The following is a 283,942-nucleotide window of genomic DNA, read 5'->3' as shown; positions in this document are numbered from 1 at the left end:
CCTCTGTCCTTAGACCCTCCTTCTGTCCTTAGACCCTCCCTCTGTCCTTAGACCCTCCCTCTGACCTTAGACCCTCCCTCTGTCCTTAGACCTTCCTTCTGTCCTTAGACCCTCCTTCTGTCCTTAGCCCCTCCTTCTGTCCTCAGACCCTCCTTCTGTCCTCAGACCCTCCCTCTGTCCTTAGACCTTCCCTCTGTCCTTAGCTCCTCCTTCTGTCCTTAGCTCCTCCTTCTGTCCTTAGACCTTCCTTCTGTCCTTAGCTCCTCCTTCTGTCCTTAAACCCTCCTTCTGTCCTTAGACCCTCCTTCTGTCCTTAGCCCCTCCTTCTGTCCTCAGACCCTCCTTCTGTCCTTAGCCCCTCCTTCTGTCCTTAGACCCTCCTTCTGTCCTTAGACCCTCCCTCTGTCCTTAGACCCTCCCTCTGTCCTTAGACCCTCCCTCTGTCCTTAGACCCTCCTTCTGTCCTTAGACCCTCCCTCTGTCCTCAGACCCTCCTTCTGTCCTCAGACCCTCCTTCTGTCCTTAGCCCCTCCTTCTGTCCTCAGACCCTCCTTCTGTCCTTAGCCCCTCCTTCTGTCCTTAGACCCTCCTTCTTTCCTCAGACCCTCCTTTTGTCCTTAGACCCTCCTTCTGTCCTTAGACCCTCCCTCTGTCCTTAGACCCTCCCTCTGTCCTTAGACCCTCCTTCTGTCCTTAGACTCTCCCTCTGTCCTTAGACCCTCCTTCTGTCCTTAGACCCTCCTTCTGTCCTCAGACCCTCCTTCTGTCCTCAGACCCTCCTTCTGTCCTCAGCCCCTCCTTCTGTCCTCAGCCCCTCCTTCTGTCCTTAGACCCTCCCTCTGTCCTTAGACCCTCCTTCTGTCCTTAGCCCCTCCTTCTTTCCTCAGACCCTCCTTCTGTCCTTAGCCCCTCCTTCTGTCCTCAGACCCTCCTTCTGTCCTTAGACCCTCCCTCTGACCTTAGACCCTCCTTCTGTTCTTAGCCCCTCCTTCTTTCCTCAGACCCTCCTTCTGTCCTTAGACCCTCCTTCTGTCCTTAGACCCTCCTTCTTTCCTCAGACCCTCCTTTTGTCCTTAGACCCTCCTTCTGTCCTTAGTCCCTCCCTCTGTCCTTAGTCCCTACTTTTGTCCTTAGTCCCTCCTTCTGTCCTTAGACCCTCCTTCTGTCCTTAGACCCTCCTTCTGTCCTTAGACCCTCCTTCTGTCCTTAGCCCCTCCTTCTGTCCTTAGACCCTCCTTCTTTCCTCAGACCCTCCTTCTGTCCTCAGACCCTCCTTCTGTCCTTAGCTCCTCCTTCTGTCCTCAGACCCTCCTTCTGTCCTCAGACCCTCCCTCTGTCCTTAGACCTTCCTTCTGTCCTTAGACCCTCCTTCTGTCCTCAGACCCTCCCTCTGTCCTTAGACCCTCCCTCTGTCCTTAGCCCCTCCTTCTGTCCTTAGACCCTCCTTCTGTCCTTAGCCCCTCCTTCTGTCCTTAGACCCTCCTTCTTTCCTCAGACCCTCCTTCTGTCCTCAGACCCTCCTTCTGTCCTTAGCTCCTCCTTCTGTCCTCAGACCCTCCTTCTGTCCTCAGACCCTCCCTCTGTCCTTAGACCCTCCCTCTGTCCCTAGACCCTCCTTCTGTCCTTAGACCCTCCTTCTGTCCTTAGACCCTCCCTCTGTCCTTAGACCCTCCCTCTGACCTTAGACCCTCCCTCTGTCCTTAGACCTTCCTTCTGTCCTTAGACCCTCCTTCTGTCCTTAGCCCCTCCATCTGTCCTCAGACCCTCCTTCTGTCCTCAGACCCTCCCTCTGTCCTTAGCTCCTCCTTCTGTCCTTAGACCTTCCTTCTGTCCTTAGACCCTCCTTCTGTCCTTAGCCCCTCCTTCTGTCCTCAGACCCTCCTTCTGTCCTTAGCCCCTCCTTCTGTCCTTAGACCCTCCTTCTGTCCTTAGACCCTCCCTCTGTCCTTAGACCCTCCCTCTGTCCTTAGACCCTCCCTCTGTCCTTAGACCCTCCTTCTGTCCTTAGACCCTCCCTCTGTCCTCAGACCCTCCTTCTGTCCTCAGACCCTCCTTCTGTCCTTAGCCCCTCCTTCTGTCCTCAGACCCTCCTTCTGTCCTTAGCCCCTCCTTCTGTCCTTAGACCCTCCTTCTTTCCTCAGACCCTCCTTTTGTCCTTAGACCCTCCTTCTGTCCTTAGACCCTCCCTCTGTCCTTAGACCCTCCTTCTGTCCTTAGACCCTCCTTCTGTCCTTAGTCCTTACTTCTGTCCTTAGACCCTCCTTCTGTCCTTAGACCCTCCCTCTGTCCTTAGACCCTCCCTCTGTCCTTAGACCCTCCTTCTGTCCTTAGACCCTCCCTCTGTCCTTAGACCTTCCTTCTGTCCTTAGACCCTCCTTCTGTCCTTAGACCCTCCCTCTGTCCTTAGACCCTCCCTCTGTCCTTAGACCCTCCTTCTGTCCTTAGACCCTCCCTCTGTCCTTAGACCCTCCCTCTGTCCTTAGCCCCTCCTTCTGTCCTTAGACCCTCCTTCTGTCCTTATCCCCTCCTTCTGTCCTTAGACCCTCCTTCTGTCCTTAGACCCTCCTTCTGTCCTTAGCCCCTCCTTCTGTCCTTAGACCCTCCTTCTTTCCTCAGACCCTCCTTCTGTCCTCAGACCCTCCTTCTGTCCTTAGCTCCTCCTTCTGTCCTCAGACCCTCCTTCTGTCCTCAGACCCTCCCTCTGTCCTTAGACCCTCCTTCTGTCCTTAGCCCCTCCTTCTTTCCTCACACCCTCCTTCTGTCCTTAGACCCTCCTTTCCTTCCTTAGAGCCTCCTTTTGTCCTTAGACCCTCCCTCTGTCCTTAGACCCTCCCTCTGTCCTTAGACCTTCCTTCTGTCCTTAGACCCTCCTTCTGTTCTTAGCCCCTCCTTCTGTCCTCAGACCCTCCCTCTGTCCTTAGACCCTCCCTCTGTCCTTAGACCCTCCTTCTGTCCTCAGACCCTCCCTCTGTCCTTAGACCCTCCCTCTGTCCTTAGACCCTCCCTCTGTCCTTAGACCCTCCCTCTGTCCTCAGACCCTCCCTCTGTCCTTAGACCCTCCTTCTGTCCTTAGACCCTCCCTCTGTCCTCAGACCCTCCCTCTGTCCTTAGACCCTCCTTCTGTCCTTAGACCCTCCCTCTGTCCTTAGACCCTCCTTCTGTCCTTAGACCCTCCCTCTGTCCTCAGACCCTCCCTCTGTCCTTAGACCCTCCTTCTGTCCTTAGACCCTCCCTCTGTCCCTAGACCCTCCTTCTGTCCTTAGACCCTCCCTCTGTCCTTAGACCCTCCTTCTGTCCTTAGACCCTCCCTCTGACCTTAGACCCTCCCTCTGTCCTTAGACCTTCCTTCTGTCCTTAGACCCTCCTTCTGTCCTTAGCCCCTCCTTCTGTCCTCAGACCCTCCTTCTGTCCTCAGACCCTCCCTCTGTCCTTAGACCTTCCCTCTGTCCTTAGCTCCTCCTTCTGTCCTTAGCTCCTCCTTCTGTCCTTAGACCTTCCTTCTGTCCTTAGCTCCTCCTTCTGTCCTTAAACTCTCCTTCTGTCCTTAGACCCTCCTTCTGTCCTTAGCCCCTCCTTCTGTCCTCAGACCCTCCTTCTGTCCTTAGCCCCTCCTTCTGTCCTTAGACCCTCCTTCTGTCCTTAGACCCTCCCTCTGTCCTTAGACCCTCCCTCTGTCCTTAGACCCTCCCTCTGTCCTTAGACCCTCCTTCTGTCCTTAGACCCTCCCTCTGTCCTTAGACCCTCCTTCTGTCCTTAGACCCTCCTTCTGTCCTCAGACCCTCTTTCTGTCCTCAGCCCCTCCTTCTGTCCTCAGACCCTCCTTCTGTCCTTAGACCCTCCTTCTGTCCTCAGCCCCTCCTTCTGTCCTCAGACCCTCCTTCTGTCCTCAGACCCTCCTTCTGTCCTTAGACCCTCCTTCTGTCCTCAGACCCTCCTTCTGTCCTTAGACCCTCCTTCTGTCCTCAGACCCTCCTTCTGTCCTTAGACCCTCCTTCTGTCCTAGACCCTCCCTCTGTCCTTAGACCCTCCCTCTGTCCTTAGACCCTCCCTCTGTCCTCAGACCCTCCCTCTGTCCTTAGACCCTCCCTCTGTCCTTAGACCCTCCCTCTGTCCTTAGACCCTCCTTCTGTCCTTAGACCCTCCTTCTGTCCTCAGACCCTCCTTCTGTCCTCAGACCCTCCCTCTGTCCTTAGACCCTCCCTCTGTCCTTAGACCTTCCTTCTTTCCTCTGACCCTCCTTCTGTCCTTAGACCCTCCTTCTGTCCTCAGACCCTCCTTCTGTCCTCAGACCCTCCCTCTGTCCTTAGACCCTCCCTCTGTCCTTAGACCCTCCTTTTGTCCTTAGACCTTCCTTCTGTCCTTAGACCCTCCTTCTGCAGGAAAAACTACAAAACCTCTAAAAAAGTATAAACCTGGAGGAGAACCAGTTCTTCAGGAGGAGAACCTGTTCTTCAGGAGGAGAACCGGTTCTTCAGGACGAGAACCAGTTCTTCAGGAGGAAAACCGGCTCTTCAGGAGGAGAACCGGTTCTTCAGGAGGAGAACCTGTTCTTCAAGAGGAGAACCAGTTATTCAGGAGGAGAACCAGTTCTTCAGGAGGAGAACCTGATCTTCAGGAAGAGAACCAGTTCTTCAGGAGGAGAACCTGTTCTTCAGGAGGAGAACCGGTTCTTCCGGAGGAGAACCGGTTCTTCAGGAGGAGAACCGGTTCTTCAGGAGGAGAACCGGTTCTTCCGGAGGAGAACCGGTTCTTCGGGAGGAGAACCTGTTCTTCGGGAGGAGAACCTGTTCTTCGGGATGAGAACCTGTTCTTCGGGAGGAGAACCTGTTCTTCGGGAGGAGAACCGGTTCTTCAGGAGGAGAACCTGTTCTTCAGGAGGAGAATCTGTTCTTCAGGAGGAGAACCTGATCTTCGGGAGGAGAACCTGTTCTTCAGGAGGAGAACCTGTTCTTCGGGAGGAGAACCTGATCTTCGGGAGGAGAACCGGTTCTTCGGGAGGAGAACCGGTTCTTCGGGAGGAGAACCGGTTCTTCGGGAGGAGAACCTGTTCTTCAGGAGGAGAATCTGTTCTTCAGGAGGAGAACCTGATCTTCGGGAGGAGAACCTGTTCTTCAGGAGGAGAACCTGTTCTTCGGGAGGAGAACCTGATCTTCGGGAGGAGAACCGGTTCTTCGGGAGGAGAACCGGTTCTTCGGGAGGAGAACCGGTTCTTCGGGAGGAGAACCGGTTCTTCCGGAGGAGAACCGGTTCGAGGCAGATGAGGAACCGTTCATCTGGAGTAGATGTTTCTCCAGGATCATCTGGATCCACATCATGGATGTGTCTGTTTCACTCCCGACAGGAAGTGAGAGAAGAAGAAGAAAAGACAATGAACAAACACAAGTGAAATTAAATATGAAATATAGTTTGATAGAAGAAGTGTTTATCAGAGGACAGTCATACTTCCCCCAGAGTTGCTGCTAGGGCAGCGGAGCTGAAACTGAAGCTTTATATTTCTGTTCCTAACTGGCCTGAACATAAGTCATTCAAAGAGGAACGTTTTAAGTCTGGACATAAATAAAGAGACTGTGTCGCCTCTTTAACATGGACACAGCTCTACCTCCTGCTGTGCTTTTAGAGACTCTTGGGACCAGAAGGCTCTACCTCCTACTGTGCTTTTAGAGACTCTGGGACCACCAGAAGGCTCTACCTCCTACTGTGCTTTTAGAGACTCTGGGACCACCAGAAGGCTCTACCTCCTACTGTGCTTTTAGAGACTCTTGGCACCACCAGAAGGCTCTACCTCCTACTGTGCTTTTAGAGACTCTTGGACCACCAGAAGGCTCGACCTCATACTGTGCTTTTAGAGACTCTTGGGACCACGAGAAGGCTCTTCGTCCTACTGTGCTTTTAGAGACTCTTGGGACCACCAGAAGGCTCTACCTCCTACTGTGCTTTTAGAGATTCTTGGACCACAAGAAGGCTCTACGTCATACTGTGCTTTTAGAGACTTTTGGGACCACCAGAAGGCTCTACCTCTTACTGTGCTTTTAGAGACTCTTGGCACCACCAGAAGGCTCTACCTCCTACTCTGCTTTTAGAGACTCTTGGGACCACCAGAAGGCTCTACCTCCTACTGTGCTTTTAGAGACTCTTGGCACCACCAGAAGACTCTACCTCCTACTGTGCTTTTAGAGACTCTTGGGACCAGAAGGCTCTACCTCCTACTGTGCTTTTAGAGACTCTGGCACCACCAGAAGGCTCTACCTCACTACTTTGCTTTTAGAGACTCTTGGCACCACCAGAAGGCTCTACCTCCTACTCTGCTTTTAGAGACTCTTGGGACCACCAGAAGGCTCTACCTCCTACAGTGCTTTTAGAGACTTTTGGCACCACCAGAAGGCTCTACCTCCTACTGTGCTTTTAGAGACTCTTGGCACCACCAGAAGACTCTACCTCCTACTGTGCTTTTAGAGACTCTTGGGACCAGAAGGCTCTACCTCCTACTGTGCTTTTAGAGACTCTGGGACCACCAGAAGGCTCTACCTCCTACTGTGCTTTTAGAGACTCTTGGCACCACCAGAAGGCTCTACCTCCTACTGTGCTTTTAGAGACTCTTGGACCACCAGAAGGCTCGACCTCATACTGTGCTTTTAGAGACTCTTGGGACCACGAGAAGGCTCTTCGTCCTACTGTGCTTTTAGAGACTCTTGGGACCACCAGAAGGCTCTACCTCCTACTGTGCTTTTAGAGATTCTTGGACCACAAGAAGGCTCTACGTCCTACTGTGCTTTTAGAGACTTTTGGGACCACCAGAAGGCTCTACCTCTTACTGTGCTTTTAGAGACTCTTGGCACCACCAGAAGGCTCTACCTCCTACTCTGCTTTTAGAGACTCTTGGGACCACCAGAAGGCTCTACCTCCTACAGTGCTTTTAGAGACTTTTGGCACCACCAGAAGGCTCTACCTCCTACTGTGCTTTTAGAGACTCTTGGCACCACCAGAAGACTCTACCTCCTACTGTGCTTTTAGAGACTCTTGGCACCACCAGAAGGCTCTACCTCCTACTGTGCTTTTAGAGACTCTGGGACCACCAGAAGGCTCTACCTCCTACTGTGCTTTTAGAGACTCTTGGCACCACCAGAAGGCTCTACCTCCTACTGTGCTTTTAGAGACTCTTGGACCACCAGAAGGCTCGACCGCATACTGTGCTTTTAGAGACTCTTGGGACCACGAGAAGGCTCTTCGTCCTACTGTGCTTTTAGAGACTCTTGGGACCACCAGAAGGCTCTACCTCCTACTGTGCTTTTAGAGATTCTTGGACCACAAGAAGGCTCTACGTCCTACTGTGCTTTTAGAGACTTTTGGGACCACCAGAAGGCTCTACCTCTTACTGTGCTTTTAGAGACTCTTGGCACCACCAGAAGGCTCTACCTCCTACTCTGCTTTTAGAGACTCTTGGGACCACCAGAAGGCTCTACCTCCTACTGTGCTTTTAGAGACTCTTGGCACCACCAGAAGGCTCTACCTCCTACTGTGCTTTTAGAGACTCTTGGCACCACCAGAAGGCTCTACCTCCTACTGTGCTTTTAGAGACTCTTGGCACCACCAGAAGGCTCTACCTCACTACTTTGCTTTTAGAGACTCTTGGCACCACCAGAAGACTCTACCTCCTACTGTGCTTTTAGAGACTCTTGGGACCAGAAGGCTCTACCTCCTACTGTGCTTTTAGAGACTCTTGGACCACCAGAAGGCTCTACCTCCTACTGTGCTTTTAGAGATTCTTGGACCACATGAAGGCTCTACGTCCTACTGTGCTTTTAGAGACTTTTGGGACCACCAGAAGGCTCTACCTCCTACTGTGCTTTTAGAGACTCTTGGGACCACCAGAAGGCTCTACCTCCTTCTGTGCTTTTAGAGACTCTTGGCACCACCAGAAGGCTCTACCTCACTACTTTGCTTTTAGAGACTCTTGGCACCACCAGAAGACTCTACCTCCTACTGTGCTTTTAGAGACTCTTGGGACCAGAAGGCTCTACCTCCTACTGTGCTTTTAGAGACTCTGGGACCACCAGAAGGCTCTACCTCCTACTGTGCTTTTAGAGACTCTTGGCACCACCAGAAGGCTCTACCTCCTACTGTGCTTTTAGAGACTCTTGGACCACCAGAAGGCTCGACCGCATACTGTGCTTTTAGAGACTCTTGGGACCACGAGAAGGCTCTTCGTCCTACTGTGCTTTTAGAGACTCTTGGGACCACCAGAAGGCTCTACCTCCTACTGTGCTTTTAGAGATTCTTGGACCACAAGAAGGCTCTACGTCCTACTGTGCTTTTAGAGACTTTTGGGACCACCAGAAGGCTCTACCTCTTACTGTGCTTTTAGAGACTCTTGGCACCACCAGAAGGCTCTACCTCCTACTCTGCTTTTAGAGACTCTTGGGACCACCAGAAGGCTCTACCTCCTACTGTGCTTTTAGAGACTCTTGGCACCACCAGAAGGCTCTACCTCCTACTGTGCTTTTAGAGACTCTTGGCACCACCAGAAGGCTCTACCTCACTACTTTGCTTTTAGAGACTCTTGGCACCACCAGAAGACTCTACCTCCTACTGTGCTTTTAGAGACTCTTGGGACCAGAAGGCTCTACCTCCTACTGTGCTTTTAGAGACTCTTGGACCACATGAAGGCTCTACGTCCTACTGTGCTTTTAGAGACTTTTGGGACCACCAGAAGGCTCTACCTCCTACTGTGCTTTTAGAGACTCTTGGGACCACCAGAAGGCTCTACCTCCTTCTGTGCTTTTAGAGACTCTTGGCACCACCAGAAGGCTCTACCTCACTACTTTGCTTTTAGAGACTCTTGGCACCACCAGAAGACTCTACCTCCTACTGTGCTTTTAGAGACTCTTGGGACCAGAAGTCTCTACCTCCTACTGTGCTTTTAGAGACTCTTGGGACCAGAAGGCTCTACCTCCTACTGTGCTTTTAGAGATTCTTGGACCACCAGAAGGCTCTACCTCCTACTGTGCTTTTAGAGACTCTTGGCACCACCAGAAGGCTCTACCTCCTACTGTGCTTTTAGAGACTCTTGGGACCACCAGAAGGCTCTACCTCCTACTGTGCTTTTAGAGACTCTTGGGACCACCAGAAGGCTCTACCTCCTACAGTACTTTTAGAGACTCTTGGCACCACCAGAAGGCCAGCATTTTGAGAGTGAAGAGCTCTGATTGGATGAGATGGTTCTATAGCATCTTTGAGGTGGGAGGGGCCATGTCATTTATGGCTTTGTAAATCAGGAGGAGGAGTTTAAATGTGATTCTAAACAGGACAGGAGCCAGTGAAGAGACTCCAGCACCGGTGTAATGTGCTCTCTTCTGTTAGTTCCTGTTTGTAATCTTGCTGCTGCATTTTGAACCAGTTAAAGCTTTTTATGGAGCTTTTAGGACCTGCTGTGAGCAGGAGTTACAGGAGAATCTAGTCGTTACAAATGCAGGAGACGTTTCAGCTTCACTTTTAGGCCGGATTCTTCTGATTTTGGCTCTTGTTGCGCGAATGGAAATAGTCTGTTTTACAAGCTTGATTTATATGAGCTTTAAATGAGAGCTCCTGGTCAAATAAGACTCCAAGGTTTCTTACAGTAGAACTGGAGGCTTCAGTGAGACTATCTGCTCAGATAGAGCACAATGACCTCCAGCACAATGACCTCCAGCACAATGACCTCCAGCACAATGACCTCCAGCACAATGACCTCCAGCACAATGACCTCCTGCACAATGACCTCCTGCACAATGACCTCCTGCACAATGACCTCCTGCACAATGACCTCCAGTACAATGACCTCCAGCACAATGACCTCCAGCACAATGACCTCCTGCACAATGACCTCCTGCCTAATGACCTCCTGCACAATGACCTCCAGCACAATGACCTCCAGCACAATGACCTCCAGCACAATGACCTCCTGCACAATGACCTCCAGCACAATGACCTCCTGCACAATGACCTCCTGCACAATGACCTCCAGCACAATGACCTCCTGCACAATGACCTCCTGCACAATGACCTCCTGCACAATGACCTCCAGCACAATGACCTCCTGCACAATGACCTCCTGCACAATGACCTCCTGCACAATGACCTCCAGCACAATGACCTCCTGCACAATGACCTCCTGCACAATGACCTCCTGCACAATGACCTCCAGCACAATGACCTCCAGCACAATGACCTCCTGCACAATGACCTCCAGCACAATGACCTCCAGCACAAGCAGACTGGTTTACATGAACAAACTGGTACATTTCAGATCAAATGACTGGAAAAGGTCACAGAAGTGATTGTCCTGTAGGGGGCTGTTTAACTACAACTTTTTCAAGCATTTTAGAGACAAAAGGAAGATTACAAATAGGTCAGGAGTTTAACAATAGGACAGGCTTTTTCTAAAGAGGTTTAATGAATGTTTGAAGGATGTGGAACATAAGCACTTTCTACTGAAGTATTGTGTCCTGTGTCCTGTGTCCTGTGTCCTGTGTCCTGTGTCCTGTGTCCTGTGTCCTGCGTCCTTGTCCTGTGTCCTGCGTCCTGGTCCTGTGTCCTGCGTCCTGGTCCTGTGTCCTGCGTCCTTGTCCTGTGTCCTGCGTCCTGGTCCTGTGTCCTGCGTCCTTTGTCCTGTGTCCTGTGTCCTGTGTCCTGCGTCCTTTGTCCTGTGTCCTGTGTCCTGTGTCCTGTGTCCTGTGACCTGTGACCTGTGTCCTGTGTCCTGTGTCCTGTGTCCTGTGACCTGTGACCTGTGTCCTGTGTCCTGTGTCCTGTGTCCTGTGACCTGCGTCCTTTGTCCTGTGTCCTGTGTCCTGTGACCTGTGACCTGTGTCCTGGTCCTGTGTCCTGTGTCCTGTGTCCTGCGTCCTGGTCCTGTGACCTGTGACCTGTGACCTGTGTCCTGATCCTGATCCCGTGTCCCGTGTCCCGCGTCCCGTGACCCGTGTCCTGGTCCTGTGACCTGTGACCTGTGACCTGTGACCTGTGACCTGTGTCCTGATCCTGTGTCCTGTGTCCTGTGTCCTGTGTCCTGTGTCCTGTGTCCTGCGTCCTTGTCCTGTGTCCTGCGTCCTGGTCCTGTGTCCTGTGACCTGTGACCTGCGTCCTTTGTCCTGTGTCCTGTGTCCTGGTCCTGTGTCCTGTGACCTGTGACCTGCGTCCTTTGTCCTGTGTCCTGTGTCCTGTGTCCTGTGACCTGCGTCCTTTGTCCTGTGTCCTGTGTCCTGTGACCTGTGACCTGTGTCCTGTGTCCTGATCCTGATCCTGTGTCCCGCGTCCCGCGACCCATGACCCGTGACCCGTGACCCGTGTCCTGGTCCTGTGTCCTGTGTCCTGTGTCCTGCGTCCTGGTCCTGTGACCTGTGACCTGTGACCTGTGACCTGTGTCCTGTGTCCTGTGTCCTGTGACCTGTGACCTGTGTCCTGATGCTGATCCTGTGTCCTGTGACCTGTGACCTGTGACCTGTGTCCTGTGTCCTGTGACCTGTGACCTGTGACCTGTGTCCTGTGTCCTGTGTCCTGTGACCTGTGACCTGTGTCCTGATGCTGATCCTGTGTCCCGTGTCCCGCGTCCCGCGACCCGCGACCCGTGACCCGTGACCTGTGTCCTGATCCTGATCCTGTGTCCCGTGTTCCGCGTCCCGTGACCCGTGTCCTGGTCCTGTGACCCGTGACCCGTGACCCGTGTCCTGGTCCTGTGACCTGTGACCTGTGTCCTGGTCCTGTGACCTGTGACCTGTGTCCTGATCCTGATCCTGTGTCCTGCGTCCTGGTCCTGTGTCCTGTGTCCTGCGTCCTGGTCCTGTGTCCTGTGACCTGTGACCTGTGTCCTGATCCTGTGTCCTGCGTCCTGTGACCTGTGACCTGTGACCTGTGACCTGTGACCTGTGTCCTGATCCTGATCCTGTGTCCTGCGTCCTGTGACCTGTGACCTGTGACCTGTGACCTGATCCTGATCCTGTGTCCTGCGTCCTGGTCCTGTGTCTTGTGACCTGTGACCTGTGTCCTGATCCTGATCCTGTGTCCTGTGTCCCGTGTCCTGCGTCCTGTGTCCTAGTCTTGTGTCCTGACGGCGCTGTCCCTTGTCCCTCCTGCAGGTGGCGATAGACTTCACGGCGTCTAATGGAGACCCTGGGAACAGCTGCTCTCTTCATTATATTCACCCGTTTCAGCCAAACCAGTATCTGAAGGCTCTGGAGGCCGTGGGACAAATCTGCCAGGACTACGACAGGTACTGGACCGGGAACAGGTCCGGGACCGGCATCAGGATCAGGACCGGGACCAGGACCAAGATCAGGACTGGGACCAGGACCAGGACCAGGACCTTTATCCTTTAGTAGATTCAATTGGACTTAAATTGCTTTGATGCCCTTTTTGGTTTCATATTGGTTGTTTTATGTTTGTGAATTTGGTTGATTGACAAAGGAAATAAACCTTTTCTGATTCTGACATTTGAAATATATACTTTAATAATCAAATATATAGAGTTTATTCATGGTCATGTGACCCTGACTCTGCACAGAGGGGTCGGACAGGGCTCTGCTTGGTCCCTTCTGTTGTTCGCTTTGTACTTGGAACAATCGGAACATAGAACCTCCTGCTGCAGATGAAGTATGTTGTTTCTGTCGATGGGACGGAACATAGAACGTCCTGCTGCAGATGAAGTGTGTTGTTTCTGTCGATGGGACGGAACATAGAACCTCCTGCTGCAGATGAAGTGTGTTGTTTCTGTCGATGGGACGGAACATAGAACCTCCTGCTGCAGATGAAGTATGTTGTTTCAGTCGATGGGACGGAACATAGAACGTCCTGCTGCAGATGAAGTGTGTTGTTTCTGTCGATGGGACGGAACATAGAACCTCCTGCTGCAGATGAAGTATGTTGTTTCAGTCGATGGGACGGAACATAGAACGTCCTGCTGCAGATGAAGTATGTTGTTTCAGTCGATGGGACGGAACATAGAACGTCCTGCTGCAGATGAAGTGTGTTGTTTCAGTCGATGGGACGGAACATAGAACGTCCTGCTGCAGATGAAGTATGTTGTTTCAGTCGATGGGACGGAACATAGAACGTCCTGCTGCAGATGAAGTGTGTTGTTTCAGTCGATGGGACGGAACATAGAACGTCCTGCTGCAGATGAAGTGTGTTGTTTCAGTCGATGGGACGGAACATAGAACCTCCTGCTGCAGATGAAGTGTGTTGTTTCAGTCGATGGGACGGAACATAGAACGTCCTGCTGCAGATGAAGTATGTTGTTTCAGTCGATGGGACGGAACATAGAACGTCCTGCTGCAGATGAAGTATGTTGTTTCAGTCGATGGGACGGAACATAGAACGTCCTGCTGCAGATGAAGTGTGTTGTTTCAGTCGATGGGACGGAACATAGAACCTCCTGCTGCAGATGAAGTGTGTTGTTTCAGTCGATGGGACGGAACATAGAACCTCCTGCTGCAGATGAAGTATGTTGTTTCTGTCGATGGGACGGAACATAGAACGTCCTGCTGCAGATGAAGTGTGTTGTTTCAGTCGATGGGACGGAACATAGAACCTCCTGCTGCAGATGAAGTATGTTGTTTCAGTCGATGGGACGGAACATAGAACGTCCTGCTGCAGATGAAGTATGTTGTTTCAGTCGATGGGACGGAACATAGAACGTCCTGCTGCAGATGAAGTGTGTTGTTTCAGTCGATGGGACGGAACATAGAACCTCCTGCTGCAGATGAAGTATGTTGTTTCTGTCGATGGGACGGAACATAGAACGTCCTGCTGCAGATGAAGTGTGTTGTTTCAGTCGATGGGACGGAACATAGAACCTCCTGCTGCAGATGAAGTATGTTGTTTCAGTCGATGGGACGGAACATAGAACGTCCTGCTGCAGATGAAGTATGTTGTTTCAGTCGATGGGACGGAACATAGAACGTCCTGCTGCAGATGAAGTGTGTTGTTTCAGTCGATGGGACGGAACATAGAACGTCCTGCTGCAGATGAAGTGTGTTGTTTCAGTCGATGGGACGGAACATAGAACGTCCTGCTGCAGATGAAGTGTGTTGTTTCAGTCGATGGGACGGAACATAGAACCTCCTGCTGCAGATGAAGTGTGTTGTTTCAGTCGATGGGACGGAACATAGAACGTCCTGCTGCAGATGAAGTATGTTGTTTCAGTCGATGGGACGGAACATAGAACGTCCTGCTGCAGATGAAGTGTGTTGTTTCAGTCGATGGGACGGAACATAGAACGTCCTGCTGCAGATGAAGTGTGTTGTTTCAGTCGATGGGACGGAACATAGAACCTCCTGCTGCAGATGAAGTGTGTTGTTTCAGTCGATGGGACGGAACATAGAACCTCCTGCTGCAGATGAAGTATGTTGTTTCTGTCGATGGGACGGAACATAGAACGTCCTGCTGCAGATGAAGTGTGTTGTTTCAGTCGATGGGACGGAACATAGAACCTCCTGCTGCAGATGAAGTATGTTGTTTCAGTCGATGGGACGGAACATAGAACGTCCTGCTGCAGATGAAGTATGTTGTTTCAGTCGATGGGACGGAACATAGAACCTCCTGCTGCAGATGAAGTATGTTGTTTCAGTCGATGGGACGGAACATAGAACCTCCTGCTGCAGATGAAGTGTGTTGTTTCAGTCGATGGGACGGAACATAGAACCTCCTGCTGTCTCTCTGGCGCCCCCTCTGTCCTTTAGAAAGACCTGTCCGGGCGTGGTCCTCCTTAAAGAACAGTTTTAGAAAAAAAAAGACAGTCAGTTTAAGTCATCGCATTCAAAATGTCTCTGTTTTGTCTTCTCAGTGACAAGATGTTCCCGGCATTTGGATTCGGAGCCAAGATTCCTCCAAACTATAAGGTAATGACCAGAGACAGAGACAGAGACAGAGACAGAGACAGAGACAGAGACGGAGCCAGGACCAGAGCCAGGACCAGAGACAGGACCAGAGACAGGAGCAGAGACAGGAGCAGAGACAGAGATGGAGACAGAGACAGAGACAGAGACGGAGCCAGGACCAGAGCCAGGACCAGAGACAGGAGCAGAGACAGAGATGGAGACAGGAGACAGGTGACAGGTGACAGGAGCAGAGACAGAGACAGAGACAGAGACAGGACCAGAGACAGAGACGGAGACAGGAGACAGGAGACAGGTGACAGGAGCAGAGAGAGAGACAGAGACAGAGACAGGACCAGAGACAGAGACGGAGACAGGAGCCAGGACCAGAGCCAGGACCAGAGACAGGAGCAGAGACAGAGATGGAGACAGGAGACAGGTGACAGGTGACAGGAGCAGAGACAGAGACAGAGACAGGACCAGAGACAGGAGCAGAGACAGAGATGGAGACAGGAGACAGGTGACAGGTGACAGGAGCAGAGACAGAGACAGAGACAGAGACAGGACCAGAGACAGAGACGGAGACAGGAGCAGAGACAGAGATGGAGACGGAGACAGGGACAGGAGCAGAGAGAGAGACATAGACAAAGACAGAGACAGAGACGGAGACAGGAGCAGAGAGAGAGACATAGACAAAGACAGAGACAGAGACGGAGACAGGAGCAGAGAGAGAGACATAGACAAAGACAGAGACAGAGACGGAGACAGGAGCAGAGACAGAGGCAGGAGCAGAGACAGAGACAGAGGCAGAGACGGGACTTGTCTTATGGTCTGTTTCTGTGTTTTCAGGTTTCTCACGATTTTCCGCTGAACTTTAACGAGGAGTATCCTGAGTGTGCTGGTGAGTGAGTGTGTACTTTTACTTTCTCATCCTGTACTTTTACTTTCTCATCCTGTACTTTTACCTTCTCATCCTGTACTTTTACTTTCTCATCCTGTACTTTTACCTTCTCATCTGTACTTTTACCTTCTCATCCTGTACTTTTACTTTCTCATCCTGTACTTTTACCTTCTCATCCTGTACTTTTACCTTCTCATCCTGTACTTTTACCTTCTCATCCTGTACTTTTACTTTCTCATCCTGTACTTTTACTTTCTCATCCTGTACTTTTACCTTCTCATCCTGTACTTTTACTTTCTCATCCTGTACTTTTACTTTCTCATCCTGTACTTTTACCTTCTCATCCTGTACTTTTACTTTCTCATCCTGTACTTTTACCTTCTCATCCTGTACTTTTACCTTCTCACCCTGTACTTTTACTTTCTCATCCTGTACTTTTACTTTCTCATCCTGTACTTTTACCTTCTCATCCTGTACTTTTACTTTCTCATCCTGTACTTTTACTTTCTCATCCTGTACTTTTACCTTCTCATCCTGTACTTTTACTTTCTCATCCTGTACTTTTACCTTCTCATCCTGTACTTTTACTTTCTCATCCTGTACTTTTACCTTCTCATCCTGTACTTTTACTTTCTCATCCTGTACTTTTACCTTCTCACCCTGTACTTTTACTTTCTCATCCTGTACTTTTACCTTCTCATCCTGTACTTTTACCTTCTCATCCTGTACTTTTACCTTCTCACCCTGTACTTTTACCTTCTCATCCTGTACTTTTACCTTCTCATCCTGTACTTTTACCTTCTCATCCTGTACTTTTACCTTCTCACCCTGTACTTTTACCTTCTCATCCTGTACTTTTACCTTCTCATCCTGTACTTTTACCTTCTCATCCTGTACTTTTACCTTCTCATCCTGTACTTTTACTTTCTCATCCTATACTTTTACTTTCTCATCCTATACTTTTACTTTCTCATCCTGTACTTTTACCTTCTCATCCTGTACTTTTACTTTCTCATCCTGTACTTATACTTTCTCATCATGTACTTTTACCTTCTCACCCTGTACTTTTACCTTCTCATCCTGTACTTTTACTTTCTCATCCTATACTTTTACTTTCTCATCCTGTACTTTTTTCTGTACTTTTACCTTCTCATCCTGTACTTTTACTTTCTCATCCTGTACTTTTTTCTGTACTTTTACTTTCTCATCCTGTACTTTTACCTTCTCATCCTGTACTTTTACCTTCTCATCCTGTACTTTTACTTTCTCATCCTGTACTTTTACCTTCTCATCCTGTACTTTTACCTTCTCATCCTGTACTTTTACCTTCTCATCCTGTACTTTTACTTTCTCATCCTGTACTTTTACCTTCTCATCCTGTACTTTTACCTTCTCATCCTGTACTTTTACTTTCTCATCCTGTACTTTTACCTTCTCATCCTGTACTTTTACCTTCTCATCCTGTACTTTTTTCTGTACTTTTACCTTCTCATCCTGTACTTTTACTTTCTCATCCTGTACTTTTACCTTCTCATCCTGTACTTTTACCTTCTCATCCTGTACTTTTACCTTCTCACCCTGTACTTTTACTTTCTCATCCTGTACTTTTACCTTCTCACCCTGTACTTTTACTTTCTCATCCTGTACTTTTACCTTCTCATCCTGTACTTTTACCTTCTCACCCTGTACTTTTACTTTCTCATCCTATACTTTTACTTTCTCATCCTGTACTTTTACCTTCTCATCCTGTACTTTTACTTTCTCATCCTATACTTTTACTTTCTCATCCTGTACTTTTACCTTCTCATCCTGTACTTTTACTTTCTCATCCTGTACTTATACTTTCTCATCATGTACTTTTACCTTCTCACCCTGTACTTTTACCTTCTCATCCTGTACTTTTACTTTCTCATCCTATACTTTTACTTTCTCATCCTGTACTTTTTTCTGTACTTTTACCTTCTCATCCTGTACTTTTACTTTCTCACCCTGTACTTTTACCTTCTCATCCTGTACTTTTACTTTCTCATCCTATACTTTTACCTTCTCATCCTGTACTTTTACTTTCTCATCCTATACTTTTACTTTCTCATCCTGTACTTTTTTCTGTACTTTTACCTTCTCATCCTGTACTTTTACTTTCTCATCCTGTACTTTTACCTTCTCATCCTGTACTTTTACTTTCTCATCCTGTACTTTTACCTTCTCATCCTGTACTTTTACCTTCTCATCCTGTACTTTTACTTTCTCATCCTGTACTTTTACCTTCTCATCCTGTACTTTTATCTTCTCATCTGTACTTTTACCTTCTCATCCTGTACTTTTACTTTCTCATCCTGTACTTTTACTTTCTCATCCTGTACTTTTACCTTCTCATCCTGTACTTTTACTTTCTCATCCTGTACTTTTACCTTCTCATCCTGTACTTTTACTTTCTCATCCTGTACTTTTACCTTCTCATCTGTACTTTTACCTTCTCATCCTGTACTTTTACTTTCTCATCCTGTACTTTTACCTTCTCATCCTGTACTTTTACCTTCTCATCCTGTACTTTTACCTTCTCATCTGTACTTTTACCTTCTCATCCTGTACTTTTACTTTCTCATCCTGTACTTTTACCTTCTCATCCTGTACTTTTACCTTCTCATCCTGTACTTTTACCTTCTCATCCTGTACTTTTACTTTCTCATCCTGTACTTTTACTTTCTCATCCTGTACTTTTACCTTCTCATCCTGTACTTTTACTTTCTCATCCTGTACTTTTACTTTCTCATCCTGTACTTTTACCTTCTCATCCTGTACTTTTACTTTCTCATCCTGTACTTTTACCTTCTCATCCTGTACTTTTACCTTCTCACCCTGTACTTTTACTTTCTCATCCTGTACTTTTACTTTCTCATCCTGTACTTTTACCTTCTCATCCTGTACTTTTACTTTCTCATCCTGTACTTTTACTTTCTCATCCTGTACTTTTACCTTCTCATCCTGTACTTTTACTTTCTCATCCTGTACTTTTACCTTCTCATCCTGTACTTTTACTTTCTCATCCTGTACTTTTACCTTCTCATCCTGTACTTTTACTTTCTCATCCTGTACTTTTACCTTCTCACCCTGTACTTTTACTTTCTCATCCTGTACTTTTACCTTCTCATCCTGTACTTTTACCTTCTCATCCTGTACTTTTACCTTCTCACCCTGTACTTTTACCTTCTCATCCTGTACTTTTACCTTCTCATCCTGTACTTTTACCTTCTCACCCTGTACTTTTACCTTCTCATCCTGTACTTTTACCTTCTCATCCTGTACTTTTACCTTCTCATCCTGTACTTTTACCTTCTCACCCTGTACTTTTACTTTCTCATCCTGTACTTATACTTTCTCATCATGTACTTTTACCTTCTCACCCTGTACTTTTACCTTCTCATCCTGTACTTTTACTTTCTCATCCTATACTTTTACTTTCTCATCCTGTACTTTTTTCTGTACTTTTACCTTCTCATCCTGTACTTTTACTTTCTCATCCTGTACTTTTTTCTGTACTTTTACTTTCTCATCCTGTACTTTTACCTTCTCATCCTGTACTTTTACCTTCTCATCCTGTACTTTTACTTTCTCATCCTGTACTTTTACCTTCTCATCCTGTACTTTTACCTTCTCATCCTGTACTTTTACCTTCTCATCCTGTACTTTTACTTTCTCATCCTGTACTTTTACCTTCTCATCCTGTACTTTTACCTTCTCATCCTGTACTTTTACTTTCTCATCCTGTACTTTTACCTTCTCATCCTGTACTTTTACCTTCTCATCCTGTACTTTTACTTTCTCATCCTGTACTTTTTTCTGTACTTTTACCTTCTCATCCTGTACTTTTACTTTCTCATCCTGTACTTTTACCTTCTCATCCTGTACTTTTACCTTCTCACCCTGTACTTTTACTTTCTCATCCTGTACTTTTACCTTCTCACCCTGTACTTTTACTTTCTCATCCTGTACTTTTACCTTCTCATCCTGTACTTTTACCTTCTCACCCTGTACTTTTACTTTCTCATCCTATACTTTTACTTTCTCATCCTGTACTTTTACCTTCTCATCCTGTACTTTTACTTTCTCATCCTATACTTTTACTTTCTCATCCTGTACTTTTACCTTCTCATCCTGTACTTTTACTTTCTCATCCTGTACTTATACTTTCTCATCATGTACTTTTACCTTCTCACCCTGTACTTTTACCTTCTCATCCTGTACTTTTACTTTCTCATCCTATACTTTTACTTTCTCATCCTGTACTTTTTTCTGTACTTTTACCTTCTCATCCTGTACTTTTACTTTCTCACCCTGTACTTTTACCTTCTCATCCTGTACTTTTACTTTCTCATCCTATACTTTTACCTTCTCATCCTGTACTTTTACTTTCTCATCCTATACTTTTACTTTCTCATCCTGTACTTTTTTTGTACTTTTACCTTCTCATCCTGTACTTTTACTTTCTCATCCTGTACTTTTACCTTCTCATCCTGTACTTTTACTTTCTCATCCTGTACTTTTACCTTCTCATCCTGTACTTTTACCTTCTCATCCTGTACTTTTACTTTCTCATCCTGTACTTTTACCTTCTCATCCTGTACTTTTATCTTCTCATCTGTACTTTTACCTTCTCATCCTGTACTTTTACTTTCTCATCCTGTACTTTTACTTTCTCATCCTGTACTTTTACCTTCTCATCCTGTACTTTTACTTTCTCATCCTGTACTTTTACCTTCTCATCCTGTACTTTTACTTTCTCATCCTGTACTTTTACCTTCTCATCTGTACTTTTACCTTCTCATCCTGTACTTTTACTTTCTCATCCTGTACTTTTACCTTCTCATCCTGTACTTTTACCTTCTCATCCTGTACTTTTACCTTCTCATCCTGTACTTTTACTTTCTCATCCTGTACTTTTACTTTCTCATCCTCTACTTTTACTTTCTCATCCTGTACTTTTACCTTCTCATCCTGTACTTTTACTTTTTCATCCTGTACTTTTACCTTCTCATCCTGTACTTTTACCTTCTCACCCTGTACTTTTACTTTCTCATCCTGTACTTTTACTTTCTCATCCTGTACTTTTACCTTCTCATCCTGTACTTTTACTTTCTCATCCTGTACTTTTACTTTCTCATCCTGTACTTTTACTTTCTCATCCTGTACTTTTACCTTCTCATCCTGTACTTTTACTTTCTCATCCTGTACTTTTACCTTCTCATCCTGTACTTTTACTTTCTCATCCTGTACTTTTACCTTCTCATCCTGTACTTTTACCTTCTCATCCTGTACTTTTACTTTCTCATCCTGTACTTTTTTCTGTACTTTTACCTTCTCATCCTGTACTTTTACTTTCTCATCCTGTACTTTTACCTTCTCACCCTGTACTTTTACTTTCTCATCCTGTACTTTTACCTTCTCATCCTGTACTTTTACCTTCTCATCCTGTACTTTTACCTTCTCACCCTGTACTTTTACCTTCTCATCCTGTACTTTTACCTTCTCATCCTGTACTTTTACCTTCTCATCCTGTACTTTTACCTTCTCACCCTGTACTTTTACCTTCTCATCCTGTACTTTTACCTTCTCATCCTGTACTTTTACCTTCTCATCCTGTACTTTTACCTTCTCATCCTGTACTTTTACCTTCTCATCCTGTACTTTTACTTTCTCATCCCATACTTTTACTTTCTCATCCTATACTTTTACTTTCTCATCCTGTACTTTTACCTTCTCATCCTGTACTTTTACTTTCTCATCCTGTACTTATACTTTCTCATCATGTACTTTTACCTTCTCACCCTGTACTTTTACCTTCTCATCCTGTACTTTTACTTTCTCATCCTATACTTTTACTTTCTCATCCTGTACTTTTTTCTGTACTTTTACCTTCTCATCCTGTACTTTTACTTTCTCATCCTGTACTTTTTTCTGTACTTTTACTTTCTCATCCTGTACTTTTACCTTCTCATCCTGTACTTTTACCTTCTCATCCTGTACTTTTACTTTCTCATCCTGTACTTTTACCTTCTCATCCTGTACTTTTACCTTCTCATCCTGTACTTTTACCTTCTCATCCTGTACTTTTACTTTCTCATCCTGTACTTTTACCTTCTCATCCTGTACTTTTACCTTCTCATCCTGTACTTTTACCTTCTCATCCTGTACTTTTACCTTCTCATCCTGTACTTTTACTTTCTCATCCTGTACTTTTTTCTGTACTTTTACCTTCTCATCCTGTACTTTTACTTTCTCATCCTGTACTTTTACCTTCTCATCCTGTACTTTTACCTTCTCACCCTGTACTTTTACTTTCTCATCCTGTACTTTTACCTTCTCACCCTGTACTTTTACTTTCTCATCCTGTACTTTTACCTTCTCATCCTGTACTTTTACCTTCTCATCCTGTACTTTTACTTTCTCATCCTATACTTTTACTTTCTCATCCTGTACTTTTACCTTCTCATCCTGTACTTTTACTTTCTCATCCTGTACTTATACTTTCTCATCATGTACTTTTACCTTCTCACCCTGTACTTTTACCTTCTCATCCTGTACTTTTACTTTCTCATCCTATACTTTTACTTTCTCATCCTGTACTTTTTTCTGTACTTTTACCTTCTCATCCTGTACTTTTACTTTCTCACCCTGTACTTTTACCTTCTCATCCTGTACTTTTACTTTCTCATCCTGTACTTTTACCTTCTCATCCTGTACTTTTACTTTCTCATCCTGTACTTTTACCTTCTCATCCTGTACTTTTACCTTCTCATCCTGTACTTTTACTTTCTCATCCTGTACTTTTACCTTCTCATCCTGTACTTTTATCTTCTCATCTGTACTTTTACCTTCTCATCCTGTACTTTTACTTTCTCATCCTGTACTTTTACTTTCTCATCCTGTACTTTTACCTTCTCATCCTGTACTTTTACTTTCTCATCCTGTACTTTTACCTTCTCATCCTGTACTTTTATCTTCTCATCCTGTACTTTTACCTTCTCATCCTGTACTTTTACCTTCTCATCCTGTACTTTTACCTTCTCATCCTGTACTTTTACTTTCTCATCCTGTACTTTTACCTTCTCATCCTGTACTTTTACCTTCTCATCCTGTACTTTTACTTTCTCATCCTGTACTTTTACCTTCTCATCCTGTACTTTTACCTTCTCATCCTGTACTTTTACTTTCTCATCCTGTACTTTTACCTTCTCATCCTGTACTTTTACCTTCTCATCCTGTACTTTTACCTTCTCATCCTGTACTTTTACTTTCTCATCCTGTACTTTTACCTTCTCATCCTGTACTTTTACCTTCTCATCCTGTACTTTTACTTTCTCATCCTGTACTTTTACCTTCTCATCCTGTACTTTTACCTTCTCATCCTGTACTTTTACTTTCTCATCCTGTACTTTTTTCTGTACTTTTACCTTCTCATCCTGTACTTTTACTTTCTCATCCTGTACTTTTACTTTCTCATCCTGTACTTTTACCTTCTCATCCTGTACTTTTACTTTCTCATCCTGTACTTTTACTTTCTCATCCTGTACTTTTACCTTCTCATCCTGTACTTTTACTTTCTCATCCTGTACTTTTACCTTCTCATCCTGTACTTTTACCTTCTCACCCTGTACTTTTACTTTCTCATCCTGTACTTTTACCTTCTCATCCTGTACTTTTACTTTCTCATCCTGTACTTTTACTTTCTCATCCTGTACTTTTACCTTCTCATCCTGTACTTTTACTTTCTCATCCTGTACTTTTACCTTCTCATCCTGTACTTTTACTTTCTCATCCTGTACTTTTACCTTCTCATCCTGTACTTTTACCTTCTCATCCTGTACTTTTACCTTCTCATCCTGTACTTTTACTTTCTCATCCTGTACTTTTTTCTGTACTTTTACCTTCTCATCCTGTACTTTTACTTTCTCATCCTGTACTTTTACCTTCTCACCCTGTACTTTTACTTTCTCATCCTGTACTTTTACCTTCTCATCCTGTACTTTTACCTTCTCATCCTGTACTTTTACCTTCTCACCCTGTACTTTTACCTTCTCATCCTGTACTTTTACCTTCTCATCCTGTACTTTTACCTTCTCATCCTGTACTTTTACCTTCTCACCCTGTACTTTTACCTTCTCATCCTGTACTTTTACCTTCTCATCCTGTACTTTTACCTTCTCATCCTGTACTTTTACCTTCTCATCCTGTACTTTTACCTTCTCATCCTGTACTTTTACTTTCTCATCCTATACTTTTACTTTCTCATCCTGTACTTTTACCTTCTCATCCTGTACTTTTACTTTCTCATCCTGTACTTATACTTTCTCATCATGTACTTTTACCTTCTCACCCTGTACTTTTACCTTCTCATCCTGTACTTTTACTTTCTCATCCTATACTTTTACTTTCTCATCCTGTACTTTTTTCTGTACTTTTACCTTCTCATCCTGTACTTTTACTTTCTCATCCTGTACTTTTTTCTGTACTTTTACTTTCTCATCCTGTACTTTTACCTTCTCATCCTGTACTTTTACCTTCTCATCCTGTACTTTTACTTTCTCATCCTGTACTTTTACCTTCTCATCCTGTACTTTTACCTTCTCATCCTGTACTTTTACCTTCTCATCCTGTACTTTTACTTTCTCATCCTGTACTTTTACCTTCTCATCCTGTACTTTTACCTTCTCATCCTGTACTTTTACCTTCTCATCCTGTACTTTTACCTTCTCATCCTGTACTTTTACTTTCTCATCCTGTACTTTTTTCTGTACTTTTACCTTCTCATCCTGTACTTTTACTTTCTCATCCTGTACTTTTACCTTCTCATCCTGTACTTTTACCTTCTCACCCTGTACTTTTACTTTCTCATCCTGTACTTTTACCTTCTCACCCTGTACTTTTACTTTCTCATCCTGTACTTTTACCTTCTCATCCTGTACTTTTACCTTCTCACCCTGTACTTTTACTTTCTCATCCTATACTTTTACTTTCTCATCCTGTACTTTTACCTTCTCATCCTGTACTTTTACTTTCTCATCCTATACTTTTACTTTCTCATCCTGTACTTTTACCTTCTCATCCTGTACTTTTACTTTCTCATCCTGTACTTATACTTTCTCATCATGTACTTTTACCTTCTCACCCTGTACTTTTACCTTCTCACCCTGTACTTTTACCTTCTCATCCTGTACTTTTACTTTCTCATCCTGTACTTTTTTCTGTACTTTTACCTTCTCATCCTGTACTTTTACTTTCTCACCCTGTACTTTTACCTTCTCATCCTGTACTTTTACTTTCTCATCCTATACTTTTACCTTCTCATCCTGTACTTTTACTTTCTCATCCTATACTTTTACTTTCTCATCCTGTACTTTTTTCTGTACTTTTACCTTCTCATCCTGTACTTTTACTTTCTCATCCTGTACTTTTACCTTCTCATCCTGTACTTTTACTTTCTCATCCTGTACTTTTACCTTCTCATCCTGTACTTTTACCTTCTCATCCTGTACTTTTACTTTCTCATCCTGTACTTTTACCTTCTCATCCTGTACTTTTATCTTCTCATCTGTACTTTTACCTTCTCATCCTGTACTTTTACTTTCTCATCCTGTACTTTTACTTTCTCATCCTGTACTTTTACCTTCTCATCCTGTACTTTTACTTTCTCATCCTGTACTTTTACCTTCTCATCCTGTACTTTTATCTTCTCATCCTGTACTTTTACCTTCTCATCCTGTACTTTTACCTTCTCATCCTGTACTTTTACCTTCTCATCCTGTACTTTTACTTTCTCATCCTGTACTTTTACCTTCTCATCCTGTACTTTTACCTTCTCATCCTGTACTTTTACCTTCTCATCCTGTACTTTTACCTTCTCATCCTGTACTTTTACTTTCTCATCCTGTACTTTTACTTTCTCATCCTGTACTTTTACCTTCTCATCCTGTACTTTTACCTTCTCATCCTGTACTTTTACCTTCTCATCCTGTACTTTTACTTTCTCATCCTGTACTTTTACCTTCTCATCCTGTACTTTTACCTTCTCATCCTGTACTTTTACTTTCTCATCCTGTACTTTTACCTTCTCATCCTGTACTTTTACCTTCTCATCCTGTACTTTTACTTTCTCATCCTGTACTTTTTTCTGTACTTTTACCTTCTCATCCTGTACTTTTACTTTCTCATCCTGTACTTTTACCTTCTCATCCTGTACTTTTACCTTCTCACCCTGTACTTTTACTTTCTCATCCTGTACTTTTACCTTCTCACCCTGTACTTTTACTTTCTCATCCTGTACTTTTATCTTCTCATCCTGTACTTTTACCTTCTCACCCTGTACTTTTACCTTCTCATCCTGTACTTTTACCTTCTCATCCTGTACTTTTACCTTCTCATCCTGTACTTTTACCTTCTCACCCTGTACTTTTACCTTCTCATCCTGTACCTTTACCTTCTCATCCTGTACTTTTACCTTCTCATCCTGTACTTTTACCTTCTCATCCTGTACTTTTACCTTCTCATCCTGTACTTTTACCTTCTCATCCTGTACTTTTACCTTCTCATCCTGTACTTTTACCTTCTCATCCTGTACTTTTACTTTCTCATCCTATACTTTTACTTTCTCATCCTATACTTTTACTTTCTCATCCTGTACTTTTACCTTCTCATCCTGTACTTTTACTTTCTCATCCTGTACTTATACTTTCTCATCATGTACTTTTACCTTCTCATCCTGTACTTTTACTTTCTCATCCTATACTTTTACTTTCTCATCCTGTACTTTTACCTTCTCATCCTGTACTTTTATCTTCTCATCCTGTACTTTTACCTTCTCATCCTGTACTTTTATCTTCTCATCCTGTACTTTTACCTTCTCATCCTGTACTTTTACCTTCTCATCCTGTACTTTTACTTTCTCATCCTGTACTTTTACCTTCTCATCCTGTACTTTTACCTTCTCATCCTGTACTTTTACTTTCTCATCCTGTACTTTTACCTTCTCATCCTGTACTTTTACCTTCTCATCCTGTACTTTTACCTTCTCATCCTGTACTTTTACTTTCTCATCCTGTACTTTTACCTTCTCATCCTGTACTTTTACCTTCTCATCCTGTACTTTTACTTTCTCATCCTGTACTTTTACCTTCTCATCCTGTACTTTTACCTTCTCATCCTGTACTTTTACTTTCTCATCCTGTACTTTTTTCTGTACTTTTACCTTCTCATCCTGTACTTTTACTTTCTCATCCTGTACTTTTACCTTCTCATCCTGTACTTTTACCTTCTCACCCTGTACTTTTACTTTCTCATCCTGTACTTTTACCTTCTCACCCTGTACTTTTACTTTCTCATCCTGTACTTTTATCTTCTCATCCTGTACTTTTACCTTCTCACCCTGTACTTTTACCTTCTCATCCTGTACTTTTACCTTCTCATCCTGTACTTTTACCTTCTCATCCTGTACTTTTACCTTCTCACCCTGTACTTTTACCTTCTCATCCTGTACCTTTACCTTCTCATCCTGTACTTTTACCTTCTCATCCTGTACTTTTACCTTCTCATCCTGTACTTTTACCTTCTCATCCTGTACTTTTACCTTCTCATCCTGTACTTTTACCTTCTCATCCTGTACTTTTACCTTCTCATCCTGTACTTTTACTTTCTCATCCTGTACTTTTTTCTGTACTTTTACCTTCTCATCCTGTACTTTTACTTTCTCATCCTGTACTTTTACTTTCTCATCCTGTACTTTTACCTTCTCATCCTGTACTTTTACTTTCTCATCCTGTACTTTTACTTTCTCATCCTGTACTTTTACCTTCTCATCCTGTACTTTTACTTTCTCATCCTGTACTTTTACCTTCTCATCCTGTACTTTTACCTTCTCACCCTGTACTTTTACTTTCTCATCCTGTACTTTTACCTTCTCATCCTGTACTTTTACTTTCTCATCCTGTACTTTTACTTTCTCATCCTGTACTTTTACCTTCTCATCCTGTACTTTTACTTTCTCATCCTGTACTTTTACCTTCTCATCCTGTACTTTTACTTTCTCATCCTGTACTTTTACCTTCTCATCCTGTACTTTTACCTTCTCATCCTGTACTTTTACCTTCTCATCCTGTACTTTTACTTTCTCATCCTGTACTTTTTTCTGTACTTTTACCTTCTCATCCTGTACTTTTACTTTCTCATCCTGTACTTTTACCTTCTCACCCTGTACTTTTACTTTCTCATCCTGTACTTTTACCTTCTCATCCTGTACTTTTACCTTCTCATCCTGTACTTTTACCTTCTCACCCTGTACTTTTACCTTCTCATCCTGTACTTTTACCTTCTCATCCTGTACTTTTACCTTCTCATCCTGTACTTTTACCTTCTCACCCTGTACTTTTACCTTCTCATCCTGTACTTTTACCTTCTCATCCTGTACTTTTACCTTCTCATCCTGTACTTTTACCTTCTCATCCTGTACTTTTACCTTCTCATCCTGTACTTTTACTTTCTCATCCTATACTTTTACTTTCTCATCCTGTACTTTTACCTTCTCATCCTGTACTTTTACTTTCTCATCCTGTACTTATACTTTCTCATCATGTACTTTTACCTTCTCACCCTGTACTTTTACCTTCTCATCCTGTACTTTTACTTTCTCATCCTATACTTTTACTTTCTCATCCTGTACTTTTTTCTGTACTTTTACCTTCTCATCCTGTACTTTTACTTTCTCATCCTGTACTTTTTTCTGTACTTTTACTTTCTCATCCTGTACTTTTACCTTCTCATCCTGTACTTTTACCTTCTCATCCTGTACTTTTACTTTCTCATCCTGTACTTTTACCTTCTCATCCTGTACTTTTACCTTCTCATCCTGTACTTTTACCTTCTCATCCTGTACTTTTACTTTCTCATCCTGTACTTTTACCTTCTCATCCTGTACTTTTACCTTCTCATCCTGTACTTTTACCTTCTCATCCTGTACTTTTACCTTCTCATCCTGTACTTTTACTTTCTCATCCTGTACTTTTTTCTGTACTTTTACCTTCTCATCCTGTACTTTTACTTTCTCATCCTGTACTTTTACCTTCTCATCCTGTACTTTTACCTTCTCACCCTGTACTTTTACTTTCTCATCCTGTACTTTTACCTTCTCACCCTGTACTTTTACTTTCTCATCCTGTACTTTTACCTTCTCATCCTGTACTTTTACCTTCTCACCCTGTACTTTTACTTTCTCATCCTATACTTTTACTTTCTCATCCTGTACTTTTACCTTCTCATCCTGTACTTTTACTTTCTCATCCTATACTTTTACTTTCTCATCCTGTACTTTTACCTTCTCATCCTGTACTTTTACTTTCTCATCCTGTACTTATACTTTCTCATCATGTACTTTTACCTTCTCACCCTGTACTTTTACCTTCTCACCCTGTACTTTTACCTTCTCATCCTGTACTTTTACTTTCTCATCCTGTACTTTTTTCTGTACTTTTACCTTCTCATCCTGTACTTTTACTTTCTCACCCTGTACTTTTACCTTCTCATCCTGTACTTTTACTTTCTCATCCTATACTTTTACCTTCTCATCCTGTACTTTTACTTTCTCATCCTATACTTTTACTTTCTCATCCTGTACTTTTTTCTGTACTTTTACCTTCTCATCCTGTACTTTTACTTTCTCATCCTGTACTTTTACCTTCTCATCCTGTACTTTTACTTTCTCATCCTGTACTTTTACCTTCTCATCCTGTACTTTTACCTTCTCATCCTGTACTTTTACTTTCTCATCCTGTACTTTTACCTTCTCATCCTGTACTTTTATCTTCTCATCTGTACTTTTACCTTCTCATCCTGTACTTTTACTTCTCATCCTGTACTTTTACTTTCTCATCCTGTACTTTTACCTTCTCATCCTGTACTTTTACTTTCTCATCCTGTACTTTTACCTTCTCATCCTGTACTTTTACTTCTCATCCTGTACTTTTACCTTCTCATCCTGTACTTTTACCTTCTCATCCTGTACTTTTACCTTCTCATCCTGTACTTTTACTTTCTCATCCTGTACTTTTACCTTCTCATCCTGTACTTTTACTTCTCATCCTGTACTTTTACTTCTCATCCTGTACTTTTACCTTCTCATCCTGTACTTTACTTTCTCATCCTGTACTTTTACTTTCTCATCCTGTACTTTTACCTTCTCATCCTGTACTTTTACCTTCTCATCCTGTACTTTTACCTTCTCATCCTGTACTTTTACTTTCTCATCCTGTACTTTTACCTTCTCATCCTGTACTTTTACCTTCTCATCCTGTACTTTTACTTTCTCATCCTGTACTTTTACCTTCTCATCCTGTACTTTTACCTTCTCATCCTGTACTTTTACTTTCTCATCCTGTACTTTTCTGTACTTTTACTTCTCATCCTGTACTTTTACTTCTCATCCTGTACTTTTACCTTCTCATCCTGTACTTTTACCTTCTCACCCTGTACTTTTACTTTCTCATCCTGTACTTTTACCTTCTCACCCTGTACTTTTACTTTCTCATCCTGTACTTTTATCTTCTCATCCTGTACTTTTACCTTCTCACCTGTACTTTTACCTTCTCATCCTGTACTTTTACCTTCTCATCCTGTACTTTTACCTTCTCATCCTGTACTTTTACCTTCTCACCCTGTACTTTTACCTTCTCATCCTGTACCTTTACCTTCTCATCCTGTACTTTTACCTTCTCATCCTGTACTTTTACCTTCTCATCCTGTACTTTTACCTTCTCATCCTGTACTTTTACCTTCTCATCTGTACTTTTACCTTCTCATCCTGTATTTTTACCTTCTCATCCTGTACTTTTACTTTCTCATCCTATACTTTACTTCTCATCCTATACTTTTACTTCTCATCCTGTACTTTTACCTTCTCATCCTGTACTTTTACTTTCTCATCCTGTACTTATACTTTCTCATCATGTACTTTTACCTTCTCATCCTGTACTTTTACTTTCTCATCCTATACTTTTACTTTCTCATCCTGTACTTTTACCTTCTCATCCTGTACTTTTATCTTCTCATCCTGTACTTTTACCTTCTCATCCTGTACTTTTATCTTCTCATCCTGTACTTTTACCTTCTCATCCTGTACTTTTACCTTCTCATCCTGTACTTTTACTTTCTCATCCTGTACTTTTACCTTCTCATCCTGTACTTTTACCTTCTCATCCTGTACTTTTACTTTCTCATCCTGTACTTTTACCTTCTCATCCTGTACTTTTACCTTCTCATCCTGTACTTTTACCTTCTCATCCTGTACTTTTTCTTTCTCATCCTGTACTTTACCTTCTCATCCTGTACTTTTACCTTCTCATCCTGTACTTTTACTTTCTCATCCTGTACTTTTACCTTCTCATCCTGTACTTTTACCTTCTCATCCTGTACTTTTACTTTCTCATCCTGTACTTTTTTCTGTACTTTTACCTTCTCATCCTGTACTTTTACTTTCTCATCCTGTACTTTTACTTCTCATCCTGTACTTTTACCTTCTCACCCTGTACTTTTACTTTCTCATCCTGTACTTTTACCTTCTCACCCTGTACTTTTACTTTCTCATCCTGTACTTTTATCTTCTCATCCTGTACTTTTACCTTCTCACCCTGTACTTTTACCTTCTCATCCTGTACTTTTACCTTCTCATCCTGTACTTTTACCTTCTCATCCTGTACTTTTACCTTCTCACCCTGTACTTTTACCTTCTCATCCTGTACCTTTACCTTCTCATCCTGTACTTTTACCTTCTCATCCTGTACTTTTACCTTCTCATCTGTACTTTTACCTTCTCATCCTGTACTTTTACCTTCTCATCCTGTACTTTTACTTTCTCATCCTATACTTTTACTTTCTCATCCTATACTTTTACTTTCTCATCCTGTACTTTTACCTTCTCATCCTGTACTTTTACTTTCTCATCCTGTACTTATACTTTCTCATCATGTACTTTTACCTTCTCATCCTGTACTTTTACTTTCTCATCCTATACTTTTACTTTCTCATCCTGTACTTTTACCTTCTCATCGTACTTTATCTTCTATCCTGTACTTTACCTTCTCATCCTGTACTTTTATCTTCTCATCCTGTACTTTTACCTTCTCATCCTGTACTTTTACCTTCTCATCCTGTACTTTTACTTCTCATCCTGTACTTTTACCTTCACCTTCTCATCCTGTACTTTTACTTTCTCATCCTGTACTTTTACCTTCTCATCCTGTACTTTTACTTTCTCATCCTGTACTTTTACCTTCTCATCCTGTACTTTTACCTTCTCATCCGGTACTTTTACTTTCTCATCCTGTACTTTTTTCTGTACTTTTACCTTCTCATCCTGTACTTTTACTTTCTCATCCTGTACTTTTTACCTTCTCATCCTGTACTTTTACCTTCTCACCCTGTACTTTTACTTTCTCATCTGTACATTACCTTCTCATCCTGTACTTTTACCTTCTCACCCTGTTACTTTTACTTCTCATCCTGTACTTTACCTTCTCATCTGTCTTTACCTTCTCATCCTGTACTTTTACCTTCTCACCCTGTACTTTTACCTTTCTCATCTGTACTTTTACCTTCTCATCCTGTACTTTTACCTTCTCATCCTGTACTTTTACCTCGTCTCTAATCCTGTACTTTTACCTCTCATCCTGTACTTTTACCTTCTCATCCTGTACTTTTACCTTCTCATCCTGTACTTTTACTTTCTCATCCTATACTTTTACTTTCTCATCCTATACTTTTACTTTCTCATCCTGTACTTTTACCTTCTCATCCTGTACTTTTACCTTCTCATCCTGTACTTTTACCTTCTCACCCTGTACTTTTACTTTCTCATCCTGTACTTATACTTTCTCATCATGTACTTTTACCTTCTCACCCTGTACTTTTACCTTCTCATCCTGTACTTTTACTTTCTCATCCTATACTTTTACTTTCTCATCCTGTACTTTTTTCTGTACTTTTACCTTCTCATCCTGTACTTTTACTTTCTCATCCTGTACTTTTTTCTGTACTTTTACTTTCTCATCCTGTACTTTTACCTTCTCATCCTGTACTTTTACCTTCTCATCCTGTACTTTTACTTTCTCATCCTGTACTTTTACCTTCTCATCCTGTACTTTTACCTTCTCATCCTGTACTTTTACCTTCTCATCCTGTACTTTTACTTTCTCATCCTGTACTTTTACCTTCTCATCCTGTACTTTTACCTTCTCATCCTGTACTTTTACTTTCTCATCCTGTACTTTTACCTTCTCATCCTGTACTTTTACCTTCTCATCCTGTACTTTTACTTTCTCATCCTGTACTTTTTTCTGTACTTTTACCTTCTCATCCTGTACTTTTACTTTCTCATCCTGTACTTTTACCTTCTCATCCTGTACTTTTACCTTCTCACCCTGTACTTTTACTTTCTCATCCTGTACTTTTACCTTCTCACCCTGTACTTTTACTTTCTCATCCTGTACTTTTACCTTCTCATCCTGTACTTTTACCTTCTCACCCTGTACTTTTACTTTCTCATCCTATACTTTTACTTTCTCATCCTGTACTTTTACCTTCTCATCCTGTACTTTTACTTTCTCATCCTATACTTTTACTTTCTCATCCTGTACTTTTACCTTCTCATCCTGTACTTTTACTTTCTCATCCTGTACTTATACTTTCTCATCATGTACTTTTACCTTCTCACCCTGTACTTTTACCTTCTCATCCTGTACTTTTACTTTCTCATCCTATACTTTTACTTTCTCATCCTGTACTTTTTTCTGTACTTTTACCTTCTCATCCTGTACTTTTACTTTCTCACCCTGTACTTTTACCTTCTCATCCTGTACTTTTACTTTCTCATCCTATACTTTTACCTTCTCATCCTGTACTTTTACTTTCTCATCCTATACTTTTACTTTCTCATCCTGTACTTTTTTTGTACTTTTACCTTCTCATCCTGTACTTTTACTTTCTCATCCTGTACTTTTACCTTCTCATCCTGTACTTTTACTTTCTCATCCTGTACTTTTACCTTCTCATCCTGTACTTTTACCTTCTCATCCTGTACTTTTACTTTCTCATCCTGTACTTTTACCTTCTCATCCTGTACTTTTATCTTCTCATCTGTACTTTTACCTTCTCATCCTGTACTTTTACTTTCTCATCCTGTACTTTTACTTTCTCATCCTGTACTTTTACCTTCTCATCCTGTACTTTTACTTTCTCATCCTGTACTTTTACCTTCTCATCCTGTACTTTTACTTTCTCATCCTGTACTTTTACCTTCTCATCTGTACTTTTACCTTCTCATCCTGTACTTTTACTTTCTCATCCTGTACTTTTACCTTCTCATCCTGTACTTTTACCTTCTCATCCTGTACTTTTACCTTCTCATCCTGTACTTTTACTTTCTCATCCTGTACTTTTACTTTCTCATCCTGTACTTTTACCTTCTCATCCTGTACTTTTACTTTCTCATCCTCTACTTTTACTTTCTCATCCTGTACTTTTACCTTCTCATCCTGTACTTTTACTTTTTCATCCTGTACTTTTACCTTCTCATCCTGTACTTTTACCTTCTCACCCTGTACTTTTACTTTCTCATCCTGTACTTTTACTTTCTCATCCTGTACTTTTACCTTCTCATCCTGTACTTTTACTTTCTCATCCTGTACTTTTACTTTCTCATCCTGTACTTTTACCTTCTCATCCTGTACTTTTACTTTCTCATCCTGTACTTTTACCTTCTCATCCTGTACTTTTACTTTCTCATCCTGTACTTTTACCTTCTCATCCTGTACTTTTACCTTCTCATCCTGTACTTTTACTTTCTCATCCTGTACTTTTTTCTGTACTTTTACCTTCTCATCCTGTACTTTTACTTTCTCATCCTGTACTTTTACCTTCTCACCCTGTACTTTTACTTTCTCATCCTGTACTTTTACCTTCTCATCCTGTACTTTTACCTTCTCATCCTGTACTTTTACCTTCTCACCCTGTACTTTTACCTTCTCATCCTGTACTTTTACCTTCTCATCCTGTACTTTTACCTTCTCATCCTGTACTTTTACCTTCTCACCCTGTACTTTTACCTTCTCATCCTGTACTTTTACCTTCTCATCCTGTACTTTTACCTTCTCATCCTGTACTTTTACCTTCTCATCCTGTACTTTTACCTTCTCATCCTGTACTTTTACTTTCTCATCCTATACTTTTACTTTCTCATCCTATACTTTTACTTTCTCATCCTGTACTTTTACCTTCTCATCCTGTACTTTTACTTTCTCATCCTGTACTTATACTTTCTCATCATGTACTTTTACCTTCTCACCCTGTACTTTTACCTTCTCATCCTGTACTTTTACTTTCTCATCCTATACTTTTACTTTCTCATCCTGTACTTTTTTCTGTACTTTTACCTTCTCATCCTGTACTTTTACTTTCTCATCCTGTACTTTTTTCTGTACTTTTACTTTCTCATCCTGTACTTTTACCTTCTCATCCTGTACTTTTACCTTCTCATCCTGTACTTTTACTTTCTCATCCTGTACTTTTACCTTCTCATCCTGTACTTTTACCTTCTCATCCTGTACTTTTACCTTCTCATCCTGTACTTTTACTTTCTCATCCTGTACTTTTACCTTCTCATCCTGTACTTTTACCTTCTCATCCTGTACTTTTACCTTCTCATCCTGTACTTTTACCTTCTCATCCTGTACTTTTACTTTCTCATCCTGTACTTTTTTCTGTACTTTTACCTTCTCATCCTGTACTTTTACTTTCTCATCCTGTACTTTTACCTTCTCATCCTGTACTTTTACCTTCTCACCCTGTACTTTTACTTTCTCATCCTGTACTTTTACCTTCTCACCCTGTACTTTTACTTTCTCATCCTGTACTTTTACCTTCTCATCCTGTACTTTTACCTTCTCATCCTGTACTTTTACTTTCTCATCCTATACTTTTACTTTCTCATCCTGTACTTTTACCTTCTCATCCTGTACTTTTACTTTCTCATCCTGTACTTATACTTTCTCATCATGTACTTTTACCTTCTCACCCTGTACTTTTACCTTCTCATCCTGTACTTTTACTTTCTCATCCTATACTTTTACTTTCTCATCCTGTACTTTTTTCTGTACTTTTACCTTCTCATCCTGTACTTTTACTTTCTCACCCTGTACTTTTACCTTCTCATCCTGTACTTTTACTTTCTCATCCTGTACTTTTACCTTCTCATCCTGTACTTTTACTTTCTCATCCTGTACTTTTACCTTCTCATCCTGTACTTTTACCTTCTCATCCTGTACTTTTACTTTCTCATCCTGTACTTTTACCTTCTCATCCTGTACTTTTATCTTCTCATCTGTACTTTTACCTTCTCATCCTGTACTTTTACTTTCTCATCCTGTACTTTTACTTTCTCATCCTGTACTTTTACCTTCTCATCCTGTACTTTTACTTTCTCATCCTGTACTTTTACCTTCTCATCCTGTACTTTTATCTTCTCATCCTGTACTTTTACCTTCTCATCCTGTACTTTTACCTTCTCATCCTGTACTTTTACCTTCTCATCCTGTACTTTTACTTTCTCATCCTGTACTTTTACCTTCTCATCCTGTACTTTTACCTTCTCATCCTGTACTTTTACTTTCTCATCCTGTACTTTTACCTTCTCATCCTGTACTTTTACCTTCTCATCCTGTACTTTTACTTTCTCATCCTGTACTTTTACCTTCTCATCCTGTACTTTTACCTTCTCATCCTGTACTTTTACCTTCTCATCCTGTACTTTTACTTTCTCATCCTGTACTTTTACCTTCTCATCCTGTACTTTTACCTTCTCATCCTGTACTTTTACTTTCTCATCCTGTACTTTTACCTTCTCATCCTGTACTTTTACCTTCTCATCCTGTACTTTTACTTTCTCATCCTGTACTTTTTTCTGTACTTTTACCTTCTCATCCTGTACTTTTACTTTCTCATCCTGTACTTTTACTTTCTCATCCTGTACTTTTACCTTCTCATCCTGTACTTTTACTTTCTCATCCTGTACTTTTACTTTCTCATCCTGTACTTTTACCTTCTCATCCTGTACTTTTACTTTCTCATCCTGTACTTTTACCTTCTCATCCTGTACTTTTACCTTCTCACCCTGTACTTTTACTTTCTCATCCTGTACTTTTACCTTCTCATCCTGTACTTTTACTTTCTCATCCTGTACTTTTACTTTCTCATCCTGTACTTTTACCTTCTCATCCTGTACTTTTACTTTCTCATCCTGTACTTTTACCTTCTCATCCTGTACTTTTACTTTCTCATCCTGTACTTTTACCTTCTCATCCTGTACTTTTACCTTCTCATCCTGTACTTTTACTTTCTCATCCTGTACTTTTTTCTGTACTTTTACCTTCTCATCCTGTACTTTTACTTTCTCATCCTGTACTTTTACCTTCTCACCCTGTACTTTTACTTTCTCATCCTGTACTTTTACCTTCTCATCCTGTACTTTTACCTTCTCATCCTGTACTTTTACCTTCTCACCCTGTACTTTTACCTTCTCATCCTGTACTTTTACCTTCTCATCCTGTACTTTTACCTTCTCATCCTGTACTTTTACCTTCTCACCCTGTACTTTTACCTTCTCATCCTGTACTTTTACCTTCTCATCCTGTACTTTTACCTTCTCATCCTGTACTTTTACCTTCTCATCCTGTACTTTTACCTTCTCATCCTGTACTTTTACTTTCTCATCCTATACTTTTACTTTCTCATCCTGTACTTTTACCTTCTCATCCTGTACTTTTACTTTCTCATCCTGTACTTATACTTTCTCATCATGTACTTTTACCTTCTCACCCTGTACTTTTACCTTCTCATCCTGTACTTTTACTTTCTCATCCTATACTTTTACTTTCTCATCCTGTACTTTTTTCTGTACTTTTACCTTCTCATCCTGTACTTTTACTTTCTCATCCTGTACTTTTTTCTGTACTTTTACTTTCTCATCCTGTACTTTTACCTTCTCATCCTGTACTTTTACCTTCTCATCCTGTACTTTTACTTTCTCATCCTGTACTTTTACCTTCTCATCCTGTACTTTTACCTTCTCATCCTGTACTTTTACCTTCTCATCCTGTACTTTTACTTTCTCATCCTGTACTTTTACCTTCTCATCCTGTACTTTTACCTTCTCATCCTGTACTTTTACCTTCTCATCCTGTACTTTTACCTTCTCATCCTGTACTTTTACTTTCTCATCCTGTACTTTTTTCTGTACTTTTACCTTCTCATCCTGTACTTTTACTTTCTCATCCTGTACTTTTACCTTCTCATCCTGTACTTTTACCTTCTCACCCTGTACTTTTACTTTCTCATCCTGTACTTTTACCTTCTCACCCTGTACTTTTACTTTCTCATCCTGTACTTTTACCTTCTCATCCTGTACTTTTACCTTCTCACCCTGTACTTTTACTTTCTCATCCTATACTTTTACTTTCTCATCCTGTACTTTTACCTTCTCATCCTGTACTTTTACTTTCTCATCCTATACTTTTACTTTCTCATCCTGTACTTTTACCTTCTCATCCTGTACTTTTACTTTCTCATCCTGTACTTATACTTTCTCATCATGTACTTTTACCTTCTCACCCTGTACTTTTACCTTCTCACCCTGTACTTTTACCTTCTCATCCTGTACTTTTACTTTCTCATCCTGTACTTTTTTCTGTACTTTTACCTTCTCATCCTGTACTTTTACTTTCTCACCCTGTACTTTTACCTTCTCATCCTGTACTTTTACTTTCTCATCCTATACTTTTACCTTCTCATCCTGTACTTTTACTTTCTCATCCTATACTTTTACTTTCTCATCCTGTACTTTTTTCTGTACTTTTACCTTCTCATCCTGTACTTTTACTTTCTCATCCTGTACTTTTACCTTCTCATCCTGTACTTTTACTTTCTCATCCTGTACTTTTACCTTCTCATCCTGTACTTTTACCTTCTCATCCTGTACTTTTACTTTCTCATCCTGTACTTTTACCTTCTCATCCTGTACTTTTATCTTCTCATCTGTACTTTTACCTTCTCATCCTGTACTTTTACTTTCTCATCCTGTACTTTTACTTTCTCATCCTGTACTTTTACCTTCTCATCCTGTACTTTTACTTTCTCATCCTGTACTTTTACCTTCTCATCCTGTACTTTTATCTTCTCATCCTGTACTTTTACCTTCTCATCCTGTACTTTTACCTTCTCATCCTGTACTTTTACCTTCTCATCCTGTACTTTTACTTTCTCATCCTGTACTTTTACCTTCTCATCCTGTACTTTTACCTTCTCATCCTGTACTTTTACCTTCTCATCCTGTACTTTTACCTTCTCATCCTGTACTTTTACTTTCTCATCCTGTACTTTTACTTTCTCATCCTGTACTTTTACCTTCTCATCCTGTACTTTTACCTTCTCATCCTGTACTTTTACCTTCTCATCCTGTACTTTTACTTTCTCATCCTGTACTTTTACCTTCTCATCCTGTACTTTTACCTTCTCATCCTGTACTTTTACTTTCTCATCCTGTACTTTTACCTTCTCATCCTGTACTTTTACCTTCTCATCCTGTACTTTTACTTTCTCATCCTGTACTTTTTTCTGTACTTTTACCTTCTCATCCTGTACTTTTACTTTCTCATCCTGTACTTTTACCTTCTCATCCTGTACTTTTACCTTCTCACCCTGTACTTTTACTTTCTCATCCTGTACTTTTACCTTCTCACCCTGTACTTTTACTTTCTCATCCTGTACTTTTATCTTCTCATCCTGTACTTTTACCTTCTCACCCTGTACTTTTACCTTCTCATCCTGTACTTTTACCTTCTCATCCTGTACTTTTACCTTCTCATCCTGTACTTTTACCTTCTCACCCTGTACTTTTACCTTCTCATCCTGTACCTTTACCTTCTCATCCTGTACTTTTACCTTCTCATCCTGTACTTTTACCTTCTCATCCTGTACTTTTACCTTCTCATCCTGTACTTTTACCTTCTCATCCTGTACTTTTACCTTCTCATCCTGTACTTTTACCTTCTCATCCTGTACTTTTACTTTCTCATCCTATACTTTTACTTTCTCATCCTATACTTTTACTTTCTCATCCTGTACTTTTACCTTCTCATCCTGTACTTTTACTTTCTCATCCTGTACTTATACTTTCTCATCATGTACTTTTACCTTCTCATCCTGTACTTTTACTTTCTCATCCTATACTTTTACTTTCTCATCCTGTACTTTTACCTTCTCATCCTGTACTTTTATCTTCTCATCCTGTACTTTTACCTTCTCATCCTGTACTTTTATCTTCTCATCCTGTACTTTTACCTTCTCATCCTGTACTTTTACCTTCTCATCCTGTACTTTTACTTTCTCATCCTGTACTTTTACCTTCTCATCCTGTACTTTTACCTTCTCATCCTGTACTTTTACTTTCTCATCCTGTACTTTTACCTTCTCATCCTGTACTTTTACCTTCTCATCCTGTACTTTTACCTTCTCATCCTGTACTTTTACTTTCTCATCCTGTACTTTTACCTTCTCATCCTGTACTTTTACCTTCTCATCCTGTACTTTTACTTTCTCATCCTGTACTTTTACCTTCTCATCCTGTACTTTTACCTTCTCATCCTGTACTTTTACTTTCTCATCCTGTACTTTTTTCTGTACTTTTACCTTCTCATCCTGTACTTTTACTTTCTCATCCTGTACTTTTACCTTCTCATCCTGTACTTTTACCTTCTCACCCTGTACTTTTACTTTCTCATCCTGTACTTTTACCTTCTCACCCTGTACTTTTACTTTCTCATCCTGTACTTTTATCTTCTCATCCTGTACTTTTACCTTCTCACCCTGTACTTTTACCTTCTCATCCTGTACTTTTACCTTCTCATCCTGTACTTTTACCTTCTCATCCTGTACTTTTACCTTCTCACCCTGTACTTTTACCTTCTCATCCTGTACCTTTACCTTCTCATCCTGTACTTTTACCTTCTCATCCTGTACTTTTACCTTCTCATCCTGTACTTTTACCTTCTCATCCTGTACTTTTACCTTCTCATCCTGTACTTTTACCTTCTCATCCTGTACTTTTACCTTCTCATCCTGTACTTTTACTTTCTCATCCTATACTTTTACTTTCTCATCCTATACTTTTACTTTCTCATCCTGTACTTTTACCTTCTCATCCTGTACTTTTACTTTCTCATCCTGTACTTATACTTTCTCATCATGTACTTTTACCTTCTCATCCTGTACTTTTACTTTCTCATCCTATACTTTTACTTTCTCATCCTGTACTTTTACCTTCTCATCCTGTACTTTTATCTTCTCATCCTGTACTTTTACCTTCTCATCCTGTACTTTTATCTTCTCATCCTGTACTTTTACCTTCTCATCCTGTACTTTTACCTTCTCATCCTGTACTTTTACTTTCTCATCCTGTACTTTTACCTTCTCATCCTGTACTTTTACTTTCTCATCCTGTACTTTTACCTTCTCATCCTGTACTTTTACTTTCTCATCCTGTACTTTTACCTTCTCATCCTGTACTTTTACCTTCTCATCCTGTACTTTTACTTTCTCATCCTGTACTTTTTTCTGTACTTTTACCTTCTCATCCTGTACTTTTACTTTCTCATCCTGTACTTTTACCTTCTCATCCTGTACTTTTACCTTCTCACCCTGTACTTTTACTTTCTCATCCTGTACTATTACCTTCTCATCCTGTACTTTTACCTTCTCACCCTGTACTTTTACTTTCTCATCCTGTACTTTTACCTTCTCATCCTGTACTTTTACCTTCTCATCCTGTACTTTTACCTTCTCACCCTGTACTTTTACCTTCTCATCCTGTACTTTTACCTTCTCATCCTGTACTTTTACCTTCTCATCCTGTACTTTTACCTTCTCATCCTGTACTTTTACCTTCTCATCCTGTACTTTTACCTTCTCATCCTGTACTTTTACCTTCTCATCCTGTACTTTTACCTTCTCATCCTGTACTTTTACTTTCTCATCCTATACTTTTACTTTCTCATCCTATACTTTTACTTTCTCATCCTGTACTTTTACCTTCTCATCCTGTACTTTTACTTTCTCATCCTGTACTTTTTTCTGTACTTTTACCTTCTCATCCTGTACTTTTACTTTCTCATCCTGTACTTTTTTCTGTACTTTTACTTTCTCATCCTGTACTTTTACCTTCTCATCCTGTACTTTTACCTTCTCATCCTGTACTTTTACTTTCTCATCCTGTACTTTTACCTTCTCATCCTGTACTTTTACCTTCTCATCCTGTACTTTTACTTTCTCATCCTGTACTTTTACCTTCTCATCCTGTACTTTTACTTTCTCATCCTGTACTTTTTTCTGTACTTTTACCTTCTCATCCTGTACTTTTACTTTCTCATCCTGTACTTTTACCTTCTCATCCTGTACTTTTACCTTCTCACCCTGTACTTTTACTTTCTCATCCTGTACTTTTACCTTCTCATCCTGTACTTTTACCTTCTCACCCTGTACTTTTACTTTCTCATCCTGTACTTTTACCTTCTCATCCTGTACTTTTACTTTCTCATCCTGTACTTTTTTCTGTACTTTTACCTTCTCATCCTGTACTTTTACTTTCTCATCCTGTACTTTTACCTTCTCATCCTGTACTTTTACCTTCTCACCCTGTACTTTTACTTTCTCATCCTGTACTATTACCTTCTCATCCTGTACTTTTACCTTCTCACCCTGTACTTTTACTTTCTCATCCTGTACTTTTACCTTCTCATCCTGTACTTTTACCTTCTCATCCTGTACTTTTACCTTCTCACCCTGTACTTTTACCTTCTCATCCTGTACTTTTACCTTCTCATCCTGTACTTTTACCTTCTCATCTTGTACTTTTACCTTCTCATCCTGTACTTTTACCTTCTCATCCTGTACTTTTACTTTCTCATCCTATACTTTTACTTTCTCATCCTATACTTTTACTTTCTCATCCTGTACTTTTACCTTCTCATCCTGTACTTTTACTTTCTCATCCTGTACTTATACTTTCTCATCATGTACTTTTACCTTCTCACCCTGTACTTTTACCTTCTCATCCTGTACTTTTACTTTCTCATCCTATACTTTTACTTTCTCATCCTGTACTTTTTTCTGTACTTTTACCTTCTCATCCTTTACTTTTACTTTCTCATCCTGTACTTTTACCTTCTCATCCTGTACTTTTACTTTCTCATCCTGTACTTTTACCTTCTCATCCTGTACTTTTACCTTCTCATCCTGTACTTTTACTTTCTCATCCTGTACTTTTACCTTCTCATCCTGTACTTTTATCTTCTCATCTGTACTTTTACCTTCTCATCCTGTACTTTTACTTTCTCATCCTGTACTTTTACTTTCTCATCCTGTACTTTTACCTTCTCATCCTGTACTTTTACTTTCTCATCCTGTACTTTTACCTTCTCATCCTGTACTTTTATCTTCTCATCTGTACTTTTACCTTCTCATCCTGTACTTTTACTTTCTCATCCTGTACTTTTACTTTCTCATCCTATACTTTTACTTTCTCATCCTGTACTTTTACCTTCTCATCCTGTACTTTTACTTTCTCATCCTGTACTTATACTTTCTCATCATGTACTTTTACCTTCTCACCCTGTACTTTTACCTTCTCATCCTGTACTTTTACTTTCTCATCCTATACTTTTACTTTCTCATCCTGTACTTTTTTCTGTACTTTTACCTTCTCATCCTGTACTTTTACTTTCTCATCCTGTACTTTTACCTTCTCATCCTGTACTTTTACTTTCTCATCCTGTACTTTTACCTTCTCATCCTGTACTTTTACCTTCTCATCCTGTACTTTTACTTTCTCATCCTGTACTTTTACCTTCTCATCCTGTACTTTTATCTTCTCATCTGTACTTTTACCTTCTCATCCTGTACTTTTACTTTCTCATCCTGTACTTTTACTTTCTCATCCTGTACTTTTACCTTCTCATCCTGTACTTTTACTTTCTCATCCTGTACTTTTACCTTCTCATCCTGTACTTTTATCTTCTCATCTGTACTTTTACCTTCTCATCCTGTACTTTTACTTTCTCATCCTGTACTTTTACTTTCTCATCCTGTACTTTTACCTTCTCATCCTGTACTTTTATCTTCTCATCTGTACTTTTACCTTCTCATCCTGTACTTTTACTTTCTCATCCTGTACTTTTACTTTCTCATCCTGTACTTTTACCTTCTCATCCTGTACTTTTACTTTCTCATCCTGTACTTTTACCTTCTCATCCTGTACTTTTATCTTCTCATCTGTACTTTTACCTTCTCATCCTGTACTTTTACTTTCTCATCCTGTACTTTTACTTTCTCATCCTATACTTTTACTTTCTCATCCTGTACTTTTACCTTCTCATCCTGTACTTTTACTTTCTCATCCTGTACTTATACTTTCTCATCATGTACTTTTACCTTCTCACCCTGTACTTTTACCTTCTCATCCTGTACTTTTACTTTCTCATCCTATACTTTTACTTTCTCATCCTGTACTTTTTTCTGTACTTTTACCTTCTCATCCTGTACTTTTACTTTCTCACCCTGTACTTTTACCTTCTCATCCTGTACTTTTACTTTCTCATCCTATACTTTTACCTTCTCATCCTGTACTTTTACTTTCTCATCCTATACTTTTACTTTCTCATCCTGTACTTTTTTCTGTACTTTTACCTTCTCATCCTGTACTTTTACCTTCTCATCCTGTACTTTTACCTTCTCATCCTGTACTTTTACTTTCTCATCCTGTACTTTTACCTTCTCATCCTGTACTTTTATCTTCTCATCTGTACTTTTACCTTCTCATCCTGTACTTTTATCTTCTCATCTGTACTTTTACCTTCTCATCCTGTACTTTTACTTTCTCATCCTGTACTTTTACTTTCTCATCCTGTACTTTTACCTTCTCATCCTGTACTTTTATCTTCTCATCTGTACTTTTACCTTCTCATCCTGTACTTTTACTTTCTCATCCTGTACTTTTACTTTCTCATCCTGTGCTTTTACCTTCTCATCCTGTACTTTTACTTTCTCATCCTGTACTTTTACTTTCTCATCCTGTACTTTTACTTTCTCATCCTGTACTTTTACCTTCTCATCCTGTACTTTTACCTTCTCATCCTGTACTTTACCTTCTGCTCCTCAGGGATTCAGGGCGTGGTCCAGGCGTACCAGTCCATTTTGCCCAAACTGCAGCTTTATGGTCCCACAAACATCTCCCCCATCATCCAGAAGGTGGCGCTCACAGCATCTCAGGAGCAGCACACCAAGGAAGCCATGGTGAGGGCCAGACCCGGACCAGACCCGGACCAGACCCGGACCAGACCCGGACCAGACCCGGACCAGACCCGGACCAGACCCGGACCAGACCCGGACCAGACACTTTAGAGGCAAAGTATAAAGACGCTTTTTACTCCTTCAGTCGATCTGAGCGAGTCCCAAAAAAACGTTTAGTCATTCTAGTGTGCATGAGGGGCGTGGCTAAAGCTAGTGTGTGTGAGGGGCGTGGCTAAAGCTAGTGTGTGTGAGGGGCGTGGCTAAAGCTAGTGTGTGTGAGGGGTGTGGCTAAAGCTAGTGTGTGTGAGGGGCGTGGCTAAAGCTAGTGTGTGTGAGGGGTGTGGCTAAAGCTAGTGTGTGTGAGGGGCGTGGCTAAAGCTAGTGTGTGTGAGGGGCGTGGCTAAAGCTAGTGTGTGTGAGGGGCGTGGCTAAAGCTAGTGTGTGTGAGGGGCGTGGCTAAAGCTAGTGTGTGTGAGGGGCGTGGCTAAAGCTAGTGTGTGTGAGGGGCGTGGCTAAAGCTAGTGTGTGTGAGGGGCGTGGCTAAAGCTAGTGTGTGTGAGGGGCGTGGCTAAAGCTAGTGTATGTGAGGGGCGTGGCGTTTAAACCTCTCTTTATGTCATGCTAATGCTAATGCTAATCTGTGTTGCTAACGTGCTTTGCTAGCTTTGTGTTGCTAACGTGCTATGCTAGCTTTAACGGGCCGAGACATTTGTGACCCGCGTGATCTACATTTGGCGCTGCTGTGGTGAGGTCTCAGTCCTGGTCCTGGTCCTGGTCCTGGTCCTGGTCTTGTCTCTGGTCCTGGTCCTGGTCCTGGTCCTGGTCCTGGTCCTGGTCCTGGTCCTGGTCCTGTCTCTGGTCCTGGTCCTGGTCCTGGTCCTGGTCCTGGTCCTGGTCCTGGTCCTGGTCCTGGTCTTGTCTCTGGTCCTGGTCCTGGTCCTGGTCCTGGTCCTGGTCCTGGTCTTGTCTCTGGTCCTGGTCCTGGTCCTGGTCCTGGTCCTGGTCCTGGTCCTGGTCCTGGTCCTGGTCCTGGTCCTGGTCCTGGTCCTGGTCCTGGTCCTGGTCCTGGTCCTGGTCTTGTCTCTGGTCCTGGTCCTGGTCCTGGTCCTGGTCCTGGTCTTGTCTCTGGTCCTGGTCCTGGTCCTGGTCCTGGTCCTGGTCCTGGTCTTAGTCCTGGTCCTGGTCTTGTCTCTGGTCCTGGTCCTGGTCCTGGTCCTGGTCCTGGTCCTGGTCCTGGTCTTGTCTCTGGTCCTGGTCCTGGTCCTGGTCCTGGTCCTGGTCTTGTCTCTGGTCCTGGTCCTGGTCCTGGTCCTGGTCCTGGTCCTGGTCCTGGTCTTAGTCCTGGTCCTGGTCTTGTCTCTGGTTCTGGTCCTGGTCCTGGTCCTGGTCCTGGTCCTGTCTCTGGTCCTGGTCCTGGTCCTGGTCCTGGTCCTGGTCCTGGTCCTGGTCCTGGTCCTGGTCCTGGTCCTGGTCTTGTCTCTGGTCCTGGTCCTGGTCCTGGTCCTGGTCCTGGTCCTGGTCCTGGTCTTGTCTCTGGTCCTGGTCCTGGTCCTGGTCCTGGTCCTGGTCCTGGTCCTGGTCCTGGTCCTGGTCCTGGTCCTGGTCCTGGTCCTGGTCCTGGTCTTAGTCCTGGTCCTGGTCTTGTCTCTGGTCCTGGTCCTGGTCCTGGTCCTGGTCCTGGTCCTGGTCCTGGTCTTGTCTCTGGTCCTGGTCCTGGTCCTGGTCCTGGTCCTGGTCTTGTCTCTGGTCCTGGTCCTGGTCCTGGTCCTGGTCTTGTCTCTGGTCTCAGTCCTGGTCCTGACCCGGTCTCTCTGGACCCACAGCAGTACTTCGTCCTCCTGATCCTGACCGATGGTGTGGTCAGTGACATGGCCGACACTCGTGAGGCCATCGTCCAGGCCTCACAGTCGCCCATGTCCGTGATCATCATCGGCGTCGGTTCGGCCGACTTCAGCGACATGCGACTTCTGGACGGAGACGACGGCGTCCTCCGCTCCACCAGGGGACAGGGCGTCCTCCGCTCCACCAGGGGACAGGGCGTCCTCCGCTCCACCAGGGGACAGGGCGTCCTCCGCTCCACCAGGGGACAGGGCGTGTCCAGAGACATCGTCCAGTTTGTCCCCTTCAGCCTCTTCAAACACGTGAGTCCAGCTTCTGCGCCTCATTCCAGATCCAATGAAACTAATGTATCTGCTCTTCCTCTGGACCCGCCCTTCCTCTGGACCCGCTCTTCCTCTGCACCCGCTCTTCCTCTGCACCCGCTCTTCCTCTGGACCCGCTCTTCCTCTGCACCCGCCCTTCCTCTGCACCCGCTCTTCCTCTGCACCCGCTCTTCCTCTGGACCCGCCCTTCCTCTGGACCCGCTCTTCCTCTGCACCCGCTCTTCCTCTGGACCCGCCCTTCCTCTGGACCCGCTCTTCCTCTGCACCCGCTCTTCCTCTGCACCCGCTCTTCCTCTGGACCCGCTCTTTCTCTGCACCCGCCCTTCCTCTGCACCCGCCCTTCCTCTGCACCCGCTCTTCCTCTGGACCCGCCCTTCCTCTGCACCCGCTCTTCCTCTGGACCCGTTCTTCCTCTGCACCCGCTCTTCCTCTGGACCCGCTCTTCCTCTGCACCCGCTCTTCCTCTGGACCCGCCCTTCCTCTGGACCCGCTCTTCCTCTGCACCCGCCCTTCCTCTGCACCCGCTCTTCCTCTGGACCCGCCCTTCCTCTGCACCCGCTCTTCCTCTGGACCCGCTCTTCCTCTGCACCCGCTCTTCCTCTGGACCCGCTCTTCCTCTGCACCCGCTCTTCCTCTGGACCCGCCCTTCCTCTGGACCCGCTCTTCCTCTGCACCCGCTCTTCCTCTGGACCCGCCCTTCCTCTGGACCCGCTCTTCCTCTGCACCCGCTCTTCCTCTGCACCCGCTCTTCCTCTGGACACGCTCTTCCTCTGCACCCGCCCTTCCTCTGCACCCGCTCTTCCTCTGCACCCGCTCTTCCTCTGGACCCGCCCTTCCTCTGCACCCGCTCTTCCTCTGGACCCGCCCTTCCTCTGGACCCGCTCTTCCTCTGCACCCGCTCTTCCTCTGGACCCGCCCTTCCTCTGGACCCGCTCTTCCTCTGCACCCGCCCTTCCTCTGCACCCGCCCTTCCTCTGCACCCGCTCTTCCTCTGCACCCGCTCTTCCTCTGCACCCGCCCTTCCTCTGGACCCGCTCTTCCTCTGCACCCGCTCTTCCTCTGGACCCGCCCTTCCTCTGGACCCGCTCTTCCTCTGCACCCGCCCTTCCTCTGCACCCGCTCTTCCTCTGCACCCGCTCTTCCTCTGCACCCGCTCTTCCTCTGCACCCACTCTTCCTCTGCACCCGCCCTTCCTCTGGACCCGCTCTTCCTCTGCACCCGCTCTTCCTCTGGACCCGCCCTTCCTCTGGACCCGCCCTTCCTCTGCACCCGCTCTTCCTCTGCACCCGCTCTTCCTCTGGACCCGCTCTTCCTCTGCACCCGCCCTTCCTCTGGACCCGCTCTTCCTCTGCACCCGCTCTTCCTCTGCACCCGCTCTTCCTCTGCACCCGCTCTTCCTCTGGACCCGCTCTTCCTCTGCACCCGCTCTTCCTCTGGACCCGCTCTTCCTCTGGACCCGCTCTTCCTCTGGACCCGCTCTTCCTCTGCACCCGCTCTTCCTCTGCACCCGCTCTTCCTCTGGACCCGCTCTTCCTCTGCACCCGCTCTTCCTCTGGACACGCTCTTCCTCTGCACCCGCCCTTCCTCTGCACCCGCTCTTCCTCTGCACCCGCTCTTCCTCTGGACCCGCCCTTCCTCTGCACCCGCTCTTCCTCTGGACCCGCCCTTCCTCTGGACCCGCTCTTCCTCTGCACCCGCTCTTCCTCTGGACCCGCCCTTCCTCTGGACCCGCTCTTCCTCTGCACCCGCCCTTCCTCTGCACCCGCTCTTCCTCTGCACCCGCTCTTCCTCTGCACCCGCTCTTCCTCTGCACCCGCCCTTCCTCTGGACCCGCCCTTCCTCTGCACCCGCCCTTCCTCTGGACCCGCCCTTCCTCTGGAACCGCTCTTCCTCTGCACCCGCCCTTCCTCTGCACCCGCTCTTCCTCTGCACCCGCTCTTCCTCTGCACCCGCTCTTCCTCTGCACCCGCTCTTCCTCTGCACCCGCTCTTCCTCTGCACCCGCCCTTCCTCTGGACCCGCTCTTCCTCTGCACCCGCTCTTCCTCTGGACCCGCCCTTCCTCTGGACCCGCTCTTCCTCTGCACCCGCTCTTCCTCTGCACCCGCTCTTCCTCTGGACCCGCTCTTCCTCTGCACCCGCTCTTCCTCTGCACCCGCTCTTCCTCTGGACCCGCTCTTCCTCTGCACCCGCTCTTCCTCTGGACCCGCCCTTCCTCTGGACCCGCTCTTCCTCTGCACCCGCTCTTCCTCTGCACCCGCTCTTCCTCTGCACCCGCTCTTCCTCTGGACCCGCTCTTCCTCTGCACCCGCTCTTCCTCTGCACCCGCTCTTCCTCTGCACCCGCTCTTCCTCTGGACCCGCCCTTCCTCTGGACCCGCTCTTCCTCTGCACCCGCCCTTCCTCTGGACCCGCCCTTCCTCTGGACCCGCTCTTCCTCTGCACCCGCTCTTCCTCTGGACCCGCCCTTCCTCTGGACCCGCTCTTCCTCTGCACCCGCTCTTCCTCTGCACCCGCTCTTCCTCTGCACCCGCTCTTCCTCTGCACCCGCTCTTCCTCTGCACCCGCTCTTCCTCTGGACCCGCTCTTCCTCTGGACCCGCTCTTCCTCTGGACCCGCTCTTCCTCTGGACTCAGGCGTCTCCTGCGGCTCTGGCAAAGTCGGTTTTGGCCGAAGTTCCAAACCAAGTGGTGGATTATTACAACAGTCGAGGAATCGAACCCAAGAGCCTGAAGTCCACAAGGCCCTTCTAAACCAGGACTAAACCAGGACTAAAGCAGGACTAAACCAGGACTAAAGCAGGACTAAACCAGGACTAAAGCAGGACTAAACCAGGACTAAACCAGGACTAAACCAGGACTAAAGCAGGACTAAACCAGGACTAAACCAGGACTAAAGCAGGACTAAAGCAGGACTAAAGCAGGACTAAAGCAGGACTAAACCAGGACTAAACCAGGACTAAACCAGGACTAAACCAGGACTAAAGCAGGACTAAAGCAGGACTAAACCAGGACTAAACCAGGACTAAAGCAGGACTAAAGCAGGACTAAAGCAGGACTAAAGCAGGACTAAACCAGGACTAAACCAGGACTAAAGCAGGACTAAAGCAGGACTAAAACAGGACTAAACCAGGACTAAACCAGGTCTAAACCAGGACTAAAGCAGGACTAAAGCAGGACTAAACCAGGACTAAACCAGGACTAAAGCAGGTCTAAACCACGCCTAAAGCAGGACTAAACCAGGACTAAACCAGGACTAAAGCAGGACTAAAGCAGGACTAAACCAGGACTAAAGCAGGACTAAAGCAGGACTAAAACAGGACTAAACCAGGACTAAAGCAGGACTAAACCAGGACTAAAGCAGGACTAAACCAGGACTAAACCAGGACTAAAGCAGGACTAAAGCAGGACTAAAGCAGGACTAAACCAGGACTAAAGCAGGACTAAAGCAGGACTAAAGCAGGACTAAACCAGGACTAAAGCAGGACTAAACCAGGACTAAAGCAGGACTAAACCAGGACTAAAGCAGGACTAAAGCAGGACTAAACCAGGACTAAACCAGGACTAAAGCAGGACTAAACCAGGACTAAACCAGGACTAAAGCAGGACTAAAGCAGGACTAAAGCAGGACTAAACCAGGACTAAAGCAGGACTAAAGCAGGACTAAAGCAGGACTAAAGCAGGACTAAAGCAGGACTAAAGCAGGACTAAACCAGGACTAAAGCAGGACTAAACCAGGACTAAAGCAGGACTAAACCAGGACTAAAGCAGGACTAAACCAGGACTAAAGCAGGACTAAACCAGGACTAAAGCACGACTAAACCAGGACTAAACCAGGACTAAAGCAGGACTAAACCAGGACTAAAGCAGGACTAAACCAGGACTAAACCAGGACTAAAGCAGGACTAAAGCAGGACTAAACCAGGACTAAAGCAGGACTAAAGCAGGACTAAAGCAGGACTAAACCAGGACTAAACCAGGACTAAAGCAGGACTAAACCAGGACTAAAGCAGGACTAAACCAGGACTAAAGCAGGACTAAAGCAGGACTAAAGCAGGACTAAACCAGGACTAAACCAGGACTAAAGCAGGACTAAACCAGGACTAAACCAGGACTAAAGCAGGACTAAAGCAGGACTAAAGCAGGACTAAAGCAGGACTAAACCAGGACTAAACCAGGACTAAAGCAGGACTAAACCAGGACTAAAGCAGGACTAAAGCAGGACTAAACCAGGACTAAAGCAGGACTAAACCAGGACTAAAGCAGGACTAAACCAGGACTAAAGCAGGACTAAAGCAGGACTAAACCAGGACTAAACCAGGACTAAAGCAGGACTAAACCAGGACTAAAGCAGGACTAAACCAGGACTAAAGCAGGACTAAAGCAGGACCAAACCAGGACTAAACCAGGTCTAAACCAGGACTAAACCAGGACTAAACCAGGTCTAAAGCAGGACTAAACCAGGACTAAACCAGGACTAAACCCGGACTGGACCAGGTCTGAGGCCCGTGAGGCCTGGACCACACTGTCCTGTGTAGAAGTACTGTAGTACTTTGTGTTACTGTGACTCAGTGTCTGTAGTCGTAGTATTTCTATGCATCTGTGACCTGGACCCGTTGCACTCTGCTGTGTGTAGGTGGTAGGCCTCTGTGGGTCGTAGGTGGTAGGCCTCTGTGGGTCGTAGGTGGTAGGCCTCTGTGGGTTGTAGGTGGTAGGCCTCTGTGGGTTGTAGGTGGTAGGCCTCTGTGGGTCGTAGGTGGTAGGCCTCTGTGGGTTGTAGGTGGTAGGCCTCTGTGGGTTGTAGGTGGTAGGCCTCTGTGGGTTGTAGGTGGTAGGCCTCTGTGGGTCGTAGGTGGTAGGCCTCTGTGGGTTGTAGGTGGTAGGCCTCTGTGGGTCGTAGGTGGTAGGCCTCTGTGGGTCGTAGGTGGTAGGCCTCTGTGGGTTGTAGGTGGTAGGCCTCTGTGGGTTGTAGGTGGTAGGCCTCTGTGGGTTGTAGGTGGTAGGCCTCTGTGGGTTGTAGGTGGTAGGCCTCTGTGGGTTGTAGGTGGTAGGCCTCTGTGGGTCGTAGGTGGTAGGCCTCTGTAGGTCGTAGGTGGTAGGCCTCTGTAGGTCATAGTTCACTGCATGTTTGGGTCCAGAGTCGTTCAAAAGCACAAACGTCTGGTTTAAGTCGCATGACGTCAGAAAACAAATGTTTGACAGAAAAAAACGAAAAATAAAATGTGAGAAAAATGTCCAGGTCTGAATGTAATAATGTTTACGGCCCAGAGACAGAGCCCCGCCCCTGCGTTTATTCAACTTCAGTTCAATCTCATTTGTTTTTGTTGTGCCCAAAATCACAAGAGCAAATGCATCGGAGCTTTAACAATGTTGATTAGACTTTGTAGAGTATCGGCCCCAGGTATCGGTACCGTTAAAGTATCGGCCCCAGGTATCGGTACCGTTAAAGTACCGGCCCCAGGTATCGGTACCGTTAAAGTATCGGCCCCAGGTATCGGTACCGTTAAAGTATCGGCCCCAGGTATCGGTACCGTTAAAGTATCGGCCCCAGGTATCGGTACCGTTAAAGTATCGGCCCCAGGTATCGGTACCGTTAAAGTATCGGCCCCAGGTATCGGTACCGTTAAAGTACCGGCCCCAGGTATCGGTACCGTTAAAGTATCGGCCCCAGGTATCGGTACCGTTAAAGTATCGGCCCCAGGTATCGGTACCGTTAAAGTATCGGCCCCAGGTATCGGTACCGTTAAAGTATCGGCCCCAGGTATCGGTACCGTTAAAGTACCGGCCCCAGGTATCGGTACCGTTAAAGTATCGGCCCCAGGTATCGGTACCGTTAAAGTATCGGCCCCAGGTATCGGTACCGTTAAAGTATCGGCCCAAGGTATCGGTATCGTTAAAGTACCGGCCCCAGGTATCGGTACCGTTAAAGTATCGGCCCCAGGTATCGGTACCGTTAAAGTATCGGCCCCAGGTATCGGTACCGTTAAAGTACCGGCCCCAGGTATCGGTACCGTTAAAGTATCGGCCCCAGGTATCGGTACCGTTAAAGTATCGGCCCCAGGTATCGGTACCGTTAAAGTACCGGCCCCAGGTATCGGTACCGTTAAAGTACCGGCCCCAGGTATCGGTACCGTTAAAGTACCGGCCCCAGGTATCGGTACCGTTAAAGTACCGGCCCCAGGTATCGGTACCGTTAAAGTACCGGCCCCAGGTATCGGTACCGTTAAAGTATCGGCCCCAGGTATCGGTACCGTTAAAGTACCGGCCCCAGGTATCGGTACCGTTAAAGTACCGGCCCCAGGTATCGGTACCGTTAAAGTACCGGCCCCAGGTATCGGTACCGTTAAAGTACCGGCCCCAGGTATCGGTACCGTTAAAGTACCGGCCCCAGGTATCGGTACCGTTAAAGTACCGGCCCCAGGTATCGGTATCGTTAAAGTATCGGCCCCAGGTATCGGTACCGTTAAAGTACCGGCCCCAGGTATCGGTACCGTTAAAGTCGTCCCCGGCCCTCGTCCTGGCTCTGTCTCTGGGCCCGTCTTAGATATCTGCATTTTGACTCTTGCCTTGCTGTTTTTTATCTTCAGACTGAAATAATAATGATATTAACAATAAGATGAATATTAATAGTAATAATGTGTGAGACGCATGTGCACGAGTCTCTGTGACGTCAGGAGTAACACGAGCCTGTCCAACTATTGTCTCCATCAGTCCAGAACCACAGAGTCCCACTGTCAGGACCCGGTCTAGACCAAGACCAGGTCTAGACAAAGACCAGGTCTAGACCTGGTCTAGACCAGGTCTTGATCTAGACCAAGACCTGGTCTAGACCAAGACCGGGTTAAGGACCAGGACCCGGTCTAGACCAGGATCAGGACCAAGTGTTTTTCATGAGAAGCAGCATTTATACTGATCTCTGATTGGTTTTGCCCAAAGGGGAGGAGTTATAACTAAAGTTTGGTAGTTTCACTCTCACTGTTTGGGTTGATATAAGACCTCATGAGGGCCTCCTCCACCTCATGAGGGCCTCCTCCACCTCATGAGGGCCTCCTCCACCTCATGAGGGCCTCCTCCACCTCATGAGGGCCTCCTCCACCTCATGAGGGCCTCCTCCACCTCATGAGGGCCTCCTCCACCTCATGAGGGCCTCCTCCACCTCATGAGGGCCTCCTCCACCTCATGAGGGCCTCCTCCACCTCTGTGGTTTTTGCTGGTGGAGACATTATTTTTCAGATGTTTCTTCTGGAGCTCAAACTGTGGTAGAACAAAAGCACAATTTTATAGATGAAACTGCCTCTGTTGCCTCCTGTAGGATCGTGTACTTCCTCCTGTAGGATCGTGTACTTCCTCCTGTAGGACTGTGTACTTCCTCCTGTAGGATCGTGTACTTCCTCCTGTAGGATCGTGTACTTCCTCCTGTAGGATCGTGTACTTCCTCCTGTAGGACTGTGTACTTCCTCCTGTAGGATCGTGTACTTCCTCCTGTAGGACTGTGTACCTCCTCCTGTAGGATCGTGTACTTCCTCCTGTAGGATCGTGTACTTCCTCCTGTAGGATCGTGTACCTCCTCCTGTAGGATCGTGTACTTCCTCCTGTAGGATCGTGTACTTCCTCCTGTAGGACTGTGTACTTCCTCCTGTAGGACTGTGTACTTCCTCCTGTAGGATCGTGTACTTCCTCCTGTAGGATCGTGTACTTCCTCCTGTAGGACTGTGTACTTCCTCCTGTAGGATCGTGTACTTCCTCCTGTAGGATCGTGTACTTCCTCCTGTAGGACTGTGTACTTCCTCCTGTAGGATCGTGTACTTCCTCCTGTAGGATCGTGTACTTCCTCCTGTAGGATCGTGTACTTCCTCCTGTAGGACTGTGTACTTCCTCCTGTAGGACTGTGTACTTCCTCCTGTAGGATCGTGTACTTCCTCCTGTAGGACTGTGTACTTCCTCCTGTAGGACTGTGTACTTCCTCCTGTAGGATCGTGTACTTCCTCCTGTAGGATCGTGTACTTCCTCCTGTAGGACTGTGTACTTCCTCCTGTAGGATCGTGTACTTCCTCCTGTAGGATCGTGTACTTCCTCCTGTAGGACTGTGTACTTCCTCCTGTAGGATCGTGTACTTCCTCCTGTAGGATCGTGTACTTCCTCCTGTAGGACTGTGTACTTCCTCCTGTAGGATCGTGTACTTCCTCCTGTAGGATCGTGTACTTCCTCCTGTAGGACTGTGTACCTCCTCCTGTAGGATCGTGTACTTCCTCCTGTAGGACTGTGTACCTCCTCCTGTAGGATCGTGTACTTCCTCCTGTAGGACTGTGTACCTCCTCCTGTAGGATCGTGTACTTCCTCCTGTAGGATCGTGTACTTCCTCCTGTAGGATCGTGTACCTCCTCCTGTAGGATCGTGTACTTCCTCCTGTAGGATCGTGTACTTCCTCCTGTAGGATCGTGTACTTCCTCCTGTAGGATCGTATACTTCCTCCTGTAGGATCGTGTACTTCCTCCTGTAGGATCGTGTACTTCCTCCTGTAGGATCGTGTACTTCCTCCTGTAGGATCGTGTACTTCCTCCTGTAGGATCGTGTACTTCCTCCTGTAGGATCGTATACTTCCTCCTGTAGGATCGTGTACTTCCTCCTGTAGGATCGTGTACTTCCTCCTGTAGGATCGTGTACTTCCTCCTGTAGGACTGTGTACTTCCTCCTGTAGGATCGTGTACTTCCTCCTGTAGGATCGTGTACTTCCTCAAGAATATATTCAAATGTGTTTTTTATTTATAACATGTTTTTTTCTCTGTCGTTGTTTCACATTAAACTTTGAACTTTCTCTGAGTTTGTGAGATTCACTTTAGATTCAAGATGAGACTCACCAAAGGTCCTGGTCCTAATAAATGTCTGAGTTCTCCGTGTGACCTCTGTGTGACCTCTGTGTAACCCTCTGTGTGACCTCTGTGTGACCTCTGTGTGACCTCTGTGTGACCTCTGTGTGACTTTTGTGTGACCTCTGTGGGACCTCTATGTGACCTCTATGTGACCTCTGTGTGACTTTTGTGTGACCTCTGTGTGACCTCTGTGTGACTTTTGTGTGACCTCTGTGTGACCTCTGTGTGACCTCTGTGTGACTTTTGTGTGACCTCTGTGTGACCTCTGTGTGACCTCTGTGTGACTTTTGTGTGACCTCTGTGTGACCTCTGTGTGACTTTTGTGTGACCTCTGTGTGACCTCTATGTGACCTCTGTGTGACCTCTGTGTGACTTTTGTGTGACCTCTGTGGGACCTCTATGTGACCTCTATGTGACCTCTGTGTGACTTTTGTGTGACCTCTGTGGGACCTCTGTGTGACCTCTGTGTGACCTCTGTGTGACTTTTGTGTGACCTCTGTGGGACCTCTGTGTGACCTCTGTGTGACCTCTGTGTGACCTCTGTGTGACCTCTGTGTGACCTCTGTGTGACCTCTGTGTGACCTCTGTGGGACGTGACAGAAACAGCACTAAACCTAAACTATTATATTTAAAAACGGTATAAAAACAGGAGGCTCCGCCCACTGTGTCCAGATGTAACAACTGAAGCTTTTTCTACAGTGGACGACTCCTGGACCAATGAGGTCAAAGAGGCGTCGTCTTATTACTGACCTCTGACCCTGGCCCAGGAGGCTAACCACTCTGCCAGTCACAAGGAGGACGCTGCGTTTTCTGACCTGGTTTACAGTGACCAGGTGTAAACCAGGACTAAACCAGATCTAAACCAGGTCTAAACCAGGTCTAAACCAGGACTAAACCAGGACTAAACCAGGACTAAACCAGGTCTAAACCAGGTCCAAACCAGGACTAAACCAGGACTAAACCAGGACTAAACCGGGTCTAAACCAGGACTAAACCAGGACTAAACCGGGTCTAAACCAGGACTAAACCAGGTCTAAACCAGGTCTAAACCAGGTCTAAACCAGGACTAAACCAGGACTAAACCAGGACTAAACCAGGTCTAAACCAGGTCCAAACCAGGACTAAACCAGGACTAAACCAGGACTAAACCGGGTCTAAACCAGGACTAAACCAGGACTAAACCGGGTCTAAACCAGGACTAAACCAGGTCTAAACCAGGTCCAAACCAGGACTAAACCAGGACTAAACCAGGACTAAACCGGGTCTAAACCAGGACTAAACCAGGTCTAAACCAGGACTAAACTAGGTCTAAACCAGGACTAAACCAGGACTAAACCAGATCTAAACCAGGTCTAAACCAGGTCTAAACCAGGACTAAACCAGGACTAAACCGGGTCTAAACCAGGACTAAACCAGGTCTAAACCAGGTCCAAACCAGGACTAAACCAGGACTAAACCAGGACTAAACCGGGTCTAAACCAGGACTAAACCAGGTCTAAACCAGGACTAAACCAGGTCTAAACCAGGACTAAACCAGGACTAAACCAGGACTAAACCAGGTCTAAACCAGGACTAAACCAGGACTAAACCAGGTCTAAACCAGGTCTAAACCAGGACTAAACCAGGACTAAACCAGGACTAAACCAGGTCTAAACCAGGTCCAAACCAGGACTAAACCAGGACTAAACCAGGACTAAACCGGGTCTAAACCAGGACTAAACCAGGACTAAACCGGGTCTAAACCAGGACTAAACCAGGTCTAAACCAGGTCTAAACCAGGTCTAAACCAGGACTAAACCAGGACTAAACCAGGACTAAACCAGGTCTAAACCAGGTCCAAACCAGGACTAAACCAGGACTAAACCAGGACTAAACCGGGTCTAAACCAGGACTAAACCAGGACTAAACCGGGTCTAAACCAGGACTAAACCAGGTCTAAACCAGGTCCAAACCAGGACTAAACCAGGACTAAACCAGGACTAAACCGGGTCTAAACCAGGACTAAACCAGGTCTAAACCAGGACTAAACTAGGTCTAAACCAGGACTAAACCAGGACTAAACCAGATCTAAACCAGGTCTAAACCAGGTCTAAACCAGGACTAAACCAGGACTAAACCGGGTCTAAACCAGGACTAAACCAGGTCTAAACCAGGTCCAAACCAGGACTAAACCAGGACTAAACCAGGACTAAACCGGGTCTAAACCAGGACTAAACCAGGTCTAAACCAGGACTAAACCAGGTCTAAACCAGGACTAAACCAGGACTAAACCAGGACTAAACCAGGTCTAAACCAGGACTAAACCAGGACTAAACCAGGTCTAAACCAGGTCTAAACCAGGACTAAACCAGGACTAAACCGGGTCTAAACCGGGTCTAAACCGGGTCTAAACCGGGTCCAAACCAGGACTAAACCAGGATTAAACCAGAACTAAACCAGGTCTAAACCAGGTCTAAACCAGATCTAAACCAGGACTAAACCAGGACTAAACCAGGACTAAACCAGGTCTAAACCAGGTCTAAACCAGATCTAAACCAGGACTAAACCAGGACTAAACCAGGTCTAAACCAGGACTAAACCAGGTCTAAACCAGGTCCAAACCAGGACTAAACCGGGACTAAACCAGGTCTAAACCAGGACTAAACCAGGACTAAACCAGGACTAAACCAGGTCCAAACCGGGACTAAACCGGGTCTAAACCGGGTCCAAACCAGGACTAAACCAGGACTAAACCAGGACTAAACCAGGTCTAAACCAGGTCTAAACCAGATCTAAACCAGGACTAAACCAGGACTAAACCAGGTCTAAACCAGGACTAAACCAGGTCTAAACCAGGTCTAAACCAGGTCCAAACCAGGACTAAACCGGGACTAAACCAGGTCTAAACCAGGACTAAACCAGGACTAAACCAGGACTAAACCAGGTCCAAACCGGGACTAAACCGGGACTAAACCAGGTCTAAACCAGGACTAAACCAGGACTAAACCAGGACTAAACCAGGACTAAACCAGGTCCAAACCGGGACCAAACCGGGACTAAACCGGGTCTAAACCGGGTCTAAACCGGGTCTAAACCGGGTCCAAACCAGGACTAAACCAGGACTAAACCAGAACTAAACCAGGACTAAACCAGGACTAAACCAGGACTAAACCAGGTCTAAACCAGGTCTAAACCAGATCTAAACCAGGTCTAAACCAGGTCTAAACCAGGACTAAACCAGGTCTAAACCAGGTCTAAACCAGGTCTAAAGCAGGTCTAAACCAGGTCTAAACCAGGTCTAAACCAGGTCTAAAGCAGGTCCAAACCACGACTAAACCGGGTCTAAACCGGGTCTAAACCAGGTCTAAACCAGGTCTAAACCAGGTCCAAACCAGGACTAAACCAGGACTAAACCAGGACTAAACCAGGACTAAACCAGGACTAAACCAGATCTAAACCAGGTCTAAACCAGGTCTAAACCAGGACTAAACCGGGTCTAAACCAGGACTAAACCAGGTCTAAACCAGGTCCAAACCAGGACTAAACCAGGACTAAACCAGGACTAAACCGGGTCTAAACCAGGACTAAACCAGGACTAAACCGGGTCTAAACCAGGACTAAACCAGGTCTAAACCAGGTCCAAACCAGGACTAAACCAGGACTAAACCAGGACTAAACCGGGTCTAAACCAGGACTAAACCAGGTCTAAACCAGGACTAAACCAGGTCTAAACCAGGACTAAACCAGGACTAAACCAGATCTAAACCAGGTCTAAACCAGGTCTAAACCAGGACTAAACCAGGACTAAACCGGGTCTAAACCAGGACTAAACCAGGTCTAAACCAGGTCCAAACCAGGACTAAACCAGGACTAAACCAGGACTAAACCGGGTCTAAACCAGGACTAAACCAGGTCTAAACCAGAACTAAACCAGGTCTAAACCAGGTCTAAACCAGGACTAAACCAGGTCTAAACCAGGACTAAACCAGGACTAAACCAGGACTAAACCAGGTCTAAACCAGGACTAAACCAGGTCCAAACCAGGACTAAACCGGGACTAAACCAGGTCTAAACCAGGTCCAAACCAGGACTAAACCGGGACTAAACCGGGTCTAAACCGGGTCTAAACCGGGTCTAAACCAGGACTAAACCAGGACTAAACCGGGTCCAAACCGGGACTAAACCGGGTCTAAACCGGGTCTAAACCGGGTCTAAACCGGGTCTAAACCAGGACTAAACCAGGACTAAACCGGGTCCAAACCGGGACCAAACCAGGACTAAACCAGGACTAAACCAGAACTAAACCAGGTCTAAACCAGGTCTAAACCAGATCTAAACCAGGACTAAACCAGGACTAAACCAGGTCTAAACCAGGTCCAAACCAGGACTAAACCGGGACTAAACCAGGTCTAAACCAGGACTAAACCAGGACTAAACCAGGACTAAACCGGGTCCAAACCGGGACTAAACCGGGTCTAAACCGGGTCTAAACCGGGTCTAAACCGGGTCCAAACCAGGACTAAACCAGGACTAAACCAGAACTAAACCAGGACTAAACCAGGACTAAACCAGGACTAAACCAGGTCTAAACCAGGTCTAAACCAGATCTAAACCAGGACTAAACCAGGACTAAACCAGGTCTAAACCAGGACTAAACCAGGTCTAAACCAGGTCTAAACCAGGTCCAAACCAGGACTAAACCGGGACTAAACCAGGTCTAAACCAGGACTAAACCAGGACTAAACCAGGACTAAACCAGGTCCAAACCGGGACTAAACCGGGACTAAACCAGGTCTAAACCAGGACTAAACCAGGACTAAACCAGGACTAAACCAGGTCCAAACCGGGACTAAACCGGGACTAAACCAGGTCTAAACCAGGACTAAACCAGGACTAAACCAGGTCCAAACCGGGACTAAACCGGGACTAAACCGGGTCTAAACCGGGTCTAAACCGGGTCTAAACCGGGTCTAAACCAGGTCTAAACCAGGTCTAAACCAGGTCTAAAGCAGGTCTAAACCAGGTCTAAACCAGGTCTAAACCAGGTCCAAACCGGGACTAAACCACGACTAAACCGGGTCTAAACCGGGTCTAAACCGGGTCTAAACCGGGTCTAAACCAGGTCTAAACCAGGTCTAAACCAGGTCCAAACCAGGACTAAACCAGGACTAAACCAGGACTAAACCAGGACTAAACCAGGACTAAACCAGATCTAAACCAGGTCTAAACCAGGTCTAAACCAGGACTAAACCAGGACTAAACCAGGTCTAAACCGGGTCCAAACCAGGTCCAAACCAGGACTAAAGCAGGTCTAAACCAGGTCTAAACCAGGTCTAAACCAGGACTAAACCAGGTCTAAACCAGGACTAAACCAGGTCTAAACCGGGACTAAACCAGGACTAAACCAGGACTAAACCAGGTCTAAACCGGGACTAAACCAGGTCTAAACCGGGACTAAACCAGGTCTAAACCGGGACTAAACCAGGTCTAAACCAGGTCTAAACCAGGTCTAAACCAGGACTAAACCAGGTCTAAACCAGGACTAAACCAGGACTAAACCAGATCTAAACCAGGTCTAAACCAGGTCTAAACCAGGACTAAACCAGGACTAAACCGGGTCTAAACCAGGACTAAACCAGGTCTAAACCAGGTCCAAACCAGGACTAAACCAGGACTAAACCAGGACTAAACCGGGTCTAAACCAGGACTAAACCAGGTCTAAACCAGGACTAAACCAGGACTAAACCAGGACTAAACCAGGTCTAAACCAGGACTAAACCAGGTCCAAACCAGGACTAAACCGGGACTAAACCAGGACTAAACCAGGTCTAAACCAGGACTAAACCAGGACTAAACCGGGTCTAAACCAGGACTAAACCAGGTCTAAACCAGGTCCAAACCAGGACTAAACCAGGACTAAACCAGGACTAAACCGGGTCTAAACCAGGACTAAACCAGGACTAAACCAGGTCCAAACCAGGACTAAACCGGGACTAAACCAGGTCTAAACCGGGTCCAAACCAGGACTAAACCAGGACTAAACCAGAACTAAACCAGGTCTAAACCAGGTCTAAACCAGATCTAAACCAGGACTAAACCAGGACTAAACCAGGACTAAACCAGGTCTAAACCAGGTCTAAACCAGATCTAAACCAGGACTAAACCAGGACTAAACCAGGTCTAAACCAGGACTAAACCAGGTCTAAACCAGGTCCAAACCAGGACTAAACCGGGACTAAACCAGGTCTAAACCAGGACTAAACCAGGTCCAAACCAGGACTAAACCAGGACTAAACCAGGACTAAACCAGGACTAAACCAGGACTAAACCAGGTCTAAACCAGGTCCAAACCAGGACCAAACCAGGACTAAACCAGGACTAAACCAGGACTAAACCAGGACTAAACCAGGTCTAAACCAGGTCTAAACCAGATCTAAACCAGGACTAAACCAGGACTAAACCAGGTCTAAACCAGGACTAAACCAGGTCTAAACCAGGTCCAAACCAGGACTAAACCGGGACTAAACCAGGTCTAAACCAGGACTAAACCAGGTCCAAACCAGGACTAAACCAGGACTAAACCAGGACTAAACCAGGACTAAACCAGAACTAAACCAGGTCTAAACCAGGTCCAAACCAGGACTAAACCAGGACTAAACCAGGACTAAACCAGGACTAAACCAGGACTAAACCAGGTCCAAACCGGGACTAAACCGGGTCTAAACCGGGTCTAAACCGGGTCTAAACCGGGTCCAAACCAGGACTAAACCAGGACTAAACCAGAACTAAACCAGGACTAAACCAGGACTAAACCAGGACTAAACCAGGTCTAAACCAGGTCTAAACCAGATCTAAACCAGGACTAAACCAGGACTAAACCAGGTCTAAACCAGGACTAAACCAGGTCTAAACCAGGTCTAAACCAGGTCCAAACCAGGTCTAAACCAGGTCTAAACCAGGTCTAAACCAGATCTAAACCAGGACTAAACCAGGACTAAACCAGGTCTAAACCAGGACTAAACCAGGACTAAACCAGGACTAAACCGGGTCCAAACCGGGACTAAACCGGGACTAAACCAGGTCTAAACCAGGACTAAACCAGGACTAAACCAGGACTAAACCAGGACTAAACCAGGTCCAAACCGGGACTAAACCGGGACTAAACCGGGTCTAAACCGGGTCTAAACCGGGTCTAAACCGGGTCTAAACCGGGTCCAAACCAGGACTAAACCAGGACTAAACCAGAACTAAACCAGGACTAAACCAGGACTAAACCAGGACTAAACCAGGTCTAAACCAGATCTAAACCAGGTCTAAACCAGGTCTAAACCAGGACTAAACCAGGTCTAAACCAGGTCTAAACCAGGTCTAAAGCAGGTCTAAACCAGGTCTAAACCAGGTCTAAACCAGGTGTAAACCAGGTCCAAACCACGACTAAACCGGGTCTAAACCGGGTCTAAACCGGGTCTAAACCGGGTCTAAACCAGGTCTAAACCAGGTCTAAACCAGGTCTAAACCAGGTCCAAACCAGGACTAAACCAGGACTAAACCAGGACTAAACCAGGACTAAACCAGGACTAAACCAGGACTAAACCAGATCTAAACCAGGTCTAAACCAGGTCTAAACCAGGACTAAACCAGGTCTAAACCAGGTCTAAACCGGGTCCAAACCAGGTCCAAACCAGGACTAAAGCAGGTCTAAACCAGGTCTAAACCAGGTCTAAACCAGGACTAAACCAGGTCTAAACCAGGACTAAACCAGGTCTAAACCGGGACTAAACCAGGTCTAAACCGGGTCTAAACCGGGTCTAAACCAGGACTAAACCGGGTCTAAACCGGGTCTAAACCAGGTCTAAACCAGGACTAAACCAGGTCTAAACCGGGTCTAAACCGGGTCTAAACCACGACTAAACCAGGTCTAAACCGGGTCTAAACCGGGTCTAAACCAGGTCTAAACCAGGACTAAACCAGGTCTAAACCAGGACTAAACCAGGTCTAAACCAGGACTAAACCAGGTCTAAACCAGGACTAAACCAGGACTAAACCAGGACTAAACCGGGACTAAACCGGGACTAAACCAGGTCTAAACCAGGTCTAAACCGGGACTAAACCGGGTCTAAACCGGGTCTAAACCGGGTCTAAACCGGGTCTAAACCAGGACTAAACCAGGACTAAACCAGGTCTAAACCAGGTCTAAACCAGGTCTAAACCAGGACTAAACCAGGACTAAACCAGGTCTAAACCAGGACTAAACCAGGACTAAACCAGGACTAAACCAGGACTAAACCAGGACTAAACCAGGACTAAACCAGGACTAAACCAGGTCTAAACCAGGACTAAACCAGGTCTAAACCAGGACTAAACCAGGACTAAACCAGGTCTAAACCAGGACTAAACCAGGACTAAACCAGGACTAAACCAGGACTAAACCAGGTCTAAACCAGGACTAAACCAGGTCTAAACCAGGACTAAACCAGGACTAAACCAGGACTAAACCAGGACTAAACCAGGACTAAACCAGGACTAAACCAGGACTAAACCAGGACTAAACCAGGACTAAACCAGGACTAAACCAGGTCTGAGAACTGGACTGAGGATATTTTTACTTTGCTCTTGGTAAATGTCCTTGTGCCACATTCAGATAAAATCAGCCTTTATTTGTCCCACATGGGAAAAAACAACACTCTTAATAGAAAAACTCCTATTGACAAAACCTCATATTAAGGTATAAAATAAAAATAAGATAAAAATAATAATAGTAACACTCTCATTTACAGCAGTTATATGGGTGGAGAATATTGCACCAAGATTATTGCACATGGGTATATCGGTATTGCACATGGGTATGACAGTATTGCACATGGGTATGACAGTATTGCACATGGGTATGATGGTATTGCACATGGGTATGACAGTATTGCACATGGGTATGACAGTATTGCACATGGGTATGACAGTATTGCACATAGAGCCGACTCTGGCTCTTCCTGTTCAGTCTGTGTTGTGAGTCCAGTTTGTGGTTCAGATGAAACACCAGGTCCTTGTATGAGTCACTGTCTCAATGTCCCGTCCCTGGATGTTCACTGGTGAGGGGGGCGTGGCCTGTCCCGTCCCTGGATGTTCACTGGTGAGGGGGGCGTTGCCTGTCCCGTCCCTGGATGTTCACTGGTGAGGGGGGCGTGGCCTGTCCCGTCCCTGGATGTTCACTGGTGAGGGGGGCGTGGCCTGTCCCGTCCCTGGATGTTCACTGGTGAGGGGGGCGTTGCCTGTCCCGTCCCTGGATGTTCACTGGTGAGGGGGGCGTGGCCTGTCCCGTCCCTGGATGTTCACTGGTGAGGGGGGCGTGGCCTGTCCCGTCCCTGGATGTCACTGGTGAGGGGGGCGTGGCCTGTCCCGTCCCTGGATGTCACTGGTGAGGGGGGCGTGGCCTGTCCCGTCCCTGGATGTCACTGGTGAGGGGGGCGTGGCCTGTCCCGTCCCTGGATGTCACTGGTGAGGGGGGCGTGGCCTGTCCCGTCCCTGGATGTCACTGGTGAGGGGGGCGTGGCCTGTCCCGTCCCTGGATGTTCACTGGTGAGGGGGGCGTGGCCTGTCCCGTCCCTGGATGTTCACTGGTGAGGGGGGCGTGGCCTGTCCCGTCCCTGGATGTTCACTGGTGAGGGGGGCGTGGCCTGTCCCGTCCCTGGATGTTCACTGGTGAGGGGGGCGTGGCCTGTCCTTGGTCCTCTGCGTCCTCTGTCCTCCACATCATCGTCTGTGATGAGTCCCATGATGGCAGAGTGGTCAGAAAACTTCTGCAGGACACAACTGTCCATGTCTGAGGTCTGCAGTGTAGAGGGTGAAGAGAAAGGGCGCGAGGATGGGGCCCTGGGGCCCCCACACTGCAGGTCCCCCACACTGTTTTACAAAACCAATTTAGTCCCGCTTTTGTCCCGCTTTTGTCCCGCTTTTGTCCCGCTTTTGTCCCGCTTTTGTCCCGCTTTTGTCCCGCTTTAGTCCCGCTTTTGTCCCGCTTTAGTCCCGCTTTAGTCCCGCTTTAGTCCTGCTTTAGACCCGCTTTAGTCCCGCTTTAGTCCCGCTTTAGACCCGCTTTAGTCCCGCTTTTGTCCTGCTTTTGTCCTGCTTTAGTCCTGCTTTAGTCCTGCTTTTGTCCTGCTTTAGACCTGCTTTAGTCCTGCTTTAGTCCTGCTTTAGTCCTGCTTTAGTCCTGCTTTTGTCCTGCTTTTGTCCTGCTTTTGTCCTGCTTTAGTCCTGCTTTTGTCCTGCTTTTGTCCTGGTTTAGTCCTGGTTTAGTCCCTCTAGTGACAGTGAAGCGCCCTCTAGTGGCAGTGAAGCGCCCTCTAGTGACAGTGAAGCGCCCTCTAGTGGCAGTGAAGCGCCCTCTAGTGGCAGTGAAGCGCCCTCTAGTGACAGTGAAGCGCCCTCTAGTGACAGTGAAGCGCCCTCTAGTGACAGTGAAGCGCCCTCTAGTGGCAGTGAAGCGCCCTCTAGTGGCAGTGAAGCGCCCTCTAGTGACAGTGAAGCGCCCTCTAGTGGCAGTGAAGCGCCCTCTAGTGACAGTGAAGCGCCCTCTAGTGACAGTGAAGCGCCCTCTAGTGACAGTGAAGCGCCCTCTAGTGGCAGTGAAGCGCCCTCTAGTGACAGTGAAGCGCCCTCTGGTGGCAGTGAAGCGCCCTCTAGTGGCAGTGAAGCGCCCTCTAGTGGCAGTGAAGCGCCCTCTGGTGGCAGTGAAGCGCCCTCTAGTGGCAGTGAAGCGCCCTCTAGTGGCAGTGAAGCGCCCTCTAGTGGCAGTGAAGCGCCCTCTAGTGGCAGTGAAGCGCCCTCTAGTGGCAGTGAAGCGCCCTCTAGTGGCAGTGAAGCGCCCTCTGGTGGCAGTGAAGCGCCCTCTAGTGGCAGTGAAGCGCCCTCTAGTGGCAGTGAAGCGCCCTCTAGTGGCAGTGAAGCGCCCTCTAGTGGCAGCGAAGCGCCCTCTAGTGACAGCGAAGCGCCCTCTAGTGACAGTGAAGCGCCCTCTAGTGGCAGTGAAGCGCCCTCTAGTGACAGTGAAGCGCCCTCTAGTGGCAGTGAAGCGCCCTCTAGTGACAGTGAAGCGCCCTCTAGTGGCAGTGAAGCGCCCTCTAGTGACAGTGAAGCGCCCTCTAGTGGCAGTGAAGCGCCCTCTAGTGACAGTGAAGCGCCCTCTAGTGACAGTGAAGCGCCCTCTAGTGACAGTGAAGCGCCCTCTAGTGACAGTGAAGCGCCCTCTAGTGGCAGTGAAGCGCCCTCTAGTGACAGTGAAGCGCCCTCTAGTGACAGTGAAGCGCCCTCTGGTGGCAGTGAAGCGCCCTCTAGTGGCAGTGAAGCGCCCTCTAGTGGCAGTGAAGCGCCCTCTAGTGACAGTGAAGCGCCCTCTAGTGACAGTGAAGCGCCCTCTAGTGGCAGTGAAGCGCCCTCTAGTGGCAGTGAAGCGCCCTCTGGTGGCAGTGAAGCGCCCTCTAGTGGCAGTGAAGCGCCCTCTAGTGGCAGTGAAGCGCCCTCTAGTGGCAGTGAAGCGCCCTCTAGTGGCAGCGAAGCGCCCTCTAGTGACAGCGAAGCGCCCTCTAGTGACAGTGAAGCGCCCTCTAGTGGCAGTGAAGCGCCCTCTAGTGGCAGTGAAGCGCCCTCTAGTGACAGTGAAGCGCCCTCTAGTGGCAGTGAAGCGCCCTCTAGTGACAGTGAAGCGCCCTCTAGTGACAGTGAAGCGCCCTCTAGTGACAGTGGAGCGCCCTCTAGTGGCAGTGAAGCGCCCTCTAGTGACAGTGAAGCGCCCTCTAGTGACAGTGAAGCGCCCTCTAGTGACAGTGGAGCGCCCTCTAGTGGCAGTGAAGCGCCCTCTAGTGACAGTGAAGCGCCCTCTAGTGACAGTGAAGCGCCCTCTAGTGGCAGAGAAGCGCCCTCTGGTGACAGTGAAGCGCCCTCTAGTGACAGTGAAGCGCCCTCTAGTGGCAGTGAAGCGCCCTCTAGTGGCAGTGAAGCGCCCTCTAGTGACAGTGGAGCGCCCTCTAGTGGCAGTGAAGCGCCCTCTAGTGGCAGTGAAGCGCCCTCTAGTGACAGTGAAGCGCCCTCTAGTGGCAGTGAAGCGCCCTCTAGTGGCAGTGGAGCGCCCTCTAGTGGCAGTGAAGCGCCCTCTAGTGACAGTGGAGCGCCCTCTAGTGACAGTGAAGCGCCCTCTAGTGGCAGTGAAGCGCCCTCTAGTGACAGTGAAGCGCCCTCTAGTGGCAGTGAAGCGCCCTCTAGTGACAGTGAAGCGCCCTCTAGTGGCAGTGAAGCGCCCTCTAGTGACAGTGAAGCGCCCTCTAGTGGCAGTGGAGCGCCCTCTAGTGACAGTGAAGCGCCCTCTAGTGGCAGTGAAGCGCCCTCTAGTGACAGTGAAGCGCCCTCTAGTGGCAGAGAAGCGCCCTCTGGTGGCAGTGAAGCGCCCTCTAGTGGCAGTGAAGCGCCCTCTAGTGGCAGTGAAGAGACATTGCTGTTATAAAAGTGCCAAAGACACATTTCTTTATTAAACATCTGGAGATAAAGTTCCACAGCAGAATCGACTCAATAAATACAAAATAATTTCTCAGAATCATATCAAACATTAATTTACAGCAGCGTCTTCAAAGTGGTCCAACCTTTTCATCCCAAACACCCAGATGCCCTCACGGTCACGGACCCTCACGGACAGACACAGACACACACCAGGATCTTTAGCTAAACCATTCATAAGGAATGAAATGGAACTAAAAATAAACTTTGAGCCGCTTTAAAAACTTGGCACCGAAGCAGGACTAAACCAGGACTAAACCAGGACTAAACCAGGACTAAACCAGGACTAAACCAGGACTAAACCAGGACTAAACCAGGACTAAACCGGGTCTAAACCAGGACTAAACCAGGACTAAACCGGGTCTAAACCGGGTCTAAACCGAGTCTAAACCGGGACTAAACCAGGTCTAAACCAGGTCTAAACCAGGACTAAACCAGGACTAAACCAGGACTAAACCAGGACTAAACCAGGACTAAAACCAGAACTAAAACAGAGTCTAAACCGGGTCCAAACCAGGACTAAACCAGGACTAAACCAGGACTAAAACCAGAACTAAAACAGAGTCTAAACCGGGTCCAAACCAGGACTAAACCAGGACTAAACCGGGTCTAAACCGGGTCTAAACCGAGTCTAAACCGGGACTAAACCAGGTCTAAACCGGGTCTAAACCAGGTCTAAACCAGGACTAAACCAGGACTAAACCAGGACTAAACCAGGACTAAACCGGGTCTAAACCAGGACTAAACCAGGACTAAACCGGGTCTAAACCGGGTCTAAACCGAGTCTAAACCGGGACTAAACCAGGTCTAAACCGGGACTAAACCAGGTCTAAACCAGGTCTAAACCAGGACTAAACCAGGACTAAACCAGGACTAAACCAGGACTAAACCAGGACTAAAACCAGAACTAAAACAGAGTCTAAACCGGGTCCAAACCAGGACTAAACCAGGACTAAACCAGGACTAAAACCAGAACTAAAACAGAGTCTAAACCGGGTCCAAACCAGGACTAAACCAGGACTAAACCGGGTCTAAACCGGGTCTAAACCGAGTCTAAACCGGGACTAAACCAGGTCTAAACCGGGTCTAAACCAGGTCTAAACCAGGACTAAACCAGGACTAAACCAGGACTAAACCAGGACTAAACCAGGACTAAAACCAGAACTAAAACAGAGTCTAAACCGGGTCCAAACCAGGACTAAACCAGGACTAAACCGGGTCTAAACAGGGTCTAAACCGAGTCTAAACCGGGACTAAACCGGGTCTAAACCGGGACTAAACCAGGTCTAAACCAGGTCTAAACCAGGTCTAAACCAGGACTAAACCAGGACTAAACCAGGACTAAACCAGGACTAAACCAGGACTAAAACCAGAACTAAAACAGAGTCTAAACCGGGTCCAAACCAGGACTAAACCAGGACTAAACCGGGTCTAAACCGGGTCTAAACCGAGTCTAAACCGGGACTAAACCAGGTCTAAACCAGGTCTAAACCAGGACTAAACCAGGACTAAACCAGGACTAAACCAGGACTAAATGGTCTAGACCCAGTTCCAGGTCCAGGAGGATCCTGAGGTTCTCTGGTCAGAGCTGGTCCTTCAAACACAGAGTCATTTTCTCAGAAAGTTCAAATAAAATCAGGCTCTAAAAAAAGACATTAAAGTAAACATTAGCTTTAGCCTGGATTTCACCCGCTCACACTTTCACACCAGGTCCAGAGCGGGTGGTGACTTCAGCAGCAGCTCAGGACCGAGGTCAGAGGTCAGAGGTCATACCTGAAACACAAAGAACCACAATATTTGTGACTCAGACTCAGTGTGTCAGGTGCAGTAGCTCCTGACAGGGGGCGCTCTCATGTGACTCAGTGTGTCAGGTGCAGTAGCTCCTGACAGGGGGCGCTCTCTCATGTGACTCAGTGTGTCAGGTGCAGTAGCTCCTGACAGGGGGCGCTCTCATGTGACTCAGTGTGTCAGGTGCAGTAGCTCCTGACAGGGGGCGCTCTCATGTGACTCAGTGTGTCAGGTGCAGTAGCTCCTGACAGGGGGCGCTCTCATGTGACTCAGTGTGTCAGGTGCAGTAGCTCCTGACAGGGGGCGCTCTCTCATGTGACTCAGTGTGTCAGGTGCAGTAGCTCCTGACAGGGGGCGCTCTCATGTGACTCAGTGTGTCAGGTGCAGTAGCTCCTGACAGGGGGCGCTCTCATGTGACTCAGTGTGTCAGGTGCAGTAGCTCCTGACAGGGGGCGCTCTCATGTGACTCAGTGTGTCAGGTGCAGTAGCTCCTGACAGGGGGCGCTCTCATGTGACTCAGTGTGTCAGGTGCAGTAGCTCCTGACAGGGGGCGCTCTCATGTGACTCAGTGTGTCAGGTGCAGTAGCTCCTGACAGGGGGCGCTCTCATGTGACTCAGTGTGTCAGGTGCAGTAGCTCCTGACAGGGGGCGCTCTCTCATGTGACTCAGTGTGTCAGGTGCAGTAGCTCCTGACAGGGGGCGCTCTCTCATGTGACTCAGTGTGTCAGGTGCAGTAGCTCCTGACAGGGGGCGCTCTCTCATGTGACTCAGTGTGTCAGGTGCACCTCGTGGTAGCTCCTGACAGGGGGCGCTCTCATGTGACTCAGTGTGTCAGGTGCAGTAGCTCCTGACAGGGGGCGCTCTCATGTGACTCAGTGTGTCAGGTGCAGTAGCTCCTGACAGGGGGCGCTCTCATGTGACTCAGTGTGTCAGGTGCAGTAGCTCCTGACAGGGGGCGCTCTCATGTGACTCAGTGTGTCAGGTGCACCTCGTGGTAGCTCCTGACAGGGGGCGCTCTCATGTGACTCAGTGTGTCAGGTGCAGTAGCTCCTGACAGGGGGCGCTCTCATGTGACTCAGTGTGTCAGGTGCACCTCGTGGTAGCTCCTGACAGGGGGCGCTCTCATGTGACTCAGTGTGTCAGGTGCACCTCGTGGTAGCTCCTGACAGGGGGCGCTCTCATGTGACTCAGTGTGTCAGGTGCAGTAGCTCCTGACAGGGGGCGCTCTCATGTGACTCAGTGTGTCAGGTGCAGTAGCTCCTGACAGGGGGCGCTCTCATGTGACTCAGTGTGTCAGGTGCAGTAGCTCCTGACAGGGGGCGCTCTCATGTGACTCAGTGTGTCAGGTGCAGTAGCTCCTGACAGGGGGCGCTCTCATGTGACTCAGTGTGTCAGGTGCAGTAGCTCCTGACAGGGGGCGCTCTCATGTGACTCAGTGTGTCAGGTGCAGTAGCTCCTGACAGGGGGCGCTCTCATGTGACTCAGTGTGTCAGGTGCACCTCGTGGTAGCTCCTGACAGGGGGCGCTCTCATGTGACTCAGTGTGTCAGGTGCAGTAGCTCCTGACAGGGGGCGCTCTCATGTGACTCAGTGTGTCAGGTGCACCTCGTGGTAGCTCCTGACAGGGGGCGCTCTCATGTGACTCAGTGTGTCAGGTGCAGTAGCTCCTGACAGGGGGCGCTCTCATGTGACTCAGTGTGTCAGGTGCACCTCGTGGTAGCTCCTGACAGGGGGCGCTCTCTCCGTTCTCCATCGTTCCACTTTCTTGATGAACTCGGAGACGAAGCAGACGGAGGACGTGAGGCCGACCAGGAGCAGCAGGTCTGAGACACAAACACACCATCGTCATGACAACCAGCTTTAACACAACAGTCACTGATGAACTCAGGACGGTCCAGATGGAGGCGTGGCCAACAAGGCTGTGACATCAGCACGGAGGGGGAGGAGTTTAAGGGTTCTGACCTGTGGCGCTGAGGCTCTAAGGGTTTCAAAGGTTCTAAAGGTTCTAAAGGTTCTGACCTGTGGCGCTGAGGATCTAAAGGTTCTGACCTGTGGCGCTGAGGATCTAAGGGTTCTGAAGGTTCTAAAGGTTCTGAAGGTTCTAAAGGTTCTAAAGGTTCTAAAGGTTCTAAAGGTTCTGACCTGTGGCGCTGAGGCTCTAAGGGTTTCAAAGGTTCTAAAGGTTCTAAAGGTTCTGACCTGTGGCGCTGAGGCTCTAAAGGTTCTGACCTGTGGCGCTGAGGATCTAAGGGTTCTAAAAGTTCTGACCTGTGGCGCTGAGGATCTAAGGGTTCTGAAGGTTCTAAAGGTTCTAAAGGTTCTAAAGGTTCTAAAGGTTCTGACCTGTGGCTTTGAGGCTCTAAGGGTTCCAAAGGTTCTAAAGGTTCTTAAGGTTCTGACCTGTGGCGCTGAGGTTCTAAAGGTTCTGACCTGTGGCGCTGAGGCTCTAAGGGTTCTAAAGGTTCTAAAGGTTCTAAGGGTTCTGACCTGTGGCGCTGAGGCTCTAAGGGTTTCAAAGGTTCTAAAGGTTCTAAAGGTTCTGACCTGTGGCGCTGAGGCTCTAAGGGTTTCAAAGGTTCTAAAGGTTCTAAAGGTTCTGACCTGTGGCGCTGAGGCTCTAAGGGTTTCAAAGGTTCTAAAGGTTCTAAAGGTTCTGACCTGTGGCGCTGAGGCTCTAAGGGTTTCAAAGGTTCTAAAGGTTCTGACCTGTGGCGCTGAGGCTCTAAGGGTTTCAAAGGTTCTAAAGGTTCTGACCTGTGGCGCTGAGGCTCTAAGGGTTCTAAAAGTTCTGACCTGTGGCGCTGAGGATCTAAGGGTTCTGAAGGTTCTAAAGGTTCTGACCTGTGGCGCTGAGGCTCTAAGGGTTTCAAAGGTTCTAAAGGTTCTAAAGGTTCTGACCTGTGGCGCTGAGGCTCTAAGGGTTTCAAAGGTTCTAAAGGTTCTAAAGGTTCTGACCTGTGGCGCTGAGGCTCTAAGGGTTTCAAAGGTTCTAAAGGTTCTGACCTGTGGCGCTGAGGCTCTAAAAGTTCTGACCTGTGGCGCTGAGGATCTAAGGGTTCTGAAGGTTCTAAAGGTTCTGAAGGTTCTAAAGGTTCTAAAGGTTCTAAAGGTTCTAAAGGTTCTGACCTGTGGCGCTGAGGCTCTAAGGGTTCTAAAGGTTCTAAAGGTTCTAAAGGTTCTGACCTGTGGCGCTGAGGCTCTAAGGGTTCTAAAGGTTCTAAAGGTTCTGACCTGTGGCGCTGAGGCTCTAAGGGTTCTAAAGGTTCTAAAGGTTCTAAAGGTTCTGACCTGTGGCGCTGAGGCTCTAAGGGTTCCAAAGGTTCTAAAGGTTCTAAAGGTTCTGACCTGTGGCGCTGAGGTTCTAAAGGTTCTGACCTGTGGCGCTGAGGCTCTAAGGGTTTCAAAGGTTCTAAAGGTTCTAAAGGTTCTGACCTGTGGCGCTGAGGCTCTAAGGGTTCTAAAGGTTCTAAAGGTTCTAAAGGTTCTGACCTGTGGCGCTGAGGCTCTAAGGGTTCCAAAGGTTCTAAAGGTTCTAAAGGTTCTTAAGGTTCTGACCTGTGGCGCTGAGGTTCTAAAGGTTCTGACCTGTGGCGCTGAGGCTCTAAGGGTTCTAAAGGTTCTAAAGGTTCTGACCTGTGGCGCTGAGGCTCTAAGGGTTCTAAAGGTTCTAAAGGTTCTAAAGGTTCTGACCTGTGGCGCTGAGGCTCTAAGGGTTCCAAAGGTTCTAAAGGTTCTAAAGGTTCTGACCTGTGGCGCTGAGGTTCTAAAGGTTCTGACCTGTGGCGCTGAGGCTCTAAGGGTTCTAAAGGTTCTAAAGGTTCTTAAGGTTCTGACCTGTGGCGCTGAGGTTCTAAAGGTTCTGACCTGTGGCGCTGAGGCTCTAAGGGTTTCAAAGGTTCTAAAGGTTCTAAAGGTTCTGACCTGTGGCGCTGAGGCTCTAAGGGTTCTAAAGGTTCTAAAGGTTCTGACCTGTGGCGCTGAGGCTCTAAGGGTTCTAAAGGTTCTAAAGGTTCTAAAGGTTCTGACCTGTGGCGCTGAGGCTCTAAGGGTTCCAAAGGTTCTAAAGGTTCTAAAGGTTCTGACCTGTGGCGCTGAGGTTCTAAAGGTTCTGACCTGTGGCGCTGAGGCTCTAAGGGTTCTAAAGGTTCTAAAGGTTCTTAAGGTTCTGACCTGTGGCGCTGAGGTTCTAAAGGTTCTGACCTGTGGCGCTGAGGCTCTAAGGGTTTCAAAGGTTCTAAAGGTTCTAAAGGTTCTGACCTGTGGCGCTGAGGCTCTAAGGGTTTCAAAGGTTCTAAAGGTTCTAAAGGTTCTGACCTGTGGCGCTGAGGCTCTAAGGGTTCTAAAGGTTCTAAAGGTTCTGACCTGTGGCGCTGAGGCTCTAAGGGTTCTAAAGGTTCTAAAGGTTCTGACCTGTGGCGCTGAGGCTCTAAGGGTTCCAAAGGTTCTAAAGGTTCTAAAGGTTCTGACCTGTGGCGCTGAGGCTCTCTGTCTGGAAGACGCTCTGCAGAGGAGGAAAGTAGATGACGAGGAGCTGACCCATCAAGGAGGCCAAGACCGCGAAGCAGAACGCTCGATTACTGCACAGACCCATCTCATGGACCATCCGGGTCTGAAAGAGGAGAACAAGAGGAGGAGAACATGAGGAGGAGCAGAGGAGAACATGAGGAGGAGGAGAAGAGGAGAACAAGAGGAGGAGGAGCAGAGGAGAACATGAGGAGAACATGAGAACAAGAGGAGAACAAGAGGAGGAGGAGCAGAGGAGAACATGAGAACATGAGGAGGAGCAGAGGAGAACAAGAGGAGGAGGAGCAGAGGAGAACATGAGAACATGAGGAGGAGCAGAGGAGAACAAGAGGAGGAGGAGCAGAGGAGAACATGAGAACATGAGGAGGAGCAGAGGAGAACATGAGGAGGAGGAGCAGAGGAGAACATGAGAACATGAGGAGGAGCAGAGGAGAACAAGAGGAGGAGGAGCAGAGGAGAACATGAGAACATGAGGAGGAGCAGAGGAGAACAAGAGGAGGAGGAGCAAAGGAGAACATGAGAACATGAGAACATGAGAACAAGAGGAGAACAAGAGGAGAACAAGAGAACAAGAGGAGAACATGAGGAGGAGGAGCAGAGGAGAACATGAGGAGAACAAGAGGAGAACATGAGGAGGAGGAGCAGAGGAGAACATGAGAACACAAGGAGAACATGAGGAGGAGAACATGAGGAGGAGGAGCAGAGGAGAACATCAGGAGGAGGAGCAGAGGAGAACAAGAGGAGGAGGAGGAGCAAAGGAGAACATGAGGAGAACATGAGGAGAACAAGAGGAGAACAAGAGGAGAACAAGAGGAGAACAAGAGGACATGAGGAGAACAAGAGGACATGAGGAGAACATGAGAACAAGAGGAGAACAAGAGGAGAACATGAGGAGGAGGAGCAGAGGAGAACATGAGAACACAGGGAGAACATGAGGAGGAGAACATGAGGAGGAGAACATGAGGAGGAGGAGCAGAGGAGAACATCAGGAGGAGGAGCAGAGGAGAACAAGAGGAGGAGGAGGAGCAAAGGAGAACATGAGGAGGAGGAGCAGAGGAGAACATCAGGAGGAGGAGCAGAGGAGAACAAGAGGAGGAGGAGGAGCAAAGGAGAACATGAGGAGAACAAGAGGAGAACAAGAGGACATGAGGAGAACAAGAGGACATGAGGAGAACATGAGAACAAGAGGAGAACAAGAGGAGAACATGAGGAGGAGGAGCAGAGGAGAACATGAGAACACAAGGAGAACATGAGGAGGAGAACATGAGAACATGAGGAGGAGGAGCAGAGGAGAACATGGAGGAGGAGCAGAGGAGAACATGAGGAGAACATGAGAACATGAGGAGGAGCAGAGGAGAACATGAGGAGGAGCAGAGGAGAGCAAGAGGAGGAGGAGCAGAGGAGAACCAGAGGAGGAGGAGCAGAGGAGAACAAGAGGAGGAGGAGCAGAGGAGAACAAGAGGAGGAGGAGCAGAGGAGAACATGAGGAGGAGGAGCAGAGGAGAACATGAGGAGGAGGAGCAGAGGAGAACATGAGGAGGAGGAGCAGAGGAGAACAAGAGGAGGAGGAGCAGAGGAGAACATGAGGAGGAGGAGCAGAGGAGAACATGAGGAGAACAAGAGGAGAACAAGAGGAGAACAAGAGGAGAACAAGAGAACAAGAGGAGAACAAGAGGACATGAGAACATGAGAACAAGAGGAGAACATGAGGAGGAGGAGCAGAGGAGAACATGAGAACATGAGGAGGAGGAGCAGAGGAGAACATGAGAACATGAGGAGAACAAGAGGAGAACATGAGGAGGAGGAGCAGAGGAGAACATGAGAACACAAGGAGAACATGAGGAGGAGAACATGAGAACATGAGGAGGAGGAGCAGAGGAGAACATGGAGTAGGAGCAGAGGAGAACATGAGGAGAACATGAGAACATGAGGATGAGCAGAGGAGAACATGAGGAGGAGAAGCAGAGGAGAACATGAGAACATGAGGAGGAGCAGAGGAGAACATGAGGAGGAGGAGCAGAGGAGAACAAGAGGAGGAGCAAAGGAGAACATGAGAACATGAGAACATGAGAACAAGAGGAGAACAAGAGGAGAACAAGAGAACAAGAGGAGAACAAGAGGACATGAGAACAAGAGGAGAACATGAGGAGGAGGAGCAGAGGAGAACATGAGGAGAACAAGGAGAACATGAGGAGGAGGAGCAGAGGAGAACATGAGAACACAAGGAGAACATGAGGAGGAGAACATGAGGAGGAGGAGCAGAGGAGAACATCAGGAGGAGGAGCAGAGGAGAACAAGAGGAGGAGGAGGAGCAAAGGAGAACATGAGGAGAACAGGAGGAGAACAAGAGGAGAACAAGAGGAGAACAAGAGGACATGAGGAGAACAAGAGGACATGAGGAGAACATGAGAACATGAGAACAAGAGGAGAACATGAGGAGGAGGAGCAGAGGAGAACATGAGGAGAACAAGAGGAGAACATGAGGAGGAGGAGCAGAGGAGAACATGAGGAGAACAAGAGGAGAACATGAGGAGGAGGAGCAGAGGAGAACATGAGAACACAAGGAGAACATGAGGAGGAGAACATGAGGAGGAGGAGCAGAGGAGAACATCAGGAGGAGGAGCAGAGGAGAACAAGAGGAGGAGGAGGAGCAAAGGAGAACATGAGGAGAACAAGAGGAGAACAAGAGGAGAACAAGAGGACATGAGGAGAACAAGAGGACATGAGGAGAACATGAGAACAAGAGGAGAACAAGAGGAGAACATGAGGAGGAGGAGCAGAGGAGAACATGAGAACACAAGGAGAACATGAGGAGGAGAACATGAGAACATGAGGAGGAGGAGCAGAGGAGAACATGGAGGAGGAGCAGAGGAGAACATGAGGAGAACATGAGAACATGAGGAGGAGCAGAGGAGAACAAGAGGAGGAGGAGCAGAGGAGAACGTGAGGAGGAGCAGAGGAGAACATGAGGAGGAGGAGCAGAGGAGAACCAGAGGAGGAGGAGCAGAGGAGAACAAGAGGAGGAGGAGCAGAGGAGAACAAGAGGAGGAGGAGCAGAGGAGAACATGAGGAGGAGGAGCAGAGGAGAACATGAGGAGGAGGAGCAGAGGAGAACAAGAGGAGGAGGAGCAGAGGAGAACATGAGGAGAACAAGAGGAGAACAAGAGGAGAACAAGAGAACAAGAGGAGAACAAGAGGACATGAGAACATGAGAACAAGAGGAGAACAAGAGGAGAACAAGAGGAGAACAAGAGGAGAACATGAGAACAAGAGGAGAACATGAGGAGGAGGAGCAGAGGAGAAGATGAGAACATGAGGAGGAGGAGCAGAGGAGAACATGAGAACATGAGGAGAACAAGAGGAGAACAAGAGGAGGAGGAGCAGAGGAGAACATGAGGAGAACAAGAGGAGAACAAGAGGAGAACAAGAGGAGAACATGAGAACAAGAGGAGAACATGAGGAGGAGGAGCAGAGGAGAAGATGAGAACATGAGGAGGAGGAGCAGAGGAGAACATGAGGAGAACATGAGGAGAACAAGAGGAGGAGGAGCAGAGGAGAACATGAGGAGAACAAGAGGAGAACAAGAGGAGAACAAGAGGAGAACATGAGAACAAGAGGAGAACATGAGGAGGAGGAGCAGAGGAGAAGATGAGAACATGAGGAGGAGGAGCAGAGGAGAACATGAGAACATGAGGAGAACAAGAGGAGAACATGAGGAGGAGGAGCAGAGGAGAACATGAGAACACAAGGAGAACATGAGGAGGAGAACATGAGAACAAGAGGAGAACATGAGGAGGAGGAGCAGAGGAGAAGATGAGAACATGAGGAGGAGGAGCAGAGGAGAACATGAGGAGAACATGAGGAGAACAAGAGGAGGAGGAGCAGAGGAGAACATGAGGAGAACAAGAGGAGAACAAGAGGAGAACAAGAGGAGAACAAGAGAACAAGAGGAGAACAAGAGGAGAACAAGAGGAGGAGGAGCAGAGGAGAACATGAGGAGAACAAGAGGAGAACAAGAGGAGAACAAGAGGAGAACATGAGAACAAGAGGAGAACATGAGGAGGAGGAGCAGAGGAGAAGATGAGAACATGAGGAGGAGGAGCAGAGGAGAACATGAGAACATGAGGAGAACAAGAGGAGAACATGAGGAGGAGGAGCAGAGGAGAACATGAGAACACAAGGAGAACATGAGGAGGAGAACATGAGAACATGAGGAGGAGGAGCAGAGGAGAACATGGAGTAGGAGCAGAGGAGAACATGAGGAGAACATGAGAACATGAGGAGGAGCAGAGGAGAACATGAGGAGGAGAAGCAGAGGAGAACATGAGAACATGAGGAGGAGCAGAGGAGAACATGAGGAGGAGGAGCAGAGGAGAACAAGAGGAGGAGGAGCAAAGGAGAACATGAGAACATGAGAACATGAGAACAAGAGGAGAACAAGAGAACAAGAGGAGAACAAGAGGACATGAGAACATGAGAACATGAGAACAAGAGGAGAACATGAGGAGGAGGAGCAGAGGAGAACATGAGGAGAACAAGAGGAGAACATGAGGAGGAGGAGCAGAGGAGAACATGAGAACACAAGGAGAACATGAGGAGGAGAACATGAGGAGGAGGAGCAGAGGAGAACATCAGGAGGAGGAGCAGAGGAGAACAAGAGGAGGAGGAGGAGCAAAGGAGAACATGAGGAGAACAGGAGGAGAACAAGAGGAGAACAAGAGGAGAACAAGAGGACATGAGGAGAACAAGAGGACATGAGGAGAACATGAGAACAAGAGGAGAACAAGAGGAGGAGGAGCAGAGGAGAACATGAGAACACAAGGAGAACATGAGGAGGAGAACATGAGAACATGAGGAGGAGGAGCAGAGGAGAACATGGAGGAGGAGCAGAGGAGAACATGAGGAGAACATGAGAACATGAGGAGGAGCAGAGGAGAACATGAGGAGGAGAAGCAGAGGAGAACATGAGAACATGAGGAGGAGCAGAGGAGAACAAGAGGAGGAGGAGCAGAGGAGAACGTGAGGAGGAGCAGAGGAGAACATGAGGAGGAGCAGAGGAGAGCAAGAGGAGGAGGAGCAGAGGAGAACCAGAGGAGGAGGAGCAGAGGAGAACAAGAGGAGGAGGAGCAGAGGAGAACAAGAGGAGGAGGAGCAGAGGAGAACATGAGGAGGAGGAGCAGAGGAGAACATGAGGAGGAGGAGCAGAGGAGAACAAGAGGAGGAGGAGCAGAGGAGAACATGAGGAGGAGGAGCAGAGGAGAACATGAGGAGAACAAGAGGAGAACAAGAGGAGAACAAGAGGAGAACAAGAGGAGAACAAGAGGACATGAGAACATGAGAACAAGAGGAGAACATGAGGAGGAGGAGCAGAGGAGAACATGAGAACACAAGGAGAACATGAGGAGGAGAACATGAGAACATGAGGAGGAGGAGCAGAGGAGAACATGGAGTAGGAGCAGAGGAGAACATGAGGAGAACATGAGAACATGAGGAGGAGCAGAGGAGAACATGAGGAGGAGAAGCAGAGGAGAACATGAGAACATGAGGAGGAGCAGAGGAGAACATGAGGAGGAGGAGCAAAGGAGAACATGAGAACATGAGAACAAGAGGAGAACAAGAGGAGAACAAGAGAACAAGAGGAGAACAAGAGAACATGAGGAGAACATGAGAACATGAGAACAAGAGGAGAACATGAGGAGGAGGAGCAGAGGAGAACATGAGGAGAACAAGAGGAGAACATGAGGAGGAGGAGCAGAGGAGAACATGAGAACACAAGGAGAACATGAGGAGGAGAACATGAGGAGGAGGAGCAGAGGAGAACATCAGGAGGAGGAGCAGAGGAGAACAAGAGGAGGAGGAGGAGCAAAGGAGAACATGAGGAGAACAAGAGGAGAACAAGAGGAGAACAAGAGGAGAACAAGAGGACATGAGGAGAACAAGAGGACATGAGGAGAACATGAGAACAAGAGGAGAACAAGAGGAGAACATGAGGAGGAGGAGCAGAGGAGAACATGAGAACATGAGGAGGAGAACATGAGGAGGAGAACATGAGGAGGAGAACATGAGGAGGAGGAGCAGAGGAGAACATCAGGAGGAGGAGCAGAGGAGAACAAGAGGAGGAGGAGGAGCAAAGGAGAACATGAGGAGAACAAGAGGAGAACAAGAGGAGAACAAGAGGAGAACAAGAGGACATGAGGAGAACAAGAGGACATGAGGAGAACATGAGAACAAGAGGAGAACAAGAGGAGAACATGAGGAGGAGGAGCAGAGGAGAACATGAGAACACAAGGAGAACATGAGGAGGAGAACATGAGAACATGAGGAGGAGGAGCAGAGGAGAACATGGAGGAGGAGCAGAGGAGAACATGAGAACATGAGGAGGAGCAGAGGAGAACAAGAGGAGGAGGAGCAGAGGAGAACCAGAGGAGGAGGAGCAGAGGAGAACAAGAGGAGGAGGAGCAGAGGAGAACAAGAGGAGGAGGAGCAGAGGAGAACAAGAGGAGGAGGAGCAGAGGAGAACATGAGGAGGAGGAGCAGAGGAGAACATGAGGAGGAGGAGCAGAGGAGAACATGAGGAGGAGGAGCAGAGGAGAACATGAGGAGGAGGAGCAGAGGAGAACATGAGGAGGAGGAGCAGAGGAGAACATGAGGAGGAGGAGCAGAGGAGAACATGAGGAGGAGGAGCAGAGGAGAACATGAGGAGGAGGAGCAGAGGAGAACATGAGGAGGAGGAGCAGAGGAGAACATGAGGAGGAGGAGCAGAGGAGAACATGAGGAGGAGGAGCAGAGGAGAACATGAGGAGGAGGAGCAGAGGAGAACATGAGGAGGAGGAGCAGAGGAGAACATGAGGAGGAGGAGCAGAGGAGAACATGAGGAGGAGGAGCAGAGGAGAACATGAGGAGGAGGAGCAGAGGAGAACATGAGGAGGAGGAGCAGAGGAGAACATGAGGAGGAGGAGCAGAGGAGAACATGAGGAGGAGGAGCAGAGGAGAACATGAGGAGGAGGAGCAGAGGAGAACATGAGGAGGAGGAGCAGAGGAGAACATGAGGAGGAGGAGCAGAGGAGAACATGAGGAGTCTTTCAAACCTTGGAGCGTGAGCTGAGGGCGTTGAACATGTCGAAGAACACGAAGCAGGTGAAGGTCATGGTCGTGTCTCGAGGAGTGATCACATTGTCCTGGAGCTGAAGCACACAACATGTCAACAACACAACATGTCAACAACAACACAACATGTCAACAACACAACAACATGTCAACAACACAACATGTCAACAACACAACATGTCAACAACAACACAACATGTCAACAACACAACAACATGTCAACAACACAACATGTCAACAACACAACATGTCAACAACAACACAACATGTCAACAACACAACAACATGTCAACAACATGTCAACAACATGTCAACAACACAACAACACGTCAACAACACAACATGTCAACAACACAACAACATGTCAACAACATGTCAACAACACAACAACATGTCAACAACATGTCAACAACATGTCAACAACACAACAACACGTCAACAACACAACATGTCAACAACATAACATGTCAACAACACAACAACATGTCAACAACACAACAACATGTCAACAACACAACATGTCAACAACACAACATGTCAACAACACAACAACATGTCAACAACACAACAACATGTCAACAACACAACAACATGTCAACAACATGTCAACAACATGTCAACAACACAACAACACGTCAACAACACAACATGTCAACAACACAACAACACAACAACATGTCAACAACATGTCAACAACATGTCAACAACACAACAACACGTCAACAACACAACATGTCAACAACACAACAACATGTCAACAACACAACATGTCAACAACACAACATGTCAACAACACAACAACATGTCAACAACACAACAACATGTCAACAACATGTCAACAACACAACAACACGTCAACAACACAACATGTCAACATCATAACAACATGTCAACAACACAACATGTCAACAACACAACAACATGTCAACAACACAACAACATGTCAACAACATGTCAACAACACAACAACATGTCAGCAACACAACAACATGTCAACATGTCAACAACATGTCAACAACACAACAACAACACAACATGTCAACAACATAACATGTCAACACCACAACAACATGTCAACAACACATGTCAACAACACAACAACTTGTCAACAACACAACATGTCAACAACACAACAACATGTCAACAACACAACATGTCAACAACACAACATGTCAACAACACAACAACATGTCAACAACATAACATGTCAACAACACAACAACATGTCAACAACACAACATGTCAACAACACAACATGTCAACAACACAACAACATGTCAACAACACAACAACATGTCAACAACACAACAACATGTCAACAACATGTCAACAACACAACAACACGTCAACAACACAACATGTCAACAACATAACATGTCAACAACACAACATGTCAACAACACAACAACATGTCAACAACACAACAACATGTCAACAACACAACAACATGTCAACAACATGTCAACAACACAACAACATGTCAACAACATGTCAACAACACAACAACACGTCAACAACACATGTCAACAACACAACAACTTGTCAACAACACAACATGTCAACAACACAACAACATGTCAACAACACAACATGTCAACAACACAACATGTCAACAACACAACAACATGTCAACAACATGTCAACAACACAACAACACGTCAACAACACAACATGTCAACAACATAACATGTCAACAACATGTCAACAACACAACAACACGTCAACAACACAACATGTCAACAACATGTCAACAACATGTCAACAACACAACAACACGTCAACAACACAACATGTCAACAACACAACATGTCAACAACACAACATGTCAACAACACAACAACATGTCAACAACACAACAACATGTCAACAACATGTCAACAACACAACAACACGTCAACAACACAACATGTCAACAACATAACATGTCAACAACACAACAACATGTCAACAACACAACAACTTGTCAACAACACAACATGTCAACAACACAACAACATGTCAACAACACAACATGTCAACAACACAACAACATGTCGTCAACAACACAACAACTTGTCAACAACACAACATGTCAACAACACAACAACATGTCAACAACACAACATGTCAACAACACAACATGTCAACAACACAACAACATGTCAACAACATAACATGTCAACAACACAACAACATGTCAACAACACAACATGTCAACAACACAACAACTTGTCAACAACACAACATGTCAACAACACAACACATGTCAACAACACAACAACTTGTCAACAACACAACATGTCAACAACACAACAACATGTCAACAACACAACATGTCAACAACACAACATGTCAACAACACAACAACATGTCAACAACATAACATGTCAACAACACAACAACATGTCAACAACACAACATGTCAACAACACAACAACATGTCAACAACACAACATGTCAACAACACAACATGTCAACAACACAACAACATGTCAACAACATAACATGTCAACAACACAACAACATGTCAACAACACAACACGTCAACAACACAACAACTTGTCAACAACACAACATGTCAACAACACAACAACATGTCAACAACACAACATGTCAACAACACAACATGTCAACAACACAACAACATGTCAACAACACAACATGTCAACAACACAACAACATGTCAACAACACAACAACATGTCAACAACACAACAACATGTCAACAACACAACATGTCAACAACACAACAACATGTCAACACCACAACATGTCAACAACACAACAACTTGTCAACAACACAACAACATGTCAACAACACAACAACACGTCAACAACACAACACGTCAACAACACAACACGTCAACAACACAACATGTCAACAACACAACATGTCAACAACACAACACGTCAACAACACAACAACTTGTCAACAACACAACAACATGTCAACAACACAACAACACGTCAACAACACAACAACATGTCAAAAACACAACACGACAACGCAACACGTCAACAACACAACAACATGTCAACACAACAACAACATGTCAACATGTCAACAACATGTCAACAACACGTCAATAACACAACAACATGTCAACAACACAACAACATGTCAACACCACAACAACATGTCAACACCACAACAACATGTCAACACCACAACAACATGTCAACACCACGTCCCGTGTCTAAGGACACGGGACGCTGGGACATGTGTCTAAGGACACGGGACGCTGGGACATGTGTCTAAGGACACGGGACGCTGGGACATGTGTCTAAGGACACGGGACGCTGGGACATGTGTTTAATCTGTTATTCACTGTCGAGGAAAGTGTTGTGATTTTAGACGTTACAAAAGTAAATGGAAATATAGCCGCAAGCGGCAATGATCGGCCCTCGCCACGCAAGAGGAGGCGGGGCTAACACGCCCCAATTTTCCTTTTTCCTTTTCACACATTTTTAGGTTGAGGTTAAACGCCCTGAAGGAGTTCTAGAAGTATAAAGTGTCAACATGTTCACACTGGAATAACATTTATGTCATCGCTACGGCAACGACATCACAATTACGACATGAGTCTGAGCGACGATTTTGATGGAGATGCCATAATTGAATTGTGTGTCAAATTTCGTAAAATGTCTCAAAACTAAACATTAAACCTCCATATAAAACCTGCAGGGGGCGCTGTGGCGCCACATTCATGTATTTCACTTCAAGTAGTTTTAGGGCAAAGAGTTTAACAACTGGTTCTAATTTGAGGCAAACGGCAGAAATGTAAAATGGACATTTCTGAACTTGCAGCTCCAGTTTGAGCCGCTCAGAGACCGTGACAGGGTCAAAGTCATGAAAGAACTTTGGACGTCCCACGCCTCAGCACCATTTTCACCCAATTTCAGCTTTTTAAGGCCGACGCCCTGAGGGGGAGGAGTTTGTGAAAGTACCACGTTTGTAAAAACTCCCGAGTCATGCTTAGCCATTTTTGAACCAATATGGCCGACATTTGGTTGGACGGACGACGTTGCCGTAATAATATTTGTTACTTCTCTTGTCTCCATCTGCCTCTGCGCCAAATGTCATGATTCTACATCAGATTTTATTTTTGTCATTTCCAACCTCTCGATGCATTTTTGGAGCATTTGTGGCTGAAGAGCCAATTATTTCATTCTAGAAAAGAGAAATAGCCAGAATGTAGAGGGGCGTGTCCCGAGGGGCGTGTCCCGAGGGGCGTGTCCCGAGGGGCGTGTCCTGAGGGGCGTGTCCCGAGAAGAAGAAGAATATTCTGATGCAAATATTTTTCAAATATCATAAACTATACATTTTCCTCATGGTGTTTAACTCCGCCCACTTTGTGTTATTGTCCCTCTACAGTCATAATGTTCCATTTTGGCATCACATGTTTATATGAACGGAACATGCAAGAGATGGAACGTGTTCATGAGACACTTAGAGCAAACCAGTGCTTTATTTGGGGATAAAGCGCTCGTCATCTCCATAAAAAGCACTTTTGCACGAGCTCCGCCCGTTTACAACGCTAATGTTCCATTTTTCTACAACTAATGAGTCTGCACGAGGAAGTGGACCAGCGCTTCACACTACATGTGCACTTTCACAGCCGTGCTTCTCACGGCCTTACGGGACTAATGGGACGAATGGGACGAATGGGACGAATGGGACTAATGGGACTAATGGGACTAATGGGACTCTCGCCAGCTTGTGGCGCTCGGGCCTAATTGATATTTTTAGTAATTGCAGTGGTATTTACAGTGCTAGTAGTCGTAGTAGTCGTAGTAGTCGTAGTAGTCGTAGTAGTCGTAGTCGTAGTAGTCGTAGTAGTCGTAGTCGTAGTAGTCGTAGTAGTCGTCGTAGTCGTAGTAGTAGTCGTAGTAGTCGTAATCGTAGTAGTCGTAGTAGTCGTAGTAGTCGTGGTCGTAGTAGTCGTAGTAGTCGTCGTAGTAGTCGTAGTAGTCGTAGTAGTCGTAATCGTAGTAGTCGTAGTAGTCGTAGTAGTCGTAGTAGTCGTGGTCGTAGTAGTCGTAGTAGTCGTAGTAGTCGTAGTAGTCGTAGTAGTCGTAGTCGTCGTAGTCGTCGTCGTAGTCGTCGTAGTAGTCGTAGTAGTCGTAGTAGTAGTAATCGTAGTAGTCGTAGTAGTCGTGGTCGTAGTCGTAGTAGTCGTCGTCGTAGTCGTCGTAGTAGTCGTAGTAGTCGTAGTAGTCGTAGTAGTAGTAATCGTAGTAGTCGTAGTAGTCGTCGTAGTCGTAGTAGTAGTCGTAGTAGTCGTAATCGTAGTAGTCGTAGTAGTCGTAGTAGTCGTAGTCGTAGTAGTCGTAGTAGTCGTAGTCGTAGTAGTCGTAGTAGTCGTCGTAGTCGTAGTAGTAGTCGTAGTAGTCGTAATCGTAGTAGTCGTAGTAGTCGTAGTAGTCGTGGTCGTAGTAGTCGTAGTAGTCGTCGTAGTAGTCGTAGTAGTCGTAGTAGTCGTAATCGTAGTAGTCGTAGTAGTCGTAGTAGTCGTAGTAGTCGTGGTCGTAGTAGTCGTAGTAGTCGTAGTAGTCGTAGTAGTCGTAGTAGTCGTAGTCGTCGTAGTCGTCGTCGTAGTCGTCGTAGTAGTCGTAGTAGTCGTAGTAGTAGTAATCGTAGTAGTCGTAGTAGTCGTGGTCGTAGTCGTAGTCGTAGTAGTCGTCGTAGTAGTCGTAGTAGTCGTAGTAGTAGTAATCGTAGTAGTCGTAGTAGTCGTGGTCGTAGTCGTAGTAGTCGTAGTCGTAGTCGTAGTCGTAGTCGTAGTAGTCGTAGTAGTCGTAATCGTAGTAGTCGTAGTAGTCGTAATCGTAGTAGTCGTAGTAGTCGTGGTCGTAGTAGTCGTAGTCGTAGTCGTAGTCGTAGTAGTCGTAGTAGTCGTAATCGTAGTAGTCGTAGTAGTCGTAGTAGTCGTGGTCGTAGTCGTAGTAGTCGTAGTCGTAGTAGTCGTAATCGTAGTAGTCGTAGTAGTCGTAGTAGTAGTGGTCGTAGTAGTCGTAGTAGTCGTAGTAGTAGTGGTCGTAGTAGTCGTAGTAGTCGTAGTAGTCGTCGTAGTCGTCGTAGTCGTCGTAGTCGTCGTAGTCGTCGTAGTCGTCGTAGTCGTCGTAGTCGTCGTAGTCGTCGTAGTCGTAGTAGTCGTAGTCGTCGTAGTCGTCGTAGTCGTAGTAGTAGTGGTCGTAGTAGTCGTAGTAGTCGTAGTGGTCGTAGTAGTCGTAGTAGTCGTAGTAGTCGTCGTAGTCGTCGTAGTCGTCGTAGTCGTCGTAGTCGTCGTAGTCGTCGTAGTAGTCGTAGTCGTCGTAGTCGTCGTCGTAGTCGTAGTCGTCGTAGTCGTCGTAGTAGTAGTCGTCGTAGTCGTCGTAGTCGTCGTAGTCGTCGTCGTCGTAGTCGTCGTAGTCGTCGTAGTAGTCGTAGTCGTCGTAGTCGTCGTAGTCGTCGTCGTAGTCGTAGTAGTCGTAGTAGTCGTAGTCGTCGTAGTCGTCGTAGTAGTCGTAGTAGTCGTACTAGTCGTACTAGTCGTACTAGTCGTACTAGTCGTAGTAGTCGTAGTAGTCGTAGTAGTCGTAGTAGTCGTAGTCGTCGTAGTCGTAGTCGTAGTCGTAGTCGTAGTCGTAGTAGTCGTAGTAGTCGTAGTGGTCGTAGTAGTCGTAGTAGTCGTCGTAGTCGTCGTAGTCGTCGTAGTCGTCGTAGTCGTCGTAGTCGTAGTAGTCGTAGTAGTCGTAGTAGTCGTAGTAGTCGTAGTCGTAGTCGTCGTAGTCGTAGTAGTCGTAGTCGTAGTCGTCGTAGTCGTAGTAGTCGTCGTAGTCGTAGTAGTCGTAGTAGTCGTAGGCAGTACCTCTCTCCAGAAGACGAAGAGCGTCCCACACACGATGATGAAGGCCGACACCAGGACTTTCACCAGGAGGCTGCGGGTGATGATGCTGTCGCCGAGGTTACGGGGAGGCTTTCTGATGACATCACGATCCACAGGCTCCACCCCCAAACTGCACACACACAAGAACACATCATTCACCAGATCCGGGCCCGACCCCAAGCCCGAGCCGGACCTCCCCACCCTGCTCACCTCCGGCCCCCGCCCGCTCACCTCCGGCCCCCGCCCGCTCACCTCCGGCCCCCGCCCGCTCACCTCCGCCCCGCCCGCTCACCTCCGACTCCCCCCCGCTCACCTCCCCCCCGCTCACCTCTGGGCTGGAGGCCCGTCCATGATGATGTTGATCCACAGGATCTGCATGGCGTTCAGAGGGTTTGGGAAGTTCATCAGAGTCGCCAAAGAGATGAGAGTCAGAGCGGCGATGGAACTATAAAGCAAACAAAGAGATGAGAGTCAGAGCGGTGGGAAACTCCTCCCCCCAACCCCAGGGGGAGGAGTTTCCCCCCTTTTCCTCCACAAAAAGAGTAAAAAAATGGACAATAGATATAATAAAGAAAAAGAGTTGGGAGGTTATCACAGGGGCTTTGAGTGCAGTGGAAACATGCTTTGATGTGAGTGTGTAAAGTTCTACAGTGTGATCTACAGTGTGATCTACAGTGTGATCTACAGTGTGATCTACAGTGTGGCAGTGTGATCTACAGTGTGATCTACAGTGTGATCTACAGTGTGATCTACAGTGTGATCTACAGTGTGATCTACAGTGTGATCTACAGTGTGATCTACAGTGGGTGGAGCCTCACGTGCTGAGCTGGAAGCGCACAAAGTTTGTGATGTTGTTGTAGATTCCTTTGCCCTCCTCGATCGCCGACCTGCAACAGACCAGAATTTAAACAGGTGAACTAAACCCGGACTAAACCCGGACTAAACCCTTGTCTAAACCCGGACTAAACCCGGTCTAAACCAGGTCCAAACCCGGTCCCGGCCTCACAGGATGGTCTGGAAGTCGTCGTCCACCAGGATCATGTCCGCTGCCTCTTTACACACGTCTGTGCCGCTGCGTCCCATGGCAACGCCAATGTCAGCCGCTTTCAGAGCCACTGCATCGTTTACACCGTCACCGGTCATCGCCACGACAGCACCGATGTTCTGCAGAGACTACAGGAGAACATGAGGAGAACATGAGTTAGAACAGAGCAGATGTTCTGCAGAGACTACAGGAGAACATGAGGAGAACATGAGTTAGAACAGAGCAGATGTTCTGCAGAGACTACAGGAGAACATGAGGAGAACATGAGTTAGAACAGAGCAGATGTTCTGCAGAGACTACAGGAGAACATGAGTTAGAACAGAGCAGATGTTCTGCAGAGACTACAGGAGAACATGAGAAGAACATGAGTTAGAACAGAGCAGATGTTCTGCAGAGACTACAGGAGAACATGAGGAGAACATGAGTTAGAACAGAGCAGATGTTCTGCAGAGACTACAGGAGAACATGAGTTAGAACAGAGCAGATGTTCTGCAGAGACTACAGGAGAACATGAGTTAGAACAGAGCCGATGTTCTGCAGAGACTACAGGAGAACATGAGTTAGAACAGAGCAGATGTTCTGCAGAGACTACAGGAGAACATGAGTTAGAACAGAGCAGATGTTCTGCAGAGACTGCTCCTCATGTTCTCCTGTAGTGGCATTTGTTGCTCTTTGAAGACCTAAACCCTCAGACCAGTCCATCAGGTCAGGAACAGGATTTACCTTGACAATCTTGAGTTTGTGTCGGGGACTGGCTCTGTAGAACACTGCGATCTGCACAAACACCACACAGTGAGTCAAATGTACAGCTGAGCAAAGAAACGTGCAGAAGGTCAGACTGACCCGAGACACCATCTGAGAGAGCTGCTGAAGGTCCAGAGCGTCCACCTCATCTCCAGAGAGGCACTGACCGCCTTTAGAGTACAGCCCCAGGCGCCCGGCTGCAGGACACACAGGGGTATGAGCTCGGGTATGAGCTCGGGTGTGGCCCGGGTGTAGTTCGGGTGTGGCTCTGGTGTGGCTCGGGTGTGGCCCGGGTGTAGTTCGGGTGTGGCTCGGGTGTGGCTCGGGTGTGGCTCGGGTGTGGCTCGGGTGTGGCTCGGGTGTAGTTCGGGTGTAGTTCGGGTGTAGTTCGGGTGTGGCTCGGGTGTAGTTCGGGTGTAGTTCGGGTGTAGTTCGGGTGTGGTTCGGGTGTAGTTCGGGTGTGGCTCGGGTGTAGTTCGGGTGTAGTTCGGGTGTAGTTCGGGTGTGGCTCGGGTGTAGTTCAGACCTATAGCGACGGCCGTCTCCTGAGAGTCTCCCGTGATCATCTTCACTGCGACTCCAGACGAGATCAAAGTGGAAACAGCTTCTTTTACTCCTGAACGAGGAGGATCCAACATCCCGACCAGACCCACGAAGGTCAGCGAGGAGAGATCCTGACCCACAGCGAAGGCAAGGACTGAGAGCAGAGAGACCGGGTCAGAACCAGAGAGACCGGGTCAGAACCAGAGAGACCGGGTCAGAACCAGAGAGACCGGGTCAGAACCAGAGAGACCGGGTCAGAACCAGAGAGACCGGGTCAGAACCAGACAACCTTTTGTTAATTACAATATACGAGCGTGTAGACCGCATTATAATGTTGTGATATGAAGTACTACCAAATAAACTGGTCCAGACTGACCTCTGACCTGTGTCCTGTGTCCTGTGATTGACCTCTGACCTGTGACTTGTGACCTACCTGTGTCCTGTGACTGACATCTGACCTGTGTCCTGTGATTGACCTCTGACTGACCTGTGTCCTGTGACTGACCTCTGACTGACCTGAGCCGTGTCCTCTGACTGACCTGAGTCCTGTGACCTCTGACCTGAGTCCTGTGTCCTCTGACTGACCTGAGTCCTGTGACCTCTGACTGACCTGAGTCCTGTGACCTCTGACTGACCTGAGTCCTGTGACCTCTGACTGACCTGTGTCCTGTGACCTCTGACTGACCTGAGTCCTGTGAGTCCTGTGACTGACCTGAGCCGTGTCCTCTGACTGACCTGAGTCCTGTGACCTCTGACTGACCTGAGTCCTGTGACCTCTGACTGACCTGAGTCCTGTGACCTCTGACTGACCTGAGTCCTGTGAGTCCTGTGACTGACCTGAGTCCTGTGACCTCTGACTGACCTGAGTCCTGTGACCTCTGACTGACCTGAGTCCTGTGACCTCTGACTGACCTGAGTCCTGTGACCTCTGACTGACCTGAGTCCTGTGAGTCCTGTGACTGACCTGAGTCCTGTGACCTCTGACTGACCTGAGTCCTGTGAGTCCTGTGACTGACCTGAGTCCTGTGACCTCTGACTGACCTGAGTCCTGTGAGTCCTGTGACTGACCTGAGTCCTGTGACCTCTGACTGACCTGAGTCCTGTGACCTCTGACTGACCTGAGCCGTGTCCTCTGACTGACCTGAGTCCTGTGACCTCTGACTGACCTGTGTCCTGTGACTGACCTGTGTCCTGTGACTGACCTCTGACCTGTGACTGACCTCTGAGTCCAGCTGAGCCCATGTAGCTGATCTGCTGCTGGTAGAGCTCCCTCTGCTGGTGGCTGAGGGGCAGTGTTGCTCCATGACTGTGGTACGAGCTGCAGAAACCAATCACCAGCTCGAACGCTCCTTTGACAAAGTACAGAGCTGCTTTGTCCTAGAACATGGAGAACAAGAGAACGTGAAGAACATGAGAACGTGAAGAACATGAGAACGTGAAGAACATGAGAACGTGAAGAACATGAAGAACATGAGAACGTGAAGAACATGAGAACGTGAAGAACATGAAGAACATGAAGAACATGAGAACGTGAAGAACATGAAGAACATGAAGAACGTGAAGAACAAGAGAACGTGAAGAACATGAGAACGTGAAGAACATGAGAACATGAAGAACATGAGAACATGAAGAACATGAGAACGTGAAGAACGTGAAGAACATGAGAACGTGAAGAACATGAGAACGTGAAGAACATGAGAACGTGAAGAACATGAGAACGTGAAGAACGTGAAGAACGTGGAGAACGTGAAGAACATGAGAACGTGAAGAACATGAGAACGTGAAGAACGTGAAGAACATGAAGAACGTGAAGAACAAGAGAACGTGAAGAACATAAGAACGTGAAGAACATGAGAACGTGAAGAACATGAGAACGTGGAGAACATGAGAACGTGGAGAACATGAGAACGTGGAGAACATGAAGAACATGAAGAACATGAGAACGTGAAGAACATGAGAACATGAGAACATGAGAACGTGGAGAACATGAGAACATGAAGAACATGAGAACATGAGAACGTGAAGAACATGAGAACGTGGAGAACATGAGAACGTGAAGAACATGAGAACGTGAAGAACATGAGAACATGAGAACATGAAGAACATGGAGAACATGAGAACGTGGAGAACATGAAGAACATGAAGAACGTGGAGAACATGAGAACATGGAGAACGTGGAGAACATGAAGAACATGGAGAACATGAGAACATGAAGAACATGAGAACATGAGAACGTGGAGAACATGAAGAACATGAGAACGTGAAGAACGTGGAGAACATGAGAACGATGAGAACGTGAAGAACGTGAAGAACGTGAAGAACGTGGAGAACGTGAAGAACGTGGAGAACATGAAGAACATGAAGAACATGAAGAACATGAGAACATGAGAACGTGAAGAACATGAGAACATGAGAACGTGGAGAACATGAAGAACATGAGAACGTGAAGAACGTGGAGAACATGAGAACGATGAGAACGTGAAGAACGTGAAGAACGTGAAGAACGTGGAGAACATGGAGAACATGGAGAACATGAGAACGTGGAGAACATGAGAACGTGGAGAACATGAGAACGTGGAGAACATGAGAACGTGGAGAACATGAGAACGTGAAGAACGTGGAGAACATGAGAACGTGGAGAACATGAGAACGTGGAGAACATGAGAACGTGAAGAACGTGGAGAACATGAAGAACATGAGAACGTGGAGAACATGAGAACGTGAAGAACGTGAAGAACATGAGAACGTGAAGAACGTGGAGAACATGAGAACGTGGAGAACATGAGAACGTGGAGAACATGAGAACGTGAAGAACATGAGAACGTGAAGAACATGAGAACGTGAAGAACATGAGAAGGTGAAGAACATGAGAAGGTGAAGAACAAGTAGAACATGAAGAACGTGAAGAACATGAGAACGTGGAGAACGTGAAGAACATGAGAACGTGAAGAACATGAACGTGAAGAACATGAACATGAAGAACATGAGAACGTGAAGAACATGAGAACGTGAAGAACAAGAGAACGTTAAGAACATGAGAACGTGAAGAACATGAAGAACATGAGAACGTGAAGAACATGAGAACGTGAAGAACATGAGAACATGAAGAACATGAGAACGTGAAGAACATGAGAACGTGAGAACGTGAGAACATGAGAACGTGAGAACGTGAGAACATGAAGAACATGAGAACGTGAAGAACGTGGAGAACATGAAGAACATGAGAACATGAAGAACATGAGAACGTGAAGAACGTGGAGAACATGAAGAACATGAGAACATGAAGAACATGAGAACGTGAAGAACGTGGAGAACATGAAGAACATGAAGAACATGAGAACGTGAAGAACATGAGAACGTGAAGAACATGAGAACATGAAGAACATGAGAACGTGGAGAACATGAGAACGTGAAGAACGTGGAGAACATGAAGAACATGAGAACGTGGAGAACATGAGAACGTGAAGAACGTGGAAAACATGAGAACGTGGAGAACATGAGAACGTGAAGAACGTGAAGAACGTGGAGAACATGAAGAACATGGAGAACATGGAGAACATGAGAACGTGGAGAACATGAGAACGTGAAGAACATGAGAACGTGGAGAACATGAGAACGTGGAGAACATGAGAACGTGGAGAACATGAGAACGTGAAGAACGTGGAGAACATGAAGAACATGAGAACGTGGAGAACATGAGAACGTGAAGAACATGAAGAACGTGGAGAACGTGAAGAACATGAGAACGTGAAGAACATGAGAACGTGAAGAACGTGAAGAACAAGAGAACGTGAAGAACATGAGAAGGTGAAGAACATGAGAACGTGAAGAACATGAAGAACATGAGAACATGAAGAACATGAGAACGTCGAGAACGTGGAGAACATGAACATGAGAACATGAGAACAAGAAGAACATGAGAACGTGAAGAACGTGGAGAACATGAAGAACATGAAGAACATGAGAACATGAAGAACATGAGAACGTGGAGAACATGAGAACATGAAGAACATGAGAACATGAGAACGTGGAGAACGTGGAGAACATGAGAACATGAGAACGTGGAGAACATGAGAACGTGAAGAACATGAGAACGTGAAGAACGTGGAGAACATGAGAACGTGGAGAACATGAGAACGTGGAGAACATGAGAACATGAAGAACATGAGAACATGAAGAACATGAGAACATTGAGAACGTCGAGAACGTGGAGAACATGAACATGAGAACATGAGAACAAGAAGAACATGAGAACGTGAAGAACGTGGAGAACATGAAGAACATGTAGAACATGAGAACGTGAAGAACATGAGAACATGAAGAACATGAGAACGTGGAGAACATGAGAACATGAAGAACATGAGAACATGAGAACGTGGAGAACATGAGAACATGAAGAACGTGGAGAACATGAGAACGTGAAGAACATGAGAACGTGAAGAACGTGGAGAACATGAGAACGTGGAGAACATGAGAACGTGGAGAACATGAGAACGTGAAGAACGTGGAGAACATGAAGAACATGAGAACGTGGAGAACGTGAAGAACGTGGAGAACATGAGAACGTGGAGAACATGAGAACGTGGAGAACATGAGAACGTGAAGAACGTGGAGAACATGAAGAACATGAGAACGTGGAGAACATGAGAACGTGAAGAACATGAAGAACATGAGAAGGTGAAGAACGTGGAGAACATGAAGAACGTGAAGAACATGAGAACGTGGAGAACGTGAAGAACATGAGAACGTGAAGAACATGAGAACGTGAAGAACATGAAGAACATGAGAACGTGAAGAACATGAAGAACATGAGAACGTGAAGAACAAGAGAACGTTAAGAACATGAGAACGTGAAGAACGTGAAGAACAAGAGAACGTGAAGAACATAAGGTGAAGAACATGAGAAGGTGAAGAACATGAGAAGGTGAAGAACATGAACATGAGAACGCGAGAACGTGAAGAACAAGAGAACGTGAAGAACAAGAGAACGTGGAGAACATGAGAACGTGGAGAACATGAGAACGTGGAGAACATGAGAACGTGGAGAACATGAGAACGTGAAGAACGTGAAGAACGTGAAGAACATGAGAACGTGAAGAACATGAGAACGTGAAGAACATGAGAACGTGAAGAACAAGAGAACGTGGAGAACATGAGAACGTGGAGAACATGAGAACGTGGAGAACATGAGAACGTGGAGAACATGAGAACGTGAAGAACGTGAAGAACGTGAAGAACGTGAAGAACGTGAAGAACATGAGAACGTGAAGAACATGAGAACGTGAAGAACATGAGAACGTGAAGAACATGAGAACGTGAAGAACATGAGAACGTGGAGAACAAGAGAACGTGAAGAACAAGAGAACGTGAAGAACATGAGAACGTGAAGAACATGAGAACGTGAAGAACATGAGAACGTGGAGAACGTGAAGAACATGAGAACGTGAAGAACATGAAGAACGTGAAGAACATGAAGAACATGAAGAACATGAGAACGTGAAGAACGTGGAGAACATGAAGAACATGAAGAACATGAGAACATGAAGAACATGAGAACGTGAGAACATGAAGAACATGAGAACGTGGAGAACATGAGAACATGAGAACGTGGAGAACATGAGAACATGAAGAACATGAGAACATGAGAACGTGGAGAACATGAGAACATGAGAACGTGGATAACATGAGAACGTGAAGAACGTGGAGAACATGAGAACGTGGAGAACATGAGAACGTGAAGAACGTGAAGAACGTGGAGAACATGAAGAACATGAAGAACATGGAGAACATGAGAACGTGGAGAACATGAGAACGTGAAGAACGTGGAGAACATGAGAACGTGGAGAACGTGGAGAACATGAGAACGTGGAGAACGTGGAGAACATGAGAACGTGGAGAACATGAGAACGTGGAGAACATGAGAACGTGAAGAACGTGGAGAACATGAAGAACATGAGAACGTGGAGAACATGAGAACATGAAGAACATGAGAACGTGAAGAACATGAGAAGGTGAAGAACATGAGAACGTGAAGAACATGGAGAACAAGAGAACGTGAAGAACATGAGAAGGTGAAGAACATGAACATGAGAACGCGAGAACGTGAAGAACAAGAGAACGTGAAGAACAAGAGAACGTGGAGAACATGAGAACGTGGAGAACATGAGAACGTGGAGAACATGAGAACGTGGAGAACATGAGAACGTGAAGAACGTGAAGAACGTGAAGAACATGAGAACGTGAAGAACATGAGAACGTGAAGAACATGAGAACGTGAAGAACATGAGAACGTGGAGAACATGAGAACGTGGAGAACAAGAGAACGTGAAGAACAAGAGAACGTGAAGAACATGAGAACGTGAAGAACATGAGAACGTGAAGAACATGAGAACGTGGAGAACGTGAAGAACATGAGAACGTGAAGAACATGAAGAACGTGAAGAACATGAAGAACATGAAGAACATGAGAACGTGAAGAACGTGGAGAACATGAAGAACATGAAGAACATGAGAACATGAAGAACATGAGAACGTGAGAACATGAAAACGTGGAGAACATGAGAACGTGGAGAACATGAGAACATGAAGAACATGAGAACATGAGAACGTGGAGAACATGAGAACATGAGAACGTGGATAACATGAGAACGTGAAGAACGTGGAGAACATGAGAACGTGGAGAACATGAGAACGTGAAGAACGTGGAGAACATGAAGAACATGAAGAACATGAAGAACATGGAGAACATGAGGAACGTGGAGAACATGAGAACGTGAAGAACGTGGAGAACATGAGAACGTGGAGAACGTGGAGAACATGAGAACGTGGAGAACGTGGAGAACATGAGAACGTGGAGAACATGAGAACGTGGATAACATGAGAACGTGAAGAACGTGGAGAACATGAGAACGTGGAGAACATGAGAACGTGAAGAACGTGAAGAACGTGGAGAACATGAAGAACATGAAGAACATGAAGAACATGAAGAACATGGAGAACATGAGAACGTGGAGAACATGAGAACGTGGAGAACATGAGAACGTGAAGAACATGAGAACGTGAAGAACGTGGAGAACATGAGAACGTGGAGAACGTGGAGAACATGAGAACGTGGAGAACGTGGAGAACATGAGAACGTGGAGAACATGAGAACGTGGAGAACATGAGAACGTGAAGAACGTGGAGAACATGAAGAACATGAGAACGTGGAGAACATGAGAACATGAAGAACATGAGAACGTGAAGAACATGAGAAGGTGAAGAACATGAGAACGTGAAGAACATGGAGAACAAGAGAACGTGAAGAACATGAGAAGGTGAAGAACATGAAGAACATGAGAACGCGAGAACGTGAAGAACATGAGAACGTGAAGAACATGAGAACGTGGAGAACATGAGAACGTGAAGAACATGAGAACGTGGAGAACATGAGAACGTAGAGAACGTGGAGAACATGAGAACGTGAAGAACGTGGAGAACGTGAAGAACGTGAAGAACGTGAAGAACATGAAGAACGTGAAGAACATGAGAACGTGAAGAACATGAGAACGTGAAGAACATGAGAACGTGAAGAACATGAGAACGTGAAGAACATGAGAACGTGAAGAACGTGAAGAACATGAGAACGTGAAGAACATGAGAACGTGAAAAACATGAGAACGTGAAGAACGTGAAGAACATGAGAACGTGGAGAACGTGCAGAACAGGAGAACGTGCAGAACAGGAGAACGTGCAGAACAGGAGAACGTGAAAAACAGGAGAACGTGAAAAACAGGAGAACATCAGAAGCAGCTTTCACCTGCTGCGTGCGGTGAACACAGCGCACGGCCATCCACTTCTGCTCCGACGAGAAAGGAACCTCCTCCACACGAACGTACTCCTGCTGCAGAGACTCCAGACCCATCTGGGGACGGGATGGGGGGGAACGAGAAGGGAGGGGAACGGGACGGGGGAACGAGAAGGGAAGGGAACAGGACGGGGGAACGAGAGGTAGGGGAACGGGACGTGGGGGAACGAGAGGGAGGGGAACGAGAGGGAGGGGAACGGGACGTGGGGGAACGAGAGGGAGGGGAACGGGACGGGGGAACGAGAAGGGAGGGGAACGGGACGTGGGGGAACGAGAGGGAGGGGAACGAGAGGGAGGGGAACGAGAGGGAGGGGAACGGGACGTGGGGGAACGAGAGGGAGGGGAACGGGACGTGGGGGAACGAGAGGGAGGGGAACGGGACGGGGGAACGAGAAGGGAAGGGAACGGGACGGGGGAACGAGAGGTAGGGGAACGGGACGTGGGGGAACGAGAGGGAGGGGAACGAGAGGGAGGGGAACGGGACGTGGGGGAACGAGAGGGAGGGGAACGGGACGTGGGGGAACGAGAGGGAGGGGAACGGGACGTGGGGGAACGAGAGGGAGGGGAACGGGACGTGGGGGAACGAGAGGGAGGGGAACGGGACGGGGGAACGAGAAGGGAAGGGAACGGGACGGGGGAACGAGAGGTAGGGGAACGAGAGGGAGGGGAACGGGACGTGGGGGAACGAGAGGGAGGGGAACGGGACGGGGGGGAACGAGAAGGGAGGGGAACGGGACGGGGGAACGAGAAGGGAGGGGAACGGGACGTGGGGGAACGAGAGGGAGGGGAACGGGACGTGGGGGAACGAGAGGGAGGGGAACGGGACGTGGGGGAACGAGAGGGAGGGGAACGGGACGGGGGAACGAGAAGGGAAGGGAACGGGACGGGGGAACGAGAGGTAGGGGAACGGGACGTGGGGGAACGAGAGGGAGGGGAACGAGAGGGAGGGGAACGGGACGTGGGGGAACGAGAGGGAGGGGAACGGGACGGGGGAACGAGAAGGGAGGGGAACGGGACGTGGGGGAACGAGAGGGAGGGGAACGGGACGTGGGGGAACGAGAGGGAGGGGAACGAGAGGGAGGGGAACGGGACGTGGGGGAACGAGAGGGAGGGGAACGGGACGTGGGGGAACGAGAGGGAGGGGAACGGGACGGGGGAACGAGAAGGGAAGGGAACGGGACGGGGGAACGAGAGGTAGGGGAACGGGACGTGGGGGAACGAGAGGGAGGGGAACGAGAGGGAGGGGAACGGGACGTGGGGGAACGAGAGGGAGGGGAACGGGACGTGGGGGAACGAGAGGGAGGGGAACGGGACGTGGGGGAACGAGAGGGAGGGGAACGGGACGTGGGGGAACGAGAGGGAGGGGAACGGGACGGGGGAACGAGAAGGGAAGGGAACGGGACGGGGGAACGAGAGGTAGGGGAACGAGAGGGAGGGGAACGGGACGTGGGGGAACGAGAGGGAGGGGAACGGGACGTGGGGGAACGAGAAGGGAGGGGAACGGGACGGGGGAACGAGAAGGGAGGGGAACGGGACGGGGGAACGAGAAGGGAGGGGAACGGGACGTGGGGGAACGAGAGGGAGGGGAACGAGAAGGGAAGGGAACGGGACGGGGGAACGAGAGGTAGGGGAACGGGACGTGGGGGAACGAGAGGGAGGGGAACGAGAGGGAGGGGAACGGGAGGGAGGGGAACGGGACGTGGGGGAACGAGAAGGGAGGGGAACGGGACGGGGGAACGAGAGGGAGGGGAACGGGACGTGGGGGAACGAGAGGGGAGGGGAACGAGAAGGGAGGGGAACGAGAGGGAGGGGAACGGGACGTGGGGGAACGAGAGGGGAGGGGAACGGGACGTGGGGGAACGAGAGGGGAGGGGAACGGGACGTGGGGGAACGAGAGGGAGGGGAACGAGAGGGAGGGGAACGGGACGTGGGGGAACGAGAAGGGAGGGGAACGGGACGGGGGAACGAGAAGGGAGGGGAACGGGACGGGGGAACGAGAAGGGAGGGGAACGGGACGTGGGGGAACGAGAGGGAGGGGAACGAGAAGGGAAGGGAACGGGACGGGGGAACGAGAGGTAGGGGAACGGGACGTGGGGGAACGAGAGGGAGGGGAACGAGAGGGAGGGGAACGGGACGTGGGGGAACGAGAGGGAGGGGAACGGGACGTGGGGGAACGAGAAGGGAAGGGAACGGGACGGGGGAACGAGAGGTAGGGGAACGGGACGTGGGGGAACGAGAGGGAGGGGAACGGGACGTGGGGGAACGAGAGGGGAGGGGAACGGGACGTGGGGGAACGAGAGGGAGGGGAACGAGAGGGAGGGGAACGGGACGTGGGGGAACGAGAGGGAGGGGAACGGGACGTGGGGGAACGAGAGGGAGGGGAACGGGACGTGGGGGAACGAGAGGGAGGGGAACGGGACGTGGGGGAACGAGAGGGAGGGGAACGGGACGGGGGAACGAGAAGGGAAGGGAACGGGACGGGGGAACGAGAGGTAGGGGAACGAGAGGGAGGGGAACGGGACGTGGGGGAACGAGAGGGAGGGGAACGGGACGGGGGGGAACGAGAAGGGAGGGGAACGGGACGGGGGAACGAGAAGGGAGGGGAACGGGACGTGGGGGAACGAGAGGGAGGGGAACGGGACGTGGGGGAACGAGAGGGAGGGGAACGGGACGTGGGGGAACGAGAGGGGAAGGGAACGGGACGGGGGAACGAGAGGTAGGGGAACGGGACGTGGGGGAACGAGAGGGAGGGGAACGAGAGGGAGGGGAACGGGACGTGGGGGAACGAGAGGGAGGGGAACGGGACGTGGGGGAACGAGAGGGAGGGGAACGGGACGTGGGGGAACGAGAGGGAGGGGAACGAGAGGGAGGGGAACGAGAGGGAGGGGAACGAGAGGGAGGGGAACGGGACGTGGGGGAACGAGAAGGGAAGGGAACGGGACGGGGGAACGAGAGGTAGGGGAACGGGACGTGGGGGAACGAGAGGGAGGGGAACGGGACGTGGGGGAACGAGAGGGGAGGGGAACGGGACGTGGGGGAACGAGAGGGAGGGGAACGAGAGGGAGGGGAACGGGACGTGGGGGAACGAGAAGGGAGGGGAACGGGACGGGGGAACGAGAAGGGAGGGGAACGGGACGGGGGAACGAGAAGGGAGGGGAACGGGACGTGGGGGAACGAGAGGGAGGGGAACGAGAAGGGAAGGGAACGGGACGGGGGAACGAGAGGTAGGGGAACGGGACGTGGGGGAACGAGAGGGAGGGGAACGAGAGGGAGGGGAACGGGACGTGGGGGAACGAGAGGGAGGGGAACGGGACGTGGGGGAACGAGAAGGGAGGGGAACGGGACGGGGGAACGAGAGGGAGGGGAACGGGACGTGGGGGAACGAGAGGGGAGGGGAACGGGACGTGGGGGAACGAGAAGGGAGGGGAACGAGAGGGAGGGGAACGGGACGTGGGGGAACGAGAGGGGAGGGGAACGGGACGTGGGGGAACGAGAGGGGAGGGGAACGGGACGTGGGGGAACGAGAGGGAGGGGAACGAGAGGGAGGGGAACGGGACGTGGGGGAACGAGAAGGGAGGGGAACGGGACGGGGGAACGAGAAGGGAGGGGAACGGGACGGGGGAACGAGAAGGGAGGGGAACGGGACGTGGGGGAACGAGAGGGAGGGGAACGAGAAGGGAAGGGAACGGGACGGGGGAACGAGAGGTAGGGGAACGGGACGTGGGGGAACGAGAGGGAGGGGAACGAGAGGGAGGGGAACGGGACGTGGGGGAACGAGAGGGAGGGGAACGGGACGTGGGGGAACGAGAAGGGAAGGGAACGGGACGGGGGAACGAGAGGTAGGGGAACGGGACGTGGGGGAACGAGAGGGAGGGGAACGGGACGTGGGGGAACGAGAGGGGAGGGGAACGGGACGTGGGGGAACGAGAGGGAGGGGAACGAGAGGGAGGGGAACGGGACGTGGGGGAACGAGAAGGGAGGGGAACGGGACGGGGGAACGAGAAGGGAGGGGAACGGGACGGGGGAACGAGAAGGGAGGGGAACGGGACGTGGGGGAACGAGAGGGAGGGGAACGAGAAGGGAAGGGAACGGGACGGGGGAACGAGAGGTAGGGGAACGGGACGTGGGGGAACGAGAGGGAGGGGAACGAGAGGGAGGGGAACGGGACGTGGGGGAACGAGAGGGAGGGGAACGGGACGTGGGGGAACGAGAAGGGAGGGGAACGGGACGTGGGGGAACGAGAGGGGAGGGGAACGGGACGTGGGGGAACGAGAAGGGAGGGGAACGAGAGGGAGGGGAACGGGACGTGGGGGAACGAGAGGGGAGGGGAACGGGACGTGGGGGAACGAGAGGGGAGGGGAACGGGACGTGGGGGAACGAGAGGGAGGGGAACGAGAGGGAGGGGAACGGGACGTGGGGGAACGAGAAGGGAGGGGAACGGGACGGGGGAACGAGAAGGGAGGGGAATGGGACGGGGGAACGAGAAGGGAGGGGAACGGGACGTGGGGGAACGAGAGGGAGGGGAACGAGAAGGGAAGGGAACGGGACGGGGGAACGAGAGGTAGGGGAACGGGACGTGGGGGAACGAGAGGGAGGGGAACGAGAGGGAGGGGAACGGGACGTGGGGGAACGAGAGGGAGGGGAACGGGACGTGGGGGAACGAGAAGGGAGGGGAACGAGAGGGAGGGGAACGGGACGTGGGGGAACGAGAGGGGAGGGGAACGGGACGTGGGGGAACGAGAGGGGAGGGGAACGGGACGTGGGGGAACGAGAGGGAGGGGAACGAGAGGGAGGGGAACGGGACGTGGGGGAACGAGAAGGGAGGGGAACGGGACGGGGGAACGAGAAGGGAGGGGAACGGGACGGGGGAACGAGAAGGGAGGGGAACGGGACGTGGGGGAACGAGAGGGAGGGGAACGAGAAGGGAAGGGAACGGGACGGGGGAACGAGAGGTAGGGGAACGGGACGTGGGGGAACGAGAGGGAGGGGAACGAGAGGGAGGGGAACGGGACGTGGGGGAACGAGAGGGAGGGGAACGGGACGTGGGGGAACGAGAAGGGAAGGGAACGGGACGGGGGAACGAGAGGTAGGGGAACGGGACGTGGGGGAACGAGAGGGAGGGGAACGGGACGTGGGGGAACGAGAGGGGAGGGGAACGGGACGTGGGGGAACGAGAGGGAGGGGAACGGGACGGGGGAACGAGAAGGGAGGGGAACGGGACGTGGGGGAACGAGAAAGAGGAACGTGAGGGTTAACCCAATCCATCTTCCCCGTCCCGTCTCCCCTCCTTCGTCCCACCTCTCACCTTCATGGCCAGAGCAATGAGAGCGCCCTCTGTAGGTCGTCCCAGAAGAGTGTGGCTCCTGATCACAGAGTCGTTACACACACAGCCGACCTGAAACACACACACACCAGCAGGGGGCGTCACACACTCTTTAAAGCCCTGCTGTGGAACATTCTGAAGGTCACAGTGGGTTTACCTCGATGATCTTGGACACAGAGGAACAAGAGAAACCGTGGATCACTTCTCCGTCCAGAACCACCTGACCAGCTCCATTATAACCCACACCTGAGACCTGCAGGACAGAGACAAGACCAGGACTGAGACCAGGACTGAGACCAGGACTGAGACCAGGACTGAGACCAGGACTGAGACCAGGACTGAGACCAGGACTGAGACCAGGTCTAAACCAGGACTGAGACCAGGACTGAGACCAGGACTGAGACCAGGACTAAACCAGGACTGAGACCAGGACTGAGACCAGGACTGAGACCAGGACTGAGAACAGGACTAAACCAGGACTAAACCAGGACTGAGACCAGGACTGAGACCAGGACTGAGACCAGGACTGAGACCAGGACTGAGACCAGGACTGAGACCAGGTCTAAACCAGGACTGAGACCAGGACTGAGACCAGGACTGAGACCAGGACTGAGACCAGGACTGAGACCAGGTCTAAACCAGGACTGAGACCAGGACTGAGACCAGGACTGAGACCAGGACTGAGACCAGGTCTAAACCGGGTCTAAACCGGGTCTAAACCAGGACTGAGACCAGGACTGAGACCAGGTCTAAACCAGGTCTAAACCAGGACTGAGACCAGGACTGAGACCAGGACTGAGACCGGGTCCAAACCAGGACTGAGACCGGGTCCAAACCAGGACTGAGACCGGGTCTAAACCAGGTCTAAACCAGGACTGAGACCAGGTCTAAACCAGGACTGAGACCAGGACTGAGACCAGGACTGAGACCAGGACTGAGACCAGGACTGAGACCAGGTCCAAACCAGGACTGAGACCGGGTCTAAACCAGGTCTAAACCAGGTCTAAACCAGGACTAAACCAGGACTAAACCAGGACTAAACCAGGTCTAAGACCAGGACTAAACCAGGACTAAACCAGGTCCAAACCAGGTCTAAACCAGGTCTAAACCAAGTCTAAAGCAGGACTAAACCAGGTCCAAACCAGGTCCAAACCAGGTCTAAACCAGGTCTAAACCAGGTCTAAACCAGGTCTAAACCAGGACTAAACCAGGACTAAACCAGGTCTAAACCAGGTCTAAACCAGGTCTAAACCAGGTCTAAACCAGGTCTAAACCAGGTCTAAACCAGGACTAAACCAGGACTAAACCAGGTCTAAACCAGGACTAAACCAGGACTAAACCAGGACTAAACCAGGACTAAACCAGGACTAAACCAGCTCTAAACCAGGACTAAACCAGGACCAAACCAGGACTAAACCAGGTCTAAACCAGGACTAAACCAGGACTAAACCAGGACTAAACCAGGACTAAACCAGGTCTAAACCAGGACTAAACCAGGTCTAAACCAGGACTAAACCAGGTCTAAACCAGGACTAAACCAGGTCTAAACCAGGTCTAAACCAGGACTAAACCAGGTCTAAACCAGGACTAAACCAGGTCTAAACCAGGACTAAACCAGGTCTAAACCAGGTCTAAACCAGGACTAAACCAGGACTAAACCAGGTCTAAACCAGGTCTAAACCAGGTCTAAACCAGGACTAAACCAGGACTAAACCAGGACCAAACCAGGACCAAACCAGGTCTAAACCAGGACTAAACCAGGTCTAAACCAGGTCTAAACCAGGACTAAACCAGGACTAAACCAGGTCTAAACCAGGACTAAACCAGGTCTAAACCAGGTCTAAACCAGGACTTAACCAGGTCTAAACCAGGTCTAAACCAGGTCTAAACCAGGACTAAACCAGGACTAAACCAGGACTAAACCAGGTCTAAACCAGGACTAAACCAGGTCTAAACCAGGACTAAACCAGGTCTAAACCAGGTCTAAACCAGGTCTAAACCAGGACTAAACCAGGACTAAACCAGGACTAAACCAGGTCTAAACCAGGTCTAAACCAGGTCTAAACCAGGACTAAACCAGGACTAAACCAGGACTAAACCAGGTCTAAACCAGGACTAAACCAGGACTAAACCAGGACTAAACCAGGACTAAACCAGGACTAAACCAGGTCTAAACCAGGACTAAACCAGGTCTAAACCAGGACTAAACCAGGTCTAAACCAGGTCTAAACCAGGACTAAACCAGGTCTAAACCAGGACTAAACCAGGTCTAAACCAGGTCTAAACCAGGACTAAACCAGGACTAAACCAGGACTAAACCAGGACTAAACCAGCTCTAAACCAGGACTAAACCAGGACTAAACCAGGACTAAACCAGGACTAAACCAGGACTAAACCAGCTCTAAACCAGGACTAAACCAGGACTAAACCAGGACTAAACCAGGACTCACCTCTGCGTGGAGTCCATCTGAAGTGAAGATCTGAGTCACCGTCATCTCGTTTTTGGTCAGAGTCCCAGTTTTATCCGAACAAATCACGTTACAGCAGCCTGAAACACAAGAGTCAGATGCCCTCCCGCTGTGTCAGACTGCCTCAGATGCCCTCCCGCTGTGTCAGACTGCCTCAGATGCCCTCCCGCTGTGTAAATACTCACTCAGCGTCTCGACTATGGGTAGTTTTTTGACGATGGCTCTCTTCTTCACCATCCTCATGACGCCCAGGGCCAAAGTGACCGTCACCACGATGGGGAGGCCCTCAGGGATCGCTGCCACCGCCAGACTGGCACAGAGGGTCAAACACACAGAGGGTCAAACACACAGAGGGTCAAACACACAGAGGGTCAAACACACAGAGGGTCAAACACACAGAGGGTCAAACACACAGAGGGTCAAACACACAGAGGGTCAAACACACAGAGGGTCAAACACACAGAGGGTCAAACACACAGAGGGTCAAACACACAGAGGGTCAAACACAAAGGGAAACTGTGAGTCTCCTCTTCACATGTGATACTGACCTGACTCCGATGGTGAACATGTCCAAGGTCTTCTTCCCCTGCAACCAGCCCACCAGCATGATGACCCCTGCAACAGACGAGACGTGAGAGAGACCCCTGCAACAGACGAGACGCGAGAGAGACCCCTGCAACAGACGAGACGCGAGAGAGACCCCTGCAACAGACGAGACGCGAGAGAGACCCCTGCAACAGACGAGACGCGAGAGAGACCCCTGCAACAGACGAGACGCGAGAGAGACCCCTGCAACAGACGAGACGCGAGAGAGACCCCTGCAACAGACGAGACGCGAGAGAGACCCCTGCAACAGACGAGACGCGAGAGAGACCCCTGCAACAGACGAGACGCGAGAGAGACCCCTGCAACAGACGAGACGCGAGAGAGACCCCTGCAACAGACGAGACGCGAGAGAGACCCCTGCAACAGACGAGACGCGAGAGAGACCCCTGCAACAGACGAGACGCGAGAGAGACCCCTGCAACAGACGAGACGCGAGAGAGACCCCTGCAACAGACGAGACGCGAGAGAGACCCCTGCAACAGACGAGACGCGAGAGAGACCCCTGCAACAGACGAGACGCGAGAGAGACCCCTGCAACAGACGAGACGCGAGAGAGACCCCTGCAACAGACGAGACGCGAGAGAGACCCCTGCAACAGACGAGACGCGAGAGAGACCCCTGCAACAGACGAGACGCGAGAGAGACCCCTGCAACAGACGAGACGCGAGAGAGACCCCTGCAACAGACGAGACGCGAGAGAGACCCCTGCAACAGACGAGACGCGAGAGAGACCCCTGCAACAGACGAGACGCGAGAGAGACCCCTGCAACAGACGAGACGCGAGAGAGACCCCTGCAACAGACGAGACGCGAGAGAGACCCCTGCAACAGACGAGACGCGAGAGAGACCCCTGCAACAGACGAGACGCGAGAGAGACCCCTGCAACAGACGAGACGCGAGAGAGACCCCTGCAACAGACGAGACGCGAGAGAGACCCCTGCAACAGACGAGACGCGAGAGAGACCCCTGCAACAGACGAGACGCGAGAGAGACCCCTGCAACAGACGAGACGCGAGAGAGACCCCTGCAACAGACGAGACGCGAGAGAGACCCCTGCAACAGACGAGACGCGAGAGAGACCCCTGCAACAGACGAGACGCGAGAGAGACCCCTGCAACAGACGAGACGCGAGAGAGACCCCTGCAACAGACGAGACGCGAGAGAGACCCCTGCAACAGACGAGACGCGAGAGAGACCCCTGCAACAGACGAGACGCGAGAGAGACCCCTGCAACAGACGAGACGCGAGAGAGACCCCTGCAACAGACGAGACGCGAGAGAGACCCCTGCAACAGACGAGACGCGAGAGAGACCCCTGCAACAGACGAGACGCGAGAGAGACCCCTGCAACAGACGAGACGCGAGAGAGACCCCTGCAACAGACGAGACGCGAGAGAGACCCCTGCAACAGACGAGACGCGAGAGAGACCCCTGCAACAGACGAGACGCGAGAGAGACCCCTGCAACAGACGAGACGCGAGAGAGACCCCTGCAACAGACGAGACGCGAGAGAGACCCCTGCAACAGACGAGACGCGAGAGAGACCCCTGCAACAGACGAGACGCGAGAGAGACCCCTGCAACAGACGAGACGCGAGAGAGACCCCTGCAACAGACGAGACGCGAGAGAGACCCCTGCAACAGACGAGACGCGAGAGAGACCCCTGCAACAGACGAGACGCGAGAGAGACCCCTGCAACAGACGAGACGCGAGAGAGACCCCTGCAACAGACGAGACGCGAGAGAGACCCCTGCAACAGACGAGACGCGAGAGAGACCCCTGCAACAGACGAGACGCGAGAGAGACCCCTGCAACAGACGAGACGCGAGAGAGACCCCTGCAACAGACGAGACGCGAGAGAGACCCCTGCAACAGACGAGACGCGAGAGAGACCCCTGCAACAGACGAGACGCGAGAGAGACCCCTGCAACAGACGAGACGCGAGAGAGACCCCTGCAACAGACGAGACGCGAGAGAGACCCCTGCAACAGACGCGAGAGAGACCCCTGCAACAGACGAGACGCGAGAGAGACCCCTGCAACAGACGAGACGCGAGAGAGACCCCTGCAACAGACGCGAGAGAGACCCCTGCAACAGACGAGACGCGAGAGAGACCCCTGCAACAGACGAGACGCGAGAGAGACCCCTGCAACAGACGAGACGCGAGAGAGACGCCTGCAACAGACGAGACGCGAGAGAGACCCCTGCAACAGACGAGACGCGAGAGAGACCCCTGCAACAGACGAGACGCGAGAGAGACCCCTGCAACAGACGAGACGCGAGAGAGACCCCTGCAACAGACGAGACGCGAGAGAGACCCCTGCAACAGACGAGACGCGAGAGAGACCCCTGCAACAGACGAGACGCGAGAGAGACCCCTGCAACAGACGAGACGCGAGAGAGACCCCTGCAACAGACGAGACGCGAGAGAGACCCCTGCAACAGACGAGACGCGAGAGAGACCCCTGCAACAGACGAGACGCGAGAGAGACCCCTGCAACAGACGAGACGCGAGAGAGACGCCTGCAACAGACGAGACGCGAGAGAGACCCCTGCAACAGACGAGACGCAAGAGAGACCCCTGCAACAGACGAGACGCGAGAGAGACCCCTGCAACAGACGAGACGCGAGAGAGACCCCTGCAACAGACGAGACGCGAGAGAGACCCCTGCAACAGACGAGACGCGAGAGAGACCCCTGCAACAGACGAGACGCGAGAGAGACCCCTGCAACAGACGAGACGCGAGAGAGACCCCTGCAACAGACGAGACGCGAGAGAGACCCCTGCAACAGACGAGACGCGAGAGAGACCCCTGCAACAGACGAGACGCGAGAGAGACCCCTGCAACAGACGAGACGCGAGAGAGACCCCTGCAACAGACGAGACGCGAGAGAGACCCCTGCAACAGACGAGACGCGAGAGAGACCCCTAGAGGACACTCTGAGGAGTTAAACACTGACCAATTATGCCGAAGGAGTAGAGCGACAGCTGCTTCCCCAGAAGGTCCATGCTCTTCTGCAGAGGAGTCTTAGGAGCCTGGACACAGCACAGGGTCAGAGGTCAGAGGTCACAGGGTCAGAGGTCACAGGGTCAGAGGTCATGAGTTTTGAGTGCTCAGGTCTTACCTCTTCCGCCTGCATCATCTTAAACACTTCTCCAAACTCTGAGTTCTCTCCTGTGCCGATCACGATGCCCTGCACATGACAGACACACACAAGACACACACACACCAGACACACCACACAAGACACACACACACCAGACACACACACACCAGACACACACACACCAGACACACACACACCAGACACACACACACCAGACACACACACACCAGACACAGACACACCAGACACACACACACCAGACACACACACACCAGACACACACACACCAGACACACACACACCAGACACAGACACACCAGACACACACACACCAGACACACACACACCAGACACACACACACCAGACACACACACACCAGACACACACACACCAGACACAGACACACCAGACACACACACACCAGACACACACACACCAGACACACACACACCAGACACACACACACCAGACACACACACACCAGACACACACACACCAGACACACACACACCAGACACACACACACCAGACACACACACACCAGACACACACACACCAGACACACACACACCAGACACACACACACCAGACACACACACACCAGACACACACACACCAGACACACACACACCAGACACACACACACCAGACACAGACACACCAGACACACACACCAGACACACACACACCAGACACACACACACCAGACACACACACACCAGACACACACACACCAGACACACACACACCAGACACAGACACACGAGACACAGACACACCAGACACACACACACCAGACACACACACACCAGACACACACACACCAGACACAGACACACGAGACACAGACACACCAGACACACACACACCAGACACACACACACCAGACACACACACACACCAGACACACACACACCAGACACACACACACCAGACACACACACACCAGACACACACACACCAGATACACACACACCAGACACAGACACACGAGACACAGACACACCAGACACACACACACCAGACACACACACACCAGACACACACACACCAGACACACACACACACACACACACACCAGACACACACACACCAGACACACACACACCAGACACACACACACCAGACACACACACACCAGACACACACACACCAGACACACACACACCATTAAAGCCTCACTCTAGAACACAGTATTAAAGCTCGTCTCTGGAACATTAAAGCTTTTCTCTAGAACACTGTATTAAAGCTCGTCTCTGGAACATTAAAGCTTTTCTCTAGAACACAGTATTAAAGCTCGTCTCTGGAACATTAAAGCTCTTCTCTAGAACACAGTATTAAAGCTCGTCTCTGGAACATTAAAGCTTTTCTCTAGAACACAGTATTAAAGCTCGTCTCTGGAACATTAAAGCTCTTCTCTAGAACACAGTATTAAAGCTCGTCTCTGGAACATTAAAGCTTTTCTCTAGAACACAGTATTAAAGCTCGTCTCTGGAACATTAAAGCTTTTCTCTAGAACACAGTATTAAAGCTCGTCTCTGGAACATTAAAGCTTCTCTCTAGAACACAGTATTAAAGCTCGTCTCTGGAACATTAAAGCTTTTCTCTAGAACACAGTATTAAAGCTCGTCTCTGGAACATTAAAGCTTTTCTCTAGAACACAGTATTAAAGCTCGTCTCTGGAACATTAAAGCTTCTCTCTAGAACACAGTATTAAAGCTCGTCTCTGGAACATTAAAGCCTCACCTCTAGAACACAGTATTAAAGCTTGTCTCTGGAACATTAAAGCTTCTCTCTAGAACACAGTATTAAAGCTCGTCTCTGGAACATTAAAGCTTTTCTCTAGAACACAGTATTAAAGCTCGTCTCTGGAACATTAAAGCTTTTCTCTAGAACACTGTATTAAAGCTCGTCTCTGGAACATTAAAGCTTCTCTCTAGAACACTGTATTAAAGCTCGTCTCTGGAACATTAAAGCTTTTCTCTAGAACACAGTATTACAGCTCGTCTCTGGAACATTAAAGCTTTTCTCTAGAACACTGTATTAAAGCTCGTCTCTGGAACATTAAAGCTTCTCTCTAGAACACAGTATTAAAGCTCGTCTCTGGAACATTAAAGCTTTTCTCTAGAACACTGTATTAAAGCTCGTCTCTGGAACATTAAAGCCTCACCTCTAGAACACAGTATTGAAGCTCGTCTCTGGAACATTAAAGCTTTTCTCTAGAACACTGTATTAAAGCTCGTCTCTGGAACATTAAAGCTTCTCTCTAGAACACAGTATTAAAGCTCGTCTCTGGAACATTAAAGCTTCTCTCTAGAACACAGTATTAAAGCTCGTCTCTGGAACATTAAAGCTTCTCTCTAGAACACAGTATTAAAGCTCGTCTCTGGAACATTAAAGCTTTTCTCTAGAACACTGTATTAAAGCTCGTCTCTGGAACATTAAAGCTTCTCTCTAGAACACAGTATTAAAGCTCGTCTCTGGAACATTAAAGCTTCTCTCTAGAACACAGTATTAAAGCTCGTCTCTGGAACATTAAAGCTTCTCTCTAGAACACTGTATTAAAGCTCGTCTCTGGAACATTAAAGCTTCTCTCTAGAACACAGTATTAAAGCTCGTCTCTGGAACATTAAAGCTTTTCTCTAGAACACTGTATTAAAGCTCGTCTCTGGAACATTAAAGCTTCTCTCTAGAACACAGTATTAAAGCTCGTCTCTGGAACATTAAAGCTTTTCTCTAGAACACAGTATTAAAGCTCGTCTCTGGAACATTAAAGCTTCTCTCTAGAACACTGTATTAAAGCTCGTCTCTGGAACATTAAAGCTTCTCTCTAGAACACAGTATTAAAGCTCGTCTCTGGAACATTAAAGCTTTTCTCTAGAACACAGTATTAAAGCTCGTCTCTGGAACATTAAAGCTTTTCTCTAGAACACTGTATTAAAGCTCGTCTCTGGAACATTAAAGCTTCTCTCTAGAACACAGTATTAAAGCTCGTCTCTGGAACATTAAAGCTTTTCTCTAGAACACTGTATTAAAGCTCGTCTCTGGAACATTAAAGCTTCTCTCTAGAACACAGTATTAAAGCTCGTCTCTGGAACATTAAAGCTTCTCTCTAGAACACTGTATTAAAGCTCGTCTCTGGAACATTAAAGCCTCACCTCTAGAACACTGTATTAAAGCTCGTCTCTGGAACATTAAAGCTTTTCTCTAGAACACAGTATTAAAGCTCGTCTCTGGAACATTAAAGCTTTTCTCTAGAACACTGTATTAAAGCTCGTCTCTGGAACATTAAAGCTTTTCTCTAGAACACAGTATTAAAGCTCGTCTCTGGAACATTAAAGCTTTTCTCTAGAACACTGTATTAAAGCTCGTCTCTGGAACATTAAAGCTTTTCTCTAGAACACAGTATTAAAGCTCGTCTCTGGAACATTAAAGCTTCTCTCTAGAACACTGTATTAAAGCTAGTCTCTGGAACATTAAAGCTTTTCTCTAGAACACTGTATTAAAGCTCGTCTCCGGAACATTAAAGCTTCTCTCTAGAACACAGTATTAAAGCTCGTCTCTGGAACATTAAAGCTTTTCTCTAGAACACTGTATTGGAGCTCGTCTCTGGAACATTAAAGCTTTTCTCTAGAACACAGTATTAAAGCTCGTCTCTGGAACATTAAAGCTTCTCTCTAGAACACAGTATTAAAGCTCGTCTCTGGAACATTAAAGCTTCTCTCTAGAACACAGTATTAAAGCTCGTCTCTGGAACATTAAAGCTTCTCTCTAGAACACAGTATTAAAGCTCGTCTCTGGAACATTAAAGCTTCTCTCTAGAACACTGTATTAAAGCTTGTCTCTGGAACATTAAAGCCTCACCTCTAGAACACTGTATTAAAGCTCGTCTCTGGAACATTAAAGCTTTTCTCTAGAACACAGTATTAAAGCTCGTCTCTGGAACATTAAAGCTTTTCTCTAGAACACAGTATTAAAGCTCGTCTCTGGAACATTAAAGCTTTTCTCTAGAACACAGTATTAAAGCTCGTCTCTGGAACATTAAAGCTTTTCTCTAGAACACAGTATTAAAGCTCGTCTCTGGAACATTAAAGCTTCTCTCTAGAACACAGTATTAAAGCTCGTCTCTGGAACATTAAAGCTTTTCTCTAGAACACAGTATTAAAGCTCGTCTCTGGAACATTAAAGCTTTTCTCTAGAACACAGTATTAAAGCTCGTCTCTGGAACATTAAAGCTTTTCTCTAGAACACTGTATTAAAGCTCGTCTCTGGAACATTAAAGCTTTTCTCTAGAACACAGTATTAAAGCTCGTCTCTGGAACATTAAAGCTTCTCTCTAGAACACAGTATTAAAGCTCGTCTCTGGAACATTAAAGCTTCTCTCTAGAACACAGTATTAAAGCTCGTCTCTGGAACATTAAAGCTTCTCTCTAGAACACAGTATTAAAGCTCGTCTCTGGAACATTAAAGCTTCTCTCTAGAACACTGTATTAAAGCTTGTCTCTGGAACATTAAAGCTTTTCTCTAGAACACAGTATTAAAGCTCGTCTCTGGAACATTAAAGCTTCTCTCTAGAACACAGTATTAAAGCTCGTCTCTGGAACATTAAAGCTTTTCTCTAGAACACAGTATTAAAGCTCGTCTCTGGAACATTAAAGCTTCTCTCTAGAACACAGTATTAAAGCTCGTCTCTGGAACATTAAAGCTTTTCTCTAGAACACAGTATTAAAGCTCGTCTCTGGAACATTAAAGCTTCTCTCTAGAACACAGTATTAAAGCTCGTCTCTGGAACATTAAAGCTTTTCTCTAGAACACAGTATTAAAGCTCGTCTCTGGAACATTAAAGCTTTTCTCTAGAACACAGTATTAAAGCTCGTCTCTGGAACATTAAAGCTTTTCTCTAGAACACTGTATTAAAGCTCGTCTCTGGAACATTAAAGCTTTTCTCTAGAACACAGTATTAAAGCTCGTCTCTGGAACATTAAAGCTTCTCTCTAGAACACAGTATTAAAGCTCGTCTCTGGAACATTAAAGCTTCTCTCTAGAACACAGTATTAAAGCTCGTCTCTGGAACATTAAAGCTTCTCTCTAGAACACAGTATTAAAGCTCGTCTCTGGAACATTAAAGCTTCTCTCTAGAACACTGTATTAAAGCTTGTCTCTGGAACATTAAAGCTTTTCTCTAGAACACAGTATTAAAGCTCGTCTCTGGAACATTAAAGCTTCTCTCTAGAACACAGTATTAAAGCTCGTCTCTGGAACATTAAAGCTTTTCTCTAGAACACAGTATTAAAGCTCGTCTCTGGAACATTAAAGCTTTTCTCTAGAACACAGTATTAAAGCTCGTCTCTGGAACATTAAAGCTTCTCTCTAGAACACAGTATTAAAGCTCGTCTCTGGAACATTAAAGCTTTTCTCTAGAACACAGTATTAAAGCTCGTCTCTGGAACATTAAAGCTTTTCTCTCGAACACAGTATTAAAGCTCGTCTCTGGAACATTAAAGCTTCTCTCTAGAACACTGTATTAAAGCTCGTCTCTGGAACATTAAAGCTTTTCTCTAGAACACAGTATTAAAGCTCGTCTCTGGAACATTAAAGCTTTTCTCTCGAACACAGTATTAAAGCTCGTCTCTGGAACATTAAAGCTTCTCTCTAGAACACTGTATTAAAGCTCGTCTCTGGAACATTAAAGCTTTTCTCTAGAACACAGTATTAAAGCTCGTCTCTGGAACATTAAAGCTTCTCTCTAGAACACTGTATTAAAGCTCGTCTCTGGAACATTAAAGCTTTTCTCTAGAACACAGTATTAAAGCTCGTCTCTGGAACATTAAAGCTTTTCTCTAGAACACAGTATTAAAGCTCGTCTCTGGAACATTAAAGCTTTTCTCTAGAACACAGTATTAAAGCTCGTCTCTGGAACATTAAAGCTTTTCTCTAGAACACAGTATTAAAGCTCGTCTCTGGAACATTAAAGCTTTTCTCTCGAACACAGTATTAAAGCTCGTCTCTGGAACATTAAAGCTTCTCTCTAGAACACAGTATTAAAGCTCGTCTCTGGAACATTAAAGCTTCTCTCTAGAACACTGTATTAAAGCTCGTCTCTGGAACATTAAAGCTTTTCTTTAGAACACTGTATTAAAGCTCGTCTCTGGAACATTAAAGCTTTTCTCTAGAACACAGTATTAAAGCTCGTCTCTGGAACATTAAAGCTTTTCTCTAGAACACTGTATTAAAGCTCGTCTCTGGAACATTAAAGCTTCTCTCTAGAACACAGTATTAAAGCTCGTCTCTGGAACATTAAAGCCTCACCTCTAGAACACAGTATTGAAGCTCGTCTCTGGAACATTAAAGCTTCTCTCTAGAACACAGTATTAAAGCTCGTCTCTGGAACATTAAAGCTTTTCTCTAGAACACAGTATTAAAGCTCGTCTCTGGAACATTAAAGCTTTTCTCTAGAACACAGTATTAAAGCTCGTCTCTGGAACATTAAAGCTTTTCTCTAGAACACTGTATTAAAGCTCGTCTCTGGAACATTAAAGCTTTTCTCTAGAACACAGTATTAAAGCTCGTCTCTGGAACATTAAAGCTTCTCTCTAGAACACAGTATTAAAGCTCGTCTCTGGAACATTAAAGCCTCACCTCTAGAACACAGTATTGAAGCTCGTCTCTGGAACATTAAAGCTTCTCTCTAGAACACTGTATTAAAGCTTGTCTCTGGAACATTAAAGCTTCTCTCTAGAACACTGTATTAAAGCTCTTCTCTGGAACATTAAAGCTTTTCTCTAGAACACAGTATTAAAGCTCGTCTCTGGAACATTAAAGCTTTTCTCTAGAACACTGTATTAAAGCTCGTCTCTGGAACATTAAAGCTTTTCTCTAGAACACAGTATTAAAGCTCGTCTCTGGAACATTAAAGCTTTTCTCTAGAACACTGTATTAAAGCTCGTCTCTGGAACATTAAAGCTTTTCTCTAGAACACAGTATTAAAGCTCGTCTCTGGAACATTAAAGCTTTTCTCTAGAACACTGTATTAAAGCTCGTCTCTGGAACATTAAAGCTTCTCTCTAGAACACAGTATTACAGCTCGTCTCTGGAACATTACCTTGGCCTTCCCGCAGCGCACTAACGTTCCCATGAAGGCGATGTTCTGTCTGGATGAGATGTCTCCATTTGAGGCTCCAGGGGCCGAGCTCTTAGAGCAGGGAGACGTTTCACCAGTGAGAGACGACTCGTCCACAGACAGGTCAGACGCCTAAAGGTCGGAGGTCAGACGAGTAAAGGTCAGGCAAGTCAGACGCCTAAAGGTCAGACGCCTAAAGGTCAGACAGGTGATCACAAATGTAGAAGTCTAAGTGACTTTACCTCGAAGAGCCTCAGGTCGGCCGGGACTCTCTCTCCGACCGACAAACACACGGTGTCTCCAGGAACAAGGTCTCGAGCCAAATGCTGCTCCAGAGCGCCCTCTCTCACACTGAGCAGGAACAACACATATACTGTTATCCATCCATCCATTTTCCTTCCGCGTATCCGGGCCCGGGTCGCGGGGGCAGCAGTCTAAGCAGGGACTCCCAGACTTCCTTCTCCCCAGACACTTCCTCCATCTCCTCCGGGGGGATCCCGAGGCGTTCCCAGGCCAGAGAGAGACATATTCCCTCCAGCGTGTCCTGGGTCTTCCCCGGGGCCTCTTCCCTGTGGGACATGCCCGGTACACCTCCCCAGGGAGGAGCCCAGGAGGCTCCAGAACAGATGCCCGAGCCACCTCAGCTGGAGGAGCAGCGGCTCTACTCCGAGCTCCCCCCGTGGTCATTACGGTCATTACCCAAAGCTCATGATGAGTGAGGTCAGGACGTAGAGACCGACAAATCCAGAGCTTTGTCTTTGGACTCCTCCACTACCCCACCCACCCGGAGAGAACAAGGACCCCCCACCCACCCAGAGAGAACAAGGACCCCCCACCCACCCGGAGAGAACAAGGACCCCCCACCCACCCGGAGAGAACAAGGACCCCCCACCCACCTGGAGAGAACAAGGACCCCCCACCCAGCTGGAGAGAACAAGGACCCCCCCACCCAGCTGGAGAGAACAAGGACCCCCCCACCCACCTGGAGAGAACAAGGACCCCCCACCCACCTGGAGAGAACAAGGACCCCCCCACCCACCTGGAGAGAACAAGGACCCCCCACCCACCTGGAGAGAACAAGGACCCCCCCACCCACCTGGAGAGAACAAGGACCCCCCCACCCACCTGGAGAGAACAAGGACCCCCCACCCACCTGGAGAGAACAAGGACCCCCCCACCCACCTGGAGAGAGAACAAGGACCCCCCACCCACCTGGAGAGAACAAAGACCCCCCACCCACCTGGAGAGAACAAGGACCCCCCACCCACCTGGAGAGAACAAGGACCCCCCACCCACCTGGAGAGAACAAGGACCCCCCACCCACCTGGAGAGAACAAGGACCCCCCACCCACCTGGAGAGAACAAGGACCCCCCACCCACCTGGAGAGAACAAGGACCCCCCACCCACCTGGAGAGGACAAGGACCCCCCACCCACCTGGAGAGAACAAGGACCCCCCACCCACCTGGAGAGAACAAGGACCCCCCACCCACCTGGAGAGAACAAGGACCCCCCACCCACCTGGAGAGAACAAGGACCCCCCACCCACCTGGAGAGGACAAGGACCCCCCACCCACCTGGAGAGAACAAGGACCCCCCACCCACCTGGAGAGGACAAGGACCCCCCACCCACCTGGAGAGAACAAGGACCCCCCACCCACCTGGAGAGGACAAGGACACCCCACCCACCTGGAGAGAACAAGACACCTTTTTCCGGTTGAGAACCATGACCTCGGATTTAGAGGTGCTGGTTACACTGACACATTTACTGTTAACACACTGTAAATGTGTTCAGTGTCTGAGTTCAACCAATCACAGAGCAGCGCCCAGGACTCAAACCCAGAACCTTCTCGCTGTGAGGCACAGGTGTTAACCACTGTACAAACATGACCTTTGACCTCTCACCAGTGACATTCTGGAGGCACCAGTTTCCCGAGCTCCTCCAGCGACTTCTCTGAGCGATACTCCTGCAAGTACACAAGAACACGTGTGAAGTACTAATACTGCCATACTCCTGCAAGTACACAAGAACACGTGTGAAGTACTAATACTGCCATACTCCTGCAAGTACACAAGAACACGTGTGAAGTACTAATACTGCCATACTCCTGCAAGTACACAAGAACACGTGTGAAGTACTAATACTGCCATACTCCTGCAAGTACACAAGAACACGTGTGAAGTACTAATACTGCCATACTCCTGCAAGTACACAAGAACACGTGTGAAGTACTAATACTGCCATACTCCTGCAAGTACACAAGAACACGTGTGAAGTACTAATACTGCCATACTCCTGCAAGTACACAAGAACACGTGTGAAGTACTAATACTGCCATACTCCTGCAAGTACACAAGAACACGTGTGAAGTACTAATACTGCCATACTCCTGCAAGTACACAAGAACACGTGTGAAGTACTAATACTGCCATACTCCTGCAAGTACACAAGAACACGTGTGAAGTACTAATACTGCCATACTCCTGCAAGTACACAAGAACACGTGTGAAGTACTAATACTGCCATACTCCTGCAAGTACACAAGAACACGTGTGAAGTACTAATACTGCCATACTCCTGCAAGTACACAAGAACACGTGTGAAGTACTAATACTGCCATACTCCTGCAAGTACACAAGAACACGTGTGAAGTACTAATACTGCCATACTCCTGCAAGTACACAAGAACACGTGTGAAGTACTAATACTGCCATACTCCTGCAAGTACACAAGAACACGTGTGAAGTACTAATACTGCCATACTCCTGCAAGTACACAAGAACACGTGTGAAGTACTAATACTGCCATACTCCTGCAAGTACACAAGAACACGTGTGAAGTACTAATACTGCCATACTCCTGCAAGTACACAAGAACACGTGTGAAGTACTAATACTGCCATACTCCTGCAAGTACACAAGAACACGTGTGAAGTACTAATACTGCCATACTCCTGCAAGTACACAAGAACACGTGTGAAGTACTAATACTGCCATACTCCTGCAAGTACACAAGAACACGTGTGAAGTACTAATACTGCCATACTCCTGCAAGTACACAAGAACACGTGTGAAGTACTAATACTGCCATACTCCTGCAAGTACACAAGAACACGTGTGAAGTACTAATACTGCCATACTCCTGCAAGTACACAAGAACACGTGTGAAGTACTAATACTGCCATACTCCTGCAAGTACACAAGAACACGTGTGAAGTACTAATACTGCCATACTCCTGCAAGTACACAAGAACACGTGTGAAGTACTAATACTGCCATACTCCTGCAAGTACACAAGAACACGTGTGAAGTACTAATACTGCCATACTCCTGCAAGTACACAAGAACACGTGTGAAGTACTAATACTGCCATACTCCTGCAAGTACACAAGAACACGTGTGAAGTACTAATACTGCCATACTCCTGCAAGTACACAAGAACACGTGTGAAGTACTAATACTGCCATACTCCTGCAAGTACACAAGAACACGTGTGAAGTACTAATACTGCCATACTCCTGCAAGTACACAAGAACACGTGTGAAGTACTAATACTGCCATACTCCTGCAAGTACACAAGAACACGTGTGAAGTACTAATACTGCCATACTCCTGCAAGTACACAAGAACACGTGTGAAGTACTAATACTGCCATACTCCTGCAAGTACACAAGAACACGTGTGAAGTACTAATACTGCCATACTCCTGCAAGTACACAAGAACACGTGTGAAGTACTAATACTGCCATACTCCTGCAAGTACACAAGAACACGTGTGAAGTACTAATACTGCCATACTCCTGCAAGTACACAAGAACACGTGTGAAGTACTAATACTGCCATACTCCTGCAAGTACACAAGAACACGTGTGAAGTACTAATACTGCCATACTCCTGCAAGTACACAAGAACACGTGTGAAGTACTAATACTGCCATACTCCTGCAAGTACACAAGAACACGTGTGAAGTACTAATACTGCCATACTCCTGCAAGTACACAAGAACACGTGTGAAGTACTAATACTGCCATACTCCTGCAAGTACACAAGAACACGTGTGAAGTACTAATACTGCCATACTCCTGCAAGTACACAAGAACACGTGTGAAGTACTAATACTGCCATACTCCTGCAAGTACACAAGAACACGTGTGAAGTACTAATACTGCCATACTCCTGCAAGTACACAAGAACACGTGTGAAGTACTAATACTGCCATACTCCTGCAAGTACACAAGAACACGTGTGAAGTACTAATACTGCCATACTCCTGCAAGTACACAAGAACACGTGTGAAGTACTAATACTGCCATACTCCTGCAAGTACACAAGAACACGTGTGAAGTACTAATACTGCCATACTCCTGCAAGTACACAAGAACACGTGTGAAGTACTAATACTGCCATACTCCTGCAAGTACACAAGAACACGTGTGAAGTACTAATACTGCCATACTCCTGCAAGTACACAAGAACACGTGTGAAGTACTAATACTGCCATACTCCTGCAAGTACACAAGAACACGTGTGAAGTACTAATACTGCCATACTCCTGCAAGTACACAAGAACACGTGTGAAGTACTAATACTGCCATACTCCTGCAAGTACACAAGAACACGTGTGAAGTACTAATACTGCCATACTCCTGCAAGTACACAAGAACACGTGTGAAGTACTAATACTGCCATACTCCTGCAAGTACACAAGAACACGTGTGAAGTACTAATACTGCCATACTCCTGCAAGTACACAAGAACACGTGTGAAGTACTAATACTGCCATACTCCTGCAAGTACACAAGAACACGTGTGAAGTACTAATACTGCCATACTCCTGCAAGTACACAAGAACACGTGTGAAGTACTAATACTGCCATACTCCTGCAAGTACACAAGAACACGTGTGAAGTACTAATACTGCCATACTCCTGCAAGTACACAAGAACACGTGTGAAGTACTAATACTGCCATACTCCTGCAAGTACACAAGAACACGTGTGAAGTACTAATACTGCCATACTCCTGCAAGTACACAAGAACACGTGTGAAGTACTAATACTGCCATACTCCTGCAAGTACACAAGAACACGTGTGAAGTACTAATACTGCCATACTCCTGCAAGTACACAAGAACACGTGTGAAGTACTAATACTGCCATACTCCTGCAAGTACACAAGAACACGTGTGAAGTACTAATACTGCCATACTCCTGCAAGTACACAAGAACACGTGTGAAGTACTAATACTGCCATACTCCTGCAAGTACACAAGAACACGTGTGAAGTACTAATACTGCCATACTCCTGCAAGTACACAAGAACACGTGTGAAGTACTAATACTGCCATACTCCTGCAAGTACACAAGAACACGTGTGAAGTACTAATACTGCCATACTCCTGCAAGTACACAAGAACACGTGTGAAGTACTAATACTGCCATACTCCTGCAAGTACACAAGAACACGTGTGAAGTACTAATACTGCCATACTCCTGCAAGTACACAAGAACACGTGTGAAGTACTAATACTGCCATACTCCTGCAAGTACACAAGAACACGTGTGAAGTACTAATACTGCCATACTCCTGCAAGTACACAAGAACACGTGTGAAGTACTAATACTGCCATACTCCTGCAAGTACACAAGAACACGTGTGAAGTACTAATACTGCCATACTCCTGCAAGTACACAAGAACACGTGTGAAGTACTAATACTGCCATACTCCTGCAAGTACACAAGAACACGTGTGAAGTACTAATACTGCCATACTCCTGCAAGTACACAAGAACACGTGTGAAGTACTAATACTGCCATACTCCTGCAAGTACACAAGAACACGTGTGAAGTACTAATACTGCCATACTCCTGCAAGTACACAAGAACACGTGTGAAGTACTAATACTGCCATACTCCTGCAAGTACACAAGAACACGTGTGAAGTACTAATACTGCCATACTCCTGCAAGTACACAAGAACACGTGTGAAGTACTAATACTGCCATACTCCTGCAAGTACACAAGAACACGTGTGAAGTACTAATACTGCCATACTCCTGCAAGTACACAAGAACACGTGTGAAGTACTAATACTGCCATACTCCTGCAAGTACACAAGAACACGTGTGAAGTACTAATACTGCCATACTCCTGCAAGTACACAAGAACACGTGTGAAGTACTAATACTGCCATACTCCTGCAAGTACACAAGAACACGTGTGAAGTACTAATACTGCCATACTCCTGCAAGTACACAAGAACACGTGTGAAGTACTAATACTGCCATACTCCTGCAAGTACACAAGAACACGTGTGAAGTACTAATACTGCCATACTCCTGCAAGTACACAAGAACACGTGTGAAGTACTAATACTGCCATACTCCTGCAAGTACACAAGAACACGTGTGAAGTACTAATACTGCCATACTCCTGCAAGTACACAAGAACACGTGTGAAGTACTAATACTGCCATACTCCTGCAAGTACACAAGAACACGTGTGAAGTACTAATACTGCCATACTCCTGCAAGTACACAAGAACACGTGTGAAGTACTAATACTGCCATACTCCTGCAAGTACACAAGAACACGTGTGAAGTACTAATACTGCCATACTCCTGCAAGTACACAAGAACACGTGTGAAGTACTAATACTGCCATACTCCTGCAAGTACACAAGAACACGTGTGAAGTACTAATACTGCCATACTCCTGCAAGTACACAAGAACACGTGTGAAGTACTAATACTGCCATACTCCTGCAAGTACACAAGAACACGTGTGAAGTACTAATACTGCCATACTCCTGCAAGTACACAAGAACACGTGTGAAGTACTAATACTGCCATACTCCTGCAAGTACACAAGAACACGTGTGAAGTACTAATACTGCCATACTCCTGCAAGTACACAAGAACACGTGTGAAGTACTAATACTGCCATACTCCTGCAAGTACACAAGAACACGTGTGAAGTACTAATACTGCCATACTCCTGCAAGTACACAAGAACACGTGTGAAGTACTAATACTGCCATACTCCTGCAAGTACACAAGAACACGTGTGAAGTACTAATACTGCCATACTCCTGCAAGTACACAAGAACACGTGTGAAGTACTAATACTGCCATACTCCTGCAAGTACACAAGAACACGTGTGAAGTACTAATACTGCCATACTCCTGCAAGTACACAAGAACACGTGTGAAGTACTAATACTGCCATACTCCTGCAAGTACACAAGAACACGTGTGAAGTACTAATACTGCCATACTCCTGCAAGTACACAAGAACACGTGTGAAGTACTAATACTGCCATACTCCTGCAAGTACACAAGAACACGTGTGAAGTACTAATACTGCCATACTCCTGCAAGTACACAAGAACACGTGTGAAGTACTAATACTGCCATACTCCTGCAAGTACACAAGAACACGTGTGAAGTACTAATACTGCCATACTCCTGCAAGTACACAAGAACACGTGTGAAGTACTAATACTGCCATACTCCTGCAAGTACACAAGAACACGTGTGAAGTACTAATACTGCCATACTCCTGCAAGTACACAAGAACACGTGTGAAGTACTAATACTGCCATACTCCTGCAAGTACACAAGAACACGTGTGAAGTACTAATACTGCCATACTCCTGCAAGTACACAAGAACACGTGTGAAGTACTAATACTGCCATACTCCTGCAAGTACACAAGAACACGTGTGAAGTACTAATACTGCCATACTCCTGCAAGTACACAAGAACACGTGTGAAGTACTAATACTGCCATACTCCTGCAAGTACACAAGAACACGTGTGAAGTACTAATACTGCCATACTCCTGCAAGTACACAAGAACACGTGTGAAGTACTAATACTGCCATACTCCTGCAAGTACACAAGAACACGTGTGAAGTACTAATACTGCCATACTCCTGCAAGTACACAAGAACACGTGTGAAGTACTAATACTGCCATACTCCTGCAAGTACACAAGAACACGTGTGAAGTACTAATACTGCCATACTCCTGCAAGTACACAAGAACACGTGTGAAGTACTAATACTGCCATACTCCTGCAAGTACACAAGAACACGTGTGAAGTACTAATACTGCCATACTCCTGCAAGTACACAAGAACACGTGTGAAGTACTAATACTGCCATACTCCTGCAAGTACACAAGAACACGTGTGAAGTACTAATACTGCCATACTCCTGCAAGTACACAAGAACACGTGTGAAGTACTAATACTGCCATACTCTTGCAAGTACACAAGAACACGTGTGAAGTACTAATACTGCCATACTCCTGCAAGTACACAAGAACACGTGTGAAGTACTAATACTGCCATACTCCTGCAAGTACACAAGAACACGTGTGAAGTACTAATACTGCCATACTCCTGCAAGTACACAAGAACACGTGTGAAGTACTAATACTGCCATACTCCTGCAAGTACACAAGAACACGTGTGAAGTACTAATACTGCCATACTCCTGCAAGTACACAAGAACACGTGTGAAGTACTAATACTGCCATACTCTTGCAAGTACACAAGAACACGTGTGAAGTACTAATACTGCCATACTCCTGCAAGTACACAAGAACACGTGTGAAGTACTAATACTGCCATACTCCTGCAAGTACACAAGAACACGTGTGAAGTACTAATACTGCCATACTCCTGCAAGTACACAAGAACACGTGTGAAGTACTAATACTGCCATACTCCTGCAAGTACACAAGAACACGTGTGAAGTACTAATACTGCCATACTCCTGCAAGTACACAAGAACACGTGTGAAGTACTAATACTGCCATACTCCTGCAAGTACACAAGAACACGTGTGAAGTACTAATACTGCCATACTCCTGCAAGTACACAAGAACACGTGTGAAGTACTAATACTGCCATACTCCTGCAAGTACACAAGAACACGTGTGAAGTACTAATACTGCCATACTCCTGCAAGTACACAAGAACACGTGTGAAGTACTAATACTGCCATACTCCTGCAAGTACACAAGAACACGTGTGAAGTACTAATACTGCCATACTCCTGCAAGTACACAAGAACACGTGTGAAGTACTAATACTGCCATACTCCTGCAAGTACACAAGAACACGTGTGAAGTACTAATACTGCCATACTCTTGCAAGTACACAAGAACACGTGTGAAGTACTAATACTGCCATACTCCTGCAAGTACACAAGAACACGTGTGAAGTACTAATACTGCCATACTCCTGCAAGTACACAAGAACACGTGTGAAGTACTAATACTGCCATACTCCTGTAAGTACATAAGAAATACATTGTCACATGACTACTAGTGAAGAGTACTATGTTGTGACAGAGAAAACTGACCTGAACGAAGGCCACAGTCACTACGATGATGATGGCCTGAGGAGAGGATTAGAGTTATATTAGAGTTATATTAGAGTTATATTAGTTATATTAGAGTTATATTAGAGTTATATTAGTTATATTAGAGTTATATTAGTTATATTAGAGTTCTATTAGAGTTATATTAGAGTTATAGAAAACGTACACTTCTGTATGTCAACATTTATTTAGAAATAAGGGATGTCAATGAAAAGTGGTGCACCAATACGGATTAGAGTTTAGAGTCTGCTCTGTCAGAGTAAAGACTGGATTAGAGTTTAGAGACGGTTCGTTACCACGGTGATGCTGAGGGCGTCGTCAAACTGATGCATCAACATAGAGATCACAGCCGAGGCCAAGAGCAGCAGGATCAGGGGGTCTTTGAACTGAAAGACCAGAGAAAGACCCAGTTTAGAGTTCTGACCGGGTTCTGACCGAGTTCTGACCGGGTTCTGACCGGGTTCATGTGCCGTACTGTCACCTGTGAAATGTACTTCCTCCATAGTGGCTCCTCCTCACTGATGTCAAACTCGTTCCAGCCGTGATAGCGCCTCCTGCGGGCCACTTCCTCCTGAGTCAGGCCTCGCTGCAAGTCAGCCTGAAACAACCACATTCAACTCCACAAACTGCACTAAAGGGTCCGTGACGTTTGTGTGTGAGACGTGGCTTAAGGGTCCGTGACGTTTGTGTGTGTGAGATGTGGTTTAAGGGTCCGTGACGTTTGTGTGTGCGAGACGTGGTTTAAGGGTCCGTGACGTTTGTGTGTGTGAGATGTGGTTTAAGGGTCCGTGACGTTTGTGTGTGCGAGACGTGGTTTAAGGGTCCGTGACGTTTGTGTGTGAGACGTGGCTTAAGGGTCCGTGACGTTTGTGTGTGTGAGATGTGGTTTAAGGGTCCGTGACGTTTGTGTGTGCGAGACGTGGTTTAAGGGTCCGTGACGTTTGTGTGTGTGAGATGTGGTTTAAGGGTCCGTGACGTTTGTGTGTGCGAGACGTGGTTTAAGGGTCCGTGACGTTTGTGTGTGTGAGACGTGGTTTAAGGGTCCGTGACGTTTGTGTGTGTGAGACGTGGCTTAAGGGTCCGTGACGTTTGTGTGTGTGAGACGTGGTTTAGGCGTCCGTGACGTTTGTGTGTGAGACGTGGTTTAAGGGTCCGTGACGTTTGTGTGTGTGTGAGACGTGGTTTAAGGGTCCGTGACGTTTGTGTGTGTGAGACGTGGTTTAAGGGTCCGTGACGTTTGTGTGTGTGAGACGTGGCTTAAGGGTCCGTGACGTTTGTGTGTGTGTGAGACGTGGTTTAAGGGTCCGTGACGTTTGTGTGTGTGAGATGTGGTTTAAGGGTCCGTGACGTTTGTGTGTGCGAGATGTGGTTTAAGGGTCCGTGACGTTTGTGTGTGCGAGACGTGGTTTAAGGGTCCGTGACGTTTGTGTGTGTGAGATGTGGTTTAAGGGTCCGTGACGTTTGTGTGTGCGAGACGTGGTTTAAGGGTCCGTGACGTTTGTGTGTGAGACGTGGCTTAAGGGTCCGTGACGTTTGTGTGTGTGAGATGTGGTTTAAGGGTCCGTGACGTTTGTGTGTGCGAGACGTGGTTTAAGGGTCCGTGACGTTTGTGTGTGTGAGATGTGGTTTAAGGGTCCGTGACGTTTGTGTGTGCGAGACGTGGTTTAAGGGTCCGTGACGTTTGTGTGTGTGAGACGTGGTTTAAGGGTCCGTGACGTTTGTGTGTGTGAGACGTGGCTTAAGGGTCCGTGACGTTTGTGTGTGTGAGACGTGGTTTAGGCGTCCGTGACGTTTGTGTGTGAGACGTGGTTTAAGGGTCCGTGACGTTTGTGTGTGTGTGAGACGTGGTTTAAGGGTCCGTGACGTTTGTGTGTGTGAGACGTGGTTTAAGGGTCCGTGACGTTTGTGTGTGTGAGATGTGGTTTAAGGGTCCGTGACGTTTGTGTGTGTGAGATGTGGTTTAAGGGTCCGTGACGTTTGTGTGTGTGAGACGTGGTTTAAGGGTCCGTGACGTTTGTGTGTGTGAGACGTGGCTTAAGGGTCCGTGACGTTTGTGTGTGTGTGAGACGTGGTTTAAGGGTCCGTGACGTTTGTGTGTGTGAGATGTGGTTTAAGGGTCCGTGACGTTTGTGTGTGAGACGTGGTTTAAGGGTCCGTGACGTTTGTGTGTGTGTGAGACGTGGTTTAAGGGTCCGTGACGTTTGTGTGTGTGAGACGTGGTTTAAGGGTCCGTGACGTTTGTGTGTGTGAGACGTGGTTTAAGGGTCCGTGACGTTTGTGTGTGTGAGATGTGGTTTAAGGGTCCGTGACGTTTGTGTGTGTGAGATGTGGTTTAAGGGTCCGTGACGTTTGTGTGTGTGAGACGTGGTTTAAGGGTCCGTGACGTTTGTGTGTGTGTGAGACGTGGTTTAAGGGTCCGTGACGTTTGTGTGTGTGAGATGTGGTTTAAGGGTCCGTGACGTTTGTGTGTGTGAGATGTGGTTTAAGGGTCCGTGACGTTTGTGTGTGAGACGTGGTTTAAGGGTCCGTGACGTTTGTGTGTGTGAGATGTGGTTTAAGGGTCCGTGACGTTTGTGTGTGTGAGATGTGGTTTAAGGGTCCGTGACGTTTGTGTGTGTGAGACGTGGTTTAGGCGTCCGTGACGTTTGTGTGTGTGTGAGACGTGGTTTAAGGGTCCGTGACGTTTGTGTGTGTGTGAGACGTGGTTTAAGGGTCCGTGACGTTTGTGTGTGTGAGACGTGGCTTAAGGGTCCGTGACGTTTGTGTGTGAGACGTGGCTTAAGGGTCCGTGACGTTTGTGTGTGTGAGACGTGGCTTAAGGGTCCGTGACGTTTGTGTGTGTGAGACGTGGTTTAAGGGTCCGTGACGTTTGTGTGTGTGAGACGTGGCTTAAGGGTCCGTGACGTTTGTGTGTGTGAGACGTGGTTTAGGCGTCCGTGACGTTTGTGTGTGAGACGTGGTTTAAGGGTCCGTGACGTTTGTGTGTGTGTGAGACGTGGTTTAAGGGTCCGTGACGTTTGTGTGTGTGAGACGTGGTTTAAGGGTCCGTGACGTTTGTGTGTGTGAGATGTGGTTTAAGGGTCCGTGACGTTTGTGTGTGTGAGACGTGGTTTAAGGGTCCGTGACGTTTGTGTGTGTGTGAGACGTGGTTTAAGGGTCCGTGACGTTTGTGTGTGTGAGACGTGGTTTAAGGGTCCGTGACGTTTGTGTGTGTGAGATGTGGTTTAAGGGTCCGTGACGTTTGTGTGTGTGAGATGTGGTTTAAGGGTCCGTGACGTTTGTGTGTGAGACGTGGTTTAAGGGTCCGTGACGTTTGTGTGTGTGTGAGACGTGGTTTAAGGGTCCGTGACGTTTGTGTGTGTGTGAGACGTGGTTTAAGGGTCCGTGACGTTTGTGTGTGTGAGATGTGGTTTAAGGGTCCGTGACGTTTGTGTGTGTGAGATGTGGTTTAAGGGTCCGTGACGTTTGTGTGTGTGAGACGTGGTTTAAGGGTCCGTGACGTTTGTGTGTGTGTGAGACGTTTGTTTAAGGGTCCGTGACGTTTGTGTGTGTGTGAGACGTGGTTTAAGGGTCCGTGACGTTTGTGTGTGTGAGATGTGGTTTAAGGGTCCGTGACGTTTGTGTGTGTGAGACGTGGTTTAAGGGTCCGTGACGTTTGTGTGTGTGAGATGTGGTTTAAGGGTCCGTGACGTTTGTGTGTGTGAGATGTGGTTTAAGGGTCCGTGACGTTTGTGTGTGTGAGACGTGGTTTAGGCGTCCGTGACGTTTGTGTGTGTGAGACGTGGTTTAAGGGTCCGTGACGTTTGTGTGTGTGTGAGACGTGGTTTAAGGGTCCGTGACGTTTGTGTGTGTGAGACGTGGCTTAAGGGTCCGTGACGTTTGTGTGTGAGACGTGGTTTAAGGGTCCGTGACGTTTGTGTGTGTGAGACGTGGTTTAGGCGTCCGTGACGTTTGTGTGTGAGACGTGGTTTAAGGGTCCGTGACGTTTGTGTGTGTGTGAGACGTGGTTTAAGGGTCCGTGACGTTTGTGTGTGTGAGACGTGGCTTAAGGGTCCGTGACGTTTGTGTGTGAGACGTGGTTTAAGGGTCCGTGACGTTTGTGTGTGTGAGACGTGGTTTAGGCGTCCGTGACGTTTGTGTGTGAGACGTGGTTTAAGGGTCCGTGACGTTTGTGTGTGTGAGACGTGGCTTAAGGGTCCGTGACGTTTGTGTGTGCGAGACGTGGCTTAAGGGTCCGTGACGTTTGTGTGTGTGAGACGTGGTTTAGGCGTCCGTGACGTTTGTGTGTGTGAGACGTGGTTTAAGGGTCCGTGACGTTTGTGTGTGAGACGTGGTTTAAGGGTCCGTGACGTTTGTGTGTGTGTGAGACGTGGTTTAAGGGTCCGTGACGTTTGTGTGTGCGAGACGTGGCTTAAGGGTCCGTGACGTTTGTGTGTGTGAGATGTGGTTTAAGGGTCCGTGACGTTTGTGTGTGTGAGACGTGGCTTAAGGGTCCGTGACGTTTGTGTGTGTGAGACGTGGCTTAAGGGTCCGTGACGTTTGTGTGTGTGAGACGTGGCTTAAGGGTCCGTGACGTTTGTGTGTGTGAGATGTGGTTTAAGGGTCCGTGACGTTTGTGTGTGTGAGAAGTGGCTTAAGGGTCCGTGACGTTTGTGTGTGTGAGACGTGGCTTAAGGGTCCGTGACGTTTGTGTGTGTGAGATGTGGCTTAAGGGTCCGTGACGTTTGTGTGTGCGAGACGTGGTTTAAGGGTCCGTGACGTTTGTGTGTGCGAGACGTGGTTTAAGGGTCCGTGACGTTTGTGTGTGTGAGACGTGGCTTAAGGGTCCGTGACGTTTGTGTGTGTGAGACGTGGTTTAAGGGTCCGTGACGTTTGTGTGTGTGAGATGTGGTTTAAGGGTCCGTGACGTTTGTGTGTGTGAGAAGTGGCTTAAGGGTCCGTGACGTTTGTGTGTGTGAGACGTGGCTTAAGGGTCCGTGACGTTTGTGTGTGCGAGACGTGGTTTAAGGGTCCGTGACGTTTGTGTGTGCGAGACGTGGTTTAAGGGTCCGTGACGTTTGTGTGTGAGACGTGGAGAAGAGCAGGATCAGGAGAAGAGCAGGAGTTCAGTTACTTACCTGGAGCAGACAGACCACCTCGTTCACCAGAAGTTCGCTGGCTTTCTTGGAGCTCAGCACTGGGACCATGTTCTCATCTTCACTGCAGCGTCTGTGGGAAAGCTGGACACAGAGGACAAAGGTTACAGTCGGTTCTGTCAGAAGAAGAACACAGTCACATGATAAGAAGACTTTTGACCCAGATGAATTCTGAGGAGCGTTCCGAGGAGCGTTCCGAGGAGCGTTCCGACGACGGGTCCGAGGACGGGACGGGTCTGAGGACAGGTCTGAGGACGGGTCTGAGGACGGGTCCGTGGACAGGACGGGTCTGAGGACGGGTCTGAGGACGGGTCTGAGGACAGGTCCGTGGACAGGACGGGTCTGAGGACGGGTCTGAGGACGGGTCTGAGGACGGGTCCGTGGACAGGACGGGTCTGAGGACGGGTCTGAGGACGGGTCCGTGGACAGGACGGGTCTGAGGACGGGTCTGAGGACGGGTCTGAGGACGGGTCTGAGGACGGGTCTGAGGACGGGTCCGTGGACAGGACGGGTCTGAGGACGGGTCTGAGGACGGGTCCGTGGACAGGACGGGTCTGAGGACGGGTCTGAGGACGGGTCTGAGGACGGGTCTGAGGACGGGTCTGAGGACGGGTCCGTAGACAGGACGGGTCTGAGGACGGGTCTGAGGACGGGTCCGTGGACAGGACGGGTCTGAGGACGGGTCTGAGGACGGGTCCGTGGACAGGACGGGTCTGAGGACGGGTCCGTGGACAGGACGGGTCTGAGGACGGGTCTGAGGACGGGTCTGAGGACAGGTCCGTGGACAGGACGGGTCTGAGGACGGGTCTGAGGACGGGTCTGAGGACGGGTCCGTGGACAGGACGGGTCTGAGGACGGGTCTGAGGACGGGTCTGAGGACGGGTCCGAGGACAGGACGGGTCTGAGGACGGGTCTGAGGACGGGTCCGTGGACAGGACGGGTCTGAGGACGGGTCTGAGGACGGGTCTGAGGACGGGTCTGAGGACGGGTCCGTGGACAGGTCTGAGGACGGGTCTGAGGACGGGTCCGTGGACAGGACGGGTCTGAGGACGGGTCTGAGGACGGGTCTGAGGACGGGTCCGTGGACAGGACGGGTCTGAGGACGGGTCTGAGGACGGGTCCGTGGACAGGACGGGTCTGAGGACGGGTCTGAGGACGGGTCTGAGGACGGGTCCGTGGACGGGTCCGTGGACGGGTCCGTGGACAGGACGGGTCTGAGTACGGGTCTGAGGACGGGTCCGTGGACAGGACGGGTCTGAGGACGGGTCTGAGGACGGGTCTGAGGACGGGTCCGTGGACAGGACGGGTCTGAGGACGGGTCTGAGGACGGGTCCGTGGACAGGACGGGTCTGAGGACGGGTCTGAGGACGGGTCCGAGGACGGGTCCGTGGACGGGTCCGTGGACGGGTCCGTGGACAGGACGGGTCTGAGGACGGGTCTGAGGACGGGTCCGTGGACAGGACGGGTCTGAGGACGGGTCTGAGGACGGGTCTGAGGACGGGTCCGAGGACGGGTCCGTGGACAGGACGGGTCTGAGGACGGGTCTGAGGACGGGTCTGAGGACGGGTCTGAGGACGGGTCTGAGGACGGGTCCGAGGACGGGTCCGTGGACAGGACGGGTCTGAGGACGGGTCTGAGGACGGGTCTGAGGACGGGTCTGAGGACGGGTCCGTGGACAGGACGGGTCTGAGGACGGGTCCGTGGACAGGACGGGTCTGAGGACGGGTCTGAGGACGGGTCTGAGGACGGGTCCGAGGACAGGACGGGTCTGAGGACGGGTCTGAGGACGGGTCCGTGGACAGGACGGGTCTGAGGACGGGTCTGAGGACGGGTCTGAGGACGGGTCCGTGGACAGGACGGGTCTGAGGACGGGTCTGAGGACGGGTCCGAGGACGGGTCCGTGGACAGGACGGGTCTGAGGACGGGTCTGAGGACGGGTCTGAGGACGGGTCCGAGGACGGGTCCGTGGACAGGACGGGTCTGAGGACGGGTCTGAGGACGGGTCTGAGGACGGGTCCGTGGACAGGACGGGTCTGAGGACGGGTCTGAGGACGGGTCCGTGGACAGGACGGGTCTGAGGACGGGTCTGAGGACGGGTCTGAGGACGGGTCCGTGGACAGGACGGGTCTGAGGACGGGTCTGAGGACGGGTCCGTGGACAGGACGGGTCTGAGGACGGGTCTGAGGACGGGTCTGAGGACGGGTCCGAGGACGGGTCCGTGGACAGGACGGGTCTGAGGACGGGTCTGAGGACGGGTCTGAGGACGGGTCCGAGGACGGGTCCGTGGACAGGACGGGTCTGAGGACGGGTCCGTGGACAGGACGGGTCTGAGGACGGGTCTGAGGACGGGTCTGAGGACGGGTCCGTGGACAGGACGGGTCTGAGGACGGGTCTGAGGACGGGTCTGAGGACGGGTCCGTGGACAGGACGGGTCTGAGGACGGGTCCGTGGACAGGACGGGTCTGAGGACGGGTCTGAGGACGGGTCCGTGGACAGGACGGGTCTGAGGACGGGTCTGAGGACGGGTCCGTGGACAGGACGGGTCCGAGGACGGGTCCGAGGACGGGTCCGTGGACAGGACGGGTCTGAGGACGGGTCTGAGGACGGGTCCGTGGACAGGACGGGTCTGAGGACGGGTCCGTGGACAGGACGGGTCTGAGGACGGGTCTGAGGACGGGTCTGAGGACAGGTCCGTGGACAGGACGGGTCTGAGGACGGGTCTGAGGACGGGTCTGAGGACGGGTCCGTGGACAGGACGGGTCTGAGGACGGGTCTGAGGACGGGTCTGAGGACGGGTCCGTGGACAGGACGGGTCTGAGGACGGGTCTGAGGACGGGTCTGAGGACGGGTCCGTGGACAGGACGGGTCTGAGGACGGGTCTGAGGACGGGTCTGAGGACGGGTCCGTGGACAGGACGGGTCTGAGGACGGGTCCGTGGACAGGACGGGTCTGAGGACGGGTCTGAGGACGGGTCTGAGGACGGGTCCGTGGACAGGACGGGTCTGAGGACGGGTCTGAGGACGGGTCCGTGGACAGGACGGGTCTGAGGACGGGTCTGAGGACGGGTCCGTGGACAGGACGGGTCTGAGGACGGGTCTGAGGACGGGTCCGTGGACAGGACGGGTCCGAGGACGGGTCCGAGGACGGGTCCGTGGACAGGACGGGTCTGAGGACGGGTCTGAGGACGGGTCCGTGGACAGGACGGGTCTGAGGACGGGTCCGTGGACAGGACGGGTCTGAGGACGGGTCTGAGGACGGGTCTGAGGACAGGTCCGTGGACAGGACGGGTCTGAGGACGGGTCTGAGGACGGGTCTGAGGACGGGTCCGTGGACAGGACGGGTCTGAGGACGGGTCTGAGGACGGGTCTGAGGACGGGTCCGTGGACAGGACGGGTCTGAGGACGGGTCTGAGGACGGGTCTGAGGACGGGTCCGTGGACAGGACGGGTCTGAGGACGGGTCTGAGGACGGGTCTGAGGACGGGTCCGTGGACAGGACGGGTCTGAGGACGGGTCTGAGGACGGGTCCGTGGACAGGACGGGTCTGAGGACTTAATGGAGTGTTCCAGGCTGAGGGAACATCTCCATCAGTCAGACCAGCTCAACATGAACCTGAAAACAGCCCCTGGTATTTCTCGCCTCCATGTTTGTGTTTGACAGCACTGGAGCATGCTGGGAAATATGACCTGGGAGCAAACACTGCAGCAGGCTCCACCCCCTGACCAGACCAGGCCCCGCCCACTGAGCACAGACTCAAACCTTCAGTCGTTAAATACATAAAGCTCACATTAAACATGTTTTTAATGTGTTTTCTTAGTACATAATACAATACTACTAGAATACTACTAGAATACTACTAGAATAATACTACAATAATACTACAATAATACTACAATAATACTACAATAATACTAGAATAATACTAGAATAATACTAGAATAATACTAGAATAATACTAGAATAATACTAGAATAATACTAGAATAATACTAGAATAATACTACAATAATACTACAATAATACTAGAATAATACTAGAATAATACTAGAATAATACTACAATAATACTACAATAATACTACAATAATACTAGAATAATACTAGAATAATACTAGAATAATACTAGAATAATACTACAATAACTGACAAGTAAAAAGTGTCTGGACAGAACATCTGATTTATTATTTGAAGTTTATGTATTTTGAATACAGCACACAATTAGCCACACAGACACATAAATATGACTAAATCATATCTGAAGAAACACAAATGTTTTCATTTCCTCACTGTGAGAAGAGAAACTACAGTTTTACTCAAGTTACTGCAGTACAAATATTACTCAAGTAAAAGTGTCAGAAAGTTGTGAGTAAATCTGCAGAGAATAAACACACACTCACCTCTGACACGAGCGCCATCCTGCCCAATAATACCACTCAGAACCAGGTCAGAACCAGGTCAGAACCAGGTCAGAACCAGGTCCAGCCCAGGGGTGTGGAGGCTGTCAGTGACGCAGAGGGAGGAGACACTTACGTTTCTTCAGAACAAACATTAATCTCTTCTAAGAATCCACCTGATCCACACCTCAGACCAGGACCAGGACCAGGACCAGGACCAGGACCAGGACCAGGACCAGGACCAGGACCTGGTCCTGGTCCTGGTCCAGAGCCAGGTCCTGGTGCAGGTTTACAGTGCTCTAAAGTATAGTGAGCACAGACACAGCTGTCACTTTGTTCTAACGATGAGCGTGCACATTTACAACTCTCTCTCTGTAAAAATAGGCAAAGTGGAATTCCAGGTGGATTTATTGTGCCAGACTCAAAAGTGCAAAAAAAGTGCAACAAATATTTACAGTTCTGTCAAACACAAACATGAGGCGAGAAATACCAGGGGCTGTTTTCAGGTCGAGTCTGACTCTGATGGAGAAGTTCCCTCAGGCTATTCTGGCTTCAGAACACTGTTATACACCACCAGAAGCTTGAATCTTAAACCTCCAGTTCTAATTCTGTAACAAAAAGAGTCTTTAACTCTTTTTCTTCATCTTTTGTCCTGCTCAAAATCTTCTCCTTCGTCTTTGATCCAGTGTTTGTGTCTTTAAGATGAAGCTGCACGACGCTCTGTGGTCCTGAACTCTAGTGTCTGACGTGTGAGAGCCTCTGCTGCAGTGGCTCTTTAGTCTCACTATGTGGCTCTTTAGTCTCACTATGTGGCTCTTTAGTCTCACTATGTGGCTCTTTAGTCTCACTATGTGGCTCTCTTTAGTCTCACTATGTGGCTCTTTAGTCTCACTATGTGGCTCTCTTTAGTCTCACTATGTGGCTCTTTAGTCTCACTATGTGGCTCTCTTTAGTCTCACTATGTGGCTCTTTAGTCTCACTATGTGGCTCTTTAGTCTCACTATGTGGCTCTTTAGTCTCACTATGTGGCTCTCTTTAGTCTCACTATGTGGCTCTTTAGTCTCACTATGTGGCTCTCTTTAGTCTCACTATGTGGCTCTTTAGTCTCACTATGTGGCTCTCTTTAGTCTCACTATGTGGCTCTTTAGTCTCACTATGTGGCTCTTTAGTCTCACTATGTGGCTCTTTAGTCTCACTATGTGGCTCTTTAGTCTCACTATGTGGCTCTCTTTAGTCTCACTATGTGGCTCTCTTTAGTCTCACTATGTGGCTCTTTAGTCTCACTATGTGGCTCTCTTTAGTCTCACTATGTGGCTCTTTAGTCTCACTATGTGGCTCTCTTTAGTCTCACTATGTGGCTCTTTAGTCTCACTATGTGGCTCTTTAGTCTCACTATGTGGCTCTTTAGTCTCACTATGTGGCTCTCTTTAGTCTCACTATGTGGCTCTTTAGTCTCACTATGTGGCTCTCTTTAGTCTCACTATGTGGCTCTTTAGTCTCACTATGTGGCTCTCTTTAGTCTCACTATGTGGCTCTCTTTAGTCTCACTATGTGGCTCTCTTTAGTCTCACTATGTGGCTCTTTAGTCTCACTATGTGGCTCTCTTTAGTCTCACTATGTGGCTCTCTTTAGTCTCACTATGTGGCTCTTTAGTCTCACTATGTGGCTCTTTAGTCTCACTATGTGGCTCTTTAGTCTCACTATGTGGCTCTTTAGTCTCACTATGTGGCTCTTTAGTCTCACTATGTGGCTCTTTAGTCTCACTATGTGGCTCTTTAGTCTCACTATGTGGCTCTCTTTAGTCTCACTATGTGGCTCTTTAGTCTCACTATGTGGCTCTTTAGTCTCACTATGTGGCTCTTTAGTCTCACTATGTGGCTCTTTAGTCTCACTATGTGGCTCTTTAGTCTCACTATGTGGCTCTTTAGTCTCACTATGTGGCTCTTTAGTCTCACTATGTGGCTCTTTAGTCTCACTATGTGGCTCTCTTTAGTCTCACTATGTGGCTCTTTAGTCTCACTATGTGGCTCTTTAGTCTCACTATGTGGCTCTTTAGTCTCACTATGTGGCTCTTTAGTCTCACTATGTGGCTCTTTAGTCTCACTATGTGGCTCTCTTTAGCAGACTTAGTAGATTAGTTTCCTCCTAAATAATCAGTTTAGACATGTTTATGCTAAATAACTTCAGTGTGAGGCGTTTAAAGGACGAGAGACTCTGGTACTTCTTCCGGAGCCTCCCCCTTCTTCTTCCGGAGCCTCCCCCTTCTTCTTCCGGAGCCTCCCCCTTCTTCCGGAGCCGCCCCCTTCTTCCGGAGCCTCCTTCTTCCGGAGCCGCCTCCTTCTTCCGGAGCCGCCTCCTTCTTCCGGAGCCTCCTCCTTCTTCCGGAGCCGCCTCCTTCTTCCGGAGCCGCCTCCTTCTTCCGGAGCCGCCCCCTTCTTCCGGAGCCGCCTCCTTCTTCCGGAGCCGCCTCCTTCTTCTTCCGGAGCCGCCTCCTTCTTCCGGAGCCTCCTCCTCCTTCTTCCGGAGCCTCCTCCTCCTTCTTCCGGAGCCTCCTCCTCCTTCTTCCGGAGCCGCCTCCTTCTTCCGGAGCCTCCTCCTTCTTCCGGAGCCTCCTCCTTCTTCTTCCGGAGCCTCCTCCTTCTTCTTCCGGAGCCGCCTCCTTCTTCCGGAGCCGCCTCCTTCTTCCGGAGCCGCCCCCTTCTTCCGGAGCCGCCCCCTTCTTCCGGAGCCTCCCCCTTCTTCCGGAGCCTCCTCCTTCTTCCGGAGCCGCCTCCTTCTTCCGGAGCCTCCTCCTTCTTCTTCCGGAGCCTCCTCCTTCTTCTTCCGGAGCCTCCTCCTTCTTCTTCCGGAGCCTCCTCCTTCTTCTTCCGGAGCCGCCTCCTTCTTCCGGAGCCGCCTCCTTCTTCCGGAGCCGCCCCCTTCTTCCGGAGCCGCCCCCTTCTTCCGGAGCCTCCTCCTTCTTCCGGAGCCGCCCCCTTCTTCCGGAGCCGCCCCCTTCTTCCGGAGCCGCCCCCTTCTTCCGGAGCCGCCTCCTTCTTCCGGAGCCGCCTCCTTCTTCCGGTTGTATTAGTGAACACAGGGCTGTCGACCTCAAGACAAGTTCAACACGCCCAGGGAATCTGTGACTTGTTGATCACATGATGCACATGACAGTTTACTATCACCACACTCTAGAGCACTCTAGAACACCTTAGAACACTCTCTAGAACACTCTAGAACACGTTTTAGCAGCAAGACTTCATTATCCTTTTAAACCAACGGAGTTCCGGAAGTGCGATTACAACCAAAGTGTCGATCACGTGGGAAAAGGGGGCGGGGCGGATCTGAACTACAGCTACAAATAATTATAGATCAAACTTCTTCCCCAAAGAAAGAAGAGGCAGAACATGCAAACTCCACAGAAAGGCACTTCCTGGGAATCGATCCCACGGCCTTGAGGGCAGTGACTCCTGTTAGCTCCTGTTAGCTCCTGTTAGCTCCTGTTAGCTCCTGTTAGCTCCTGTTAGCTCCTGTTAGCTCCTGTTAGCATGCTAAAAGCTCCGCAGGTATCACAAGTGTAACACACAGAATCAACACGAACAACAAAGTCAAGCTCGCGACAACCGGAAACGGCCCGTATCATCAACATTGACTAGACCATTAGTGTCAAAGAAACGTTAAACTGTGTGAGCTAACAGCTAACAGCTAACCGCTAAGCGCAGCCTTCCCCGGTGACAGCGGCAGGCTACATCCGCACACAGCGCTCGTTTCTCGGCGTGACGAGCACGGAAATGCCGCCGCTCAGCCCGGTTCCCCGCGGCGAACAGAGGCGGGTTTAACCGGGACACACACGGGTAAAAGCAGCTTCACTAAACTCACCAGAAGCTCCCGGTTCTTCAGCATCTTCCGTGAATCATTTGGACTGAAGTTGAACCAAACCGGAGCGGAAACCAACCCGCAAAAGTAAAAGCTCTGAGTGAAACACAGCTTTATTCTGAAATTCTGTTCCGGGCACGATAAACAATAGTTTGACTCTTCACAGATCAGTGCATTTGTCTTTCTTAGAGACAGAACTGTCTGGACTGAAGACAATTATAATGAAATATGTTTGAAATAATACGTTTTGTAAAATTATTATTCTTTCTTTTTTTTCAATAAAAAAGCTATTCGACCCATTTGTTTCCAATATAACACAGTGTAACCATTAAAAGCATGTGGTGTGGCTCAGGGGACGCTGGGACATGTGTCTAAGGACACGGGACGCTGGGACATGTGTCTAAGGACACGGGACGCTGGGACATGTGTCTAAGGACACGGGACGCTGGGACATGTGTCTAAGGACACGGGACGCTGGGACGCTGGGACATGTGTCTAAGGACACGGGACGCTGGGACATGTGTCTAAGGACACGGGACGCTGGGACGCTGGGACATGTGTCTAAGGACACGGGACGCTGGGACATGTGTCTAAGGACACGGGACGCTGGGACATGTGTCTAAGGACACGGGACGCTGGGACATGTGCCAAAGGACACGGGACGCTGGGACATGTGTCTAAGGACACGGGACGCTGGGACATGTGTCTAAGGACACGGGACGCTGGGACATGTGTCTAAGGACACGGGACGCTGGGACATGTGCCAAAGGACACGGGACGCTGGGACGCTGGGACATGTGTCTAAGGACACGGGACGCTGGGACATGTGTCTAAGGACACGGGACGCTGGGACATGTGCCAAAGGACACGGGACGCTGGGACGCTGGGACATGTGTCTAAGGACACGGGACGCTGGGACATGTGTCTAAGGACACGGGACGCTGGGACATGTGTCTAAGGACACGAGACGCTGGGACATGTGTCTAAGGACACGGGACGCTGGGACATGTGTCTAAGGACACGGGACGCTGGGACATGTGCCAAAGGACACGGGACGCTGGGACGCTGGGACATGTGTCTAAGGACACGGGACGCTGGGACATGTGTCTAAGGACACGGGACGCTGGGACATGTGCCAAAGGACACGGGACGCTGGGACGCTGGGACATGTGTCTAAGGACACGGGACGCTGGGACATGTGTCTAAGGACACGAGACGCTGGGACATGTGTCTCAGACTGTAGAGATGCTCCAAGGACGACTGTGAGGCAGCGGCAGTTGCCATAGATACAATAGAAAATGTACGGATAAACACAGGGAACCTTCTGTACGTGGACAAATACACGCTTCAGGACAAATACACACGAGGGACAAATACACACGAGGGACAAATACACACGAGGGACAAATACACACGAGGGACAAATACACACGAGGGACAAATACACACGAGGGACAAATACACGCTTCAGGACAAATACACACGAGGGACAAATACACGCTTCAGGACAAATACACACGAGGGACAGGTGAACGCTCTGAGGCAGATCTAACTGACAGAATGTGGTCTTGTCGCCCGTGGCAACAGGAACTTTAACTGAAACAACAAAGCCAATATCAACAGAGTGACACGCGAGAAAGTGATCCATGCATGACTCTGTAAAGACACACCAGGACAAATATGAGACATGAGGACAAATATGAGACATGAGGAAAAATATGAGACATGAGGACAAATATGAGACATGAGGACAAATATGAGACATGAGGACAAATATGAGACATGAGGACAAATATGAGACATGAGGACAAATATGAGACATGAGGACAAATATGAGACATGAGGACAAATATGAGACATGAGGACAAATATGAGACATGAGGACAAATATGAGACATGAGGACAAATATGAGACATGAGCAATCTGTAAGATGGAATCGTTTTGAGACGAGGAAGAAAAAGACAAAATAAGACAAAAAAAATGAATGAGTTATTGAAAGAGGACTTTGTGGAACCTCCTCCTCATCAACGTGTGGAAGACCAAGGACAGGCCACGCCCCCCTCACCAGTGACATCCAGGGACGGGACAGGCCACGCCCCCCTCACCAGTGAACAGGGACGGGACAGGCCACGCCCCCCTCACCAGTGAACAGGGACGGGACAGGCCACGCCCCCCTCACCAGTGAACATCCAGGGACGGGACAGGCCACGCCCCCCTCACCAGAGAACATCCAGGGACGGGACAGGCCACGCCCCCCTCACCAGAGAACATCCAGGGACGGGACAGGCCACGCCCCCCTCACCAGAGAACATCCAGGGACGGGACAGGCCACGCCCCCTCACCAGTGAACAGGGACGGGACAGGCCACGCCCCCCTCACCAGTGAACAGGGACGGGACAGGCCACGCCCCCTCACCAGTGAACAGGGACGGGACAGGCCACGCCCCCCTCACCAGTGAACAGGGACGGGACATTGAGAGAGTGACTCATACAAGGACCTGGTGTTTGAACCACAAACTGGACTCTGAGGAGTTCGTAAAAGTACCACGTTTGGAAAAACTCCGAAGTCATGTTTAGCCATTTTTGAACCAATATGGCCGACATTTGGTTGGGCGGACGGTGTTGCCGTAATAATATTTTTTACTTCTCTTGTCACCATCTGCCTCTGCGCCAAATTTCATGATTCTACGATTTTTTTGGGTCATTTCCCATCTCTCAATGCATTTTTGGTACATTTGGGGCTGACGAGCAAATTCTTTTTATTTCAGAAAAGGGAAATAGCCAAAATGTAGAGGCACGATTTTTAGAGGTGTGAACATTTTTGTGACTTTTCGTCAATGTCACTGGGTGAGAAATAGGGGCGTGTCCCGAGAAGAAAGAAAGAAGAAGAAGAATAATATTCTGATGCGAAAACAACGTTTCCCATTTTTCAAATATCATAAACTATACATTTTCCTCCCTCATGGTGTGGCTCCCTGGTCACTGACGCCCACTTTGTGTTTTTGGCCCTCTAAACAGTAATAATGTTACATTTTTGCATCACATGTTTATATGAACTGAACATAAAGAGATGGAACGTATTCGTGAGACACTTTGCACAAATGAGTGCTTTATATGTAAAGTGCTCGTTTAGTGCCACTTTTGCAGCGTTTACAACGGTAATGTTCCATTTTCCTATTACTACTTGTTAGAGCAATAATGGAATTAATGAAGAAAAGTAATGTTTGGTTTAAGTATTGAAGTATCTGAAGTGTACATTGTGTTGTGTGGGTCGTCAGGACGACTGAGGCCTGGAGGAAGGAGACACACGTATGATCTCATCCTGTAACTTTCACAAATAATGATACTTTTACATCTTGTTCTCTCATTGGCTGATCCGTTGGTGCATGGATAGGGTCATAGCTGACCTCAGATGTGGTTTATGGGTCTCTGTGCGTCTTCAGTATATAAGGGAGGTGCGTCCAGAGACGGGGTTCGTCTTCCTGGTCCCCAGAGGACAGGACTGTCTCCTGTATCTGACACTCACTTGTCTGTAATAAACAAACTTGGAAAGTTGCAGAGCTTTGTCAGCGTGAATCCTTTGTCTAGAGCCGACGCCCCAAACCAGCATCGATCCAGACGCCACAGTCTAAATAAGTATTAAATGAATATAATTAATATAATTAATATAATTAATATAATTAATATAATTAATATAATTACATCTGAATCTTTAGTATCAATTCCTAATGTTCTAATTATTAACAAAGTCTAATCCTTAAGTTAAATGTATAATTTATGTCACGCTTCAGTCTGGAGCGGGAGAGGGCGGGGCCAGAGCGGGAGAGGGCGGGGCCAGAGCGGGAGAGGGCGGGGCCAGAGCGGGAGAGGGCGGGGCCAGAGCGGGAGAGGGCGGGGCCAGAGCGGGAGAGGGCGGGGCCAGAGAAGTAGGCCAAACTTAATTGGTCAAATGGGAACAGGTGAGACGGGTCGAGATGGAAGTCAGAGGGCGACCGACACGTCCTGCACATGCTGCACATGCTGCACATGCCGCATATCCTGCACATGCTGCACATGCTGCACATGCTGCACATGCCGCACGTCCTGCACATGCTGCACATGCTGCACATGCCGCACGTCCTGCACATGCTGCACATGCTGCACATGCCGCACATCCTGCACATCCCGCACATGCCGCACATGCCGCACATGCCGCACATGCTGCACATGCTGCACATGCCGCACGTCCTGCACATGCCGCACATGCCGCACGTCCTGCACATGCTGCACATCCCGCACATGCTGCACATGCTGCACATCCCGCACATGCCGCACATGCTGCACATGCCGCACGTCCTGCACATGCCGCACATGCCGCACATGCCGCACATGCTGCACATCCCGCACATGCCGCACATGCCGCACGTCCTGCACATGCCGCACATCCCGCACATGCCGCACATGCCGCACATCCCGCACATGCCGCACATGCTGCACATGCCGCACGTCCTGCACATGCCGCACATGCCGCACATGCCGCACATGCCGCACATGCTGCACATCCCGCACATGCCGCACATGCCGCACGTCCTGCACATGCCGCACATCCCGCACATGCCGCACATGCCGCACATCCCGCACATGCCGCACATGCTGCACATGCCGCACGTCCTGCACATGCTGCACATCCCGCACATGCTGCACATCCCGCACATGCCGCACATGCCGCACATGCCGCACATCCCGCACATGCCGCACATGCCGCACGTCCTGCACATGCAGCACATCCCGCACATGCCGCACATGCCGCACATCCCGCACATGCCGCACATGCTGCACATGCCGCACATGCTGCACATGCCGCACATCCTGCACATGCCGCACATGCTGCACATCCCGCACATGCCGCACGTCCTGCACATGCCGCACATGCTGCACATGCCGCACATCCTGCACATGCCGCACATGCTGCACATGCCGCACATGCTGCACATGCCGCACGTCCTGCACATGCCGCACATGCCGCACGTCCTGCACATGCCGCACATGCCGCACATGCCGCACATGCCGCACATCCTGCACATGCTGCACATGCCGCACGTCCTGCACATGCCGCACATGCTGCACATGCAGCACATCCCGCACATGCCGCACATGCAGCACATCCCGCACATGCCGCACATGCCGCACATGCCGCACATGCCGCACATGCCGCACGTCCTGCACATGCCGCACGTGCTGCACATGCCGCACGTCCTGCACATGCCGCACGTGCTGCACATGCCGCACATGCCGCACATGCTGCACATGCGCACATCGCAGCGTCTTTTTGATTGTGCAAAATAAAGGAAATAAACGCACCACGGACGACGTGAGTTTTTGTTGGTGAGGATTTAGTGTGAGTCAAACGGACTCAAAGGAGGAAACTGAGCAGATTTTTAGCGAAGATCGACTAGAAGCCAAAACACAGAGGTTCACATGGACTAAACCAGGACTTCTTCATTTCTCTTCATTGATCAGTTTAAAACTTGTCGTGAGCTTCATAGTTTATTAGACACATTTCTGGATAAACAGAATATTCATGTTTCAGTAAAAACATCAGAGTAATCAGATTACTCCAGAAGATAAACACATTTATTATCTTTAATGACAGTGCTTCACGTCAAACCAGAACCATGTGTGTCACTGCTGTCCTGGTCCTGCTCCTGGTCCTGGTCCTAGTACGGTTCCAGGTTTGGTCCTGGGTAGGGTTCTCCGTAGGGTTCTCCGTAGGGTTCTCCGTAGGGTCCATAATAAACCCCTGGTTCTGGTCCCTGGTCCAGTTCTATGTCCTGCAGCTCCTGGTCACTGTAGACCTGGATTTGGTCCAGATCAGAACTTTTCACAGAAGCTTTGACCCCAAAACTGCGATAGAGGCTAACGGCCAGAACCATGAGGAGAACCTGAAAGACCAAGACTTTAGTCCTGCTTTAGTCCTGCTTTAGTCCTGCTTTAGTCCTGCTTTAGTCCTGCTTTAGACCTGCTTTAGACCTGCTTTAGTCCTGCTTTAGTCCTGCTTTAGACCTGCTTTAGTCCTGCTTTAGACCTGCTTTAGTCCTGCTTTAGTCCTGCTTTAGTCCTGCTTTAGTCCTGCTTTAGTCCTGCTTTAGTCCTGCTTTAGTCCTGCTTTAGTCCTGCTTTAGTCCTGCTTTAGTCCTGCTTTAGTCCTGCTTTAGACCTGCTTTAGACCTGCTTTAGTCCTGCTTTAGTCCTGCTTTAGACCTGCTTTAGTCCTGCTTTAGTCCTGCTTTAGTCCTGCTTTAGTCCTGCTTTAGTCCTGCTTTAGTCCTGCTTTAGACCTGCTTTAGTCCTGCTTTAGTCCTGCTTTAGTCCTGCTTTAGTCCTGCTTTAGACCTGCTTTAGACCTGCTTTAGACCTGCTTTAGACCTGCTTTAGTCCTGCTTTAGTCCTGCTGTAGTCCTGCTTTAGTCCTGCTTTAGTCCCGCTTTAGTCCCGCTTTAGTCCTGCTTTAGTCCCGCTTTAGTCCCGCTTTAGTCCTGCTTTAGTCCTGCTTTAGTCCTGCTTTAGTCCCGCTTTAGTCCCGCTTTAGTCCTGCTTTAGTCCTGCTTTAGTCCTGCTTTAGTCCTGCTTTAATCCTGCTTTAGACCTGCTTTAGACCTGCTTTAGTCCTGCTTTAGTCCTGCTTTAGTCCCGCTTTAGTCCTGCTTTAGTCCTGCTTTAGTCCTGCTTTAGTCCTGTCTTTAGTCCCGCTTTAGTCCTGGTTTAGTCCTGCTTTAGTCCTGCTTTAGACCTGCTTTAGTCCTGCTTTAGACCTGCTTTAGTCCTGCTTTAGTCCTGCTTTAGTCCCGCTTTAGTCCTGCTTTAGTCCTGCTTTAGTCCTGCTTTAGTCCTGTTTTAGTCCCGCTTTAGTCCTGCTTTAGTCCTGCTTTAGTCCCGCTTTAGTCCTGCTTTAGTCCTGCTTTAGACCTGCTTTAGACCTGCTTTAGTCCTGCTTTAGTCCTGCTTTAGTCCTGCTTTAGTCCTGTTTTAGTCCCGCTTTAGTCCTGCTTTAGTCCTGCTTTAGTCCCGCTTTAGTCCTGCTTTAGTCCTGCTTTAGACCTGCTTTAGTCCTGCTTTAGTCCTGCTTTAGTCCCGCTTTAGTCCTGCTTTAGTCCTGCTTTAGACCTGCTTTAGACCTGCTTTAGACCTGCTTTAGTCCCGCTTTAGTCCCGCTTTAGTCCTGCTTTAGTCCTGTCTTTAGTCCCGCTTTAGTCCTGGTTTAGTCCTGCTTTAGTCCTGCTTTAGACCTGCTTTAGTCCTGCTTTAGACCTGCTTTAGTCCTGCTTTAGTCCTGCTTTAGTCCTGCTTTAGTCCTGCTTTAGTCCTGCTTTAGTCCTGCTTTAGACCTGCTTTAGACCTGCTTTAGTCCTGCTTTAGTCCTGCTTTAGTCCTGTTTTAGTCCTGCTTTAGTCCTGCTTTAGTCCTGCTTTAGTCCTGCTTTAGTCCCGGTTTAGTCCCGGTTTAGTCCTGCTTTAGTCCTGCTTTAGTCCTGTTTTAGTCCTGCTTTAGTCCTGTCTTTAGACCTGCTTTAGACCTGCTTTAGACCTGCTTTAGTCCTGCTTTAGTCCTGCTTTAGTCCCGGTTTAGTCCCGGTTTAGTCCTGCTTTAGTCCTGCTTTAGTCCTGCTTTAGTCCTGTCTTTAGTCCTGCTTTAGACCTGCTTTAGACCTGCTTTAGTCCTGCTTTAGTCCTGCTTTAGTCCTGCTTTAGTCCTGTTTTAGTCCTGCTTTAGTCCTGTCTTTAGTCCTGTTTTAGTCCTGCTTTAGTCCTGTCTTTAGTCCTGTCTTTAGACCTGCTTTAGTCCTGCTTTAGTCCTGCTTTAGACCTGCTTTAGTCCTGTCTTTAGTCCTGCTTTAGTCCTGTTTTAGTCCTGCTTTAGTCCTGTCTTTAGTCCTGTCTTTAGACCTGCTTTAGACCTGCTTTAGTCCTGTTTTAGTCCTGCTTTAGTCCTGCTTTAGTCCTGTCTTTAGTCCTGCTTTAGTCCTGCTTTAGTCCTGCTTTAGTCCTGTTTTAGTCCTGCTTTAGTCCTGCTTTAGTCCTGCTTTAGTCCTGCTTTAGTCCTGCTTTAGTCCTGCTTTAGACCTGCTTTAGTCCTGCTTTAGTCCTGCTTTAGTCCTGCTTTAGTCCTGTCTTTAGTCCTGTCTTTAGTCCTGCTTTAGTCCTGCTTTAGTCCCGGTTTAGTCCTGCTTTAGTCCTGCTTTAGTCCTGCTTTAGTCCTGCTTTAGTCCTGCTTTAGTCCTGCTTTAGTCCTGCTTTAGTCCTGCTTTAGTCCTGCTTTAGTCCTGCTTTAGTCCTGCTTTAGTCCCGGTTTAGTCCTGCTTTAGTCCTGCTTTAGTCCTGCTTTAGTCCTGCTTTAGTCCTGCTTTAGTCCTGCTTTAGTCCCGGTTTAGTCCTGCTTTAGTCCTGCTTTAGTCCTGCTTTAGTCCTGCTTTAGTCCTGTCTTTAGTCCTGCTTTAGTCCTGCTTTAGACCTGCTTTAGTCCTGTCTTTAGTCCTGTCTTTAGTCCTGCTTTAGTCCTGCTTTAGTCCTGCTTTAGTCCTGTCTTTAGTCCTGCTTTAGTCCTGGTTTAGACCTGCTTTAGTCCTGGTTTAGACCTGCTTTAGTCCTGCTTTAGTCCTGTCTTTAGTCCTGCTTTAGTCCTGCTTTAGACCTGCTTTAGTCCTGTCTTTAGTCCTGTCTTTAGTCCTGCTTTAGTCCTGCTTTAGTCCTGTCTTTAGTCCTGCTTTAGTCCTGGTTTAGACCTGCTTTAGTCCTGGTTTAGACCTGCTTTAGACCTGCTTTAGTCCTGCTTTAGTCCTGCTTTAGTCCTGTCTTTAGTCCTGCTTTAGTCCTGCTTTAGACCTGCTTTAGTCCTGTCTTTAGTCCTGTCTTTAGTCCTGCTTTAGTCCTGCTTTAGTCCTGCTTTAGTCCTGTCTTTAGTCCTGCTTTAGTCCTGCTTTAGTCCTGTCTTTAGTCCTGCTTTAGTCCTGGTTTAGACCTGCTTTAGTCCTGGTTTAGTCCTGCTTTAGACCTGCTTTTGTCCCGCTTTAGTCCCGGTTTAGTCCCGGTTTAGTCCCGCTTTAGTCCTGCTTTAGTCCTGCTTTAGTCCTGCTTTAGTCCTGGTTTAGTCCTGTCTTTAGTCCTGCTTTAGTCCTGCTTTAGTCCTGCTTTAGTCCTGTCTTTAGTCCTGCTTTAGTCCTGCTTTAGTCCTGCTGTAGACCTGCTTTAGTCCTGCTTTAGACCTGCTTTAGTCCTGCTTTAGACCTGCTTTAGTCCTGCTGTAGACCTGCTTTAGTCCTGCTTTAGACCTGCTTTAGTCCTGTCTTTAGTCCTGCTTTAGTCCTGCTTTAGTCCTGCTTTAGTCCTGCTTTAGTCCTGCTTTAGTCCAGCTTTAGACCTGCTTTAGACCTGCTTTAGTCCTGTCTTTAGTCCTGCTTTAGTCCTGCTTTAGTCCTGCTTTAGTCCTGCTTTAGTCCTGTCTTTAGTCCTGCTTTAGTCCTGCTTTAGACCTGCTTTAGTCCTGCTTTAGTCCTGCTTTAGTCCTGCTTTAGTCCTGCTTTAGTTCTGCTTTAGTCCTGCTTTAGTCCTGCTTTAGTCCTGCTTTAGTCCTGCTTTAGTCCTGCTTTAGTCCTGCTTTAGTCCTGCTTTAGTCCTGTCTTTAGTCCTGTCTTTAGTCCTGCTTTAGTCCTGCTTTAGACCTGCTTTAGACCTGCTTTAGTCCTGCTTTAGACCTGCTTTAGTCCTGCTTTAGTCCTGCTTTAGACCTGCTTTAGTCCTGTCTTTAGACCTGCTTTAGTCCTGCTTTAGTCCTGTCTTTAGTCCTGCTTTAGTCCTGCTTTAGTCCTGCTTTAGTCCTGCTTTAGTCCTGCTTTAGTCCTGCTTTAGACCTGCTTTAGTCCTGGTTTAGTCCTGCTTTAGTCCTGCTTTAGTCCTGTCTTTAGTCCTGCTTTAGTCCTGCTTTAGTCCTGGTTTAGTCCTGCTTTAGTCCTGCTTTAGACCTGCTTTAGTCCTGCTTTAGTCCTGCTTTAGTCCTGCTTTAGTCCTGCTTTAGTCCTGCTTTAGTCCTGCTTTAGACCTGCTTTTGTCCCGCTTTAGTCCCGGTTTAGTCCCGGTTTAGTCCTGCTTTAGTCCTGCTTTAGTCCTGTTTTAGTCCTGGTTTAGTCCTGTTTTAGTCCTGCTTTAGTCCTGTCTTTAGTCCTGCTTTAGTCCTGCTTTAGACCTGCTTTAGTCCTGCTTTAGTCCTGCTTTAGACCTGCTTTAGACCTGCTTTAGTCCTGCTTTAGTCCTGTCTTTAGTCCTGCTTTAGTCCTGCTTTAGACCTGCTTTAGTCCTGGTTTAGTCCTGTTTTAGTCCTGCTTTAGTCCCGGTTTAGTCCCGCTTTAGTCCTGCTTTAGTCCTGTTTTAGTCCTGGTTTAGTCCTGTTTTAGTCCTGCTTTAGTCCTGTCTTTAGTCCTGCTTTAGTCCTGCTTTAGACCTGCTTTAGTCCTGCTTTAGTCCTGCTTTAGACCTGCTTTAGACCTGCTTTAGTCCTGCTTTAGACCTGCTTTAGTCCTGCTTTAGTCCTGCTTTAGACCTGCTTTAGACCTGCTTTAGTCCTGCTTTAGTCCTGTCTTTAGTCCTGCTTTAGTCCTGCTTTAGTCCTGCTTTAGTCCTGCTTTAGTCCTGCTTTAGACCTGCTTTAGTCCTGGTTTAGTCCTGCTTTAGACCTGCTTTAGTCCTGTCTTTAGTCCTGTCTTTAGTCCTGCTTTAGTCCTGCTTTAGTCCTGCTTTAGTCCTGGTTTAGTCCTGTCTTTAGTCCTGCTTTAGTCCTGCTTTAGTCCTGCTTTAGTCCTGCTTTAGACCTGCTTTAGTCCTGGTTTAGTCCTGCTTTAGACCTGCTTTAGTCCTGCTTTAGTCCTGCTTTAGTCCTGCTTTAGTCCTGCTTTAGACCTGCTTTAGTCCTGTTTTAGTCCTGCTTTAGTCCTGTCTTTAGTCCTGCTTTAGTCCTTGTTTAGTCCTGCTTTAGTCCTGCTTTAGACCTGCTTTAGTCCTGCTTTAGTCCTGCTTTAGTCCTGCTTTAGACCTGCTTTAGTCCTGCTTTAGACCTGCTTTAGTCCTGCTTTAGACCTGCTTTAGTCCTGCTTTAGTCCTGCTTTAGACCTGCTTTAGTCCTGTTTTAGACCTGCTTTAGTCCTGCTTTAGTCCTGCTTTAGACCTGCTTTAGTCCTGCTTTAGTCCTGCTTTAGTCCTGCTTTAGTCCTGCTTTAGTCCTGCTTTAGTCCTGCTTTAGACCTGCTTTAGACCTGCTTTAGTCCTGCTTTAGTCCTGCTTTAGTCCTGCTTTAGTCCTGCTTTAGTCCTGCTTTAGACCTGCTTTAGTCCTGCTTTAGACCTGCTTTAGACCTGCTTTAGTCCTGCTTTAGTCCTGCTTTAGTCCTGCTTTAGTCCTGCTTTAGTCCTGCTTTAGTCCCGGTTTAGTCCTGCTTTAGTCCTGCTTTAGTCCTGCTTTAGACCTGCTTTAGTCCTGCTTTAGTCCTGCTTTAGTCCCGGTTTAGTCCTGCTTTAGTCCTGCTTTAGTCCTGCTTTAGTCCTGCTTTAGTCCTGCTTTAGTCCTGCTTTAGTCCTGCTTTAGTCCCGGTTTAGTCCTGCTTTAGTCCTGCTTTAGTCCTGCTTTAGTCCTGGTTTAGTCCTGCTTTAGACCTGCTTTAGTCCTGCTTTAGTCCTGCTTTAGTCCTGCTTTAGTCCTGCTTTAGTCCTGCTTTAGTCCTGCTTTAGTCCTGCTTTAGTCCTGCTTTAGACCTGCTTTAGTCCTGCTTTAGTCCTGCTTTAGTCCTGCTTTAGTCCTGTCTTTAGTCCTGCTTTAGTCCTGGTTTAGTCCTGCTTTAGACCTGCTTTAGTCCTGCTTTAGTCCTGTCTTTAGTCCTGCTTTAGTCCTGTCTTTAGTCCTGCTTTAGTCCTGTCTTTAGTCCTGCTTTAGTCCTGGTTTAGACCTGCTTTAGTCCTGCTTTAGTCCTGTCTTTAGTCCTGCTTTAGTCCTGGTTTAGACCTGCTTTAGTCCTGCTTTAGACCTGCTTTAGTCCTGCTTTAGTCCTGTCTTTAGTCCTGCTTTAGTCCTGCTTTAGTCCTGGTTTAGTCCTGCTTTAGACCTGCTTTAGTCCTGTCTTTAGTCCTGCTTTAGTCCTGCTTTAGTCCTGCTTTAGTCCCGGTTTAGACCTGCTTTAGTCCTGCTTTAGTCCTGGTTTAGTCCTGCTTTAGTCCTGCTTTAGTCCTGCTTTAGTCCTGCTTTAGTCCCGGTTTAGACCTGCTTTAGTCCTGCTTTAGTCCTGGTTTAGTCCTGCTTTAGACCTGCTTTTGTCCCGCTTTAGTCCCGGTTTAGTCCCGGTTTAGTCCCGCTTTAGTCCTGCTTTAGTCCTGCTTTAGTCCTGCTTTAGTCCTGGTTTAGTCCTGTCTTTAGTCCTGCTTTAGTCCTGCTTTAGTCCTGCTTTAGTCCTGTCTTTAGTCCTGCTTTAGTCCTGCTTTAGACCTGCTTTAGTCCTGTCTTTAGTCCTGCTTTAGTCCTGCTTTAGTCCTGCTTTAGTCCTGCTTTAGTCCTGCTTTAGTCCTGCTTTAGACCTGCTTTAGTCCTGTCTTTAGTCCTGCTTTAGTCCTGCTTTAGTCCTGCTTTAGTCCTGTCTTTAGTCCTGCTTTAGTCCTGCTTTAGACCTGCTTTAGTCCTGCTTTAGTCCTGGTTTAGTCCTGTCTTTAGTCCTGCTTTAGTCCTGCTTTAGTCCTGCTTTAGTCCTGTCTTTAGTCCTGCTTTAGTCCTGCTTTAGACCTGCTTTAGTCCTGTCTTTAGTCCTGCTTTAGTCCTGCTTTAGTCCTGCTTTAGTCCTGCTTTAGTCCTGCTTTAGTCCTGGTTTAGTCCTGTCTTTAGTCCTGCTTTAGTCCTGCTTTAGTCCTGCTTTAGTCCTGTCTTTAGTCCTGCTTTAGTCCTGCTTTAGACCTGCTTTAGTCCTGTCTTTAGTCCTGCTTTAGTCCTGCTTTAGTCCTGCTTTAGACCTGCTTTAGTCCTGCTTTAGTCCTGCTTTAGTCCTGCTTTAGTCCTGCTTTAGACCTGCTTTAGTCCTGCTTTAGACCTGCTTTAGTCCTGCTTTAATCCTGCTTTAGTTCTGCTTTAGTCCTGCTTTAGTCCTGCTTTAGTCCTGCTTTAGTCCTGTCTTTAGTCCTGGTTTAGTCCTGCTTTAGTCCTGCTTTAGTCCCGCTTTAGTCCCGGTTTAGTCCTGTCTTTAGTCCTGCTTTAGACCTGCTTTAGTCCTGCTTTAGTCCTGCTTTAGTCCTGCTTTAGTCCTGCTTTAGTCCTGTCTTTAGTCCTGTCTTTAGTCCTGCTTTAGTCCTGCTTTAGACCTGCTTTAGTCCTGCTTTAGACCTGCTTTAGTCCTGCTTTAGACCTGCTTTAGACCTGCTTTAGTCCTGCTTTAGTCCTGTCTTTAGTCCTGTCTTTAGTCCTGCTTTAGTCCTGCTTTAGACCTGCTTTAGACCTGCTTTAGTCCTGCTTTAGACCTGCTTTAGTCCTGCTTTAGTCCTGTCTTTAGACCTGCTTTAGTCCTGCTTTAGTCCTGTCTTTAGTCCTGCTTTAGTCCTGCTTTAGTCCTGCTTTAGTCCTGCTTTAGTCCTGCTTTAGTCCTGCTTTAGTCCTGCTTTAGTCCCGGTTTAGTCCTGCTTTAGACCTGCTTTAGTCCTGCTTTAGACCTGCTTTAGTCCTGGTTTAGTCCTGCTTTAGACCTGCTTTAGTCCTGCTTTAGTCCTGCTTTAGTCCTGCTTTAGTCCTGCTTTAGTCCTGCTTTAGACCTGCTTTAGTCCTGGTTTAGTCCTGCTTTAGTCCTGTCTTTAGTCCTGTCTTTAGTCCTGCTTTAGTCCCGGTTTAGTCCCGGTTTAGTCCCGCTTTAGTCCCGCTTTAGTCCCGTTTTAGTCCTGCTTTAGTCCTGCTTTAGTCCTGCTTTAGTCCTGCTTTAGTCCTGCTTTAGTCCCGCTTTAGTCCCGGTTTAGTCCTGCTTTAGACCTGCTTTAGTCCTGCTTTAGACCTGCTTTAGTCCTGGTTTAGTCCTGCTTTAGACCTGCTTTAGTCCTGCTTTAGTCCTGCTTTAGTCCTGCTTTAGTCCTGCTTTAGTCCTGCTTTAGACCTGCTTTAGTCCTGGTTTAGTCCTGCTTTAGTCCTGTCTTTAGTCCTGTCTTTAGTCCTGCTTTAGTCCCGGTTTAGTCCCGGTTTAGTCCCGCTTTAGTCCCGCTTTAGTCCCGTTTTAGTCCTGCTTTAGTCCTGTCTTTAGTCCTGCTTTAGTCCTGCTTTAGTCCTGGTTTAGTCCTGCTTTAGTCCTGCTTTAGACCTGCTTTAGTCCTGCTTTAGTCCTGCTTTAGTCCTGCTTTAGTCCTGCTTTAGTCCTGCTTTAGTCCTGCTTTAGTCCTGCTTTAGTCCTGCTTTAGTCCTGCTTTAGTCCTGCTTTAGTCCTGCTTTAGACCTGCTTTAGTCCTGCTTTAGTCCTGCTTTAGTCCCGGTTTAGTCCCGGTTTAGTCCTGCTTTAGTCCTGCTTTAGTCCTGTTTTAGTCCTGGTTTAGTCCTGTCTTTAGTCCTGCTTTAGTCCTGCTTTAGTCCTGCTTTAGTCCTGCTTTAGTCCCGCTTTAGTCCCGCTTTAGTCCTGTTTTAGTCCTGCTTTAGTCCTGTCTTTAGTCCTGCTTTAGTCCTGCTTTAGTCCTGCTTTAGTCCCGCTTTAGTCCCGGTTTAGTCCTGCTTTAGTCCTGCTTTAGTCCTGCTTTAGACCTGCTTTAGTCCTGCTTTAGTCCTGCTTTAGACCTGCTTTAGTCCTGCTTTAGTCCTGCTTTAGTCCTGCTTTAGTCCTGCTTTAGTCCTGCTTTAGACCTGCTTTAGTCCTGTCTTTAGTCCTGTCTTTAGTCCTGCTTTAGTCCTGCTTTAGTCCTGCTTTAGTCCTGGTTTAGTCCTGCTTTAGTCCTGCTTTAGTCCTGCTTTAGTCCTGCTTTAGACCTGCTTTAGTCCTGGTTTAGTCCTGCTTTAGACCTGCTTTAGTCCTGCTTTAGTCCTGCTTTAGTCCTGGTTTAGTCCTGTCTTTAGTCCTGCTTTAGTCCTGCTTTAGTCCTGCTTTAGTCCTGCTTTAGTCCTGCTTTAGTCCTGCTTTAGACCTGCTTTAGTCCTGGTTTAGTCCTGCTTTAGACCTGCTTTAGTCCTGCTTTAGTCCTGCTTTAGTCCTGCTTTAGTCCTGCTTTAGTCCTGCTTTAGACCTGCTTTAGTCCTGTTTTAGTCCTGCTTTAGTCCTGTCTTTAGTCCTGCTTTAGTCCTTGTTTAGTCCTGTTTTAGTCCTGCTTTAGTCCTGCTTTAGTCCTGCTTTAGTCCTGCTTTAGACCTGCTTTAGTCCTGCTTTAGTCCTGCTTTAGACCTGCTTTAGTCCTTGTTTAGTCCTGTTTTAGTCCTGCTTTAGTCCTGCTTTAGTCCTGTTTTAGTCCTGCTTTAGTCCTGTCTTTAGTCCTGCTTTAGTCCTTGTTTAGTCCTGTTTTAGTCCTGCTTTAGTCCTGCTTTAGTCCTGCTTTAGTCCTGCTTTAGACCTGCTTTAGACCTGCTTTAGTCCTGCTTTAGTCCTGCTTTAGTCCTGTCTTTAGTCCTGTCTTTAGACCTGCTTTAGTCCTGCTTTAGTCCTGCTTTAGTCCTGCTTTAGTCCTGTCTTTAGTCCTGCTGTAGTCCTGCTTTAGTCCTGTCTTTAGTCCTGTCTTTAGTCCTGCTTTAGTCCTGCTTTAGTCCTGCTTTAGTCCTGCTTTAGACCTGCTTTAGACCTGCTTTAGTCCTGCTTTAGTCCTGCTTTAGTCCTGCTTTAGACCTGCTTTAGTCCTGCTTTAGTCCTGCTTTAGTCCTGCTTTAGACCTGCTTTAGTCCTGCTTTAGTCCTGCTTTAGTCCTGCTTTAGTCCTGTCTTTAGTCCTGGTTTAGTCCTGCTTTAGTCCTGCTTTAGACCTGCTTTAGTCCTGCTTTAGACCTGCTTTAGTCCTGGTTTAGTCCTGCTTTACTCCTGCTTTAGACCTGCTTTAGTCCTGCTTTAGACCTGCTTTAGTCCTGCTTTAGACCTGCTTTAGACCTGCTTTAGTCCTGCTTTAGACCTGCTTTAGACCTGCTTTAGTCCTGCTTTAGACCTGCTTTAGTCCTGCTTTAGACCTGCTTTAGTCCTGCTTTAGACCTGCTTTAGTCCTGCTTTAGTCCTGCTTTAGACCTGCTTTAGTCCTGGTTTAGTCCTGCTTTAGTCCTGTCTTTAGTCCTGTCTTTAGTCCTGCTTTAGTCCTGTCTTTAGTCCTGTCTTTAGTCCTGCTTTAGTCCTGCTTTAGTCCCGCTTTAGTCCCGCTTTAGTCCTGCTTTAGACCTGCTTTTGTCCCGCTTTAGTCCCGGTTTAGTCCCGGTTTAGTCCTGCTTTAGTCCTGCTTTAGACCTGCTTTAGTCCTGCTTTAGTCCTGCTTTAGTCCTGTCTTTAGTCCTGCTTTAGTCCTGTCTTTAGTCCTGCTTTAGTCCTGTCTTTAGTCCTGTCTTTAGTCCTGCTTTAGTCCTGCTTTAGACCTGCTTTAGACCTGCTTTAGTCCTGTCTTTAGTCCTGCTTTAGTCCTGCTTTAGTCCTGCTTTAGTCCTGTCTTTAGTCCTGTCTTTAGTCCTGCTTTAGTCCTGTCTTTAGTCCTGTCTTTAGTCCTGCTTTAGTCCTGCTTTAGTCCCGCTTTAGTCCTGTCTTTAGTCCTGTCTTTAGTCCTGCTTTTGTCCCGCTTTAGTCCCGGTTTAGTCCCGGTTTAGTCCTGCTTTAGTCCTGCTTTAGTCCTGCTTTAGACCTGCTTTAGTCCTGCTTTAGTCCTGTCTTTAGTCCTGCTTTAGTCCTGCTTTAGACCTGCTTTAGTCCTGTCTTTAGTCCTGCTTTAGTCCTGCTTTAGTCCTGCTTTAGTCCTGCTTTAGTCCTGCTTTAGTCCTGGTTTAGTCCTGCTTTAGTCCTGCTTTAGTCCTGTCTTTAGTCCTGCTTTAGTCCTGTCTTTAGTCCTGCTTTAGTCCTGCTTTAGTCCTGCTTTAGTCCTGGTTTAGTCCTGCTTTAGTCCTGCTTTAGTCCTGCTTTAGACCTGCTTTAGTCCTGCTTTAGTCCTGTCTTTAGTCCTGCTTTAGTCCTGCTTTAGACCTGCTTTAGACCTGCTTTAGTCCTGTCTTTAGTCCTGCTTTAGTCCTGCTTTAGTCCTGCTTTAGTCCTGCTTTAGTCCTGCTTTAGTCCTGGTTTAGTCCTGCTTTAGTCCTGCTTTAGTCCTGCTTTAGACCTGCTTTAGTCCTGCTTTAGTCCTGTCTTTAGTCCTGTCTTTAGTCCTGCTTTAGTCCTGTTTTAGTCCTGCTTTAGTCCTGTCTTTAGTCCTGCTTTAGTCCTGCTTTAGACCTGCTTTAGTCCTGCTTTAGTCCTGTCTTTAGTCCTGCTTTAGTCCTGCTTTAGACCTGCTTTAGACCTGCTTTAGTCCTGTCTTTAGTCCTGCTTTAGTCCTGCTTTAGACCTGCTTTAGACCTGCTTTAGTCCTGCTTTAGACCTGCTTTAGTCCTGTCTTTAGTCCTGCTTTAGTCCTGCTTTAGTCCTGCTTTAGTCCTGCTTTAGTCCTGCTTTAGTCCTGGTTTAGTCCTGCTTTAGTCCTGCTTTAGTCCTGTCTTTAGTCCTGTCTTTAGTCCTGTCTTTAGTCCTGCTTTAGTCCTGCTTTAGTCCTGTCTTTAGTCCTGTCTTTAGACCTGCTTTAGTCCTGCTTTAGACCTGCTTTAGTCCTGCTTTAGTCCTGCTTTAGACCTGCTTTAGTCCTGGTTTAGTCCTGCTTTAGACCTGGTTTAGTCCTGTCTTTAGACCTGCTTTAGTCCTGCTTTAGTCCTGCTTTAGACCTGCTTTAGTCCTGCTTTAGTCCTGCTTTAGACCTGCTTTAGACCTGCTTTAGTCCTGTCTTTAGTCCTGTCTTTAGTCCTGCTTTAGTCCTGCTTTAGTCCTGTCTTTAGTCCTGCTTTAGTCCTGCTTTAGTCCTGCTTTAGACCTGCTTTAGTCCTGCTTTAGACCTGCTTTAGTCCTGCTTTAGTCCTGCTTTAAACCTGCTTTAGTCCAGCTTTAGTCCTGCTTTAGTCCTGCTTTAGTCCTGCTTTAGTCCTGCTTTAGTCCTGCTTTAGTCCTGGTTTAGTCCTGTCTTTAGTCCTGCTTTAGTCCTGCTTTAGTCCTGCTTTAGTCCTGCTTTAGTCCTGTCTTTAGTCCTGCTTTAGTCCTGCTTTAGTCCTGCTTTAGTCCTGTCTTTAGTCCTGTCTTTAGTCCTGCTTTAGTCCTGCTTTAGTCCTGCTTTAGACCTGCTTTAGTCCTGCTTTAGACCTGCTTTAGTCCTGCTTTAGTCCTGCTTTAGTCCTGTCTTTAGTCCTGCTTTAGTCCTGCTTTAGTCCTGCTTTAGTCCTGCTTTAGTCCTGCTTTAGACCTGCTTTAGTCCTGCTTTAGACCTGCTTTAGTCCTGCTTTAGTCCTGTCTTTAGTCCTGCTTTAGTCCTGCTTTAGTCCTGCTTTAGTCCTGCTTTAGTCCTGCTTTAGTCCTGCTTTAGTCCTGCTTTAGTCCTGCTTTAGACCCGCTTTAGTCCCGCTTTAGTCCTGCTTTAGTCCTGCTTTAGTCCTGCTTTAGTCCTGCTTTAGTCCTGCTTTAGTCCTGGTTTAGTCCTGCTTTAGTCCTGCTTTAGTCCTGCTTTAGACCTGCTTTAGTCCTGCTTTAGTCCTGTCTTTAGTCCTGTCTTTAGTCCTGCTTTAGTCCTGCTTTAGACCTGCTTTAGTCCTGCTTTAGACCTGCTTTAGTCCTGCTTTAGTCCTGCTTTAGTCCTGCTTTAGACCTGCTTTAGACCTGCTTTAGTCCTGCTTTAGTCCTGCTTTAGTCCTGTCTTTAGTCCTGTCTTTAGTCCTGCTTTAGTCCTGCTTTAGTCCTGTCTTTAGTCCTGTCTTTAGACCTGCTTTAGTCCTGCTTTAGACCTGCTTTAGACCTGCTTTAGTCCTGCTTTAGTCCTGCTTTAGTCCTGTCTTTAGTCCTGTCTTTAGTCCTGCTTTAGTCCTGCTTTAGTCCTGTCTTTAGTCCTGCTTTAGACCTGCTTTAGTCCTGCTTTAGACCTGCTTTAGTCCTGCTTTAGTCCTGCTTTAGTCCTGCTTTAAACCTGCTTTAGTCCAGCTTTAGTCCTGCTTTAGTCCTGCTTTAGTCCTGCTTTAGTCCTGCTTTAGTCCTGCTTTAGTCCTGGTTTAGTCCTGTCTTTAGTCCTGCTTTAGTCCTGCTTTAGTCCTGCTTTAGTCCTGCTTTAGTCCTGTCTTTAGTCCTGCTTTAGTCCTGCTTTAGTCCTGCTTTAGTCCTGTCTTTAGTCCTGTCTTTAGTCCTGCTTTAGTCCTGTCTTTAGTCCTGCTTTAGACCTGCTTTAGTCCTGCTTTAGACCTGCTTTAGTCCTGCTTTAGACCTGCTTTAGTCCTGCTTTAGTCCTGCTTTAAACCTGCTTTAGTCCAGCTTTAGTCCTGCTTTAGTCCTGCTTTAGTCCTGCTTTAGTCCTGCTTTAGTCCTGCTTTAGTCCTGGTTTAGTCCTGTCTTTAGTCCTGCTTTAGTCCTGCTTTAGTCCTGCTTTAGTCCTGCTTTAGTCCTGTCTTTAGTCCTGCTTTAGTCCTGCTTTAGTCCTGCTTTAGTCCTGTCTTTAGTCCTGTCTTTAGTCCTGCTTTAGTCCTGCTTTAGTCCTGCTTTAGTCCTGCTTTAGTCCTGCTTTAGACCTGCTTTAGTCCTGCTTTAGTCCTGCTTTAGTCCTGCTTTAGTCCTGCTTTAGTCCTGCTTTAGTCCTGCTTTAGACCTGCTTTAGTCCTGCTTTAGTCCTGCTTTAGTCCTGCTTTAGTCCTGCTTTAGACCTGCTTTAGTCCTGCTTTAGTCCTGCTTTAGTCCTGCTTTAGTCCTGCTTTAGACCTGCTTTAGTCCTGCTTTAGTCCTGGTTTAGTCCTGCTTTAGTCCTGTCTTTAGTCCTGCTTTAGTCCTGCTTTAGTCCTGCTTTAGTCCTGCTTTAGACCCGCTTTAGTCCTGCTTTAGTCCTGCTTTAGTCCTGCTTTAGTCCTGCTTTAGTCCTGCTTTAGTCCTGCTTTAGTCCTGGTTTAGTCCTGCTTTAGTCCTGGTTTAGTCCTGCTTTAGTCCTGGTTTAGTCCTGCTTTAGTCCTGCTTTAGTCCTGGTTTAGTCCTGTCTTTAGTCCTGTCTTTAGTGCTGCTTTAGACCTGCTTTAGTCCTGCTTTAGACCTGCTTTAGTCCTGGTTTAGTCCTGTCTTTAGTCCTGTCTTTAGACCTGCTTTAGTCCTGCTTTAGTCCTGCTTTTGTCCTGGTTTAGTCCTGCTTTAGTCCTGCTTTAGTCCTGCTTTTGTCCTGGTTTAGTCCTGCTTTAGTCCTGCTTTAGTCCTGCTTTTGTCCTGGTTTAGTCCTGCTTTAGTCCTGCTTTAGTCCTGCTTTAGTCCTGCTTTAGTCCTGCTTTAGTCCTGTCTTTAGTCCTGCTTTAGTCCTGCTTTAGTCCTGGTTTAGTCCTGCTTTAGTCCTGCTTTAGTCCTGCTTTAGTCCTGCTTTAGTCCTGCTTTTGTCCTGGTTTAGTCCTGCTTTAGTCCTGCTTTAGTCCTGCTTTAGTCCTGGTTTAGTCCTGCTTTAGACCTGCTTTAGTCCTGGTTTAGTCCTGCTTTAGTCCTGGTTTAGCTCTGACCTGGAGGAAGATCAGGCTCAGGTCCATTCCAACGATGGTCAGAACATTCTCCTTCAGCCAACCACGGAGCGCCACCTCACAGCCCTGAAAAAACACAGCCAATCAGGGCCAGGACCAGGACCAGGACCAGGACCAGGACCAGGACCAGACCAGGACCAGGACCAGGACCAGGACCAGACCAGACCAGGGCCAGGACCAGACCAGACCAGGACCAGGACCAGACCAGGACCAGGACCAGGACTAGACCAGGACCAGGACCAGGACCAGGACCAGGACCAGGACCAGACCAGACCAGGACCAGGACCAGACCAGGACCAGACCAGACCAGGGCCAGGACCAGGACCAGGACCAGGACCAGGACCAGGACCAGGACCAGACCAGGACCAGGACCAGGACCAGGACCAGGACCAGGGCCAGGGCCAGGACCAGGACCAGGACCAGACCAGGACCAGACCAGACCAGGACCAGGACCAGACCAGGACCAGGACCAGGACCAGACCAGGACCAGACCAGACCAGGACCAGACCAGGACCAGACCAGGACCAGGACCAGACCAGGACCAGACCAGGACCAGGACCAGGACCAGGGCCAGGACCAGGACCAGGACCAGACCAGGACCAGGACCAGGACCAGACCAGGACCAGACCAGACCAGGACCAGGACCAGACCAGGACCAGACCAGGACCAGGACCAGACCAGGACCAGACCAGGACCAGGACCAGGACCAGGGCCAGGGCCAGGACCAGGACCAGGACCAGGACCAGACCAGGACCAGACCAGACCAGGACCAGGACCAGACCAGGACCAGACCAGGACCAGGACCAGACCAGGACCAGACCAGGACCAGGACCAGACCAGGACCAGACCAGGACCAGGACCAGACCAGGACCAGACCAGACCAGGACCAGGACCAGACCAGGACCAGGACCAGGACCAGGGCCAGGGCCAGGACCAGGACCAGGACCAGGACCAGACCAGGACCAGGACCAGGACCAGACCAGGACCAGACCAGACCAGGACCAGGACCAGACCAGGACCAGACCAGGACCAGGACCAGGGCCAGGGCCAGGACCAGGACCAGGACCAGGACCAGACCAGGACCAGACCAGACCAGGACCAGGACCAGACCAGGACCAGGACCAGGACCAGACCAGGACCAGACCAGACCAGGACCAGGACCAGACCAGGACCAGACCAGGACCAGGACCAGACCAGGACCAGACCAGGACCAGGACCAGGACCAGGACCAGGACCAGACCAGGACCAGGACCAGGACCAGACCCAGACCAGACCAGGACCAGGACCAGACCAGGACCAGACCAGGACCAGGACCAGACCAGGACCAGACCAGGACCAGGACCAGGACCAGGACCAGGGCCAGGGCCAGGACCAGGACCAGGACCAGGACCAGACCAGGACCAGACCAGACCAGGACCAGGACCAGACCAGGACCAGACCAGGACCAGGACCAGACCAGGACCAGACCAGGACCAGGACCAGACCAGGACCAGACCAGACCAGGACCAGGACCAGACCAGGACCAGGACCAGACCAGGACCAGACCAGGACCAGGACCAGGACCAGGGCCAGGGCCAGGACCAGGACCAGGACCAGGACCAGACCAGGACCAGGACCAGGACCAGACCAGGACCAGACCAGACCAGGACCAGGACCAGACCAGGACCAGACCAGGACCAGGACCAGACCAGGACCAGACCAGGACCAGGACCAGACCAGGACCAGACCAGGACCAGACCAGGACCAGACCAGGACCAGGACCAGGACCAGACCAGGACCAGGGCCAGGGCCAGGGCCAGGACCAGGACCAGGACCAGGACCAGACCAGGACCAGACCAGACCAAGACCAGGACCAGACCAGGACCAGACCAGGACCAGGACCAGACCAGGACCAGACCAGGACCAGGACCAGACCAGGACCAGGACCAGGACCAGACCAGGACCAGACCAGACCAGGACCAGGACCAGACCAGGACCAGGACCAGACCAGGACCAGGACCAGGACCAGGACCAGGACCAGACCAGGGCCAGGACCAGGACCAGGACCAGGACCAGACCAGGACCAGACCAGACCAGGACCAGGACCAGACCAGGACCAGGACCAGGACCAGACCAGGACCAGACCAGACCAGGACCAGGACCAGACCAGGACCAGGACCAGACCAGGACCAGACCAGGACCAGGACCAGGACCAGGGCCAGGGCCAGGACCAGGACCAGGACCAGGACCAGACCAGGACCAGGACCAGGACCAGACCAGGACCAGGACCAGGACCAGGACCAGACCAGGACCAGGACCAGACCAGGACCAGGACCAGACCAGGACCAGACCAGGACCAGGACCAGGGCCAGGGCCAGGGCCAGGACCAGGACCAGGACCAGGACCAGACCAGGACCAGACCAGACCAGGACCAGGACCAGACCAGGACCAGACCAGGACCAGGACCAGACCAGGACCAGACCAGGACCAGGACCAGACCAGGACCAGACCAGGACCAGGACCAGACCAGGACCAGACCAGACCAGGACCAGGGCCAGGACCAGGACCAGGACCAGGACCAGACCAGGACCAGGACCAGGACCAGACCAGGACCAGACCAGACCAGGACCAGGACCAGACCAGGACCAGACCAGGACCAGGACCAGACCAGGACCAGGACCAGGACCAGGGCCAGGACCAGGACCAGGACCAGGACCAGACCAGGACCAGACCAGACCAGGACCAGGACCAGACCAGGACCAGACCAGGACCAGGACCAGACCAGGACCAGACCAGGACCAGGACCAGACCAGGACCAGACCAGGACCAGGACCAGACCAGGACCAGGACCAGACCAGGACCAGGACCAGACCAGGACCAGGACCAGGACCAGACCAGGACCAGGACCAGACCAGGACCAGGACCAGGACCAGACCAGGACCAGACCAGGACCAGGACCAGGACCAGACCTCGCTGTAGGAGCTGTTCTGGGGCCGGTACTCGATGCTGTCGGAGGTGAGGGTCCGATTCCCGGAGCAGAAGAAACTCTCGCTGCCTTTTTTAGAGCTGTAGCAGGAACACGGCAGCACCGAGGCCTCTGATTGGTTCAAACTGCTCACAAACTGGTTTGTCAGCCAATCAGAAGGTCCCGTTCGCCCACAGCACTGCACCTGCAGAAAAACAATCAGGAGAGGGCTAAGTCCAGGAGTTCAACAAAGCATTAGGCCCCGCCCTGTTCTCTTAAAGCTGTGGTGTTCCTCAGGGCTCTGCATTAGGCCCCGCCCTGTTCTCTTAAAGCTGTGGTGTTCCTCAGGGCTCTGCATTAGGCCCCGCCCTGTTCTCTTAAAGCTGTGGTGTTCCTCAGGGCTCTGCATTAGGCCCCGCCCTGTTCTCTTAAAGCTGTGGTGTTCCTCAGGGCTCTGCATTAGGCCCCGCCCTGTTCTCTTAAAGCTGTGGTGTTCCTCAGGGCTCTGCATTAGGCCCCGCCCTGTTCTCTTAAAGCTGTGGTGTTCCTCAGGGCTCTGCATTAGGCCCCGCCCTGTTCTCTTAAAGCTGTGGTGTTCCTCAGGGCTCTGCTTTAGGCCCCGCCCTGTTTTCTTAAAGCTGTGGTGTTCCTCAGGGCTCTGCTTTAGGCCCCGCCCTGTTCTCTTAAAGCTGTGGTGTTCCTCAGGGCTCTGCTTTAGGCCCCGCCCTGTTCTCTTAAAGCTGTGGTGTTCCTCAGGGCTCTGCTTTAGGCCCCGCCCTGTTCTCTTAAAGCTGTGGTGTTCCTCAGGGCTCTGCATTAGGCCCCGCCCTGTTCTCTTAAAGCTGTGGTGTTCCTCAGGGCTCTGCATTAGGCCCCGCCCTGTTCTCTTAAAGCTGTGGTGTTCCTCAGGGCTCTGCATTAGGCCCCGCCCTGTTCTCTTAAAGCTGTGGTGTTCCTCAGGGCTCTGCTTTAGGCCCCGCCCTGTTCTCTTAAAGCTGTGGTGTTCCTCAGGGCTCTGCTTTAGGCCCCGCCCTGTTCTCTTAAAGCTGTGGTGTTCCTCAGGGCTCTGCATTAGGCCCCGCCCTGTTCTCTTAAAGCTGTGGTGTTCCTCAGGGCTCTGCTTTAGGCCCCGCCCTGTTCTCTTAAAGCTGTGGTGTTCCTCAGGGCTCTGCATTAGGCCCCGCCCTGTTCTCTTAAAGCTGTGGTGTTCCTCAGGGCTCTGCATTAGGCCCCGCCCTGTTCTCTTAAAGCTGTGGTGTTCCTCAGGGCTCTGCATTAGGCCCCGCCCTGTTCTCTTAAAGCTGTGGTGTTCCTCAGGGCTCTGCTTTAGGCCCCGCCCTGTTCTCTTAAAGCTGTGGTGTTCCTCAGGGCTCTGCTTTAGGCCCCGCCCTGTTCTCTTAAAGCTGTGGTGTTCCTCAGGGCTCTGCTTTAGGCCCCGCCCTGTTCTCTTAAAGCTGTGGTGTTCCTCAGGGCTCTGCTTTAGGCCCCGCCCTGTTCTCTTAAAGCTGTGGTGTTCCTCAGGGCTCTGCATTAGGCCCCGCCCTGTTCTCTTAAAGCTGTGGTGTTCCTCAGGGCTCTGCATTAGGCCCCGCCCTGTTCTCTTAAAGCTGTGGTGTTCCTCAGGGCTCTGCTTTAGGCCCCGCCCTGTTCTCTTAAAGCTGTGGTGTTCCTCAGGGCTCTGCATTAGGCCCCGCCCTGTTCTCTTAAAGCTGTGGTGTTCCTCAGGGCTCTGCATTAGGCCCCGCCCTGTTCTCTTAAAGCTGTGGTGTTCCTCAGGGCTCTGCTTTAGGCCCCGCCCTGTTCTCTTAAAGCTGTGGTGTTCCTCAGGGCTCTGCTTTAGGCCCCGCCCTGTTCTCTTAAAGCTGTGGTGTTCCTCAGGGCTCTGCTTTAGGCCCCGCCCTGTTCTCTTAAAGCTGTGGTGTTCCTCAGGGCTCTGCTTTAGGCCCCGCCCTGTTCTCTTAAAGCTGTGGTGTTCCTCAGGGCTCTGCATTAGGCCCCGCCCTGTTCTCTTAAAGCTGTGGTGTTCCTCAGGGCTCTGCATTAGGCCCCGCCCTGTTCTCTTAAAGCTGTGGTGTTCCTCAGGGCTCTGCATTAGGCCCCGCCCTGTTCTCTTAAAGCTGTGGTGTTCCTCAGGGCTCTGCTTTAGGCCCCGCCCTGTTCTCTTAAAGCTGTGGTGTTCCTCAGGGCTCTGCTTTAGGCCCCGCCCTGTTCTCTTAAAGCTGTGGTGTTCCTCAGGGCTCTGCTTTAGGCCCCGCCCTGTTCTCTTAAAGCTGTGGTGTTCCTCAGGGCTCTGCTTTAGGCCCCGCCCTGTTCTCTTAAAGCTGTGGTGTTCCTCAGGGCTCTGCTTTAGGCCCCGCCCTGTTCTCTTAAAGCTGTGGTGTTCCTCAGGGCTCTGCATTAGGCCCCGCCCTGTTCTCTTAAAGCTGTGGTGTTCCTCAGGGCTCTGCATTAGGCCCCGCCCTGTTCTCTTAAAGCTGTGGTGTTCCTCAGGGCTCTGCATTAGGCCCCGCCCTGTTCTCTTAAAGCTGTGGTGTTCCTCAGGGCTCTGCTTTAGGCCCCGCCCTGTTCTCTTAAAGCTGTGGTGTTCCTCAGGGCTCTGCTTTAGGCCCCGCCCTGTTCTCTTAAAGCTGTGGTGTTCCTCAGGGCTCTGCATTAGGCCCCGCCCTGTTCTCTTAAAGCTGTGGTGTTCCTCAGGGCTCTGCATTAGGCCCCGCCCTGTTCTCTTAAAGCTGTGGTGTTCCTCAGGGCTCTGCTTTAGGCCCCGCCCTGTTCTCTTAAAGCTGTGGTGTTCCTCAGGGCTCTGCATTAGGCCCCGCCCTGTTCTCTTAAAGCTGTGGTGTTCCTCAGGGCTCTGCTTTAGGCCCCGCCCTGTTCTCTTAAAGCTGTGGTGTTCCTCAGGGCTCTGCTTTAGGCCCCGCCCTGTTCTCTTAAAGCTGTGGTGTTCCTCAGGGCTCTGCTTTAGGCCCCGCCCTGTTCTCTTAAAGCTGTGGTGTTCCTCAGGGCTCTGCTTTAGGCCCCGCCCTGTTCTCTTAAAGCTGTGGTGTTCCTCAGGGCTCTGCTTTAGGCCCCGCCCTGTTCTCTTAAAGCTGTGGTGTTCCTCAGGGCTCTGCATTAGGCCCCGCCCTGTTCTCTTAAAGCTGTGGTGTTCCTCAGGGCTCTGCATTAGGCCCCGCCCTGTTCTCTTAAAGCTGTGGTGTTCCTCAGGGCTCTGCATTAGGCCCCGCCCTGTTCTCTTAAAGCTGTGGTGTTCCTCAGGGCTCTGCTTTAGGCCCCGCCCTGTTCTCTTAAAGCTGTGGTGTTCCTCAGGGCTCTGCTTTAGGCCCCGCCCTGTTCTCTTAAAGCTGTGGTGTTCCTCAGGGCTCTGCTTTAGGCCCCGCCCTGTTCTCTTAAAGCTGTGGTGTTCCTCAGGGCTCTGCTTTAGGCCCCGCCCTGTTCTCTTAAAGCTGTGGTGTTCCTCAGGGCTCTGCTTTAGGCCCCGCCCTGTTCTCTTAAAGCTGTGGTGTTCCTCAGGGCTCTGCTTTAGGCCCCGCCCTGTTCTCTTAAAGCTGTGGTGTTCCTCAGGGCTCTGCATTAGGCCCCGCCCTGTTACAATAGACTTCATATTTTAGACTTGATACTTTATTAAAAATTCTGACTCTGAAAATAAAACTTAAATAGTTCAGTTTGACTCAAATCCTTGGTGGGCCCTCGGCATGGTCAGTGTGGTCAGTGTGGTCAGTGAGGTCAGTGTGGTCAGTGTGGTCAGTGCGGTCAGTGTGGTCAGTGCGGTCAGTGTGGTCAGTGTAGTCAGTGTGGTCAGTGTGGTCAGTGAGGTCAGTGTGGTCAGTGTGGTCGTAGATAAGGTCAGGGACTAAAGTCCAGAGCAGCTCAGGTTTAGACCGTTACCGCGGCAACAGACTCAGACTTAATGAACCGCTGTGTGATACTGACGTAATGCTGCAGGTCGTCCAGCAGGAGGCGCTCTGTCTGTGGATAGTCCAGGATGATGGTGTCCACACTGTGGGTCAGACTTTTAGAGATCTGAGGAAACAGAAGAAAACAGAATATATACCAGGACTAAACCAGGACTAAACCAGGACTAAACCAGGACTAAACCAGGACTAAACCAGGACTAAACCAGGACTAAACCAGGACTGAACCAGGACTTAACCAGGACTAAACCAGGACTAAACCAGGACTAAACCAGGACTAAACCAGGACTGAACCAGGACTTAACCAGGACTTAACCAGGACTAAACCAGGACTAAACCAGGACTAAACCAGGACTAAACCAGGTCTAAACCAGGACTAAACCAGGACTAAACCAGGACTGAACCAGGTCTAAACCAGGACTAAACCAGGACTAAACCCGGACTGAACCAGGACTGAACCAGGACTAAACCAGGACTAAACCAGGACTGAACCAGGACTGAACCAGGACTAAACCAGGACTAAACCAGGACTGAACCAGGACTGAACCAGGACTAAACCAGGGCTAAACCAGGACTAAACCAGGTCTAAACCAGGTCTAAACCAGGTCTAAACCAGGACTAAACCAGGACTGAACCAGGACTGAACCAGGTCTAAACCAGGACTAAACCAGGACTAAACCAGGGCTAAACCAGGACTAAACCAGGTCTAAACCAGGTCTAAACCAGGACTAAACCAGGACTGAACCAGGACTGAACCAGGTCTAAACCAGGACTAAACCAGGACTAAACCAGGACTAAACCAGGACTAAACCAGGTCTAAACCAGGACTAAAGCAGGACTAAACCAGGACTAAACCAGGACTAAACCAGGACTAAACCAGGACTAAACCAGGACTAAACCAGGACTAAAGCAGGACTAAACCAGGACTAAACCAGGACTAAACCAGGACTGAACCAGGACTTAACCAGGACTAAACCAGGACTAAACCAGGTCCAAACCAGGTCTAAACCAGGACTAAACCAGGACTAAACCAGGACTAAACCAGGTCTAAACCAGGTCTAAACCAGGTCTAAACCAGAACTAAACCAGGTCTAAACCAGGTCTAAACCAGGACTAAACCAGGTCTAAACCAGGTCTAAACCAGGTCTAAACCAGAACTAAACCAGGTCTAAACCAGGTCTAAACCAGGACTAAACCAGGACTAAACCAGGACTAAACCAGGACTGAACCAGGACTTAACCAGGACTAAACCAGGACTAAACCAGGTCTAAACCAGGACTAAACCAGGACTAAACCAGGACTAAACCAGGACTAAACCAGGTCTAAACCAGGACTAAACCAGGACTAAACCAGGACTAAACCAGGACTGAACCAGGTCTAAACCAGGACTAAACCAGGACTAAACCAGGACTAAACCAGGACTAAACCAGGACTGAACCAGGACTGAACCAGGACTAAACCAGGACTAAACCAGGGCTAAACCAGGACTAAACCAGGTCTAAACCAGGTCTAAACCAGGACTAAACCAGGACTGAACCAGGACTGAACCAGGTCTAAACCAGGACTAAACCAGGACTAAACCAGGACTAAACCAGGACTAAACCAGGTCTACAATAGGACTAAACCAGGACTAAACCAGGTCTAAACCAGGTCTAAACCAGAACTAAACCAGGTCTAAACCAGGACTAAACCAGGACTAAACCAGGACTAAACCAGGACTAAACCAGGACTAGACCAGGACTAAACCAGGACTAAACCAGGACTAGACCAGGACTAAACCAGGACTAAACCAGGACTAAACCAGGACTAAACCAGGTCTAAACCAGGACTAAACCAGGTCTAAACCAGGACTAAACCAGGACTAAACTAACCAGGTCTAAACCAGAACTAAACCAGGACTAAACCAGGAACCAGGAATAAACCAGGACTAAACAAGGTCTAAACCAGGACTAAACCAGGACTAAACCAGGACTAAACCAGGTCCAAACCAGGTCTAAACCAGGACTAAACCAGGACTAAACCAGGTCTAAACCAGGACTAAACCAGGTCTAAACCAGGTCTAAACCAGGTCTAAACCAGAACTAAACCAGGTCTAAACCAGGTCTAAACCAGGACTAAACCAGGTCTAAACCAGGTCTAAACCAGGTCTAAACCAGGTCTAAACCAGAACTAAACCAGGTCTAAACCAGGTCTAAACCAGGTCTAAACCAGGACTAAACCAGGACTTGTGTTGGACCTTGTCTCTGTTGACGAGGAGCAGAAGAGTCACAAAAATCTGAGCCAGGACCAGGAGCAGCAGGAAACACAGCACCTGCAGAGATGAAACCAGGACAAAGACCAGGACATGTTCATGTCTTTAACATCACGTCACGTTATGTTCCACTCAAACGTTTGGAACGTGATGGACTTTGACACAATGTTGTGTTGTTTCCTGCAGGTGGCGCTCACCAGCAGCAGCAGCACACGACTCTCCCTCTGAGAGGCCACGAACCCCAGCAGACTGACCCCGACCACCAGAGCACCCAGAGCAAGGAGAACCACAGCCACCAGCTTCAGCTCGCCTGGAACATGAGAGGAACATGAGAGGAACATGAGAGGAACATGAGAGGAACATGAGAGGAACATGAGAGGAACATGAGAGGAACATGAGAGGAACATGAGAAGAACATGAGAAGAACATGAGAGGAACATGAGAGGAACATCAGAGGAACATGAGAGGAACATGAGAGGAACATGAGAGGAACATGAGAGGAACATGAGAGGAACATGAGAGGAACATGAGAGGAACATCAGAGGAACATGAGAAGAACATGAGAGGAACATGAGAGGAACATCAGAGGAACATGAGAGGAACATGAGAGGAACATGAGAGGAACATGAGAGGAACATGAGAAGAACATGAGAGGAACATGAGAGGAACATCAGAGGAACATGAGAAGAACATGAGAGGAACATGAGAGGAACATCAGAGGAACATGAGAGGAACATGAGAGGAACATGAGAGGAACATGAGAGGAACATGAGAGGAACATGAGAAGAACATGAGAGGAACATGAGAGGAACATGAGAAGAACATGAGAAGAACATGAGAGGAACATGAGAGGAACATGAGAGGAACATGAGAAGAACATGAGAGGAACATGAGAGGAACATGAGAAGAACATGAGAAGAACATGAGAAGAACATGAGAGGAACATGAGAGGAACATGAGAGGAACATGAGAGGAACATGAGAAGAACATGAGAGGAACATGAGAGGAACATGAGAAGAACATGAGAGGAACATGAGAGGAACATGAGAAGAACATGAGAAGAACATGAGAGGAACATGAGAGAGACATGAGAGGAACATGAGAGGAACATGAGAGGAACATGAGAGGAACATCAGAGGAACATTAGAGGAACATGAGAGGAACATGAGAAGAACATGAGAGGAACATGAGAAGAACATGAGAGGAACATCAGAGGAACATGAGAGGAACATGAGAAGAACATGAGAGGAACATGAGAGGAACATGAGAGGAACATGAGAGGAACATCAGAGGAACATTAGAGGAACATGAGAGGAACATGAGAGGAACATGAGAGGAACATGAGAAGAACATGAGAGGAACATGAGAGGAACATGAGAAGAACATGAGAGGAACATGAGAGGAACATGAGAAGAACATGAGAGGAACATGAGAGGAACATGAGAAGAACATCAGAGGAACATGAGAGGAACATGAGAGGAACATGAGAGGAACATGAGAGGAACATGAGAAGAACATGAGAGGAACATGAGAGGAACATGAGAAGAACATGAGAGGAACATGAGAGGAACATGAGAGGAACATGAGAGGAACATGAGAGGAACATGAGAAGAACATGAGAAGAACATGAGAGGAACATCAGAGGAACATGAGAGGAACATGAGAGGAACATGAGAGGAACATGAGAAGAACATGAGAGGAACATGAGAGGAACATGAGAAGAACATGAGAGGAACATGAGAAGAACATGAGAGGAACATGAGAGGAACATGAGAGGAACATGAGAGGAACATGAGAAGAACATGAGAGGAACATGAGAGGAACATGAGAGGAACATGAGAGGAACATGAGAGGAACATGAGAGGAACATGAGAGGAACATGAGAGGAACATGAGAGGAACATGAGAGGAACATGAGAAGAACATGAGAGGAACATGAGAGGAACATGAGAAGAACATGAGAGGAACATGAGAAGAACATGAGAGGAACATGAGAGGAACATGAGAGGAACATGAGAGGAACATGAGAGGAACATGAGAGGAACATCAGAGGAACATGAGAGGAACATGAGAGGAACATGAGAAGAACATGAGAGGAACATGAGAAGAACATGAGAGGAACATCAGAGGAACATGAGAGGAACATGAGAGGAACATGAGAGGAACATGAGAAGAACATGAGAGGAACATGAGAGGAACATGAGAAGAACATGAGAGGAACATGAGAGGAACATGAGAAGAACATGAGAGGAACATGAGAGGAACATGAGAAGAACATCAGAGGAACATGAGAGGAACATGAGAGGAACATGAGAGGAACATGAGAGGAACATGAGAGGAACATGAGAGGAACATGAGAAGAACATGAGAGGAACATGAGAGGAACATGAGAAGAACATGAGAAGAACATGAGAGGAACATGAGAGGAACATGAGAAGAACATGAGAGGAACATGAGAGGAACATGAGAGGAACATCAGAGGAACATGAGAGGAACATGAGAGGAACATGAGAGGAACATGAGAAGAACATGAGAGGAACATGAGAGGAACATGAGAAGAACATGAGAGGAACATGAGAAGAACATGAGAGGAACATGAGAGGAACATGAGAAGAACATGAGAGGAACATCAGAGGAACATGAGAGGAACATGAGAAGAACATGAGAGGAACATGAGAAGAACATGAGAGGAACATCAGAGGAACATGAGAGGAACATGAGAGGAACATGAGAGGAACATGAGAGGAACATGAGAAGAACATGAGAGGAACATGAGAGGAACATGAGAGGAACATGAGAGGAACATGAGAAGAACATGAGAGGAACATGAGAGGAACATGAGAGGAACATGAGAGGAACATGAGAGGAACATGAGAAGAACATGAGAGGAACATGAGAAGAACATGAGAGGAACATGAGAGGAACATGAGAAGAACATGAGAGGAACATGAGAGGAACATGAGAAGAACATGAGAGGAACATGAGAAGAACATGAGAGGAACATCAGAGGAACATGAGAGGAACATGAGAAGAACATGAGAGGAACATGAGAAGAACATGAGAAGAACATGAGAGGAACATCAGAGGAACATGAGAGGAACATGAGAGGAACATGAGAGGAACATGAGAAGAACATGAGAGGAACATGAGAGGAACATGAGAGGAACATCAGAGGAACATCAGAGGAACATGAGAAGAACATGAGAGGAACATGAGAGGAACATGAGAGGAACATCAGAGGAACATGAGAGGAACATGAGAGGAACCTGAGAGGAACATCAGAGGAACATGAGAGGAACATGAGAAGAACATGAGAGGAACATGAGAGGAACATGAGAGGAACATCAGAGGAACATCAGAGGAACATGAGAAGAACATGAGAGGAACATGAGAGGAACATGAGAGGAACATGAGAGGAACATCAGAGGAACATCAGAGGAACATGAGAGGAACATGAGAGGAACCTGAGAGGAACATCAGAGGAACATCAGAGGAACATGAGAAGAACATGAGAGGAACATGAGGGGAACATGAGAGGAACATGAGAGGAACATGAGAAGAACATGAGAGGAACATGAGAAGAACATGAGAGGAACATGAGGGGAACATGAGGGGAACATGAGAAGAACATGAGAGGAACATGAGAAGAACATGAGAGGAACATGAGAGGAACATGAGAGGAACATGAGAGGAACATGAGAGGAACATGAGAGGAACATGAGAAGAACATGAGAGGAACATGAGAGGAACATGAGAAGAACATGAGAGGAACATGAGAAGAACATGAGAGGAACATGAGAGGAACATGAGAAGAACATGAGAGGAACATGAGAGGAACATGAGAAGAACATGAGAGGAACATGAGAGGAACATGAGAAGAACATGAGAGGAACATGAGAGGAACATGAGAAGAACATGAGAGGAACCTGAGAGGAACATGAGAAGAACATGAGAGGAACCTGAGAAGAACATGAAAGGAACATGAGAGGAACATCAGAGGAACATGAGAGGAACATGAGAGGAACATGAGAGGAACATGAGAAGAACATGAGAGGAACATGAGAGGAACATGAGAGGAACATGAGAGGAACATGAGAAGAACATGAGAGGAACATGAGAGGAACATGAGAAGAACATCAGAGGAACATGAGAAGAACATGAGAGGAACATGAGAGGAACATGAGAGGAACATGAGAAGAACATGAGAGGAACATGAGAGGAACATGAGAGGAACATGAGAGGAACATGAGAGGAACATGAGAAGAACATGAGAAGAACATGAGAGGAACATGAGAGGAACATGAGAGGAACATGAGAGGAACATGAGAAGAACATGAGAGGAACATCAGAGGAACATGAGAGGAACATGAGAAGAACATGAGAGGAACATCAGAGGAACATCAGAGGAACATGAGAAGAACATGAGAGGAACATGAGGGGAACATGAGAGGAACATGAGAGGAACATGAGAAGAACATGAGAGGAACATGAGAAGAACATGAGAGGAACATGAGGGGAACATGAGAGGAACATGAGAGGAACATGAGAGGAACATGAGAGGAACATCAGAGGAACATCAGAGGAACATGAGAGGAACATGAGAGGAACATCAGAGGAACATCAGAGGAACATGAGAGGAACATGAGAAGAACATCAGAGGAACATCAGAGGAACATGAGAGGAACATGAGAGGAACATGAGAGGAACATCAGAGGAACATCAGAGGAACATGAGAAGAACATGAGAAGAACATGAGGGGAACATGAGAGGAACATGAGAGGAACATGAGAAGAACATGAGAGGAACATGAGAAGAACATGAGAGGAACATGAGGGGAACATGAGAGGAACATCAGAGGAACATGAGAGGAACATCAGAGGAACATCAGAGGAACATGAGAGGAACATGAGAGGAACATGAGAGGAACATCAGAGGAACATCAGAGGAACATGAGAAGAACATGAGAAGAACATGAGAGGAACATCAGAGGAACATCAGAGGAACATGAGAGGAACATGAGAGGAACATGAGAGGAACATGAGAGGAACATGAGAGGAACATGAGAGGAACATGAGAGGAACATGAGAGGAACATGAGAGGAACATCAGAGGAACATGAGAGGAACATGAGAAGAACATGAGAGGAACATGAGAGGAACATGAGAGGAACATCAGAGGAACATGAGAAGAACATGAGAGGAACATGAGAAGAACATGAGAGGAACATGAGAGGAACATGAGAGGAACATGAGAGGAACATGAGAAGAACATGAGAGGAACATCAGAGGAACATGAGAGGAACATGAGAGGAACATGAGAGGAACATCAGAGGAACATGAGAAGAACATGAGAGGAACATGAGAGGAACATGAGGGGAACATGAGAGGAACATGAGAAGAACATGAGAGGAACATGAGAAGAACATGAGAGGAACATGAGGGGAACATGAGAGGAACATGAGAGGAACATGAGAGGAACATGAGAGGAACATGAGAGGAACATGAGAAGAACATGAGAGGAACATGAGAGGAACATGAGAGGAACATGAGAGGAACATGAGAGGAACATGAGAAGAACATGAGAGGAACATGAGAAGAACATGAGAGGAACATCAGAGGAACATGAGAGGAACATGAGAAGAACATGAGAGGAACATGAGAGGAACATGAGAGGAACATGAGAGGAACATGAGAAGAACATGAGAGGAACATCAGAGGAACATGAGAGGAACATGAGAGGAACATCAGAGGAACATGAGAGGAACATGAGAGGAACATGAGAGGAACATGAGAAGAACATGAGAGGAACATGAGAGGAACATGAGAGGAACATGAGAAGAACATGAGAGGAACATGAGAGGAACATGAGAAGAACATGAGAGGAACATGAGAGGAACATGAGAGGAACATGAGAAGAACATGAGAGGAACATCAGAGGAACATGAGAGGAACATGAGAGGAACATGAGAGGAACATCAGAGGAACATCAGAGGAACATGAGAAGAACATGAGAGGAACATGAGAGGAACATGAGAAGAACATGAGAGGAACATGAGAAGAACATGAGAGGAACATGAGAGGAACATGAGAAGAACATGAGAAGAACATGAGAGGAACATGAGAGGAACATGAGAGGAACATGAGAGGAACATGAGAAGAACATGAGAGGAACATGAGAGGAACATGAGAAGAACATGAGAGGAACATGAGAGGAACATGAGAAGAACATGAGAGGAACATGAGAGGAACATCAGAGGAACATGAGAGGAACATGAGAGGAACATGAGAGGAACATGAGAAGAACATGAGAGGAACATGAGAGAGACATGAGAGGAACATGAGAGGAACATGAGAGGAACATGAGAAGAACATGAGAAGAACATGAGAGGAACATGAGAGGAACATGAGAGGAACATGAGAAGAACATGAGAGGAACATGAGAGGAACATGAGAAGAACATGAGAGGAACATGAGAGAGACATGAGAGGAACATGAGAAGAACATGAGAGGAACATGAGAAGAACATGAGAAGAACATGAGAGGAACATGAGAGGAACATCAGAGGAACATGAGAGGAACATGAGAGGAACATGAGAGGAACATGAGAAGAACATGAGAAGAACATGAGAGGAACATCAGAGGAACATGAGAGGAACATGAGAGGAACATGAGAGGAACATGAGAAGAACATGAGAGGAACATGAGAGGAACATGAGAAGAACACATGAGAAGAACATGAGAGGAACATGAGAGGAACATGAGAAGAACATGAGAGGAACATCAGAGGAACATGAGAGGAACATGAGAGGAACATCAGAGGAACATCAGAGGAACATGAGAAGAACATGAGAGGAACATGAGAGGAACATGAGAAGAACATGAGAGGAACCTGAGAGGAACATGAGAAGAACATGAGAGGAACATGAGAGGAACATGAGAGGAACATGAGAGGAACATGAGAAGAACATGAGAGGAACATGAGAAGAACATGAGAGGAACATCAGAGGAACATGAGGGGAACATGAGAGGAACATGAGAGGAACATGAGAAGAACATGAGAGGAACATGAGAGGAACATGAGAGGAACATGAGAGGAACATGAGAGGAACATGAGAAGAACATGAGAAGAACATGAGAGGAACATGAGAGGAACATGAGAGGAACATGAGAGGAACATGAGAAGAACATGAGAGGAACATGAGAGGAACATGAGAGGAACATGAGAGGAACATGAGAGGAACATGAGAGGAACATGAGAGGAACATGAGAGGAACATGAGAAGAACATGAGAGGAACATGAGAAGAACATGAGAGGAACATGAGAGGAACATGAGAAGAACATGAGAGGAACATGAGAGGAACATGAGAAGAACATGAGAGGAACATGAGAGGAACATGAGAGGAACATGAGAGGAACATGAGAGGAACATGAGAAGAACATGAGAGGAACATGAGAGGAACATGAGAGGAACATGAGAGGAACATGAGAAGAACATGAGAGGAACATGAGAGGAACATGAGAGGAACATCAGAGGAACATGAGAGGAACATGAGAGGAACATGAGAGGAACATGAGAGGAACATGAGAAGAACATGAGAGGAACATGAGAGGAACATGAGAAGAACATGAGAAGAACATGAGAGGAACATGAGAGGAACATGAGAGGAACATGAGAGGAACATGAGAAGAACATGAGAGGAACATGAGAGGAACATGAGAAGAACATGAGAGGAACATGAGAGGAACATGAGAGGAACATGAGAAGAACATGAGAGGAACATGAGAAGAACATGAGAAGAACATGAGAGGAACATGAGAGGAACATGAGAAGAACATGAGAAGAACATGAGAGGAACATGAGAGGAACATGAGAAGAACATGAGAGGAACATGAGAAGAACATGAGAAGAACATGAGAGGAACATGAGAGGAATGGCAGTGTCAGGAGCAGTACCTGAGGAGATGATGTGGATGAAGCTGCTGGAGTCGAAGAGGATCCAGACTCCACATCCTGCTACACTGAGGCCCAGCGCCTGAGGTCAGATGTCACAATTAGAACATCAGATTTAGGATTAATAGCATATTAGCACTATACTATTTTAAATAGTAACATATATATTTACGGTAATTATGTTTATATTTTTAATCCTGGTTTAGTCCTGGTTTAGACCTGGTTTAGTCCTGGTTTAGAGCTGGTTTAGTTCTGGTTTAGAGCTGGTTTAGTCCTGGTTTAGACCTGGTTTAGACCTGGTTTAGTCCTGGTTTAGTCCTGGTTTAGTCCTGGTTTAGTCCTGGTTTAGTCCTGGTTTAGTCCTGGTTTAGAGCTGGTTTAGAGCTGGTTTAGAGCTGGTTTAGTCCTGGTTTAGTCCTGGTTTAGACCTGGTTTAGTCCTGGTTTAGAGCTGGTTTAGAGCTGGTTTAGTCCTGGTTTAGAGCTGGTTTAGTTCTGGTTTAGAGCTGGTTTAGTCCTGGTTTAGACCTGGTTTAGACCTGGTTTAGACCTGGTTTAGTCCTGGTTTAGTCCTGGTTTAGTCCTGGTTTAGAGCTGGTTTAGAGCTGGTTTAGAGCTGGTTTAGTCCTGGTTTAGTCCTGGTTTAGACCTGGTTTAGTCCTGGTATAGACCTGGTTTAGAGCTGGTTTAGTCCTGGTTTAGACCTGGTTTAGTCCTGGTATAGACCTGGTTTAGAGCTGGTTTAGTCCTGGTTTAGACCTGGTTTAGAGCTGGTTTAGTCCTGGTTTAGAGCTGGTTTAGTTCTGGTTTAGAGCTGGTTTAGTCCTGGTTTAGACCTGGTTTAGACCTGGTTTAGTCCTGGTTTAGTCCTGGTTTAGTCCTGGTTTAGAGCTGGTTTAGTCCTGGTTTAGAGCTGGTTTAGAGCTGGTTTAGTCCTGGTTTAGAGCTGGTTTAGTCCTGGTTTAGTCCTGGTTTAGTCCTGGTTTAGAGCTGGTTTAGTCCTGGTTTAGTCCTGGTTTAGACCTGGTTTAGAGCTGGTTTAGAGCTGGTTTAGAGCTGGTTTAGTCCTGGTTTAGTCCTGGTTTAGAGCTGGTTTAGTCCTGGTTTAGTCCTGGTTTAGAGATGGTTTAGTCCTGGTTTAGTCCTGGTTTAGACCTGGTTTAGTCCTGGTTTAGAGCTGGTTTAGAGCTGGTTTAGTCCTGGTTTAGTCCTGGTTTAGTCCTGGTTTAGAGCTGGTTTAGTCCTGGTTTAGTCCTGGTTTAGACCTGGTTTAGAGCTGGTTTAGTCCTGGTTTAGTCCTGGTTTAGTCCTGGTTTAGAGCTGGTTTAGTCCTGGTTTAGCGCTGGTTTAGTCCTGGTTTAGAGCTGGTTTAGTCCTGGTTTGGTCCTGGTTTAGTCCTGGTTTAGAGCTGGTTTAGTCCTGGTTTAGTCCTGGTTTAGTCCTGGTTTAGAGCTGGTTTAGTCCTGGTTTAGTCCTGGTTTAGAGCTGGTTTAGTCCTGGTTTAGTCCTGGTTTAGTCCTGGTTTAGAGCTGGTTTAGTCCTGGTTTAGTGCTGGTTTAGTCCTGGTTTAGAGCTGGTTTAGTCCTGGTTTAGTCCTGGTTTAGAGCTGGTTTAGTCCTGGTTTAGAGCTGGTTTAGTCCTGGTTCAGTCCTGGTTTAGTCCTGGTTTAGTCCTGGTTTAGAACTGGTTTAGTCCTGGTTTAGTCCTGGTTTAGAGCTGGTTTAGTCCTGGTTTAGTCCTGGTTTAGACCTGGTTTAGAGCTGGTTTAGTGCTGGTTTAGTCCTGGTTTAGAGCTGGTTTAGTCCTGGTTTAGAGCTGGTTTAGAGCTGGTTTAGAGCTGGTTTAGTCCTGGTTTAGAGCTGGTTTAGTCCTGGTTTAGTCCTGGTTTAGAGCTGGTTTAGTCCTGGTTTAGTCCTGGTTTAGTGCTGGTTTAGTTCTGGTTTAGAGCTGGTTTAGTCCTGGTTTAGAGCTGGTTTAGTCCTGGTTTAGAGCTGGTTTAGTGCTGGTTTAGACCTGGTTTAGTCCTGGTTTAGTCCTGGTTTAGAGCTGGTTTAGTCCTGGTTTAGTGCTGGTTTAGAGCTGGTTTAGTCCTGGTTTAGTCCTGGTTTAGAGCTGGTTTAGTGCTGGTTTAGAGCTGGTTTAGAGCTGGTTTAGTCCTGGTTTAGTCCTGGTTTAGAGCTGGTTTAGTCCTGGTTTAGTCCTGGTTTAGAGCTGGTTTAGTCCTGGTTTAGTCCTGGTTTAGTCCTGGTTTAGAGCTGGTTTAGTCCTGGTTTAGTCCTGGTTTAGAGCTGGTTTAGTCCTGGTTTAGAGCTGGTTTAGTCCTGGTTTAGTCCTGGTTTAGTCCTGGTTTAGAGCTGGTTAATCCTGCTTTAGTCCTGGTTTAGTCCTGGTTTAGAGATGGTTTAGTCCTGGTTTAGTCCTGGTTTAGTCCTGGTTTAGAGCTGGTTTAGTCCTGGTTTAGTCCTGGTTTAGTCCTGGTTTAGAGCTGGTTTAGACCTTGTTTAGACCTGGTTTAGTCCTGGTTTAGAGCTGGTTTAGTCCTGGTTTAGAGCTGGTTTAGTCCTGGTTTAGAGCTGGTTTAGACCTTGTTTAGACCTGGTTTAGTCCTGGTTTAGAGCTGGTTTAGTCCTGGTTTAGAGCTGGTTTAGTCCTGGTTTAGAGCTGGTTTAGACCTGGTTTAGTCCTGGTTTAGAGCTGGTTTAGTCCTGGTTTAGAGCTGGTTTAGACCTTGTTTAGACCTGGTTTAGTCCTGGTTTAGAGCTGGTTTAGTCCTGGTTTAGAGCTGGTTTAGTGCTGGTTTAGTCTTGGTTTAGAGCTGGTTTAGTGCTGGTTTAGTCCTGGTTTAGAGCTGGTTTAGTCCTGGTTTAGTCCTGGTTTAGAGCTGGTTTAGACCTGGTTTAGTCCTGGTTTAGAGCTGGTTTAGACCTGGTTTAGTCCTGGTTTAGTCCTGGTTTAGAGCTGGTTTAGTCCTGGTTTAGAGCTGGTTTAGACCTGGTTTAGTCCTGGTTTAGAGCTGGTTTAGTCCTGGTTTAGTCCTGGTTTAGTCTTGTTTCAGAGCTAGTTTAGTCCTGGTTTAGTCCTGGTTTAGAGCTGGTTTAGTCCTGGTTTAGTCCTGGTTTAGAGCTGGTTTAGTCCTGGTTTGGTCCTGGTTTAGTCCTGGTTTAGAGCTGGTTTAGTCCTGGTTTAGTCCTGGTTTAGTCCTGGTTTAGAGCTGGTTTAGTCCTGGTTTAGTCCTGGTTTAGAGCTGGTTTAGTCCTGGTTTAGTCCTGGTTTAGTCCTGGTTTAGAGCTGGTTTAGTCCTGGTTTAGTGCTGGTTTAGTCCTGGTTTAGAGCTGGTTTAGTCCTGGTTTAGTCCTGGTTTAGAGCTGGTTTAGTCCTGGTTTAGAGCTGGTTTAGTCCTGGTTCAGTCCTGGTTTAGTCCTGGTTTAGTCCTGGTTTAGTCCTGGTTTAGTCCTGGTTTAGACCTGGTTTAGTCCTGGTTTAGAGCTGGTTTAGTCCTGGTTTAGTCCTGGTTTAGACCTGGTTTAGAGCTGGTTTAGTGCTGGTTTAGTCCTGGTTTAGAGCTGGTTTAGTGCTGGTTTAGTCCTGGTTTAGAGCTGGTTTAGTCCTGGTTTAGAGCTGGTTTAGAGCTGGTTTAGAGCTGGTTTAGTCCTGGTTTAGAGCTGGTTTAGTCCTGGTTTAGTCCTGGTTTAGAGCTGGTTTAGTCCTGGTTTAGTCCTGGTTTAGTGCTGGTTTAGTTCTGGTTTAGAGCTGGTTTAGTCCTGGTTTAGAGCTGGTTTAGTCCTGGTTTAGAGCTGGTTTAGTGCTGGTTTAGACCTGGTTTAGTCCTGGTTTAGAGCTGGTTTAGTCCTGGTTTAGTCCTGGTTTAGAGCTGGTTTAGTCCTGGTTTAGTCCTGGTTTAGTCCTGGTTTAGAGCTGGTTTAGTCCTGGTTTAGTCCTGGTTTAGAGCTGGTTTAGTCCTGGTTTAGAGCTGGTTTAGTCCTGGTTTAGTCCTGGTTTAGTCCTGGTTTAGAGCTGGTTAATCCTGCTTTAGTCCTGGTTAAGTCCTGGTTTAGAGATGGTTTAGTCCTGGTTTAGTCCTGGTTTAGTCCTGGTTTAGAGCTGGTTTAGTCCTGGTTTAGTCCTGGTTTAGTCCTGGTTTAGAGCTGGTTTAGACCTTGTTTAGACCTGGTTTAGTTCTGGTTTAGAGCTGGTTTAGTCCTGGTTTAGAGCTGGTTTAGTCCTGGTTTAGAGCTGGTTTAGACCTGGTTTAGTCCTGGTTTAGAGCTGGTTTAGACCTGGTTTAGTCCTGGTTTAGAGCTGGTTTAGACCTGGTTTAGAGCTGGTTTAGACCTTGTTTAGACCTGGTTTAGTCCTGGTTTAGAGCTGGTTTAGTCCTGGTTTAGAGCTGGTTTAGTGCTGGTTTAGTCTTGGTTTAGAGCTGGTTTAGTGCTGGTTTAGTCCTGGTTTAGAGCTGGTTTAGTCCTGGTTTAGTCCTGGTTTAGAGCTGGTTTAGACCTGGTTTAGTCCTGGTTTAGAGCTGGTTTAGACCTGGTTTAGTCCTGGTTTAGTCCTGGTTTAGAGCTGGTTTAGTCCTGGTTTAGAGCTGGTTTAGACCTGGTTTAGTCCTGGTTTAGAGCTGGTTTAGTCCTGGTTTAGAGCTGGTTTAGTCCTGGTTTAGTCCTGGTTAAGAGCTGGTTTAGTCCTGGTTTAGAGCTGGTTTAGTCCTGGTTTAGAGCTGGTTTAGAGCTGGTTTAGTCCTGGTTTAGTCCTGGTTTAGAGCTGGTTTAGTCCTGGTTTAGAGCTGGTTTAGAGCTGGTTTAGTCCTGGTTTAGAGCTGGTTTAGTCCTGGTTTAGAGCTGGTTTAGTTCTGGTTTAGAGCTGGTTTAGAGCTGGTTTAGTCCTGGTTTAGTCCTGGTTTAGAGCTGGTTTAGTCCTGGTTTAGTCCTGGTTTAGTCCTGGTTTAGAGCTGGTTTAGTCCTGGTTTAGAGCTGGTTTAGAGCTGGTTTAGTCCTGGTTTAGTCCTGGTTTAGTCCTGGTTTAGTCCTGGTTTAGTCCTGGTTTAGAACTGGTTTAGTCCTGGTTTAGTCCTGGTTTAGAGCTGGTTTAGTCCTGGTTTAGTCCTGGTTTAGACCTGGTTTAGAGCTGGTTTAGTGCTGGTTTAGTCCTGGTTTAGAGCTGGTTTAGAGCTGGTTTAGTCCTGGTTTAGAGCTGGTTTAGAGCTGGTTTAGTCCTGGTTTAGTCCTGGTTTAGAGCTGGTTTAGTCCTGGTTTAGAGCTGGTTTAGAGCTGGTTTAGTCCTGGTTTAGTCCTGGTTTAGAGCTGGTTTAGAGCTGGTTTAGTCCTGGTTTAGTCCTGGTTTAGAGCTGGTTTAGTCCTGGTTTAGTCCTGGTTTAGAGCTGGTTTAGTCCTGGTTTAGAGCTGGTTTAGAGCTGGTTTAGTCCTGGTTTAGTCCTGGTTTAGTCCTGGTTTAGTCCTGGTTTAGTCCTGGTTTAGAACTGGTTTAGTCCTGGTTTAGTCCTGGTTTAGAGCTGGTTTAGTCCTGGTTTAGTCCTGGTTTAGACCTGGTTTAGAGCTGGTTTAGTGCTGGTTTAGTCCTGGTTTAGAGCTGGTTTAGTGCTGGTTTAGTCCTGGTTTAGAGCTGGTTTAGTCCTGGTTTAGTCCTGGTTTAGAGCTGGTTTAGTCCTGGTTTAGAGCTGGTTTAGAGCTGGTTTAGTCCTGGTTTAGTCCTGGTTTAGTCCTGGTTTAGTCCTGGTTTAGAACTGGTTTAGTCCTGGTTTAGTCCTGGTTTAGAGCTGGTTTAGTCCTGGTTTAGACCTGGTTTAGAGCTGGTTTAGTGCTGGTTTAGTCCTGGTTTAGAGCTGGTTTAGTGCTGGTTTAGTCCTGGTTTAGAGCTGGTTTAGTCCTGGTTTAGAGCTGGTTTAGAGCTGGTTTAGAGCTGGTTTAGTCCTGGTTTAGAGCTGGTTTAGTCCTGGTTTAGTCCTGGTTTAGAGCTGGTTTAGTCCTGGTTTAGTCCTGGTTTAGAACTGGTTTAGTCCTGGTTTAGTCCTGGTTTAGTCCTGGTTTAGTCCTGGTTTAGTCCTGGTTTAGTCCTGGTTTAGTCCTGGTTTAGAACTGGTTTAGTCCTGGTTTAGTCCTGGTTTAGAGCTGGTTTAGTCCTGGTTTAGTCCTGGTTTAGACCTGGTTTAGAGCTGGTTTAGTGCTGGTTTAGTCCTGGTTTAGAGCTGGTTTAGAGCTGGTTTAGTCCTGGTTTAGAGCTGGTTTAGAGCTGGTTTAGTCCTGGTTTAGTCCTGGTTTAGAGCTGGTTTAGTCCTGGTTTAGAGCTGGTTTAGAGCTGGTTTAGTCCTGGTTTAGTCCTGGTTTAGAGCTGGTTTAGAGCTGGTTTAGTCCTGGTTTAGTCCTGGTTTAGAGCTGGTTTAGTCCTGGTTTAGTCCTGGTTTAGAGCTGGTTTAGTCCTGGTTTAGAGCTGGTTTAGAGCTGGTTTAGTCCTGGTTTAGTCCTGGTTTAGTCCTGGTTTAGTCCTGGTTTAGTCCTGGTTTAGAACTGGTTTAGTCCTGGTTTAGTCCTGGTTTAGAGCTGGTTTAGTCCTGGTTTAGTCCTGGTTTAGACCTGGTTTAGAGCTGGTTTAGTGCTGGTTTAGTCCTGGTTTAGAGCTGGTTTAGTGCTGGTTTAGTCCTGGTTTAGAGCTGGTTTAGTCCTGGTTTAGTCCTGGTTTAGAGCTGGTTTAGTCCTGGTTTAGAGCTGGTTTAGAGCTGGTTTAGTCCTGGTTTAGTCCTGGTTTAGTCCTGGTTTAGTCCTGGTTTAGAACTGGTTTAGTCCTGGTTTAGTCCTGGTTTAGTCCTGGTTTAGACCTGGTTTAGAGCTGGTTTAGTGCTGGTTTAGTCCTGGTTTAGAGCTGGTTTAGTGCTGGTTTAGTCCTGGTTTAGAGCTGGTTTAGTCCTGGTTTAGAGCTGGTTTAGAGCTGGTTTAGAGCTGGTTTAGTCCTGGTTTAGAGCTGGTTTAGTCCTGGTTTAGTCCTGGTTTAGAGCTGGTTTAGTCCTGGTTTAGTCCTGGTTTAGTGCTGGTTTAGTTCTGGTTTAGAGCTGGTTTAGTCCTGGTTTAGAGCTGGTTTAGTCCTGGTTTAGAGCTGGTTTAGTGCTGGTTTAGACCTGGTTTAGTCCTGGTTTAGAGCTGGTTTAGTCCTGGTTTAGAGCTGGTTTAGTCCTGGTTTAGAGCTGGTTTAGTCCTGGTTTAGAGCTGGTTTAGTCCTGGTTTAGTCCTGGTTAAGAGCTGGTTTAGTCCTGGTTTAGAGCTGGTTTAGTCCTGGTTTAGACCTGGTTTAGTCCTGGTTTAGTCCTGGTTTAGAGCTGGTTTAGAGCTGGTTTAGTCCTGGTTTAGTCCTGGTTTAGAGCTGGTTTAGTCCTGGTTTAGAGCTGGTTTAGAGCTGGTTTAGTCCTGGTTTAGAGCTGGTTTAGTCCTGGTTTAGAGCTGGTTTAGTTCTGGTTTAGAGCTGGTTTAGTCCTGGTTTAGTCCTGGTTTAGGGCTGGTTTAGTCCTGGTTTAGAGCTGGTTTAGAGCTGGTTTAGTCCTGGTTTAGAGCTGGTTTAGAGCTGGTTTAGTCCTGGTTTAGTCCTGGTTTAGAGCTGGTTTAGTCCTGGTTTAGAGCTGGTTTAGAGCTGGTTTAGTCCTGGTTTAGTCCTGGTTTAGACCTGGTTTAGAGCTGGTTTAGTCCTGGTTTAGTCCTGGTTTAGAGCTGGTTTAGTCCTGGTTTAGTCCTGGTTTAGAGCTGGTTTAGTCCTGGTTTAGAGCTGGTTTAGAGCTGGTTTAGTCCTGGTTTAGTCCTGGTTTAGAGCTGGTTTAGTCCTGATTTAGTCCTGGTTTAGTCCTGGTTTAGAGCTGGTTTAGTCCTGATTTAGTCCTGGTTTAGTCCTGGTTTAGAGCTGGTTTAGTCCTGGTTTAGACCTGGTTTAGTCCTGGTTTAGTCCTGGTTTAGAGCTGGTTTAGTCCTGGTTTAGTCCTGGTTTAGTCCTGGTTTAGAGCTGGTTTAGAGCTGGTTTAGAGCTGGTTTAGTCCTGGTTTAGAGCTGGTTTAGAGCTGGTTTAGTCCTGGTTTAGTCCTGGTTTAGACCTGGTTTAGTCCTGATTTAGTCCTGGTTTAGTCCTGGTTTAGAGCTGGTTTAGTCCTGGTTTAGAGCTGGTTTAGTCCTGGTTTAGACCTGGTTTAGTCCTGGTTTAGAGCTGGTTTAGTCCTGGTTTAGTCCTGGTTTAGTCCTGGTTTAGAGCTGGTTTAGAGCTGGTTTAGAGCTGGTTTAGTCCTGGTTTGTAGCTGGTTTAGAGCTGGTTTAGTCCTGGTTTATAGCTGGTTTAGTCCTGGTTTATTCCTGGTTTAGTCCTGGTTTAGAGCTGGTTTAGTCCTGGTTTAGAGCTGGTTTAGTCCTGGTTTAGTCCTGGTTAAGAGCTGGTTTAGTCCTGGTTTAGAGCTGGTTTAGTCCTGGTTTAGAGCTGGTTTAGTCCTGGTTTAGAGCTGGTTTAGAGCTGGTTTAGTCCTGGTTTAGAGCTGGTTTAGTCCTGGTTTAGTCCTGGTTTGGTCCTGGTTTAGTCCTGGTTTAGTCCTGGTTTAGTGCTGGTTTAGTCCTGGTTTAGAGCTGGTTTAGTCCTGGTTTAGTCCTGGTTTAGAGCTGGTTTAGTCCTGGTTTAGAGCTGGTTTAGTCCTGGTTTAGAGCTGGTTTAGAGCTGGTTTAGTCCTGGTTTAGTCCTGGTTTAGAGCTGGTTTAGTCCTGGTTTAGAGCTGGTTTAGAGCTGGTTTAGTCCTGGTTTAGAGCTGGTTTAGAGCTGGTTTAGTCCTGGTTTAGAGCTGGTTTAGAGCTGGTTTAGTCCTGGTTTAGAGCTGGTTTAGAGCTGGTTTAGTCCTGGTTTAGTCCTGGTTTAGAGCTGGTTTAGTCCTGGTTTAGACCTGGTTTAGACCTGGTTTAGAGCTGGTTTAGTCCTGGTTTAGTCCTGGTTTAGAGCTGGTTTAGTCCTGGTTTAGAGCTGGTTTAGTCCTGGTTTAGTCCTGGTTTAGAGCTGGTTTAGTCCTGCTTTAGTCCTGGTTTAGAGCTGGTTTAGTCCTGGTTTAGAGCTGGTTTAGTCCTGGTTTAGAGCTGGTTTAGAGCTGGTTTAGTCCTGGTTTAGTCCTGGTTTAGAGCTGGTTTAGTCCTGATTTAGTCCTGGTTTAGTCCTGGTTTAGAGCTGGTTTAGTCCTGGTTTAGAGCTGGTTTAGTCCTGGTTTAGTCCTGGTTTAGAGCTGGTTTAGTCCTGGTTTAGTCCTGGTTTAGTCCTGGTTTAGAGCTGGTTTAGTCCTGGTTTAGTCCTGGTTTAGTCCTGGTTTAGAGCTGGTTTAGAGCTGGTTTAGAGCTGGTTTAGTCCTGGTTTAGTCCTGGTTTAGTCCTGGTTTAGACCTGGTTTAGTCCTGATTTAGTCCTGGTTTAGTCCTGGTTTAGAGCTGGTTTAGTCCTGGTTTAGAGCTGGTTTAGTCCTGGTTTAGACCTGGTTTAGTCCTGGTTTAGAGCTGGTTTAGTACTGGTTTAGTCCTGGTTTAGAGCTGGTTTAGTCCTGGTTTAGTCCTGGTTTAGTCCTGGTTTAGAGCTGGTTTAGTCCTGGTTTAGTCCTGGTTTAGAGCTGGTTTAGTCCTGGTTTAGTCCTGGTTTAGTCCTGGTTTAGAGCTGGTTTAGAGCTGGTTTAGAGCTGGTTTAGTCCTGGTTTAGAGCTGGTTTAGAGCTGGTTTAGTCCTGGTTTAGTCCTGGTTTAGTCCTGGTTTAGACCTGGTTTAGTCCTGGTTTAGTCCTGGTTTAGAGCTGGTTTAGAGCTGGTTTAGAGCTGGTTTAGTCCTGGTTTAGAGCTGGTTTAGAGCTGGTTTAGTCCTGGTTTAGTCCTGGTTTAGTCCTGGTTTAGACCTGGTTTAGACCTGGTTTAGAGCTGGTTTAGTCCTGGTTTAGAGCTGGTTTAGTCCTGGTTTAGTCCTGGTTTAGTCCTGGTTTAGAGCTGGTTTAGTCCTGGTTTAGAGCTGGTTTAGAGCTGGTTTAGTCCTGGTTTAGTCCTGGTTTAGTCCTGGTTTAGAGCTGGTTTAGTCCTGGTTTAGAGCTGGTTTAGTCCTGGTTTAGAGCTGGTTTAGAGCTGGTTTAGTCCTGGTTTAGTCCTGGTTTAGAGCTGGTTTAGTCCTGGTTTAGACCTGGTTTAGACCTGGTTTAGAGCTGGTTTAGTCCTGGTTTAGAGCTGGTTTAGAGCTGGTTTAGTCCTGGTTTAGAGCTGGTTTAGAGCTGGTTTAGTCCTGGTTTAGTCCTGGTTTAGAGCTGGTTTAGTCCTGGTTTAGAGCTGGTTTAGTCCTGGTTTAGAGCTGGTTTAGAGCTGGTTTAGTCCTGGTTTAGTCCTGGTTTAGAGCTGGTTTAGTCCTGGTTTAGAGCTGGTTTAGTCCTGGTTTAGAGCTGGTTTAGTCCTGGTTTAGTCCTGGTTTAGTCCTGGTTTAGTCCTGGTTTAGAGCTGGTTTAGTCCTGGTTTAGTCCTGGTTTAGTCCTGGTTTAGAGCTGGTTTAGAGCTGGTTTAGTCCTGGTTTAGTCCTGGTTTAGTCCTGGTTTAGTCCTGGTTTAGAGCTGGTTTAGTCCTGGTTTAGAGCTGGTTTAGTCCTGGTTTAGAACTGGTTTAGTCCTGGTTTAGAGCTGGTTTAGTCCTGGTTTAGTCCTGGTTTAGAGCTGGTTTAGTCCTGGTTTAGTCCTGGTTTAGTCCTGGTTTAGAGCTGGTTTAGTCCTGGTTTAGAGCTGGTTTAGAGCTGGTTTAGTCCTGGTTTAGTCCTGGTTTAGTCCTGGTTTAGTCCTGGTTTAGTCCTGGTTTAGACCTGGTTTAGTCCTGGTTTAGTCCTGGTTTAGACCTGGTTTAGAGCTGGTTTAGAGCTGGTTTAGTCCTGGTTTAGTCCTGGTTTAGAGCTGGTTTAGTCCTGGTTTAGAGCTGGTTTAGTCCTGGTTTAGTCCTGGTTTAGAGCTGGTTTAGAGCTGGTTTAGTCCTGGTTTAGTCCTGGTTTAGAGCTGGTTTAGTCCTGGTTTAGTCCTGGTTTAGAGCTGGTTTAGAGCTGGTTTAGTCCTGGTTTAGTCCTGGTTTAGACCTGGTTTAGTCCTGGTTTAGTCCTGGTTTAGTCCTGGTTTAGAGCTGGTTTAGTCCTGGTTTAGTCCTGGTTTAGAGCTGGTTTAGTCCTGGTTTAGTCCAGATTTAGTCCTGGTTTAGAGCTGGTTTAGTCCTGGTTTAGTCCTGGTTTAGAGCTGGTTTAGTCCTGGTTTAGTCCTGGTTTAGTCCTGGTTTAGTCCTGGTTTAGAGCTGGTTTAGTCCTGGTTTAGAGCTGGTTTAGTCCTGGTTTAGTCCTGGTTTAGTCCTGGTTTAGAGCTGGTTTAGTCCTGGTTTAGTCCTGGTTTAGTCCTGGTTTAGAGCTGGTTTAGTCCTGGTTTAGAGCTGGTTTAGTCCTGGTTTAGTCCTGGTTTAGTCCTGGTTTAGAGCTGGTTTAGTCCTGGTTTAGAGCTGGTTTAGAGCTGGTTTAGTCCTGGTTTAGTCCTGGTTTAGACCTGGTTTAGAGCTGGTTTAGTCCTGGTTTAGTCCTGGTTTAGTCCTGGTTTAGAGCTGGTTTAGTCCTGGTTTAGAGCTGGTTTAGAGCTGGTTTAGTCCTGGTTTAGTCCTGGTTTAGTCCTGGTTTAGTCCTGGTTTAGAGCTGGTTTAGTCCTGGTTTAGAGCTGGTTTAGAGCTGGTTTAGTCCTGGTTTAGTCCTGGTTTAGTCCTGGTTTAGTCCTGGTTTAGAGCTGGTTTAGTCCTGGTTTAGAGCTGGTTTAGTCCTGGTTTAGTCCTGGTTTAGAGCTGGTTTAGTCCTGGTTTAGTCCTGGTTTAGAGCTGGTTTAGAGCTGGTTTAGTCCTGGTTTAGTCCTGGTTTAGTCCTGGTTTAGACCTGGTTTAGTCCTGGTTTAGTCCTGGTTTAGTCCTGGTTTAGAGCTGGTTTAGTCCTGGTTTAGTCCTGGTTTAGAGCTGGTTTAGTCCTGGTTTAGTCCTGGTTTAGAGCTGGTTTAGTCCTGGTTTAGTCCTGGTTTAGTCCTGGTTTAGAGCTGGTTTAGTCCTGGTTTAGTCCTGGTTTAGACCTGGTTTAGAGCTGGTTTAGAGCTGGTTTAGTCCTGGTTTAGTCCTGGTTTAGTCCTGGTTTAGAGCTGGTTTAGTCCTGGTTTAGAGCTGGTTTAGTCCTGGTTTAGTCCTGGTTTAGTCCTGGTTTAGAGCTGGTTTAGAGCTCTTTAGTGCTGGTTTACCACATAGACGCAGTAGCAGACGCTGGAGCTGAGCTGGAGCAGTTGGATCTTGTTGTGGAGCTTCATGCTTGTGACTTCCTGCTTCATGTAAACATTAACTCAGCTGAGTTTCCATGGAAACGCTCTCACTTCCGGGACTCGGGCTTCATATTAGAACTGATGGCATTTTGTTTTAAAGGTGTTTTTTAAATGTCGCTCTTTAGAACAAAATGTATTTTATTTCATCTGATATAAATGAAGTCAAATGTCACGTGACTCAGTTTAAGTCATATTTCTATTGCTCCTCTTGTGACGTCAGGACCTGCCGCTCCTGCAGGGGGCGCTGTTCTCACACACGTGTGGCCATTACGTAACAGGGAGACACAGGGCCTCTTCCTGCAGGGGGCGCCACAGCTCCACCAGCAGGAGCCGCGGGAGACCGGAGGAGGAGCGGGGAACCGGACACCGAGGCATCTGCGGGGACACGGCACCAGAGCCCGGGGACACGGCACAAGAGCCCGGGGACACGGCACCAGAGCCCGGGGACACGGCACCAGAGCCCGGGGACACGGCACCAGAGCCCGGGGGAAGAACTGCACTTCAGCCGGTCAGAAGTAACGGAACAAACCGGGGAACGGCGAGAAGCGGAGGAAACAAAGCCGAGAAGAGCGGAGTTTCTCCGGGCTAGAGTGTGTGAGAGGCGGCGGGCACCGGGAGCAGCACCGGCAGCACCGGGGGCAGCACCGGGGGCAGCACCGGGGGCAGCACCGGGGGCAGCACCGGGAGCAGCACCGGGAGCAGCACCGGCAGCACCGGGAGCAGCACCGGGGCAGCGCGGAGCGCAGCGCTTTGTCTCCCTCTGTGAGAGCTCCAGTCCCGGCGGCATGAGGAAGAACAGCTCCGGTAAACGGGTGAGTACCGGCGCCCCCCCCGGGCCCCCGCCCGCGGAGGATCCATGTTTTCTCTGCGTGACCCGCGCGCGCGTGCGACTGACAGTCGCGTGCACGTTCATGAATAATGCGCGTGCACTGTGACGCACGCAGATCCTTCTCCACGAGGATCATGTGACGTCGCAATGGTCACGTGACACGCCCATTGTTTCTTTGTTGTGAACCGCATCAGACTCACGCTTTGTCCAGGTCCAGAGAAGGTCCAGGTCCAGAGCAGGTCCAGGTCCAGAGAAGGTCCAGGTCCAGAGAAGGTCCAGGTCCAGAGAAGGTCCAGGTCCAGAGCAGGTCCAGGTCCAGAGCAGGTCCAGGTCCAGAGAAGGTCCAGGTCCAGAGAAGGTCCAGGTCCAGAGAAGATCCAGGTCCAGAGAAGGTCCAGGTCCAGAGCAGGTCCAGGTCCAGAGAAGGTCCAGGTCCAGAGAAGGTCCAGGTCCAGAGAAGGTCCAGGTCCAGAGCAGGTCCAGGTCCAGAGCAGGTCCAGGTCCAGAGAAGGTCCAGGTCCAGAGAAGGTCCAGGTCCAGAGAAGATCCAGGTCCAGAGAAGGTCCAGGTCCAGAGAAGGTCCAGGTCCAGAGAAGGTCCAGGTCCAGAGCAGGTCCAGGTCCAGAGAAGGTCCAGGTCCAGAGAAGGTCCAGGTCCAGAGAAGGTCCAGGTCCAGAGCAGGTCCAGGTCCAGAGCAGGTCCAGGTTCAGAGAAGGTCCAGGTCCAGAGCAGGTCCAGGTCCAGAGAAGGTCCAGGTCCAGAGAAGGTCCAGGTCCAGAGAAGGTCCAGGTCCAGAGCAGGTCCAGGTCCAGAGAAGGTCCAGGTCCAGAGAAGGTCCAGGTCCAGAGAAGGTCCAGGTCCAGAGAAGGTCCAGGTCCAGAGCAGGTCCAGGTCCAGAGAAGGTCCAGGTCCAGAGAAGGTCCAGGTCCAGAGAAGGTCCAGGTCCAGCGCAGGTCCAGGTCCAGAGCAGGTCCAGGTCCAGAGAAGGTCCAGGTCCAGAGAAGGTCCAGGTCCAGAGAAGATCCAGGTCCAGAGAAGGTCCAGGTCCAGAGAAGGTCCAGGTCCAGAGAAGGTCCAGGTCCAGAGCAGGTCCAGGTCCAGAGAAGGTCCAGGTCCAGAGAAGGTCCAGGTCCAGAGAAGGTCCAGGTCCAGAGCAGGTCCAGGTCCAGAGCAGGTCCAGGTCCAGAGAAGGTCCAGGTCCAGAGCAGGTCCAGGTCCAGAGAAGGTCCAGGTCCAGAGAAGGTCCAGGTCCAGAGAAGGTCCAGGTCCAGAGCAGGTCCAGGTCCAGAGAAGGTCCAGGTCCAGAGCAGGTCCAGGTCCAGAGAAGGTCCAGGTCCAGAGAAGGTCCAGGTCCAGAGAAGGTCCAGATAAGTTCCAGGTCCAGAGAAGGTCCAGGTCCAGAGAAGGTCCAGATAAGGTCCAGGTCCAGAGCAGGTCCAGGTCCAGAGAAGGTCCAGGTCCAGAGAAGGTCCAGGTCCAGAGAAGGTCCAGGTCCAGAGAAGGTCCAGGTCCAGAGCAGGTCCAGGTCCAGAGAAGGTCCAGGTCCAGAGAAGGTCCAGGTCCAGAGAAGATCCAGGTCCAGAGAAGGTCCAGGTCCAGAGAAGGTCCAGGTCCAGAGAAGGTCCAGATAAGTTCCAGGTCCAGAGAAGGTCCAGGTCCAGAGAAGGTCCAGATAAGGTCCAGGTCCAGAGCAGGTCCAGGTCCAGAGAAGGTCCAGGTCCAGAGAAGGTCCAGGTCCAGAGAAGGTCCAGGTCCAGAGAAGGTCCAGGTCCAGAGCAGGTCCAGGTCCAGAGAAGGTCCAGGTCCAGAGAAGGTCCAGAGAAGGTCCAGGTCCAGAGAAGGTCCAGGTCCAGAGCAGGTCCAGGTCCAGAGAAGGTCCAGGTCCAGAGAAGGTCCAGGTCCAGAGAAGGTCCAGGTCCAGAGAAGGTCCAGGTCCAGAGCAGGTCCAGGTCCAGAGAAGGTCCAGGTCCAGAGAAGGTCCAGGTCCAGAGAAGGTCCAGGTCCAGAGCAGGTCCAGGTCCAGAGCAGGTCCAGGTCCAGAGAAGGTCCAGGTCCAGAGAAGGTCCAGGTCCAGAGCAGGTCCAGGTCCAGAGAAGGTCCAGGTCCAGAGAAGGTCCAGGTCCAGAGCAGGTCCAGGTCCAGAGAAGGTCCAGGTCCAGAGAAGGTCCAGGTCCAGAGAAGGTCCAGGTCCAGAGCAGGTCCAGGTCCAGAGAAGGTCCAGGTCCAGAGAAGGTCCAGGTCCAGAGCAGGTCCAGGTCCAGAGCAGGTCCAGGTCCAGAGAAGGTCCAGGTCCAGAGAAGGTCCAGGTCCAGAGCAGGTCCAGGTCCAGAGAAGGTCCAGGTCCAGAGAAGGTCCAGGTCCAGAGAAGGTCCAGGTCCAGAGCAGGTCCAGGTCCAGAGCAGGTCCAGGTCCAGAGAAGGTCCAGGTCCAGAGAAGGTCCAGGTCCAGAGAAGATCCAGGTCCAGAGAAGGTCCAGGTCCAGAGAAGGTCCAGGTCCAGAGCAGGTCCAGGTCCAGAGAAGGTCCAGATCCAGAGAAGGTCCAGGTCCAGAGAAGGTCCAGGTCCAGAGCAGGTCCAGGTCCAGAGCAGGTCCAGGTTCAGAGAAGGTCCAGGTCCAGAGCAGGTCCAGGTCCAGAGAAGGTCCAGGTCCAGAGAAGGTCCAGGTCCAGAGAAGGTCCAGGTCAAGAGCAGGTCCAGGTCCAGAGAAGGTCCAGGTCCAGAGAAGGTCCAGGTCCAGAGAAGGTCCAGGTCCAGAGCAGGTCCAGGTCCAGAGAAGGTCCAGGTCCAGAGAAGGTCCAGGTCCAGAGCAGGTCCAGGTCCAGAGAAGGTCCAGGTCCAGAGAAGGTCCAGGTCCAGAGAAGGTCCAGGTCCAGAGAAGGTCCAGGTCCAGAGCAGGTCCAGGTCCAGAGAAGGTCCAGGTCCAGAGAAGGTCCAGGTCCAGAGAAGGTCCAGGTCCAGAGCAGGTCCAGGTCCAGAGAAGGTCCAGGTCCAGAGCAGGTCCAGGTCCAGAGAAGGTCCAGGTCCAGAGAAGGTCCAGGTCCAGAGAAGGTCCAGGTCCAGAGCAGGTCCAGGTCCAGAGCAGGTCCAGGTCCAGAGAAGGTCCAGGTCCAGAGAAGGTCCAGGTCCAGAGAAGATCCAGGTCCAGAGAAGGTCCAGGTCCAGAGAAGGTCCAGGTCCAGAGCAGGTCAAGGTCCAGAGAAGGTCCAGGTCCAGAGAAGGTCCAGGTCCAGAGCAGGTCCAGGTCCAGAGCAGGTCCAGGTTCAGAGAAGGTCCAGGTCCAGAGCAGGTCCAGGTCCAGAGCAGGTCCAGGTCCAGAGAAGGTCCAGGTCCAGAGAAGGTCCAGGTCCAGAGCAGGTCCAGGTCCAGAGCAGGTCCAGGTCCAGAGAAGGTCCAGGTCCAGAGAAGGTCCAGGTCCAGAGAAGGTCCAGGTCCAGAGAAGGTCCAGGTCCAGAGCAGGTCCAGGTCCAGAGAAGGTCCAGGTCCAGAGAAGGTCCAGGTCCAGAGAAGGTCCAGGTCCAGAGCAGGTCCAGGTCCAGAGCAGGTCCAGGTCCAGAGAAGGTCCAGGTCCAGAGAAGATCCAGGTCCAGAGAAGGTCCAGGTCCAGAGAAGGTCCAGGTCCAGAGAAGGTCCAGGTCCAGAGCAGGTCCAGGTCCAGAGAAGGTCCAGGTCCAGAGAAGGTCCAGGTCCAGAGCAGGTCCAGGTCCAGAGCAGGTCCAGGTCCAGAGCAGGTCCAGGTCCAGAGAAGGTCCAGGTCCAGAGAAGGTCCAGGTCCAGAGAAGGTCCAGGTCCAGAGAAGGTCCAGATAAGTTCCAGGTCCAGAGAAGGTCCAGGTCCAGAGAAGGTCCAGATAAGGTCCAGGTCCAGAGCAGGTCCAGGTCCAGAGAAGGTCCAGGTCCAGAGAAGGTCCAGGTCCAGAGAAGGTCCAGGTCCAGAGAAGGTCCAGGTCCAGAGCAGGTCCAGGTCCAGAGAAGGTCCAGGTCCAGAGAAGGTCCAGGTCCAGAGAAGATCCAGGTCCAGAGAAGGTCCAGGTCCAGAGAAGGTCCAGGTCCAGAGAAGGTCCAGATAAGTTCCAGGTCCAGAGAAGGTCCAGGTCCAGAGAAGGTCCAGATAAGGTCCAGGTCCAGAGCAGGTCCAGGTCCAGAGAAGGTCCAGGTCCAGAGAAGGTCCAGGTCCAGAGAAGGTCCAGGTCCAGAGCAGGTCCAGGTCCAGAGAAGGTCCAGGTCCAGAGAAGGTCCAGAGAAGGTCCAGGTCCAGAGAAGGTCCAGGTCCAGAGCAGGTCCAGGTCCAGAGAAGGTCCAGGTCCAGAGAAGGTCCAGGTCCAGAGAAGGTCCAGGTCCAGAGAAGGTCCAGGTCCAGAGAAGGTCCAGGTCCAGAGCAGGTCCAGGTCCAGAGAAGGTCCAGGTCCAGAGAAGGTCCAGGTCCAGAGAAGGTCCAGGTCCAGAGCAGGTCCAGGTCCAGAGCAGGTCCAGGTCCAGAGAAGGTCCAGGTCCAGAGAAGGTCCAGGTCCAGAGAAGATCCAGGTCCAGAGAAGGTCCAGGTCCAGAGAAGGTCCAGGTCCAGAGAAGGTCCAGGTCCAGAGCAGGTCCAGGTCCAGAGAAGGTCCAGGTCCAGAGAAGGTCCAGGTCCAGAGAAGGTCCAGGTCCAGAGCAGGTCCAGGTCCAGAGCAGGTCCAGGTCCAGAGAAGGTCCAGGTCCAGAGCAGGTCCAGGTCCAGAGAAGGTCCAGGTCCAGAGAAGGTCCAGGTCCAGAGCAGGTCCAGGTCCAGAGAAGGTCCAGGTCCAGAGCAGGTCCAGGTCCAGAGAAGGTCCAGGTCCAGAGAAGGTCCAGGTCCAGAGAAGGTCCAGGTCCAGAGAAGGTCCAGGTCCAGAGAAGGTCCAGATAAGTTCCAGGTCCAGAGAAGGTCCAGATAAGTTCCAGGTCCAGAGAAGGTCCAGGTCCAGAGAAGGTCCAGATAAGGTCCAGGTCCAGAGCAGGTCCAGGTCCAGAGAAGGTCCAGGTCCAGAGAAGGTCCAGGTCCAGAGAAGGTCCAGGTCCAGAGAAGGTCCAGGTCCAGAGAAGATCCAGGTCCAGAGAAGGTCCAGGTCCAGAGAAGGTCCAGGTCCAGAGAAGGTCCAGATAAGTTCCAGGTCCAGAGAAGGTCCAGGTCCAGAGAAGGTCCAGATAAGGTCCAGGTCCAGAGCAGGTCCAGGTCCAGAGAAGGTCCAGGTCCAGAGAAGGTCCAGGTCCAGAGAAGGTCCAGGTCCAGAGAAGGTCCAGGTCCAGAGCAGGTCCAGGTCCAGAGAAGGTCCAGGTCCAGAGAAGGTCCAGGTCCAGAGAAGGTCCAGGTCCAGAGAAGGTCCAGGTCCAGAGCAGGTCCAGGTCCAGAGAAGGTCCAGGTCCAGAGAAGGTCCAGGTCCAGAGAAGATCCAGGTCCAGAGAAGGTCCAGGTCCAGAGAAGGTCCAGGTCCAGAGAAGGTCCAGGTCCAGAGAAGGTCCAGATAAGTTCCAGGTCCAGAGAAGGTCCAGGTCCAGAGAAGGTCCAGGTCCAGAGCAGGTCCAGGTCCAGAGAAGGTCCAGGTCCAGAGAAGGTCCAGGTCCAGAGAAGGTCCAGGTCCAGAGAAGGTCCAGATAAGTTCCAGGTCCAGAGAAGGTCCAGAGAAGATCCAGGTCCAGAGAAGATCCAGGTCCAGAGAAGGTCCAGGTCCAGAGAAGGTCCAGGTCCAGAGAAGGTCCAGGTCCAGAGAAGGTCCAGATAAGTTCCAGGTCCAGAGAAGGTCCAGAGAAGGTCCAGGTCCAGAGAAGATCCAAGTCCAGAGAAGGTCCAGGTCCAGAGAAGGTCCAGGTCCAGAGAAGGTCCAGGTCCAGAGAAGGTCCAGGTCCAGAGAAGGTCCAGATAAGTTCCAGGTCCAGAGAAGGTCCAGAGAAGGTCCAGGTCCAGAGAAGGTCCAGGTCCAGAGAAGGTCCAGATAAGTTCCAGGTCCAGAGAAGGTCCAGAGAAGGTCCAGGTCCAGAGAAGGTCCAGGTCCAGAGAAGGTCCAGGTCCAGAGAAGGTCCAGATAAGTTCCAGGTCCAGAGAAGGTCCAGAGAAAATCCAGGTCCAGAGCAGGTCCAGAGAAGGTCCAGGTCCAGAATAGGTCCAGGTCCAGAGAAGATTCAGTCCAGGTCCAGAGAAGGTCCAGGCCTGAGCTGGAGATGCTCCTGAGGTTTGAAAGATGAACAAAAGCCACGTTTCCTCTGATGTTCTGGAGAACACGCTCCTTCCAAACTCTGACTCGATCTCGTGCTAAAACGCCGTGTTTCCACTGATGCTAACGACTATGTGGAGCCTTAGCAACACAAAGCTAGCAAAGCACGTTAGCAACACAAAGCTAGCAAAGCGCATTAGCAACACAAAGCTAGCAAAGCACGTTAGCAACACAAAGCTAGCAAAGTACATTAGCAACACAAAGCTAGCAAAGCGCATTAGCAACACAAAGCTAGCAAAGCACGTTAGCAACACAAAGCTAGCAAAGTGCATTAGCAACACAAAGCTAGCAAAGCACGTTAGCAACACAAAGCTAGCAAAGCGCATTAGCAACACAAAGCTAGCAAAGCAAGTTAGCAACACAAAGCTAGCAAAGCGCATTAGCAACACAAAGCTAGCAAAGCAAGTTAGCAACACAAAGCTAGCAAAGCGCATTAGCAACACAAAGCTAGCAAAGCAAGTTAGCAACACAAAGCTAGCAAAGCGCATTAGCAACACAAAGCTAGCAAAGCGCATTAGCAACACAAAGCTAGCAAAGCAAGTTAGCAACACAAAGCTAGCAAAGCACGCCCCTCACACACGCTACCGTTAGCCACGCCCCTCACTGTAACTACTAAACGTCTTGAGACTCGCTCAGATCGAGCTCAGGAGTAAAAGTATATCCAAATCACCGGCAGGGCATCTGACTCTTCTGTCTCTCAGGGCCCCGAGGCTCCTCAGGCTCAGCAGGAGAAAACAGGATGGATCCGAAAGTTCTGCGGAAAAGGACTTTTCAGAGAAATCTGGAAAAACAGATTTGTGATTCTGAAACAAGACCAACTGTTTATCTGCCACAAAGAGGTAGGTCCTAGTTTAGTCCTGGTTTAGACCTGGTTTAGTCCTAGTTTAGACCTGGTTTGGACCTGGTTTAGACCTGGTTTAGACCTGGTTTGGACCTGGTTTAGACCTGGTTTAGTACTGGTTTAGTCCTGGTTTAGACCTGGTTTAGACCTGGTTTAGAGCTGGTTTAGTCCTAGTTTAGACCTGGTTTAGACCTGGTTTAGAGCTGGTTTAGACCTGGTTTAGTCCTGGTTTAGTCCTAGTTTAGACCTGGTTTGGACCTGGTTTAGACCTGGTTTGGACCTGGTTTGGACCTGGTTTAGACCTGGTTTAGTACTGGTTTAGTACTGGTTTAGTCCTGGTTTAGACCTGGTTTAGTCCTGGTTTAGTCCTGGTTTGGACCTGGTTTAGTCCTGGTTTAGTCCTGGTTTAGACCTGGTTTAGAGCTGGTTTAGACCTGGTTTAGTCCTGGTTTAGTCCTAGTTTAGACCTGGTTTGGACCTGGTTTAGACCTGGTTTAGACCTGGTTTGGACCTGGTTTGGACCTGGTTTAGTACTGGTTTAGTACTGGTTTAGTCCTGGTTTAGACCTGGTTTAGTCCTGGTTTGGACCTGGTTTAGTCCTGGTTTAGTCCTGGTTTAGACCTGGTTTAGACCTGGTTTAGACCTGGTTTGGACCTAGTTTGGACCTGGTTTAGACCTGGTTTAGACCTGGTTTAGACCTGGTTTGGACCTGGTTTAGACCTGGTTTAGACCTGGTTTGGACCTGGTTTGGACCTGGTTTGGACCTGGTTTAGTCCTGGTTTAGTCCTGGTTTGGACTTGGTTTAGTCCTGGTTTAGTCCTGGTTTGGACCTGGTTTGGACCTGGTTTAGTCCCGGTTTGGACCTGGTTTGGACCTGGTTTAGACCTGGTTTAGACCTGGTTTAGACCTGGTTTGGACCTGGTTTGGACCTGGTTTGGACCTGGTTTGGACCTGGTTTAGTCCTGGTTTAGTCCTGGTTTGGACCTGGTTTAGACCTGGTTTAGACCTGGTTTAGACCTGGTTTGGACCTGGTTTAGACCTGGTTTAGACCTGGTTTAGTCCTGGTTTGGACCTGGTTTAGACCTGGTTTAGACCTGGTTTAGTCCTGTTTTGGACCTGGTTTAGTCCTGGTTTGGACCTGGTTTAGTCCTGGTTTAGACCTGGTTTGGACCTGGTTTAGACCTGGTTTAGTCCTGGTTTGGACCTGGTTTAGACCTGGTTTAGACCTGGTTTAGACCTGGTTTGGACCTGGTTTAGTGTTGGTTTAGTCCTGGTTTAGACCTGGTTTAGACCTGGTTTAGACCTGGTTTAGTCCTGGTTTAGTCCTGGTTTGGACCTGGTTTGGACCTGGTTTAGTCCTGGTTTAGACCTGGTTTAGACCTGGTTTAGACCTGGTTTAGTCCTGGTTTAGTCCTGGTTTGGACCTGGTTTGGACCTGGTTTAGTCCTGGTTTAGTCATGGTTTGGACCTGGTTTGGACCTGGTTTAGACCTGGTTTAGTCCTGGTTTGGACCTGGTTTAGACCTGGTTTGGACCTGGTTTAGTCCTGGTTTAGTCCTGGTTTAGTCCTGGTTTAGTCCTGGTTTAGACCTGGTTTGGACCTGGTTTAGTCCTGGTTTAGACCTGGTTTGGACCTGGTTTAGACCTGGTTTGGACCTGGTTTAGTCCTGGTTTAGACCTGGTTTAGACCTGGTTTGGACCTGGTTTGGACCTGGTTTAGACCTGGTTTAGTCCTGGTTTAGTCCTGGTTTAGACCTGGTTTAGACCTGGTTTGGACCTGGTTTGGACCTGGTTTAGTCCTGGTTTAGTCCAGGTTTAGACCTGGTTTAGTCCTGGTTTAGTCCTGGTTTAGACCTGGTTTAGTCCTGGTTTAGTCCTGGTTTAGTCCTGGTTTAGACCTGGTTTAGTCCTGGTTTAGTCCTGGTTTAGACCTGGTTTAGTCCTGGTTTGGACCTGGTTTGGACCTGGTTTAGTCCTGGTTTAGTCATGGTTTGGACCTGGTTTGGACCTGGTTTAGACCTGGTTTAGTCCTGGTTTGGACCTGGTTTAGACCTGGTTTGGACCTGGTTTAGTCTTGGTTTAGTCCTGGTTTAGTCCTGGTTTAGACCTGGTTTGGACCTGGTTTAGTCCTGGTTTAGTCCTGGTTTAGACCTGGTTTGGACCTGGTTTAGTCCTGGTTTAGTCCTGGTTTAGACTTGGTTTAGTGCTGGTTTAGACCTGGTTTGGACCTGGTTTGGACCTGGTTTGGACCTGGTTTAGTCCTGGTTTAGTCCAGGTTTAGACCTGGTTTAGTCCTGGTTTAGTCCTGGTTTAGTCCTGGTTTAGACCTGGTTTAGTCCTGGTTTAGTCCTGGTTTAGACCTGGTTTAGTCCTGGTTTAGACCTGGTTTAGTCCTGGTTTAGTCCTGGTTTAGACCTGGTTTAGTCCTGGTTTAGTCCTGGTTTAGACCTGGTTTAGTCCTGGTTTGGACCTGGTTTGGACCTGGTTTAGACCTGGTTTAGTCCTGGTTTAGTCCTGGTTTAGTCCTGGTTTAGACCTGGTTTAGTCCTGGTTTAGTCCTGGTTTAGACCTGGTTTAGTCCTGGTTTAGTCCTGGTTTAGTCCTGGTTTAGACCTGGTTTAGACCTGGTTTGGACCTGGTTTAGTCTTGGTTTAGTCCTGGTTTAGACCTGGTTTAGTCCTGGTTTAGTCCTGGTTTAGTCCTGGTTTAGACCTGGTTTAGACCTGGTTTAGACCTGGTTTAGACCTGGTTTGGACCTGGTTTAGACCTGGTTTAGTCCTGGTTTAGTCCTGGTTTAGACCTGGTTTAGACCTGGTTTGGACCTGGTTTAGTCCTGGTTTAGTCCTGGTTTAGTCCTGGTTTAGACCTGGTTTAGACCTGGTTTGGACCTGGTTTGGACCTGGTTTAGACCTGGTTTAGACCTGGTTTGGACCTGGTTTAGTCCTGGTTTAGTCCTGGTTTAGACCTGGTTTAGACCTGGTTTAGACCTGGTTTAGACCTGGTTTAGTCCTGGTTTGGACCTGGTTTGGACCTGGTTTAGTCCTGGTTTAGTCCTGGCTTAGACCTGGTTTAGACCTGGTTTGGACCTGGTTTGGACCTGGTTTAGTCCTGGTTTAGACCTGGTTTGGACCTGGTTTAGACCTGGTTTGGACCTGGTTTAGTCCTGGTTTAGACCTGGTTTGGACCTGGTTTAGTCCTGGTTTAGTCCTGGTTTAGTCCTGGTTTAGACCTGGTTTAGACCTGGTTTGGACCTGGTTTAGACCTGGTTTGGACCTGGTTTAGTCCTGGTTTAGTCCTGGTTTAGTCCTGGTTTAGACCTGGTTTAGACCTGGTTTAGTCCTGGTTTAGTCCTGGTTTAGACCTGGTTTAGTCCTGGTTTAGTCCTGGTTTAGACCTGGTTTAGTCCTGGTTTAGACCTGGTTTAGACCTGGTTTGGACCTGGTTTGGACCTGGTTTAGTCCTGGTTTAGTCCTGGTTTAGTGCTGGTTTAGACTTGGTTTGGACCTGGTTTAGTCCTGGTTTGGACCTGGTTTAGATCTGGTTTGGACCTGGTTTAGACCTGGTTTGGACCTGGTTTAGACCTGGTTTAGACCTGGTTTGGACCTGGTTTAGTCCTGGTTTAGTCCTGGTTTAGACCTGGTTTAGACCTGGTTTAGTCCTGGTTTAGACCTGGTTTAGACCTGGTTTGGACCTGGTTTGGACCTGGTTTGGACCTGGTTTAGTCCTGGTTTAGTCCTGGTTTAGACCTGGTTTGGACCTGGTTTGGACCTGGTTTGGACCTGGTTTGGACCTGGTTTAGTCCTGGTTTAGTCCTGGTTTAGACCTGGTTTAGACCTGGTTTAGACCTGGTTTAGACCTGGTTTAGTCCTGGTTTAGACCTGGTTTGGACCTGGTTTAGTCCTGGTTTAGTCCTGGTTTAGACCTGGTTTAGTCCTGGTTTAGTCCTAGTTTAGTCCTGGTTTGGACCTGGTTTGGACCTGGTTTAGTCCTGGTTTGGACCTGGTTTGGACCTGGTTTAGTCCTGGTTTAGTCCTGGTTTGGACCTGGTTTAGTCCTGGTTTAGACCTGGTTTAGACCTGGTTTGGACCTGGTTTGGACCTGGTTTAGACCTGGTTTAGACCTGGTTTGCACCTGGTTTAGACCTGGTTTAGTCCTGGTTTAGTCATGGTTTGGACCTGGTTTGGACCTGGTTTAGACCTGGTTTAGACCTGGTTTGGACCTGGTTTAGTCCTGGTTTAGACCTGGTTTGGACCTGGTTTGGACCTGGTTTGGACCTGGTTTAGTCCTGGTTTAGTCATAGTTTGGACCTGGTTTGGACCTGGTTGAGACCTGGTTTAGACCTGGTTTGGACCTGGTTTAGTCCTGGTTTAGTCCTGGTTTAGTCCTGGTTTGGACCTGGTTTGGACCTGGTTTAGTCCTGGTTTAGTCCTGGTTTAGACCTGGTTTGGACCTGGTTTAGACCTGGTTTAGACCTGGTCTGGACCTGGTTTAGACCTGGTTTGGACCTGGTTTAGTCCTGGTTTAGACCTGGTTTGGACCTGGTTTAGACCTGGTTTGGACCTGGTTTGGACCTGGTTTAGACCTGGTTTGGACCTGGTTTAGTCCTGGTTTAGTCCTGGTTTAGACCTGGTTTAGTGCTGGTTTAGACTTGGTTTGGACCTGGTTTAGACCTGGTTTGGACCTGGTTTGGACCTGGTTTAGTCCTGGTTTAGTCCTGGTTCAGTCCTGGTTTAGACCTGGTTTAGTCCTGGTTTAGACCTGGTTTAGACCTGGTTTGGACCTGGTTTAGTCTTGGTTTAGTCCTGGTTTAGACCTGGTTTGGACCTGGTTTGGACCTGGTTTAGTCCTGGTTTAGTCCTGGTTTAGTCCTGGTTTAGTCCTGGTTTAGACCTGGTTTAGTCCTGGTTTAGACCTGGTTTAGTCCTGGTTTAGACTTGGTTTAGACTTGGTTTGGACCTGGTTTGGACCTGGTTTGGACCTGGTTTAGTCCTGGTTTAGTCCTGGTTTAGTCCTGGTTTAGTCCTGGTTTAGACCTGGTTTAGTCCTGGTTTAGTCCTGGTTTAGTCCTGGTTTAGACCTGGTTTAGTCCTGGTTTAGACCTGGTTTAGTCCTGGTTTAGACCTGGTTTAGTCCTGGTTTAGTCCTGGTTTAGTCCTGGTTTAGTCCTGGTTTAGACCTGGTTTAGTCCTGGTTTAGACCTGGTTTAGTCCTGGTTTAGTCCTGGTTTAGACCTGGTTTAGTCCTGGTTTAGTCCTGGTTTAGTCCTGGTTTAGTCCTGGTTTAGACCTGGTTTAGTCCTGGTTTAGACCTGGTTTAGTCCTGGTTTAGTCCTGGTTTAGACCTGGTTTAGACCTGGTTTGGACCTGGTTTGGACCTGGTTTAGACCTGGTTTGGACCTGGTTTAGACCTGGTTTAGACCTGGTTTAGACCTGGTTTGGACCTGGTTTGGACCTGGTTTGGACCTGGTTTAGTCCTGGTTTAGTCCTGGTTTAGACCTGGTCTGGACCTGGTTTAGACCTGGTTTGGACCTGGTTTAGTCCTGGTTTAGACCTGGTTTGGACCTGGTTTAGACCTGGTTTAGTCCTGGTTTAGTCCTGGTTTAGACCTGGTCTGGACCTGGTTTAGACCTGGTTTGGACCTGGTTTAGTCCTGGTTTAGACCTGGTTTGGACCTGGTTTAGACCTGGTTTGGACCTGGTTTGGACCTGGTTTAGACCTGGTTTGGACCTGGTTTAGTCCTGGTTTAGACCTGGTTTGGACCTGGTTTAGTCCTGGTTTAGTCCTGGTTTAGACCTGGTCTGGACCTGGTTTAGACCTGGTTTGGACCTGGTTTAGACCTGGTTTAGACCTGGTTTGGACCTGGTTTAGTCCTGGTTTAGTCCTGGTTTAGACCTGGTTTAGTCCTGGTTTAGTCCTGGTTTGGACCTGGTTTGGACCTGGTTTAGTCCTGGTTTAGACCTGGTTTAGTCCTGGTTTAGTGCTGGTTTAGACTTGGTTTGGACCTGGTTTAGACCTGGTTTGGACCTGGTTTGGACCTGGTTTAGTCCTGGTTTAGTCCTGGTTTGGACCTGGTTTAGTCCTGGTTTAGTCCTGGTTTAGTCCTGGTTTGGACCTGGTTTGGACCTGGTTTAGTCCTGGTTTAGTCCTGGTTTAGACCTGGTCTGGACCTGGTTTAGACCTGGTTTGGACCTGGTTTAGTCCTGGTTTAGACCTGGTTTGGACCTGGTTTAGACCTGGTTTGGACCTGGTTTGGACCTGGTTTAGACCTGGTTTAGACCTGGTTTGGACCTGGTTTGGACCTGGTTTAGACCTGGTTTAGTCCTGGTTTAGTCCTGGTTTAGACCTGGTTTAGTGCTGGTTTAGACCTGGTTTGGACCTGGTTTAGACCTGGTTTGGACCTCGTTTGGACCTGGTTTAGTCCTGGTTTAGTCCAGGTTTAGACCTGGTTTAGTCCTGGTTTAGTCCTGGTTTAGACCTGGTTTAGTCCTGGTTTAGTCCTGGTTTAGACCTGGTTTAGTCCTGGTTTAGTCCTGGTTTAGACCTGGTTTGGACCTGGTTTGGACCTGGTTTAGTCCTGGTTTAGTCCTGGTTTAGTGCTGGTTTAGACTTGGTTTGGACCTGGTTTGGACCTGGTTTAGACCTGGTTTAGTCCTGGTTTAGTCCTGGTTTAGTCCTGGTTTAGTCCTGGTTTAGACCTGGTTTAGTCCTGGTTTAGACCTGGTTTAGACCTGGTTTGGACCTGGTTTAGTCTTGGTTTAGTCCTGGTTTAGACCTGGTTTGGACCTGGTTTGGACCTGGTTTGGACCTGGTTTAGACCTGGTTTAGACCTGGTTTAGACCTGGTTTAGACCTGGTTTGGACCTGGTTTGGACCTGGTTTAGACCTGGTTTAGACCTGGTTTGGACCTGGTTTAGACCTGGTTTGGACCTGGTTTGGACCTGGTTTAGTCCTGGTTTAGTCATGGTTTGGACCTGGTTTGGACCTGGTTTAGACCTGGTTTAGACCTGGTTTGGACCTGGTTTAGTCCTGGTTTAGACCTGGTTTGGACCTGGTTTAGTCCTGGTTTAGACCTGGTTTAGACCTGGTTTGGACCTGGTTTGGACCTGGTTTAGACCTGGTTTGGACCTGGTTTAGACCTGGTTTAGACCTGGTTTGGACCTGGTTTGGACCTGGTTTAGACCTGGTTTAGACCTGGTTTGGACCTGGTTTAGTCCTGGTTTAGTCCTGGTTTAGTCCTGGTTTGGACCTGGTTTGGACCTGGTTTAGTCCTGGTTTAGTCCTGGTTTAGACCTGGTTTGGACCTGGTTTGGACCTGGTTTAGTCCTGGTTTAGTCCTGGTTTAGTCCTGGTTTGGACCTGGTTTAGACCTGGTTTGGACCTGGTTTGGACCTGGTTTAGTCCTGGTTTAGTCCTGGTTTAGTCCTGGTTTAGACCTGGTTTAGTCCTGGTTTAGACCTGGTTTAGTCCTGGTTTAGACCTGGTTTAGTCCTGTTTTAGTCCTGGTTTAGTCCTGGTTTAGTCCTGGTTTAGTCCTGGTTTAGACCTGGTTTAGTCCTGGTTTAGACCTGGTTTAGTCCTGGTTTAGTCCTGGTTTAGACCTGGTTTAGTCCTGGTTTAGTCCTGGTTTAGTCCTGGTTTAGTCCTGGTTTAGACCTGGTTTAGTCCTGGTTTAGACCTGGTTTAGTCCTGGTTTAGACCTGGTTTAGTCCTGGTTTAGACCTGGTTTAGTCCTGGTTTAGACCTGGTTTAGACCTGGTTTAGTCCTGGTTTAGACCTGGTTTAGTCCTGGTTTAGTCCTGGTTTAGTCCTGGTTTAGACCTGGTTTAGTCCTGGTTTAGACCTGGTTTAGTCCTGGTTTAGACCTGGTTTAGTCCTGGTTTAGTCCTGGTTTAGTCCTGGTTTAGTCCTGGTTTAGACCTGGTTTAGTCCTGGTTTAGACCTGGTTTAGTCCTGGTTTAGTCCTGGTTTAGACCTGGTTTAGTCCTGGTTTAGTCCTGGTTTAGTCCTGGTTTAGTCCTGGTTTAGACCTGGTTTAGTCCTGGTTTAGACCTGGTTTAGTCCTGGTTTAGTCCTGGTTTAGACCTGGTTTAGACCTGGTTTGGACCTGGTTTGGACCTGGTTTAGACCTGGTTTGGACCTGGTTTAGACCTGGTTTAGACCTGGTTTAGACCTGGTTTGGACCTGGTTTGGACCTGGTTTGGACCTGGTTTAGTCCTGGTTTAGTCCTGGTTTAGACCTGGTCTGGACCTGGTTTAGACCTGGTTTGGACCTGGTTTAGTCCTGGTTTAGACCTGGTTTGGACCTGGTTTAGACCTGGTTTAGTCCTGGTTTAGTCCTGGTTTAGACCTGGTCTGGACCTGGTTTAGACCTGGTTTGGACCTGGTTTAGTCCTGGTTTAGACCTGGTTTGGACCTGGTTTAGACCTGGTTTGGACCTGGTTTGGACCTGGTTTAGACCTGGTTTGGACCTGGTTTAGTCCTGGTTTAGACCTGGTTTGGACCTGGTTTAGTCCTGGTTTAGTCCTGGTTTAGACCTGGTCTGGACCTGGTTTAGACCTGGTTTGGACCTGGTTTAGACCTGGTTTAGACCTGGTTTGGACCTGGTTTAGTCCTGGTTTAGTCCTGGTTTAGACCTGGTTTAGTCCTGGTTTAGTCCTGGTTTGGACCTGGTTTGGACCTGGTTTAGTCCTGGTTTAGACCTGGTTTAGTCCTGGTTTAGTGCTGGTTTAGACTTGGTTTGGACCTGGTTTAGACCTGGTTTGGACCTGGTTTGGACCTGGTTTAGTCCTGGTTTAGTCCTGGTTTGGACCTGGTTTAGTCCTGGTTTAGTCCTGGTTTAGTCCTGGTTTGGACCTGGTTTGGACCTGGTTTAGTCCTGGTTTAGTCCTGGTTTAGACCTGGTCTGGACCTGGTTTAGACCTGGTTTGGACCTGGTTTAGTCCTGGTTTAGACCTGGTTTGGACCTGGTTTAGACCTGGTTTGGACCTGGTTTGGACCTGGTTTAGACCTGGTTTAGACCTGGTTTGGACCTGGTTTGGACCTGGTTTAGACCTGGTTTAGTCCTGGTTTAGTCCTGGTTTAGACCTGGTTTAGTGCTGGTTTAGACCTGGTTTGGACCTGGTTTAGACCTGGTTTGGACCTCGTTTGGACCTGGTTTAGTCCTGGTTTAGTCCAGGTTTAGACCTGGTTTAGTCCTGGTTTAGTCCTGGTTTAGACCTGGTTTAGTCCTGGTTTAGTCCTGGTTTAGACCTGGTTTAGTCCTGGTTTAGTCCTGGTTTAGACCTGGTTTGGACCTGGTTTGGACCTGGTTTAGTCCTGGTTTAGTCCTGGTTTAGTGCTGGTTTAGACTTGGTTTGGACCTGGTTTGGACCTGGTTTAGACCTGGTTTAGTCCTGGTTTAGTCCTGGTTTAGTCCTGGTTTAGTCCTGGTTTAGACCTGGTTTAGTCCTGGTTTAGACCTGGTTTAGACCTGGTTTGGACCTGGTTTAGTCTTGGTTTAGTCCTGGTTTAGACCTGGTTTGGACCTGGTTTGGACCTGGTTTGGACCTGGTTTAGACCTGGTTTAGACCTGGTTTAGACCTGGTTTAGACCTGGTTTGGACCTGGTTTGGACCTGGTTTAGACCTGGTTTAGACCTGGTTTGGACCTGGTTTAGACCTGGTTTGGACCTGGTTTGGACCTGGTTTAGTCCTGGTTTAGTCATGGTTTGGACCTGGTTTGGACCTGGTTTAGACCTGGTTTAGACCTGGTTTGGACCTGGTTTAGTCCTGGTTTAGACCTGGTTTGGACCTGGTTTAGTCCTGGTTTAGACCTGGTTTAGACCTGGTTTGGACCTGGTTTGGACCTGGTTTAGACCTGGTTTGGACCTGGTTTAGACCTGGTTTAGACCTGGTTTGGACCTGGTTTGGACCTGGTTTAGACCTGGTTTAGACCTGGTTTGGACCTGGTTTAGTCCTGGTTTAGTCCTGGTTTAGTCCTGGTTTGGACCTGGTTTGGACCTGGTTTAGTCCTGGTTTAGTCCTGGTTTAGACCTGGTTTGGACCTGGTTTGGACCTGGTTTAGTCCTGGTTTAGTCCTGGTTTAGTCCTGGTTTGGACCTGGTTTAGACCTGGTTTGGACCTGGTTTGGACCTGGTTTAGTCCTGGTTTAGTCCTGGTTTAGTCCTGGTTTAGACCTGGTTTAGTCCTGGTTTAGACCTGGTTTAGTCCTGGTTTAGACCTGGTTTAGTCCTGTTTTAGTCCTGGTTTAGTCCTGGTTTAGTCCTGGTTTAGTCCTGGTTTAGACCTGGTTTAGTCCTGGTTTAGACCTGGTTTAGTCCTGGTTTAGTCCTGGTTTAGACCTGGTTTAGTCCTGGTTTAGTCCTGGTTTAGTCCTGGTTTAGTCCTGGTTTAGACCTGGTTTAGTCCTGGTTTAGACCTGGTTTAGTCCTGGTTTAGACCTGGTTTAGTCCTGGTTTAGACCTGGTTTAGTCCTGGTTTAGACCTGGTTTAGACCTGGTTTAGTCCTGGTTTAGACCTGGTTTAGTCCTGGTTTAGTGCTGGTTTAGACTTGGTTTAGTCCTGGTTTAGACCTGGTTTAGTCCTGGTTTAGTCCTGGTTTAGTGCTGGTTTAGACCTGGTTTAGTCCTGGTTTAGTTCTGGTTTGGACCTGGTTTGGACCTGGTTTAGTCCTGGTTTAGTGCTGGTTTAGACTTGGTTTGGACCTGGTTTAGTCCTGGTTTGGACCTGGTTTGGACCTGGTTTAGTCCTGGTTTAGTCCTGGTTTAGTCCTGGTTTAGTCTTAGACTGTAGTTGTGAAATTAGAGCTTTAGTGTAACGTGAGATTAAACCAAGAACAAGAGAAAGTCTCACACTTTCAATAAACCTGGACCTGGACCTGGACTGGACCTGGACCTGGACCTGGACTGGACCTGGACTGGACCTGGACTGTGAGAGCGCCTCCTTCAGGTCAGATTGAGGCTAATCCTTGATAATCTGAGGTAATCCCACAGGCCTCAGCAGCTGCTCAGGGGCACAAGGGCAGCAGCCACAGCCGCCCTGGGGCAGAAACACACTTCAAACTGATCAGTCTTTCACTGTTATTTTGTTATTACATGTCAATACAGGGTTATGACAGGGTTATGACAGGGTTATGACAGGGTTATGACAGGGTTATGTCAGGGTTATGACAGGGTTATGTCAGGGTTATGTCAGGGGTATGACAGGGGTATGACAGGGTTATGACAGGGTTATGACAGGGTTATGACAGGGTTCTAGACCTGTTCTAGACCTGCTCCTGGTTCTCCTCAGGTGAAAGAACCCGGTCGGGCTGATGAGGTCTTGGATCTTCTGGACTTCGATCGTTGTGAGGAACTTCGAAAGAACCGGAGCCGGAGCAAAAAGAACCACAGCAAGTTTAGACTTCTGAGAACTTCAACCCCAGGAAACAAGGTGAGGAGGAGGAGGAGGTGAAGAGAGGAGGAAGAGGAGAGGAAGAGGAGATGAGGAGGTGGAGGAGAGGAAGAGGGGAGGTGAAGAGAGGAGGTGAAGGAGAGGAAGAGGAGGGGAGGAGGTGAAGAGAGGAGGAAGAGGAGAGGAAGAGGAGATGAGGAGGTGGAGGAGAGGAGGAGGAGGAGGTGAAGAGAGGAGGAAGAGGAGATGAGGAGGTGGAGGAGAGGAAGAGGGGAGGTGAAGAGGAGAGGAGGTGGAGGAGAGGAAGAGGAGGGGAGGAAGAGGAGGGGAGGAGAGGAACAGGAGATGAAGGAGGAGAGGAAGAGGAGGTGAAGGAGGAGGGGAGGAGAGGAAGAGGGGAGGAGGAGAGGAAGAGGAGCAGAGGAAGAGGGGAGGTGAAGAGGAGGAAGAGGTGAAGGAGGAAGAGGAGGAAGAGGAGGGGAGGAAGAGGAAAGGAGGAGGTGAAGAGGAGGAGGAGGTGAAGAGAGGAGGAGAGGAAAAGGAGATGAGGTGGAGGAGAGGAAGAGAGGAGAGGAAGAGGGGAGGTGAAGAGGGGGTAAAGAGGAAGAGGTGAGGAGGAGAGGAAGAGGAGGGGAGGAGGTGAAGGAGGAGGAGGAGAGGAAGAGGGGAGGTGAAGAGGAGGAGGAAGAGGGGGAGGAGGAGAAGAGAGGAGGAGGAAGAGGAGAGAGGAAGAGGAAAGGAGGAGGTGAAGAGTAGGAGGAGGAGAGGAAGAGGGGGAGGAGGAAGGGGAGGAGCAAGAGGGGGAGGAGGAGGAGCAAACATTAAATACTTAAATGTTGCTCTGAAGTGTCAGTGTTTCTAATGTACTGCTGATTATTACACGTTATTACATGATTGTTACTACATGTTATCTACACGTTATTACACGTTATTACACGTTATGACATGTTATTACACGTTATTACACGTTATTACATGTTATGACATGTTATTACACGTTATTACATGATTGTTACTACACGTTATTACACGTTATTACATGATTGTTACTACATGTTATTACATGTTATTACACGTTATTACATGTTATTACATGATTGTTACTACATGTTATCTACACGTTATTACACGTTATGACATGTTATTACACGTTATTACATGATTGTTACTACATGTTATTACACGTTATGACATGTTATTACACGTTATTACATGATTGTTACTACATGTTATTACATGTTATTACATGATTGTTACTACATGTTATCTACACGTTATTACACGTTATTACATGTTATGACATGTTATTACACGTTATTACATGATTGTTACTACATGTTATCTACACGTTATTACACGTTATGACATGTTATTACACGTTATTACATGATTGTTACTACATGTTATTACACGTTATTACATGTTATTACATGTTATTACATGTTATTACATGATTGTTACTACATGTTATCTACACGTTATTACACGTTATGACATGATTGTTACTACACGTTATCTACACGTTATTACATGTTATTACACGTCATTACATGTTATTACACGTTATGACATGTTATGACATGTTATTACATGTTATGACATGTTTCTCAGACGTCGACTCTGGTGTTTCTGGCCCTGAGTCCAGAAGAGAAAGAGTCCTGGATCCAGGTCCTGAACCTGGCCCTGACCAGAGCCAAGAACCGGATCCTGGATGAGGTACGGACAGGGACTGGGACTGGAACTGGGACAGGGACTGGGACAGGGACAGGGACTGGAACTGGGACAGGGACTGGGACTGGGACAGGGACAGGGACTGGGACAGGGACTGGTTTCTATAGCAACTTCCGCTCCACGGATGTGTCACATGTTCATAGAGTTGCTGTATCAGCCACATTCCACAGTTGAACATTAGAACGTTGTATCAGGCTGAGCAAACATATGTGACTGACCGAGGCTAAAGCAGGTACATGTCTACCCGGAGACATTTTGAGTTATTCACAGATTCTGAAAGTGTGAATTCAAAGCTCTACAATGATGTCTCACTCATGTAGATCTGATCATATTTGAGTAAGTTGTGGTCATTTGAATGTAAACAACTCTCAAACCCATTCACTGAGAAAACGGGGCTCAAAGTTTCTCACCTGAGAGAGACCAGAGTCACAGGGGGCGGGGCTCATTTGCATCTCATTGAGATAAGCCCTCCCCCTGTCACACTGACAGCCCCTCCCCCTACAGCTGTCACTCAAGACTCAAGAGGAGTGTTGTTATTGATGGTAACTGGACTTGAATCAGAATTAGAAGTTACTATATTAAAATGGAAATACTTGGATTACAAAAGGCCCTGAATAGAATCAAAGAATGAGAATAGGGTTCATTGCATTTGTCGATAAACATAATTCACAGGTGATTCACCAACAATGGTGCACTGAATGATTCAACACAAATAACAAAAGATAAGATAAGAGCCTTTAATGTTACAACGCAGTAGATACAGGGGGAAAGGACAGTAACTTATAGGAAGTTTAAAAAACACTCTTAATAGAAGAACTCTTATAAACAGATGCCAGGGCCAGGTATACGAACTGCAACGGGTCCATGGCTTTGAATATATGAGATATGAGATAATAGATATGATATGTACACCACCAGAGTCCAATTACATCAGAGATCACATCCTCATCCTCTTCTTCCTCTGTGCACTCTTCTGTGCTGTGACTCGGCTCTTGGCATCAAAGCTGTAAACAAATAACAGGACATTTAAGAAATGGCTAACTATTTCACATAAAACACTCATTAACTATTTTTTTTTTTAACACAATGTGAGAGTTTCAATATAAATACCTGAAGTGCTGATAACTCTTGATCTTTGGAAGCCGTCTGAAGAAGGGACTCAGATGCTTCTGCCAGTCCAAGTTCTTGACAAACACTTTGCCATCCGCCGTTCCAACAAGCTGTGGGATACTGAGGTGAGACTCAGGAGAGCTGTTTTCCACTACCTGATGACAAGGGCGACAATGTAAAAAAATGAGAACAGAAGAAACATATCTTAAGCAGAGAGCAGCACTGAAGTTTTGCCAGGCCAATGTTTACACATTACAGTAGTCAAATCATATAAACTAACCTCAGCGATGTCTTCCAAAGTGTCAACCCTGGTCTTCATGTATGCTCGCTTGATAATCTGATGATCTGTGCGTGGCCTGCAGCTTCTGATGTGTGGGAGAAGCTGTTTCCACAGTGATCTGAAGCTTGATGTACAAACTGCAGGCTCACCTGAAAAACAGATGTTGCTTATGGTTAATTATACTCTAATCATTAAAACATGAAAATCACCAAAATAATGTTTTACACTTACCACGCTCCTTAGCAGACTTCACGTAGAGACAGGTCATGTCAGTCAGGGTGTCTTTGCCAATTCTGAAAAGGGGGATAAAAGGATTAGGGTTAACAGTAATATGGGAATAACACGCTTCACAGATAACAGTTCACATTGTGACGTTAACGGTGTATTTAAGATGAAAAACGAGGAGATATTGGGACATCTGCCCTCGGCTAGCGGGGCTAGCTAGCTCACTTGAGATAACACGGCTCGTAAAAGCAAAACACTTGCAGAACAGCACACCAAAACATAAACATACACTCGAGTTTAAAACCTGCGCACATTAAAGTGATTAAAAGCGGGTGTTTTAGTCGCAAAGCTTACCTGGTTCAGCCGTCCTGTTGTCTCTCCCAACACCGTGCACAGAGAGACACACAGGAAGCTGATAATGGCCAGGCAAGCGCGTGATTGGTTCGAGTGACGCAGTGCGTGCGTGACGTGCAACGTACGTAAGCCACGTGACCAGAAGTGGTATCGGGAGTTGTAGTTTTTTTCTCTTCCCTCGCCGAAAAATAACCCGATAACATAGCAAAGTTTAGCTTACAACTTAGCTCCGAATAGCTGCGATTAGCTCCGGGCTGTGGGGCTAACAGCCGGTTTAGCACCATAAAATAGACACAAAGCACAACCCACACAACCCACGGGCCAACCCACGCCGAAAAATAACCCGATAACATGGTGATAACAGCAAGTAATCACATTAAGCCCGTATTGCAGAGTGCACTGAAGCAACATGTTAGCTTAGCATTAGCTCCACCGGAGCAGACAAGTAAGATTCTAAAGTGATCACGAGACCGCCTTAAAACACAGCGTTAAAGCAATAATTTAGTAGTAAAGTAAAAGTGTACCTGAGTAAACAGTTCCGTTGCAACGTAGTCCAGGAAATGTAAGCTCTGAAGACTGTGCTCTGCAGACGGTCTGGAGTAATGAGAGGAAAACACGGAGCAGCAGCTGTAGCCATGCGGATCACAGCTGATTGGTGGAAAATGTAAACAATACGTTGGCTAGAAAAAGGTGACGCCCCCCAGGAGAGCAGGAAAAAGACCCCAAAACTCCACATTTTTAACAGCTTAATGTATACGTTTAAGACAACCAATAGTGTTATCTGAAGCACACAGGGGCTTATTCATAACTTCAACTAGCACATTCTGCCAAAAAATGAAAATCACAAATTTGGGGGGAAAAAAGTAAAATGCTGTTTTTCTCAGTTTCACCGAGGCCGACATGGTCCGACAATTCTCGTGGCGAGTCACATATGTCTGTCGCCTTAACCCGACCGACCTGGTATAAAACCAAAAAAAAACAAATCTTTTATTTTTCGTTCTTTCCTAAAGCGTAGTGTACAATATCTTTATAGCGCTAATAAACTTATCTTTCATCTCGAAGGAAAAATAACACATTGTGCGGCGCAGGTGCGTCTTCATTTTGGGTCCTCCATGTGCATTAAACAGACCCTACGGGAGGGAACTATATTGTCTTTAACCTGTCAGTTTGCCTCTGTCAGCGCCACTGCCCTCGCCACCGCTCATGTTGTCCTCTATCATGGAGTGGCGTCATTTAAATTTGACTTATGCAATGCATTCTGGGATTGAAACACGCCCAGCAGCGTCATCACAACAAACATGGCGGCGCCCGTGTCCCCCGCATGTTCCCCCCGCTCGCCTTCACTACCAAAATAAAGACTGTTGAAGCAAAAAATTGCGACAATTTGGATCTTTTTTCTTTTGCCTTCAAAGTAAAATAAGAATTTACCGTCCGATCCACTTGAAAAATGTTGGGTCGGGTCACAGCAACAGACAATTTATTTGGGGCCTTATTTGTTCTTTTAGAGGTGACGTTACACCAGATCTAACGCGTACTTCTGTTTGACACCAGACCTCAGAGTCGGTGTGGTCAGCTTTAATCACCTCCAGGGGAACTATTGACCTCTGTATTGATCAGAACTTTATTGATCAGTGGAAACAACTCGCTCTCTAGAGTTCATGTGTTTTATGTAACGAAGCCAATAAAAGCACTTTCATTTCAAGACAATACAATGATCGGCCCTCACCACGCCACATGGAGGGGGCGCTAACACGCCAACACGCCACATGGAGGGGGCGCTAATGCGCCACATGGAGGGGGCGCTAACACGCCACATGGAGGGGGCGCTAATGCGCCACATGGAGGGGGCGCTAACACGCCAACACGCCACATGGAGGGGGCGCTAATGCGCCACATGGAGGGGGCGCTAACACGCCACATGGAGGGGGCGCTAATGCGCCACATGGAGGGGGCGCTAACACGCCAACACGCCACATGGAGGGGGCGCTAACGCGCAACATGGAGGGGGCGCTAACGCGCCACATGGAGGGGGCGCTAACACGCCAACAAGCCACATGGAGGGGGCGCTAACACACCAACACACAACATGGAGGGGGCGCTAACGCACCACATGGAGGGGGCGCTAACGCGCCACATGGAGGGGGCGCTAACACGCCAACACACAACATGGAGGGGGCGCTAACACGCCAACACGCCACATGGAGGGGGCGCTAACGCGCCACATGGAGGGGGCGCTAACACGCCAACACACAACATGGAGGGGGCGCTAACACGCCACATGGAGGGGGCGCTAACGCGCCACATGGAGGGGGCGCTAACACGCCAACACGCCACATGGAGGGGGTGCTAACACGCCAACAAGCCACATGGAGGGGGCGCTAACGCGCCACATGGAGGGGGCGCTAACACACCAACACACAACATGGAGGGGGTGCTAACGCGCCACATGGAGGGGGCGCTAACACGCCAACACACAACATGGAGGGGGCGCTAACACGCCAACACGCCACATGGAGGGGGCGCTAACACGCCAACACGCTACATGGAGGGGGCGCCAACACGCCAACACGCCACATGGAGGGGGCGCTAACACGCCAACACGCCACATGGAGGGGGCGCTAACACACCAACACACAACATGGAGGGGGCGCTAACGCGCCACATGGAGGGGGCGCTAACACGCCAACACACAACATGGAGGGGGCGCTAACACGTCAACACGGTACATGGAGGGGGCGCTAACGCGCCACATGGAGGGGGTGCTAACACGCCAACACGCCACATGGAGGGGGCGCTAACGCGCCACATGGAGGGGGCGCTAACACGCCAACACGCCATATGGAGGGGGCGCTAACACGCCAACAAGCCACATGGAGGGGGCGCTAACGCGCCACATGGAGGGGGCGCTAACACACCAACACACAACATGGAGGGGGCGCTAACGCGCCACATGGAGGGGGCGCTAACACGCCAACACACAACATGGAGGGGGCGCTAACACGCCAACACGCCACATGGAGGGGGCGCTAATGCGCCACATGGAGGGGGCCCTAACACGCCACATGGAGGGGGCGCTAATGCGCCACATGGAGGGGGCGCTAACACGCCAACACGCCACATGGAGGGGGCGCTAACGCGCAACATGGAGGGGGCGCTAACGCGCCACATGGAGGGGGCGCTAACACGCCAACAAGCCACATGGAGGGGGCGCTAACGCGCCACATGGAGGGGGCGCTAACACACCAACACACAACATGGAGGGGGCGCTAACGCACCACATGGAGGGGGCGCTAACGCGCCACATGGAGGGGGCGCTAACACGCCAACACACAACATGGAGGGGGCGCTAACACGCCAACACGCCACATGGAGGGGGCGCTAACGCGCCACATGGAGGGGGCGCTAACACGCCAACACACAACATGGAGGGGGCGCTAACACGCCACATGGAGGGGGCGCTAACACGCCACATGGAGGGGGCGCTAATGCGCCACATGGAGGGGGCGCTAACACGCCAACACGCCACATGGAGGGGGCGCTAACGCGCAACATGGAGGGGGCGCTAACACGCCAACAAGCCACATGGAGGGGGCGCTAACGCGCCACATGGAGGGGGCGCTAACACACCAACACACAACATGGAGGGGGCGCTAACGCACCACATGGAGGGGGCGCTAACGCGCCACATGGGGGGGGCGCTAACACGCCAACACACAACATGGAGGGGGCGCTAACACGCCAACACGCCACATGGAGGGGGCGCTAACGCGCCACATGGAGGGGGCGCTAACACGCCAACACACAACATGGAGGGGGCGCTAACACGCCACATGGAGGGGGCGCTAACGCGCCACATGGAGGGGGCGCTAACACGCCAACACGCCACATGGAGGGGGTGCTAACACGCCAACAAGCCACATGGAGGGGGCGCTAACGCGCCACATGGAGGGGGCGCTAACACACCAACACACAACATGGAGGGGGTGCTAACGCGCCACATGGAGGGGGCGCTAACACGCCAACACACAACATGGAGGGGGCGCTAACACGCCAACACGCCACATGGAGGGGGTGCTAACACGCCAACACGCTACATGGAGGGGGCGCCAACACGCCAACACGCCACATGGAGGGGGCGCTAACACGCCACATGGAGGGGGCGCTAACACACCAACACACAACATGGAGGGGGCGCTAACGCGCCACATGGAGGGGGCGCTAACACGCCAACAAGCCACATGGAGGGGGCGCTAACGCGCCACATGGAGGGGGCGCTAACACACCAACACACAACATGGAGGGGGTGCTAACGCGCCACATGGAGGGGGCGCTAACACGCCAACACACAACATGGAGGGGGCGCTAACACGCCAACACGCCACATGGAGGGGGCGCTAACACGCCAACACGCTACATGGAGGGGGCGCCAACACGCCAACACGCCACATGGAGGGGGCGCTAACACGCCACATGGAGGGGGCGCTAACACACCAACACACAACATGGAGGGGGCGCTAACGCGCCACATGGAGGGGGCGCTAACACGCCAACACACAACATGGAGGGGGCGCTAACACGTCAACACGGTACATGGAGGGGGCGCTAACGCGCCACATGGAGGGGGTGCTAACACGCCAACACGCCACATGGAGGGGGCGCTAACGCGCCACATGGAGGGGGCGCTAACACGCCAACACGCCATATGGAGGGGGCGCTAACACGCCAACAAGCCACATGGAGGGGGCGCTAACGCGCCACATGGAGGGGGCGCTAACACACCAACACACAACATGGAGGGGGCGCTAACGCGCCACATGGAGGGGGCGCTAACGCGCCACATGGAGGGGGCGCTAACACGCCAACACACAACATGGAGGGGGCGCTAACACGCCAACACGCCACATGGAGGGGGCGCTAACACGCCAACACACAACATGAAGGGGGCGCTAACACGCCAACACACCACATGGAGGGGGCGCTAACGCGCCACATGGAGGGGGCGCTAACACGCCAACACGCCACATGGAGGGGGCGCTAACACGCCAACAAGCCACATGGAGGGGGCGCTAACGCGCCACATGGAGGGGGCGCTAACACACCAACAAGCCACATGGAGGGGGCGCTAACACACCAACACACAACATGGAGAGGGCGCTAACGCGCCACATGGAGGGGGCGCTAACACGCTCGTAATACTCGAGTACTGTGTGTTGCAGGTGTAATACTCGAGTACTGTGTGTAATACTCGAGTACTGTGTGTTGCAGGTGTAATACTCGAGTACTGTGTGTAATACTCGAGTACTGTGTGTTGCAGGTGTAATACTCGAGTACTGTGTGTAATACTCGAGTACTGTGTGTTGCAGGTGTAATACTCGAGTACTGTGTGTAATACTCGAGTACTGTGTGTTGCAGGTGTAATACTCGAGTACTGTGTGTAATACTCGAGTACTGTGTGTTGCAGGTGTAATATTCTAGTACTGTGTGTAATACTCGAGTACTGTGTGTTGCAGGTGTAATACTCGAGTACTGTGTGTAATACTCGAGTACTGTGTGTTGCAGGTGTAATACTCGAGTACTGTGTGTAATACTCGAGTACTGTGTGTTGCAGGTGTAATATTCTAGTACTGTGTGTAATACTCGAGTACTGTGTGTTGCAGGTGTAATACTCGAGTACTGTGTGTAATACTCGAGTACTGTGTGTTGCAGGTGTAATATTCTAGTACTGTGTGTAATACTCGAGTACTGTGTGTTGCAGGTGTAATACTCGAGTACTGTGTGTAATACTCGAGTACTGTGTGTTGCAGGTGTAATACTCGAGTACTGTGTGTAATACTCGAGTACTGTGTGTTGCAGGTGTAATACTCGAGTACTGTGTGTAATACTCGAGTACTGTGTGTTGCAGGTGTAATACTCGAGTACTGTGTGTAATACTCGAGTACTGTGTGTTGCAGGTGTAATATTCTAGTACTGTGTGTAATACTCGAGTACTGTGTGTTGCAGGTGTAATACTCGAGTACTGTGTGTAATACTCGAGTACTGTGTGTTGCAGGTGTAATATTCTAGTACTGTGTGTAATACTCGAGTACTGTGTGTTGCAGGTGTAATACTCGAGTACTGTGTGTAATACTCGAGTAATGTGTGTTGCAGGTGTAATACTCGAGTACTGTGTGTAATACTCGAGTACTGTGTGTTGCAGGTGTAATATTCTAGTACTGTGTGTAATACTCGAGTACTGTGTGTTGCAGGTGTAATACTCGAGTACTGTGTGTAATACTCGAGTACTGTGTGTTGCAGGTGTAATATTCTAGTACTGTGTGTAATACTCGAGTACTGTGTGTTGCAGGTGTAATACTCGAGTACTGTGTGTAATACTCAAGTACTGTGTGTTGCAGGTGTAATACTCGAGTACTGTGTGTAATACTCGAGTACTGTGTGTTGCAGGTGTAATACTCGAGTACTGTGTGTAATACTCGAGTACTGTGTGTTGCAGGTGTAATACTCGAGTACTGTGTGTAATACTCGAGTACTGTGTGTTGCAGGTGTAATACTCGAGTACTGTGTGTAATACTCGAGTACTGTGTGTTGCAGGTGTAATATTCTAGTACTGTGTGTAATACTCGAGTACTGTGTGTTGCAGGTGTAATACTCGAGTACTGTGTGTAATACTCAAGTACTGTGTGTTGCAGGTGTAATACTCGAGTACTGTGTGTAATACTCGAGTACTGTGTGTTGCAGGTGTAATATTCTAGTACTGTGTGTAATACTCGAGTACTGTGTGTAATACTCGAGTACTGTGTGTTGCAGGTGTAATATTCTAGTACTGTGTGTAATACTCGAGTACTGTGTGTAATACTCGAGTACTGTGTGTTGCAGGTGTAATACTCGAGTACTGTGTGTAATACTCGAGTACTGTGTGTTGCAGGTGTAATACTCGAGTACTGTGTGTAATACTCGAGTACTGTGTGTTGCAGGTGTAATACTCGAGTACTGTGTGTAATACTCGAGTACTGTGTGTTGCAGGTGTAATATTCTAGTACTGTGTGTAATACTCGAGTACTGTGTGTAATACTCGAGTACTGTGTGTTGCAGGTGTAATACTCGAGTACTGTGTGTAATACTCGAGTACTGTGTGTTGCAGGTGTAATACTCGAGTACTGTGTGTAATACTCGAGTACTGTGTGTTGCAGGTGTAATATTCTAGTACTGTGTGTAATACTCGAGTACTGTGTGTAATACTCGAGTACTGTGTGTTGCAGGTGTAATACTCGAGTACTGTGTGTAATACTCGAGTACTGTGTGTTGCAGGTGACCGTTCAGGACGTGCAGCTGGCTCATCTGACCAGAGACCGGGTCAGGATCCCTCACACGCGCCGCCTGCCCACACGAGGACATCTGCTGACCACACAAGGACATCTGACCACACAAGGACATCTGACCACACGAGGACACCTGCTGACCGTGGTACAACTCATGTGGAGCAAAGTCAGAGATAAGATAAAAAGAAAAAAGATAGTCACAAAACTAAAGAACATTTAAGAGATTTCATCATCTCTTGGACACAACGAGTTATTTAACACAGTTCTGCCAAGACTCGACTAATAACCCAACCTCCTGTCCCTGTCCCTGTCCCTGTCCCTGTCCCTGTCCCCGACCCTGTCCCTCCCTCTTTCCTGTTCACAGGCCTCAGCGTCTTCAGATGGAGCTCTGACTCTGGATCTGATCCACGAAGACGACGTCAACCTCAGGTCCAGGACCGAGACCTCAAGACAACCACACACTCTGCCCAGACAGGTCAGGACTGTGGTCAGGACTGTGGTCAGGACTGTGGTCAGGACTGTGGTCAGGACTGTGGTCAGGACTGTGGACTGGACTGTGGTTAGGACTATGGACTGGACTGTGGTCAGGACTGTGGTCAGGACTGTGGTCAAGACTGTGGTCAGGACTGTGGACTGGACTGTGGTCAGGACTGTGGTCAGGACTGTGGACTGGACTGTGGTTAGGACTATGGACTGGACTGTGGTCAGGACTGTGGTCAGGACTGTGGTCAGGACTGTGGTCTGGACTGTGGTTAGGACTGTGGTCAGGACTGTGGTCAGGACTGTGGACTGGACTGTGGTTAGGACTATGGACTGGACAGTGGTCAGGATTGTGGTCAGGACAGTGGGACTGGACTGTGGACTGGACTGTGGACTGAAGCCCTCGTGCTCCTCAAACTGACCTGCAGCTCTTTTATTGCTGACCGCATCTTGGTGTTTTGATGTGTCCAGCCTCTGCCGTGATGTGTAGAGACCGGACCAGCCTCAGCGGTCATAGATGACCACCTGCTTCTGCCAATCAGAGTGTAGCAGACGAGCTCCTGGCGAGATCGGCCTGATGAACCTCGTCCTGCTTCAATCTGACTCAAGCAGTTCTGTGCTTTGTCCTGCAGGTGGCGCCGGGGCTCAAGTCTGTGTCAGAGAAGAGCGTGTCTTTGGACCAGATCCCACACGGCTCCAGACCCGGTCCAGAGTCCGGCTACGGTCCCGGTCCAGAGTCCAGGTCCAGTCCCGGTCCAGCGTCCGGCTACGGTCCCGGTCCAGCGTCCGGCTACGGTCCCGAGTCCAGGTCCGGGTCCATCTCACAACTGCAGGAGCTGATCCAGGAGAAGATCCAGAGAACGGAGAAGCTGCTGACGCAACTCAGGCCGGACCAGGGACCGAACCCGGACTCTAAAGAGAACCAAGACCTGGCCCAGGACCGAGACGAGGCCCAGAGGCTGCTCAGCGAGGCCCTGGACCAGTGGAACCAGGCTCACGAGGTCCTGAGTCAGGTCCAGGAGCTGAAGGATCTTTATCTTCAGATGGACACCAGCACTAGCATGAGCGCTAATCAGAGCTAGCACCAGCAGGACCATGGACAGTTGTTTGATGGAGCGTTCAGGACCATGGACAGTTGTTTGATGGAGCGTTCAGGACCATGGACAGTTGTTTGATGGAGCGTTCAGGACCATGGACAGTTGTTTGATGGAGCGTTCAGGACCATGGACAGTTGTTTGATGGAGCGTTCAGGACCATGGACAGTTGTTTGATGGAGCGTTCAGGACCATGGACAGTTGTTTGATGGAGCGTTCAGGACCATGGACAGTTGTTTGATGGAGCGTTCAGGACCATGGACAGTTGTTTGATGGAGCGTTCAGGACCATGGACAGTTGTTTGATGGAGCGTTCTTCAGGTTGAAGCTGGAGTTTTGGACGGTTTGAGACGAGACGATGGGACTTTCTTTTAGCTTTAGACGCACGCGACGTAAACGTGTTCTTTTACTCCAGATGCCCCGCTTTGGACTGCACATGTGCGAGTCTCTGCGACACCGCTCTGCTCCGTCACCTTTGACTATTCAAATATGAGCCATAAAAGCAGTTCAACACGTTTGTGAAGAATTGTTAAACTCCTTTTGCACATTTGAAAATCAATGCAATTTGGGTAAAAAAAAAAAAAGCTATAAATAATGTGAGAATTAAACACAAATGTGTCACTGAGCTATCATTTTACAGTCCAGTTCTAGTCCTGGTTTGGACCTGGTTTAGACCTGGTTCAGTCCTGGTTCAGTCCTGGTTCAGTCCTGGTTCAGTCCTGGTTCAGTCCTGGTTTAGTCCTGGTTTAGTCCTGGTTTAGTCCTGATTTGCGTCTCATTTGTTTAGGCAAATCAGCAGGACATTGTCCCACAGGATGAAACGCTGCTCTCACATAAACAGCGCCCTCGTGTGGACAGTGGCCACATCACACTCTCACTAAACATTATTATTAGGCCCGAGCACCACAAGCTGGCGACAGGCCTATTCGTCCTATACGTCCTATTCGTCCTATTCGTCCTATTCGTCCTATACGTCCCGTAAGGCCGTGTGAAGCACGGCTGTGAAAGTGCTCGTCCACTTCCAACACTGACTAACACTCCTTCACTCACGCACGCCCCGTGCAGACTAATTAGTAATAGGAAAATGGAACATTACTGTTGTAAACGGGCGGAGCCCGTGCAAAAGTGCACACTAAACGAGCACTTTACATATAAAGCACTCATTTGTGCAAAGGAGCTCATGAACACGTTCCATCTCTTTATGTTCAGTTCATATAAACATGTGATGCAAAAATGTAACATTATTACTGTTTAGAGGGCCAAAAACACAAAGTGGGCGGAGCCCACTCAAAATTAACAAAAGTACCCGTCAGTGACCAGGGACCCACACCATGAGGGAGGAAAATGTATAGTTTATGATATTTGAAAAATGGGAAACATTGTTTTCGCATCAGAATATTCTTCTTCTTCTCGGGACACGCCCCTCAGGACACGCCCCTCTACATTCTGGCTATCTCTCTTTTCTAGAATGAAATAATTGGCTCTTCAGCCACAAATGCTCCAAAAATGCATCGAGAGGTTGGAAATGACAAAAATAAAATCTGATGTAGAATCATGACATTTGGCGCAGAGGCAGATGGAGACAAGAGAAGTAACAAATATTATTACGGCAACGTCGTCCGTCCAACCAAATGTCGGCCATATTGGTTCAAAAATGGCTAAGCATGACTCGGGAGTTTTTACAAACGTGGTACTTTCACAAACTCCTCCCCCTCAGGGCGTCGGCCCTAAAAAGCTGAAATTGGGTGAAAATGGTGCTGAGGCGTGGGACGTCCAAAGTTCTTTCATGACTTTGACCCTGTCACGGTCTCTGAGCGGCTCAAACTGGAGCTGCAAGTTCAGAAATGTCCATTTTACATTTCTGCCGTTTGCCTCAAATTAGAACCAGTTGTTAAACTCTTTGCCCTAAAACTACTTGAAGTGAAATACATGAATGTGGCGCCACAGCGCCCCCTGCAGGTTTTATATGGAGGTTTAATGTTTAGTTTTGAGACATTTTACGAAATTTGACACACAATTCAATTTTGGCCCCATCAAAAAAGTCAATGACTCATGTCATAATTGTGATGTCGTTGCCGTAGCGATGACATAAACCTTCCATGTTATTCCAATGGGGAAATCACCAGAACATGTTTACACTTTAGACTTTCACAAACTCCTCCCCCTCAGGGCGTTAGACATATGAACCTGATGAAATGTGGTGAGACTCATCTTCAGGACCATCAAAGTTAAACACATTTTTATTCTAAGAGTCACGGTGTCTGTGCGGCAAAGAATTCAAAATAAAATGTCTTTTTCATGTAAAACAAAGTGAATCACAGATTCAGCAGTCGATGTAATACAAGGACAATTGGGGCGCGTTAGCCACGCCCCCTCCTCTTGCGGCGTGGCGAGGGCCGATCATTGCCGCTTGCGGCTTTAATTTTCACTATTTTCAGGAGCAAATATTTATTTTTGAAAAAAAATTCTTTAATGGATTTGTCAAGTTTGTATTTAGGATTTGTTTATTTGGTTAAAATTGGGGTCAAAGTTCATGTGACGGGTTTAACATCATTATATTTCAGATTCGACTCAACATTTGGCCCGTTTGTGTCAAGTTTGTAATTGTAGAACACTCTTACCTGGAGGAGGCGCGGCACATGAAGGAGGTGCGGCACATGAACGTTCTTACCTGGAGGAGGCGCGGCACATGAAGGAGGCGCGGCACATGAACGTTCTTACCTGGAGGAGGCGCGGCACATGAAGGAGGCGCGGCACATGAACGTTCTTACCTGGAGGAGGCGCGGCACATGAAGGAGGCGCGGCACATGAACGTTCTTACCTGGAGGAGGCGCGGCATATGACCGCTCTTACCTGGAGGAGGCGTGGCATATGACCGCTCTTACCTGGAGGTGTGGCATATGACCGCTCTTACCTGGAGGAGGCGTGGCACATGACCGCTCTTACCTGGAGGAGGCGTGGCATATGACCGCTCTTACCTGGAGGAGGCGTGGCATATGACCGCTCTTACCTGGAGGAGGCGTGGCACATGAACGCTCTTACCTGGAGGAGGCGTGGCATATGACCGCTCTTACCTGGAGGAGGTGTGGCATATGACCGCTCTTACCTGGAGGAGGCGTGGCACATGAATGCTCTTACCTGGAGGAGGCGTGGCATATGACCGCTCTTACCTGGAGGAGGCGTGGTATATGACCGCTCTTACCTGGAGGAGGCGTGGCACATGAACGCTCTTACCTGGAGGAGGCGTGGCACATGACCGCTCTTACCTGGAGGAGGCGTGGCATATGACCGCTCTTACCTGGAGGAGGCGTGGCACATGAACGCTCTTACCTGGAGGAGGCGTGGCACATGACCGCTCTTACCTGGAGGAGGCGTGGCACATGACCGCTCTTACCTGGAGGAGGCGTGGCACATGACCGCTCTTACCTGGAGGAGGCGTGGCACATGACCGCTCTTACCTGGAGGAGGCGCGGCATATGACCGCTCTTACCTGGAGGAGGCGTGGCACATGAACGCTCTTACCTGGAGGAGGCGTGGTATATGACCGCTCTTACCTGGAGGAGGCGTGGCATATGACCGCTCTTACCTGGAGGAGGCGTGGCATATGACCGCTCTTACCTGGAGGAGGCGTGGCATATGACCGCTCTTACCTGGAGGAGGCGTGGCACATGAACGCTCTTACCTGGAGGAGGCGTGGTATATGACCGCTCTTACCTGGAGGAGGCGTGGTATATGACCGCTCTTACCTGGAGGAGGCGTGGCATATGACCGCTCTTACCTGGAGGAGGCGTGGTATATGACCGCTCTTACCTGGAGGAGGCGTGGCACATGAACGCTCTTACCTGGAGGAGGCGTGGCATATGACCGCTCTTACCTGGAGGAGGCGTGGCATATGACCGCTCTTACCTGGAGGAGGCGTGGTATATGACCGCTCTTACCTGGAGGAGGCGTGGCATATGACCGCTCTTACCTGGAGGAGGCGTGGCATATGACCGCTCTTACCTGGAGGAGGCGTGGCATATGACCGCTCTTACCTGGAGGAGGCGTGGCATATGACCGCTCTTACCTGGAGGAGGCGTGGTATATGACCGCTCTTACCTGGAGGAGGCGTGGCACATTAACGCTCTTACCTGGAGGAGGCGTGGCATATGACCGCTCTTACCTGGAGGAGGCGTGGCATATGACCGCTCTTACCTGGAGGAGGCGTGGCATATGACCGCTCTTACCTGGAGGAGGCGTGGCATATGACCGCTCTTACCTGGAGGAGGCGTGGTATATGACCGCTCTTACCTGGAGGAGGCGTGGCATATGACCGCTCTTACCTGGAGGAGGCGTGGCATATGACCGCTCTTACCTGGAGGAGGCGTGGCATATGACCGCTCTTACCTGGAGGCGGCGTGGCATATGACCGCTCTTACCTGGAGGAGGCGTGGCATATGACCGCTCTTACCTGGAGGCGGCGTGGCATATGACCGCTCTTACCTGGAGGAGGCGTGGCATATGACCGCTCTTACCTGGAGGAGGCGTGGCATATGACCGCTCTTACCTGGAGGAGGCGTGGCATATGACCGCTCTTACCTGGAGGAGGCGTGGCATATGACCGCTCTTACCTGGAGGAGGCGTGGCATATGACCGCTCTTACCTGGAGGAGGCGTGGCATATGACCGCTCTTACCTGGAGGAGGCGTGGCATATGACCGCTCTTACCTGGAGGAGGCGTGGCATATGACCGCTCTTACCTGGAGGAGGCGTGGCATATGACCGCTCTTACCTGGAGGAGGCGTGGCATATGACCGCTCTTACCTGGAGGAGGCCGGGTCAGAAGCCAGGTCAGACGTGAGATCAGACGTGGGTCAGACGCAGTGAACCCGGGATGAGTCACAGGAGTAAAAAACAGGTTTATTTTAAAACAGACAAAATTCAAACCTGAACAATTCTTCAACTCAAACTTTTCTCAACATTTTCTCCTCCGACACTTTAAGTATTTGTAAAGTAAAATCTCCAGTGAAAGAAACTGCCACAAACCCAAGTCATGATCACAAAATGAGACACCACGGGAGGACATCCGGGGCAACGGGAGGACATCCGGGGCAACGGGAGGACATCCGGGGCAACGGGAGGACATCCGGGGCAACGGGAGGACATCCGGGGCAACGGGAGGGCACCTGGGGCAACGGGAGGGCACCTGGGGCAACGGGAGGGCACCCGGGGCAAACACAAGTCTACATCACCCGGTTTAGTCCCGGTTTAGCGCCCCCCTCTGGTGCCACGCCCCCCTCTGGTGTCACTGCCACAGAGCGCCCCCCTCTGGTGCCACGCCCCCCTCTGGTGTCACTGCCACAGAGCGCCCCCCTCTGGTGCCACGCCCCCCTCTGGTGCCACGCCCCCCTCTGGTGCCATGGCCATGTACTCGTCGAGCTCGGCGTCCAGGCGACTGCGGGACAGGGACATGTACTGGTCCAGCTGCTCGTCCAGGCGGCTCTTGGTCTTGGACATGTACTCGTCCAGTTCTGCGTCCAGCTGCTTTTTAGAGGGAACCCACTTCTTCTCCAGACCACGCCCCATTGTTGCCACGCCCAGACGGCTCTGCACAGATTTTCCTAAAAAGGACAAAGTATTGCATGTTTTACAGCTTTGACGAGCAGAGGTTCAACTGTCCTGACCAAGCGTCTCCTCTGGTACTGGACACTGCACTAACCAGGGACTGTTCTCCTCGTACTCCCCACAGGGGCCAGGACACTGGGGGGCCAGGACACTGGGGGGCCAGGACACTGGGGGGCCAGGACACTGGGGGGCCAGGACACTGGGGCCCACAGCAGGGTTCAGAGCCCACCACAGTCTCAATCCTGGTTCTGACCTCAGCGTTTGACCATCGACCACAACATTCTACTGCAGAGGTCAGAATGTGATGTAGGTGTCTGAGGCCCCTCCCTCAGAGGCCCAGGGGTCAGTACTGGGTCCAGTTCTGTTTCCTCTTTATATGCTGCCGTTAGGTCACATGGTCAGGTCACATGGTCAGGTCACATGGTCAGGTCACATGGTCAGGTCACATGGTCAGATGCAGATGACACTCAGCTGTATTTATCAATGAACCTGATCAGAGCGATCAAGTACAGACTTAGAGCTTGTGTGAAGGAGATAAAAACCTGGATGACACTAAACTACCTGCTTCTTAACCCTGAACAAACCGAGGTCATTGTGCTGGTCCTAAACATGTACGAGACGCTCTATCAGAGCAGATAGTCACACTGGACAATGTCAGTGTTGCCTCCAGTTCTACTGTAAGAAACCTTGGAGTCTTATTTGACCAGGAGCTCTCATTTAAAGCTCATATAAATCAAGCTTGTAAAACAGACTATTTCCATTCGCGCAACAAGAGCCAAAATCAGAAGAATCCGGCCTAAAAGTGAAGCTGAAACGTCTCCTGCATTTGTAACGACTAGATTCTCCTGTAACTCCTGCTCACAGCAGGTCCTAAAAGCTCCATAAAAAGCTTTAACTGGTTCAAAATGCAGCAGCAAGATTACAAACAGGAACAAACAGAAGAGAGCACATTACACCGGTGCTGGAGTCTCTTCACTGGCTCCTGTCCAGTTTAGAATCACATTTAAAATTCTACTCTTGACCTACAAAGCCATAAATGACATGGCCCCTCCCACCTCAAAGATGCTCTAGAACCATATCATCCAAACAGAGCTCTTCGTTCTCAGAATGTCGGCCTTCTGGTGGTCCCAAGAGTCTCTAAAAGTACTGTAGAAGGTAGAGCCTTCTGGTGGTGCCAAGAGTCTCTAAAAGTACTGTAGGAGGTAGAGCCTTCTGGTGGTGCCAAGAGTCTCTAAAAGTACTGTAGGAGGTAGAGCCTTCTGGTGGTGCCAAGAGTCTCTAAAAGCACAGTAGGAGGTAGAGCGTTTAGCTCCCAAGCTCCTGTGTTATGGAATCAGCTCCCGACCCATGTTAAATATGCTGACACAGTCTCTTCATTTAAGTCCAGGCTTAAAACGTTCCTCTTTAAATGACCTATGTTCAGGCCAGTTATGAACAGAAATATAAAGCTTCAGTTTCAGCTCCGCTGCCCTAGCAGCAACTCTGGGGGAAGTATGACTCTGTCCTCTGATAAACACTACTTATACTATGAGCAGTATTTAGTTCCACTCTTCTCAGGAGTGTTTCAGTTTCAGACTCTGACCTGGAGATTCAGATGCTCCTCAACTGCCTGAGGAATGCTCTTTACTAGATGAATGGCTCTTCATCAGCCTGGATGAACTGTGATGAGTTGAATCTTCTGCAGAGGAGGTCACCGGACACTCGGCAGAGGAGGTCACCGGACACTCGGCAGAGGAGGTCACCGGACACTCGGCAGAGGAGGTCACCGGACACTCGGCAGAGGAGGTCACCGGACACTCGGCAGACTCAAGCGTATCGTGAGGAACATGGAGTTTGAACCATGTTCTCAGCCTGGTGAAGTTCTCGATTTACTGGTCAGTCTATGTTCCAACTCTCTCTTCTGGTCATGAGCTTTGAGCAATGGCCCAAAAGACAAGATCGTGGTCCAAATGGGTGGCTGGGCGCTCCCCTAGATATGTGATCACTTTATTTCTGAAATATAAAGACGAACCTTTGAAAGGACGAGCCTGTCCCAGACGCATCCTCCTCCTCAGGACTCCTCTTAGAGCGCCCCCTGTAGGAAAGAAAAAGAATCAGCATTAATCTGACACAGCACTGCCCTCTTTTGGCCACACTGAAGTACAGAAGTTTTAAACACTAAATACAGTGATGGTGGGTGAGGGTGTGGGGGGTGAGGGTGTGGGGGGTGAGGGTGTGGGGGGTGAGGGTGTGGGGGGTGAGGGTGTGGGGGGTGAGGGTGTGGGGGGTGAGGGTGTGGGGGGTGAGGGTGTGGGGGGTGAGGGTGTGGGGGGTGAGGGTGTGGGTTAGGGTTAGAGAAACTTTACTTACTGTGTGTGTCTGGGTTAGTTGTACGTCTGTTGTGTGTTTCTTGTACGTCTGTTGTGTGTTTGTTGTACGTCTGTTGTGTGTTTGTTGTACGTCTGTTGTGTGTTTCTTGTACGTCTGTTGTGTGTTTCTTGTACGTCTGTTGTGTGTTTGTTGTACGTCTGTTGTGTGTTTGTTGTACGTCTGTTGTGTGTTTCTTGTACGTCTGTTGTGTGTTTCTTGTACGTCTGTTGTGTGTTTGTTGTACGTCTGTTGTGTGTTTCTTGTACGTCTGTTGTGTGTTTCTTGTACGTCTGTTGTGTGTTTCTTGTACGTCTGTTGTGTGTTTGTTGTACGTCTGTTGTGTGTTTGTTGTACGTCTGTTGTGTGTTTCTTGTACGTCTGTTGTGTGTTTCTTGTACGTCTGTTGTGTGTTTGTTGTACGTCTGTTGTGTATAACTCACATTTTGGGCTGAAGCTGAACTGAGACTTTGGGGGAAATATGACCCGCGGGCTGAGGGCGGGGCTTAACCTGCTCCTGGGGGCGGGGTTAAACATGCTCCTGGGGGCGGGGCCGAACCTGCTCCTGGGGGCGGGGTTAAAGCGAGCAACACGTCTGTATTTGTTCCTGAAGTTCCAAACGCCCAGTTTCCAGGAGTTCTTCCAGCCGATCCGAGTCCACACACTGCTCCTCTTCAGCGCCCCCTGCAGGAGGACAGAGACACAGCAGGACAGGGCTCTAAACAACCCTGCAGGAGGACAGAGACACAGCAGGACAGGGCTCTAAACAACCCTGCAGGAGGACAGAGACACAGCAGGACAGGGCTCTAAACAACCCTGCAGGAGGACAGAGACAGAGCAGGACAGGGCTCTAAACAATCCTGCAGGAGGACAGAGACAGAGCAGGACAGGGCTCTAAACAACCCTGCAGGAGGACAGAGACACAGCAGGACAGGGCTCTAAACCCTGCAGGAGGACAGACACAGCAGGACAGGGCTCTAAACAACCCTGCAGGAGGACAGAGACACAGCAGGACAGGGCTCTAAACAACCCTGCAGGAGGACAGAGACACAGCGGGACAGGGCTCTAAACAACCCTGCAGGAGGACAGAGACACAGCGGGACAGGGCTCTAAACAACCCTGCAGGAGGACAGAGACACAGCAGGACAGGGCTCTAAACAATCCTGCAGGAGGACAGAGACACAGCAGGACAGGGCTCTAAACAACCCTGCAGGAGGACAGAGACAGAGCAGGACAGGGCTCTAAACAATCCTGCAGGAGGACAGAGACACAGCAGGACAGGGCTCTTAACAACCCTGCAGGAGGACAGAGACACAGCAGGACAGGGCTCTAAACAACCCTGCAGGAGGACAGAGACACAGCAGGACAGGGCTCTAAACAACCCTGCAGGAGGACAGAGACACAGCAGGACAGGGCTCTAAACAATCCTGCAGGAGGACAGAGACACAGCAGGACAGGGCTCTAAACAATCCTGCAGGAGGACAGAGACACAGCAGGACAGGGCTCTAAACAATCCTGCAGGAGGACAGAGACACAGCAGGACAGGGCTCTAAACAATCCTGCAGGAGGACAGAGACACAGCAGGACAGGGCTCTAAACAGTGTTCAGCAAGTGGTTAATAAAGGCAAAGCTTTTGACCCGAGAGAAGAATGTGGCGTGTTCTTTATCCTGCGACGCTGACGATCCACGAGAACCAATCAAAAGATTCCATCCAGGAGAAGACGAGTATTTGACAATTTAATCTGACATTTTCTCCCTTTATTTCAATGAAAGGACCTGGACTGTACCTGAGACGTGGACATGAGGACACACACTTGTCTGACCTGAGACGTGGACATGAGGACACACACTTGTCTGACCTGAGACGTGGACATGAGGACACACACTTGTCTGACCTGAGACGTGGACATGAGGACACACACTTGTCTGACCTGAGACGTGGACATGAGGACACACACTTGTCTGACCTGAGACGTGGACATGAGGACACACACTTGTCTGACCTGAGACGTGGACATGAGGACACACACTTGTCTGACCTGAGACGTGGACATGAGGACACACACTTGTCTGACCTGAGACGTGGACATGAGGACACACACTTGTCTGACCTGAGACGTGGACATTCGGGGGACGTTCCAGAGACGCAGAACCATTGGCTTTTTATTCATCTTAAACAGAACTTTCCTCCGGGTCAAATGCTGCAAGAAGACCTCTGAGAACCTGAGGGACAGAGGGACATTTAGAGACTCATGTAGGTCTAGGTCTGTAGAACTGCAGGTCTGTAGGACAGTAGGACAGTAGGTCTGTAGAACTGCATGTCTGCAGGACAGTAGATCTGTAGAATTGTAGGTCTGTAGGAAGAGTAGGTCTGCATGTATGTAGGTCTGTAGGACTGCAGGTCTGTAGAACTGTAGGTCTGTAGGACTGCAGGTCTGTAGGACAGTAGGACTGCAGGTCTGTAGAACTGTAGGTCTGTAGGACTGCAGGTCTGTAGGACAGTAGGACTGCAGGTCTGTAGAACTGTAGGTCTGTAGGACTGCAGGTCTGTAGGACAGTAGGACTGCAGGTCTGTAGAACTGTAGGTCTGTAGGACTGCAGGTCTGTAGGACAGTAGGTCTGTAGGACTGCAGGTCTGTAGGACAGTAGCACTGCAGGTCTGTAGGACTGCAGGTCTGTAGGACTGCAGGTCTGTAGGACAGTAGGTCTGTAGGACTGCAGGTCTGTGGGACAGCAGGTCTGTAGGACAGTAGGTCTGTAGGACTGCAGGTCTGTAGGACAGTAGGACTGCAGGTCTGTAGAACTGTAGGTCTGTAGGACTGCAGGTCTGTAGGACAGTAGCACTGCAGGTCTGTAGGACTGCAGGTCTGTAGGACAGTAGGTCTGTAGGACTGCAGGTCTGTGGGACAGCAGGTCTGTAGAACTGTATGTCTGTAGGTCTGTAAGACAGGTCTGTAGAACTGTGTCTGTAGGTCTGTAGAATAGTAGGTCTGTAGGTCTGTATGACAGTAGGTCTGTAGGTCTGTATTTCTGTAGAACTAAGACAGTACGACTGTAGGTCTGTAGAACTGTAGGACCGTAGGACTGTAAGACAGTAGGTCTGTAGGACAGTAGGACAGTAGGTCTGTAGGTCCTATAGGACAGTAGATCAGTAGGACTGTAAGACAGTAGGACAGTAGGTCTGTAGGACACTAGGACAGTAGGTCTGTGGGACAGTAGGTCTGTGGGACAGTAGGTCAGTAGGACACTAGGACAGTAGGTCTGTAGGACAGTAGGTCTGTAGGACACTAGGACAGTAGGTCTGTAGGATAGGACAGTAGGTCTGTAGGACACTAGGACAGTAGGTCTGTTGGTCAGTAGGTCTGTAGGACTGTAAGACAGTAGGACACTAGGACAGTAGGTCTGTGGGACACTAGGTCTGTAGGACAGTAGGACAGTAGGTCTGTAGGTCCTATAGGACAGTAGATCAGTAGGACTGTAAGACAGTAGGACAGTAGGTCTGTAGGACACTAGGACAGTAGGTCTGTGGGACAGTAGGTCAGTAGGACACTAGGACAGTAGGTCTGTAGGACAGTAGGTCTGTAGGACACTAGGACAGTAGGTCTGTAGGATAGGACAGTAGGTCTGTAGGACACTAGGACAGTAGGTCTGTTGGTCAGTAGGTCTGTAGGACTGTAAGACAGTAGGACACTAGGACAGTAGGTCTGTGGGACACTAGGTCAGTAGGACAGTAGGTCTGTTAGGACACTAGGTCAGTAGGACAGTAGGTCTGTGGGACACTAGGTCAGTAGGACAGTAGGTCTGTTAGGACACTAGGTCAGTAGGACAGTAGGTCTGTGGGACACTAGGTCAGTAGGACAGTAGGTCTGTTAGGACACTAGGTCAGTAGGTCTGTAGGACACTAGGACAGTAGGACAGTAGGTCTGTGGGACACTAGGTCAGTAGGACAGTAGGTCTGTAGGACACTAGGACAGTAGGACAGTAGGTCGTGTGATGAACTCACCGGTCGTTCAGTGACTGTGTGGTGTTCTTCTCGAGGTAAAGTGGTCTGGGCTTCTCCATTTCAAGTCTTCAAAGTGAGTCCAGCACCAAAAGTGTGAAACGTCACGATCAGTGTCACACGGGCCGAGACACAAAATCAAATGTTTACATCGTCGTTTCATGTTCAGTCACGCTTTTTTAACGTTCCACCGAAAACACTGATTTCTATTTTAAATGAAGTCGTTTAACGACTTTATCCATGAAACAACTGTTTCAATCTGTGACTGAAACTTCTGCAGAATATTTATGAATAAAGAGTTTTATTCATGTCACAGTTTTGTTTTGGGCTTTTCTATGAGTTTTAGAGTCGATTTAGTCCAAACGTTAGAAACGTGTCATGAATATGAAGTAGAATCGCCTCGAGATCTGAGACGTTTCACCATGTTTGAGGTGTTTAGGCTCACGCATGTGTGCAGAGAAAGACCTCAGAGCAGATTGAGGTCGAATGAGGTCAAAGGTGAGGTCTTTCTGCACAAACGTCTCCTGTGAACTGAAACGCGGGCCTCGATCTCACTGGGTTCTGCTTAAATAAGGTTCTAGCTCAAGACAAAGTGCAAACGTCACCAAAAGCCTGAAACGTCGCTATAAACATCATCAAAAGCCTGAAACGTCACCAAAAAACGAAAATGTGACCTAAAGCCCTAAACTTCACCAAAAGCGTCACCAAAAGCCTGAAATGTCGAAACGTCACCAAAAGCCTGAAACGTCACCAAAACGTCACCAAAAGCATGAAACGTCACCAAAGGCATGAAACGTCACCAAAAACGTCACCAAGAGCATGAAACGTCACCAAAGGCATGAAACGTCACCAAAAACGTCACCAAGAGCATGAAACGTCACCAAAAAACGTCACCAAAAGCATGAAACGTCACCAAAAAACGTCACCAAAAGCATGAAACGTCACCAAAAACGTCACCAAAAGCATGAAACGTCACCAAAAACGTCACCAAGAGCATGAAACGTCACCAAAAAACGTCACCAAGAGCATGAAACGTCACCAAGAGCATGAAACGCCACCAAATGCTTGAAATGTATTCAAAAGCCTGAAACATGACCTAAACGTCACCAAAAACCTAAAATGTGACCTAAAGCCCTAAACATCACCAAAAGCCTGAAACGTCTAGCTTCAGACAAAGTGCAACAAACACAGTCTAAACTCCAGAAACACGCCTTGAATCCACTGAAGGTCAAGTACAGAAACATAAACTTGACAAAAGCCGAACAAAATCAAACATTTCCGTCCAATAATAATCTGTAATTTCACTAAACTTAAAGAAACACGTGAATTACAGACTGAAAATGTGCATAAACTCACCGCGAGTCGCACGAGGCTCCTGTTACTTTAGCATTAGCTTAGCGTTAGCCTAGCGTTAGCTCACTTGTTAGCAGTTAGCCTCGCCGTTAGCTGTTAGCCACGATCCGCGCCGCTGTTTCGTGTTCTTTTTGTTTCCGGGAGATAAAGATGACGTCGTACACGAGCCCCGCGTGGGTGACGTAGCCTCGTCAGGTGAGAAGAATGACTTAAATGAGCCTAAAATGAGGCTAAAGATGTTGAAAAGTGACGCAGACTTTGTGTTTGTGCCGCAGCTGAAGCTCTGAGATCAACACAAAGCAACGCTCATCATTTTATTTGACATAAACTTTATTATGTTATGATTTTTTTAATGTAATATAATCATGAGAGTGGAGGTGAGTATTAAGTCACAGTTACATCATTTATATTTGAGTTAAATTAGTGTAATATACAAATCAAAGTTTTCGAATCCACATTTTACATCTTTTGAATGGGCAGGAGACGCTAAAAGATCTTTATTTTCCCATGAATATCTCAATAAACAAAAAGCCTGAGCACATTATTAGGCCCGAGCGCCACAAGCTGGCGAGAGGCCTATTAATCTCGTAAGGCCGTGTGAAGCACGGCTGCGAAAGTGCACACGTAGTGCGCACGAAATCGAGCGCGAAGCGCTCGCCCACTTCCAAACACTCACTAACACTCCTCCTCACGCTCGCCCCGTGCAGACTAATTAATAGTAGGAAAATGGAACATTACCGTTGTAAACGCTGCAAAAGTGGCACTAAACGAGCACTTTACATATAAAGCACTCATTTGTGCAAAGTGTCTCACGAATACGTTCCATCTCTTTATGTTCAGTTCATATAAACATGTGATGCAAAAATGTAACATTATTACTGTTTAGAGGGCCAAAAACACAAAGTGGGCGTCAGTGACCAGGGAGCCACACCATGAGGGAGGAAAATGTATAGTTTATGATATTTGAAAAATGGGAAACGTTGTTTTCGCATCAGAATATTATTCTTCTTCTTCTTTCTTTCTTCTCGGGACACGCCCCTATTTCTCACCCAGTGACATTGACGAAAAGTCACAAAAATGTTCACACCTCTAAAAATCGTGCCTCTACATTTTGGCTATTTCCCTTTTCTGAAATAAAAAGAATTTGCTCGTCAGCCCCAAATGTACCAAAAATGCATTGAGAGATGGGAAATGACCCAAAAAAATCGTAGAATCATGAAATTTGGCGCAGAGGCAGATGGTGACAAGAGAAGTAAAAAATATTATTACGGCAACACCGTCCGCCCAACCAAATGTCGGCCATATTGGTTCAAAAATGGCTAAACATGACTTCGGAGTTTTTCCAAACGTGGTACTTTTACAAACTCCTCCCCCTCAGGGCGTCGGCCCTAAAAAGCTGAATTGTGTGAAAATGGTGCTGAGGCGTGGGACATGAAAAGTTATTCAAATGACATTGACCCTGTCACGGTCTCGTGCGGCGAAGCCACAAACTGTAGCAAGAATTTCAGAAATCTCCCAAATTTAACATTTCTGCCGTTTGCGCAGATAAAGTCCGAATTGCGTCAAATTAGAATCAGTTGTTAAACTCTTTGCCCTAAACCTACTTGAAGTAAAATAAATTAATTTGGAGCCACAGCGCCCCCTACAGATTTTATATGGAGGTTTAATGTTTAGTTTTGCGAAATTATATGAAATTTGACACAAAACTCAATTTTGGCCCCATCAAAAAAGTCAATGACTCATGTCATAATTGTGATGTCGTTGCCGTAGCGATGACCAAAACCTTCCATGTTATTCCAATGGGGAAATCGCCAGAACATGTTTACACTTTAGACTTTCACAAACTCCTCCCCCTCAGGGCGTTAGACATATGAACCTGATGAAATGTGGTGAGACTCATCTTCAGGACCATCAAAGTTAAACACATTTTCATTCAAAGAGTCACGGTGTCTGTGGGACAAAGCTGCACATTTTGCCAAGAATTCAAAATAAAATAGCTTTTTGATGTAAAACAAAGGGGAGAAGATGTGACAGCGTCACAGATTCAGCAGTAGATGTAACAAAAGGACCATTGGGGCGCGTTAGCCACGCCCCCTCCTCTTGCGGCGTGGCGAGGGCCGATCATTGCCGCTTGTGGCTATATTTCATTTTATTATTGTAGAACACGTTTTTCAGGCCATTTCACAGGTCGAATCCAGGTCCAATTTTCATATTTAAGGTTCTTTTTGTAGATATTTTCTGTTACAGTGTAATACACTGTGTCTGGAGCTGGTTCTGAAGCTGGTTCTGGGTGTGGTTCTGGAGCTGGTTCTGGTTCTGGAGCTGGTTCTGGAGCTGGTTCTGGAGCTGGTTCTGGTGCTGGTTCTGGTACTGGTTCTGGAGCTGGTTCTGGTGCTGGTTCTGGAGCTGGTTCTGGAGCTGGTTCTGGAGCTGGTCCTGGTTCTGGAGCTGGTTCTGGTACTGGTTCTGAAGCTGGTTCTGGTTCTGGAGATGAAGCTGGTTCTGGAGCTGAAGCTGGTTCTGGAGCTGGTTCTGGTTCTGGAGCTGAAGCTGGTTCTGGTTCTGGTTCTGGAGCTGGGTCTGGAGCTGGTTCTGGTTCTGGAGCTGAAGCTGGCTCTGGAGCTGGTTCTGGAGCTGGTTCTGGAGCTGGGTCTGGAGCTGGTTCTGGTTCTGGAGCTGAAGCTGGTTCTGGAGCTGAAGCTGGGTCTGGAGCTGGTTCTGGAGCTGGTTCTGGAGCTGGGTCTGGAGCTGGTTCTGGAGCTGGTTCTGGTGCTGGTTCTGGTACTGGTTCTGGAGCTGGTTCTGGTGCTGGTTCTGGAGCTGGTTCTGGAGCTGGTTCTGGAGCTGGTCCTGGTTCTGGAGCTGGTTCTGGTACTGGTTCTGAAGCTGGTTCTGGTTCTGGAGATGAAGCTGGTTCTGGAGCTGAAGCTGGTTCTGGAGCTGGTTCTGGTTCTGGAGCTGAAGCTGGTTCTGGTTCTGGAGCTGGGTCTGGAGCTGGTTCTGGTTCTGGAGCTGAAGCTGGCTCTGGAGCTGGTTCTGGAGCTGGTTCTGGAGCTGGGTCTGGAGCTGGTTCTGGAGCTGAAGCTGGTTCTGGAGCTGAAGCTGGTTCTGGAGCTGGGTCTGGAGCTGGTTCTGGAGCTGGTTCTGGAGCTGGGTCTGGAGCTGGTTCTGGAGCTGGTTCTGGTTCTGGTTATGGAGCTGAAGCTGGTTCTGGAGCTGAAGCTGGTTCTGGAGCTGGTTCTGGAGCTGGGTCTGGAGCTGGTTCTGGAGCTGGTTCTGGAGCTGAAGCTGGTTCTGGAGCTGAAGCTGGGTCTGGTTCTGGAGCTGGTTCTGGAGCTGGGTCTGGAGCTGGTTCTGGTTCTGGAGCTGAAGCTGGTTCTGGAGCTGGTTCTGGAGCTGGTTCTGGTTCTGGTTCTGGAGCTGAAGCTGGTTCTGGAGCTGAAGCTGGGTCTGGAGCTGGGTCTGGAGCTGGGTCTGGAGCTGGTTCTGGAGCTGAAGCTGGTTCTGGAGCTGAAGCTGGTTCTGGAGCTGGTTCTGGAGCTGAAGCTGGTTCTGGAGCTGGAGCTGGTTCTGGAGCTGGTTCTGGAGCTGGTTCTGGAGCTGGGTCTGGAGCTGGTTCTGGAGCTGAAGCTGGTTCTGGAGCTGAAGCTGGGTCTGGAGCTGGTTCTGGAGCTGGGTCTGGAGCTGGGTCTGGAGCTGAAGCTGGTTCTGGAGCTGGTTCTGGAGCTGGGTCTGGAGCTGAAGCTGGTTCTGGAGCTGAAGCTGGGTCTGGAGCTGGTTCTGGAGCTGGTTCTGGAGCTGGTTCTGGTGCTGGTTCTGGTACTGGTTCTGGAGCTGGTTCTGGTGCTGGTTCTGGAGCTGGTTCTGGAGCTGGTTCTGGAGCTGGTTCTGGAGCTGGTCCTGGTTCTGGAGCTGGTTCTGGTACTGGTTCTGAAGCTGGTTCTGGTTCTGGAGATGAAGCTGGTTCTGGAGCTGAAGCTGGTTCTGGAGCTGGTTCTGGTTCTGGAGCTGAAGCTGGTTCTGGTTCTGGTTCTGGTTCTGGTTCTGGAGCTGGGTCTGGAGCTGGTTCTGGTTCTGGTTCTGGAGCTGAAGCTGGCTCTGGAGCTGGTTCTGGAGCTGGTTCTGGAGCTGGGTCTGGAGCTGGTTCTGGTTCTGGAGCTGAAGCTGGTTCTGGAGCTGAAGCTGGGTCTGGAGCTGGGTCTGGAGCTGGTTCTGGAGCTGGTTCTGGAGCTGGGTCTGGAGCTGGTTCTGGAGCTGGTTCTGGTTCTGGTTATGGAGCTGAAGCTGGTTCTGGAGCTGAAGCTGGTTCTGGAGCTGGTTCTGGAGCTGGGTCTGGAGCTGGTTCTGGAGCTGGTTCTGGAGCTGAAGCTGGTTCTGGAGCTGAAGCTGGGTCTGGTTCTGGAGCTGGTTCTGGAGCTGGGTCTGGAGCTGGTTCTGGTTCTGGAGCTGAAGCTGGTTCTGGAGCTGGTTCTGGAGCTGGTTCTGGTTCTGGAGCTGAAGCTGGTTCTGGAGCTGAAGCTGGGTCTGGAGCTGGTTCTGGAGCTGGGTCTGGAGCTGGGTCTGGAGCTGGAGCTGGTTCTGGAGCTGGGTCTGGAGCTGAAGCTGGTTCTGGAGCTGAAGCTGGGTCTGGAGCTGGTTCTGGAGCTGGTTCTGGAGCTGGTTCTGGTGCTGGTTCTGGTACTGGTTCTGGAGCTGGTTCTGGTGCTGGTTCTGGAGCTGGTTCTGGAGCTGGTTCTGGAGCTGGTTCTGGAGCTGGTCCTGGTTCTGGAGCTGGTTCTGGTACTGGTTCTGAAGCTGGTTCTGGTTCTGGAGATGAAGCTGGTTCTGGAGCTGAGGCTGGTTCTGGAGCTGGTTCTGGTTCTGGAGCTGAAGCTGGTTCTGGTTCTGGAGCTGGGTCTGGAGCTGGTTCTGGAGCTGAAGCTGGCTCTGGAGCTGGTTCTGGAGCTGGTTCTGGAGCTGGGTCTGGAGCTGGTTCTGGTTCTGGAGCTGAAGCTGGGTCTGGAGCTGGGTCTGGAGCTGGTTCTGGAGCTGGGTCTGGAGCTGGTTCTGGAGCTGGTTCTGGTGCTGGTTCTGGTACTGGTTCTGGAGCTGATTCTGGTGCTGGTTCTGGAGCTGGTTCTGGAGCTGGTTCTGGAGCTGGTCCTGGTTCTGGAGCTGGTTCTGGTACTGGTTCTGAAGCTGGTTCTGGTTCTGGAGATGAAGCTGGTTCTGGAGCTGAAGCTGGTTCTGGAGCTGGTTCTGGTTCTGGAGCTGAAGCTGGTTCTGGTTCTGGAGCTGGGTCTGGAGCTGGTTCTGGTTCTGGAGCTGAAGCTGGCTCTGGAGCTGGTTCTGGAGCTGGTTCTGGAGCTGGTTCTGGAGCTGGTTCTGGTTCTGGAGCTGAAGCTGGTTCTGGAGCTGAAGCTGGGTCTGGAGCTGGGTCTGGAGCTGGTTCTGGAGCTGGTTCTGGAGCTGGGTCTGGAGCTGGTTCTGGAGCTGGTTCTGGTTCTGGTTATGGAGCTGAAGCTGGTTCTGGAGCTGAAGCTGGTTCTGGAGCTGGTTCTGGAGCTGGGTCTGGAGCTGGTTCTGGAGCTGGTTCTGGAGCTGAAGCTGGTTCTGGAGCTGAAGCTGGGTCTGGTTCTGGAGCTGGTTCTGGAGCTGGGTCTGGAGCTGGTTCTGGTTCTGGAGCTGAAGCTGGTTCTGGAGCTGGTTCTGGAGCTGGAGCTGGTTCTGGAGCTGAAGCTGGTTCTGGAGCTGAAGCTGGGTCTGGAGCTGGGTCTGGAGCTGGGTCTGGAGCTGAAGCTGGTTCTGGAGCTGAAGCTGGTTCTGGAGCTGGTTCTGGAGCTGGTTCTGGAGCTGAAGCTGGTTCTGGAGCTGGTTCTGGAGCTGGTTCTGGAGCTGGTTCTGGAGCTGGGTCTGGAGCTGGTTCTGGAGCTGAAGCTGGTTCTGGAGCTGAAGCTGGGTCTGGAGCTGGTTCTGGAGCTGGGTCTGGAGCTGAAGCTGGGTCTGGAGCTGGTTCTGGAGCTGGTTCTGGAGCTGGTTCTGGAGCTGGTTCTGGAGCTGGGTCTGAACAGCCAAACCTGAGGATCAGTTTGGACAAAACAAACAAAACGAATGCTAACATCTTTTAGCTAACAATGTGTTGCTATGGTAACAATCACTTGTTTGATCAAACCTGATCTGACACAGAACAAGTTTGCATTTTTAAGGTGCTCAAGGGTCCGCCACCTGCTCGCCCCCTCGACTGATAAATGAGGCTCAGAACCTTGTGTCTCTGTGGGAGGAGCTACTTTAAGGTCTGGTCTTTATGTCTCTGTGGGAGGAGCATGTCTCAGTTGGAGGGACATGTCCCTCCCGCAGAGACATCTGTGGATCAAGTGGATTCATTGGGACACGTGTGTGGAGCTGCAGTACCGCCGTCCGCCGCCAGGGCACGTGATTCATGGTCTGAGCCGCACTTTTATTTTCTATTATTTTTAGCGCGTGCTGGAGTTGCCTCACTTCCTGTTATGTCTGGCGTCTGGGCGCGTGACCCGAGCGTCTGGAGCGTGCGCGCGCAGCAGACAGACGCACGCGCACACACACACACACACACAGACAGACACACATACACACACACACACACACAGACAGACACACACACACTCACACACACACACACACACAGACAGACACACATACACACACACACACACACACACACACACTCACACACACACACACACACACACACACACACACACTCACACACACACACACACACACACACACACACTCACACATACACACACACACACACACACACACACACACTCACACACACACACACACACACACAGACAGACCGGAGCCACAGCAGCAGCAGGTCTGACGGGTCTGACGCACCGCACTCTCCCCGGACACGAGCGCTCATCCCCGGCACAGACAAACCCGCTCTGCCCGCGGGCTCCGGAGCCTCAGGTACCGTGACAACTGTTGATAACGTTTAGTCCCGGCTCCGGTTTGGACCAGGATTAGACCCGGCTCAGACCTGCGAGAGGCGTCTTTACGTTTCTTCTGCATTTCCATCTGAAAACAGGGTTTCTACCTCGTTTAGCCTCATTTAGTCCTGGTTTAGCCCTGGTTTAGTCCTGGTTTAGTCCTGGTTTAGCCCTGGTTTAGTCCTGGTTTAGTCCTGGTTTAGTCCTGGTTTAGCCCTGGTTTAGACCTGGTTTAGTCCTGGTTTAGTCCTGGTTTAGTCCTGGTTTAGTCCTGGTTTAGTCCTGGTTTAGCCCTGGTTTAGTCCTGGTTTAGTCATGTGTCTTCTTCTTTGGTGTTACATTACTTCCATCTACTGTAGTTGTACGTCTTCAGTACTGTATTTTCTGGACTATAAGTCGCACCATAGTGTGGCCGGGGTGCGACTTATATGTGATATCATTTGTCATTTTCACACTGATAACCAAAAGTGATTTGGGGTAATACTGATACTGTGCTAAATGTGTTAGCATGTTAGCATGTTAGCATGTTCTTTATGCTATAGTTATCTGAATAACTTTTCATATGCTACGCTAACATACCAGACACTTACCACAGTTCTGTCCGTGCGTGATGTAGCTGAATGTTAGCGTTAGCATATGTACACCTATTCACCATGTCATATGCACTTTAAACTAACCCAGGACTAAGGTGTAAGCTAGATATAAACTACTACCAACTAACTAAACCTAAACTAGGACTAAACCAGAATTAAACCATGAATAACTAGCAAAATGGTTTATCTTCTGGTGTTACAGACTTGTCTTTGTGGGATCTAATGGGATCTGGTGGGATCTAACGGGATCTAATGGGGTCTGGTGGGATCTAACGGGATCTAATGGGGTCTGGTGGGATCTAACGGCATCTGGTTGGATCTGGTGGGATCTAACGGGATCTAATGGGGTATAGTGGGATCTGGTGGGGTCTGGTGGGATCTGGTAATGTCTAATGGGATCTGGTGGGATCTAATGGGGTCTGGTGGGATCTAACGGCATCTGGTGGGATCTAACGGGATCTAATGGGGTATAGTGGGATCTGGTGGGGTCTAATGGGGTCTGGTGGGATCTGGTAATGTCTAATGGGATCTGGTGGGATCTAATGGGGTCTGGTGGGATCTAACGTCATCTGGTGGGGTATAGTGGGATCTGGTAATGTCTAATGGGATCTGGTGGGATCTAATGGGGTCTGGTGGGATCTAACGTCATCTGGTGGGGTATAGTGGGATCTGGTAATGTCTAATGGGATCTGGTGGGATCTAATGGGGTCTGGTGGGATCTAACGTCATCTGGTGGGGTATAGTGGGATCTGGTAATGTCTAATGGGATCTGGTGGGATCTAATGGGGTCTGGTGGGATCTAACGTCATCTGGTGGGGTATAGTGGGATCTGGTGGGATCCAATGGGATCTGGTGGGATCTAATGAGGTCTGGTGGGACCTAATGGGATCTGGTGGGATCTAATGAGGTCAGTTGGGATCTAACGGGATCTTGTGGGATCTAATGAGGTCTGGTGGGATCTGTGCTGGTCAGAGAGGTTGTAAGCGCAGAATGGCAGTCACGTCTTTGTCCTTCTGCCCCGGGTGTGACGCAGAAGTGTCCCCCAGAACACGGCCTGATGCTGGTGTTTTGTGTTCCAGAGATCATGTCCTTGTCTGACGCGGCTCCTGCCTCAGATCTCAGGTCAGGTCTTGGCTCGGGTCCTGGCCCTGGTTGTAGTCCGGGTCTTGGCTCGGGTCCTGGCCCTGGTTGTAGTCCGGGTCTTGGCTCGGGTCCTGGCCCTGGTTGTAGTCCGGGTCTTGGCTCGGACCCGGTCCACAGCGCCGTACACAGTTTGCAGCGTCTGTGTCAGCCGGGGGAGAGCGAGGGCTTTTCACGCAGAGCCATCGAGAGTCTGGTCAGGAAACTGAGAGAGAGACGAGAAGAGCTGGACGCGCTGGTCACCTCCGTCACCACCAGGGGGCGCCAGCCTGGACTCTGCGTAACCATCCAGAGGACGCTGGACGGACGGCTGCAGGTACAAACACCCCAAAGTCTCCGGGAAAGTCTCCTGACCTCTGACACCTGAGCAGGGACGTCCAGTGGTCATCGTGATGATTCAGGTCATAATCGTGATGATGATGATTCAGGTCATAATCGTGATGATTCAGGTCATAATCGTGATGATGATGATTCAGGTCATAATCGTGATGATTCAGGTCATAATCGTGATGATTCAGGTCATAATCGTGATGATTCAGGTCATAATCGTGATGATGATGATTCAGGTCATAATCGTGATGATTCAGGTCATAATCGTGATGATTCAGGTCATAATCGTGATGATTCAGGTCATAATCGTGATGATTCAGGTTCAGGTCATAATCGTGATGATTCAGGTCATAATCGTGATGATTCAGGTCATAATCGTGATGATGATGATTCAGGTCATAATCGTGATGATGATGATTCAGGTCATAATCGTGATGATTCAGGTCATAATCGTGATGATGATGATTCAGGTCATAATCGTGATGATTCAGGTCATAATCGTGATGATTCAGGTCATAATCGTGATGATGATGATTCAGGTCATAATCGTGATGATTCAGGTCATAATCGTGATGATTCAGGTTCAGGTCATAATCGTGATGATTCAGGTCATAATCGTGATGATGATGATTCAGGTCATAATCGTGATGATGATGATTCAGGTCATAATCGTGATGATTCAAGTCATAATCGTGATGATTCAGGTCATAATCGTGATGATTCAGGTCATAATCGTGATGATTCAGGTCATAATCGTGATGATGATGATTCAGGTCATAATCGTGATGATTCAGGTCATAATCGTGATGATTCAGGTCATAATCGTGATGATTCAGGTTCAGGTCATAATCGTGATGATTCAGGTCATAATCGTGATGATGATGATTCAGGTCATAATCGTGATGATTCAGGTCATAATCGTGATGATTCAGGTCATAATCGTGATGATGATGATTCAGGTCATAATCGTGATGATTCAGGTCATAATCGTGATGATTCAGGTCATAATCGTGATGATTCAGGTCATAATCGTGATGATGATGATTCAGGTCATAATCGTGATGATTCAGGTCATAATCGTGATGATTCAGGTCATAATCGTGATGATTCAGGTCATAATCGTGATGATTCAGGTTCAGGTCATAATCGTGATGATTCAGGTCATAATCGTGATGATTCAGGTCATAATCGTGATGATGATGATTCAGGTCATAATCGTGATGATTCAGGTCATAATCGTGATGATTCAGGTCATAATCGTGATGATTCAGGTTCAGGTCATAATTGTGATGATTCAGGTCATAATCGTGATGATGATGATTCAGGTCATAATCGTGATGATGATGATTCAGGTCATAATCGTGATGATTCAGGTCATAATCGTGATGATTCAGGTCATAATCGTGATGATGATGATTCAGGTCATAATCGTGATGATGATGATTCAGGTCATAATCGTGATGATTCAGGTCATAATCGTGATGATTCAGGTCATAATCGTGATGAGTCATAATCGTGATGATTCAGGTCATAATCGTGATGATGATGATTCAGGTCATAATCGTGATGATTCAGGTCATAATCGTGATGATTCAGGTCATAATCGTGATGATGATGATTCAGGTCATAATCGTGATGATTCAGGTCATAATCGTGATGATTCAGGTCATAATCGTGATGATTCAGGTCATAATCGTGATGAGTCATAATCGTGATGATTCAGGTCATAATCGTGATGATTCAGGTCATAATCGTGATGATTCAGGTCATAATCGTGATGAGTCATAATCGTGATGATTCAGGTCATAATCGTGATGAGTCATAATCGTGATGATTCAGGTCATAATCGTGATGATGATGATTCAGGTCATAATCGTGATGATTCAGGTCATAATCGTGATGATGATGATTCAGGTCATAATCGTGATGATTCAGGTCATAATCGTGATGATTCAGGTCATAATCGTGATGATGATGATTCAGGTCATAATCGTGATGATTCAGGTCATAATCGTGATGAGTCATAATCGTGATGATTCAGGTCATAATCGTGATGAGTCATAATCGTGATGATTCAAGTCATAATTATTTCACTTGACTTTATTCTCCAGAAAACTACATGTTATTTGTTCTTTTTCATTGAGAAAATTTGATATCAGAATTAGGTCTGCAAGATTAAAGTCTCTGGTCCTGGTTCGGTCTTGTCTCTGGTCCTGGTCCTGGTCCTGGTCCTGGTCTTGTCCCTGGTCCTGGTCCTGGTCCTTGTCTTGTCTCTGGTCCTGGTCCTGGTCCTGGTCCTGGTCTTGTCTCTGGTCCTGGTCCTGGTCCTGGTCCTGGTCCTGGTCCTGGTCCTGGTCCTGGTCCTGGTCCTGGTCCTTGTCTTGTCTCTGGTCCTGGTCCTGGTCCTGGTCCTGGTCCTGGTCCTGGTCCTGGTCCTGGTCCTGGTCCTGGTCCTGGTCCTGGTCCTGGTCTTGTCTCTGGTCCTGGTCCTTGTCTTGTCTCTGGTCCTGGTCCTGGTCCTGGTCCTGGTCCTGGTCCTGGTCCTGGTCCTGGTCCTGGTCCTGGTCCTTGTCTTGTCTCTGGTCCTGGTCCTGGTCCTGGTCTTGTCTCTGGTCCTGGTCCTGGTCCTGGTCCTGGTCCTTGTCTTGTCTCTGGTCCTGGTCCTGGTCCTGGTCCTGGTCTTGTCTCTGGTCCTGGTCCTGGTCCTGGTCCTGGTCCTGGTCCTGGTCCTGGTCCTGGTCCTGGTCCTGGTCCTTGTCTTGTCTCTGGTCCTGGTCCTGGTCCTGGTCCTGGTCCTGGTCCTGGTCCTGGTCCTGGTCCTGGTCCTGGTCCTGGTCCTGGTCCTGGTCTTGTCTCTGGTCCTGGTCCTTGTCTTGTCTCTGGTCCTGGTCCTGGTCCTGGTCCTGGTCCTGGTCCTGGTCCTGGTCCTGGTCCTGGTCCTGGTCCTGGTCCTTGTCTTGTCTCTGGTCCTGGTCCTGGTCCTGGTCCTTGTCTTGTCTCTGGTCCTGGTCCTGGTCCTGGTCCTGGTCTTGTCTCTGGTCCTGGTCCTGGTCCTGGTCCTGGTCCTGGTCCTGGTCCTGGTCCTGGTCCTGGTCCTGGTCCTGGTCCTGGTCCTGGTCCTGGTCCTGGTCCTGGTCCTGGTCCTGGTCCTGGTCCTGGTCTTGTTTTGTCTGGGACACAGGAAAGAGGCGGAGCTTCTCTGCAGCTGTCGAGTCACAAAATCTCCTGATTTTACTTTTCTCTGTTTTATTTTCATATTTGACCCGAGTTTCTGCCACAAACTGTCATAAACTTCCTTCCCTCCTTCCTTTCTCCTTCCCTTCCTCCTTTCCCTCCTTCCTTCCTTCCCTCCTCCTTCCCTTCCTTCCTCCCTCCCTTCCCTCCTCTTTCCCTTCCTCCTTTCCCTCCTTCCTTCCTTCCTTCCTTCCTTCCTCCCTCCTTCCCTTCCTCCCTCCCTTTCCTTCCTCCCTTCCCTCCTCCTTCCCTTCCTCCCTTCCTCCCTCCCTTCCCTCCTCTTTCCCTCCTCCTTCCCTCTTCCTTCCTTCCTCCTTCCCTTTCCTTCCTCCCTTCCCTCCTCCTTCCCTTCCTCCCCCCTTCCCTCCTCTTTCCCTTCCTCCTTTCCCTCCTCCTTCCCTCTTCCTTCCTTCCTCCTTCCCTTCCTCCCTCCCTTTCCTTCCTCCCTTCCCTTCTCCTTCCCTTCCTCCCTTTGTTCCTCCTTCCCTCCTCCTTCCTTCCCTCCTTCCTTTCTCCTTCCCTCCTCCCTTCCTCACTTCTTCCTTCTCTCCTCCCTTCCTCCCTCCTTCCCATCCTCCCTTCCCTCCTCCTTCCCTTCCTCCTTTCCCTCCTTCCTTCCCTCCTCCTTCCCTCCTCCTTCCTTCCTTCCTTTCTCCCTCCCTCCTTCCCTTCCTCCCTCCTTCCCTTCCTCCCTTCCCTCCTCCTTCCCTTCCTCCCTCCTCCCTCCCTCTTTCCCTCCTCCTCTGTGTTTAGTCTTGATGCTTCAGCCTTGGCCTCAGTCTCCTCTTTCCTCTAGTTTTCATCAGTTTGTCGTTTCCTTCTCTCTTTCAGGTTGCCGGGCGTAAAGGTTTCCCTCATGTGATTTACGCTCGTTTGTGGCGTTGGCCCGACCTTCACAAGAACGAGCTCAAACACGCCGCCTTCTGCCGCTTCGCTTTCGACCTGAAGTATGACAGCGTCTGCGTCAACCCGTACCACTACGACCGAGTGCCCGCGCCCTCGGGCCTCACAGGTACGACCCCGCGCCCTCAGGCACGACCCAGCGGCCTCAGGCACGACCCGGCTCCCTCAGGTACGACCCCGCGCCCTCAGGTACGACCCCGCGCCCTCAGGTACGACCTTCAGGCCTCAGGTACGACCCTCGGGCCTCAGGTACGACCCTCAGGCCTCAGGTACGACCTTCAGGCCTCAGGTATGACCCCGCGCCCTCATGTACGACCCTCAGGTACGACCCTCGGGCCTCAGGTACGACCCTCAGGCCTCAGGTATGACCCCGCGCCCTCAGGTACGACCCTCGGGCCTCAGGTAAGACCCTCAGGCCTCAGGTATGACCCCGCTCCCTTGGGTACGACCGTCAGGCCTCAGATACGACCCCGCGCCCTCAGGTACGACCCTCGGGCCTCAGGTACGACCCCGCGCCCTCAGGTACGACCCCGCGCCCTCAGGTACGACCCTCAGGCCTCAGTTACGACCCCGCGCCCTCAGGTACGACCCTCGGGCCTCAGGTACGACCCTCGGGCCGTACCTCGGGCCTCAGGTACAACCCTCAGGCCTCAGGTACGACCCCGCGCCCTCAGGTACAACCCCGCGCCCTCAGGTACAACCCCGCGCCCTCAGGTACAACCCCGCGCCCTCAGGTACGACCCTGCGCCCTTAGGTACAACCCCGCGCCCTCAGGTACGACCCTCAGGCCTCAGGTACGACCCCGCGCCCTCAGGTACGACCCTCAGGCCTCAGGTACGACCCTCAGGCCTCAGGTATGACCCCGCTCCCTCAGGTACGACCCTCAGGCCTCAGGTATGACCCCGCGCCCTCAGGTACGACCCTCAGGCCTCAGGTACGACCCTCAGGCCTCAGGTATGACCCCGCTCCCTCAGGTACGACCCTCAGGCCTCAGGTATGACCCCGCGCCCTCAGGTACGACCCTCAGGCCTCAGGTACGACCCTCAGGCCTCAGGTATGACCCCGCTCCCTCAGGTACGACCCTCAGGCCTCAGGTATGACCCCGCGCCCTCAGGTACGACCCTCGGGTCTCACAATTACGACCCGGCTCCCTCAGGTACGACCCTCAGGCCTCAGGTATGACCCCGCGCCCTCAGGTACGACCCTCGGGTCTCACAATTACGACCCGGCTCCCTCAGGTACGACCCTCAGGCCTCAGGTATGACCCCGCTCCCTCAGGTACGACCCTCAGGCCTCAGGTATGACCCCGCACCCTCAGGTCCAACCCTCGGGCCTCAGGTACGACCCTCAGGCCTCAGGTATGACCCCGCTCCCTCAGGTACGACCCCGCACCCTCAGGTACGACCCTCGGCCCTCAGGTACGACCCCGCGCCCTCAGGTACGACCCCGCACCCTCAGGTACGACCCTCGGCCCTCAGGTACGACCCCGCGCCCTCAGGTACGACCTTCGGGCCTCAGGTACGACCTCGCACTGTGTGTGCACTATAATGACGCATTTTGTGGACATTTTAGTTTTTCTTCACATCATGAACTTTTTAATCTTTAGTTTGGGCTCGCTCTGATTGGTCAGAACAGTCACATGGCACATGAGCCCGCCAAGCCCCCGGAAGCCAAGATGGCCGCCATTGAAGCCTATGGAGCTGCTCATTGGCTCATGGTTCCAAAAAAGTGTTTTAGTTCCGCATTACTTCCTGAACAGTGGTATAACTCCTCCCACTTTTGTGAGGTCATCGCCGTGAGGCTTTGGCGTCGGGAGCGCGCACGTCACAGCAGCGTGAACGACTGAGAAGAGTCAACACCGACTTTTGGAATAATTCGGCTTGAAATAGTCTGTTTACGTAACGTATAATGATGAATTGTTATATCCATAAATATACATGTATCATGTTGTAAAGCTCTGATATTCATCATTATTTATATCATTATAAAGAAGTGTTAAGATACAAAGTCCAGTTTAATGACAATGAATGACATTTAGAGGTTTAATAACGTCCTCATCATTTTCTGTAGTTTTTGGTTTGGGTATTTATTTTGTTATTAACTTTTCAGTTATTTATTTACATAATATAATTTGGCCAATATGCATTTTTTTAATCAAATGAGATGAAATATAAAATATAATCATCGATTCTGTTACATAATTGAGTTAAACAGTATTTAATTATATTCACTTTTTCCTTTTTGGAGCACTTTGAGAAGAAGGCACTGTCCTCATTCTCAGGCTCCGCCCCAAAACTGTGGCTCCGCTATGTCGATGATACGTTTGTAACAATCAAGAAACAAGAGCTGGAAACCTTCTCTGATCACATCAATGCTGTGGACCCACATATCAGGTTTACAAGAGAAGACGCTAAGGAGAATCGCTTGGCCTTTCTTGATTGTTCCACGATCAGAGGAGAGGACGGGAAACTCCAAATAGAAGTATATAGGAAACCTACACACACGGACCAGTATCTGCTCTTTGGTTCCAACCACCCACTACAGCACAAGCTGTGATCAGAACCTCACAACACAGAGGACAAGAGGTGTCCACCAGCTCAGAGGACGAGAGGTGTCCACCAGCTCAGAGGACAAGAGGTGTCCACCAGCTCAGAGGACAAGAGGAGCCCACCAGCTCAGAGGACAAGAGGTGTCCACCAGCTCAGAGGACAAGAGGTGTCCACCAGCTCAGAGGACAAGAGGTGTCCACCAGCTCAGAGGACAAGAGGAGCCCACCAGCTCAGAGGGCAAGAGGTGTCCACCAGCTCAGAGGACAAGAAGAAAGAGGAAAAACATGTGTGAAATGCCCTCTCAGCCTGTGGTTTCCCCGCTTGGGCTCTCAACAGAGTGAAGAGAACCAAGAAGCAGGACCAAAGGGAAACTGAACAGAGAAGGAAGGGTGTTTCTATCCCTTATGTGTCTGGCCTGTCGGAAAAACTGCAGAGAATTTTTAGACAACACGAAGTCCCTGTTTATTTTAAACCAGGAAACACTTTAAGACAAAAACTGGTTCACCCAAAGGACAAGTTGCCGACTCAAAAACAGAGCAATGTAGTTTATTCGATCCAATGCAGTGAAGAAAGCTGTAAAGAACGGTACATAGGTGAGACAAAACAGCCTCTACACAAGAGGCTCTATCAGCACAGAAGAAATACTAGTTCAGGACCACAGAGTGCCGTGCATCTCCATCTTGAAGCCTCTAATCACTCGTTTGAAGACGGTGAGGTGAAGGTTTTAAGCAGGAGAAAAGATGGTTTGAAAGAGGAGTTAAGGAAGCTATTTTTGTTAAAAAAGAAAGACCTTCTTTAAACAGAAATGGAGGGCTAAGGTTTCATCTTCCTGTTATTTATAATGGGATTCTGAACCCCTGGAAAGGTAGAGGACCAGGACCAGGACATTTAGATGTCCTCAGGTCCTCAGGGTGGTTGAGCCAGGGTCTCACAAAGACAAAGAGGATTCTAATAGTCCATTAAGATTCTGAATAGGCTCGGTAGATACAAGGGGGAGTTTCTGTTGAAACAAACAACTCTTTCTACTTCAGGAAGGCTCCTCCCAATGGGCGGGGCTTACCACAGAACAGTATTAATATCAGAGTTCTCCACCTAAATTCTTTTATTGACAATGACTCTTGGATGAGAGTCGAAACGTCTATTTTTTCAAACTGAGTCCAGATGAAACAACTGAAGCTTTTTCTACTGTGGAACACGCCTGGACCAATGAGGGACACGCCCACACTTTTTCCTTTTGTGTGGTTTTTGTGTCATGTCAATCTTTAATAAATACAAACACATTTGCTTATTAATGTATTTAATAAGAATAATGAACATGAATGAATTTGTTCAATAAATGTAAATCTGTTTATAACTACAAATGATAAATTGATTTCAGCCACAGTTTTAGTTGAGTTTTAAAGCTACAATGTGGTTAAATTGTCTCCTTATTCAGGAGTTTTGGAGTCTGTTGTTCATTATTATTATTATCATTAGAATCAGAAAAGGTTTATTCCATTGTCAAAGAACAGAATTCACAAACAGTGGAACTTGCTTTGGTGATTCAGTGCAACATAAAAATATTAACAAAGATAAAACTACCTGTAAGTCAAATAGAACAAACTGAATAAGATAAGATATTCATTTATTGTCCACACATGAGGAAATTTTGTTGTTGCAACACAGTAGATCCAGAGGAAAAGGACAGAAAAGTTATAGGAAGTTTAAAAACACTCTTAATAGAAGAACTCTTATAAACAGTGACCTGTAGTGACCTGTAGTGACCTGCAGTGACCTGCAGTGACCTGTAGTGACCTGTAGTGACCTGCAGTGACCTGTAGTGACCTGTAGTGACCTGCAGTGACCTGCAGTGACCTGTAGTGACCTGCAGTGACCTGTAGTGACCTGTAGTGACCTGTAGTGACCTGTAGTGACCTGCAGTGACCTGTAGGGACCTGTAGTGACCTGCAGTGACCTGCAGTGACCTGTAGTGACCTGCAGTGACCTGTAGTGACCTGCAGTGACCTGTAGTGACCTGCAGTGACCTGCAGTGACCTGTAGTGACCTGTAGTGACCTGTAGTGACCTGCAGTGACCTGTAGTGACCTGTAGTGACCTGCAGTGACCTGTAGTGACCTGTAGTGACCTGTATCAAATCAAATCAATTTATTTTTGTAAGGCCCAAAATCACAACAACAGTTGCCTCTGAGGGCCACAGGGAGAAATGAATCAACAATGTCTGTGGTGGCGATGGAGTCAGACAATGTCTGTGGGGACGAGGGACGATGTCCCAGGGTCCTCTGTCCTTAGACTCTCCTTCTCGGCCAGGAAAAACTACAAAAAAAAAAAAAAAAACCTCTTTGGGAAAAAAGCGTAGAAACCTGGAGGAGTTCCAGTGAAGGAGAGATCCCACTCTCACAGACGGACAGACGGACACAAGGAGACTGGAGCTGGACCCACTCTTCAGGCAGAAGAGGGACCGACTGAGGCGAACTGGACCCACTCTTCAGGCAGATGAGGGACCGTCCACACGGGGCAGGGACCACTTCACCAGGGGAGGGGCATCTGGGTCCACAGGTCCTCAGGAGTGAGAGAAAGAAAAGAAGGCGGTGAACAGTTTGCAAGTGGAATCAAAAAATAAATATTGTTTGATAGCATAAGTAGTCAGAAGAAGAGGATAGTGCTCAAGCTGTCATACTTCCCCCAGCACAGTTACTCCTAGGGCAGCGTAGCTGAAGCTGTGGGTTTATGTTTCTGTTCCTAACTACTCTGACCATAAGCGATTTCGAAGAGGAACGTTTTAAGCCTGGACTTAAATGAAGAGACTGTGTCAGCGTATTTAACATGGGTCGGGAGCTGATTCCATAACACAGGAGCTTGGGAGCTAAACGCTCTGCCTCCTACAGTACTTTTAGAGACTCTTGGGACCACCAGAAGGCCGACATTCTCAGAACGAAGAGCTCTGTTTGGATGATATGGTTCTAGAGCATCTTTGAGGTGGGAGGGGCCATGTCATTTATGGCTTTGTAGGTCAAGAGTAGAATTTTAAATGTGATTCTAAACTGGACAGGAGCCAGTGAAGAGACTCCAGCACCGGTGTAATGTGCTCTCTTCTGTTAGTTCCTGTTTGTAATCTTGCTGCTGCATTTTGAACCAGTTAAAGCTTTTTATGGAGCTTTTAGGACCTGCTGTGAGCAGGAGTTACAGGAGAATCTAGTCGTTACAAATGCAGGAGACGTTTCAGCTTCACTTTTAGGCCGGATTCTTATGATTTTGGCTCTTGTTGCGCAAATGGAAATAGTCTGTTTTACAAGATTGATTTATATGAGCTTTAAATGAGAGCTCCTGGTCAAATAAGACTCCAAGGTTTCTTACAGTAGAACTGGAGGCTTCACTGACATTGTCCAGTGTGACTATCTGCTCTGATAGAGCGTCTCGTACATGTTTAGGACCAGCACAATGACCTCGGTTTGTTCAGGGTTAAGAAGCAGGTAGTTTAGTGTCATCCAGGTTTTTATCTCCTTCACACAAGCTCTAAGTCTGTACTTGATCGCTCTGATCAGGTTCATTGATAAATACAGCTGAGTGTCGTCTGCACCTGACCATGTGACCTGACCATGTGACCTGACCATGTGACCTGATCATGTGACCTGACCATGTGACCTGACCATGTGACCTGACCATGTGACCTGACCATGTGACCTGATCATGTGACCTGACCATGTGACCTGATCATGTGACCTGACCATGTGACCTGACCATGTGACCTAACGGCAGCATATAAAGAGGAAACAGAATTGGACCGAGTACTGACCCCTGTGGCACACCGTAAATGACTTTAGAGCAGGTGAGGAGCTCTGGTTTACATGAACAAATTGGAACCTATCAGATAAATAGGATTTAAACCAGCTGAGGGCGGAGCCTCTGAGGGCGGGGCCTCTGACACCTACATCACGTTCTAACCTCTGCAGTAGAATGTTGTGGTCGATGGTCAAACGCTGAGGTCCAACAGAACCAGGACTGAGACCAGTCCATCGTCAGCGGCTAATAACAAATCATTTGTGACTTTAACTAGTGCAGTTTCAGTGCTGTGGTGGGCTCTGAACCCTGACTGGAAAACTTCAAATAAGTTATTGTCCTGCAGGTGGCGACAAAGCTGTTTTACTACAACTTTTTCAAGGATTTTAGAGACGAAGGGAAGATTTGAAATAGGTCTGTAGTTTACCAATAGGTCGGGATCTAGATTAGGCTTTTTCAGAAGAGGTTTAATGACTGCATGTTTGAAGGACTGTGGAACATAGCCACTTTGGAGTGAAGTATTTATTATATTAAGAATAGGGTCTATAATTAGGGGAAGAATGTCTTTGAGGAGCTTGGAATGGGGTCTAGGACACAAGTTGAGCTTTTAGAGGACATAATGGCTGAAGTTATCTCTCTTGATCAACAGCTGAACATTTCTAAGTTTACAGGTGGATTTATATGGGACGTTAGATTTACAGCTTGGGCTAGTTCAGGGCTAATAGCGGGGGTAATTTCATCTAATTTATCTCTGATTGTTTTTATTTTATTATTAAAAAATAGGAGGAAATCATCAGAGCTAAGTGTAGCTGGGAGTGAGGGCTCTACTGCTGTGACAGTTTGTTACCATGGCTACAGTGCTGAAAAGGAATTTAGTGTTACTTGTGTTGACTTCTATTAGATGTGAATAATATTTGGTTCTGGCCTCACACAGAGCTGCTGACAGGACAGGAGCAACTTTTCCTGCTTTTAGAGATTCTTCTGTGTGAGCGCGACAAAATAATCCCTCTAACTTTCTAACTCTTTGTTTATGTGAACGCAGTTCTTGGTTGTACCAGGAGGAGGCGCTTTGACCTAATGATCACATGACGTGATCACATGACGTGATCACATGACGTGATCACATGACGTGATCACATGACGTGATCACATGACATGATCACATGACATGATCACATGACAGGATCACATGACATGTCACATGACATGATCACATGACATGATCACATGACATGATCACATGACATGTCACTGAATATTGGCTCTATTATTTCTTTGACTTTTGAGATATATTTTTCAGATATTGTCCTTTTCATTATAACTTTATTTTGTGGGACTGGATGATCTTTAAGAATAAACTGGAAGGTAATTAGGAAATGATCTGACAATATAGGGTTTTGAGGGAGGACAATGAGGTCACTAATCTCTGTTCCATACGTTAGGACAAGATCCAGAGTGTTCTTGTGAGTGTGAGTCGCTTTATTTACATTCTGAGTGAAACCAATGTTGTCTAACAAGGCGCTGAAGGCATTACTGAGAGCGTCATCATTCATGTTCACGTGGATATTAAAGTCTCCAACTATAACTATTTTATCCCAGGCTAACACTAAGTTTGATTTAAAGTCAGAAAACTCTGTTAAAAACTCTGAGTAGGGACCAGGAGGTCGGTAGATAACTATGAACAAAACTCCTTTTTGGTTTTTCATATTTGGACATGTGATTGACAGCATAAGGCTTTCAAATGAGTGAAATGCATTGTTAGTTTTAGGGCTCATGAGTCGCTTGAGTGTGAGATCACTGCCACACCACCACCTCGGCCTGTGCTCCTGGCAGTCTGAAAGTTAACATGGCTGGGTGGGGTTAACATGAGTGGGTGGGGTTAACATGGGTGGGTGGGGTTAACATGGGTGGGTGGGGTTAACATGGGTGGGTGGGGTTAACATGGGTGGGTGGGGTTAACATGAGTGGGTGGGGTTAACATGGGTGGGTGGGGTTAACATGGGTGGGTGGGGTTAACATGGGTGGGGTTTACATGGGTGGGTGGGGTTAACATGGGTGGGTGGGATTAACATGAGTGGGTGGGGTTAACATGGGTGGGTGGGGTTAACATGGGTGGGTGGGGTTAACATGGGTGGGTGGGGTTAACATGGGTGGGTGGGGTTAACATGGGTGGGTGGGGTTAACATGGGTGGGTGGGGTTAACATGGGTGGGTGGGGTTAACATGGGTGGGGTTTACATGGGTGGGTGGGGTTAACATGGGTGGGTGGGGTTAACATGGGTGGGTGGGGTTAACATGGGTGGGTGGGGTTAACATGGGTGGGTGGGGTTAACATGGGTGGGTGGGGTTAACATGAGTGGGTGGGGTTAACATGGGTGGGTGGGGTTAACATGGGTGGGTGGGGTTAACATGGGTGGGGTTTACATGGGTGGGTGGGGTTAACATGGGTGGGTGGGGTTAACATGGGTGGGTGGGGTTAACATGGGTGGGTGGGGTTAACATGGGTGGGTGGGGTTAACATGAGTGGGTGGGGTTAACATGGGTGGGTGGGGTTAACATGGGTGGGTGGGGTTAACATGGGTGGGGTTTACATGGGTGGGTGGGGTTAACATGGGTGGGTGGGATTAACATGAGTGGGTGGGGTTAACATGGGTGGGTGGGGTTAACATGGGTGGGTGGGGTTAACATGGGTGGGTGGGGTTAACATGGGTGGGGTTAACATGGGTGGGTGGGGTTAACATGGGTGGGTGGGGTTAACATGGGTGGGTGGGGTTAACATGGGTGGGTGGGGTTAACATGGGTGGGTGGGGTGGACTCATTTAGTCTGACGTAGTCGTCTTGTTGAAGCCACGTTTCAGTTAGAGCTGAAGATCTATGTTATAGTCACTAATTAATTCATGAACTAAGAGCGATTTGGAGTAAATTGCTCTAATGTTTAGCAGTCCACATTTTACGTGTTTATTCATTTGTATATTTGTGTCATTTGTGATTGTTATTTTCCTTAAGTTATTTGGGCTGAGCCTGAAATAGTTTTTCTGAGATGTGACTTTTTGGCATTATTTGTACGAGGGACACGAGGGACACGAGAGACACGAGGGACACGAGGGACACGAGGGACACGAGAGACACGAGAGACACGAGGGACACGAAGGACACGAGGGGCACGAGAGACACGAGGGACACGAGGGACACGAGGGACACGAGAGACACGAGGGACACGAGAGACACGAGGAACACGAGAGACACGAGGGACACGAGAGACACGAGGGACACGAGAGACACGAGGGACACGAGGAACACGAGGGACACGAGGGACACACACAGTCTCTATCTGTCTTGAATCTGAACACTTCACATGTAACAGAGCGGGCGAGAGTTCAGCGACAGAGGAGCGTCTTACACTGCTGCTCTGCACCTGGGGCTCATCCCTAGATGGTCACTTAACACGACTAAGACTATCGGTCTGCAGTGACCTGTAGTGACCTGTAGTGACCTGTAGTGACCTGCAGTGACCTGTAGTGACCTGTAGTGACCTGTAGTGACCTGCAGTGTAGTGACCTGTAGTGACCTGTAGTGACCTGTAGTGACCTGCAGTGTAGTGACCTGTAGTGACCTGTAGTGACCTGTAGTGACCTGCAGTGACCTGCAGTGTAGTGACCTGTAGTGACCTGTAGTGACCTGTAGTGACCTGCAGTGTAGTGACCTGTAGTGACCTGTAGTGACCTGTAGTGACCTGCAGTGTAGTGACCTGTAGTGACCTGTAGTGACCTGTAGTGACCTGCAGTGACGTGATTGACACATTTACATTTGGCTCAAACACAAAAGTTCATCTTTTCACATTTATTCATTTAAAGTTAGAACCAAAAGTCGTTACTTTTGCAACAGATGAAACATTAGAAGTTAGAACATTAGACGTTAGAACATTAGAAGTTAGAACATTAGAAGTTAGAACATTAGAAGTTAGAACATTAGACGTTAGAACATTAGAAGTTAGAACATTAGAAGTTAGAACATTAGAAGTTAGAACATTAGAAGTTAGAACATTAGAAGTTAGAACATTAGAAGTTAGAACATTAGACGTTAGAACATTAGAAGTTAGAACATTAGAAGTTAGAACATTAGAAGTTAGAACATTAGAAGTTAGAACATTAGAAGTTAGAACATTAGAAGTTAGAACATTAGACGTTAGAACATTAGAAGTTAGAACATTAGAAGTTAGAACATTAGACGTTAGAACATTAGAAGTTAGAACATTAGAAGTTAGAACATTAGAAGTTAGAACATTAGAAGTTAGAACATTAGAAGTTAGAACATTAGAAGTTAGAACATTAGAAGTTAGAACATTAGACGTTAGAACATTAGACGTTAGAACATTAGAAGTTAGAACATTAGAAGTTAGAACATTAGAAGTTAGAACATTAGAAGTTAGAACATTAGAAGTTAGAACATTAGAAGTTAGAACATTAGAAGTTAGAACATTAGAAGTTAGAACATTAGAAGTTAGAACATTAGACGTTAGAACATTAGAAGTTAGAACATTAGAAGTTAGAACATTAGACGTTAGAACATTAGACGTTAGAACATTAGACGTTAGAACATTAGAAGTTAGAACATTAGAAGTTAGAACATTAGAAGTTAGAACATTAGAAGTTAGAACATTAGAAGTTAGAACATTAGAAGTTAGAACATTAGAAGTTAGAACATTAGAAGTTAGAACATTAGAAGTTAGAACATTAGAAGTTAGAACATTAGAAGTTAGAACATTAGAAGTTAGAACATTAGAAGTTAGAACATTAGAAGTTAGAACATTAGACGTTAGAACATTAGACGTTAGAACATTAGAAGTTAGAACATTAGAAGTTAGAACATTAGACGTTAGAACATTAGACGTTAGAACATTAGAAGTTAGAACATTAGAAGTTAGAACATTAGAAGTTAGAACATTAGAAGTTAGAACATTAGAAGTTAGAACATTAGAAGTTAGAACATTAGAAGTTAGAACATTAGACGTTAGAACATTAGAAGTTAGAACATTAGACGTTAGAACATTAGAAGTTAGAACATAATTCACATGTTTCTGGACATATTCTATAGAAAACAAGCCTGTGCTTTGTTTAAACACCTCATGATGAAATATGTCATAAACCTTTACATTTATGTCAGATATGACACAGTTATATTTGAATTATTGGTTCTTTTTGCACATCATACAAACATCACTTTATTTCCTTCTTCCTCTAGTTTTCTTTGGTCTGTTTTTAACCTTTTGTCTCTTACAACATTTTGTTGGAGAAATAATGAGTTCTTTATTTGCAGAAGCACGAGCCATCGCCACGTGTTGTTCCAATGTATCTTTGTGTCGCTAAACGTTAGCTCGTGTTAGCTCGTGTTAGCTCGTGTTAGCTCGTGTTAGCTCGTGTTAGCTCGTGTTAGCTCATGTTAGCTCGTGTTAGCTCATGTTAGCTCGTGTTAGCTCGTGTTAGCTCGTGTTAACTGTGTAATCGTTGATTTACACTTCATATGGAACGATGTGTGAATCGTGAGGAATGACAAACAACTTACGTGTCTCGTGCTCTCGTCTCGTCACATGTTCTTCTGCTTGTGTTTAGTTTCTTCTGCTTGTGTTTAGTTTCTTCTGCTTGTGTTTAGTTTCTTCTGCTTGTGTTTAGTTTCTTCTGCTTGTGTTTAGTTTCTTCTGCTTGTGTTTAGTTTCTTCTGCTTGTGTTTAGTTTCTTCTGCTTGTGTTTAGTTTCTTCTGCTTGTGTTTAGTTTCCGTCACGTGTTCTCCTGAGGCTCGTTCATGAGGGTCACGTGCGCGCTCGGTGCGCGTACACCGTTCTCCAGGAGGTTAAAATGTATTTTTTAAGTATTTTAGAAACAGTTGAAGAGTGAAATTCCTTCTATTTTATTTTTTAGACTAAAAACAATTTTGCATGTTCGTTCATTTTAGAGGCCGAACTCCTGAAATGGTCCGACCAAAAGGCTGCATTCTGCAGAGTGACCACTACTCACTGTGGAGCCAGAGGCAGAGGGGGCGTGGCCACTACTCACTGTGGAGCCAGAGGGGGCGTGGCCACTACTCACTGTGGAGCCAGAGCCAGAGGGGGCGTGGCCACTAATCACTGTGGAGCCAGAGGGGGCGTGGCCACTACTCACTGTGGTGCCAGAGGGGGCGTGGCCACTACTCACTGTGGTGCCAGAGGCAGAGGGGGCGTGGCCACTACTCACTGTGGAGCCAGAGGGGGCGTGGCCTATCCAGATCATATAATACATCCATGGAGCCCGCACTGTAGCTGCTAAAGTGGCAACACTCGCTAATGAGCCCTCCTATTGGCTTAAAACGGCGGCCATGTTTGTTGGGCGGGGCTTGACTTGAGTGTAGTGACCCTAGAGTCCATCAGGGGGCAAACTGACCCTGTGCCTGTTCTCTTTCAGGTCCTCAGACCATCATAAAGGAGGAGCTGGTCCAGGACTGTCTCCACCTGGACCTGACCCCGCCCCTCGATCCTTACCAGCCCCGCCCCCTCTCCATATATCCCAGCATGCACCTGTCGCCCGCAGGTGTGTTCATGTGACCTCAGGAATTTCTCTGAGCTCAGGTGTGATTCTGCCTGTGTCCTGCAGGTGGCGCCGGCTGCAGTCCAGGACTCAACGAGGTCCAGGGTCTGATCCACATGAGTCCAGGACCAAGCCCCCCTCCCCCCCTCGCCCCTAGTCCAGACTACAGCCCTGGACCGGAGACCGGACCAGAGACCGGACCAGAGACCCACACAGGTCCAGTTTAAGTCCAGTTTAAGTCCAGTTTAAGTCCAGTTTAAGCCCAGACAAAGACCCACACAGGTCCAGTTTAAGTCCAGTTTAAGTCCAGTTTAAGTCCAGTTTAAGCCCAGACAAAGACCCACACAGGTCCAGTTTAAGTCCAGTTTTAAGTCCAGTTTAAGTCCAGTTTAAGCCCAGACAAAGACCCACACTGGTCCAGTTTAAGTCCAGTTTAAGTCCAGTTTAAGTCCAGTTTAAGTCCAGTTTAAGTCCAGTTTAAGCCCAGACAAAGACCCACACTGGTCCAGTTTAAGTCCAGTTTAAGTCCAGTTTAAGTCCAGTTTAAGTCCAGTTTAAGTCCAGTTTAAGCCCAGACAAAGACCCACACTGGTCCAGTTTAAGTCCAGTTTAAGCCCAGACAAAGACCCACACAGGTCCAGTTTAAGTCCAGTTTTAAGTCCAGTTTAAGTCCAGTTTAAGCCCAGACAAAGACCCACACAGGTCCAGTTTAAGTCCAGTTTAAGTCCAGTTTAAGTCCAGTTTAAGCCCAGACAAAGACCCACACTGGTCCAGTTTAAGTCCAGTTTAAGTCCAGTTTAAGTCCAGTTTAAGTCCAGTTTAAGTCCAGTTTAAGCCCAGACAAAGACCCACACTGGTCCAGTTTAAGTCCAGTTTAAGTCCAGTTTAAGTCCAGTTTAAGCCCAGACAAAGACCCACACTGGTCCAGTTTAAGTCCAGTTTAAGGCCAGTTTAAGCCCAGACAAAGACCCACACAGGTCCAGTTTAAGTCCAGTTTTAAGTCCAGTTTAAGTCCAGTTTAAGCCCAGACAAAGACCCACACAGGTCCAGTTTAAGTCCAGTTTAAGTCCAGTTTAAGTCCAGTTTAAGCCCAGACAAAGACCCACACAGGTCCAGTTTAAGTCCAGTTTAAGTCCAGTTTAAGTCCAGTTTAAGCCCAGACAAAGACCCACACTGGTCCAGTTTAAGTCCAGTTTAAGTCCAGTTTAAGTCCAGTTTAAGTCCAGTTTAAGCCCAGACAAAGACCCACACTGGTCCAGTTTAAGTCCAGTTTAAGTCCAGTTTAAGTCCAGTTTAAGTCCAGTTTAAGTCCAGTTTAAGCCCAGACAAAGACCCACACTGGTCCAGTTTAAGTCCAGTTTAAGTCCAGTTTAAGTCCAGTTTAAGTCCAGTTTAAGTCCAGTTTAAGCCCAGACAAAGACCCACACTGGTCCAGTTTAAGTCCAGTTTAAGTCCAGTTTAAGTCCAGTTTAAGTCCAGTTTAAGCCCAGACAAAGACCCACACTGGTCCAGTTTAAGTCCAGTTTAAGTCCAGTTTAAGTCCAGTTTAAGTCCAGTTTAAGCCCAGACAAAGACCCACACTGGTCCAGTTTAAGTCCAGTTTAAGCCCAGACAAAGACCCACACTGGTCCAGTTTAAGTCCAGTTTAAGTCCAGATTAAATCCAGATTAAGTCCAAATTAAGTCCAAATTAAATCCAGTTTAAGTCCAGACAAGGTCCAGCACAGCCCACATTTAAATTTGTCTTGTTGTTACAGAATCCTGGTCGAATGCCCCCTACAGCCCAATTGGTCTACAGTCTCAAAGTGGGAGGAGCCTGCACCCTTTACATCATCACCCACCGACCAATAACCACTACTGTGAGTCCAGCTGTAACTAACAGCCACCAGGGGGCGCTAGGACTGAGTGACTTTCTCCTTTGTGTGTTTCAGGGACACAACAGCAGAACAACGCTCAGTATCAGCCCCCAGTGTCCAGCCACCCAGGTGACCAGCCCCGTTTAGACCTGGTTTAGACCTGGTTTAGACCTGGTTTAGTCCTGGGTTAGTCCTGGTTTAGACCTGGTTTAGACCTGGTTTAGTCCTGGTTTAGTCCTGGTTTAGTCCTTGTTTAGACCTGGTTTAGTCCTGGTCTAGTCCTGGTTTAGACGGTGTAATGAGACTGTACTTTGGGGCGTGGTCAGGTCTGGACTTCTGGTGCTCCGTCTCGTACCTGGAGCAGGACGTCCGAGTGGGCGAGGTCTTCAAGGCTCCGTCCAGTTTCCCCGTCATCACCGTCGACGGCTACATGGACCCATCAGGAGGTGACCGCTTCTGCCTGGGCCGCCTGAGCAACGTCCAGCGCACAGAGGCCAGCCACAGGGCCAGGTAATGTGGGCCACGAGCCACAGGGCCAGGTAATGTGGGCCACGAGCCACAGGGCCAGGTAATGTGGGCCACGAGCCACAGGGCCAGGCAATGTGGGCCACGAGCCACAGGGCCAGGTAATGTGGGCCACGAGCCACAGGGCCAGGTAATGTGGGCCATGAGCCACAGGGCCAGGTAATGTGGGCCACGAGCCACAGGGCCAGGTAATGTGGGCCACGAGCCACAGGGCCAGGTAATGTGGGCCACGAGCCACAGGGCCAGGCAATGTGGGCCACGAGCCACAGGGCCAGGTAATGTGGGCCACGAGCCACAGGGCCAGGTAATGTGGGCCATGAGCCACAGGGCCAGGTAATGTGGGCCACGAGCCACAGGGCCAGGTAATGTGGGCCACGAGCCACAGGGCCAGGCAATGTGGGCCACGAGCCACAGGGCCATGTAATGTGGGCCACGAGCCACAGGGCCATGTAATGTGGGCCACGAGCCACAGGGCCATGTAATGTGGGCCCCGTAAAAGTTTGGATCAACTTACTTTCTTTCCTTCAATAACTGAAGAGTCCAAGTGTTGAGTTGAAGTGTCCTTTATCTCCTCCTGTCGCTAGCAAACGAGCTATAGCTAAGCTAGCACAGCTACAACAGAAACTATTGAACGTTACATTTGACTCACAGAAAGTGAATGTGAGACAAAGTCAAACACATGAGTTTGTGCTGCTTCAGAGCGTCTCCACGCGCGGCCCGCGTCACCTCACTGTTTCTGTCACAGGTTGCACATCGGGCGTGGTCTTCAGTTGGAACATCGCGGTGACGGAGACGTTTGGATGAGATGTTTGTCGGATCACGCCGTCTTCGTCCAGAGTTTTTATTTAGACCGTGAGTCCGGACGCACTCCAGGGGGCGCCGTGCACAAGGTCTACCCCGGAGCCTACATCAAGGTCTGGAACCAGAAGACCTGCTTTAGTCCCGCTTTAGTCCCGCTTTAGTCCTGCTTTAGTCCTGCTTTAGACCTGCTTTAGTCCTGCTTTAGTCCTGCTTTAGTCCCGCTTTAGTCCTGCTTTAGTCCTGCTTTAGTCCTGCTTTAGTCCTGCTTTAGTCCTGCTTTAGACCTGCTTTAGTCCTGCTTTAGTCCTGCTTTAGTCCTGCTTTAGTCCCGCTTTAGTCCTGCTTTAGTCCTGCTTTAGTCCCGCTTTAGTCCTGCTTTAGTCCTGCTTTAGTCCTGCTTTAGTCCTGCTTTAGACCTGCTTTAGTTCTGCTTTAGTCCTGCTTTAGTCCTGCTTTAGTCCTGCTTTAGTCCTGCTTTAGTCCTGCTTTAGACCTGCTTTAGTCCTGCTTTAGACCTGCTTTAGACCTGCTTTAGTCCTGTCTTTAGTCCTGCTTTAGTTCTGCTTTAGTCCTGCTTTAGTCCTGCTTTAGTTCTGCTTTAGTCCTGCTTTAGTCCTGCTTTAGACCTGCTTTAGACCTGCTTTAGACCTGCTTTAGTCCTGCTTTAGTCCTGCTTTAGTTCTGCTTTAGTCCTGCTTTAGTCCTGCTTTAGACCTGCTTTAGACCTGCTTTAGACCTGCTTTAGTCCTGTCTTTAGTCCTGCTTTAGTTCTGCTTTAGACCTGCTTTAGTCCTGCTTTAGTTCTGCTTTAGTCCTGCTTTAGTCCTGCTTTAGTCCTGCTTTAGTCCTGCTTTAGTCCTGCTTTAGACCTGCTTTAGACCTGCTTTAGACCTGCTTTAGTCCTGCTTTAGACCTGCTTTAGACCTGCTTTAGTCCTGCTTTAGACCTGGTTTAGTCCTGGTTTAGACCTGCTTTAGACCTGCTTTAGTTCTGCTTTAGACCTGCTTTAGACCTCCTTTAGTCCTGCTTTAGACCTGCTTTAGACCTGCTTTAGTCCTGCTTTAGTCCTGCTTTAGTTCTGCTTTAGACCTGCTTTAGACCTCCTTTAGTCCTGCTTTAGACCTGCTTTAGACCTGCTTTAGTCCTGCTTTAGTCCTGCTTTAGTCCTGCTTTAGTCCTGCTTTAGACCTGCTTTAGTCCTGCTTTAGACCTGCTTTAGACCTGCTTTAGACCTGCTTTAGACCTGGTTTAGTCCTGGTTTAGACCTGCTTTAGTCCTGCTTTAGTCCTGCTTTAGACCTGCTTTAGACCTGCTTTAGTCCTGCTTTAGACCTGGTTTAGTCCTGGTTTAGACCTGCTTTAGACCTGCTTTAGTTCTGCTTTAGTCCTGCTTTAGACCTGCTTTAGACCTGCTTTAGACCTGCTTTAGTCCTGCTTTAGTCCTGCTTTAGACCTGCTTTAGTCCTGCTTTAGACCTGCTTTAGACCTGCTTTAGTCCTGCTTTAGACCTGCTTTAGACCTGCTTTAGTCCTGCTTTAGACCTGCTTTAGACCTCCTTTAGTCCTGCTTTAGACCTGCTTTAGACCTGCTTTAGACCTGCTTTAGTCCTGCTTTAGACCTGCTTTAGTCCTGCTTTAGTCCTGCTTTAGTCCTGCTTTAGTCCTGCTTTAGACCTGCTTTAGTCCTGCTTTAGTCCTGCTTTAGTCCTGCTTTAGTCCTGCTTTAGACCTGCTTTAGTCCTGCTTTAGACCTGCTTTAGTCCTGCTTTAGTCCTGCTTTAGTCCTGCTTTAGACCTGCTTTAGACCTGCTTTAGTCCTGCTTTGAACCTGCTTTAGTCCTGCTTTAGTCCTGCTTTAGTCCTGCTTTAGTCCTGCTTTAGTCCTGCTTTAGTCCTGCTTTAGACCTGCTTTAGTCCTGCTTTAGTCCTGCTTTAGTCCTGCTTTAGTCCTGCTTTAGACCTGCTTTAGTCCTGCTTTAGACCTGCTTTAGTCCTGCTTTAGTCCTGCTTTAGTCCTGCTTTAGTCCTGCTTTAGACCTGCTTTAGTCCTGCTTTAGACCTGCTTTAGTCCTGCTTTAGACCTGCTTTAGTCCTGCTTTAGACCTGCTTTAGTCCTGCTTTAGTCCTGCTTTAGTCCTGCTTTAGTCCTGCTTTAGTCCTGCTTTAGACCTGCTTTAGTCCTGCTTTAGTCCTGCTTTAGTCCTGCTTTAGTCCTGCTTTAGACCTGCTTTAGTCCTGCTTTAGACCTGCTTTAGTCCTGCTTTAGTCCTGCTTTAGACCTGCTTTAGACCTGCTTTAGTCCTGCTTTAGACCTGCTTTAGACCTGCTTTAGTCCTGCTTTAGTCCTGCTTTAGTCCTGCTTTAGACCTGCTTTAGACCTGCTTTAGACCTGCTTTAGTCCTGCTTTAGACCTGCTTTAGACCTGCTTTAGTCCTGCTTTAGACCTGCTTTAGACCTGCTTTAGACCTGCTTTAGTCCTGCTTTAGACCTGCTTTAGACCTGCTTTAGTCCTGCTTTAGACCTGCTTTAGACCTGCTTTAGTCCTGCTTTAGTCCTGCTTTAGTCCTGCTTTAGGCCTGCTTTAGTCCTGCTTTAGACCTGCTTTAGACCTGCTTTAGACCTGCTTTAGTCCTGCTTTAGTCCTGCTTTAGACCTGCTTTAGTCCTGCTTTAGACCTGCTTTAGACCTGCTTTAGTCCTGCTTTAGTCCTGCTTTAGACCTGCTTTAGTCCTGCTTTAGACCTGCTTTAGACCTGCTTTAGTCCTGCTTTAGTCCTGCTTTAGTCCTGCTTTAGACCTGCTTTAGTCCTGCTTTAGACCTGCTTTAGACCTGCTTTAGTCCTGCTTTAGACCTGCTTTAGTCCTGCTTTAGACCTGCTTTAGACCTGCTTTAGACCTGCTTTAGTCCTGCTTTAGACCTGCTTTAGACCTGCTTTAGTCCTGCTTTAGACCTGCTTTAGTCCTGCTTTAGTCCTGCTTTAGTCCTGCTTTAGTCCTGCTTTAGACCTGCTTTAGTCCTGCTTTAGACCTGCTTTAGTCCTGCTTTAGTCCTGCTTTAGTCCTGCTTTAGTCCTGCTTTAGACCTGCTTTAGTCCTGCTTTAGACCTGCTTTAGTCCTGCTTTAGTCCTGCTTTAGTCCTGCTTTAGTCCTGCTTTAGACCTGCTTTAGTCCTGCTTTAGACCTGCTTTAGTCCTGCTTTAGTCCTGCTTTAGTCCTGCTTTAGTCCTGCTTTAGACCTGCTTTAGTCCTGCTTTAGACCTGCTTTAGTCCTGCTTTAGACCTGCTTTAGACCTGCTTTAGTCCTGCTTTAGACCTGCTTTAGTCCTGCTTTAGTCCTGCTTTAGTCCTGCTTTAGTCCTGCTTTAGACCTGCTTTAGTCCTGCTTTAGACCTGGTTTAGACCTGCTTTAGTCCTGCTTTAGTCCTGCTTTAGTCCTGCTTTAGTCCTGCTTTAGACCTGCTTTAGTCCTGCTTTAGTCCTGCTTTAGTCCTGCTTTAGTCCTGCTTTAGTCCTGTCTTTAGTCCTGCTTTAGTCCTGCTGTAGACCTGCTCCTGGTGTGACCTCAGTCTGACCCTGGTGTGACCTCAGTCTGACCCTGGTGTGACCTCAGTCTGACCCTGGTGTGACCTCAGTCTGACCCTGGTGTGACCTTGTCTCCTGCAGGTGTTTGATCTTCGCTTGTGTCACAGAGAAATGCAGAGAGTGTCGTACAGAGACCAGGACCACAGCAGCGGTGAGTTTCACTGAACGACTATGTGGAGCCATAGCAACCCAAACTAGCAAAGCACGTTAGCAACACAAAGCTAGCAAAACACGTTAGCAACACAAAGCTAGCAAACGCGTTAGCAACACAAAGCTAGCAAAGTGCGTTAGCAACAGCTGTTTCCTGTTTATTCCAGTTCAAACGCCACGCCCCTCACACACGCTAGCTTTAGCCACGCCCCTCACACACGCTAGCTTTAGCCACGCCCCTCACACACTAGCTTTAGCCACGCCCCTCACACACACTAGCTTTAGCCACGCCCCTCACACACACTAGCTTTAGCCACGCCCCTCACACACACTAGCTTTAGCCACGCCCCTCACACACACTAGCTTTAGCCACACCCCTCACACACTAGCTTTAGCCACGCCCCTCACATACACTAGCTTTAGCCACGCCCCTCACACACTAGCTTTAGCCACGCCCCTCACACACACTAGCTTTAGCCACGCCCCTCAAACACACTAGCTTTAGCCACGCCCCTCACACACACTAGCTTTAGCCACGCCCCTCACACACACTAGCTTTAACCACGCCCCTCACACACACTAGCTTTAGCCACGCCCTTCACACACTAGCTTTAGCCACGCCCCTCACACTACTAGCTTTAGCCACACCCCTCACACACTAGCTTTAGCCACGCCCCTCACATACACTAGCTTTAGCCACACCCCTCACACACTTGCTTTAGCCACGCCCCTCACATACACTAGCTTTAACCACGCCCCTCACACACACTAGCTTTAGCCACGCCCCTCACACACACTAGCTTTAGCCACGCCCCTGACACACTAGCTTTAGCCACGCCCCTCACACACTAGCTTTAGCCACGCCCCTCACACACACTAGCTTTAGCCACGCCCCTCACACACTAGCTTTAGCCACGCCCCTGACACACTAGCTTTAGCCACACCCCTCACACACTCGCTTTAGCCACGCCCCTCACATACACTAGCTTTAGCCACGCCCCTCACACACACTAGCTTTAGCCACGCCCCTCAAACACACTAGCTTTAGCCACGCCCCTCACACACACTAGCTTTAGCCACGCCCCTCACACACACTAGCTTTAACCACGCCCCTCACACACACTAGCTTTAGCCACGCCCTTCACACACTAGCTTTAGCCACGCCCCTCACACTACTAGCTTTAGCCACACCCCTCACACACTAGCTTTAGCCACGCCCCTCACATACACTAGCTTTAGCCACACCCCTCACACACTCGCTTTAGCCACGCCCCTCACATACACTAGCTTTAGCCAAGCCCCTCACACACACTAGCTTTAGCCACGCCCCTCACACACACTAGCTTTAGCCACGCCCCTGACACACTAGCTTTAGCCACGCCCCTCACACACTAGCTTTAGCCACGCCCCTCACACACACTAGCTTTAGCCACGCCCCTCACACACACTAGCTTTAGCCATGCCCCTGACACACTAGCTTTAGCCACGCCCCTCACACACTAGCTTTAGCCACGCCCCTCACACACACTAGCTTTAGCCACGCCCCTCACACACACTAGCTTTAGCCACGCCCCTGACACACTAGCTTTAGCCACACCCCTCACACACTCGCTTTAGCCACGCCCCTCACACACACTAGCTTTAGCCACGCCCCTCACACACACTAGCTTTAGCCACGCCCCTGACACACTAGCTTTAGCCACGCCCCTCACACACTAGCTTTAGCCACGCCCCTCACACACTCGCTTTAGCCACGCCCCTCACATACACTAGCTTTAGCCACGCCCCTCACACACACTAGCTTTAGCCACGCCCCTCACACACACTAGCTTTAGCCACGCCCCTCACACACACTAGCTTTAGCCACGCCCCTGACACACTAGCTTTAGCCACGCCCCTCACACACACTAGCTTTAGCCACGCCCCTCACACACTAGCTTTAGCCACGCCCCTCACACACACTAGCTTTAGCCACGCCCCTCACACACACTAGCTTTAGCCACGCCCCTGACACACTAGCTTTAGCCACGCCCCTCACACACTAGCTTTAGCCACGCCCCTCACACACACTAGCTTTAGCCACGCCCCTCACACACACTAGCTTTAGCCACGCCCCTGACACACTAGCTTTAGCCACACCCCTCACACACTCGCTTTAGCCACGCCCCTCACACACACTAGCTTTAGCCACGCCCCTCACACACACTAGCTTTAGCCACGCCCCTGACACACTAGCTTTAGCCACGCCCCTCACACACTAGCTTTAGCCACGCCCCTCACACACTCGCTTTAGCCACGCCCCTCACATACACTAGCTTTAGCCACGCCCCTCACACACACTAGCTTTAGCCACGCCCCTCACACACACTAGCTTTAGCCACGCCCCTCACACACACTAGCTTTAGCCACGCCCCTGACACACTAGCTTTAGCCACGCCCCTCACACACACTAGCTTTAGCCACGCCCCTCACACACACTAGCTTTAGCCACGCCCCTCACACACACTAGCTTTAGCCACGCCCCTCACACACACTAGCTTTAGCCACGCCCCTGACACACTAGCTTTAGCCACGCCCCTCACACACTAGCTTTAGCCACGCCCCTCACACACACACACACAGATCAGGAGGATGAGTTCTGTTGGTGAAACACGTGTCCAGTCCTTGACCCTGTTCTCTGTCAGGTCCTCACGTGGACGCGCTCCGGGGCCTCTGTGTGTTCAGAGTGAGTTTGGTGAAAGGGTGGGGCCAGCAGTATCCGCGCCGCTGTATCCAGGACACCCCCTGCTGGCTGGAGGTGCACCTACACCGCGCTCTGCAGCTGCTGGACCAAGTTCTACATGCGCTGTCTCCACGGCAACACCACAACCTCTGACCCCACGGCAACGCCACCGCCTCCAACAACTGACCTGACCTCCGCACAGCTCAGTGTCGCCCCCTCTGGCTCTGAGGCGCAGTAGCAGTCAGTGTCGGCCCTTTTGCCCCACTTTGGGTCATTTTTCTGACCCCATTCTGACCCCGTTCTGCTCCTGACCCCGTTCTGACCCCGTTCTGCTCCTGACCCCGTTCTGACCCCGTTCTGCTCCTGACCCCGTTCTGACCCCGTTCTGCTCCTGACCCCGTTCTGACCCCGTTCTGCTCCTGACCCCGTTCTGACCCCGTTCTGCTCCTGACCCCGTTCTGACCCCGTTCTGCTCCTGACCCCGTTTTGACCCCAGACTTGAACTTGGAGATCAGTGACTTGATCTCATCTTCGTAATATCAAAAGTGGAGTTAGTTGCAGAAGGTTCCTCAGAAGGTTCCTCAGAAGGTTCCTCAGAAGGTTCCTCAGAAGGTTCCACAGAAGGTTCCTCAGAAGGTTCCACAGAAGGTTCCACAGAAGGTTCCTCAGAAGGTTCCTCAGAAGGTTCCACAGAAGGTTCCACAGAAGGTTCCTCAGAAGGTTCCACAGAAGGTTCCTCAGAAGGTTCCTCAGAAGGTTCCACAGAAGGTTCCTCAGAAGGTTCCTCAGAAGGTTCCACAGAAGGTTCCTCAGAAGGTTCCTCAGAAGGTTCCTCAGAAGGTTCCACAGAAGGTTCCTCAGAAGGTTCCACAGAAGGTTCCTCAGAAGGTTCCTCAGAAGGTTCCTCAGAAGGTTCCACAGAAGGTTCCTCAGAAGGTTCCACAGAAGGTTCCTCAGAAGGTTCCTCAGAAGGTTCCTCAGAAGGTTCCTCAGAAGGTTCCACAGAAGGTTCCTCAGAAGGTTCCACAGAATGTTCCTCAGAAGGTTCCACAGATTCACCTCTGACAGACGGGTCTCCATGACGACACCTTCAGCCGAAACTCTGAATGTCCAAAGAGATTATGCAAGAGACACCAGGGGACGCTGTGTGGTCAGAGCTCCTGTGTTCTGCTCCTCTTCCTCTGTCGTCTGCTCTGTGAGGACATGTCCCACAGCTTTAACTCTGTGAGGACATGTCCCCAGCTTTAACTCTGTGAGGACATGTCCCACAGCTTTAACTCTGTGAAGACATGTCCCCAGCTTTAACTCTGTGAGGACATGTCCCACAGCTTTAACTCTGTGAGGACATGTCCCCAGCTTTAACTCTGTGAGGACATGTCCCCAACTTTAACTCTGTGAGGACATGTCCCCAGCTTTAACTCTGTGAGGACATGTCCCCAACTTTAACTCTGTGAGGACATGTCCCACAGCTTTAACTCTGTGAGGACATGTCCCACAGCTTTAACTCTGTGAGGACATGTCCCACAGCTTTAACTCTGTGAGGACATGTCCCACAGCTTTAACTCTGTGAGGACATGTCCCACAGCTTTAACTCTGTGAGGACATGTCCCACAGCTTTAAATCTGTGAGGACATGTCCCACAGCTTTAACTCTGTGAGGACGCGTCCCACAGCTTTAAATCTGTGAGGACATGTCCCACAGCTTTAACTCTGTGAGGACATGTCCCACAGCTTTAACTCTGTGAGGACATGTCCCACAGCTTTAACTCTGTGAGGACATGTCCCACAGTGACAGTTCCTCCAGAGCAGAGACAGTTCCTCCAGAGAGGACACAGGAGCTTTCCTCAGGGCCCTCAGTGTCCCTCTGGTGCAGAATGGACCAAACGTCTCTGGGTTTGTAAAGCTTTAAGTGTCTTCAGTTTGTGTTGTTCATGATGTTCACAAACGTCTCATGACCAGAAGAACCGTCTGTGGCAGTGGTACTTTAATACAAGAACCCTCTGTGTGGCGGTGGTACTTTAATACAAGAACCCTCTGTGTGGCAGTGGTACTTTTATATAAGAACCCTCTGTGTGGCGGTGGTACTTTTGTATAAGAACCGTCTGTGGCAGTGGTACTTTTATATTCATTCAGGGGTAAATGCTCACAGGCGTTATTAGGGCTGGTAATTAATCCAATGTTAATCAGTCATTTCAACTCATCAGCTCCAACACGAGGCGGGGCCAGTTTAGTCCTGGAGGCGGGGCCAGTTTAGTCCTGGAGGCGGGGCCAGTTTAGTCCTGGAGGCGGGGCCAGTTTAGTCCTGGAGGCGGGGCCAGTTTAGTCCTGGAGGCGGGGCCAGTTTAGTCCTGGAGGCGGGGCCAGTTTAGTCCTGGAGGCGGGGCCAGTTTAGTCCTGGAGGCGGGGCCAGTTTAGTCCTGGAGGCGGGGCCAGTTTAGTCCTGGAGGCGGGGCCAGTTTAGTCCTGGAGGCGGGACCAGTTTAGGGAGGCGGGGCCAGTTTAGTCCTGGAGGCGGGGCCAGTTTAGTCCTGGAGGCCGGCGGCAGAGTGGTTAGCGCTCGGCGGCAGCGCTAACGCTCGGTGGTAGCGTGGTTAGAGTGGTTAGCTCTCGCCTCCCATGAAGGTCGGGCCAGACCAACGTCACATGATCTCTCTGGGCGGAGTCTGCATGTTCTGCTTGTGTTACCGTGGGTTCTTTGGCTCCTCCCACTGTCCAAACACTAGTGAACACAACCCTAGTGAATGTTGGTCTGTGTGTCTCTATGGTAACACCCCGCCTGAGGCCCAAAGTCACTGGGACAGGCTCCAGTCCCCCGCCTGAGGCCCAAAGTCACTGGGACAGGCTCCAGTCCCCCGCCTGAGGCCCAAAGTCACTGGGACAGGCTCCAGTCCCCCGCCCCCCCGCCTGAGGCCCAAAGTCACTGGGACAGGCTCCAGTCCCCCGCCTGAGGCCCAAAGTCACTGGGACAGGCTCCAGTCCCCCGCCTGAGGCCCAAAGTCACTGGAGGTCAGTGGTAGAGGCTGTTGAGCTCTAATACACACTTTGCTCAGTGCGATGCATCGTTATGACGTCCATGTTCTCAGATGAAAGCAGATTATTGTGGAGCAGATGTCAGCGTGGAGGAGGAGGAGCCTCAGACGCCCCGCCCACACGCCCCGCCCACACGCCCGTGACCTCATTATCAGAGTTTAACGATCGTCCCAGAAGTGCTTTTCTTTGAACCAAAACCATGAGTATTTGTGACGTCACGTTTTAAAGTGTTTTACACAGAACAATAACGACAGGTTTCGTCATATCGAACGTTTCCATGGCAAACGCTTGGACAGAACGTGCTCTCCGGCTCCTTTTGACCTTTTAGTTTCTTTTTCTCTTTATTTATTCAATGAGTTCTGACCAAAGATGAAAGTTGTGCATCATCACTATGTTTGTAACGCCATCAGAAATGATATAATATCGATGTATGTGTGTGATTCGAAGGCTTTTGTACCGTTTAAATGGAGCTTTAACTGTAAGAAATCTATGACTTTTGGACTGTGGCTGTTCATGTTTCAATGAGATATTTTAAAGATCATTTTTAAACCAAAACTCTGTTTTTCCTTCACTTCTTGTGGGCGGGGCTTCTGCCGTGGCGCCATTACGCACAAAGCATGGGCGGGGCTTACGGTTCAAAATATCGCACCGACGCCTCGCCATTCGCCGCTCTTCCGCCCGCCCCGGCACTGCGGCCAATGGGAGAGCGCGGCGCGGGTGAGTGAGCGGCAAACGGACTAATCGGAGGCGAGAAGGAGGGCGTCCGCGCTGGAGGTCGGACGAGAGTAAGATGGCGGGTCAGTTGTGCCCTGGCGTCCGTCTGAACTGCGTCTGACACCGCGCACAGGCTTTTCTCCTTTTCTGTTTTTATCTTTGTTTATTTACCGTTTTTGCATCGTTCAAATGGAGATGAAAAAGAGGATTACGGAGGAGCTGGGCGGCCGGAAACCAACGGAGGTGCGGAGTTCATGTTTTTATTTACTTATAACCCGCGTCGCTCCATCGTTCCCGCGTCACTTCAGGATTCAGACGCGACTTCAATCATTTATTTCTCTTTATTTCCTCCCGGTTCCGTTCAAAACCCTCTCGTTTAACGTTGTAGCTCATCCCGTCGGCTCAGTTTAATCCGTTTTATATATACGTGTGAGTGACGCTAAAGACGCGCGCGGGGATCAGCGGCGGCGCGCTCGGGATTTCCCCCGCGGCTCAGGCTCTCAGAGCGGCCGAGCGCAGCACGAGCTCCCGCTGTTCAACATGGAGCCGGATGAGAAACACAAACGGCCAAACAACAGTTGTGTGCGTTTCCCGCCCAGCCGTGTGTGACACCCGAGCCGCTGATACGGAGCTAACGCGGAGCTAGCGGCGCGTTAGCTCTGCCTTAGCTCCGTGCTAGCGCCAGAGCGGGCGAGGCTAGCAGCGCGTTAGCTCCGTGCTAGCGCCAGAGCGGGCGAGGCTAGCAGCGCGTTAGCTCCGTGCTAGCGCCAGAGCGGGCGAGGCTAGCAGCGCGTTAGCTATGCCTTAGCTCCGTGCTAGCGCCAGAGCGGGCGAGGCTAGCAGCGCGTTAGCTATGCCTTAGCTCCGTGCTAGCGCCAGAGCGGGCGAGGCTAGCGGCGCGTTAGCTCTGCCTTAGCTCCGTGCTAGCGCCAGAGCGGGCGAGGCTAGCAGCGCGTTAGCTCCGTGCTAGCGCCAGAGCGGGCGAGGCTAGCAGCGCGTTAGCTCCGTGCTAGCGCCAGAGCGGGCGAGGCTAGCGGCGCGTTAGCTCCGGGATAAGCGGCTCATACAAACATGAGGCGTTTGAGGCTGAAAGCTCTGAGGAAACTACAATGTGCAGTTGAGATATGGAATGTACTTATTTAAAAACGTTACTTTCTGTAAAACTAGAGCTGCAACTTTTGTTTTTCTTTTCAAACGTTTTATGTTGAGACTTTTAAACACATTCGACCCAAATGAAGGTGAAAATCTATGAATAAAGTGTTATTTATGACAGTTGTGGCGGCAGCTTCATCTTGACTTGTAGTTTGACTTTCCTTGTGATTGTAGTTGCATTATGAATCCAGCAGAGGGCGTCACACTCAGCCTGGTCCTGTCATACCTGTTGTGTCCAGGTGGTGGAGCTGCTCCTGGACAGCTGTGTCACTGCAGATGGAGAACTGGACGGTCTGAGCGAGGACTTTTCTGCTCTGGAGGTGCTCAGTCTGTGCAACACGGGCCTCAAGAGCCTGAGCAAGCTGCCCAAGCTGCCCAAGCTCAAGCGGGTCAGTACTGAGGGCTAATGCGGGCTGGGCCGGGTCAGGACCTGGACCGGGTCAGGACCTGGACTGGGTCAGGACCGGGTCAGGCCCTGGACCGGGTCAGGACCTGGACTGGGTCAGGACTGGGTCAGGCCCTGGACCGGGTCAGGACCTGGACTGGGTCAGGACCTGGACCGGGTCAGGACCTGGACCGGGTCAGGACCTGGACCTGGACTGGGTCAGGACCTGGACTGGGTCAGGACCGGGTCAGGGCCTGGACCTGGACTGGGTCAGGACCGGGTCAGGGACCTGGACCGGGTCAGGGACCGGGTCAGGGACCTGGACCTGGACCGGGTCAGGACCTGGACTCACTCTGTGGTTCTGTTGCAGCTGGAGCTCAGTGACAACGCGCTGTCGTCGGGGCTGGACGTCCTGTCGGACAAATGTCCTGCTCTCATTTATCTGAACCTGAGCGGGAACAACATCAAGGACCTGAGCGCCATCAAGGGGCTGGTACAGGAACTGCACCCACACATTTATGTAGCACTGAGCGCCATCAAGGGGCTGGTACAGGAACTGCACCCACACATTTATGTAGCACTGAGCGCCATCAAGGGGCTGGTACAGGAACTGCACCCACACATTTATGTAGCACTCGGAGGTCAAATGTGTCAGGTCCAGCTGAGGAGGTGGAGTTTAGACACCATGTTGTTAGCGTGCGTTAGCAGTGTTAGCGTGTGTTGTTGGTGGCGTGCGTTAGCAGCATAAGCGTGCATTAGGAGCGTTGGCATGCGTTAGCAGCGTTGGCGTGCGTTAGCAGCGTTGGCGTGCGTTAGCAGCGTTTGGCGTGCGTTAGCAGCGTTGGCGTGTGTTAGCGTGCGTTAGCAACGTTGGCGTTCGTTGGCGTGTGTTGGTGTTGGCGTGCGTTAGCAGCGTTGGCGTGTGTTGGTGTTGGCGTGCGTTGGTGTTGGCGTGTGTTGGTGTTGGCGTGCGTTAGCAGCGTTGGCGTGTGTTGGTGTTGGCGTGCGTTGGTGTTGGCGTGTGTTGGTGTTGGCGTGCGTTAGCAGCGTTGGCGTGTGTTGGTGTTGGCGTGCGTTGGTGTTGGCGTGTGTTGGCAGCGTTTGGCGTGCGTTAGCAGCGCTGGCGTGTGTTAGCGTGCGTTAGCAACGTTGGCGTGCGTTTGGCGTGCGTTGGCGTGTGTTGGTGTTGGCGTGCGTTAGCAGCGTTGGCGTGTGTTGGCGTGCGTTAGCAGCGTTGGCGTGCATTAGCAGCGTTGGCGTGCATTAGCAGCGTTGGCGTGCATTAGCAGCGTTGGCGTGCATTAGCGTGCGTTAGCAGCTTTGGAGTGTGTTGGTATTGGCGTGCATTAGCAGCGTTGGCGTGCATTAGCAGCGTTGGCGTGCATTAGCAGCGTTGGCGTGCATTAGCAGCGTTGGCGTGCATTAGCAGCGTTGGCGTGCATTAGCAGTGTTGGCGTGCATTAGCGTGCGTTAGCAGCGTTGGCGTGTGTTGGTATTGGCGCGCATTAGCAGTGTTGGCGTGCGTTAGTAGCGTCGGCATGTGTTGGTGTTGGCGTGCGTTAGCAGTGTTGCCGTGCGTTAGCAGCGTTGGCGTGCGTGAGCAGCGTTGGCGTGCGTTAGTAGCGTCGGCGTGTGTTGGTGTTGCGGTGCGTGAGCAGCGTTGGCGTGCGTTAGCAGCGTTGCCGTGCGTGAGCAGCGTTGCCGTGCGTGAGCAGCGTTGGCGTGCGTTAGTAGCGTCGGCGTGTGTTGGCGTGCGTGAGCAGCGTTGGCGTGCGTTAGCAGCGTTGCCGTGCGTTAGCAGCGTTGCCGTGCGTTAGCAGCGTTGCCGTGTGTTGGTGGTGGCGTTCGTTGGTGTGTGTTGGCGTGCGTTAGCAGCGTTGGCGTGCGTTGGTGTTGGCGTGCGTTGGTGTTGGCGTGCGTTGGTGTTGGCGTGTGTTGGTGTTGGCGTGCGTTAGCAGCGTTGGCGTGTGTTGGTGTTGGCGTGCGTTGGTGTTGGCGTGTGTTGGCGTGCGTTAGCAGCGTTGGCGTGCGTTGGTGTTGGCGTGTGTTGGTGTTGCCGTGCGTTAGCAGCGTTGCCGTGTGTTGGTGGTGGCGTTCGTTGGTGTGTGTTGGCGTGCGTTAGCAGCGTTGGCGTGCGTTGGTGTTGGCGTGCGTTGGTGTTGGCGTGCGTTGGTGTTGGCGTGTGTTGGTGTTGGCGTGCGTTAGCAGCGTTGGCGTGTGTTGGTGTTGGCGTGCGTTGGTGTTGGCGTGTGTTGGCGTGCGTTAGCAGCGTTGGCGTGCGTTGGTGTTGGCGTGTGTTGGTGTTGGCGTGCGTTAGCAGCGTTGGCGTGTGTTGGTGTTGGCGTGCGTTGGTGTTGGCGTGTGTTGGTGTTGGCGTGCGTTAGCAGCGTTGGCGTGCGTTGGTGTTGGCGTGCGTTGGTGTTGGCGTGCGTTGGTGTTGGCGTGCGTTGGTGTTGGCGTGTGTTGGTGTTGGCGTGCGTTAGCAGCGTTGGCGTGTGTTGGTGTTGGCGTGCGTTGGTGTTGGCGTGTGTTGGCGTGCGTTAGCAGCGTTGGCGTGTGTTGGTGTTGGCGTGCGTTGGTGTTGGCGTGTGTTGGTGTTGGCGTGCGTTAGCAGCGTTGGCGTGTGTTGGTGTTGGCGTGCGTTGGTGTTGGCGTGTGTTGGTGTTGGCGTGCGTTAGCAGCGTTGGCGTGTGTTGGTGTTGGCGTGCGTTGGTGTTGGCGTGTGTTGGCGTGCGTTAGCAGCGTTGGCGTGTGTTGGTGTTGGCGTGCGTTGGTGTTGGCGTGTGTTGGTGTTGGCGTGCGTTAGCAGCGTTGGCGTGTGTTGGTGTTGGCGTGCGTTGGTGTTGGCGTGTGTTGGTGTTGGCGTGTGTTGGTGTTGGCGTGTGTTGGTGTTGGCGTGCGTTGGTGTTGGCGTGTGTTGGTGTTGGCGTGCGTTAGCAGCGTTGGCGTGTGTTAGCAGCGTTGCTAACCCTGTGTCTCTGGAGCAGCACAAACTGGCGTCCCTTCAGTCCCTGGACCTGGAGGAGGACGAGGAGGACGAGGAATCCTGGAGAGAGAAGGTGTTCGAGCTGCTGCCTCAGATCTGCTTCTTAAACGGCTTCGACCAGGATCACAACCAGGCGCCGGACGATGGTTTGGACGCTTTGATCACATGACTCACGCTCTGAAACACTCTGAATCATTGAAACGTGTTTTGATTTCAGACGACGACGATGAGGCTGGTCCCCATGACGACGATGACGACGACGACGATGAAGACGACGAGGACCAAGGCTCTGAAGACGAGGAGGAGGTGGGGCTGTCCTACCTGATGAAGGAGGGCATCCAGGTGAGTCCGAGGCGTCACCATGGATACGCTCTGATCATGTGACCTCAGGGACACGCCCACAAACAGGATCTACACATGGTTCCATTGGCTCTGATCATGTGACTCTGCTCCAGGATGAAGAGGACGATGGAGATTATGTGGAGGAAGACGACGAGGAGGAGGAAGGAGGTTTGTATCACACTGCAGGGGTCACCAAGCATCAGGGGTCACCAAGCATCAGGGGTCACCAAGGATCAGGGGTCACCAAGGATCAGGGGTCACCAAGCATCAGGGGTCACCAAGCATCAGGGGTCACCAAGCATCAGGGGTCACCAAGCATCAGGGGTCACCAAGCATCAGGGGGTCACCAGGCATCAGGGGTCACCAAGCATCAGGGGTCACCAAGCATCAGGGGTCACCAAGCATCAGGTCGGACACTGCAGGGGTCGGTGTTGGATTGAGACGTTTCATTGTCGTTTGTTGCAGATGAAGACGCGCTTCGAGGAGAGAAGAGGAAGAGGGACGCAGAGGAGGAAGACGATGACGACGAGTGACCACGCCCCTGACCAACCTCAGCCAATCAGAGCCCAGAGACACGTTTCCACTGGTCCTGATGGTCATAAAGCGTCTGACATGATCCAAAGCCAAAGCATAAGCCACGCCCCTCACACACACTAGCTTTAGCCACGCCCCTCACACACACTAGCTTTAGCCACGCCCCTCACACACACTAGCTTTAGCCACGCCCCTCACACACTAGCTTTAGCCACGCCCCTCACACGCACTAGCTTTAGCCACGCCCCTCACACACACTAGCTTTAGCCACGCCCCTCACACACACTAGCTTTAGCCACGCCCCTCACAAACGCTAGCTTTAGCCACGCCCCTCACACACGCTAGCTTTAGCCACGCCCCTCACACACGCTAGCTTTAGCCACGCCCCTCACACACGCTAGCTTTAGCCACGCCCTCACACACACTAGCTTTAGCCACGCCCCTCACACACACTAGCTTTAGCCACGCCCCTCACAAACGCTAGCTTTAGCCACGCCCCTCACACACACTAGCTTTAGCCACGCCCCTCACACACACTAGCTTTAGCCACGCCCCTCACACACACTAGCTTTGGCCACGCCCCTCACACACACACTAGCTTTGGCCACGCCCCTCACTCACGCTAGCTTTGGCCACGCCCCTCACTCACGCTAGCTTTGGCCACGCCCCTCACTCACGCTAGCTTTAGCCACGCCCCTCACTCACGCTAGCTTTAGCCACGCCCCTCACACACGCTAGCTTTAGCCACGCCCCTCACACACACTAGCTTTAGCCACGCCCCTCACACGCGCTAGCTTTAGCCACGCCCCTCACACGCTGTCATGAACGATCAGGGAAAACATTGTCACCTTCAGCTCAAAACCTTTAAAGTGCAGACCCCTCAAAGCGCCCCCCCCTGGAGGCCCCTCAGAGCGTTGGCTTTGGCTCATGTGGTGTTCTTCAGTTCTTCCGTTTCCCAGCATCCTCGGCGTGGCTCCATGGCGCCCCCTCTCTGTAGGCGTAGGGGGCGTGGCTCCATGGCGCCCCCTCTGTAGGCGTAGGGGGCGTGGCTCCATGGCGCCCCCTCTGTAGGCGTAGGGGGCGTGGCTCCATGGCGCCCCCTCTCTGTAAATAGATTTGTCTGTAGTTTGTGTTGTGTTTTTATTATTTTATTTTTTTATTCCCGTGTGATGTCATCGAAGTTTTGGAATAAAAACGACTGGATTTTACCGTTTGACTTTGTTTTTCTTCATCGACTCAAACACTGGACACGGTCAGCGCGAGCACAGACTCCATCGGGACAAATCTGAAACAGGCGGCGACCAGACGGATCCAGGCAATCATTTTCTTATGAGCCTTATACACTCACCGGCCACTTTATTAGGTACACCTGTCCAACTGCTAATTTCTAATCAGCCAATCACATGGCAGCAACTCAATGCATTTAGGCTGTAGACTTTGTCAAGAGGATCTGCTGCAGGTCAGAGGTCAGAACGAGGGAAGAAGGTGATTTAAGTGACTGAACGTGGTGTGGGAGTATTTCAGAAACGGCTGATCTACTGGGATTTTCACGCACAACCATCTCTAGGGTTCACAGAGAATGGACTGAAAAAGAGAATATCCAGTGAGCGGCAGTTCTGTGGGTGCCAATGCCTTGTTGATGCCAGAGGTCAGAGGAAAATGGCCAGACTGGTTTGAGCTGATAAAGGCAACAGTAACTCGAATAACTCGTTACAACCGAGGTGCAGAAGATCATCTCTGACCGCACAACACGTCCAACTTGGAGGCGGACGGGCTACAGCAGCAGACCACACCGGGGGCCACACTGGGGGCCACTCCTGTCAGCTAAGAACAGGAAACTGAGGCTACAATTCCCACACAAAGCACAGGATCACCAAAATTGGACAATAGAAGACTGGAAAAAGGTGCTGGCGCTGGTGCAATGGTGTGGGGGATATTTTCTTGACACACGTTGGGGCCCTTAGCACCAATTGAGCATCGTGTCAACGCCACAGCCTGAGTGTTGTTGCTGACCATGTCCATTCCTTTATGACCACAGTGACCCATCTTCTGATGGACACTTCCATGTCATAAAAAGCAAATCATCTCAGACTGAACCTTTCTTGAACATGACAATGAGTTCACTCAAATGGCCTCCACAGTCTCCAGATCTCAGTCCAATAGAGGAGCAGCTTTAGGATGTGGTGGAACGGGAGATTCGCATCATGGATGTGCAGCCGACAAATCTGCAGCAACTGTGTGATGCTATGTCAAGATGCACCAAACTCTCTGAGGAATGTTTCCAGTGCCTTGTTGAATCTATGTCACGAAGGATTAAGGCAGTTCTGAAGGCAAAAGGGGGTCCGACCCAGTGCTAGCAAGATGTACCTAATACAGTGGCAGGTGAGTGTATGAGCCTTATATGGGGCTTATATGAGCCTTATATGAGCCTTATATGAGGCTTATATAAGGCTTGTATGAGGCTTATATGAGCCTTGTATGAGCCTTATATGAACCTTATATGAGGCTTATATGAGGTTTATATGAGGTTTATATGAAGCTTATATGAGCCTTATATGAGGCTTATATAAGGCTTATATGAGGCTTATATGAGCCTTATATGAGGCTTATATGAGGCTTATATGAGCCTTATATGAAGCTTGTATGAGGCTTATATGAGGCTTATATGAGCCTTATATGAGCCTTGTATGAAGCTTGTATGGGGCTTATATGAGCCTTGTATGAGGCTTGTATGAAGCTTGTATGAGGCTTATATGAGCCTTATATGAGCCTTATATGAAGCTTATATGAGGCTTTTATGAGGCTTATATGAGCCTTATATGAGGCTTATATGAGGCTTGTATGAAGCTTGTATGAGGCTTATATGAGGCTTATATGAGGCTTGTATGAAGCTTGTATGAGCCTTATATGAGGCTTATATGAAGCTTATATGAGGCTTTTATGAAGCTTATATGAAGCTTATATGAGGCTTATATAAGCCTTATATGAGGCTTATATGAGCCTTATATGAAGCTTATATGAAGCTTATATGAAGCTTATATGAGGCTTATATGAGCCTTATATGAAACTTATATGAGGCTTATATGAGCCTTATATGAAACTTATATGAGGCTTGTATGCAGCTTGTATGAGGCTTATGAGCCTTATATGAGGTTTATATGAGGTTTATATGAAGCTTATATGAGCCTTATATGAGGCTTATATAAGGCTTATATGAGGCTTATATGAGCCTTATATGAGGCTTATATGAGGCTTATATGAGCCTTATATGAAGCTTGT

The 283,942-nt window shown here is 48.7% G+C and overlaps 7 protein-coding genes across 9 annotated transcripts in view; 4 read left to right on the top strand and 3 right to left on the bottom strand.

The window, feature by feature from the left end:
• The window catches only part of LOC140374019 (copine-4-like), an 80,702-nt gene extending 30,376 nt beyond the window's left edge, over positions 1-50,326 (top strand). Inside the window, exons 10-16 of one of the 2 annotated variants that reach the window (XM_072460778.1) lie at positions 12,111-12,244; positions 14,816-14,870; positions 15,696-15,747; positions 45,044-45,177; positions 46,998-47,159; positions 47,238-47,315; positions 49,970-50,326. In XM_072460778.1, coding sequence (XP_072316879.1) covers positions 12,111-12,244; positions 14,816-14,870; positions 15,696-15,747; positions 45,044-45,177; positions 46,998-47,159; positions 47,238-47,315; positions 49,970-50,086 — 732 coding nt within the window. In that variant the 3' untranslated portion in view covers positions 50,087-50,326. Of the gene's footprint in view, positions 1-12,110; positions 12,245-14,815; positions 14,871-15,695; positions 15,748-45,043; positions 45,178-46,997; positions 47,187-47,237; positions 47,316-49,969 lie in introns of both variants that reach the window. The other variant, XM_072460779.1, reaches the window with a different exon arrangement.
• Positions 50,327-68,667: 18,341 nt separating this feature from the next.
• On the bottom strand, positions 68,668-140,656 carry atp2c1 (ATPase secretory pathway Ca2+ transporting 1). The gene is made up of 28 exons (XM_072460203.1): positions 140,566-140,656; positions 132,300-132,401; positions 127,664-127,780; positions 127,479-127,568; positions 127,165-127,200; positions 119,697-119,758; positions 118,035-118,143; positions 117,775-117,924; positions 110,690-110,758; positions 110,525-110,600; positions 107,507-107,573; positions 107,144-107,268; positions 106,941-107,038; positions 104,648-104,743; positions 104,473-104,562; positions 99,120-99,224; positions 92,542-92,698; positions 91,305-91,475; positions 90,878-90,975; positions 90,758-90,808; positions 89,996-90,162; positions 89,808-89,876; positions 89,318-89,434; positions 88,972-89,119; positions 82,124-82,219; positions 74,979-75,120; positions 72,222-72,334; positions 68,668-70,497 (listed from the first exon to the last, which is right to left on the bottom strand). The coding sequence occupies exons 1-28, from the start codon at positions 140,587-140,589 to the stop codon at positions 70,492-70,494; spliced, it is 2,751 nt and encodes a 916-aa protein (XP_072316304.1). The 5' UTR covers positions 140,590-140,656; the 3' UTR covers positions 68,668-70,491.
• Positions 140,657-146,185: 5,529 nt separating this feature from the next.
• On the bottom strand, positions 146,186-190,682 carry LOC140374507 (CD82 antigen). Its single transcript, XM_072461433.1, has 8 exons — positions 190,604-190,682; positions 178,348-178,426; positions 170,594-170,706; positions 170,382-170,456; positions 168,165-168,254; positions 164,239-164,439; positions 161,273-161,356; positions 146,186-146,483 (listed from the first exon to the last, which is right to left on the bottom strand). The coding sequence occupies exons 1-8, from the start codon at positions 190,667-190,669 to the stop codon at positions 146,259-146,261; spliced, it is 933 nt and encodes a 310-aa protein (XP_072317534.1). The 5' UTR covers positions 190,670-190,682; the 3' UTR covers positions 146,186-146,258.
• Positions 190,683-191,400: 718 nt separating this feature from the next.
• On the top strand, positions 191,401-222,610 carry plekho1b (pleckstrin homology domain containing, family O member 1b). The gene is made up of 7 exons (XM_072460474.1): positions 191,401-191,493; positions 198,435-198,572; positions 209,858-209,998; positions 211,571-211,675; positions 220,965-221,120; positions 221,340-221,450; positions 222,088-222,610. The coding sequence occupies exons 1-7, from the start codon at positions 191,467-191,469 to the stop codon at positions 222,535-222,537; spliced, it is 1,128 nt and encodes a 375-aa protein (XP_072316575.1). The 5' UTR covers positions 191,401-191,466; the 3' UTR covers positions 222,538-222,610.
• Positions 222,611-227,872: 5,262 nt separating this feature from the next.
• Positions 227,873-234,559, bottom strand: LOC140374314 (uncharacterized). Its single transcript, XM_072461170.1, has 6 exons — positions 234,501-234,559; positions 232,609-232,720; positions 230,941-231,181; positions 230,163-230,225; positions 227,930-228,147; positions 227,873-227,899 (listed from the first exon to the last, which is right to left on the bottom strand). The coding sequence occupies exons 1-6, from the start codon at positions 234,557-234,559 to the stop codon at positions 227,879-227,881; spliced, it is 714 nt and encodes a 237-aa protein (XP_072317271.1). The 3' UTR covers positions 227,873-227,878.
• An 8,063-nt stretch (positions 234,560-242,622) lies between these two features.
• Positions 242,623-271,927, top strand: LOC140374136 (mothers against decapentaplegic homolog 4-like). Of its 2 annotated transcripts, XM_072460943.1 has the most exons (12): positions 242,624-242,791; positions 244,479-244,521; positions 244,594-244,855; positions 248,935-249,115; positions 261,766-261,891; positions 261,955-262,104; positions 263,645-263,746; positions 263,819-263,872; positions 264,070-264,253; positions 265,014-265,182; positions 268,731-268,800; positions 271,484-271,923. In XM_072460943.1, exons 2-12 carry the CDS (start codon positions 244,484-244,486, stop codon positions 271,672-271,674), a joined length of 1,527 nt encoding a protein of 508 aa, XP_072317044.1. In that variant the 5' UTR covers positions 242,624-242,791; positions 244,479-244,483; the 3' UTR covers positions 271,675-271,923. The 2 variants fall into 2 exon arrangements, with proteins under 2 accessions (XP_072317043.1, XP_072317044.1); XM_072460942.1 differs by having other exon boundaries at positions 242,623-242,786; positions 244,479-244,855; positions 271,484-271,927.
• Positions 271,928-275,300: 3,373 nt separating this feature from the next.
• On the top strand, positions 275,301-281,871 carry LOC140374202 (putative acidic leucine-rich nuclear phosphoprotein 32 family member C). The gene is made up of 7 exons (XM_072461034.1): positions 275,301-275,507; positions 276,656-276,805; positions 277,172-277,294; positions 279,789-279,933; positions 280,005-280,129; positions 280,243-280,297; positions 280,595-281,871. The coding sequence occupies exons 1-7, from the start codon at positions 275,454-275,456 to the stop codon at positions 280,660-280,662; spliced, it is 720 nt and encodes a 239-aa protein (XP_072317135.1). The 5' UTR covers positions 275,301-275,453; the 3' UTR covers positions 280,663-281,871.
• The last annotated feature ends 2,071 nt before the right edge of the window (positions 281,872-283,942 follow it).

The sequence above is a fragment of the Eucyclogobius newberryi genome, unplaced genomic scaffold (assembly GCF_026437365.1).
Source record: "Eucyclogobius newberryi isolate DKJ021-1_F unplaced genomic scaffold, fEucNew1.0.hap1 SCAF_3, whole genome shotgun sequence".
NCBI lineage: Eukaryota > Metazoa > Chordata > Actinopteri > Gobiiformes > Gobiidae > Eucyclogobius > Eucyclogobius newberryi.
This window is presented reverse-complemented; position numbering and strand designations above follow the sequence as displayed.

Coding starts and splice junctions, on each gene's coding strand:
- atp2c1 (XM_072460203.1), bottom strand. CDS start 140,589: ATGCTGAAGAACCGGGAGCTTCTG. Junction 127,569..127,663: donor GGAGGAAGTACATTTCACAG/GTGACAGTACGG, acceptor CTGGTCTTTCAG/TTCAAAGACCCCCTGATCCT. Junction 118,144..119,696: donor GTGCCTCCAGAATGTCACTG/GTGAGAGGTCAA, acceptor GTTCCTGCTCAG/TGTGAGAGAGGGCGCTCTGG.
- LOC140374507 (XM_072461433.1), bottom strand. CDS start 190,669: ATGAAGCTCCACAACAAGATCCAACTGCTCCAGCTCAGCTCCAGCGTC. Junction 170,707..178,347: donor CATCCACATCATCTCCTCAG/GTACTGCTCCTG, acceptor CTCATGTTCCAG/GCGAGCTGAAGCTGGTGGCT. Junction 161,357..164,238: donor AGAACAGCTCCTACAGCGAG/GTCTGGTCCTGG, acceptor GTGTTTTTTCAG/GGCTGTGAGGTGGCGCTCCG.
- plekho1b (XM_072460474.1), top strand. CDS start 191,467: ATGAGGAAGAACAGCTCCGGTAAACGG. Junction 211,676..220,964: donor AGAACCGGATCCTGGATGAG/GTACGGACAGGG, acceptor TGTGTGTTGCAG/GTGACCGTTCAGGACGTGCA. Junction 221,451..222,087: donor CACACACTCTGCCCAGACAG/GTCAGGACTGTG, acceptor TTTGTCCTGCAG/GTGGCGCCGGGGCTCAAGTC.
- LOC140374314 (XM_072461170.1), bottom strand. CDS start 234,559: ATGGAGAAGCCCAGACCACTTTACCTCGAGAAGAACACCACACAGTCA. Junction 232,721..234,500: donor ACACAGTCACTGAACGACCG/GTGAGTTCATCA, acceptor TCTGTCCCTCAG/GTTCTCAGAGGTCTTCTTGC. Junction 230,226..230,940: donor GTTCAGCTTCAGCCCAAAAT/GTGAGTTATACA, acceptor TCTTTCCTACAG/GGGGCGCTCTAAGAGGAGTC.
- LOC140374136 (XM_072460942.1), top strand. CDS start 244,484: ATGTCCTTGTCTGACGCGGCTCCTGCCTCAGATCTCAGGTCAGGTCTT. Junction 249,116..261,765: donor CGCGCCCTCGGGCCTCACAG/GTACGACCCCGC, acceptor GTTCTCTTTCAG/GTCCTCAGACCATCATAAAG. Junction 268,801..271,483: donor AGACCAGGACCACAGCAGCG/GTGAGTTTCACT, acceptor GTTCTCTGTCAG/GTCCTCACGTGGACGCGCTC.
- LOC140374202 (XM_072461034.1), top strand. CDS start 275,454: ATGGAGATGAAAAAGAGGATTACGGAGGAGCTGGGCGGCCGGAAACCA. Junction 279,934..280,004: donor CAACCAGGCGCCGGACGATG/GTTTGGACGCTT, acceptor TTTTGATTTCAG/ACGACGACGATGAGGCTGGT. Junction 280,130..280,242: donor TGATGAAGGAGGGCATCCAG/GTGAGTCCGAGG, acceptor ACTCTGCTCCAG/GATGAAGAGGACGATGGAGA.